Source organism: Hyperolius riggenbachi, chromosome 12 (assembly GCF_040937935.1).
Source record: "Hyperolius riggenbachi isolate aHypRig1 chromosome 12, aHypRig1.pri, whole genome shotgun sequence".
Lineage (NCBI taxonomy): Eukaryota > Metazoa > Chordata > Amphibia > Anura > Hyperoliidae > Hyperolius > Hyperolius riggenbachi.
Window position 1 is genome coordinate 101,564,879 of NC_090657.1, and position 288,358 is coordinate 101,853,236.

Consider the following 288,358-nt stretch of genomic DNA (forward strand, 5'->3'; position numbering starts at 1 on the left):
GTGAGATCAGAGTGCACAAAGCAATTGGACGTCGCTTGGATGAGTTGATCTGCCAAGCAGTGGCCCCTCGTCGGGGGCTAATGTACACACGCTGTATTGTCGGCTGTGGCAGTAGTTATTGGCCACCTCAGCTGACTTTATCTTCTGAGGCCTTGTAGAGCCCATGCCAAGATGGGTTGGAGCTGTTTTTTGAAGGAGTTCTACACAATATTAGGAAATAGGCTGGTGACTTCTGACCATGCTTTCAAAAAATTCCGATTGGCCTGGAAACTAAAAGGATCTTATTTGTATGTTCGACAAATGCAGAAATCGCACACAGTTATAAACATTTGTATTACTGGAGTCATTTTGTTTGTTAGAATATAAAATTCTGTGTTGGTTATTCTTAAAGCTTTGACATCATTATTATGATTTAAATTAATGTTTGTATTTATAATGATATATGTGACATGTTCTTCTTAGTAGGAGCACTTTTGTTTGCTGTTTTTAGTATTTTTGTCTTATTTATTACCATCGATAAGCCTTTATGGAGTGTGTTGACGCAGCTTTGCATCATGTTTCCATGACAACCTCCCCAGTGTCCACCCACGTTCTGTTTCCATGGTAGCACTCTAATTACACTCCATCTGATTTTAGCATTGAGTTTATGGATTATTCTCATGTGCAACTTCTAATTCATCCCCTCCTGTTATTCTACCTTCCCCTACTATATCATCCCTTTACTTACCTTAAAGAGGAACTTCAGCCTAAACAAACATACTGTCATTAAGTTACATTAGTTATGTTAATTAAAATAGATAGGTAATACAATCTCTTACCCACCCTGTTTTAAAAGAACAGGCAAATGTTTGATTTCATGAGGGCAGCCATCTTTTTGGTTGAAAGGAGGTGACAGGGAGCATGAAACACAGTTCCAACTGTCCTGTGTGCTAATCACCCCTCCCAGTTGCTAGGCAACGTGAATAACAACATAGGAAATCCCATCATGCTTTGCACAGCATTAGGGAAAAAAAGCCTAGGCAGTTTTCTTTGATGGGTGGAGCTCTGCTAAAAATGCAGCTAAAAATGATGCTTTGGTAAGAAAAACAAAGTTCTGATGCTGTGAAACTGTTAAAGAAACACCAAGCCTTTTCAGTTCTGCTGAGTAGATTTTTAGTCCGGAGGTTCACTTTAAAGAAAACCTGAACTGAAAATAAAAGTCAAAATAAACATACACAAGTCATACTTACCTCCTGTGTAGTCTACTACTCAATCTATTTTTTCTCTCCTGCCTCCTGTTTGTCCACTGTGATCAAGGGAATTCTCCGTCCTCCATTTTGAAAATGGCTATTACCCTATAACAGCTTCCTGGTCAGCACACTGTTAAACTGTAACATCGCCCACTTGAGCCATAGGGAAACATGCACACATCAGTTCTCCTCTCAGCTGTAACTGACAGCAACTGATACATAACTGACAGCAACTGATATATTTCAGTTCTGACAAAATTTTGTCAGAACTGGAAGGGATCACTGTAAGAAGAAAAGGGTGAGCTTCTGAGAGGAACTGATGGCAAGGTAACTATGTAATGTTCATTTGAAGTTACCTCATGTGTTTATTTTAAATAATTTTACTCAGTACAGGTTCTCTTTAAGCATATGAATCAAAAAGCGTTTGGAGCTGATATTGACGTATTTCAGATATGTTCTTGGCTGTATCTGTAAGACAACGGAAACCAGTATGCTGAAACCAATGTGCAGGTGTCAGATATGGCGAGTGGAATCATTTTATGTGGGGGTGACTGCTAGAACATGAAGGAGATGTCATATTTGAAGGAGGTGCGGGAGATCACAAGAACATAAGAGGATTGAGGAAGGGGAGTGGGGTTTGAGGGTTTTGTGTGGATGGATTGCTATAGAGTATTGGAAGAGGGGTACAGTGGTTAGTATTTGGGAGGAGGGGGTAGTTTTGTGTGTGCGGGGGAGGAGGGAGGAGTTCAGCATGCATTACCATCACATAAGCGTCAGTCCATGCGGGATATACCATAAGAATTGAAAGGACTACCGTTGATGTCCCATCAGTAATAAAGGACCTGTAAAGAGAATGTTATTCATGAATTAAAGAGTATTAAAGAAACAATTGTAGATCATAATATATTTTAATCCTTTATAGTGCATTACATCTCAGTCATGAATCTATTTCTCTGCTGCAATGGTTCTGAATAACAAAATGTTATTTCAGTATGTATATTTTATGGGATACTTGAGCCTAGCAGTGATTTCTTTGGCTTTCTGGGTAGCCCACATAAAACAATCCACATGCACAATTCAAAATACATGGTTTGAATCCTAGTTGGGCAAACACTGATAAAATGGTGAGCTGGACAGAACTGCTGGGTCCACATATAACAGTCACAGAACTGGCTGTCCAGAACTGCTGGAAGCTGGATCAAAACTAGCTGGGTCCACACAGAGTCAGTTTCTGATCCTTCCCTTCCGGGCCTTAGAGATAGCTGCTAGCCTGCCACCACCTGACCTCCGCCAATGTGAATGGTGGTCTCCCAGCGTCCTGGCAGGATCAGGAGAGCGCCTGACCACGGTACTCTGCTGTTAGCCGCCTGTGCAGCAGCCACCTTTGTTTCTGTGCATGTTTGCATTGTGGACAGCAGCTATGGACTTGGGTAGCACTGGAGACAGAAAGGAGAAGGAAACTTCTGCAGTGGAGACGTGAAATGGCTGTGGCGGTGTGAAAAGGAGGCATTAAGGAAGTCATCTGGCTACCTATACTGGAGGGAAAGGGGGGGTGGTCATCTGGCTACCTATACTGGGGTGGGGTCATCAGGCTACCTATACTAGAGAGAAGGGGGAGGGGTCATCTGGCGTATACTGGAGGGAAGGGGTCATCTCAATACCCATACTGAAGGGGGGCGGTTGGTGTGAGAACAAATCCGGCCCTGGTAATGTCAATGTTTCCCTATGACTCAAGTGGGCAATATTACAGTTTAACAGTGTGCCAACCCGGAAGCTGTTATGGGGTAATGACCATTTTCAAAATGGAGGACAGAGAATTACATTGATCACAGTGGACAAACAGGATGTAGGAGAGGAGAAAGAGCTTGATGAGTAGACTACACAGGAGGTATGAATGACGTTTTTATGTTTATTTTGAATTTTAATTTTCAGTTCAGGTTCTTTTTAAAGGTCCTACTGTAGAGAGGAAGAGATGAAACAAGCCATGCTTGATGCAGGGCATACAGAAGAGATATAGATCCTGTGGTAGGGACCATATTGGGGGCTATGTAGGTTCAGTGAGGCCTTGTTCACATCATAAATGCGTAATTTTTTTAGCGTTTACTTGCGCAGTAGCGATTTTTTTGTAAAGCGCTTTTCTAAGCGCTTTTGTGGAGCAATTCGTTTTTTCACTTCCTGACATCAGTCAGTAGGGTATTGTACCATGTTAGCCATCAGTAAAAGCAAGAAGTTTTAAATCAGGATGATACCATTTATTGGCTAACTAAAAGGAATAAGAATAAGCGAGCTGTCAGCTTTGCAGCCTTCGTCGGGCTTAAATCCTGTTTGCTTGCAGGCTGATGGTACAGACAGTTTTATACATGCAACATCAAAAGGGGGTACATAGATTTTTTTTCAAGCATAAATACATGTCATTAAGATGCCTTAAGTGAAACAGAACATCTAAATGTGGGGGAGGTTGTAAGCTGAGATAAGAATCCTTATTTACACCATGCTCACAGACCTGGGAGTTGGATTGTCACAAAGGCATTGTAAATTCTGAGTTCACAAGTTTAGCTATATAGGCTGAGAAAGAGTTTTTGGCATTAAATATCCTCAGCCTCATACCAATATAAAAAGTTTTCGTCCTTTTTCAAGCCTTTGTCCACCGCTTTGAACCAATTTATAAATGTTTTTTCTGCTATTAATCGATCATTTGACGTTTTGAAACCATCCTTCAGGACAGTGACACGAAGATCATACAGCATGTATGATCATCGTGTCACTGCCCTGAAGGGTGGTTTCAAAACGTCAAATGATCGATGTGTCTGTTGGAACGAAAGTGTGTGGCAACTGGGAGTTCAGATTTGGTATCGTTAATAGTGTGCCTGTATCCATTCATATGTTTGCGCAGAGTTTGTCCAGTATCTTCCACTTACATAGCATTGGGGCATTTAGCACACATGATCAGATATACCAGATTGGTGGATCCACAGGAAAATGTGCCTTGTATTCTGTCTGTACTCCTGTTTTGAACCTCGTATCGTTAACCTGTCAGTGGAGTAGATGTGTCTGCAGGTCCCACACCTTATTTGTCGGCAGGGTGATGTTCCGTTTTGTTGTGGCCTATTCAAAGAACTCCTGACAATCATCTGTTTTAGATTGTGTGGTTGCTGATATGACAAGAGGGGAGGTTTAGGGAATATCTTCCTCAGTCTCTGATCCTTGTGTAAAATGGGATGAAGTTCCTTAGCAATCCTCCTTAAAGGGATACTGTAGGGGGGTCGGGGGAAAATGAGCTGAACTTACCCGGGGCTTCTAATGGTCGCCCGCAGACATTCTGCGCCCGCGCAGCCACTCACCGATGCTCTGGCCCCGCCTCCGGTTCACTTCTGGAATTTCTGACTTTAAAGTCAGAAAACCACTGCGCCTGCGTTGCCGTGTCCTCGATCCCGCTGATGTCATCAAGAGCGCACAGCGCAGGCCCAGTATGGTCTGTGTCTGCGCAGTACACTCCTGGTGACTTCAGCGGGAGCGAGGACACGGCAACGCAGGCGCAGTGGTTTTCTGACTTTAAAGTCAGAAATTCCAGAAGTGAACTGGAGGCGGGACCGGAGCATCGGTGAGTGGCTGCACGGACACAGGATGTCTGCGGGGGACCATTAGAAGCCCCGGGTAAGTTCAGCTCATTTTCCCCCGACCCCCCTACAGTATCCCTTTAAGATTTCCAGGTGTGGGTTGTAGGTGACAACCAAAGGGACATGATCCTCTTTCTGGTTTTGCTTATATTTCATAGTGTTTCATACTGAAAGTATCTCAGATAGCGCTATCGAATTAGCCCTGTCGAGAAACAAACTAATTAGTTGGCCGCTAGCTGAATGAGATATATTTTTGCAATATATTTTTTATATATACAGATAGACTGTGTAGCCCAGTACCCCTACACAAAAGTTTTTATTTTATTTGGCGTGAAAATGTCTGGGAATTACAAGAACATGAACCTACCAGACCTGGAAGATCTGTGCCAGGCGAGGGGCATTGACACCCTCCACAAGTCAAAATCGGACCTGATAGTAGACTTGTACAGATGGGATAGCCAGCAACTGCGGGTGCTGGATGTGTCCACTGAGGAGGACACTGGCCCATCTAACTCAAGTCGAGGGAAACAAGAGACTGAAGATCCTGAGCGTACAGAGGTTGAGCATCCTGAGGGCCCTGCTACTACGCAGAAGACTGTCAGTATGGACCCCGGTCTCAGAGCTTCTCCAAGTACTCGCCCGGAACCAGCCAGTACTGGACTGTCCATATGTGCTGAATGACCCGGTAATGCAGCAGGCATTACAAAAGCTGATGGACACTGACCTGGAAAAGTACCTGAAGTACATGGTGGAGCAAAGGCGAGAAGAACGCTAAGCCGCTGCCGCTGCAGAACACCAATCGCATGAGGAGTGCCAAGCAGAGAGGGATGCCGCCGAGCAAGAGCGGAAGTGCCAGCGGCAGCATGAACTGAACACGGCAAAAGGTGCAACAGGCCAGCCAGAGTTCATCGCCCAGGCCCCCTACTGAAGGAGCCGCATCACCCGTGAGTGCGAAATTTAAATTTGCTACTATTGAAAAAGACACTGATATTGACTTGTTTTTGCGATCTTTTGAGAAAGCATGCCGTCAGTATCGTCTGTCCTAAGACCAGTGGGACAGATATCTGTCCCTGCGCTGCAAAGTGCTTGATGCTTTCACAGAATTACCTGTGGAAAAAGATAATGATTATGCTGCTATAAAAGATGCTATCATTACTAAATATCAGCTGACGCCAGAGGCCTATCATAGAAAGTTCAGGTCTTGGCAGAAAAAACCTACAGACTCTTATCCGGATGTGGTCAGCAGTGTACGCACCACATGCCGCCAGTGGACTCTAGGACTCACCAAAGGGTCTTATGATGTCCTCGAGGACTTGATAGTACTAGAACAGTTTCAGAACATTTGCCCTGCTGATGTACGACAGTTTGGGCTGGAACGGAAGCCCGAGTCAGCGACTGCTGCCGCAGACCTCGCTGAGACTTTTGTGACTACCTGACATGCAGAACTGCACTACTGTATCTAGCTGGAGAGGAGGTCACCTCAATACACTGGCAGACCCTCCTGCCCCTGTGAGCCGTCCGCCACAGAGGCCACGCAGTACAGCTGCTGCGCCCAGGCCTGAGGCATCTGAGGGGGTCACCTGTCACTACTGCCGCAAGCCCGGACACATGAAATTTGACTGTCCTGATCGGAGGCAGACACCACCAGCACCAGGATCACTAGTACCTCACCCACGCCAGATGCAACCAGCCAGTGAACCACAGCCTGGATCATCAGATCTTGTTTTGTTTGACCACGGAAAGGAAATCCGCGACCGAAACCGACCACCAGCAGCAGCCTGTTAGAGTGAACGACAAGATTGTCCCCGGATTCCGAGACACCAGAGCAGACATCACGTTAGTTCACTCCCATCTTGTTCCAAAGGAGAGCATCAGCTCCAACCGATCCCTTGCCCTTACTGGAGTGAATGGCACCCTTTTACACATAGCCCAAGCGAGAGTGAAGCTCGACTGGGGGGTTGGGGTTCAAGAAAGGGTTGTTGGGGTTGTGGATCATCTCCTGGTCCCTGTGTTGTTGAGGACTGATTTGGGCAAGCTTGTGTCCTACTACGAACCTGCCGCAACCGCCTCAACGCTCACGGAAGGAGACGGACTCTCCACCCACCACCAGGTACTTTACACACTGAGGGGAGCACCAGGGGGAGGTGGGTTGAATGTGCCCAGTTCAAGGGTACTAGGTTCAATAGTACCTGCGTCAAAGGTACCTGTGTTTGATGTAAAAACTGTCTGTTGTGATGAAAAGGTAGCTGTACCTGTCACTGTCATTAATGCATGTGTCAGTGCTCTGGAAACTGTCAATGATTGTAATGCTAATGCTGTGTCTGTGCTAGCGGTCACTCAAAGTACTGCAAGGGTTGTGGACTCAGTGCCACACTTCTCGTCTCGTGCTGACTCAAAAAGTGGAAGCTTTCAGCCGCTGACCTCATGCGACATGAGCCAGCTGGCTGAAACTGACAGTGCTGCATTCACAGCAGCGCTACAAAGTGACCCAAGCCTAGAGGCGCTCAGGCTGCAAGCCTCTGAGCCCCTCGCAGATGGGGCCGCTTTCAAGGTATATTGGGAAGGTGGGAGACTGTACAGTGAGGCTGTGCAGCCCACTACAGGTAAAATGCATCCGAATACCAAGTGGCTTGTGGTACCGAGTGCATTCAGGGGGCATGTGCTGCACTCCGCACATGACAGCCCTCTGGCCAGGCACTTGGGGGTCCGCAGGACACTTGCCTGTATTCGAAAACAGTTTTATTGGCCCAGGATGAACATGGATGTAGCAAACTACTGCCAGGCATGTGCCGTCTGTCAGGAGCTGGGAAGGTCCAGGGATTCTCGTGGGGTTTCCTTAGGTCCACAGCCACTTAGCAGGAAGCCCTTGCGTGGGTTGGCTGTGGACCTACCCGACCTACTGCCCATTGTCAGCAGTCCTGACAGACCCCAGATCTGAACGCGGTGGCGCAAATGCCCTGTCCCGAACGGTCCATGTTGGGTCAATCCTGCGGGTAGAGGACAGCGACCTGTCCAGGTGAACCGAGCCGCAGGCTCCAATGAGTTATCCCACCGTACCGGCAGCTCGAGACCCGTCAGCCAGATTAGCAGCAATGCCACACATCTTGTGGATGCATGGCTGAGGCCTCTCGGGGGTAGGTGTCACGGAAGAGCCGTGAGAACGCACCGCAATCGGTTTGCTGCACCGATTGTCATTGACATGCCAGATCAAAATCTAATGTTTAGGTACAGAAGACTGTGAGCCTGGGGTATCTGGCTTTCACAGCTGCTAGCAGAACTCTTTTCATGAAGTTCCCAAGGTTTGTTTAATTAGCAAAGAACAAAGGGTTTCTTTTCACAGGCAGATCACAGTTAAGTGTGAACCTACCATTTGAAAGGATACCATTTGGTGATTCCAACAGAAGTAAGCCTTTCACACAGCAGAGATTCAGCCACGTTGGAGCCATTCCATCAGCATTAAACATGAATGTAGTATATGGTTATTGCTTATTTAAGAAAGACCGTGCCCAGGACGGTTATGGGAGTTATATCATTGGATTCATGGTGTTTTGATGGACATTTTGATACCAGTTTTGGGGGGCCAGGGATAAGCCACGACAAAGTGTTAAACTTCTCAGGAACTAAACATAATATGTAATCAACGCTGCACAGAGAATTAATCAAGTTTGATGTCGTAAAAATTGCCATATTTTGAGCAATATGAATCTGTGGTTGTTATGTGTGCGGGAAGTGTAAGCGAAGATATGAAAATGTCATATTTGGTGGACACAAATGTCACACCCCAGAAGGTTAACCACACCCTGTCCAGCCCCTAGGCTGAACCTAAGATCCTACCCCAAAACTAGCTTTAATAAAACCAAGCTTCAAGCAGAGAGGAGGAGTCCTCCACTTTGAAACATCATCCCGATTATATCCTTGCCAGCTTGAAGACATGCTGGCACCAGGCTTGTTTGGACTTTGACGCTGAGTCACCTGACTCTGAAACCAAGGACTTAGCATTTCTTTTCCAAAAGGATACTTTATCCTGAGCTTAAGTATCCGTTTATTTCTTCCCTTATTTTTATTTTCATACTGCACTACTATTGTCTCTATAATTGTTGATTTTAATGATTTCCTGTATATATTAATTATTTATATTGCATTTATAATAAACAACTCAAAAGTAATTTATTTTTTGGCTACGCCTACTATTCAGCAACACAAAATGAATCCTAGCATTCTGAAGAGTCGCCACTATTGCTAATAGCTAGATAAAATAGTGTGTCTTAATCGTTTTATTTGCAGGTATTAGTATCAGTGAGGTTAGGCCTCCTGCCCTTCTGCAGGAGTGGTGGTAGTTTGATACCCTGAAATAGTGCGTAATTTGTGTTACTGTAACTCACAAGCTCCCTTCTAGCCTGTCTGCTGCCAAAATTCCAGTGGTTTCTGCGCACCAATTGCGATCACAGATTGCATGATCTGTGTGCTGGAACCGATTGGAAGACATTGTGCGGTCTGTGTTATGACTGAGGCCCAAATCAGGAAAGCCAACATCATCCCCAGGACTGAACTCCTGAAATATAAGCAAAACCAGAAAGAGGATCGTGTCCCTTTGGTTGTCACCTACAACCCACACCTGGAAATCTTAAGGAGGATTGCTAAGGAACTTCATCCCATTTTACACAAGAATCAGAGACTGAGGAAGATATTCCCTAAACCTCCCCTCTTGTCATATCGGCAACCACACAATCTAAAACAGATAACTGTCAGGAGTTCTTTGAATAGGCCACAACAAAACGGAACATCACCCTGCCAGCAAAAAAGGTGTGGGACCTGCAGACACATCTACTCCACTGACAGGTTAACGATACGAGGTTCAAAACAGGAGTACAGACAGAATACAAGGCACATTTTCCTGTGGATCCACCAATCTGGTATATCTGATCATGTGTGCTAAATGCCCCAATGTTATGTACGTGAGAGAAACTGGACAAACTCTGCGCAAACGTATGAATGGATACAGGCACACTATTAACGATACCAAATCTGAACTCCAATTTGCTACACACTTTCGTTCCAATGGACACAGCATGTATGATCTTCATGTCACTGCCCTGAAGGGTGGCTTCAAAACGTCGAATGATCAATTAATAGCAGAAACAAAATTTATAAATTGGTTCAAAGCGGTGGACAAAGGCTTGAATAAGGACAAAAACTTTTTATATTGGTATGAGGCTGAGGATATTTAATGCCAAAAACTCTTTCTCAGCCTATATAGCTAAACTTGTGAACTCAGAATTTACAATGCCTTTGTGACAATCCAACTCCCAGGTCTGTGAGCATGGTGTAAACAAGGATTCTTATCTCAGCTAACAACCTCCCCCACATTTAGATGTTCTGTTTCACTTAAGGCATCTTAATGAAATGGTTTTTAGCTTGAAAAAAATCTATGTACCCCCTTTTGATGTTGCATGTATAAAGCTGTCTGTACCATCAACCTGCAAGCAAACAGGATTTAAGCCCGACGAAGGCTGCAAAGCCGAAAGCTCGCTTATTCTAATTCTTTTTAGTTAGCCAATAAATGGTATCATCCTGATTTAAAACTTCTTGCTTTGACTTCAGTCAGGAAGTGAACTCTTTGACCCCGGAAAAGAATACATACAATGTATTTATTCTTAAAAGCGCTCAGGAAATCGCTATACAAAGCGCTTTTTCAAGCGCTTAGCGATTTCCCTATACCTTTCAATGCCCATTGAGCCAAAAACGCTCAGAAAAGGGTACAGGCAGCGATTGGTCAGCGGAAACCAATGGAAGCACGCGGATGTGAACACTCATAGGGAATCATCGCACAATCGCTTTTAGGGCGATTTTCAAAATCGATGACGCTTAAAAAAACCTGAAAGCGCCCTTAGTGTGAACAAGCCCTGAGTGAGTATCACCTGGGAATGAAGTAAGGGGTGAAAATCTGGAGTGATCTGTGATACCACTATTCTATTGACAGCATAGATGTTTCTTTCTTAGGAGTAATACAATCACTAGTCTGTTCCAAAACATAAATTATGAGAAATATGTGTTTATTTTAAAAGAAATTCAACAAAGCACTATCCCAGGCCCAGTAATAATTTGTTAAATTGTGCATAAAGCCTGTTACACACTTTCAATCTCGATTGGCCAATCACTGACCAATTTTACCACCATGTAGTATAAGAGTTTGTCTATCTATTCATAGTATTCAAAATTTGTTGACCCTTATACTAGATTGTGGTGGTAAAATATGCCAATCATTGGCCAATAAAAATTAAAGATGTGTACAAGTATTTAGACATGAAGACTGTCACAGCTGGGCAGTGGACCCTCTGTATCAGCAACAGGACAATAAGGGTGCATACACACATGCAATTTTCATTGGCCTATCACTGACCAATTTTACCACTTTCATGCAGTATGAGGGTCAACAGATTTTGAATACTATGAGCAGATTGTGTAAGTAAGCTCTCACACTACACGCAAGTGGCAGAATTGTTGGAAAAAAAGCCATCTGGCAGGTAAATCTAACAGAAAATTGTATGGTGTGTAGCCTTTTTCAGTCGAATTTCCGTTCAATTGATTTTCGATTAGTTTTTTCGCTCGATTCTCTTATCAATTTCCATTCACTTCTATGAGAAATCGTGCAGTAAAACGATCAAAAGTAATATCGGACATGAAGGAAATGATCTATCGAATACAAAAACGTATCGTGTGTACCTAGCCTAAACACAGTAACTTGTCTAATCACACGTTTCCTAAATACAGACTATAATGCACAAAGATACCACCAGAGGGAGCTAGAGTCTATGCTAGGGCGGAAGAATGGCAGAGTGAGGGCGGAAGTGAAGTGGAAGCAGGAAAACCACAGAGTGTTACAGCTGCTGGGAGACGGCCATGGCTGTGACTATAACTGTGGAGTACTGGTAAATTTCACATACGGAATATATATCCTATAATTTGTATACATGTGGCAATGTTACTCTTATTCAGCATAGTATGCCTGCTTATAGTGATAGTGTGATGTGGGATACAGCAGTCAGTCAGCTGGCAGCATCTCTGTCCTCTATACTCGGATTTTACCTCCTGCGGTGCTTTGCTGTCCATCAGGGTAGTTATTAGAGATGTAATCTAAAATGTAACTTGCCATTCTTCTCTCTAGGAGCATGAATTAGCAAGACTATGTAAAATTATAACAATTTGTTTAAGTTTACTGAATATGATTAACCCCAAGCAAAGTTCAGGTTCAGCCCTGCTAATTCAACCGACATAGAGCCAAATTTGCATAACGTTGAATTTTAAACTTGAAGTCTCATTAACTTTTATTTTAATACAGTACAATTGAGGCTTTTACTCTGTACAGTATAAAGCATCTCCAGTGGGGATGTCATCCGTTTAAAAGGTAGTAAACTACTGCAGCCCTTGCTTGGATCTCATTAAACATTGTGGTGTTGTTGAAAGGTTAGTACTTCAGCTATTGTGTGAAATTCGAATACAGTATCTGCTAAAGATCCACTTGCTATGGATGCTGCAAACACACAACCATTGATTGACTTACATCTCTGCATCTCTGGCTTTGATGTGAAATGACCGATCTAAAGATGCAATTGTAGTAGGGGTGGATGAACACCCTGTAGAAAAAGTCACAGGAGACAAAAAAAGGGAGCCCAGTAGTGCAATATGTCAATGACCACAATAAAAGAAAATAAATTAAAAGCACTACTCACAAAGGGAGGTTGCTTGGGGCAACCAACCACAGGAAGCAGGTGGAGACAATAAACCCGACTCCACTCGGGGTGGTCCTAGCCAGAACCGGAAGGGTGGTCGCTCTCTTAGTGGAAAAAAGGGGACAGAGTCCACTGTGGGGACTCCACTGGTGGTCTGCCACCTCCCCTCGGACAGGATGTGTTCGGGGGTATACTTAGCACGTAAAAGGGAAAGAGGCGCCCTGATGTAATAAAAGCATCTAAAATCAGCTTAAAATCGAAAAGTGATATGAGGTAGCTTACCTCAATGACGAAACCTCTGTAGTTAATACAAGGGAGGCTCCCTATGCTAGATGATCTTTTCTATTTGGCACTTTTACTGGCCTGATGAAGCGGGCTGAGACCCGCGAAACGCGTTGCCTGTGCTAATAAAAATCCCTTGTATTAACTACAGAGGTTTCGTCATTGAGGTAAGCTACCTCATATCACTTTTCGATTTTAAGCTGATTTTAGATGCTTTTATTACATCAGGTCGCCTCTTTCCCTTGTACGATCTAAAGATGCCTAATTCTAACCCATGAATATCCAGTGACAAGTTTAAGTAATATGCAAATTACTGACTTAGGGAAGTGTAGATAAGGGAAGTGTAGATACAAACTGTATTCTGTGTATGTGAGATATAGCTGATGGGTCTTTCACAAGGGAGGCTGAATTACACACGGCAAACGGTTCAGCCTCCTGTCTTCTGGCTGCCCAGTGCACAGCAGGATCATTCACAAGGCAAACTGGGCAGGTGCCTGGGGCCTAGTGGGTGTCAGGACACCCAACTGCCACCTTTTCTGACCCTTTTGTCATCTCAGATTACCAAAGTGACCATAAGGGTAAGGGGCCAAAATTACTACCTTGCCCATTTCATCTCAATCCATGTTTGGGCCTGAGTGATAAGTTAATAAATTAGTGGGGGTGGATCTTCAGTCACTTGCCCACACCAAGGCAGTGACAATCTGTCCAGGCAGATCAGGGTTTTCAGCCTAAAAAGTTCAGTTATTCTGACAACTGAAGAATGCTTGTTTGGGCTGGTGCACACCAAGGGGTCGATTCTTGAAAGCGTGATAACTGCTATCACAGCAGACAACCTTCGCTTATCACGTGAACTGACGCCTATCGCGTGATAACTGCTGTGATAGCAGTTATCACGCTTTCGTGAATCGACCCCCAAGAGCGGGTCTGAGCGTTTTTTAAAATGCTTGCGGGTGGAAAACCGCTTGGCTAATGTATGTCAATGGGCTGGTGCACACCAGAGCGGCTTGTTTTCCCCCCAAACGCAAACTCGGGGGCTGCAGCATTTTTTAGATTTCTGAGGCGTTTCTGCCTCAATGTTAAAGTATAGGAGAGTGGAAAACTGCTCCGAAAAACGTTAGATCAGATCAGAGCGGTTTTCCAGGCGTTTTTGTTACAGAAGTTATTCAGCAACCGCTTTACTGAACAAAATATGAAATCTGCTACACAAAAACGCTCCAAAAAAACGCTACGCATGTTTGGATAACCTCTCTAAACATGCCTAGAATCGCTCTGAAAATCTGCTTCAAAAACCTCTAGCGTTTTGCAGATCTGCTAGAGGTTTTTGGTGTGCACTGGCCCTCCCTCACATTTATTCATTTATTCATGTGACCCCCAACTTAATGCTGTCCCTTATCTCCATCCATTAATGTGTTAAATCCATGTAGGTAAGTTAAGGGATCTGCAGTCTACCTACACCTCAAGGAGACGAGGGGAACGGGAAGGGCCTTTGGCATCATTTATCGTCAATATTGCATCACGCAAACCTAGTATCAGTACATTTTAAAATGTGAAGTTTTGCAGATTAAGGCAGGTCAGAGAGCTAAAATTCCTCTGTGTACATAGGCATATTATAATTGCATAATCATTAGAACAATTGCTTGCTGTAGGCACTATAATGCTGGGAATGCACGGGTCGATTTTGCCGCTTGATTCCACTCCCGATCGTTTTACGCGCTCGATTCTGCGGGCGATTCTCTTATCTTTCATTCGTTTTTCTTATCTTTTTCCATTGTCCTCCATCGAGCGCGGAAACAATCGGGCGCGAGATCGGGCATGTTGTAAATTATGTATTGAGCCATCTAAATGGCTCAGAATCGAGCCGTGTATTCCCAGCATAATATTGCTGTTGCATTCCCTCTAGTGAGCCTTGTGGATTCAAGTCCCATTATGAGGAGCTGGCTGCTGCAGTTCAAGAGGAGTTCCCAGATATTTCTATTGACTCCCGCCCTGGTGGAACAGGTGAGAACTGCACTCTCATTGCAAATTGTGTCCATGTGTCCTGGTATCCGTTCTGGATCTCATTGATGTAATTTATTCTCAGGAGCATTTGAGATCTTTATAAATGGACAACTAGTGTTCTCCAAGCTGGAAGTTGGAGGATTTCCTTATGAAAAAGATGTAAGTTATTTTCAATTCCATTTTCTTTCTTTAGGGACAATTATTATGAAATGATTGTGATGGTCTAAAAATGGCATTTAGATCTGCAGCTTCTCTTTGTTTTGGGTGAAATGGGTAGTTTTCAATACTTTATTGGGAGTTTTGCAGCTCTACCACTCTGACCATCAGGACCAGGTCTGACCACTCACAGGCAGTGACGTATCTAGAGGGGCGCGGGCATGGCTCCTATCATGGTTGCCACTGCACCATGCTGCCTGCCACCACTGTCTGCCTCCCGTTTCGGTACCGCCCTTACCGCCATTGTCTGAGTCTCTCCATCACTGCCCTACCTCAGGTCAGCGGCGACAGGAGAGAGCGCAGTGCACACGCTACCCGCGCCCGGTGTACTCCAAATGTGGAAGTGATGTCATTGGTCCCTTTCATGTTTGGAGAACGCCGGGCGCGGTTAGCGTGTGCACCCTGTTTCACCTGTTGCTGCTGATCTGAGGTCTGGCAATGATATGCACCGGTCCCTAGCCTGCCCCCAACCAGCACCCTGCACCCAGTTGCCAGCCAGCATCCTGCCCCTAGCTAGCACTCAGCTCCAAACCAGCACTCAGCCAACAAATAAGTAGCAAATGGCTACTTAATTATTTTATCTGGGGAACAGGGCTACTTAATTTATGTATGCAGGGTGCACTTGGCTACTGAATTGTTTTATCTTGACGCACCTGCCTATTTGTTTATTGTGGGGCACCTGGCTACTTAGTAATTTTATCTAGAGGTGTGTGACTACTCAATATTTTTATTGAGGTGGGGGGGGGGAGGCATTACTGTTTGATGAATTATCTGGAGGCATGTGATTTCTTGATTCTTTAATCTGGAGGCATGAAACTATTTGATTCTTTTATCTGAAAGCATGCATGTGACATTATTTTATCTGGAAGCATGTATTTTGAGGCACATGGCTACTTAATTCTAATGTCTAGGGGACCATGGCTACTCAATGTATGTATGTAATTAGCTGTAATTCTGTGGGGCTGGTTATTTTTAGGATAGAAGAGTGTTAAGAGTCAAAAGGGGAAGGTTAGGACACCTCTGCTCCCAGGTACCACAGGCTGAGCTGTGGTGAGTGTTGTCTATTACACACACAGCTATACCTACTGTAAAACTCCCATTTTCTGCAAAAATTACCCATGTCCAAATCGGAAATCCGAGATAAGATGTCTGAAAACGCTGCAGGACTACCTTATGACACATCTGTAACTTCAGGATGATTTTCTGCAATGCCCAGTTGATACATTGTGGCAGAATATTTTGGGAAAAGTCTAATTGAGAGGCTACCCTTTTCTTCCCTCTGTGTTCAGTGTTTAGATATAATGCATAGTTGCATTAAAAAAAAAAGTCCCCCGTCCATCAAGATCAATCAGGGATGGAAAAAAAAAAAAAAAAAAAAAAAAAAAAATAGATGTTTCTGTCAGAACCCTCACATATGCTGGTTGATCCAGGGAAGGCAAAACAAAAAAAACAAACAAAAAAAAGAAAAACAACAAAAACTTACAAGGCTTGGCCAATTGGCCCCAAAAGGCAAAAACTTATTTCTGTCTTCAGATGGCACAGCTCTGGGATTCGAGGAACCGGAGCCATTTTGGGTATCTGGAGTTGGAGGTTTCATAAACGAAGGAGTCGTATGATTTTTGTACCAACTTTTTTTCTTCCATACACAGATCATGCCCCCTTCACCTTTGTACAAGTCTAGGGACATAAAGCTTACTGCTAAGCATTTTTTTTTATTGCAATCTGTAATCAGGTCATCTTTTTTCAAAGCTAAATAAGCCCAGTTTGCCCAACCTTTCTTTTGGAGAAGTTCTGAGAGTCAATGGCCACACCTGGACACCTGCTTACCACTGTCTCCTTTTTCTCTGTCAACAGTTTGTGTCTCCCACTGACTTGGTCCGTGTTAGCAACATATAGGTTGTCTGTATAATGTGAATTATGCTCTTTATGTAATGTGTGTTTATGTAGTTTGTGTAGCAGCCAATATACTTTACATACACAACGCATGTAAAGTTTATGGCTCTTTTGTGTATATACCCCCTTATTTCATAGTCTTTTGGTAGCATTCTGCAGCTTAAGTTTGTTTTTTTCCTCTCATCTTCTTTTCAAATTATGATTTCGTACCCAATTGGAATTTGGACCGTGTTTCTCATTACCATTTATAATTGCTGCCTGTGACAACTGTAACCAAGGATTGAACTTCATCCCAAACAGTAGCTGATACCCCTTTTCTCATGAAAAATCTTCTCCTTTTCTCAGGGGGGGGGGGGGGGGGGGGGGAATGTCTGTATGGCAGATATTGAGAGGAAACCCCTCCCACAGTGTGATGTCAGGACCTAGGACCTGATGTTTCCTGCCCGTGAGCCTTGTTGCATTGTGAGAAATTACCGCTTCCCTCTGCGCAAATGTATACCTATTAAAAAAAACTGCTTTTTTAGCCTGTTGCATAGTTAGGGGGTGTGGTTATAGATAATAGCATTGGTGCTGTTTTTTTTTCATGTCTGCCAGTAGTGAAGATGATTACATGCAGGCTGATGGTGGCTCAAACAATATGAACAAATTCCATGGCGAATATCAATCATTTCTTGATCTCTCATCTATTTTTTAACTTCTCACCTTGCAACGTGTTGATTTATTTTTCCCCCCTTTTCGCTAAAGTCCTCTTTAACGTGCCATTTCTTTCTTTTATAGTTAATAGAAGCCATAAGAAAAGCCTGCAGAGGAGAACCAGTGGAGAAGATCACCAATAGCAGAGCTCCCTGTGTCATCTTATAACACCAGTGTGTTCTCCTGCATGTGGCACAGTGACTCCGCCTCCCCTAATCCCTCCCCCTGGATATCTGACTAGAATGTTCATGCTCCTGAGGCATGCAGGCTTCTCCTGAGCCTTCTGCATAATCCATGCACAGAAGCTGCCACTCAGCCCTTATGCAGGAAAGAGACACTTGTCACCCACATGAGACTGTCAGCAGTGTGGTAATACCGTAGTGACGTTTGCCATTGCGGCCGATGGTCCTGTCTGTGGGCTTCTCAGACTCGCTGCACTGCCATGTAATGGAGATCTCAAGTCAATATAAACACTATCAGTAAAGTTTTAAAAATTTCAGGTTATGTAGTCTTGCTATATTTCTTTTCTTTCATCGCTGGAGGTGTATATATATTTCATAACCCTTTGGCCCCAATGACAGCAGTGTGTGCTGATTGGTGGAATGTAAAGCATTCCCCAGTAAGTTGACCGTATTGTGTGCAATAGCTACTTTAGAGATGATCAATCAAGGATGTGCTAACTTTCTGAGTTGATGCAGATTTGTTACAGATGTCATTGAGCTTGAACCAGGGCTTATCATATGCAATGCTTGCTTTAATTTGGTGTAGTGGCTGTATATTGTAATGGTTAAGCCTTAAAGGGGAACTGAAGAGAGAGGTATATGGAGGCTGTCATGTTTATTTCCTTTTAGACAATACCAGTTGCCTGGCAGCCCTGCTGATCCTCTGACTCTAATACTATTAGCCATAGCCCCTGAACAAGCATGCAGCAGATCAGGTGTTTCAGTGGTTCAGACTTATAAGTCTGATCTGACAAGACTAGCTGCATGCTTGTTTCTGGTTTTAATCAGATACTACTGCAGAGAAATAGACCAGCAGGGCTGCCAGGCAACTGGTATTGATTAAAAGGACATAAACATGACAGCCTCCATATACCTCTCTCTTCAGTTCCCCTTTAAGGGCTCTGCCTCTGACATGGGAGACTTGGGTTCAAATCTCGGCTCTGCCTGTTCAGTAAGCCAACACCTATTCAGCAGGAGACCTTAGGCAAGTCTCCCTAACACTGCTACTGCCTATAGAGCGCGTCCTAGTGGCTGCAGCTCTGCCACTTAGAGTCCGCCAGGAGAAAAGCGCTATATAAGTGTTTGTCTTTGTCTTTTAATTTGGCTGGTCCACCATCAGGCAGCATACTTTTTAGCAGATTGGCATTGGCATCTCTTTTTGAAACTTGTCATAGACCGCATTGTTTTTACTGAACTTTCTGGTACTTGTATGAAAAGTCCCTTCATCACTGTCCCCATTGCATATAGTGTAGCAGCGGCAATGACACAACAGAAAAAGGGGGTGTTCTGTACAATATAGTCATTTATTAAAAATACTTTTTTTCCAGTTCTATTAAAATGAACATGATGGGTAATAAAAGGAAACACACACCAGGAGAAAGCACATTTTCATTATACATGTATCAGATTAGCCTTAGTGTTTTACAACGTGAACAGTTCATTCTAAATAACATTAGATTGATGTGAACACCAGCTGTGAAATCATCATTGAAAATATTCCATCAGGGGAAACAAAGGATAAAACAAACTGACTTATAAAAACATAAACTTAACATAAAAAAACAAGAATTCAGAATAATACAATTTGTCTCACAAACTTCAGGGATGAAGCGGACCATAAAAACTGGTTTCATTTTGCAGTAGTTGTTGTCCATTTCCATATACAGTTTCACCCTCATCACCTAGCCTGATTCTGGGCTGGTGCACACCGGAGCGGTTCTGGAGCGTTTTTTAAAAACGCTTGTAGGGGGAAAACCGCTTGGCTAATGAAAGTGAATGGGCTGGTGCACACCAGAACGGTTCGTTTTTTCCAGAAACGCAAACTCTTGGGCTGCAGCATTTTTTGGATTTCTGAGGCGTTTCTGCCTCGATGCTAAAGTATAGGAAAGTGGAAAACCGCTCTGAAAAACGCTAGATCAGAGCGGTTTTCCAGACGTTTTTGTTACAGTATTTACTGTAATAATATTTGACATCTGCTACCCAAAAACGCCCTAAAAAACGCTAGGCATGTTTAGCACACGTCTCTAAACATGCCTAGAATTGCTCTGAAATCTGCTTCAAAAACCTCTAGCGTTTTGCAGATCTGCTAGAAGTTTTTGGTGTGCACTGGGCCTCTCTGGACATATTTTGTTGAACTGCTGGGTGCAAAGTTATAAACGGAAAATACCTTAAAGGGAACCCAAGGTGGCTGTCATATTTATTTCCTTGTAAATAATGCCAGTTGCCTGGCAGTCCTGTTGATCTTCTGGCCCATGTAGTGTCTGACTTAGCTGACATGTTCAGGGGTTTTGGCTTAGAGTACCTGATCTGCATATGCTTGTTCAGGGTCTATGGCTAAAATTATTAGATACAAAGGATCAGGATGACTGCCAGGCAAATGGTATTGTTTAAAAGGAAATATGGCAGCCTCCAAATCATTCTCACCTCGGATTCCCTTTAATTTTTACACAGCAGCAACATGGTCATGTGATCCGTACTACTTCCCAATTGGCTCCTACTCTTCCTTGCTGAAAGCCTGATGTTGGAAACAAGTCCCTCCTCTTTCTGGAGGAAGGTTGAGTGGCACCTTTTCTTTTATCCTGATTGGGTGGACAGGTAAGTTGCAGATTGACCACAGCCCTTATTTTATCCCAACTGTGAGGGTGGTGAGTGGCACCTCGGAAACTCCTGGACCTGTCACAAGTCAATGCATCTCCAAGGCAGAATGGAAGGGGGACTGAGCAGCATAGTGGTCACATAACCAAACTAAAGAATATTAAAAGCCACACATTTCCAGATGTTTTAGAATGTGGACATATGTTACTAACTATGTGGAAGTGACCATGGAAGGTTGTAGGAAGAAAAACATAAGATGGAAAGAATGCAAGGAGCTGGATGATATACAAAAGCACTGCGGGTGGCTCATACACCCAGATCTTGGGCTTACAATCAATACTTCCCAAACTGGAGGAGAGCATTGCTCTTTACCCATAGCCTTGAGGATGATACGATTTTGATCGATGTAACACGCGGTCATAATTCGGTTTTTCTATATGTTCAGGCAACTAACAACGTGCTTATGGAGATTAGCCACTGCTACTCACTGTGCTCCTGATCTAATCTGCCCTCAAACCCGATCCAATCAGTTGAGTTCAGTGAAAGCAGTCAATGTTAGGCAAATTCAATCAAAATGATCAAATGTACCTAACCATTCAGGATTATTGGCTAGAGTGTGGCCACCTTAATATGATAAAACAGTGACCACGACCCTCCTCCACTCACACTTTATTTTTGGAATACTGGAAACAAGAATTTGACGAGATACTGTTGGAAGCTAACAACCATAAGAATCATAACCCACACCCTTGCTGTTGAAAGTTTTAATATTAAAAATTAAACACCATAAACCTTGATCCAAAATGGTGGTCATGTGATCACTCTAAACACTTCCTTTTATTCCTTAAATGCGGCTACAGGTTAGTGGGTTGTGCTGTGTAGGTCCAGGACACACCCCCTCAAGTGGTTTAGAGGTAAAAAAAAAAATCCAAAAAGCATTGTTAGAAGTGTTATCCCGAATGTACTCCCATTCCAATAACGATGAATTGAGTCCTCTTGTAAAGTAGGAGAACAGAGGTGCCAAAAGGATAAAAGGAAGCTAAATGAGCTTAAAAACCAAATTCTTGGTAAATAGAGGAGGTAGTGGTGGTCTTACCTCCTCCACGTAGACACACAACGACTGTAGTAAAGACAGTCAATATATTTTATTTATGAACTCCAAATATGCAACGCGTTTCGCAGGATTGGTCCCGCTTCATCAGGCAATAACAACGGAGCAATAGCATATGTGGTCAGTAGAAGAGCCAGGCACCTCTGTGTCTCAGAGGTGCCTGGCTCTTCTACTGACCACATATGCTATTGCTCCGTTGTTATTGCCTGATGAAGCGGGATCAATCCTGCGAAACGCGTTGCATATTTGGAGTTCATAAATAAAATATATTGACTGTCTTTACTACAGTCGTTGTGTGTCTACTTGGAGGAGGTAAGTCCACCACTACCTCCTCTATTTACCAAGAATTTGGTTTTTAAGCTCATTTAGCTTCCTTTTATCCTTTTGGCGCCTCTGTTCTCCTACATAATATTGAGTCCACCCTGGGTGGAGGGTTGAACCCCCTTTTTTCTCATCTACAGAGAGCGACTTCTTATTCCTGAGTGGGGTCAGGAAAATCTCCCCACCTGCCTTTACAGTGGTTGCCTAATGGTAACCCTGGTTTGTGAGTATTAATATTTACTCTATTTAATAACCATTTACCAGTACATATTACACTATTGGGGCTCTTGGTGTTCCTTGTTTTTTCTCTTGTAAAGTAGAGATGTGTCAGTAGCTTGTGTTGCATTAGCTTTCCTGAGGAAGGGGAGGGGGGATCTGCGTTCTCAAACATCAGATGCAAAGCTTGGCCATCAGATTGGCATTGCTTCTCCCAATGGGTGCTGGGTGTGACAGTATTTGTCACACGGGTGCTGGATGTACTACTATAAATCTGCTCCATGGGGGGTATCGTACATGCAGGTGTGGAATTCATATTGCATTCCTATTCTCCTGATTAGTTAGCGACAGTTCGGTTTCTATGGAAATACTGTAACATTTGGGGAGATGAATCTGAGTTGCACAGTAGAACAGAACAAAAGAAATGGGCCCATCTGATGTGGCCCATATTAGAAGCAGATAAAGCTTCTGTAGATGTTAATGGTGAGGAATCCCTATTTCTGAAGACTGCAGTGCTGAATAACAGTTACCTGTATTTGATAAGCAACCTCAGTCTGACCATATGATTTGGGGTGGTTGGTAACTATGCGTTACTACGGCTAACACAACATTGGCGCTCAATAGCGGTGCAGTAGCTGCATCAAAGGAACGTTGCCTTGGCTGACATCACCTGGAATAAGCAAAGCTCTAATGCAGAACGGGAGGCTGCATTGCCAACCCGCCAAATGCAGATGTCAGACGTGGAGCCGTGTGGCATGGTTATGGGTGAGGTTCCTGTCCTGGAGCTAATGCTGCTTACAGAAGTCAGTAGCAGCCGCAATACTACATACAGCCCATGAATTGTGCACACAGGCGGGCCACTGAAACTGAATCCATTACTGTTGGTCTTGGACTAGCCTCATATCGTCACTGCTGTCAGCAGAGCTCTTCATTTGGACTCCTCCTTTCAAGACTTTCAATATTTGCCTGCCCACATTATCAGCTTATTGCTGGTGGTGTTACTTCTGGCCATGCAAATGCATTTCTGGAATCTGAGCCGTGCTTGCAGGACATTATAACCATTCATCTGGTACTTGTGATAAGTGTGATCTGCTGCATCAAAGGCTGCCTGCATGGCATTACCTGGCACTAGAGCGGTCCTTTCCTCTCACCTGCCGGATCTGTATGATGGAGGTCAGAGCTATAATACCAAAAGGGATGAAACGCCTACCAGAGCATTGTTATTAAGAAATGTTCAGTAATGTTTGTATTTCCCACCACCAGCGGCATTCATCAGCTGAATTCAGGCCCTGTCTCCTGATACTATCAGTTTATTCTCTATGGTATATGCAAGCTACAGGTTCTATGTTACAGCCTGCAGGTAAAAGGGGGATTTACAGCAATAAGTCCAGAGAGCTGTCCACCATTGGAGACAAAGTAAGATCTCACAACACACATTGCTGCAGCCAGGGTTGATTTTTTTTTAAAAGTTAGTGGAAAGCACTGGAGAATAAAGACGATCTAGTGAATGTGGACTGGGGTGAAGGGGTTCCCCATCTGTGGGGCTGTTTGACATGCACAATTTGTTCTTAGTGAAAAGTGATTACTTCCCTTTTGTTGATGCCTCGCGTTTTTTCACATTTCATTATAAAAAGTGTCATTATGATTAAAGAGGACCTGTCACCACTGAGATTAAGGGTAAATGTAGACTGTGCTCCCTTTATTCTATTCATATGCAGTTTTATTTAACATTGTTATTCCCTGTTAACCACTTAAGTACCAGCAGTCTCTGCCCCCTTAAGGACCAGAGACCGCTGGTACAATAACGACGGAATAATGACGAATCGCTGCACATATCCTCCGTAACCACTGTCCACGTCGCACGCCGGGATCCTCAGGACACCCACTCTGCTGTCTCTATGAAGGCAGAGTCATGTGAGCAGGTCAGGAGCCGCTTTCATTGGCTCCTGACCGTGTTTATCAATGTAAACCTACGGGAGTTGCTTACATTAATAGGCACGGCCAGGAGCCAATGAAATCGTCTCCCAGGGCTCTGCAGCCATAGAGACTGCCAGGGCGAGTGAGCTGCGACAGGAGACATCGGCGAGATCGGCAGGAGCAACGAAAATGGCGGATGCGCGCTGCAGCGGTGAATTGAAACCTACACCCTGGCAGCCAGATCAGCATAAAAACAGTGTAGATTTCAATTAGCGTGGTCCGTAAGTACTAAAGTGTGTGTGTGTGTTAGTGTTAGTGTGTGTGTGTGTGTGTCTCTCCGACCATAGCAACAGAAATATATAATAAATACAATCTATAGCTGTAATCTCACTGGTGACAGGCATTACTTAAAGGGAATATATAGTTTTGTGGGGGGTTTTGCAAGCACATTTGTTTTTATTCTGTTTAGTACCAAAAAATGTCCTTTAATAAAATAAATAATAGTATATGCTGCTGATCTAATGTCAGCCATTAAGTCCGATTGGCTAATATTTACTGCCGATCATAAACTACTATGTGGCCTCATAGACATGAACAGCATTTACCACTTCAAATGTGACAAAGCAATTCTTGTAAAGAGATGCGTTGTAGCACTCACATCATGGCATCTTTACAAATGGGATGCCAACAATTTTTGGCATTATTAATGTGATCTGACATTTTACAAAATCTTTTTTTTAGATAAAAGGTCCCTTAAAGTAGAATTACAGTCAAAAGTTCCCTTCTGCTCCAGTGAATAATCCCCACCCATAATAACTTCCCCCCAAAAATGCCTGAGAGGATTAAGGTGGTTATACACAATTTTGAAAATTCAGTCTTGCTCAATGTCACCACATATCTGTAGTATAAGGATAAACATACTGAATATTGTTTAGGTAGGACCCCATACTACATTGATGTGGTTAGATTGGTCCATCAGGATTGTATGGCATATAGCCAACTTTAATAGGTTTTCTTTCATATTTCTCTGCAGCCTTATTGATCACAGAGCTGACCAGAGCAGAAGATAAAAAAGGCTTGCTTTCTTAAAGTAAGCATAGAAAGTTCTGTGTGCAAGCTACACTGATTGAAATCAGCACACCATTTTCCTTACTGCAAAGCGTTCTAATTAGCACAATATACAATTTTTAATTGTATGAATTTTCCAGACTGTAATTCCGCTTGTAAAAAGCAATTTAAATAAAAATATTATATTTTTTTTTTTTAGTACTAAACCAAAACATTAAAACAAAAGTAAAAACAAAGTCACTATACATTCCCTTTTAAATGAACCTGTGTCCAGCTAACCAAGTAAGGGTGCAGCTTTACCATCCACTCTGGAGTACTTGTTTTGAAAAGAAAGCTGTTCCAGGTCTTTATAATGTCAACATTTCCTTGTAAAGTAGTGTGACTGTATAACTGAACACAGTCACACCTCCCCCTGACTGCCCACCTGACCAAACACCATCCTCTGCTGTGTAGTACAGGCTGGCTTACAGCCCTGTGGATGGTCAGGGGGTGTGACCATGAAACAAGGTCACCACATGCCAATTTGACTCCCATGTGGCTTGTTTCAGGTGAGAAGGCAGGGTGTGCCTTCCTAGGGCATGACCATTTCTGCACCATTCCGCGTGAGTATAGACCAACCTCTGCTCCAGTACAGAAGCTGAGGTGTTATCGGTTGGGTGGGTAAGCAACCATGGCAACAAATGTACACCACCTGTGCCTAAGAAGTACCACCATTAGAAAGAACCAGCACAGCTTCCTGCTGTATTAAGGGTGGTAGGGCTGCACAGAACATTTTATGCTTACTAGGCACTGTCAAGCTTGACACAGATTCACTTTACGTAAAAATTAAACCTCTCTTTAGTAAACTGCTACTTCAATTTATGGCAGGTATCTTCTGCCTCGTGTACCATATAAAATGTTACATTATATACACAGCTCTACCTTACACAACCAAGAGACTGAGTGTCCATACAATTCAGGTCGGAGCTTTCTTACCCTCAACCCGACACCTGCTAGTCACCATGATGTTTTCATGGGGTGGTTAACGTGCCCATTTGCAGAGATTGTGTAAAGCAGAACAGATACTTTGGGAGACAAAGGAGTTTTTCTCATTCACAAAGTCTTGGAAAAACAGCTGTCAGCTTAGTCCTTCACCTCCAGTGTCTTGTCTGTCTATGCGGTGACGTCCCGAGGCCTCAGAATGGGGTCATCCAGGCCCAGGTACTCCGGATTTTCTGCAGTTGGAGTGGTAAATCCATTAGGTCCGGGACTAGGTTCCCCACCACTTCTCAATAAGTTGAGTTCATGATTCCAGTAATAAGGATTGTCAAATGCTTGTGGGAAGCCATTAGGTAAGTGTAGTCCTAGAGGCAGATAGTCTGGGTTTTCCACAGCGGCTACAGCTACTGGTGTTCTGGGCTCCCTGATGAGGCCGTTCCTGCTTTGCTGCCCCTTCTGTCTCTCCAGGGTGGACACCGATGTCCTTGGTGTCTTCACCGATGAGTGGCTTCTGCTTGCTTCTCCTCTTTGGTTCACATATTCTGCAGAAGAAAGAAGAAGGTGAGAGAGCTGATCACTAGACCAACGCATGCTTACAGGAAACTTGTCACACCAGGATGATAGGAATGGGGCATATAATGAAAAACAGATCATAATAGACTACCTTCAGCAAAATCATAATTACCACAATGACCAGAAATCCATAGTCCAGCAGTTACATGTCAAAACTTATAGATCACCGATGCTGTATTTACATTTAAGGACCAATAGGAGGCTTGCAAAGTGAAGCAATCTTGGCTTTGTGTTCACTGGCCACTATATCTGGAACTAATGATCATTTTATTTTAATGCTCAGTTAACCCTGCATGGTATACACTGTTAAAAGAACGGCTTAGATTGCTGTTTGTTTGCTACATAGTGAAGTTGCTGGACTCATTTCTACTAGATCTGCACACATCAGAGGGCCTGAGCACACACTTCTGCAGGTCCCACATAGCATAGGAACTGCCATTAAAACCACCCTGGCGTTCTATTAAGATCGCCAGGGCAGCTGCGGGAGGGTTTTTTTTAAATAAAAAAAAAACTATTCCATGCAGCCAACTGAAAGTTGGCTGCATGAAAGCCCACTAGAGGGCGCTCCGAAAGCGTAACTCTGATCGCCTCCGGCGATCAGAATTAACAAGGAAGGCCGCAATGAGCGGCCTTCCTTGTTTTGCTTACCTCGTCGCCATAGCGACGAGCAGAGTGACGTCATGGACGTCAGCCGCCTCCAATCCAGCCCTTAGCGCTGGCCGGAACTGTTTGTTCCGGCTACGCTGGGCTCGGGCGGCTGGGGGGACCCTCTTTCGCCGCTGCACGCGGCGGATCGGCGCGCTGCGGCGGCAATCAGGTAGCACACGAGGCTGGCAAAGTGCCGGCTGCGTGTGCTCGTTTTTATTTGGTCTAAATCGGCCCAGCAGGGCCTGAGCGGCACCCTCCGGCGGTAATGGACGAGCTGAGCTCGTCCATACCGCTAAGGAGGTTAAGCTACGCACACAGCAATGCTTGGAGAATGGAGATGTCAGCAATACATAAGACGTTAATGTATACTTTAATGTGAACCTGTGCCAAACTTAAAGCGTACCTGAAGTGATACAATGAGATAAACAGAGGTACATATAGTACTAGACAAACATAGAAGAGCAGAAGCGCTCCGTAGCGTAACAACGTTTTATTAAACAAAAATGCGCAATAAAAATCCACTTACTAGATCAATAAAAAAAACAGGCATGTAGTTGGGCCAGTGGCCCTTCAATCAATCCCAGGTGGGTACAACTCAGACTGCTGTGGCCATCCGAGCTGAGCGGATCTGGTGGAAGGATGACCCTCCCACTATGGGGTAAATGTGTGCTGGCGATGTTATTACGCGTTTTGGCGTTCCACGTCTTCGTCAGATCTGACAACAGAGCGCTTTTGCTCTTCTATTTTTGTCTTTTGCTCAAGCCTCACGAAAACCAAGCTTAACAGGAGCAGCTAGAGTGTCACAGCCACCAGCCAACGATTGACACCGCCTCCGCAGCGCAAGATTTCACATCTTTGTTACATATAGTACTAGCCCTATTAAGAAATTGTCTGAATTTCCTTTCCGTTTTCCACTACAGCAAGAGTTAAAAAACATGAGTTGTTGTCTATGTAAGCTTGTAGAACATCTTGTCAAATTCAGTCCAGTTTTTTGAAAAGTAAATAGAAGCTAAAAGGCTGTTATCTGTCAGGGAGAAGGCATATAGTAAGGTTTTCGAGCAGGTGCAGGAAAGTTCAAAGGGTCATTAGTTCTGTTTCCTTCTCAGCTAAATAAGGCAGAGAAGGCTAAATCTGCAATCTTGTAAAGATTGCATTTTAGCGTGTGAAGATGCAATTCTAACTTTAGCTAGTCCTATAGGAAAAAAGGATTATTTCAACAACCTTACTGGGTATGGGATGGATCAGCATAGAAGGACCATTGACAGCCTGTTTGTCGAGACTATTAACCCCCTCTCTCCTAGGGTGGAGTTAGTGAGGAGAGATGGGCAGACTCTGACAACTGATACAGTTCCACCCCTCTCATTAGAGGGAGAAATCAGTCTGCAATACAAAGAAATATCATAAGTTCCTGACATTACATCTGCCAGTGAACATGACACCAAATTATGATCTCTCGAATTTATACATATAAAACACTGTGTAGTTATGTTTTAAAACAGAAAAAACCCACAATGCATTGCAGGAGTCTGACAGCCACAGTCATGATTCATAAAGGCAAATGCATTCTGGGACTTGTAGTTCCTTAACAGCTGGAGAGCCAAGTTTGCCTATCACTGTGCTAGACTGACAATTATTGCCTGGACACATTTAGATCAGTCAAAAACAGTTATATCAGTCTGCCGACAGCTTGTACTCACGTGCAACTGTCGGCAGAACCACCACCCCGCAGGAGGGTCTCACGGACCTGTCGTTTGCAAAAGTACGGCATGTGCACGCGCTTTTAGAAATCTCAACTCAAGGGGACCTCTGGAGCAAGCGTTAGTGCAAACACTTTTATGCAAATGGATCCGTCGTAGTGGGTCACATCTTTTACCCAACATTTGAGGGGAAAATTTAGGTTATGTGCTTATCCACAGATGAACAGAAAATAGCAACTACTGATTTTTCTCTTGTACAATGGACTGTTAGTTGCCCTTTAAATTCCTAACAAAGATATGAACAACTTATTCCAGAGAAATTCTCCTTGTAAAAAATTCATAGAGAACCATGTGATCAATCTGATCAGGTGACTGGCAACTCTCAGCCTCATTTCTTCCTGTAGGATCACAGGAGGAATTGGGAAGCAGAAGCGAAACACACTCATGTGATTAGGACCAGTGAATCACCTGATTCAATCCATTACATACATCTCCACGAATTCCTCTCAAGAAGCTATTCTTTTTGTTTGTAGAGAATCACAGGGCACTGGCACTAAATGCAGCAGGGATGGATACAACCACACTGGGCTTACCTGCAACGTGCTCCACTGGTTGTTCACAAGTCCAATCAAAAAGAAGTGAAGAAAGATGGGCACAGCTTCCCCCCACTGCTTTAACCTACATGTCTACCCAGCCACAAGAAGCAATTCTGTAGAATAACAGTGGTCATTGGTAATGTATTATTAGTACCTGGAGGATATGTCGGTGACACGGGTGATAATAATCCAATGGCTTCTGGCCCCCTTCCATCCACCATGTCTCCTCCGACCTGCGTGGGGTCCTCACAGTATCTGCGCTGAAGGCTGTTGTCTCGGGTGTGTGGCAGATCAAACACATAGTCCCCATCGCTGAGGTCTTCAGAGCCACTGGCTGATGATTCATGGGTCAACTGGTGGCTCAGGGGCTCAGCAGCATCTTCCAGTAACACCTGATCAATCTGAGTCTCTGCTGTACTCTGTAAGAGAGAGGAGGAGATTTATAGCAACTGTCTGCAGGCATCATACAAAAGGGCTGATAATTTACCCTTATGCTGCTAATATTCCACTTAAAAATTAAGCCTCAGGTAGTCAAACTAATTTAACCATTATTAGTATTTTAATATCTTAACTGCATGACTAAATTGATTTATTTTTTTTCTGCTCCAGAGCCACACGCTAGAAAAAGAAGTCTGTTGTTAGGTGTAGGGGGGAAAGTCTCCCAGTGTCAGGAGGAAGCACCTCCTCTGATATTTTAAGCCCCTCAGATGGATGGTTGGACTGACCAATGAAAAGTTTCTGTTCACTTTGCCGTTATCTATATTCAGAGGTTAACTAAAGTATTTCAACTATTTTTTCTAATATTCCCATTTGCTGAAGACAAGAAATTCCTTCAGTTCATCGCTATACAATGCAAGTTTCCATGGCAACAGTACTTAAATTCGAACCAATGTGAAAGATTTTGGGAAAGGGAGCATTTCACTGCGACTATCTACTATTTTCAGATAAGGAGTAACAATGGCTACCTCTAAGTCAGAGGGGGCCAAAGTCTGGCCTGAGGACTAAACGTGGCCCTTGTGAGATGTTAATTGCATGTGACTCATATGCCATTGCTGCGGTGCCACATGTATACATTTTTAGGGCCAACCTGTGTCACCTCTGCCACCTAACCCCCCCCCCCCCCCCCCTGCTCTCCAGTAGTTACACGGGAATTACTATAGGACTACAAAAAAAATGGCCACCAGAGTGTATACTCAGTATACAATGGAAAATATGTTGGCCATTTTTGTAGTCCTATAGTGATTATTGGCACTCTGGAAAATGCTGATCGAGACGGAAAAGGAGGAAGAACAGAGACATGGATCTGGACTTGAGTGAAGAGTAGCCACTTATGCAAGCAGTAGCCACTATGCCAGCAGCAGCCACCACTATGCCAGCAGCAGCCACTTATAAGCAGCGCCACTATGTAAGCAGCAGCAACCACTCATTAGAAGCTGCCACTGCACACTGAAGGGGACATGCTGACAACACACATGGTATATGGTTTCTTTTCTGTAGAAATGTTTTTTATTTGACAAAATATAATAGACATGCTGTACCTCGGGCAAATCAGAAAGAATGGTGATATGGCTCTTTATCCAAAATGTTTAGACACCCCTGCTCTAAGTGAAAATAACAATTTCCTGGTTAGCCTTTTTAGTCACGTAGAAATGGTGATTATTTAGCACATTATTTAGGCCTAATGACCGTGTTTACGCAGTGTATATGAAGGGAGTACTGAGCCCAAGGCAATGTATGTTTTAGGGAATTTAGCTATTACAGATATTGTGTGACCTTTTCTTTTGGAAAAAAAAACCTAAAGTGATTATTACAAATCTGATCCACGTACCCGTGTGGATGATATTCTACTGCGAGGTTCCAGTGTTGGATCATCCGAGCCAAAGAATCCATGGTGGGGGACCAGATACTCATCAGCATCCACCAACTCATCCACGCCAACCTCCCGCAACAGCTCACTGTAGAACTGAGTGGAGGGGTTGGGCTGCGGCATGACATCTTCATCCTGCAGACAGACAAAGGATTCACTGTCTAGTGACAAAGGACTATGTCAAGATGCTTAGGTAACATGTAATAGGAAAAGACAATGTACAGTAGTTAGTTAGGTATCGCTGTCCACATGCTTCCTACAGGTTCATTTAAAAACAGAACTGCAAGGTACAAGGGGACCAACTGTCAAGCACTAGCAATCAAATTTTTCTTTTGGTTGCCATGGTTGCAAGGTAGCATGCCCTTTCTGAAAAAAAAGTGTAGCTGCCTACAGACTAAAGAGGAGACTTAAATTAACATAATGAATACAATTGCTTATTGTTTTACAATAGTACTTTATAAATTATTTAGTCAGTGTTTGCCCATTGTAAGATATTTCCTCAATCCAATTTACATTCTCAAAGTTAACAACTTTACTGCTGGCAGGTTCATCGCTGCAGAATGTTAGTTTACTGTGTGTTCCAAAGCCAGCAGAAATAACACCTGGTCTCCCAGAGTGCACTGGGGGATGAATTCTGCTTCATAAACAGCTTAGGCTAAACATCACCGGGAGGGAGTTACCAACCAACATACAGTAATAAATACATATAGGAAGCCTTTCTGATGCTGAAACCAGGATAAGGAATGTAAAAGTGGGTATCCTGAATAACTCCCTACATTCTACTATACAGGGGAGGACTGGGACCTCTTGGCCTGGGGGAAAACCACAAACTAGAGGCCCATTTCCTTGGCAACGGAGGAGTGACTGAGGCCGCGTCACATGGCCAATTCCCCTGAGATTTAAGCAGTGTCACAAGGCAAATTTCCAAGAGATTTCATGCAAAAATCTCTTGGGAATCAGTCTGCTGGTGTATGAGCAGGCAACAGATCTCTCTTTGATCAGAGTGAGATCTGTTTCTTGGTCAATCTTCACCTACAACGTCTGACAATCCCCTCTCACTGCTGTGATTTCTCTTCAGCCGTATCCCCTCTTTACCTCTCTTACAGTGGCATTACGTAATGATAGATGCCGCTGGAGGAGTTATAGAGGGGGACACTGTTACTCAGCTGAAGAGAGAGCCCAGTGTTGAGAGGTGAATAGCTTCGCCAACACGCTCTTCGAGAGAGAGACTCTTTCATAACCGGGGGCACATGCCACACATCAGTTTCCGGGAGGGAATTTGTGCTGAGCTTGCCACTAACAGCTCTACGCTGCGCTGGTACCCTTTTAAGCCTCTCCCCTGAATTTGAGAAGTGGTGTGTGCTGGTTAACACAAACAGGAACCCCCAAAATCTTCTCCCCCTATAAGTAAACAAGTCCAGCTCATGTTCAGTAAGTCCCCCAGTAAATCACTTAGGCCTAGTTCACATTATAAATCGGCAGCGCTAGCGCAAGCGATGAGCAATTTATTGAGTGATTTTCAAAGCGCTTTTCTAAGCTTTTTAGAGTGATTTTCACTTAGAAAAGCGCTTTTCTAAGCGCTTTTGTGGAGGAATTTGTTTTTTCACTTCCTGACATCAGTCAGGAAGTGAACTCTTTGACCCGGAAATGAATAAATACAATGTATTTATTCATAAAAGCACTCAGGAAATCGCTTTGCAAAGCGCTTTTTCAAGAGCATTCCCTATCTTTTCTATTAAATCTCAAACGCTTTAGAAATGGTGCAGGAGCCGCATTTGCGATTGAATAGAAGCGCATGGCGTATGTGAGAACACTCACATAAGCTTACATTGCACAAGCGCTTTTAAAGAGAACCCGAGGTGGGTTTGAAGAATATTATCTGCATACAGAGGCTGGATCTGCCTATACAGCCCAGCCTCTGTTGCTATCCCAAGCCCCCCTAAGGTCCCCCTGCACTCTGCAATCCCTCATAAATCACAGCCACGCTGCTGACAAACAGCTTGTCAGAGCTGGCTGTGTTTATCTCTATAGTGTCAGTCTGCTGCTCTCCCCGCCTCCTGCAGAACTCCAGTCCCCGCCTGCATCCCTTCCCTCCCTGCTGATTGGAGGGAAGGGACGGGGGCAGGGACCGGAGCTATGCAGGAGGCGGGGGAGCAGCTGAGACTGACACTACAGATGTAAACAGCCTCACAGCACGGCTGTGATTTATGAGGGATTGCAGAGTGCAGGGGGACCTTAGGGGGGGTTGGCATAGCAACAGAGGCTGGGCTGTATAGGCAGATCCTGCCTCTGTATGCAGATAACATTCTTTAAACACACCTCGGGTTCTCTTTAAGGCGATTTTTAAAATCACCAGCACTTTAAAATACCCTGAAATCGCCCCCAATGTGAACAAGCCCTTAACCACTTGCCGACCGCGCACTCATAACGCGCGTCGGCAAAGTGGCAGCTGCAGGACCAGCGACGCAGTACTGCGTCGCCGGCTGCAGGCTGATTAATCAGGAAGCAGCCGCTCGTGCGAGCGGCTGCTTCCTGTCAATTCACGGCGGGGGGCTCCGTGAATAGCCTGCGGGCCGCCGATGGCGGCTCGCAGGCTAAATGTAAACACAAGCGAAAATAATCCGCTTTGTTTACATTTGTACGGCGCTGCTGAGCAGCAGCTCCGTAAGGCAGATCGGCGATCCCCGGGCCAATCAGCGGCCGGGGATCGCCGCCATGTGACAGGGGACGTCCCGTCACTGGCTGCACAGGACGGATAGCGTCCTGTGCAGCCCGGATCTCCAGGGGGGGCCAGGTAGGAGAGGGAGGGGGAGGATTTCACCGCGGAGGGGGGCTTTGAGGTGCCCCCCCCCCCCGCAACACCCGGCAGGCAGGAGCGATCAGACTCCCCCAGCACATCATCCCCCTAGTGGGGAAAAAGGGGGGGCGATCTGGTCGCTCTGCCTGCACGCTGATCTGTGCTGGGGGCTGCAAAGCCCACCCAGCACAGATCAGCTACAACAGCGCTGGTCCTTAAGGGGGGGTAAAGGGTGGGTCCTCAAGTGGTTAAAGCAGTGTTTCTCAAACACGTCCTCATGACTCCACAATGGTGCCTGTTTTGCAGGCAACATCACCTATTCACAGGTGGAGTAATTATTGTGTCAGCTGGGTGGCTTCCATGTAGCTGAGACACCAATTACCCCACCTGTGCATAGGGGAGGCTGCCTGCAAACCATGCACTGTTGGGGAGTCACGAGGACAGGTTTTAGAAACACTGACTTAGGCCTTGTTCACATCTAAAATCGAAATTGCAAACGTCAGCGTTTTGCAATTTTTAAATCAATTTTTTCCCCTCCCGGCACTCTTTTTTTTAAAGCGCTTTTCTAAGTGCTTTTTCAATTCACTCCCTTTGCCCCGGAAAAGAATAAATACAATGTATTTATTCTTAAAAACGCTCACGCAATTGCTGCACAATGTTTTGCTCTTTTCCTTTACCTTCCATAAGGAAAAATCGCCTAAAATGGTACAGGCAGTGCTTTTCTGAGCAGATCGGAAACGAACCGCTCAGATGTGAACTCTCTTATAAAGAATCATTGAACAAGCGGTTTTTACGTCGATTTTGAAAATCGCCGGTGCTTGAAAAAAGGGCAAAAACGAAGAATGGAGGGGGCGGGGCAGGGAGCAAGCATGTACAGGGAGCAGTCCTCATGCCCAACCTCTCCCCCCAAATCGACTCAATGTGCCTGCACAGAGTGCTCAAGGCTAGGGAACCCGATCAATGACACATGCTGGCAAGCCCAGCGCTGTGGACCTAGCATTTAAGATAGAACAGAGGGGGGACAAGGTGAAATAGGGGAGAGATATGAGGACTGCCCCTGTTCATGCCTGCTCCCCCCATTCTTATTCACCTCTGATATTCTTTAAGTAAACCAGAGACGACCATTGTAAAACATTTGATACTTACCTGGGGCTTCCTCCAGCCCCACAAGCACCGCCTAGTCCCTCGCCATCCTCCATTCAGTCAAAATCAGTTCTGGTAACTGGCTCAGCCCTGCCAGTCGGGCTCTTCTGCGCATGCACGTAAAAGCCGCACATGTGCAGAAGAGACGACTGGCGTGACTGAGCCAGATTACCGGATCCCCTAGCAGAAGAACGGAGGCACTCGGGAAGACTGTGAGGAACTCAGCGGTACTTTCGGGGTTGGAAGAAGCCCCAGTTAAGTATTCAATGTTTTACGATGGTCGTCTCTGCTACACTTTAAAGGTGACTAGGTATCCACAATTTAATAAACCCCCACACAGTATGTATATGCGTTGGGGTGAGGTTAAGGGCACTGTGCACTACTTAGAGCACATCTAGTCACCATGATGGGGTGGGCATTGAATATAAGATGGGCTTGTTTAACAATGTGGGTAGGGGGTGGAGGTGTCTGGCCCACTCACTGCTACCTGGCCACCCAGGGCTTCCCTCAGAGTCAGAAGTCACCCACCTGCCTGTATGTGGGGTGTGATTATTCATGGGCAGAATTGACAGTCACTCAGGTGATGACTAAAAAAAAAGCAATTTATTATGGTAATCCGAGAGTGCAGGTGACTGGTGAAAGCTCTCTTCACAATTAGGGAGAGAAGAGAGCTGTCACCAGTCACCTGCACTCTCAGATTATCCTCTGTGACCAGCCCCTCTCTCAGTAGGTGAAAGTTTTCTCAACTCTCCTCAGGCAACTTCCACAGCTTCTCCGCCCGCTGCCAAGCCCAGGACATGTTTATGTTGTCTCATCTCATGGAATGCAGAGGCAGCCCAGAGCCAGCAGCAGCAATGATTCCTCTGGATAGCTGCCTGTTTCCCGTGCTCTCAACACTGGCACTGCTAATTACAGGCAGCAGTATCTTCAGCTACAATGGCTCTACACGTGCATGGGGCAGAGTCATGACTGCGACTCAGCGTGACCACGCAGCAGCAGAAAAAAACAGCCAGCCCAAGCCGGGTGCACGCTGCACACAAGGTTTTCAATCTGGCTGACAGCCTGTGACGCAGCCGGATGGCGGGGTTTAGAACGGCCGAGGGCAGGCGGGCAGCCGTGTATACATTATTCACAGTGCACACTGTGCACGTGGTAGTGACTGCACCATCGCCACCAGCCCTAAATAATTGAAGGAGAGGCGGCCTGGGGGGAGATTGCCCCCCGTCCCCCCAGGCCAGTCCGCGCCTGCTACTATATGTCACTGGAGTTCCTTTTTTTAATGGAAAGTTAATTTACAATAAATTGCAAAATAGGTTGTGCAGAATGTTTTGTCAGTATTTAACAAAAATGTAGATACACTTGAAGCTGCCATTCTTTACCTTCAAGGGTGATGTCACTGTAGAGAACACAACTCTCAGTCTTCAATACAAGACATACACAGGTGCTTTTCAGTAAATTGCAGTGGGGAACTTCCTGCCCCTCCTTTTCCCTCCCCTCTCCGTAGGCTGCTTGGCAGAGACTAACATGCATTTGCTGTCACTTTCCTGTCAGCCATAGCCATCTTGAATCATGGGGTTTGGACCAGGAAGAGGCATGCTTTTGTACAACATGCATGGTGCTTTAGTATGCATTACTAGTCAACAATTGTAACAGTGGTGAGATAATTGTACCTTGATGACTACGTAACGCTGTGGATCACGAGCCATGCGGGAGAACTCCGTGACCAGCTCACGGAACTTGGGACGGCATTCTGAATCTATCATCCAGCCTGTTAGGGAGAGAATAAAGTAGAATTTTGAAAGAGATATGCAAGGTTGTAGATAGGCTGAATAAACAGGCAGAAATGACTTAGACTGGTCCTGTTGTTCCGAATAAAAGTTGGCTTTCCCAAGAGATGGATATTGAAGGTTCTTCACCCATGGTAAGGAGGCAAGCACAAAACCAATCACAACACTAAAATCTCATAGTGTCTGGAAATATATTGCTGTTGTAAGACAATGATCAGCCATGTAGGAGACACAAAGCTGACGTCGCTGGGGGTCACTGTATTACCACACACCGTATTCCCCAGACCTTCCACCAAGTGACCAATCTTTCTGCCCTGAAGAAGCACTGATTTCTAGACAATGGCCCTCCAGGCAGTGATTAAGAAGTGGGGGTGAAACTCCCCAAAGATTGGTTTAGTAGCAGTGGCTGCTTTTTTTTACAGGTTAAAGTGTACCTTTGACGGTACACACTTTCAGAGAGAAAACCAACCGATCAAATGGGGCTGGAGGAAGCCCCAGGTAAGTATAAATAATGCAGTGTGAACAGTGTCAGGGTCACTTCAAGAGCACCAGCTCTGACACAGGAGACCAGGGATTAAATCTCGTCTCTTCCTATTCAGTACAGGACATACAGCGAGTATAACGGGCCCTCATTTGATGGTGGTTAGCAGACAACTCCCAGAAGGACAACATGAAGACAAAGGAAACAATACAATCAGCACCATGGCTGCTGTTACTTACATTTCACCATGATCATATATACATCTATGGTACAAACAGGTGGCTGCGGAAGCCTCTCTCCCTTCTCCAGGAGGTCAGGAATATCTCGGGCTGGAATGCCATCATACGGTTTGGCCCCAAAGGTCATAAGTTCCCAAACAGTCACCCCTAGGAGTCAAATGTCAGCCATTATTATGGACATTCAAGAGATCATCTGATGTCTTAGCAGTGCAGGGACCCCTAACTATCTTTAACAATATTCTATAGAAGCTAAACTCAGAGCCATTTGGAGCAGTAAAATAACCAATAAGTAATTTTGGTTCTGAATATACAATCCTTCTACATCATTCCCCTAAACACATTTATTCTTTAGACTTGCTTCTATTTAAAGTGAGATCTAAACTCAGAACTTCCTCTCTTCTCTAAAAGATTAGCCACAGCATGATAACCTTTATGGGAAAAGATTTCTTCATTACAATGTATGGAAATCCTAAAACATCCTGAATCTTTAAAAGACCACTCCAGTGAAAAAAGTAAGCAGTTAAAATTGGACAGAACTGACAGGTTTTTTTTTACTAGTCCATCTCCTCATAGGGGATTATCTGGGTTTTCTTTGATTTCAAAAGCATCTCCTGAACTGCAGTTGCTAAGTCTAACTGCCAAAATCATGTGCAGGTGAGTAGGAAGGCTGGCATCTTAATGTTTTGGCAGTTAAACTACCGTTCAGGAAATGCTCTTGAAAACAAAGAAAACCCTGAGAATCCCCCATGAGGAGATGGAGTAGTCCAAAACCTGTTGGTTCTGTCAGATTTTAACTGCTTACTTCTTTCGCTGGAATGGTCCTTAAACTTGGATTCACTTTCCAGGGAGCACTGAAAGGGTTAAGCCTCAGAGTAATGAGTGAGGAGACAGCCTCAGCAGAGCTCCTGCAGTCTATTCATGGCTACTGATAAGAACTAATTAGGCACTTTGATCTGGCTAAACAAGCACAGAACACAAAGTAATGGATTTCTTTAGCAACTATATGTGGAATAAAGACTTTTTCTTTGTGTGCTGTTCAACACTTCTATGATACAAATAATAGCTTTCAGTTATTAGGCCATACTTTGGTTAGAGCAACACTGGTAGTTACTATTTCAGATAAATGAAGCACCACTACTCACCATAACTCCATACATCGCTCTGGTGTGTGAATCTCCGATGCAGAATAGACTCCAAAGCCATCCATTTGATGGGAACCTGGAAAACAGGAGTGAAGCATATTACAAGCTGAACAGAGGTGATAAAGAGCCAGTACTGGTCTTGAGCTGCATTGCCTGGGCAAATTCCCCTGATGGAATCTCTACAACTAATTTTTCATCATTACATTTTTTTATAGTAGCAAATATATCGGCGCCAAGGGACAATGGAACCGCCGCTGAGAAGAACAATGTCCAAAAGTTCAGAAGTCAGGCATACATCAAAGGTCAGCGCAGGTTTAGAAAGTCATTGTATGTAGGGAATGGTAAATTCTTCACCACAATATATCAAATGCTCAGAGGTAGGTATCCGCCAAACATCAAAACTAGAAAAGGCTTACCAGCTCCCAACAACCCACATTATAAGGTTGTGAAATGGCTCATGTCACAGATAACGTCCAGGGAACATCAGACGTTGTGAAGATCCAGTGGACATCCGTATGGAGGTAAAGTTTCAGGAATTTATATAGGAAAACAATAACGGCAATATCTAAGCGTAACCCGTTTATTTAGATAAAATTTCTTTAAAAGGCAGTAGACATAAAAACGATAACTCACATACGGGGCCCATAAACAGGGAACCCCAGAAGATTAGCGCGCATGTAATGGTCAATCGAAGATCAATAGACAATGGTGCCGCCTGTTACCATCCCTTTTGATGTTTGGCGGATACCTACCTCTGAGCATTTGATATATTGTGGTGAAGAATTTACCATTCCCTACATACAATGACTTTCTAAACCTGCGCTGACCTTTGATGTATTACATTTTTTTAGGCAAAAGAATAGGATTATTGGAACCGTAGGCTGGATAGTGTAATGGTTAAGGGCTCCGCCTCTGACACAGGAGACCAGGGTTCAAATCTCGGCTCTGCCTGTTCAGTAAGCCAGCACCTAAGGAGTTCTTTGGGGGAGACTCCCTAACACTGCTACTGCCTACTGGGTGCACTCTAGTGGCTGCCTCATAAGCACTTTGAGTCCGACAGGAGAAAAGCGCTATACAAAAAAAAGAATTCTTATAAATAAGAGATACATTTGGCCTAGAGTAAAATGTTCAATGCATTACCTTTTTCTTGTGTTGCTGTCACTTACACTAGTCCATCTCCTCCGGAGTTCTCAGTATTACCTTTATTCGTTACAAAAAGTACTAAATGGAAAGGATCTTTACCTAGATGTTGGGCAGCACTCGCATTAGTTTACAAACTATTTTTCCAGTGGCATTAAAGTGGACCCAAATTAAAAATATTTTTCAGAAATAAAATCTATTTTCTAAATTATAATAATAAATAGCAGCCTTTTTTCAGCTGCATGATGACAAATATAAAATATTTTACATTTATTGGAGGAACCCCTCCCTTCCTTTCAAATTGCCGGGATTTTTCCGGCAAACTGGTGGAGGAGATGGTGTCCAGCAAAGGAGGAATTGCTAATGGCTGCCCCCTGTATATCCCTAGTTATGAAAAGAGAAGGGTGAAAAGCATACACTGAAATGATCATAGGTTTGAAGGAGTGTTTATTTATCTTTGTATGTGTCAGAGTGGTGCAACTAAATATTTTTAATTAAAAAAATGTTTGGTTTGGGTCCGCTTTAAGCAACTGCCATTCAGTAAGAGTTTTTAAAAGAAAGAACTCCAAGAATCCCTCTTGAGGAGATAGACTATTTTCATTGCAGATTTCCTAATTTCCCCACAACGCATACATTCAGGGCCCTTTTCCACTAGCAGTCGCTAGCGTTCGCGCTGAACGCTAGCGATTGCTGAATCGCAATTCCGCCATTTTCCCGCCGTTTGCGGCCGCGATTTTGCTATGCTATGCACTGCATAGCAAAATCGCGGCAAAAGTCGCTCCGCGGCGCGATCGCGATCAAGTAAAAAACGAATCGCGGTAGTGGAAATGACCTACCGCGATTCCTATGTTAAAAAGCAAACCGTAGCGATTGTAAAATCGCTAGCGGTTTGCAGTTTTGCGATTCAGCTAGCGCAAACGCGCTAGTGGAAAGGGGCCCTTAAAAAAGAACCCAAGTAAAAATGGTACATGGCAACGCCGATGGTAGAATGTCGGTAATTTTGCCGGTATTCTACAATCCTCAATTTTCAATAGTAGATCATCGGTAATTGTATATAGCCCACAGTTTTATTCTATGTTTAAAAATGTAAAACGTAATTTAATATTGTATTGTCTCTTCTCAATGACTCAGTCTTTCCGTGTCCCAAAGCTAAAACATTTGAACTATTGACTTTTTTTTATCTATCACCTACACTGAAAAGCTCTTCTCTTTCAGGAATGAGTTTTGTGGCTGTAACTCCTTACCAGTGAGGGTTATGCTATAGTCGGACTAAGTCCCGACTACAGGGAAGTTGCCACTTGCATACCTGAATGTTACCTCTTTCAGGCAGAAAAAAGAACACTGCCTAGTCATATCTCATAATGTCACATGGGGTACACTTTTAAGCAAATCTGAATCACCTCAGGTAAAAGAAGGCAGGCATGTCATACTACATAACCAGAGGCTACCAGCAGTGAGTGTTCAAAATTTAGTAATTCCAGAGATTGGAGGAGATGTAATAAGGCAAATTGTAGCCAGAGGCAAAGTGAGATGAGCTTCCCTATTGGTTATTGCAGTTATTTGCAACATTAACCACTTGCCGACTGCACGCTTATACCGTGCGTCGGCAAAGTGGCAGCTGCAGGACCCAGCTGCAGGCTGATTAATCAGGAAGCAGCCACTCGCGCGAGCGGCTGCTTCCTGTCAATTCACGGCGGGGGCTACCCCACAAGCGGAAATAATCCGCTTTGTTTACATTGTACGGCGCTGCTGCGCAGCAGCGCCGTAAGGCAGATCGGCGATCCCCGGCCAATCAGCGGCCGGGGATCGCCGCCATGTGACAGGGGACGTCCTGTCACTGGCTGCACAGGACGGATAGCGTCCTGTGCAGCCCCGATCACCGGGGATGAGCAGGTAGGAGAGGGAGGGGGGAATTTCGCCGCGGAGGGGGGCTTTGAGGTGCCCCCCCCGCAACTAGCCTGCCCACCAGAGCGATCAGACCCCCCCTGCACACCATCCCCATAGGGGGGAAAAAAGGGGGGTGATCTGATCGCTCTGCATGAAACCTGATCTGTGCTGGGGGCTGCAGAGCCCACCCAGCACAGATCACAAAAAATAACGCTGGTCCTTAAGGGGGGGTAAAGGGTGGGTCCTCAAGTGATTAAAGGGCCAGCACTTGAAAAGACAAAAAGGAGGGACTCTTTTGACACGGATCCCCCTGCTCTGTGAAAAAGCGGAGTGACGGCCGCAATACCGGTGGACCAGTCCACCGGGGGTTCCCACCCAGCCATACCTCTGCCACCTACACCCTGCTTGCTCGGGTAAGTATCTCGGCTATCTTTATCTCTTACGTTGGCCACACATGGTCACGTTTGATCTCACTCTATAGCTGTTAGGTCTATGGGTAATACTATTAGGCACTATATCTCTTTGCTTTATGTGATGTATTATGTTTTTTGCACATACTATTGCACTTTATTAGCTGAGACACTGAACCCTGGTTCTTAGTCCAGGAAAGCTCTATTATAGAGCATCCTGAGTGCCAGCATTAATAATATTTGATTTTCCATTGGATTATATTGCTTATTATGGATCGTGTATACATGAGGTCATGGCTACTCTTTTTTAATTATTTTTAACAATGTTGTAGTGGTTCATATTCTTTAATAATTTTTTTCTATATTGCATTATAAAATTGGTATAATGCTAGTTTTCTGGACTGAACCCTTCTCTTTCTTTAACTGTTATTTACAGCCCAAGCACACACTTTTGGGGCCAGAGTGCAGTGATATCTCTTGATGTCCTGACTCTTTTAGTAGCAATGCTAATTTGCTTATTTACATCAGGATCAGTGTAATTGATATCTTACCTTTCCTCCATCTGCATGATATTCTGTTTCATCCACATCCAGCAGTCGCGCCAGGCCAAAGTCTGTGATCTTCACATGTGCTGGGTTCTTCACCAATACATTCCTGGCAGCCAGATCTCTGTGCACCAGCCGCACTTCCTCTAGGTACGTCATGCCCTAACATAAGCATACACAGTGAGTACAGTAAGTCAGTTTATTTCTTCTGAATACACTATCCTCTAGGAGAGCTCATGTGCTGTTATGCTGATCACAAGGAAGCTTTTTTTAATAATATAAATCAGTGGCGTAACTAGACTTAACAGGGCCCTCCTGCACAAATGATAGCATGGGGCCCCCTTGGCACTCAAACCCACTTCCCCCAATGAGGGTCACGCGATCAGGAGCCAGTGAATGGCAGCAGAGAGTGTTCTGCTGTGAAGCAGCGTTTGGAAGCTGGAAAAAATTGTACTCGCTACTCTGCATGGCGGGAGGAGGTGGTGGGGACTTTTTTGTGAGCGCACAGCGAGGTTTCTTTGCTAATTGGCTGCACTTGCACTTTGGGAGAGGGAAGAGGAGGGGCCCCCAAAGCCTCTTGGCCCCTCTGCAGTGGTGGGGGTCACAGGGGCGATTGTTACGCCCATGATATATATTATGTGGCTCTGTTCCCACTAGTACTATGCAATTATTTTGGAACTGCAAATGCACTGATTGCTCCTTTGTGTGACTGCACTTCTGTCCCGCTCAGTGCAACTAAATGGGAGTTTGCAATTACAGCAAAATCGCAAAGGAACAAGGAAAAAAAAAGCTGCCTTTGCATTTTGTATTGGAAACAGACACTAGTGGTGCGGAATTGTATTGGAGAAGAGGATGGGCGGATGCGGGCGTGTGAGAATCTGCAGCATGCTGCAAAATCTTGGATCGCTCCGCACTGCTCTGCAAAACCGGAACGCAATGGAAACGGTTCCATTGCAGTGCATTGGTTTTAGTACAGCCGCGGTGCGATACTTCTATGTAGCTGTATCGCACCACGTGTAATGGAAACAGGCACCATGAGCTGAGGTGGCTGGTAACAACCACCTCTGCCGATAATCCAGTGCATGTACAGCAACCCCTGATGGCAGCCCAGCCAGCAATCTACCAGGCAGATCAATTGGACCAAGCGATGGCTGATAGCTTTATTCTCCCCCCCCTCAACCGGCTTGCTGTATGACGTCACACTGGCGCCGCCCAGTTGGCCCTCTCCTCTTAGTCCCGCCGTGAACAAGCAGCGCACCATGCTGCAAAATGACAGGATGTGCCTGTATGACTTGTTTGCGGGAAAGAGGCACAAAATGTACACAGTTTGTCTGAAGAGGTTAATTACTTCATGTGGTATTGATGGTACAGCACCAATTAATCACTCCAGGAACTGTAATGTGAGGTTACTGTATAAGAAACTTCTGTGTATTACATGATCTGTTCTGTACATACCTTAGCGATCTGCACACACCAATTCAGTAGATCTTTAGAGATAATGTGATCCTTATTTTCCCGCACATATTCCAGTAAACAACCATATGGCATTAGCTGGGTGACCAGCTGCACTGTAGATGTGAGGCAGATGCCCAGCAGGCGACATACATAAGGACTTGCTACCCCAGCCATGACATAGGCCTCCTGTAACACAAGAATTGAGAGAACTCTTGTTACATAAATAGCAGCAGATTATTACAGAAAAGCCAATTATAAAACAGTTGCAGGCCAGCACTATGTAAAAATTTAGTCAAAGGGGTCTCTCAGTTAGTAGTAATATTAACAAAATGCAAATTCAGATATTTGAATCCCTCCAACTGAAAAAGTAATTTAAACCTTTAGTTTCTTTAATTAAAGGGACTCCGAGCACCTCTTTAAAGAGACTCCGACCAGTTCTGCAAAGTACTAAAGATGCATACCATCCTGTAGCTTGTGCTCTCCTCTTTCATTTGATGCCTGACGCTGTTCTACACCAAATAGTTTTTGTTTGATTTAAATTTAAAAATCGCGTCTGCCATCTTGGCTATGTTATAACTTCCGGGTCACCCCTGTCTTCTCTGTTAGAGAAGTGTATCACTGAATGAAGCAGGAAGAGGAAGTGACACGTCCATTGCAAGAGGCTCCTCCAGAGGGGTCATAGCACGACTTTGATGGAAGTCGTCTGCCTTAAAGGCATGCCCATGAGAGGTGCTCGGAGTCCCTTTAAACATTAAAAAGCTAATATACCCATTACACCGATTTTTTTTCTAGAACCCCCATTGCACACACATAAATTTGTAAACCTAAAGTTCTAGTGTAAACTTTTAAAAAACCCAAATGCCATTTTAAGCACAAATATTTCCACTAAAACTGGGTGTCCCCAGTTCAATGCAGAGACATACACTCACTAAAGCATACAGAAGATGGATTTTACGGTGAATGCTCCAGCTTATCTTCAATTCTCAAACCACAGACAGGAATGAAGTCCACTAAACATATGGCCGATAACACCCCCCTGGGCCATATGCAATTCCTTTTTTCTTTGAGATCTCACCCATTCCGTCGCCCATATGATGCAGTATTGCTCCATATCATCTGTTGCCAGACTGTGGATTGGGCACCAGAGAGAGCTACTGTCTGCAAATGGCCAGACTAGACCGACTAGTTTCACCGGTATCGACCAGCATCATCAGGGTCTATTATTCCAATAATCACCGTAAAGGAAAGATGCAGAGTGGCCTCAAAATCAATACCTGATCTGACCCAAAGCCAGCCAGTGATCACAATGTTTGTACAGTTTATTCAGTTATTATTTCTGCATTAAACAATTATTCAGTTTGGAACTATAAATTACCACTTACATCCAGAATCTCTTTGTTGGCTTTCGGTGAAGTGTTTTCTCGCAACACTTTGATAGCAACCTGGATTTTAATGCTCTCTCCATCAGGAATCCAGATGCCCTGAAATGGAGAAAAGAGTATGAAAATGTTAACAGCAGATAGACGGTTTAATGCAGGTCTCTGATCTCGACGATGTCCCTGATCCGGGCAGTGATGTCCCTGACAGCTGCCAACAGCTCAGTTTTTTAGGAGAATTTGAAATTTGTGAATTAGATCAAGTTGGGGTGCAGGATGGGCACTGGATGGGCCAGGAAGATCATGCTGGGAACGAGCGGTAGACCTTTCCGGTGAAGAGGAAGCGGAGAGTTCTACAGGGCCTCGTCGGCCATTTTGGTATCCAGACTCTACTTCTGCCACTGCAAAAGAGATGTAGTCGAAATTGCGGGGGCTGTTAGAGAAGTGTTTACTGGTTTTCTCCAGTCTCCCATGTCCCTTAGCCTCCAGGCATTAAACTGAGAAGTATATGGATTTTTCCTTTAAAAATAATACCAGTTACCTGACTCTCCTGCTGATCCTGTGTCTCTAATACTTTTAGCCACAGACCCTGAACAAGCATGCAGATCAGGTGCTCTGACTGAAGTCAGACTGGTTTAGCTGCATGCTTGTTTCAGGTGTATGATTAAGCCACTACTACATACAAAGAGATCATCAGGAGTGCCAAGCAACTGGTATTGTTTAAAAGGAAACATCCATATCCCTTTCAGTTAAGGTCCCTTTAAAGAAATATGTTTAGGGCTCTCTTGTGCTTGAGGTGAAGCGATCAGGCATGGAGCCAGCAGGAGTCCCATCCACCCTCGCTGGCAGTGTTTATTTTAAAACTGTAAGGGATAGAATTGGAGAAATAGTGTATTTTTTCCCCTTATTTTCCCTTTAAAATGAATAGAAAGTAAAGTAATTACCGAAAACAAATATCACCTCCAAATAGCCTTATTTGTGGCAAAATAAACAAGTGATAGATCATTTTGGTGTGATAAGTAGTGATAAAGTTATTGGCAAATGAAAGGCGGAGCACTGACAGGTGAAAATTGCTCTGGTCCGTAAGGGAAAAAAACTCTTAGTGGTGAAGTGGTTAAAGTGTTTTTATCCATGGTGCAATACTGTAGCATTTAACAAAAAATATATATACCGGTATATATAATAGAAAACCAGTAATGTGTATTTTGTATATAAAGACAACATTGTTTGTATCTCAGAAACTTTGTAACGTGAGTCATTTGTAGGTTGAGGACTGTCTGTAAGTCAGCCTCCATATTCCTCTCACTGTCACTTCATAAACCTTTGTGCAAATAATGACAGCATCAGATACAGCAGGTTCCAGGACTGCCAAACTGAGGGCACATTCATCCACAGCCTGGGCAAAAATCAATGGTAAGATGGGGCATCATGTGGGGGAGGGGTTTGAGCTGTAATATACAATTCACTGAATATATCTTTCATGGGGCTGTGCGGCTGTGCTATGAGTTAGCACGGTTTAGTGAATGAAAGAGACTCTGTAACATCAAAAAGATCCCCTGGGGGGTACTCACCTCGGGTGGGGGAAGCCTAGGGATCCTAATGAGGCTTCCCACGCCGTCCTCTGTCCTACGGGGGTCATGCTGCAGCCCTCCGAACAGCCGGCGACAGACCCGACTGTCAGTTCAATATTTACCTTTGCAGGCTCCAGCGGGGGCGCTGTGGCTGCTTTCGGCTCGGAACTAGACAGAAATACCCGATCTCCGTCGGGTCCGCTTTACTGCGCAGGCGCCGGAGACTTGCGCCTGCGCAGTAGAGCAGACCCGACGACGATCGGGTATTTCCGCCTACTTTGGAGCCGGCAGCCACCAGAGCGCCTGCGCAGGAGCCGGGAAGGTAAATATTTACGTCGCCGCTGTACGGAGGGCTGCAGCGAGACCCCTGAGGGACGGAGGACGGCGTGGGAAGCCTCATTGCGATCCTGAGGCTTCCCCCACCCGAGGTGAGTACCCCCCAGGGGACATTTTGATGTTACAGTTCCTCTTTAAGCCCTAGGTGTGAGAACTTGATACATTAGTTATAGGGCTCGTTTCCACTAGTGCGAATCCGCATGCGGGCACTGCACGCGGATTCGCATAGGTAATGTCAGTGGATGGGGCTGTTTCCACTTCTGCGGGTGCGGTAGCGTTTTTTGAAGCGGCAGAAATCTGCACGGCAGAGCCGTCAGATTTCGCGTGCAGAAGGAATGTGCACGAATCGCCGCTAATGTATCTTAATAGGGAAATCGCATGCGGGGTGACCATGCGTTTTTTGACGCGAAATCGCATGCGATTTCGCATAGGTAATAATGTTAATTTACACCAGCAGTGACATGGTTAAATTCGCATATACCTTACCTATGCGGAATCGCATGCGAAATCGCGGCAAAAACGCATGCGGAATCGCACCCGCATGCGATTTCGTCCGCGGTGGAATGCAGGCGATTCCGCACCGCACTAGTGGAAACGAGCCCATATTTAAATTATTACCTTATACACGGTGCCAAAGGCCCCAGATCCCAAGACCTTCATCTTCGTCAGCTCAGTCTCCTTGAGAATCCTCATCTGAGCCTGGTTGGGCAAAGCTCCACTTGGTGTTAAAGGTTCCACCAGCTGTACACAGAACACAACCATTATTTTACAAAGGATAGGTTTCCTCTCTCCATTGCACAGGAGGTTCTTACTATATATCAGGACTACATTCTAGAAACATATACGTAACTCAGGGTTTCCACAATTTAAAGGAGCATTATGGCTCTCATTCATAAAGCATTACCGTATTTGGGAATGCAGAAAACAGCCGACTTTACCAAGCACTTAGCAAACTGTCAATTCATAGAAGCAGTTACCACATGAAATGCTGAAATTCCCGAGCAGTGAGGTAAATTACCGACTTGTGCGGTAATTACCTCAACACATGTCAGTAAATGTCAATTCATAAAGATTAGAGCAGGCGGTAATGGCACGGAAGAATACTGCCTGCTTTGAAGAGGTGATAAGAGAGCAATAAGAGCGAAGTCTATGTGGGACTGTGTGTTGTTAATGGAGACTCACAAGCAGCAGCAGTGAGAGCGGAACAAACAAGGCTTCCCCTGAATACCTTAGGCTGAGTTTACCCTCTTGGGTTCCTGCTTTTAAGATGTATTTCACATCACAAAGCCTGCCATGTGTAAAGTTTCTTCAAGTTCTTCTAAGCTGTGTCAATTAAATAGATTGTTGAGAAAGACTAATAGACAGATTCAGAGCAAACAGAGGCAGTATAACAAAACATGCACATCTAAAGGGAAGTTGGGATGCCTCTTGCATTGTAATGCTGTCTCTGCACAGAGAACAGCAATGTAACAACTCAGGCAGCTACTCTTCTGATGTTACTGACAGCAGTAAATCCTGGAACTTCTACAGCAGCTGTGAATTTTTTTATGAATTAGCACACAAAAGTCTAAAATACAGAATGCAGTATTTTCCCGACCAGATTTTTTTTACTGCACAGCCTTTTATGAATGATAGCCTATCTCTGTAAATTTTAAAACAAGTAAACACATACTTATAAGAAGTACATTTCTCCCAGAGTAAAATGCACTATAAAGTATTATTCTCCCATGTTCCTGTCACTTACAGTAGGCAGTAAAAATCTGACAGATCTGTCAGGTTTTGGACTAGTACATCTCCTCACAGGGGATTCTCTGTGTTTTCTTTATTTTCAAAAGTACTTACTGAATGGCAGTTGCTTAGTTCAACTGCCAAAATAGTGTGCATGTGAGTAGGAAGGCTGTCCGGCATCTTTGTGTAGATCCTTTTCGTGGGATTGCTTTTGTAAAAAATAAAGGACAAAGGATAAATACCCATGAGTAGACTGACTAATCCAAAACCTGTCAGATCTATCAGCTTTATTATTGCCTACTGTAAGCGACAGCAACACAGGAGAAAAGTAATTTATAGTGTGCTGTGTCCCTGGTTCAAATCCCAGCCATGGCACTATATACACTCTGTATAGTGCTGAGGAAGATGTTGGTGCTATATAATAATAATAATAAATAGAGCATTTAATCTGGGAAATTTACATCTATACTATAAGTATGCATATACATATATTTTAAATTTTACAATTTTTTGTATTAGTGGTCCTTTAAAGTTTAAACAATAAATTCCCCTCAAAAACAATGGGAACTGCCAAAGTTTAAATGCATTTAGCTTACTTAGGCCTCTTTTTCACAGGCAGTTGAGAGGCAGTGAAATGCCTCTCAAACTCTCACAACTGCTTGCTGCTGCCTGGTAATTGCTTGTTGCTGCCTGATAACTGCTTGCTGCTGCCTAGTCACTACTCACTGCTGCCTGGTAACGTCTGCTTGCTGAACACACAGTTCAACTGTCCGTGGAAAAGAAGCCTTACATGGTACCAGATCTTAGTGAATCACTGCAGAGTATCAGATCTCAGAGAAGGTATGCGAGTAGCAAACCTTAGCTTCCTTCAGTGAAGCCTCTAGCAATAATCACCAAACAGTGCTTACCTCAGTTTCAATGAAGCGTTTTAGAGTATGCTTCTTTTTCAGATGAGTTCTTCGCTTAATGCCCAGGACAATGATAACTGCAGCCGTCACCACAAGGCACACGCTGCCCACCACTGCAACAATCATGTAGGTGTGACTGTGGAGGGTTTAAGAGAGAAAGGGTAAGAGAAGATATGACATGCAGTACATTTTATCTATACGCCACAATGACGCTCACCTGTTGCTCACAATAATGGGGCATCCTCTCTCGTCTTGCTTTTCGCACCTGTGTCACAAAAACAGTTTTAGATTCACACTTTTGTTCAGAAACAGGAGAAGTTAGTGAAAATAGTATCTTTACTGGCCAACTATAGTGAACAGCTGTGTAAAGCTACGTACACACGCTATACAAAAGTCTTGGAAATGTCCAAGGAAATGTCCAAGGAACAACAGGTTTCGCCGTATCGACCTACAATCAAGGCAAAAACTGTAGCCAAATGACAATGATGAGCTATCGACATCGGGCATTTTGCCCAATCCACCTGGCGGATTAACTCACACAGCTGTTGGGCAGATATTGTGCAGTTGGCCAGGTGTGTACAATGTAGTTCAAAAGTTCCACAGCATCCACGCATGTCATGCAAAATGTCACTTCCGTCCGCAGTATTTAAATGACATAGTCGTTTGAAATATCGGCATGTGCACAATGTTGTTTGAAAGACTCGTTGTGCGGTGTTGCTCATTTGTTTGCGGCGACTTTAATCTAGCATGTGTACAGATGCTAAACGCTCAAGGCATAGTGGCTCTTCATTCAAAAATAAGCAAGCTATAGGCATCCTTTAACCCCCCTGGCAGGATGATTCTTTCTGGATTTTAGGGTCTAAAAGCGGTTCAATTTTTTGCAGGCTTTTAGACCCAAAAACCTGGAAAAAAAATCACACCACAGAGAGACCTGCATCACTTACTCACCTCCCTGGGATCTATCGCTGCAGTTCTCCCTCCATCCTCTGGGCGGCGTTGTAACCCTGAAGTGAGATCGCAGTCTGTCATCATGACGACAAACGCCGATCTCACCTGAGGGATGTAGAGACTTAGATGACGAAAGGGGAATGGCTGCCGTTATCTCGCTCCCCCAGGAAGTGAGTGAAAACACCCACTGCACGCAATGCTCTGCACAGTCCTGCCGGCGGCTACCACAAGTCACACTTGGGGTTACTGTTCCTGGCTTGTTTTTTCCACCCTGAGCCTGACTCGTGATAACCGCCAAGAAGGTTAACAACCCTGTATCTGAATGTGATTAGTTTCCATCAAGCTGGCATACTTGTTTTGAACACAGCAGTATAAGTATGAAAAACTAGGGAACCGTTACCTTCAGGTATAAGTTTGCTTTCTAAATATTCTCCACACAATGCTTTGAAGGCACAGCCTGGTCAATAGGGTACATTATTGATGTTGAACCCTTTGATCAACACTATCAGGGATACCAGTTATAAATAAGTGGGTGTCAAAAGACCATTAAAAAGGGCTGTTTATCTACTTACAGAAACTCATTCAGACTTTACTTCTTTCTGCTAGTTCTCTGAAATACCAAAAGTCAGAGCAGGATCATCCACCAGGCAACCTAGGCAGGTGCATGGGGCCCACCTGCCACCATCTTCAACATCTCTCCACTTCAGCTTCCCAAAAGGACCACAAGGGGGCCCCACATCTACTACCTTGCCTGGGGCCCCATTATATGTCTGCCAAGAGTAGATAGATATCTGGTTCTGGAAAGCAGATCTGCTTGGGTCTAGGACTGTCTGTGGTTATATTACTATAAATGCCCCCTGGAACTCTATGCATACTTCAGAGAAGGAAAAACATGAGCAGGAGTTTCTATGTGTAAATACATCTAATAAACATTATTGCCATTTAAAATGACTTTTTACAGTTATTATACCTTCATAAAAACAATAAATGCCTTTCTAAGAAAAAAATTTGCTTTCACCAGAGTCCGTACAGCTGTAAATGCTGGAATTGATGTAGTCAGATATGTCGGTAGCCTCATTTCTCTCTGCATGACACAGCTGGCTATGTGTTTGCCATGAACACAAATTAAAGGATACCCAAGGTGACATGTGACATGATGAGATAGACATGGGTATGTACAGTGCCTAGCACACAAATAACTGCTGTGCTCTTTTTTTTCTCTGCCTGAAAGAGTTAAACATCAGGTATGTAAGTGGCAGTTCCTGTCTAAGTCAGGACTGGGTCAGACTACAGTGTGCCCCTCACTGATAGGAAATTACAACTATAAAAGACTTTCCTAGCAGAAAATGGCTTCTGAGAGCAGGGAAGAGATACAAAGGGTCAATAGTTCATACATTTTAGCTTTGGCATACTTCAATGAATGTGTCATTGAGCAAAAACAATAAAACCGTAAAAACTTAAAAAGTACATTTAAATATTAAAATAAATCTGTGGAATATCTTAAAAAGTCATTTTTAGGAGGAGGAGGAGGATAGATACAATTGTTTACTTTATTTGTTTATTTTCACTTCGGATGTCCTTTAACTACTTAACGGCCAGGCCAGGCGGTACACACCAGGTTTGTCTGCCACTTGTCATCATCCCATCTTGCCTCCACCAAGTTCAGCTCCCCTTGTTCTCGCTGTGCTGCCTTGCGGCATACTTCAGACCTCAGATCAGTGGTGAAGAGACAGCCAGGCAATCGGTGCACAGTGACAGTGGGGTTACTGCTGATCTGAGGTCTGAACTATTCTGCAGGGCAGCACAGCGAGGACCTCGGGGGCTAAAGAGGCTTCCACTTTCCTCCACAGTAGAGGGGATCCAGCAAAAGGACGCCCAAAGATCTCCTTGTCAGCATACCCGCATACGCCGTAGCAGCTCTCTGCTTTGATTCTGGTGGAAACAGCCGAGCCTGATCGGGGCCGCTCTACTGTGCAGGCCCACGGGTGGTACTTCTAAATGTTCAGGTAATAAAAGTGGTACAATTAGTGAAAAGATTTAAAAGCCCTGCCCTAAGGGACAAAAAAAGGAGGCGAGTCAGATCGCTGGGCTCCATAGCTGGGCTGTGCAGAAGGCTGAAAAGCCTGCACAGCCCAGCGCAACAAAAAACAGCCTGGTCGGTAGGGGCATTTAACACTGCAGTCCTCAGGTGGTTAAACTCCTTGGCAACAGTGGGCAGTTGAGTTTGAGGGTTTTGGTGATTGGTTTGGCCAATCAGCAAGAATGGTAGATAATGTATTCTGTGACTACTAATTAGACACTTTTCCATTGCAATGGAACTAACAAACCTTCCAACATCATTGTACAATGCTTGTGTGATCTTACCAAAGACCGCTGTGCAGCAAGGTTAGCATAACCTGGACAGATAGCGCAGGTGATCCACATACTATACAGAAATGGTACAAGGTGGTACAATGAGACCGTAGCATGTGTGGCTAGCATAAATCTATGAACACATGCTGGATAACTACCACTTGAAAAAATACTGTATAATACCTGTTCTACTTACATAATATATGCATTGTACTGTCCACATTTTGATTTCAGTGAATTGTATATAGTAAGAAAAAACAGTTCCTGGCATTTCCCATTTTTATTCCCTCTGACTGAAGCCAATCATGATGCCATTCCCTCCCCTACTTTTTTTTGTTTTCTCTTAAAAAATGCACAGTCATATCTAGCTTGCTTTGTAAACACATGTGAGTAAAGCATAGATCATATTTCAGCAGCTTCTCCCTTCTCAGCCTCGTGTCACACTGAACTGCGCTCAGCTAATCAGTGAGGAGCAGGAATGTGGGAGGGGAGATGACACGTTTCCTTATCTTCAGCAATGTACCAAATAGAGCCAGGCTGACTGAGATAAGATTGATTACAGCAGCAGCATTTCTGATTAGAGTGGAGTGCAATGCAGGGTAAGGTTGCAGGCTGCATAATAAACACAGCGCAGTGGTTAAATGGAATTTGATTGTATGGCAGACAACATGTCTGGTGTGTGGACTGAAAAAAACGAACTTTGCTTTGAGATTTGGAAAAGATCCTGCATCCATCAGTTCCAGCACCCAGCATGGAAAGGTGGGCAGCTGTATATCTATTCTGCCTTTCTGGCAGGTCAGGCTGTTTTCCTAGTCTTTGGCAGCAGAATCTGGGGATGAGCCTATCTGTGAGAATACAAATGGTAAACAATCTTTCCAGTTGTGTCCTTGATGCCAAACAAGGCCTGGACACTGTGTACTTTTTGCATTTTGTTAAAAGATAACGATTTATTTGTTTCAAAGGACGATTGTCTCTATAAAACAGTACAGTCTGTTCACCGCCGTCATCCAATAAGTCATGTTTCTTATATAGCTAATCAATGTGAGAAGCCACTAATTTCTACTTTCACAGTTTCCCAAGCTCCTGACTTTACATAATCTGTTCCTTAGCCAAGCTTTCATGAGCAGTTTACACAATCAGAGCTTGTCTTCAGTTAGTGAAGATATTATTCTTCTTATTACAGCAAAGTCCTCGTTATCCGGAATTCAGGCAAACAGAAGTCTCAACTAACCGGCATGCCTAAGGGATAACGGGGACTCTGTTTTTGGGGGTGTTTGCAGCCTTTTAAATACTTACTGAGCCTCCAGTGATGCCTTGCAGCCTTCCCGCAGCTTCTAGCAGCTTCCGGCATCCATGCTCAGCTCCCGGCGGGTCAGGTCCGTGCACAGAGGCCACCGGAAAGCTGCTAGGAGCAAGGGGAAGACTGCAAGACGTCGCTGGAGGCTCGTGAGTTTTTTTGGGGGGAGGTTTGGGCTTTTTAGACCGGTTGCTCAAGCAACAGACAAGCACATGTATCCGGCATCAGGCGATCCCCGCTGGTGCCGGATATCGGGGACTCTGCTGTATAATAATACAGATATTATATTTCTAATGAATGGGGCTGTACTGAGGGTTCACCATGTCAAAAATGGAGTGAGAGCCTTGATGCTCTCAAGTGGGGTAGATTCACAAAAGGACGGTAAACTTAATGTGTGCAGTTAGGGCAACTTAAAGGTAACATGAAGCGTGAAGCATATGGAGGCTACCATGTTTATTTTCTTTTAACCACTTGAGGACCACAGTGGTAAACCCCCCTAAAGACCAGGCACATTTGGCTAAAATGGCCACTGCAGCTTTAAGGCACAGCTGCAGGGCTGCACAACACAGAACACGAGTGATCCCCCCCCCCCCCCTTTTCCCCCCCACCAACAGAGCTCCCTGTTGGTGGGGTCTGATCGCCCCCCAGTTGTTTATTTAATTTTTTTAATAAATATTTATGTTTGCTTGAAAAAAAAAAAAAAAAAAACCTTTCCTCTGCCTCCCCCAGCCAGCTTCCCTCCCTCCCCCAGCCAGCCTATCACAGAGATCGGCTGTGATAGGCATCAGCCTATCACTGCCGATCGCTCTCTTGTCCCCCAGGGGGACAGCCGTGTCACACGACTGTCCCCAGTGCAGCGCTGCGCTGTGTAAATAGACAGCGATCTCGGCGTCTAACAGTCTCCTGAGCGGCAATAGCCGCTCAGAGACTGAAGAGGGGGCGGAGCTCCGCCCCCCCCAAGCATGAGATGCGCGCGCAGCGTGCGCGCGATCGCATGCAAATTAGTGCCCCAGGACTTGACGCCAATTGGCGTTAGGCGGTCCTGGGGCTCCCGCCGCGGCCACGCCCATTGGCGTGGGGCGGTCGTCAAGTAGTTAAACAATACCGGTTGCCCATGCATACAACATGCTAAGCAATTTGTGTAACTCCCCCGTGTCTGCGCTTGCATAACAGGCTGCTGCATGAGCTAAGCAATCTGCATAATTCACAATGTAAATTGGTGTAAAATAAATGTGAGGTGTCTGCACACGTTAACTCTCCAACAAAACAGCACAAAATGAGGGTTTACAGTGTGTATAGTGATGTATTAAAGGTTATGTTTTATGGTTTAAAACTATACCCATTTTAAACCCTATTTTTGTGCTGCTTTGTTAGAAGCTATTGTTTATTTAGAGGGGGCGTGACACTGTTGTAACTTAAAGAGAACCCGAGGTGGGTTTGAAGAATGTTATCTGCATACAGAGGCTGGATCTGCCTATACAGCCCAGCCTCTGTTGCTATCCCAAACTCCCCTGAGGTCCCCCTGCACTCTGCAATTTCTCATAAATCACAGCCGTGCTGCTGACAAACAGCTTGTCAGAGCTGGCTGTGTTTATCTCTATAGTGTCAGTCTGCTGCTCTCCCCGCTTCCTGCAGAACTCCGGGCCCAGCCTGCATCCCTTCCCTCCCTGTTGATTGGAGGGAAGGGACGGGGGCAGGGACCGGAGCTATGCAGGAGGCGGGGGAGCAGCTGAGACTGACACTACAGATGTAAACACAGCCTCACAGCATGGCTGTGATTTATGAGGGATTGCAGAGTGCAGGAGGACCTTAGGGGGGTTTGGGATAGCAACAAAGGCTGGGCTGTATAGGCAGATCCAGCCTCTGTATGCAGATAACATTCTTTTAACACACCTCGGGTTCTCTTTAAAGTGAACCCGAGGTGAGAGTGATATGAAGGCTGCCATATTTATTTACTTTTAAATAATGCACATTGCCTGGCAGCCCTGCTGGTCTATTTTGCTGCAGTAGTGTCTGAATAACACCAGAAACAAGCATGCAGCTAATATTGTTACAAACACCTGATCTGCTGTATGCTTGTTCAGGGTCTATGGCTAAAAGTGTTAGAGGCAGAAGATTGGCAGGATGCCAGGCAACTGGTATTTCGCAAAAGGAAATAATTATGGCAGCTTCCATATCGCTCTCACTTTGGGTTCACTTTCAGGTGCCCATAAATTGCAGATTGACTATGAGAGAGATCTGTTGCCTGCCATACACCACAGATCGATGCCCGATAGATTTCAGCAAGAAATCTATCCAGAATTGGCCTAGCAATGCTGCCTACGCCACCTGCCTGAACCCCTTCAAAATGTAACCCCCTAATCCCTCACCCCCGATGCCCTGCAGTGTAAATTCTAACCTGTCCTGCTGGCGCAACTCCCTGTTGTCTTCTGCTGTCACCCCCATATCTGCCAATACCCCGGGTACCACATGCGGTGACGGCGTAGGAGGCCGGGAGTCACGCCAGTGGGACAGGTGAGAACTCACACTGCACACAGGCACTGAGGTGGACATTTTACACTTGGAGGGACAGCACCTGGGGGTCTGCTGTCATCATATCAAACACTGTTACTGGCCCGCACCCGATGCCACTTACTGATGGGTGCAGTTTACAGGGCACATCTGACAGATCCCATCCTTGTCTGCGTATTTCCATATGGGCAGGAACGAGTCCACCTTCTTTCCGCTTGGACACTGATTCACACATGTGGAGCCATCTTTGTAATGGGCACACTCGACACATTGGTCTGCACTCTGAAAGGGAAAAGGGATTGTATGAGGCTATAAGCAGCAAGTTAACATTTTTTGGAAACTTATGACATAAAGGACACATGACACACTTACGGGGCCTGAACATGTGGTTGATGCATTCTGAGGCAAGCACTCTTGGTAGCAGGCCACACAGCGGGATTCAATAATAACTTCTCTTGGCTCCCTGCCGGAAACACAAACAGACTTGTTATGGAGGACCGGTCACTTTGTAATAGACATACTTTAGCACACAAATAGGTTGTGGTTCAATTGACACCCTTTTGATTTCAATTATCCAAGTTTTAAGCTTGTTTCATTTAAAGAAAACCTGTGAAAAATGGAAACGTCAAATACTTACTTCAGTAGAGAGAGACCTTCTGGTTTCTTCACAGGCTTCCAACATCCTCCTTCCCACCATTGCTTCTCACCGGGACCCTATAAAGTTTGCAGCCATGCTCCTGTCCATGAACGAGTGCTCCACATAGTGCAGGTGCATGAAGGCTTGTGGCAGTGCAGTAGTATGTAGCTGCTCAGTCTTGGTGGAAAGAAGCCAAGCCCGAGCAGCATTGTGCCGTTCAGTGTCTGTGCAGTGCGTTCAAGCTCCAGGACCTCGAGGAGGTTTGGGGGGGAGGAGGGGGGGGGGGAGGTGATACTCTGGATACTCCAGAGGCTTCCTGACTGAAATATCTATTTGGAGCACTTTTCCCCCCATACAGGTACACTTTAAGTTTCACTCTTTATTGTTTAAAGGTCAAATTATTGGATTTTGTCTCTAAATAATCCCTCCTTCCCCTAAACCCCCATTCATACTCGCCTCAACTTCAAAAGTCATGTGAACCCACCTACAAAAAGCACTGCCTGGATTTTTCAAGTACCAATGCTGGTTCCTGCTGCCCTCATAAGGGAAACTGGCAGGGGGTTTCAGTGGAAGGCCCACCTTGCTCCTCCCACACCCCCTGCACCAGTCTGCTCCCCTGCCTAGTTCATCATCCCTGTTTAGCTGTTTACCTTGCTCATTTGAAACATTATTTTTTTCTTGTGGATACATATCCTCTTGACTTGTGTCTCTGAAAAGATTCAACTTAATTTTTCAGCCAGCAGAAGGCACAGTAATTATAACGACACAACAGGGCTTATTTATCGCAACAGGTGCTGAGAAAAGTGGTGCAAACATGGACAATCTCTGTAATTCAATTATATTGGCTTGAAAGAGACAACATACTGTTATTCGACCGAAAAAATGTTCAGCTTAGGGCCTGTTTCCACTACACACAGATTTGATGCAGATTGGATGCAGAAAAACTGACTCTAATAAATTCCTATGGGTCTGTTTCCACTAAACGTGATTATTCTGATGCAGATTTTCCCATAAGCATTCATTGGAGTCAGTTTTTCTGCATCCATTCTGCATCCAATCTGCGTGTAGTGGAAACAGGCCCTTATTATTCTACCGCTTCTTTGAAAGGAACCTGAGGTGTGAGACCTATGGAAACTGCCATATTTATTTCCATTTAATATATATAATACCAGTTGCCTGGCAGTTGTGTTGATCTTTCTGGTCAGAAGATTCACACACCTGAAACAAGCATGCAGCTAATCTTTATCAGATTTGTCATAGACATCTGCTTCGCATGCTTGTTCAGGGTCTATGGCTTTAAGTATTAGATGCAGGGGATCAGCAGGACAGCCAGGCAATGTGCATTTTTTAAAAGGAAATAAACATTTCAGCCTCCATATCCCTGTCACCTCAGGTTTCCTTTCAGGAGCCACCATACTGTTCTTTTAGTTCAGCTTATTTTGATTATGTTGGCTTGAAAGAGCCAACATGCTGCTATTCCAATGAAAGATGTTCAACTTATTATTACAGAAACAAACAGCCACTTTCTTTGATTGCTTAAAATGTAAAAATTTGAACTGCTGCAATTTAAAATCAGGTTTCAGGTTCCCCAGACTCTGTACACTTTCTATACACCAGGGGAGACTGACGATTATATCTCTAGTATTTTCAAACCAACATCATGTGGTATGATCACAAATAATACCATCTAGTTTTAACTTACATTTTTTAACTTAACAGGATTTATCATACCACACAAGTACGCATGGATTTGGTCATATAGTTTCAGCAGTGATTATCTAGTTATAGTATATTCACTGTTCACATCTAAAATCGCTAGCGATTATTAGCAAGTGATTTTTCCACGATTAACACGGAAAAATCACTGGGCACTGTAGCGTTTTGGCAGCGATCGCGATTAGCGGTTCTATACATGCTATTCTATGGGGATATCTCACAATGGATTAGTAATTTAGTATTGATGAGATTCTTAACCTCTTTTCAAAATAATTTGGTCATTTCAAATGTACAAAACTGCGGATCACAGAACCAATGTTATGAAACAATTTGTATCCACATTTTATGCATACTCTCAGAAATATAGTTCCAGCTCAACAAAACCATATAATTTGTTTTATTAAAGCGCTCCCAAGCTTCAGCTCAGGATCACTTTAATACGCAGATTAATCACGGCAAAATCAGATACTTACCTGAAGAAAGGGAAGCCTCAGGATCCTACTGAGGCTTTCCTCTGTGCTTTCATGTCCCCTGTCACTGAGCGCGGCTTCCTTCCAGATCAGGACCGCGCTATTCCTCTGTCATGAGCCCTGCCATGCAGTAGTCGTGTGAACACGGCTGCGCATGAGCAGTAGCATGAAGCTGCTCGTACATAAGCGGCTCCGGCTTACTGTGCATGGGCGGGCTTGCACGGAATCTGCGCAGCCACGCTACAGGAAGAGGAGCTGAGCCAATACGATGAAGTAGAAATGTATCCCATCTCCTGTTCAATTGTCTGGTACTGTTGGGAAGCCTTGTGACTACCAGCAGTGGGGGGCCTCTATATGTGTATCAAAATCAAAAATATATATCGTATGTATCCTGGAAGAAAATATGGGTTTGAATGACCTTTTAATGTGAGGATGAATACTTACCCTTCCTCCACGTTGCATGATGCCACACAGTCATGGCCACGAAGCAGACCATTGCAAAGGAAACACTGACTTGGACCAAAGCCCCAGCATTCGGCATTAGCACACAGCTCGAAACACACATGTCCCTCTTTTTCTGAAAGAGAATGAAGTTATGTTTTTACAAACGCTAATGAAAATACTAAAAAGTCTAATAACAAGGACTAAACTACCCAGAGTGCAGACTACAATGTGCCAACATCAACAAAATACCCAAGTCGCTCATGGTGACCCAAAACCACTAGGAAATGTGCCAACGTAACATACTATTGGTTATGACAGTCCATGTGCTATGATTCATTGGTTATATACCATCTACCCATAGAACCAAGATGTCCAGGATGAAAAGCTAGTGTGTGTATGTAGTTTACTCATTCTCTTGGTTTACAAGATCTGTGCATGAATTCATCCTACTGTCACTTGTAACAGTCCTTATTAATAAGCCATGGTTCTTGGTGGATTTCCTTAAAGTGAACCTCCAGACTAAAAATCTACTCAGCAGCACTGAAAAGGCTTGGTGTTTCTTTAACAGTTTCACAGCATCAGAACTCAATCATTAAACCTCAATTTTAGCTGCACAGAAGAAAACTGCCCCTGCATTTTTCCCCTGATGCTGTGCAATGCATGATGGGATTTCTGATGTAGTTGTTTTGCTTCTGCTGTTTTGGCACAAATTTGTTTTTTTTATTTTGAATTTGAGATTTGAAGCCTAGCGTGTGCAGCTGGGAGGGGTGATCAGGACACAGGACAGTTAGAACTGTGTCTCTTGCTCCCTGTCACCTCCTTTCAACCAAAAAGATGGCTGCCCCCATGAAACCACAAACATTTGCCTGTTCTTTTAAAACAGGGTGGGTAAGAGATTACATTACCTATCTATTTTAATTAACATAACTAATGTAACTTAATGACAGTATGTTTGTTTACGCTAAAGTTCCCCTTCAAGTATTAGGCAACCCATACTGTTGAAGTATCACAACTCTCATTTTTCTTTTTAATTCATTGTTTTATTTCCAGGCTTTATTTTGATGGTCAGCTAGGTAGCAATAATTATCAGTGGCCTACCTGAACAGTAAGCTTTTATTTAATCTATGCATTCTCCAACCAAAGGGCCAATGACCAAAAAGCTTGCAAAACAGAAATTTGGAGTTCTGGTCCACCAGGAGCTTGCTGGGAAATCTGTAATCATGAGGCCCCTTTCACACTGGAGTGTTTTCATTGCATTGCGTTACCATGTTTTACTGCAAGGTAACGCGAAAGCAATGAAAACCTATGAGGCATTTCATACCTGCCAGATAAACCGGCCTCAAATAAGAAGAGAGATAATAGAAATCTGGGTAACAAACAATGCTACGGCTTGCTATTATTTTATATTTAGATCAGTTTCTGGGTACAGGTCTGCTTGAAGTAGTCGTCACCCAAACCTAGTGATGCATAGTGCAACCACAACACATGTTGCCTAAAGGAAAACCCATCAGCAAAGAAGGACTATGTTAGGAGATTGTAGATAGATTACTATCCTTTATAAAGGCAGCATTGGTGGTGGCTACAGTGCTCCTGGACACAAGTACAGAATATAGGTCTAGGCATAACTAAAGAAAATCAGGTCAATAGTCAGAAATTCTACCAAACACTAGGAAGTCGAATAATGGAGTCAGTGTGCAGCTTAGATTTATGATGATCAGTTTCCTGTAAGACTAGACAGAAGTTTTCTATGGCAACGTACCACACTCATTCTGCGGCATATTACTGGTCTTCAGCATTGCTTGTCTGGTGTTCTTGAAGATTTTTGTCCAAGGAACATCGTCCAGATAGCAGAGGTTGGGATTTGCTTCGACAAGCACCATTCCGCCACTGATCTCCTTCAGAGATTGCAGGCTGAGAGATGAGATGAAAAGATTGCGGAGAACCAGCGAATACACCCCACTGCAGAGAATTACAACAGATTATACTTAATAAAGCAATAAGAGACCATATAGGTAAAATACTTCTTAAGCATTACTACAACATACTGACAGAGCTCAAAATATAGGTGTACTTATTTCCTAGTTGACCTAGAGCACATAAAGAGAACCAGAGACAAAGCACCCTCATGTATTTTATCTTATAAATAGGTGGGAACATGACAGTAAACACCTAATCTGCTCTTTGTTTCATTACTCTCTGCTAAATCTGCCTGTTAGCAGTTCTGATAAGAATCCCCGTCTGAGCATTCAGTCTGGCTTTGCTCAGGAATCATTATAGCCGAGTCTGTCTTCTCTGGTTAAGGGTCCTTTTACACTAAGGCAGGGGACACACTTGTCTTTCAGTTTTCTGTGCGCATTTTTCTGCACCCCATGTGGGTTTATATGCAGAAAATCGCACGCGTTTTTTCACAGCAGCTAATGTAATAGATAGGGAAAACGCAGACAATGTGCAGAATTATGCTGCAGGATGTCATTTTTTTGCTCGTTCGAAAACCTCATTAAGTGTTACCTAGCCCATTGATTAACCCTCCTGGTGGTATAAAAAAATCTGCCAGGAGGGAGCGCAGCAGTTTTTTTTTAATTTTTTTTTTTCTATATCATGTAGCTCAGCTCAGCGGCATCCCCCCGCCCTCTTCGATCGCCTTCGGCGATCTCCGATCAGGAAATCCCGTTCAAAGAACGGGATTTCCTGGAGGGCTTCCCCCGTCGCCATGGCGACGGGCGGGATGACGTCACCGACGTCAGGACGTCATTGGGAGTCCCGGGCCACCCTTCGGCGCTGCCTGGCACTGATTGGCCAGGCAGCGCACGGGGTCTGGGGGCGCGCCGCACCGGCGATCGGGCGTGCGGCGGCGGCGATCGGGGTGCTGGCGCAGCTAGCAAAGTGCTAGCTGCGTCCAGCAAAAAAAAAATTAAACAAATCGGCCCAGCAGGGCCTGAGCGGCACCCTCCGGCGGCTTACCCCGAACTACGTTCGGGGTTACCGCCAAGGAGGTTAAAAACGAGTTCTCAGTTTAAAGTAAATCAGTTTGTCTGTGCAGAAAACGCGCACGAGAACAAGTCGATTGTATCCCCTGCCTTCATCAGTTGCTCTTATTATATCTGAAAGCACAATTGATTTTGTTTTCCTATGGCTCAGTTCCCACTATACATGTTTTAACTGAAAGTTTCTTTCACAATGCACTGCTCTGGAAAGTTTAAACACATCCATTTTTCAGTGTATAGGGTAAAATAGGCCTTACTGTCTTTAGTTTTCCAGTATCCCAAGCCCTGACATTCATTATATAAAAACTACAGGCCTGATACACAATTAAAAAAGGCTCACAAGTCATTTTGAGAGTACTTGTTCTAACGACTTATAACGAAAGGTAATGGCTTCCTCGTTTTACTCTATTCAGAATCAACCCTCATTGTTTTGCAATGGCAAATCGAATTGAATCGAATCCCGATTGGACATGTCGGATTTAATCGGATCATAAATAGAATCGTAATCGAATCGTATAAAGAATCGTAACGTGTAGATGGGGCTTAATGACTAGTACACACCATACACTTTTCTGTAAAAGATTTTCTGTAAGATTTACCTGCCAGATAGATAATTTCCAACATGTTGGAAATTATCTATCTAACCATCTATCTGCCTAGCAATTTAAGGCTCCTACACACGCCTGACTGCAGCCAACTACGGGTCCGTCGGCACCTCCCGCCGGGCGGATCGTTCAGAAACAGTCTTATCAGTCCGCCGACAGACTGTACACATGCTGTACTGTCTGCTGAAAACCCGCCCAGCGGGAGGTGCCAACGGACCCGTCATTGGCTTTACAGAAAATAATCTAATTACAGAAAATCTTGCAGAAAATTGTATGGTGTGCACTAGGCATAAAACTCCCTTCATGGTGAAATGGGAGCTGGACCTGGGATTTGAGATGAATTAGTTAGATTAGGGGGATGTTCTGAGATTCTTGCTATGTACTCAGTATCCGTGCAACTAGAAGGCCACATGCTAACCAGCAACAGCAGTTTAGTCTGAGAGAGGCACTCATGAAAGGTAATAAGTCAAACGACAGGAAAACAATATTAACACAGGGCTCTTCACACGCCTTATGAGGACCCATTACTATAAAAAGGACTTCTGTACAACTGCTCTGATAGGGCATTTTCAATAGCAGCACAGTGCATGATAATCAAGAGATTCCTCAGCTGGACCTATGGTTTTTCCTTATAGGAACAGAATATCATCAGTATGTAGCACTTGCAGAAAGAGGACCTGTACTCACTTGTAGAGGAACCGTCCTCGGATTATACGCAGATTCTCAAATATGCTGAGATTGGACAGCTCCTGTGGCCACGAGTCAATGTATATATAACCTACAAGAGAGACAAAGAGGATAAGACATTAAACAGTGTGCAATGCTAGTCTGAAGCTGCTAGAGCTAGGAAGATTCTTATCTCTAATGCCCCTTTCAGGCTAGAGGCTGAATTCCACTGCCGGTCAGCTGCCTATATGAAAAATCCCTAAAACAGGCATAGATACAAAGGAGAGATACAATTGCCCATACAAACGATCTAGTTAAAAGTTGTTCATTCTAAAAGAAGCAGCAAAGGAGCTGCAAATACATTTTACCAGTACATCCCCGCACACACTTCACATGAAACTTGGCCAAGGCGGCTGATAAGGACCGCCTCTGCAAGATTCCAGTGCGAGTACCGCAGCTCTTGGCTGCGCGGCCAGCGATCCGTCCTGGTGAATTGGTACGACTGAGTTCTCCCTACTTGCCCTGCCTGCTGCCTGACGTCACTCCCGCGACGCACCGCTAGCAAAGCATCTGCACAGCTGCAGCCTGGGGATCAGTTTCCGTTTAAGTGTTTGTACGGGAGTTAAGGCATGCCTGTTACAGACTTTTTGTGTTCCCACTTATGCACATTTTTTTTGTGCCCTGCTCTGTGAATCAAGCAACCCCCTCTGCAAACATGAGCGAGAAAATACACAAGCTGTCTACTGGGCGTTGCGCAAGTAGCGCAACATGAGTTACGTATGTAACAAACACATTGCTTATATAATAAGCGTATAAGTGGCGCCCTGGTGTAGTATAAAAGCATCTAAAAACAGTTTAAAATGAAAAATAAATTTAAGGTAGCTTACCTCAACGACGAAAAAAATCTTTGTAATAACAAAGGTTTTTATTAGCAGCACAGGCAACGCGTTTCGCAGGTCAGAGCCCGCTTCCTCAGGCCAATAACAGTGCCAGACTAACTGGAAGATTCGGCAAAGGGAGCTGAATTTGGCCCAATTCGCAGCTAAATACCATTTAAACTGAATTTGTTTCCAAGCTGAATTTATTTGTATCTCATGTCACGGTTACGGTTGAAAGTAAGCATGTTCTGCATCACCTGTGGGAAAGCATAGCTGGATACAGATCCTCTCCTCTCCTCTCTGCGACTTTGAAAAAAAAACAACTGGAGCTTCTTAAAGTGAACCAGAGACGATTTACCCTCATGTATTTTACCATGTATATTAGTGGGAACATTAGAGAAAACACCTACCCTGCTCTCTGTTTCATTTTTAACTGTTTAGCTTGCTTCTTAACAGCCCTGATAAAATCCCCCGACTGAGCATTCAGTCTGGCTTTGCTCAGGAATTATTATAGCGGAGTCTGTATTCTCTGATGTCTTTTCAAGCCCAAGCCTGCCCCCTTGTGGCTCTGCTGTATTGACTCAGCTATAATGATTCCTGAGCAAAGCCAGACTGAATGCTCAGTTAGGGATTTTATCAGGGCTGATGAGAAGCAAGCTGAACAGTGAAGAATGAAACAGAGAGCAGGGTAGGTGTTTTCTCTAATGTTCCCACTGATATATATGGTAAAATACACGAGGGTGCTTCGTCTCTGGTTCCCTTTAACTCTTCCTGTACTGGAAATAATATTAGACTCATATCTCTGCTGCTAATGTTTTATTTATTAGCTGTACTACACATACAAATCTTTATATCATAAGTTTATTTTCACTTCAGATTCCCTCTAAACTGCTTGCAAAAAAACAATATGCTTAAATTAGCATTTTACATTGTGCTAAAATCTTCTTTTGGATTTGCGTATGACCTCTGTATTACTTGATACAGAAACATAGTAATATTTGTCTATATCTGTACGTCATCTACCTGTAATTACTTCAAGGGTCTTGAAGACTTCCAAATCCTCAACAGAAAGTGACGTAATGTTCTGGTCCGGATTTCTGTGAAAACAGTAAAAGCTGTGAATGATGTTCAATTTCTTAGGTTTCCTTCATAGGCAAGTTTTATTAAGAGAAGGGACAGCACTGGGCTTATGCAAGAATAAAAATATAAAATATCATACTGCACCCTCAGACACACCGCAATGTGACAAGCACTCTAAACAGCAGAGAATCAAGTAACAAGAGCTGAAAGTACCTAACCTAGGAGTCTTGTAAAAAGCCTGTTAAATCTAGATGCATTGCCACAGAATTTAGTTTTTTTTTTTTTTTTTTTAGCATTTTTGTAATGCTTCCTTTATAGCATTCACAGTTTGCTGCCCGATTCTACTTGTTTCCTGAAGTTGCTCTAAATAATACTTAACAAACATAAAATTGGTCCTGATTGGATCTTATAAATTCAGAAATGCTAGCATCTGGTTAGTAAAAACAGTAGTTGGGCTCTTTTCCACTGAGCGTGATTTGATCCACATTGCAAAACATTAGTGATTTTTTAAATTGCTAGGGTTGCTACCTTTCTATCTTTTTTTTGTGAAGTGCAATTCACTTTTTGGAGCGATGTTAAGTGTGATTGCGCTTCAGTGTTTATAGACAAACGCATAATTGCAATTGATGAAAAATCACAGTCCCTTGCGTTTGCATTAGGCGATTGCTAGTGGTAAAAAGCCTGTTACCATTTTTTCTTGTCAATAGCAAAATCAACAGGCAAAGTGGTCAGCATGGAATAACTGTTCAGCTATAAGAAACTAAATGCTCTTTTCAAATTGGCAGTATGTTATTAGGTAATTTTACATACATTAAAGTGACACTGAAACAAATAAAATTAAGATAAAACCATTATGTGGAGTACATAATAATAATAATAATAATTCATAGAGCATCAGTAGCAAAGAAAGGAGTGTCATTTTTATTTTCAGTTATATAGCTTTTTTTTTTAAATAAAATTTCATCATTCTCTAATATTTGCAGTTTACACTCAATACTCTGTATTTTAACCATTTCACCTCCCCTGGGACGAGTAACTACATCCCTGCAAAGTGGCATAACTGCTTGCAGGCGCATAGCTACTACGTCCCTCCCCGCCGCACATTCCCTCTCACCCCCCGCACTAGTTAGCGCCGGCGATCCCATTCATTGATCAAAGTCCCCCTGTGAATGACCACAGCCGTCTATGAGACGGCGCCATCATTCACAAAACCCATCCACGCATTGCTTCCTGTTTGCGTAGGAAAACTAAGCATAAAGGAAGTGAGCAGTGAGGACATCTTGTGGCCTATTTTAACTTATTTTTACACATTAAATTAACCCCTGACCTCCCACACTCCACAATAGTTACCAATTTTTTTTTTTAAATAAAAAAAATTGTACAAAAAAGCATAAATAGCTACCGCCTTTCCCCTAAAATAAAACCTACCCCGAATATAAGGCCTCCCTTATATTTCAAGCATGCTCCAAAAATAAGACCTACTCCAAAAATAAGGCCTAGCTGTGGGGGGGCGCTGTGTGTATGGGGAGGTGTGTGGGCTCTTACCGCACCTCCCTTGTGGCTGCGCCCTCCTCCGTTTCAAGTAATTTCTCCGGTGGTGGTGGCAGCGATATGGTATTCAAGCTATGAGGGCGCCCTTTGACCCTCACGCTGCACGCAGTATGCTTTGCCGGCTCTGCGCTAACGCTCCCCTCATGTAATAATCAATGTGCGCCTGGGACGCATCAGCCAGGTGCACGATTATGATAGGAAGAGAGCGCCAGCGCAAAGCCGGCAAAGCGTACTGCGTGCAGCGTGAGGGTCAAAGGGCGCCCTCATAGCTTGAATACAATGTCGCCACCGCCACCAGCACCGGAGAAATTACTTAGAACGGAGGGGGGCGCAGCCACAAGGGAGGTGCGGTAAGAGCCTCCCCATACACAAAGCGTCTAGCCCCTACCCCCCCCCCCCCCTCCCCGAAAATAAGCCCTAGCACATATTTCCTCCCCAAAAAGAATATAAGACAGTGTCTTATATTCGGGGAAAGACGGTACCTTAGGGACTGAACTTTTATAAATATGTAAGATGGTATATTACTATTACTTTATAAATGATGGGCTTGTAATAAGGGATCGATGAAAAACTGAAAAAATGCACCTGTATTTCCAAATAAAATATTGGCGCCATATATTGTACTATGGAAAAATTTGCAATGACATTGCAATAACCGGGACAAATGAGCAAATAAAATGTGTGGGTTTTAATTACGTTAGCACGTATTATTTTAAAACTATAATGGCCAAAAACTGAGAAATAATGATTTTTTTCTTTTTTTTCCTACTTTTATAAAAAAAAAATTTCTTAGCAAATAGAACCCCCCCCCCCCACCAAAAAAATTAAATAAATGCCGAATAGGTTTTGAAAAAAACAAGATATAGGTTGTTTCGTTATGATAAGTAGTAATAAAGTTATAGGCAAATAAATGGAAAGATCACTGACAGGTGAATATTGCTCTGTTTTTTTAAGAGGAAAAACCCTTTGAGGTGAATTGGTTAAACTATGAAACAGAGCAGAGCTAATGACCCTTTGAACTTCCTGGCAATAAAACCTAAAACAAACAGAAACAGAGAGAGACAGGATTAGAAAAGTGTTTCAGAAAACAGTACTGTAGCCAACCAAGCTTGGTTGGAGAGCTCAGAGAAGATCTTTTGCATAGATAACAACTGACGTTTCTTAACTCTTCCTGTACTGGAAGCAATATGAGACTCACATCTGTGATACTAATGTTCTATGTTTTAGCTGTACTACACATACAAATGATTATATCAGTAAGTATACGTTTATTTTCACTTCAGAGTCCCTTCTTCCTAAGGGATGGTACCAAATACAATCTCTAAGTATCCTGTTCTGTCTACAAGTGTGCAGGCCTTGTGCCCCATGTGTTTATATACACTGTTGGGATCTTCTTGCTTGGCAATGACATTAGCACCTTTAAATACAGTATTGTAAAACAAAGACTCACGCCTGGAAAGATTCAGCTCGGAAAACTAGGTTCCCAAAGATCATCCGGCATCCTCGGAAATAATGGATATTGGTGGAATCCACAACCTGGGCGCTCTTCAGAATGTCCACACTGAGCCCTGAACATACTGATGAGAGAAGGCAGAGTTTATTATCACTATGTATAATTTATCGTACAGTCAGCCCAGCACAAACATTTCAGTTTTTGTAAGATGCCATTTGTTCAGCAGCTAACGTCTTAAAGAAAACGTGAAGAAAGAGGAATTCAGAGGCCACCATCTTCATTTCTTTATAAACAATGCTAGTTGCCTGGCTATTATTTTCGAGTCACACACCTGCAGCAAGCATGTAGCGAGTGGAGTTAAGCCAGAGACAAAGCATCTGCTCTGCATGGTCTTTCTGGGCCATTGACAATCTAATTTTACCTTCCGATTGACATTCCCATCTAGTAATTGCGATCGAAAGGAAACATCAATCAGGCCCATAAATACAATAAAATCTAAAACCAATTTCCTCTTTGATGGATGTGGGGTTCTGGATCCAAGAGGCATCAAGTACACAAATCATCTATATATCGATGGTACTTTTAAAGCATGATCCCAGATGGTCTCTGAATCTCCCCTTCGGGCCCATTCACACTAGAAGTGCTTTTCTGAGAGTTTTGCGATTGATTAGCGTTTTTTAAATTCGCTTACATTCACTTTCATTAACCTCCCTAGCGTTCTGGACGAGCTGAGCTTGTCCAGTGACGCCGGAGGGCACCGCTCAGGCCCTGGTGGGCCGATTTGAATAATTTATTTTTAAACACGCAGCTAGCACTTTGCTAGCTGCGTGTTTCTCAGATCGCCGCCGATCCGCCGCGTAATAGGGCTCCCCCCCGAGACCCCATGTGCAGCCTGGCCAATCAGTGCCAGGCAACACTGAGGGGTGGATCGGGACTCCCTATGACGTCACAACGTTGATGACGTCGATGATGTCATTCCGTTCGTCACCATGGTGACGGGGGAAGCCCTGAAGGAAATCCCGTTCAGAACGGGATTTCCTGATGGGCTTGATCGCCGGCAACGATCAGAAGGGTGGGTGGGAATCGGCAGGGAGGGGGGTATCATGTAGCTAGCGCTAGGCTAGCTATATGATTAAAAAAAAATTAGGTTTACAAAACCACGTGCGGTCGTGCAGCTACGCAGAATCAGAACGCCAGGAAGGTTAAAATCATGGAAAATCGATTTTATTGCAAGTGAATGGGAGCGATTGTAAAAAATGTGAATCAATTGCAAAACGCTCAGAAAATCTCTTCTATTGTGAATAAGCCCTTCCTGCACATATATGCTTTCCCTACCTCCAACTCCAGCACGCTGCAACCTCTCAGTTTAATGTGTTTGTGTGTGGAGGGGGGGGGGTGGTTAGGCAGGGTATGGGGTAGACATCAGGTGGTCTCCTTAGTCCCAAGCACTGAAGAAACCTGGCTTCTGGGAGGCGACCCAACTAAACTTATTTCCAGGTACCATTCTGACTGATTAAAAATAAATATGCACACCACAGAGACGCCAGGTGCAAATCACTATGGGCCTGCTGGGAGAGGTCATCTCAACAGAAGATTGGCTAGATTTTTGAAGAAAACTAAATGAAAATGTGAACAGGATAAGCTGATTCAGATGCCCTGGCTTCACCAGGTATATCAATCCCTTTTAAGACCATGCACATTTGCTTCTAATGTAACTGATGATTGTTGGAGCTGTGGCTTTAGCCTTAGCACCTTTGAACATTTGAGTCTCTTTGATAAATAATTATTACTAGCAACAATTCTGGCATCACGTTTGAACCAAGACAGAGCAGAGGTTTGTGGCAGTGACCCTCGGTTGCCCCTTGAGAGTGCTCACAGCAGAGCGCACTCACCTGTTCAGATGGAATGCTCCCTCCTGTGTGCTTCCGTCTCCAGGAGACAGGTGAGTTTGCTGACGCACTCTGTAGGGGCCCCCTAGGGAACACTATTAAAACTTGGGGAGAGACCAAGGGAGGCATCAGCCAGCTGTCAATGTACCGGGGGTGCACCCTCTTTTGAATTGGTATTACAATCAGGCAGCCATGTTGGGGCATCGTTCTCTGGCAGATTCAATCACAGTGATTAAATCTGCCAGGAACAACGATTTGTGTTTGGGTACCTTAAAGTGAACCAGAGACGAAGCACCCTCATGTATTTTACCATATATATCAGTGGGAACATTAGAGAAAACACCTACCCTGCTCTCTGTTTCATTCTTCACTGCTCAGCCTGCTTCTTATCAGCCCTGATAAAATTCCAGACTGAGCATTCAGTCTGGCTTTGCTTAGGAATTATTATAGCTGAGTCTGTTTTCTCTGATGTCTTTTCAAGCCCAAGCCTGCCCCATTCTGGCTCTATTATAATGACTCAGCTATAAGGATTCCTGAGCTAAGCCAGAATGAATGCTCAGTCAGGGATTTTATCAGGGCTGATAACCGGCAGGCTGAGTACTAAGGGATGAAACAGAGAGCAGGGTAGGTGTTTTCTCTAATGTTCCCCCTGATATATATGGTAAAATACATGAAAGTACTTCATCTCTGGTTCACTTCAAAGAAAACCTGTAACTATAAAAATTTCCCCTTGGGGGTACTCACTTCGGGTGGGGGAAGCCTCCGGATCCTATCGAGGCTTCCCCCGTCCTCCTGTGACCCACGGTGGTCTCGCTGTGCCCCTCCGAACAGCGGGGATGTAAATATGTACCTTCGCCACTCCAGCGCAGTAGAGTGGACCAGACAGAAATCGGCCATTTCTGCCTATCTCCGTGCTGCGAGCCGCAACAGCGCCCCCGCTGGAGCCAGAGAAGGTAAATATATCAGTGCTTTTCAGGCTTGTCGAGTGAGGCTTGCAGGACGCTTAGGGAAAGCCAGCGCTAGATTGCCTGCAGCTACAAGGATGGGGGAAGCCTCATTGGGACCGAGGCTTCCCCTTCCCGAGGCAAGTATCCCCCAGGGGACGTTTTTTTATTTTTTATTACAGAGTCTCTTTAAGGCTGCATTCTGTATAAACAACTCATTCTGTGTCTGTAAACTTATCATATCTGAGTAGCACATATAGAATTAGTACTTATACACCAAAATCTTGAGGTGTTCTAAAAAAGATAGGTGATCTGCATACAGTTATTACCTTTATTGCACTGACTGCACTTTTCACATTTCTGTATATTATCCACAGTCACTTCCTGCATATCCTGCGGGCACAGGAGGGTGCAGGAGCCAGCGTCTGTGCCTAGTAAGTTATCTGAAACAAAGACAAATAATGTTATAGATGATTTTAAGAACTCCACAGACAATAAGTGGTGCTGCTAAGATTTTTGGGGCCCAATTGGCACACAATTTGCGCCCCCTCTCTCCCCCCCAGTCAGAGGGCCCTTCTCCTGTAATGATAGGTAGCCAAAGGTGCCCCTCCTCCAAATAAACATATGTAGCACTCAATTATAGGTAGGTAGCAAGGTAGCCAAAGGTGCTCCCCATCCCCAGGTATAGGTAGCTGCCCCCAATATAAGTAGCCAAGATGTCAAGATGTACCCCCAGTATAGGTAGCCACCCCCAGAATGGGTAGCCAAGGTGTCCCCCACTATAGTTAGCCACCACCAGTATAGGTAGCCAAAGGTGCCCCTCCACCACCATTACAAACATTGGTGTCAGTTGAGGTTTGGCGTTTCCTGCTGCCTTCCCTTCCCCAACATTCACAGACCTGCAGATAAGTGGTGATCTGAAGAGAGGACAGCAGCGCACACTGACCATGCGGCACATTTCAAATGCAGGAAGTGAGCAATAACCTCATTTCTGCATCTGATGTGTACTACATGGTCAGTGCACCGCTCTCCTCTTTGTTCATGTTGCCACTGATCTGAGGTCTGTGTGTGAGTGACGGGGAGGGAGTGGCAGCCATACAAGTCACAGACAAGGCAGCCCTGGCAGCATGGAAGACCCTTGCTGTAGGTGAGGCCTCAAGGGGCTGGTAGGTTTGCTTGGGCCAAGCAGCACCTTGCACACAATAAGACAATGGCTAGAAGTGTATCTTACAGGGACACTGTGTGACGCATCTGGCTCCAAAGGTGTATCTTCCAAGTGGGTTAGGGTTAGATTCATAGGTCTCAGAATTGTATATTGTAGGAGAAGGACAGTGGGTCTCACAAGTGCCATTGTTGTTAAAATGTTGACAAGCCTGTAATGAAACAAGGAAAATATATTCATAAATCACATATTTCCAAGTGCACAAGATCATAGGGTGTATCCACAGACAAGAAAAGTAACAAGGAGGGAGAAAAGCACTACAGGGAGCAACAAGATGGTAGCTGGTTTTCAAACAGATCTCCGGGTGATAAAGCTCACTACCTCCTTGTCAGTCTCCATGCTACCATATATTCTGTCCCATGTTGCTGGCAGACACAATCTCCTGCGCACAGATCATAGCGCGACACACTGCTAAATGCTGCATTACAGTGAACTAAAGGATGGCTGAACTGATAGTCCGAAGATATAACAACAAAAGTTGTTTAGGTACCTTTAAAGACTAACTGTACAAGATTTCTCTGCAAGCTTTTGAAATTTGAAGTTTCATCTTCAGGCATGTTTCACAACTGGTTCAGAACCATATGGAGTCATCTGGAAAACACCTTCAGCATTCCTGACCCATAATATCATGACACTGAGAGAGGATATCCAGGCACATTTTAAACCCTGTCAAGTGTGGGAGAGTATACTCACCTCCTCTCTGGCCATCTTCATGCTGGCATTGTGCTGAACCAGTTCTCAAACATGCCTGAAGAAGAAACTTAAAAGTTTCGAAAGCTTGCAAAGAAATCTTGTACAGTTAGTCATTTAAGGTATCATTTAAACAACTTTTGTTGTTATGTCTTTGGATTGTCTCCATGACTACTACCGGACCACACACAACTGAAATAATAGTGTGTAGTCTGTACTTTCAGTGGTGTGGGCACCTGTCAGCATGAAGATGGCCAGAGAGGAGGTGAGTATACTCTCCCACACTTGACAGGGTTTAAAATGTGCCTGGAGATCCTCTCTCAGTGTCATGATATTATGGGTCAGGAATGCTGAAGGTCTTTTCCAGGTGCCTCCATAGCATCATACTAAACCCATAAGACAAATTAACTGTATAGCTGTTCACTATGTGTGTCCCTGTAATCTTTTTTAATGTCCTCCCTCAGGACAAGTTTCTATATTAGCAGTTGATGGGCTCTTTTTCATTTTTGTTTACCTGCCAGGTTTATCCCTTTTCTGGTGGCAGACGTGTTTGGTGGCTAAATGTCTCTGATCAGCGTGCCTGGCTTGCTTGTTCCTGGATTAGGTGTATCAAGATGCCTTTAAATAAGGTGTGTGCACCATGATCGGTACAGGAGTTCTTACTATTTTGTCTTGCCATGCCCGAAAGTTAGGAGCTGACTGCGGAGAGGAGTGTGCCAGCTATGAGGCTGGATGAGGTTCCTTGTGGCTTGTATACGCGCACATGCGTACTCCCAGTGTTTTTTTTGCAGTATTTCCGGTTTCTATCAGAAGTAGGAGCAGTCCATTGTGCCATTTTTGGCATGCAAGTGCCATCTTGGTTAAAAGCGCGCTACCGCCGGTGTGGTCATGTTGCAGGGGAGGGTCTAACTCCCCTATATAAAGGTAGCAGACTTCAGTTCAGATAGGTCGTCAATCCATCTGGACAGAGGTGCTAGGAGAATTAGTTAGGTGCAGAATGGCAGAAAATTTTAAGCAATATCCACATGCAGTTTGAAACACGGATTATTTAGACAGAATAATCATACTGATCACATTATTTTGTTTTTAATTATCCTGTAGATTCGTGCAATGGATAACAACAATGTGGAACAGGCAAGGGCCCACAGGTAAAAAAAGAAAAAGAAAAAAAAGGAGGGTCTTATGGCCTATTGCTACAGGATTTTTTTCTGTCTTAAGCCCTGAAAGAGTCAGATCAAGTAAAAGGTCATGGAAACAAAAAGACACAAAGTCAGATTATTGCCATGACAGAAACAGGAAATGTTCGTCGACTCATAGAAGTTACCACACAAGGGAATCATCTCCTTCAAGTTTGGAGCATAAAATATATTCATGTTGTATTCGACATGCTGATCATGGCACAAGGTCAAGAAGCAGATCTTGAAGAAGATTGAGATCGCTCATAGAGCTGCAGAATCAATGTATTGGGCATGCAATTTACCAGAGATTCCTGGAAGAACGTTATGTAAAGCATGTCTTCTAAATAATGCAGGCCATAAAGAAAAATAATCTTTAGAAGCATTAGAACTAATTTGTAAAGTACAAGAATCTTGGAGGGCATCTGTGGTAGAAGGAGAAGATGAAACCTGTGTCAACGGAAATTTAGATTTTGCTTTAGTTACACTGTATCTTGCAGCAGATAGAGGCAATTTCCTGGGAAGAAAAGGAAGATTCATTTGTACAAATAGGGAAATATTATCCGCAGTTTCCTCTCATGCCAGAAATAAAGAGTTTAATTCTTGAAGCGTGAGAGAAAAAGCAGGCTTTTAACAATAGATTAGCAAAGATGTATCCGCTGCCTGAAGAGGAAATGACTGTAAATCTCTAAACAATCCTCTAGTAGTGGATTCGTCATTATCAGAATTAAATAAATATGCGACACTGCCCATGGAGGACTCTGCATCTTTCAAAGATATTCTTAATCAAAGAATCGATGCAAAAATAAAGAAAATAAAATCTATGCATCGGAAGGAGGAGCATTGAGGCCACCTATAGCCCTAACATCTGCAGCAATGGCAATGTGCAACTGGACTTCAAATATTGGAGATGCAATCAGGGCTGTGGAGTCGAAGCAATTTTGGATGCCTGGAGTCGGAATCGGGAAAACATGCCCCGACTCCGACTTCTAATGAATTTAAACTGTAATTAAAATAGAAAATATGATAAAATGTTCTATTTCTTAGATAATAGTCATCATAAACAATTCATATATACAGTAATAGCTGTGCTTAGTCCACAAAAATGAAATAAACTAATGAAAATGAGTTACTTGTGCTGCTTCAATAAAGCAGTCCCCGTATTTTAAAAGTCAGATATACATATCTGATTGTGACTGTACGGTATATAAGATGTGTACACAGGAATCTTTTATATATATACTAAATAACATCTAAATAACATCTATGCTGTAAGAATAAAGCCTGATGTGTAGCTGTAAAACAAAGTAAGGGGCGCTCAGAGATTCCAAACTAGTGAGTCTCCCCAACAATCAGATCTCACCTGGATCAAAAGCGGCTAGCACAGCGTACTTAGCCAGGATACGCCTCTGTCCCACTTACAGCCAGGGACCGGGCTCTCCACGACCGCCGGCCGGATGTGACGTCAGCGCACCCAGGATCCTCGCCGTGACGGGATGCACAGCCACGAGGATCCTGGGTGCGCTGACGTCACATTCGGCCGGCAGTCGTGCTAGCCGCTTTTGATCCAGGTGAGATCTGACTGTTGGGAAGACCCACTAGTTTGAATGGAATCTCTGAGCGCCACTTCCTCTTTGTTTTATCGTTTCAGTGGCTTACGTTAGGGAGCAGCCGAGTAAACTAAGGTGGCCTGATCGCACCCTGGGGTTTATCCACTACCCCACTATGCATTGATGTGTAGCTGTGTCACTAATAGAGACGGTCAATGAGATACAAATAATTCTGTGTTGATGCTTGTTTATGCAAATATATGCACTCCCTTTGCTCATGAAATCAAATAATTTGATATGTTGTTAAAATTTGGTTTGGTGACTACGAATTAAAGGGTACCCGAGACGGATGAAAAGAAACGATTTATACATACCTGGGGCTTCCTCCAGCCCCCTTCAGGCCAATCAGTCCCTCGCTGTCCTTCTCCACCACCTTGGAAGAAAGAGGCGCCCTGGTTGGATAAAAATTTCTAAAAATAGTTTAAAAACGAAAAGAAGATGAGGTGTCTTACCTCAATGACGAAATCTTAGTAAATAAATGTGAGAAAACGCGGAAAAGCCGCCGCGCGTTCTGACAGCAAGGCGGCTGATTCCGCGCCCAACGCGGCGGTTTGCACGCGGAGGCGTGCGTCTGGTAACATGGCAGAACGCGGAAAAACCGCCGCATGTACTGACAGCGAGGCGGCTGGTTCCGCGTCCAGCGCAGCGGTTTGCACGCAGCAGCGTGCCTCTGGTGTGCCTGAGTCTGTTAGTTCACACAGGTTTAGGAATACGCGCGCGCGCTGAGAGGCAGAACTTTTATGACGGCCAAGAGGGGACCAGCTGACCAGGCTGGTCAGCTGACGCCAGAGCAAGTTTCTATTGGTCCATCACTTAGAGGTGGCGCCAGAGAGCGCTACACTATATATAGTTGCTGCTGGCCAGTCACAAGTTGTCTGCCATTGCGAACACTACGTGGAAGCACTCAGACCTTAGTCAGATCCTTTCAGAATCAGAATCAGAATTCTTTATTTCGCCAAGCACGGGTGGGCCGTGCCCGGAATTGGATTTGGCACATTGATAGGCAAAGAAAGAGTCAAAACAACAGACAGGAGTAGTACAACAGAGCAAGAGTAGTACAACAGAACATGGTTAATACAACAGGACATAGAATACACATTTGTGGTAGGGACCAGCAGGGACAGCAGTGTGTGACAGCAGATAACAATGGCAGATAACAAGCAGCCACAGCCGAAGTCGGATGTTAGACTACAGACGGCTACAGGGGGGGACAGTAGAACGGGCAGAGTTCAAGAGTCTAATGGCAGTGGGGAAAAAGGTGTTCATGCGCCTACTGGTTTTTGCAGGGATGGACTGGAACCTCCGACCTAGTTTGAGTCGCCTGAAAAAACTGTGACCAGGGTGTGAGTGGTCACCCACAATTTGCATTGCTCTGTTACGCAGCCTGGTGTTGTAGATGAGATCTAGAGGGGGAAGAGGTTTCCCGATTATCCTCTCCGCCGAGCTGATGACCCTCTGAAGTTTGTATCTGTCACTGGTGGTGCAGCCAGCAAACCAGACCAGGATGGATGAGCAGAGAACTGACTCTATCGTCGCAGAGTAGAAGGACCTCAGAAGTTCTTGGGCCATACCAAACTTCTTTAGTTGGCGAAGGAAGAAGAGTCTTTGCTGAGCCTTCTTCTGAGTTGCGGTGGTATTAGCCATCCAGGTCAGGTCGTCAGAGATGGTCGTACCCAGAAGGCGGACGCTGGGGACCCTAGCGACTTCAGTGCCCTCGATGTACATCGGGGGGGGGGGGGATTACTGGTATACTTCCTGAAATCAATTACCATCTCCACAGTTTTGGCTGTGTTGAGAACCAACCTATTCTCTCTACACCAATTGCAGACTCTGTCGACCTCCTGGCGGTAGGCCTGCTCGTCATTCTCACTAACAAGGCCAACAATTGTGGTATCGTCTGCAAATTTGATGATTTTGACAGAGTCCGCAGTGGATGTGCAGTTATTCGTATATAGAGAGAACAGGAATGGTGACAAGACGCAGCCCTGGGGAGCTCCAGTGTTTGTCACTCTGGGTCTGGTGAAAATGTCGCCCAGCTTCACAACCTGGGACCTGTTCGAGAGAAAGTCTGTGATCCAGAGACGAAGAGTAGGATGAACTTCCAACTCCGTGAGATTGTCATGCAGAATACGGGGGCAGATAGTGTTAAAGGCCGAGCTGAAGTCCAGGAGAAGGATTCTAGCATAAGAGTTCGGCCTGTCTAGGTGGTCAGTGATAAATTCCAGGCAGATGTTGATAGCATCGTCCGTTGACCTGTTTGCTCTGTATGCGAACTGGAGAGGGTCCAGTCGGTCTAGAGTAGTGTTCTTGAGCAGAGACAGGACCACTTTTTCAAAGGTCTTCATGACCACTGATGTAAGGGCCACGGGCCTGAAGTTGTTTAGGTCTGAAACCCCTTGCTTTTTCGGGACGGGAATGATGGTGGATTCCTTGAAACATGTAGGGACCTTCCCTTCCCCGAGGGACCTGGCATAGATAGAGGTGAGGACGGGGGCCAGCTGCCGTGAGCAAGACTTCAGACATACCGGTGACACGCCATCAGGGCCAGATGCTTTCCTGGCATTCAAGGAAGACAGAAGGCGAAGAACATCGGTCTCGGATACTGTCAGGGAAGGGCATGTGCTCGAGCTAGGTTCAGTGCGCCCAGCAGCAGGGGGGGGGGGTGCATAAGGAGTTGACTCCCCCCAGGGGTAGCCGGGACCTCAAACCTGCAGTAAAAGTTGCTGAGTTCCTCGACCAGCTCGGAGCAAGGAGTAGCATGTTGGGGTGGGGACTTGTAGCTAGTGGCAGCCTTCAGGCCCTTCCAGACCGCCCAAAGGTTCGTTTGAGCGGAGATTGTTCTGAATCTTTTCAGCATATGACCGTTTTGCAGCACGCAGTTCCCTGTTGAGGGAGTTCCTTGCCGACCTGAAGTCCTCCAGGGAGCCAGACTTATGAGCGGCTTCCTTGCGCTTTCGCAGTTGACGCAGCTTGTTTGAGAACCACGGTTTATTGTTAGGGTAAATCTTGAAGGACCTGGTGGGTACACAGGATTCCTCACAGAAGCTGATATAGGATGAAACAGCATCAGCCCACTCATCAAGGTCTGGTGATTCCAGTGCCTTCCAGTCCGTGCAGTCAAAACACTCCTGGAGTTGGAGCTTGGCTTCATCAGACCACACTTTAGTAGACCTCAGGACTGGTTTCGCTGACTCCAAGCGCCTCCTGTAGGTGGGAACCAGGTGGATGAGGCAATGGTCAGAGGAACCAAGGGCTGCCCACGAGGCGGCCTTGTAGGCGTCCTTCAGAGGCGTATAACAGTGGTCAAGAGTGCTGCCGTTCCTGGTGGGGCAGACCACGTGCTGGTGGTAGCGTGGGAGCTCATGCCGGAGGTTCGCTTTGTTGAAGTCGCCCATGATGATAAACAGAGAGTCTGGAAGGGATGTTTCCCACTGCGTGATGGTGTCGCTGAGGTCCCGCTGAGCAGATTTAACGTCAGCGTCAGGAGGAATGTACACACCTGCGAGGACGTAGGAGGAGAACTCTCTGGGCGAGTATGTAGGCTTGCAGTTAATGAGTAATAGTTCGAGGTTGGGGGTGCACTTTTTGACTAGAACTGATGTGCTTGGGCTCCATGCGGAGCTGACATAGAAACAGATTCCCCCACCTTTCTTTTTCCCCGAGAGGGTGGGGTCACGGTCTGCACGTATAATGTTGAAGCCCGGGAGGAGAAGGGCATTGTCTGGGATGGCCTCCTGTAGCCACGTTTCCGTGAAGCAGATGACTGGGGTATTATTGCCTAGCTCCCTTTTGTTACTGATAAGGCAAAGTTCATCCAGCTTGTTAGGAAGGGAGCGGACATTAGCCAGGAGGGCCGAAGGAATGGCTGAGCGCAGACCCCTTTTCCGCAATCTCACAAGGGCCCCCGCCCGGCAGCGCCTGCGCCGCTGACCTGAACGGACCAGTGGGTCAGGGCTGGTGATTTTTTGGATGTGGCTCCAGACGGAATTGTAAAGGAGACCGCCGTCCGGGAGGGAAGAGCTGCAGGATTCCCAGAGGGAGAGCTGCATCCTGGTGTAGGCAGTGCGGGGCATGAGGGGAGGTGAAGGGGGGTACTGAGCAACCATTCTGCTGGGGGGGGGGGCAGCCTCCTGTGGTGCACGTAACCATTGGAGTGGGCCCCGACAGACAGGGAGAGCAGCCGTGCAGGAGCACATCAACACAGTCCATATGCCCCCGAACAGGTGCAGGTCAGCACAGACTGTATGCCCTGTGGGAGGTGGATTGACACCAGACCACATACCCTGTACAGACCAGATCACCGCGTCCCAACAGCAGCACCACGCCAGAAAGACAGAAATCCCAGTCCCAATGACCCCGTTATGGAACAGCAGCAATTAGTTCTAGCCCTGACACAGGAAAAGCATAACAGTAGCTCATATGTCCCAGTGCGAAGCATAACAGTAGTTCATATGTCCCAGTGCGAAGCACCCTGGAACTAGTCTGATGTATAACAGAATGGTAACACAAGTTCCCTAGTCTGGGTGTGAGGTCCGTGGTCTCTACACCCTGGAACTAGTGCATCCTGCAGTGTGTTTGAACCAGGTGGACCTGGGAATTCACACTGAGCCAGATTACTTGTATTGTATTCTGTTTATGCTTAGACCAGTTCCAGGGTGTAGAGACCACGGACCTCACACCCAGACTAGGGAACCTGTGTTATCAATCTATTTATGCTTAGACCAGTTCCAGGGTGTAGAGACCACAGACCTCACACCTAGACTAGGGAACCTGTGTTATCAATCTAAAAATAAAAACAGGGAACACCAAGAGCCCCAATAGTGTAATTCGTACTGGACAAGGTGGCAATAAGTTTGTATTGCTAAATACTCACAAGTCAGGGTCACCAGCAGGCAACCACTGTAAAGGCAGGTGGGGAGATTGTCCTGACCCCACTCAGGATTAAGAAGTCGCTCTCTGTAGACAGGAAGAAAGGGTAGCAACCCTCCACCAAGGGTGGACTCAAAATTGTATACAATGAACAGAGGCGCCAAAAGTATAAGATTAGATTAAATGAGCTTAAAAACCAACTTAAATGGCAAAATTGAAGGAGGAAGTGGTGGTCTTACCTCCCTCAAGCAGACACGACAACGACTGCGATTCAGACAGTCAAACACATTTATTAGGAACTCCAAAAAGAAATGCAACGCGTTTCGCAGGTTCAACCCCGCTTCATCAGGCAATATAGGGAGGAGTATCAAACTGAAAATGCCAGAGACCAAAGTATGAATACACTCGTACAATCACAAATGTGTTATTATATAATATTCAAAAATAGTGATTTCAATATAATAAACTGAGTTCAAATGCAAAACTATGGATTAAATATATAAGGTAAGCCCATGATTTAATTAATTTCAGAATAAATGTATCTTGGAAAAACACATATACATAGCCCAACATGGTAATGCATATGGTTCCCTCAATTAACTCAATAAATTGAGTTCAAATGCAAAACTATGGATTTTGTATATTCAGTATGTCACTAATAACACAATTCTCAGAATAAATGTATCTCGGAACAACCCATAGCCAAACATGGCAATGCAGAGAAATTGCAGCAAATGAGTGATTGCTTTAACTGACCTAATACAACATCCATGTGCTGCATATGGATTGAAGTAGTGGGTGTTTAATAGTAAATAATAGTGTATTCAGTATCAGGTATTTGTCCTGGATAAGGAGTGACTAAACTAAAGGTAATAAAGGTTTTGCTGGTATCACTCTAAGGATGTGTAAAGCATAATTATACAAACTAGGAGTCAAGATTCCAAAAGATGTAGCAAAGTGACTTACCAATCTGCACAAGGATTCAAATTAAGCGCCTCTGTAATGAAAGAGCAAGCCATAGCAGCTTAAATAGGTGTTGGGTGAGTATGGGCCAATCAGGGACTGCCATGTGGACAGTGTGGACAGGCCAGTGATGTAACTAGTGATGTAATGCTGGGCGGGGAAGGGGAAGGGAGAGAAAGAAAAAAAAAAAAAAAAAAAAAGGGAATTGTGTTTGAAAAATTCTTAACTGAGGAATGGTAACCTCAGTGGTAAGCATGACTAGATCTGGTAATATAATACTAAGGTCGGGGCTTCATTGCCTAATGTAGAAATGGACACAACAACAACAACATTTGCATAGATCATCCAATAAATATCCAATAAAAATTATATATAAGATAAAAAATATAAAAAGATATAAAATTAATTGATACATATATAAAAATGAATAGTTACTTAAATTAGGAAAGAATACCTAAAAAGAAGATAAAAATGGGAGGGGGGTGGGAAAAAGGAAGGGGATATTAGGGGGGAAGGGGGGGGGGAACAAGAAGGGGGAGGAGAGGGGGGGTTTGGGAAATAAGGGAGTTGTTGACTGTCAACAGCTGTTTGGACTGACGATTTAGTATAAAGCCAATTATATGAACAAATTATATACAGTGCATATCATAAAACATATAAAAATTATAAAAATGTAATATAAAATATAGAAAGAATTAAGAGAGAGGACTAGTTAAAAAGTCTTAACGGAATGTGGATAGTAATAATTAATAGATTTTTTCTAAAACTTCGTTGAGACCCTCAGGAACTAGCGTCCTGAGGGTTTGGATCCAGTACATCTCCAATTTTTTCAGTTTGTCATAGGCCGCTGGTTCTGTTGCATTAATTTCATCTATTAGGGTGATGGTGAAGGTGCTGGGGTCCCCGTGGTGAATCTGGTGGAAGTGACGTGAAACACTGTGCAGGGGGAATTTGTTAAGAATATTTCTTTTGTGTTGGCCTATTCTGCTACGTGCCTCCTGTGTGGTTCTGCCTACGTACTGGAGACGGCAGGCACAAGAGATCAGATAAATGATGAATTTGGATTGGCAAGATATGCGTCTTTTTATACTATATTGGATACCAGTGGTGTTGGACATGAAAGTGGAGGTGTTCAGTACAAATGTACATGCTGCGCAACGGGTTTGGCTGCAGGACCATGATCCTGGCATCGGTGGATTGGAAACAGGTGTATGGTTAGTTTTATTGCAACGTAGTTTGCTGGGAGCTAAAAGGTTACGAAGGTTTGGGGCTCGTCTATATGTGATGAGGGGACGTGTGGGTAATATTGGTTTAAGGTATGGATCCTGGAGGAGAATTTCCCAGCGTTTTTGTAATATAGATTTTATGCCTTGATGTTCTTTGCAATATCTGGTTATAAATCTAGGTGGGGGGTTATTGGGGACATCGGTGCTGGGTATGTTCTGGGTGGTGGGGGGCGGTATTTTGGCTTTGTGTCTGGCATCGCGAATAAGTTTTTTAGGATATTTTCTATCTGAAAATTTCTTAGTTAGGATGTCGGATTGTATATTGTAATCGTGTGGGTCGGTGCAATTCCTGAAGATACGTTGAAACTGATTGTAGGGAGTATTCTGGGTCCAGGGGCGATGGTGAAAGCTGTTAAAATGTATGAAATTATTGGCATCTACGGTTTTAAAAAAGGTTTTTGTTTTGATTTTGTCATGTTCTATAAAGATGGTTAAGTCAAGAAAATCGATGGAGGTGGGGTGATGTTGGGAAGTGAAATGGAGGCCGGCTTTATTGCTGTTGAGGAATGTGATGAAGGAGGGGATAAGTGTGGTGTCGCCCTTCCAAATGAAAAACAGGTCATCAATATATCGTTTATAGAGTATAATGTTATCTTTAAAGAGAAACTCCGACCAAGAATTGAACTTTATCCCAATCAGTAGCTGATACCCACTTTTACATGAGAAAAATAATGATTTTCACAAACAGACCATCAGGGGGCGCTGTATGACTGATTTTGTGCTGAAACCCCTCCCACAAGAGGCTCTGGTACCGTACGGTACTCTGGGCAAACTGCCACAATGTAACAATGTTCAGACAGGAAATAGCTGCTTACAGCTGTCTGTTAAAGCCAGACCAGCTACATAACTTGCCCACAGTAACAATGTCACCATGTAAAACATGTCAGAATGTGAATCTGGGAGAGGAAAGATTTTACAATGAGCAAACACTGACTAAATCATGTATACATAATTATTGTAAAAATGAAGCACTTTTTTTATTACATTATTTTCACTGGAGTTCCTCTTTAAACGGATGGTCATTCTGGAATAGTTGTAATTCTATGTAACCCATTGTAAGATTTGCATACGAGGGGGCAAATGAACTGCCCATTGCCGTGCCGCTGATCTGGTGGTAATATTTATCATTAAATGAGAAAATATTATTGTTCAAGATAAATTCTGTACATTGTAAGAGGAACTGTTGTTGGTCGTATGGCATAGAGGGAACTGTAGAAAGGTAGAATTGTATGGCTGTTAGGCCAAACTGGTGGGGAATGTTAGTATATAGTGATGTAATATCGCAGGTGAGCCAGTGATAATCCAGGGACCAAGAGGTGTGGGTTAGCAGCTGTATGAGGTGATATGAATCTTTGAGATATGAGGGTAGATTGGTGACTATAGGCTGTAGGTGTCGGTCAATGAAGCGGGAAAGGTTGCTGGTCATGGAGTCGATGCCGGAGATAATGGGTCTACCGGGTGGTTTCTGGAGATTTTTATGAATCTTGGGGAGATAATAGAAGAACGGGGTTTTGGGGTGGTGATTAAGAATAAAATTGCGTTCATTTTTTGTAATGATGTCTTGTAGTAAGGCCTGGTTGATGAAATCTTTCAAAACTTTGTTTATTGTCTCGGTGGGGTCAGAAGAAAGGGAATTATAGTGTTTAGGATCATTAAGAAGTCTATCTGATTCTTCCAAGTAATCTGAACGGTTGAGGAGGACAATGCCTCCCCCTTTGTCTGCTGGTTTGATAACCAATTGACGGTCTTTGAGGAGTGATTTGAGGGCGGAGTTCTCTTTGGGAGTAAGGTTGGGTTTAATGGTGGGGGGGTATTGTTGTAGGGATTGCAGATCATCTAGGACTAGGGAATAGAAAGTGGAAATAAAGTTGCCCTTGGAAGCTGTGGGGTAAAACCGGGATTTACCCCTCAACTGAGTGTTGATGTATTTCTCTACTTGGATTTCGTTCTCATCTGTTGTGATGATGGGTAAAAGGTCGTTGTTGGTGATAATCATGGAGGCGGATGGAGGGAGGGTGGAATTCTTTTTGATGGCGAAATGCCTTTTCAGGGTCAACTTTCTAATGTATGTATTAAGGTCTGTAAATAGTTCAAACATATTTGTAGAGTTCAGGGGGCAAAACGAAAGGCCTTTATTTAGTAGGGTTATTTCATGTTGAGTTAGTGTATGATCCGACAGATTAAAGATGCATTTGGTGGGTTGATCAGGAGGTATTAGTGGTGGGTTCTTATTCTTTTTGTTTGTTCCTCTCCCCCTGGTGCCCCTCTTTCTATGACCAGGACGAGTGGAGCTGGTTGGGTTTAACCGGGGTGGTGGGTCCTGTTTTGGGAGATGTCTGTATGGGGTTGGTTGGGGTTGTAATTGGTATCCTGGAGGTTTGTTAGATGAGTGGGTGAGGTGATGGTCCCCTTCTGGGAAAGGGATGTGGGAAGGTCTAAAAAAGAAGAATTATTAGAAAGGCTGGGTTCTTGCTGTAGGGATGGGGCTTGGTGTGAGTGAATTTGGATGGGTTTGAGAAATGATCTCATAGAAGTTTGAATGGTTTTGGAAGTAAGAGGAGGGTATCGCTGTGTGGGGAGGGCTTTACGGGGTCTCTGAGGGAGTGAACTGGGGGAGGGTGGGGATTTTGGCGGTGGGGATACACTGTCATATAGACTAATTTGGGAGATTCTGAAATCTGCTGGGAATGTGAGTTCAGGTGCTGTACTGATGGTGTGTTGGTGTATGATATTGTGGGCAAGAGCTGTGGGATTGGTGATGGACGGGTCCATGTGTGGTAATTTGGCTGCTTTAGTGTTGTGGGTGGGTGAGGTATTGTTAGGAGCTTGGCCTGTCGTCTCCAGTAGATCGGCAGATTTGTCGGGGCTACTGATTTCAATGAAAGGTCTCTTCTTGGGATTGGGCTGATTGGAGTTGAGTGCTGGGAGTGGCCTGGGAGTGGAGTGGGTGATGTTGGGTGGTGCTGTGGGTTGTATACCGTTGGGGGTAGGGGTGATGTTGGTGTTAGGTGCATTTGGTAGTGCAGGTAGTGTGGAAGGTGTGAGAGTGGTGGGTACTAAATTGATGGGAGGTGGGTGGAATAAGGGGGGTGGAGGGAAAGGTGGATATTTGAAATTGTGTGGTGGAGGGATGGATAAACTCATGAGTGGGCGTGGTGTGGATGTCGGGAGTGATTTAGGTGGTTGGTGGTGAGGGGGGTGCGGAGGACCATTTGGGGGTGGGCGTGGTTTGCGTTCCCTTTCACGGTGCTCAGCGTATGCTAGGCGATCTCTATTAAGTTTTTTTATCTTGTTATCTATAGTGTCGCGTTCAAACTTTTTAACTTTCATAGTAAGATTGGACATGAGGGGTAAATATTGGGGGTTGTCAGTATGGAGGGACAGAAAGTCTTTGCAATTGTTAATCACAGGCTGTAGATCATTGACCAGGGAGGTACGTTTTTTGATGATCCTGGTCATCATGCCTTCTCCGCAACTTTCTAGATACTCGTACCAATCTGTACAGTATATGGGATCATTAGGAAAGGCTGAGAGAGTTTTCACTCTAATACCATCCGGGGAGATTTTCTCATTAATATAAGTTTGCTGCATCGCAATGTCAGCTAAATGAAAAAACTCATCTTTGAGGGCATTTTCCAGTTGTATGAATGTTGGTTTGAGGTCGACGGGGGCAGATGTTGTCTTATCGTCACTGACGTGATTGGTAGGGACAGCCGGGGCCTCCGGGTCACGCTTGAACTCTGCGAACAGGTCGATCCTGTGTGTGGAGCGGTCTGTGATGAACTCCATATTGAGGGTCTACGATTTTTCTTCTATTCCCTAGTCCTAGATGATCTGCAATCCCTACAACAATACCCCCCCACCATTAAACCCAACCTTACTCCCAAAGAGAACTCCGCCCTCAAATCACTCCTCAAAGACCGTCAATTGGTTATCAAACCAGCAGACAAAGGGGGAGGCATTGTCCTCCTCAACCGTTCAGATTACTTGGAAGAATCAGATAGACTTCTTAATGATCCTAAACACTATAATTCCCTTTCTTCTGACCCCACCGAGACAATAAACAAAGTTTTGAAAGATTTCATCAACCAGGCCTTACTACAAGACATCATTACAAAAAATGAACGCAATTTTATTCTTAATCACCACCCCAAAACCCCGTTCTTCTATTATCTCCCCAAGATTCATAAAAATCTCCAGAAACCACCCGGTAGACCCATTATCTCCGGCATCGACTCCATGACCAGCAACCTTTCCCGCTTCATTGACCGACACCTACAGCCTATAGTCACCAATCTACCCTCATATCTCAAAGATTCATATCACCTCATACAGCTGCTAACCCACACCTCTTGGTCCCTGGATTATCACTGGCTCACCTGCGATATTACATCACTATATACTAACATTCCCCACCAGTTTGGCCTAACAGCCATACAATTCTACCTTTCTACAGTTCCCTCTATGCCATACGACCAACAACAGTTCCTCTTACAATGTACAGAATTTATCTTGAACAATAATATTTTCTCATTTAATGATAAATATTACCACCAGATCAGCGGCACGGCAATGGGCAGTTCATTTGCCCCCTCGTATGCAAATCTTACAATGGGTTACATAGAATTACAACTATTCCAGAATGACCATCCGTTTAAAGATAACATTATACTCTATAAACGATATATTGATGACCTGTTTTTCATTTGGAAGGGCGACACCACACTTATCCCCTCCTTCATCACATTCCTCAACAGCAATAAAGCCGGCCTCCATTTCACTTCCCAACATCACCCCACCTCCATCGATTTTCTTGACTTAACCATCTTTATAGAACATGACAAAATCAAAACAAAAACCTTTTTTAAAACCGTAGATGCCAATAATTTCATACATTTTAACAGCTTTCACCATCGCCCCTGGACCCAGAATACTCCCTACAATCAGTTTCAACGTATCTTCAGGAATTGCACCGACCCACACGATTACAATATACAATCCGACATCCTAACTAAGAAATTTTCAGATAGAAAATATCCTAAAAAACGTATTCGCGATGCCAGACACAAAGCCAAAATACCGCCCCCCACCACCCAGAACATACCCAGCACCGATGTCCCCAATAACCCCCCACCTAGATTTATAACCAGATATTGCAAAGAACATCAAGGCATAAAATCTATATTACAAAAACGCTGGGAAATTCTCCTCCAGGATCCATACCTTAAACCAATATTACCCACACGTCCCCTCATCACATATAGACGAGCCCCAAACCTTCGTAACCTTTTAGCTCCCAGCAAACTACGTTGCAATAAAACTAACCATACACCTGTTTCCAATCCACCGATGCCAGGATCATGGTCCTGCAGCCAAACCTGTTGCGCAGCATGTACATTTGTACTGAACACCTCCACTTTCATGTCCAACACCACTGGTATCCAATATAGTATAAAAAGACGCATATCTTGCCAATCCAAATTCATCATTTATCTGATCTCTTGTGCCTGCCGTCTCCAGTACGTAGGCAGAACCACACAGGAGGCACGTAGCAGAATAGGCCAACACAAAAGAAATATTCTTAACAAATTCCCCCTGCACAGTGTTTCACGTCACTTCCACCAGATTCACCACGGGGACCCCAGCACCTTCACCATCACCCTAATAGATGAAATTAATGCAACAGAACCAGCGGCCTATGACAAACTGAAAAAATTGGAGATGTACTGGATCCAAACCCTCAGGACGCTAGTTCCTGAGGGTCTCAACGAAGTTTTAGAAAAAATCTATTAATTATTACTATCCACATTCCGTTAAGACTTTTTAACTAGTCCTCTCTCTTAATTCTTTCTATATTTTATATTACATTTTTATAATTTTTATATGTTTTATGATATGCACTGTATATAATTTGTTCATATAATTGGCTTTATACTAAATCGTCAGTCCAAACAGCTGTTGACAGTCAACAACTCCCTTATTTCCCAAACCCCCCCTCTCCTCCCCCTTCTTGTTCCCCCCCCCCCTTCCCCCCTAATATCCCCTTCCTTTTTCCCACCCCCCTCCCATTTTTATCTTCTTTTTAGGTATTCTTTCCTAATTTAAGTAACTATTCATTTTTATATATGTATCAATTAATTTTATATCTTTTTATATTTTTTATCTTATATATAATTTTTATTGGATATTTATTGGATGATCTATGCAAATGTTGTTGTTGTTGTGTCCATTTCTACATTAGGCAATGAAGCCCCGACCTTAGTATTATATTACCAGATCTAGTCATGCTTACCACTGAGGTTACCATTCCTCAGTTAAGAATTTTTCAAACACAATTCCCCTTTTTTTTTTTTTTTTTTTTTTCTTTCTCTCCCTTCCCCTTCCCCGCCCAGCATTACATCACTAGTTACATCACTGGCCTGTCCACACTGTCCACATGGCAGTCCCTGATTGGCCCATACTCACCCAACACCTATTTAAGCTGCTATGGCTTGCTCTTTCATTACAGAGGCGCTTAATTTGAATCCTTGTGCAGATTGGTAAGTCACTTTGCTACATCTTTTGGAATCTTGACTCCTAGTTTGTATAATTATGCTTTACACATCCTTAGAGTGATACCAGCAAAACCTTTATTACCTTTAGTTTAGTCACTCCTTATCCAGGACAAATACCTGATACTGAATACACTATTATTTACTATTAAACACCCACTACTTCAATCCATATGCAGCACATGGATGTTGTATTAGGTCAGTTAAAGCAATCACTCATTTGCTGCAATTTCTCTGCATTGCCATGTTTGGCTATGGGTTGTTCCGAGATACATTTATTCTGAGAATTGTGTTATTAGTGACATACTGAATATACAAAATCCATAGTTTTGCATTTGAACTCAATTTATTGAGTTAATTGAGGGAACCATATGCATTACCATGTTGGGCTATGTATATGTGTTTTTCCAAGATACATTTATTCTGAAATTAATTAAATCATGGGCTTACCTTATATATTTAATCCATAGTTTTGCATTTGAACTCAGTTTATTATATTGAAATCACTATTTTTGAATATTATATAATAACACATTTGTGATTGTACGAGTGTATTCATACTTTGGTCTCTGGCATTTTCAGTTTGATACTCCTCCCTATATTGCCTGATGAAGCGGGGTTGAACCTGCGAAACGCGTTGCATTTCTTTTTGGAGTTCCTAATAAATGTGTTTGACTGTCTGAATCGCAGTCGTTGTCGTGTCTGCTTGAGGGAGGTAAGACCACCACTTCCTCCTTCAATTTTGCCATTTAAGTTGGTTTTTAAGCTCATTTAATCTAATCTTATACTTTTGGCGCCTCTGTTCATTGTGTTATCAATCTGTTATACATCAGACTAGTTCCAGGGTGTAGAGACCACGGACCTCACACCCAGACTAGGGAACTTGTGTTACCATTCTGTTATACATCAGACTAGTTCCAGGGTGTAGAGACCACGGACCTCACACCCAGACTAGGGAACCTGTGTTATCAATCTATTTATGCTTAGACCAGTTCCAGGGTGTAGAGACCACGGACCTCACACCCAGACTAGGGAACCTGTGTTATCAATCTGTTATACATGAGACTAGTTCCAGGGTGTAGAGACCACGGACCTCACACCCAGACTAGGGAACTTGTGTTACCATTCTGTTATACATCAGACTAGTTCCAGGGTGTAGAGACCACGGACCTCACACCCAGACTAGGGAACTTGTGTTACCATTTTGTTATACTTCAGACTAGTTCCAGGGTGTAGAGACCAAGGACCTCACACCCAGACTAGGCATTGTTTGATATCTGTTATGACTTATTGTTTTCCTGACTACTCCTCTGATCTCTGATTCGGTACCTCGCACATCTGATACTCTGTTATCAAACCCTGCTTGCCTTGGATACCGAATCAGCCTTCTGTCTATGTACCTTTTCTGACCGTGTGTTGCCGACCTGGCTTGCCCGACCTCGAGAGCTATCTCTACTATTAAGAGATAGTTTCCAGATCACTCAGTGACATTTGTCTTTATTGTCACTCACTCTATGAACCTTCCTTCTTCCAGCCTAACTCCGCCCCTTGGGGAGTCTCAGGCTACTGGAAGGTTTCCTTATCTTTAGAGCAGTATTGCCCATACTGTCTCTAATTTCCTGTGCTATACTCAAAGTACTACCGTTACACCAAACACTCACATTATCCAGGTGTCCAGAGGTTAGCAATATATCTGTATTGTCGGTGATTCTGCAGATCATCAATAATCAGGTATATATCTGTATTCTTGGTGATACTGCAGATCACCAATAATCAGATTCTATCTGCGTGCTGACACCGATCGTTACAATAAACAAAAGATTTTTAATTTAGCACAGGCAACGCATTTTGCGGGTCTGAGCCCACTTCCTCAGGCCAATCAAAGTGCCTATAACAGTACAGAGAACTCCTCAGTATAACAAACAAATATATGCTGATATAATACAACAATAAATAGATAAATAGTTTAAATAAGTACTTAATTGATTAATTAGCCAATCAATTAGAAGAAATGTTACATGACGTTATTTTAACATGGTTCCTATTAGCATATAGTCTCTCTAATAGGGTAAGATATAGTATCAGAATTATTATTAGCAACGAGACTTAATAAGCATAATTGATTAATAGATTAAAAAAAAAATATATATATATATAGGATCAAATTTCAAAACACAGGTCATTAAGAATGTTAGGCAATAGTGTTAATTAAAAAAAGAAGGGGGGGGAGGGGCCCTGTGAAATATTGTGTAATAAGATACAAAGTCCTGAGGGATCAATAATGGTAATAAAAATAAGAATAAAAATCTAGAAAATGCAATTTTTATTTATTTATTGCTTAAAATTTTCTGCCATTCTGCACCTAAACGATCTAAGTGAATAGGAACCATGTTAAAATAACGTCATGTAACATTTCTCCTAATTGATTGGGTAATTAATCAATTAAGTACTTATTTAAACTATTTATCTATTTATTGTTGTATTATATCAGTATATATTTGTTTGTTATACTGAGGGGTTCTCTGTACTGTTATAGGCACTTTGATTGGCCTGAGGAAGCGGGCTCAGACCGCGAAACGCGTTGCCTGCGCTAACTTAAAAATCTTTTGTTTATTTACAAAGATTTCGTCATTGAGGTAAGACACCTCATCTTCTTTTCGTTTTTAAACTGTTTTTAGAAGTTTTTATCCAACCAGGGCGCCTCTTTCTTCCAATGTGCATAGTATACCCCCGTACACAGCCTGTACGAGGGGTGGTAACAGAACATCCGTGGTTACTACCACGGTAGCCATCTGTTTCCTTTTTCGTCAAGAGAGCGACCATATCGAGGTCCATTGGGGACCACCCCGAGTGGAGTCGGGTTAATGATCTCCACCTGCTTCTTGCGGTCGGATGCCCTATGCAACCCACCTTTGTGAGTAGTATTTCACTTTATTTTTTTCCTCAACACTAACAACTTACATATTGCACTACTGGGCTCTCGTTTTTGTCTCCTGTACCTTTTTCCATAGGGTGCCAAGACACCCCCACAACATTTTCCTCCACCACCTGGATCTTCTGCTATGAGTCCAGGCAATTCAGCCAGTCAGCGCCTGAGTGCTGCTTCCACAGCTGCTTCCACAGCCAGGAGCATTCTGCACCTGCGCAATAGTGCTGCGCAGGTGTAGTACGCTCCCGGCGGCGCATGCGCACTACACTCCGCCCGCCTGGCTCAAGTACCTGGACTCATAGCAGAGGAATCCAGGTGGCGGAGGAGGACAGCGAGGGACTGATTAGCCTGAAGGGGGCTGGAGGAAGCCCCAGGTATGTATAAAACTTTAATTTCATCTGTTTCAGGTTTACTTTGTTACTCAGTAGTACTCTACATATGCACTCCCCACAGAGCTGCAGGAAATCCACTGAGAATGTTGTGCACATTGAACACAGAGGTGTTGTCTATCACCCATAAACCTGGTTCAGATTGTACCTGAAGAATGTGTAATAGAGGAAGAATCGCCTCATTCTCCTGCAGAGTACCTGCACATCACTCTTACATGTACCCACAGTCACATTGCCAAGGGCCTGATCCATGTTCAGATTGTGTATGAAGAATGTGTAATAGAGGAAGAATCTCCTCATTCCCCTGCAGAGTACCTGCACATCATTCTTACATGTACCCATAGTTACATTGCCTAGGGCCTTATCCATGTTCAGATTGTGCATGAAGAATGTGTAATAGAGGAAGAATCGCCTCATTCTCCTGCAGAGTACCTGCACATCACTCTTACATGTACCCACAGTCACATTGCCTAGGGCCTGATAGATGTCCTCTGTTCTGGTCTGTACCTTTTACAAGTACTCTTACCAAGGACTAGTTTTAGTCTAAAGAGAATAAATATAGTAGTCTACATATCCTTCTCACTTCAGCTGTCTTTTAAAATTCCTAAGCGTTGGCATTTAAGAGACGAATTTTATGTTACATACTTTCAATGAACAAGATTGTAATATGCAAATTAAAGGAGTCGGAGTCAAGGAGTCGGAGGAATCCTTAACTGAAGTTTGTACCGACTCCACAGCCCTGGATGCAATAAAGGTAAATGTAGATCCAGATCAAATCGTGTCTGCTCTGGATGATCTCAGAATATCAGCGGATTTTTGATACACTACAAAATCTAGAAAAGCCTCCACAAATTTAGCCTATTCAAGAGTCTGGAAAAAATGTCAAGAGTTTGCTAAAATTTTACAATTTGATTCAACAGAGCCTTCAATTATCAATATTCCAGATTTGCTACAAGCGGGTCTAGAGCTGGTTTTAAGCTATAATCACCAGAAAGTCTCTTCAGCTTTGTCAGCAGCAACCAGGAAAAGCTGAGCCCAGCACTCCTTACTACAGAAATTCCTTAAGTCAATGCTAAAATTGTGCACTCCACAAAAAGCTTTGTTTCCAAATTGGGACTTATCTAAAGTACTGGAGTTCGTCTTCAGGTTCTTTAGCAATTTCATCTGCCTGCTCACTTTGTGGCATTACTTATAAAACAGTTTTCCCCATTATAGTTGCATCAGCAGCCAGAGTGTCTGAAATACACGCTCTAGGAGCAATATTACCTTTTCTAAAATTATTTGAGGATAGAGTGGTTCTTCATCCAATGGCACATTATCTTTCATATCAATCCTGAATGGACTTTACCATATTTTCCATCTGAGGCAGAGTCTTAGTGCCCTCATCCGCTAGACTTGGTCTCTGTTTTGGAAAAAAACTTACCTGGAAATGAACAGTACCTTCAAGAAAACTGAACATCTGTTTTACTGTCTGGTTTCAAAAAGGACAGGTGGAATTAGCCAGGACAATAGCTTCATGGATTAAGAAAACCATTCAAAGTGCTTATAGGGCAAGTGGGCATAATATGCCTGACTCCACTGTAGCGCAGAAGAGGAATTGCCTCTTCTATAGCAAGGGTCCCAGAAGCAACAATTTGTACTGCAAATTGGTCATCATGGAGTGGACCCGACTGTGCTACCTCCAGTGACATTTGTAAAGTCTGCTTCTTCTAGTGTGTGAATAAAGTCTGTACCCTTCCTTGTAAATTGTGGCGACTTATTACCCAATTAGTATGCTGCCATGTTGGCGCCTAGAAATTATATATATATATATATAATTCGAATTTGTAATAAAAATTAAGTACAGGATTTCACCGTGATCACACAGACAAAATCTATACTGTCCCATTATTGCACAGTTGCACATGATGCAATCGGCATTACCCAAACCTAACCCCAACCATAATCTTAGGCACCATTATGATGAAAGCTTATATAATTCTATTAATGTTAACACTGATGGCCCTAGGACTGACAAAACTATCTCAATAATCAATGTACATGTAAGCAGATAATGGAAATACCGTTAAACGTCCCTGAGCCAGGAGGCATAATAAATGAAAACATTCAAATAGTATTCAGATTCTTTCACTTTTTGGTATATTGCAGTTTATGCTAAATTAGTTTAAATTCATATTTTACGTCACTCAGCACAAAACAAAGACAGAATTTTTGCAACTTTCATTCTTAAAAAAAAAAAAGTCTACCACTGGCACCAGGGCCAGGACACGGTTATCTGGCACCAGAGGCAGAGATTCCAAAGTGCGCCTCGTCCCCCTCAAATTGTGCCTGCCCCAGTATAGATAGCAGATGTGTCCCCAGTACTAAAAAGGTGCCCCTCCCCCCAGTATATGCAGATAGATGTGCACCCAATATTAGGTAGCCCCCACTCAGTATAAGTAGCCAGATGTGCCCTCAGTATTAGGTAGCCCTGTCAGTAGAAATAGCAGGTGTGTCCCCAGTATTAGGTAATCCCCCTCCTCAATATAGATAGCAAATGTGCCCCCAGACAGTATTAGGTAGGTCCCTCTACCCAGCAAAGGTAACAAGATGTGCCACCAGTATTAGTTGAGTCCCCCCCAGTACAGGTAACGAGATGTGCCCCCAGTATTAGGTAGCCCCCCTCCTTAGTATAGATAGCAGGTGTTTCCCCAAAATTAGGTAGCCCCCCTCTTCAGTATAGATAGCAGGTGTGCCCCCAGTATTAGGTAGCCCCCCACCCAGTATAGGTAGCCAGATGTGCCTCCAGTATTAGGTAGCCCCCCTCCTCAGTAGAGATAGCAGGTGTGTCCCCACTATTAGGTAGCCCACTCCTCAGTATAGATAGTAGGTGTGCCCCCAGTATTAGGTAGCCCCCCCACCCAGTATGGGTAGCCAGATGTGCCTCCAGTATTAGGTAGCCCCCCTCCTCAGTAGCGATAGCAGATGTGCCCCCAGTATTAGGTAGCCCCCCTCCGTAGTATAGATAGCAGGTGTGCCCCCAGTATTAGGTAGCCCCCCACCCAGTATAGGTAGCCGGATGTGCCTCCAGTATTAGGTAGCCCCCCTCCTCAGTATAGATAGCAGGTGTGTCCCCACTATTAGGTAGCCCACTCCTCAGTATAGATAGTAGGTGTGCCCCCAGTATTAGGTAGCCCCCCCACCCAGTATGGGTAGCCAGATGTACCTCCAGTATTAGGTAGCCCCCCTCCTCAGTAGCGATAGCAGATGTGCCCCCAGTATTAGGTAGCCCCCCTCCGTAGTATAGATAGCAGGTGTGCCCCCAGTATTAGGTAGCCCCCCACCCAGTATAGGTAGCCGGATGTGCCTCCAGTATTAGGTAGCCCCCCATCTCAGTAGGGATAGCAGGTGTGTCCCCAGTATTAGGTAGCCCCCCTTCTCAATATAGATAGCAAATGTGCCCCCAGACAGTATTAGGTAGGTCCTTCAACCCAGTATAGGTAGCCAGATGTGCCCCCAGTATTAGGTAGCCCCCCACCCAGTGGAAGTAGTAAGATGTGCCCCCAGTATTATGTAGACCCCTTAGTAGAGATAGCAGGTGTGCTCCCAGAATTATTTAGCCCCCTCCTCAATATAGATAGAAGATGTGCTCTCAGTATTAGGTAGCTCCTTCCTCAGTATAAATAGCAAATATTCTCAAAGTATTAGGTAGGTCCCTCTCCCCAGTGAAGATGGCCAGATTATCTCCCAGTATTAGGTAGGTCTCTCTCCTCAGTGAAGATGGCAAGATTATCTCCCAGTATTAGGTAGGTCTCTCTCCTCAGTGAAGATGGCCAGATGATCCCCCAGTATTAGGTAGGTCCCTCTCAGTGAAGATGGCCAGATGATCCCCCAGTATTAGTTAGGTCCCTCTCCACAGTATAGATAGCAGATATGCCCCCAGTATTAGGAAGTCCACTCTAATATGCAGAGTTGCGAGCAGAGTGTGATTGAGAGTTTACTAACCTTAGTACCGGGAAATCTCTTCAGCTGTGTTGCGTCCCCTCTCTAGGACTCCTCCAGTGGCATCATGTAATTAAAGATGCCACTTTGGAGTCACAGAGATTGATTCATGTGCTGTGCATCCACAGTATTATTACTGCTTATTGATGAATCAACCCCATAGAGAGGATGCGAGTGAAGAGTGATCCTGGCATTAACAGGTGAGTAAACTCTCTATCACGCTCTGTTCGCGAGTTACGCGTCTCCCATTAGCACAGCTGGGGGATACTGCATGCTAGAAAAAAAAAATTGGTTCCAAGGTGTTTACACAGTACAAAGTTTTAGAAAGGATTATGTACATGGAAATAAATGTAGACATAATATAATGCTGGACAGGGGTGGAAGAGCTCATGCTCTATGTTCTCACCAGACAGTCGGAGTTCTTGGGTCCGGTACATCCGGCAGCACACTGCTCATGGCAGCAGTCACTGGAGGATCTCCCTTTACACCTCTGACAGCCGCTCTGACATATAATGCTTGTCACTGGCAGAGAGAAGGGCAGAGGATTACTGTCACATCACATAAGGCAAATAACACAGTATAGCTATTGTATACGGTTACGTCTTGGCTCTGATATTAAACCCTGCATTACCATACAGCACTTGGCAATTAGCTAAAGGTCCAGAGGTGCATATAAAATGTGTTAAATTAAATAACTGCATGTGGTACTCCTACATATTACAGCCAGTCTGATACCAGCTCCCAATCCAGTTAGCATTGAGAGCATGCCTTGGAAAAGGTAAGGCATCTGAAGAATCTGTCACAGGTGGCTGATGGGAGATTAGGAAGAAAGAAAGACATAAAGATGAAGAAAATATAACTTGTTTCTAAATTAGGGGTAAAGGTGGCCATATGCTAATAGATGGACACCAGATTTAACTATCAGATCGATCCCTCTCAGATCAACTCTGAATGGAGCCTAGTGCCTCAGTGGGGTCAGGTTTAAATGTTCCCACCTGTCCACTGTTGTGCCACTACCATGGCACACAAATGTGAGTGTAAATATTCAAACACACAAATATACATTTAAGGGGACGCCAGTCGAGGTTCCATTGGTCGCTGCAATATCGAAAGCCATTACGGTAACGGTTTCCTGCACGCAGTTGAGCAAGCAAACATTCCAGCATTCCTGATCGATTCTTTCAACTGAGTTTGAAAAATCAATCAGGTGGCTATGTTGCAGCACCAATTCTCCTCCAATCAGAAGGTCGATCAGCCAGCAAAACTGAGCAATGTATGGGCACCCTTGGACTACCTATGCTGATCTGGCGTTCTGACCGAGTAACCTGTGTGCTTATTGCAGGAATGTGACTCAGAAAAGACTAAAGCCAAAAGACCAGCATGGTCAGGTCAATTACATTTTAAAAGCTTATAATAATATGGAAGCTTCTATTTTTTTCTCACTTAAAGGGGTTCTTTCGCGAAAAAAGTAGGCAGTTAAAAAATGTGACAGATGACAGGTTTTGGGCCAGTCCATCTTTTTAAGGGGGATTCTCAGGGCTTTCTTTGTTTTCAACAGCATTTCCTGAACAACAGTTGCAAAATCTAACTGACATAATAGTGTGCAAGTGATTAGGGAGGCCGGCTAGTATCTTGTTATTTTGGCAGTTAAACTGTTGTTCAGGAAATGCTGTTGAAAAACAAAGAAAGCCCTGAGAATCAACCCCTTAAAAAGATGGACTGGCTCAAAACCTGTCATCTGTCACATTTTTTTAACTGCCTACTTTTTTCGCGAAAGAACCCCTTTAAAGGGATCCAGAGGCCCCAGGAAAAAATATTCTATACATACCTGGGGCTTCCTCCAGCCCCATATGCCTGGATCACTCCCACGCCGCCGTCCTTTGCTGCCTGGATCCGCCGGTACCGAGTCCCGTCATGGCCGCCAGTCGGCCAGCAGACGCGGCCAATTGTCCGCATCACACGGGGCTCCCTCCATAGACGTACGCGTGAGGTTGCTTACTGCGCAGCCGCATGCATACGGGTATGGAGGGAGCCCCTGTGATGCGGACAATTGGCCGCGTCTGTCGGAAGTGACGGGTCCCGGTACCGCCGATCCAGGAAGCGGAGGATGTCGGCGTGAGAGCGATCCAGGCTTATGGGGCTGGAAGAAGCCCCAGGTATGTATAAAAGCTTTTTCTTTTTTTTACTTATGTTCCTCTCTGGTTCCCTTTAAAGATAATCTGTACTCTAAAATTCTTACAATAAAAAGCATACCATTCTGTTCATTATGTTCTCCTGGGGCCCTCTGCTGTTTCTGCCACTCCCTGCTGCAATCCTAGCTTGTAATTGCCAGTTTTAGGCAGTGTTTACAAACAAAAAACATGGCTGCTAACCAGCATGTGAAAGGCTCAGAAAAGCTCAGTCTGTGACTCATACAGAGCCTGCAGGGGGCGTGGAGAGGGTGTGCATAACTTCTATCCTATCACAGCAGAGCAGCACATTCCTGACGGAGCCAACAAAGCCGTCAGAGGAAAGAAGTTGAGATGAGATAACAGAGATAATACAGCCACTGTGCAACTAGGAAAGGCTGCAGTAAGACAGACCACATTAGAACAGGTATAGGAACTTATAGGATAGAAGAAATAAGGCTGAACATTTTGTTACAGAGTCTCTTTCAGGGTGCCTTTAAGGTGCAAGTTACACTTATCTCAACTGCAACAGTTCGGAGAGCTGATTACTCAAAGCTGTGTGGCTCATTCACAGGCATGGCACACTTCCTGATTTCTGAGCTTTCTGTAGTTAGACAGGGAATCTCTATATCTGATTATAGGCTATTTCAAAGGAAATTTACTGTGACCCTGAAAACCGTATCTTTGACCCAGTGATACTCTTAATTGCTGTACCACAATTACCTGTGATCCACAGATATAGATTTAGTAGGTTTTTCATTTAGGTTTTTAAGTTTAGGTTTTTCATGTAATACACATACTAAAATGTGTCTGCAAGTGCTTTCATCATACTCCAAATCCATTCAAGAGTAGAACCAAGCCAAACTTTAATCTCCACCCCAACCCTTCCTGTTATCTATAGACCAGTTGATGACTTGTTCTGTGCATAAATTATGACAGTTACTCACAGATCTGACAGTTCTCGTCTCCTTCTCCCCAACATGACCCTTTTGCTCCTGTCTGTAACAATCCACACCTTCCAGAACATGGTGGACCTGCCAAAGTAAAGGATACAAAATCTGTCACAAGCTTGATTCACATACATGCACACACACGCCCTCTCACGCATACACACACACAAGCAGTGGATGCAGAAGAGGAAAGACAACAGCACTGATCTAAGAGAAGCATTTGTTGCTGGTCGTCAATCTGAGAAAGATTATTAGGCCGTCTTCAAACAATCTTAAGTCCATCATTCTACAGTGAAAGATTATTCCCAAGGGTAATACTGACAGTTGCCAGTATTCCCAATATGTACTTGTTTGAACCTTCTTTTACACATAATAAAACTTGAACTGTTAAAAAAAAAGAAAATATGCTGTCAGGTTTCAGGACAGCTTGGAGTCTGTGAAGGACAATTCTCATAGCTACTAACTGTCTTTTTTTTAGAGGGACAGTCCCTTTTTGGGAACCAAATCCCTCTGTCCCTCTTTTTCCCTCATTTGTCCCTCTTTCAGGACTGATGTACTCAATTGACTCTTAACTTTATTCTTATCCATTAAAGTAATATTTCTTACTTTGAGTTTTATTAACCACTTTACCACCAGGGGCGTAGAAAGACGTACCGCCCCTGTCCGTGCTCCCGCTCCCGCGCTCGTGCACGCCGCCGCCCGCTCGCCCGGAGATCAATGAATGGGAAAAACCATTTCCGTTCATTGATCTTAGCCCCCCAGCAATGATCGGCTGCTTCTATGAGAAGCAGCGCGATCATTGTGATTTTCCCAGCCTCATTGTGCTTCCTGTAAGCGTACTTCCGGACGCTTACAGGTCGCATGAACAAAAAGTTACTGTGGCCATCTTGTGGCCAAATAGTATAACTACATCCAAAAACATTTTTCATAAATAAATACCTAGTTTTACATTATAAATTAACTCATTACCTCCCACACGCCCCAATTTTATTTTGTTTTGTAATAAAAAGAAAAAAAATTACAATAAAAAAAAACAACATGAATACCGGTAGTTACCTTAGGGACTGAACACTTTAAATATTTATGTCAAGAGGGTATAACACTGTTACTTTATAAACTATGGGCTTGTGATTAGGTATGGACACAAACTGAAAAGAATGCACCTTTATTTCCAAATAAAAATAATGGCGCCAAACATTGTGATAGGGACATAATTTAAACGGTGTAATAACCGGGACAAATGGGCAAATACAATACGTGGGTTTTAATTATGGAGGCATGTATTATTTTAAAACTATAATGGCCGAAAACTGAGAAATAATGAATTTTTCCCGTTTTATTTCTTATTCTTCCTGTTAAAATGCATTTACAGTAAAGTAGCTCTTAGCAAAATGTACCACCCAAAGAAAGCCTAATTGGTGGCGGAAAAAACAAGATATAGATCAGTTCATAGCGGAATATAACCCAGCATTTTTAACTTTGCTTTAAAACATTATTTACAGCATATTATATGCAACCAGCATTTTTTTTTTTACTAGACCAGCATTGGAAGGGTAACACACAGAGCTTCGCAGCCGAAGTTTAGATAGATACATTTAAGTAAACACAATGTAACAAGTGTGGAATGTGACACACACTCTCTGACTGTGCAGGAGCTGGAGGACAGCCAGAGAGTGTGTAACATTCACCACTTGTTACATTGTGTTTACTTAAATGTATCTATCTAAACTTCGGATGCGTCTGCATTTCTCTCCACGGAACTTTAAAGCTCTGTGTGTAACCTTTCCAACGCTGGACTAGTAAAAAAAAATGCTGGTTGCATATAATATGCTGTAAATAATGTTTTAGAGCAAAGTTGAAATGCTGGGTTATATTCCGCTTTAAAGTTATAGACAAATGAATGGAAGGAGCGCTGAAAGGTGAAAATTGCTCTGGTTAAAGGACTCACAAGGCGGAAAAAAAATGTAGTTTTACTTACCTGGGGCTTCCTCCAGTCCCTAGAAGTCATTTGGGACCCTCGGAGCAGCTCTGGTCCTCACCAGGGTCCCACTGGTCACATGTAAGGATCATACGATCCCTGATGATTCTGCACATACGGGGACGCATGCGAACGCACCGATGTCATCGGGATTGTACTGCGTTGGCGCTCCCAGTGATGTGGGCACGTACTCGCGCAGTGCGGACACAAGACTGCACATGCACAGAAGGCGACTACCCATCGGGATAGGTGATCATAACAAGCTGCCACCGAGACCCCGGGGAGGACAGGAGCTGTGCCGAGGGACCCAAATGACTTCTAGGGGCTGGAGGAAGCCCCAGGTAAGTAAAACTACATTTCTTTTTTCGCCTCATAAGTCCTTTTAGAAATAAAACTAATGATGATAAAAAGGAACAGGTGGTTTGAATGATAAAATGATATCTTTGCTTATGAATTCTTTATGATACGATATGCCTGACTCACATTGCCGGCTGCTATTGCCTAGGAACACATTCTTTTTAAAGGCATTGTTCCGACTCAGGATATCTTCCCATTTGATGGTTTGATGAAAGCACAACTGTGTATTATTGTTCATGATCACTCCACCACTCAGGATCTCTGTGGAAATAAAACACCAAAATGGTTTACAATGATTTTAATGCTTTTGCACACTGCACCTTTTTACACTATGCACTGTGATAATAGTAGTGCATTGTCATTTATGAAATGTTGAAAAACATAAGCAAGCTGGTGATCCTTTAGTTGGCGGTGACCCTTTGTGTGCCAACTTGGATTTAGTTTCAGAAGTTTTTATTATAGTAAGCCATACACAATACAAAATGCATATTCAAGGGAACAGCTGTTGACAAACAGTACCGGTGGCTATGCCGAGGATTCAACCAGAAGGCAACAAGGCACTCACTCCTTGTGCAAACATGGCCTATTTATCTTGTGTAGGTAGTAGAGAGCAGATGTGCACAACACTTTTGGTTGTTTATAAAGTTTAGTGGTGGACAAATTTAACAAACCGCTACAAGGAAAAGTGGAGCAACAGTGGATTCATTGTTCAGGATAACCAATCGCCAATCGTAAGGCTTACAGGATATCCAAGGTGACATGTGACACGATGAGATAGACATGGGTATGTAAAGTGCCTAGCACACAAATAACTATGCTGTGTTCCTTTTTTTCTTTCTCTGCCTTAAAGAGTTAAATATCAGGTATGGAAGTGGCTGACTCAGACAGGAAGTGTGACTCTCACTGATAAGAAAGTCCAACTATAAAACACTTTCCTAGCAGAAAATGGCTTCTGAGGGCAGGAAAGAGATAAAACGAGTCAATAGTTCATAGATTTTTAGCTCTGGCATACTTCAATGAATGTGTCATTGAGCAAAAATAATAAAACAGTTAAAACTTAAAAAGTAAATTTAAACATAAAATAAAACTGTGGAATATCTTAAAAAAATCATTTTTTAGGAGAAGGGAGATAGATACAATAGTTTATTTCATTAGGTTATTTTCACCTCGGATGTCCTTTAAAGAGGCACTGTAACAACATAATAGTAGAATGCAGTAAATTATTCAGGATAGCCACATTTATGGCATTTTCCTGGTTTCAGCATCAGAAACACTTCCTATAGCTATATATTGCTGTATACTGTAAGTAACCATGTTCTCCAAGTGATGCTTAGCCTAGGCTGATTAGCTATGCAGAAGTCCCCTCTCCCCCTGGGCATTCTGGGAGACCAGGTATATTTTGCACTGACTTTCTAACTCTCAGTAACCAAACATTCTGCAGAGCTGCACCTGACAGGACTAAAGATGTCGCCAACTGTGATAAATTTCAGAATGTAAATCAGGGTGAGGAAAGATTTCACGATGGGCAAACAAAATTTATAAATGTATATCGTAAAAAAACATTTTATTCATTATGTTATTTTCACTACAGTTTCTCTGTAATCTTTGCATCTGCTCAAGTTTTGTCCTGATCTTCCATAAACTGGTTTTGATAATCCTACCCTTCTATTAACCACTTAAGCCTAACTGGACGAATATATTTTATATTTATCCAGTGTATTTGTGGAGACTGCACCACTAGTTTGTTTCTAAAATAGAGTTTAGAGAGTTTCAGGGTTGGGGCCCATGTCTTGTGTATTCTTTTTAATCACAAACTGAATCAAAAGCAATTAAATCTTCGCATATTCTGTACCAAAATAAAAGACTTGTAAAATGAAAACAAAGTGACAGAATATAAGAGAAAAAAACATGTATTGTTACCATAAGAATTTTGCTTTTTAAGTATGTGTGCCATGAGGGTATATTACTATAATTTTTGCAAATAAGGTCTCATAATCATCAATAGTGTACAATGAGAAAGAAAAAAACAGAAAACAGAAAAAAAAGACATCTTTATTTCCAAATACAATATTGTTACCATACATTGTGCTAGGAACGTAATCTAAATGTTGTAATAACCAGGATGGATAAGCAAATACAATTTGTGGGTTTAACTTATACTTAGCACAGCTTATTGTAAAGCTATATTGGATGTAAATGGAGAAATAGTGTGTGCTTTTCTATTTTTTACCTTAATTTCCCTTTAAAATGCATTAAAAATAATGTAATTACTAAACAAAATTTTCACACACTAAAAGCCTAATTTGTCCTGAAAAAACAACACATAGATCATTTATTAGTAGTAATAAATTGATTAGTAGTAATAAAGTTATTGACAAATGAATGGGAGCAGTGCTGGTATGTGAAAATTGCTCTCGTCCTGAAGTGGTTAAATATCACAGGTAGCAGGAACCACCACACATTAATGACGAGACAAATGCACTCTACAACCAGTGATCAGTGACCCTTCAGATTTAGTTCACCAGGATTCCAGGACTAAGAACAGTATAAATAAATCAGCTCTATGAATCTGAACAGATTATGGCCTGTTATCACTATTACTTCTTCTATCACACAGACCTAGTGCTCTTACCTGTGAGACTTCTCACGCGCAGTTCTCGGAGTCCAGCTGTACCATCAGCCTGGAAGTTGGACAGTACCGCTAGAGCATAAGCCTCCTGAAACAGCTGCGCACCACGTATAATACGTAGCTTCTCTAAGGGTAGATAACTCAGCAGGTTGTGGGCTATTAAAACATAGCCCTGCACTTCCCTGATGTCCTGAAACAGAAAAAAAGAGAGGTCCTAAATACCAATGTGGCTATGATAAACTTAGTTCTACTCCCTATACCAAGTACTACGTACAGGTTATAATCTTCAACCACAATTTTAAGACTTATGCGCTTATGAATGCGGCAGCTAGACTCTTTGCACCCCTCTGCTTCAACGTCTCCTCTCTGCAAAGCCCTAAATTGGCTCCCCATCGGCTTCAGGATCCGTTTCAAGATTCTGTGCCTGTCCTACAAATCTGTGCACAAGACCTACATCTCCAAGCCCGTCCACAAATATATACCTACGCGCCCCCTCCAGTCCGCCAATCACCTCTGCCTGACTGGCCGTGTGTTTCTCCCTCCCTTGTGCGAATGCAGGGTTTCTCCAGAGCTGTCCCCACCCTATGGAATACTCTACCATCCCCACCCCCCAACTCACCCCTTCCTTCAATGCTTTCGAACAAGCCCTCAAAATACACCTCTTGAAGATGCCCCCCTTTCCTGCACCTCAACTCTCTCAGCCGAGCACCTATTCTGCAGCCCCACTTAGTGTGTCCCTACCCTTTAGATTGTAAGCCTTTTGGCAGGGGACACCCCCCCCCCCTTTCTTTCCCCATGTATCCTTCTTGATCTTGCAACCTTACCTTACCAATGACACCCTTCCCATGGACTAACTGGACTTGAATTGCTGGGTCTCTGTAACTAGCTCCCAAATCGCATGCTCATGTATCTTATACCCCGTTTGCATGTATAACCTTATGCTACCTCTCTGTCTGACACCCAATTGTATGTACTGTGTGTCGCATACAGTGAGGCATATAATCCATGAAAAGTATGCTTTATTGTCACTGTTAAGGCACTGCACTGCGCTAGGATACCAGAGGACGACATACCGCAATGCATCCGCTGTACTGGTTAAATGCATAAAAGTATGTCTGAACTGCAGCTCTAAAGCTATTCTGTAGAACAAGAAGAGTTGTCGCAACATCAAATACCTCCAACTTTTTCTAAACTGAACCTCGTGTGGCTAGCTGCTGTTGCCCAATAGCAACCAAAACCTGAGCGTGCAGGATTGAGTGCTCACCTTTAAGAAAGACATGTCATCGTTCTCTCGCATGTAGGTGATTTCTAAATTCCCCTGGATCACCTGACAATCCTTGTAGAGATTGCGTAGAGTCTCATAATGAATATCAATGCTGAAAGGGCGGAGCAGTTTCATATCGGTTCCGGTACAAACTGAAAAAGGAGATCATGATAATGAGGGCTCGTGTAGCAACATCGGCAAATCTTTTACAAGTTATTATTATTATTTATATAGCACAAACATCTTCCGTAGCGCTGTACAGAGTAAAAGTCTTGTCACTTGACTATCCCTCAGAGGAGCTCACAATCTAATCCAAGTTATTTAAGAATTGATTGATCCAGGAAACATGAAGACTTGCAGTTACTGAATATTGCTCAAATCGTGTGGTCGAATCGAAAAGATATACTGTATATGTTTTGCATTATTTTGATAATAAATAGAAATAACTACAAGTTTTCAGGTATCCTGGATCACTCACAGTTCTTATGTATTAACAGAATAATTCAATGAAACTTCACAAAGCACAACATAAAAAATAAAATATAAGCGCAGCTAAGATAAACCAATGTTTATTTCACCCCCTATCATTTTCTGGCTGTTAATTATAATTTTTTGGGGATCACGAATATACATATACATATTACACAGTGCTGTACAATAAATAAGGTTACAGACAATGATACTGTTTATCCTCGAATATAAGTTGACCTCATGTATAAGTCGACCTCAATATTCGACAGTCTTAAGCTGGAATTTTATATTGACTGAAGCATAAGTCTACCCAGAAAAGTTAATGGCTGCACTTGAGGACTAGCAGGGAATAATGACTCCAGTGCATACAGTATTGCAGCCATTAACCCCTCCTGTCACTTAAGTGCAGCCAATAACTCCTCCAGGCCCCCAAGTGCAGTAATTATTCACCCTCCTTCCTGCAACCCAGCATCCCCCCCGCCCCTTTCCTTGTTAATTGTTGTGGCCAGGACTTTCAGACCTCTGCTTTCTTGCCATTTCCTTTATCAAGAAAGTGTCACTTATCACAGGGTAAATTGTTGCAAATCGCAATGTCATGAATAGTACACACATTACTCAGAGTGCTCAGTGTTGCTCGTGACTCGTGTATAAGTCGACCTCATACTTTTATTTAGTGAGTCAGACCTACATTTCTAGACTTATAGTCGAATATATACAACAATAAGGGTGACAGTCAACACAATACAGGAAATAAGCAATAAGGTACACAATACCAGATCATACACTGGTGTAATAGTTCCAGCAAATCAAGTTCACGTTACTCTGTGAGCAGGATCAACGACCAAATATACACAAGGAGGCCTGTCAAAAGGAGGGGTGGTGACACGATAGGAGGGAGCTGAGGAAGTTACTTGGGTGTGAAGTAGAATTGTGGAGAACTGCTAGTGAATTGTGGTAATTTTGTTTGCTTGACCCTTAAAACGCTACCCTTTTAAGGGCCCTTTTCCACTAGCAGTGGCTAGCGTTCACGCTGAACGCTAGCGATTGCTGAATCGCAAAAGTACAAAAATTTGCGGGGATTTCCCGACGTTTGCGGTCACGATTTTGCTATGCTATGCACTGCATAGCAAAATCGCGGCAATAATCGTTCCGCCGCGCGTTCGCGTTCCTGTAAAAAACGAATCGCGGTAGTGAAAATGACCTACCGCAATTCCTATTAAAAAGCAAACCTTAGCGATTGTAAAATCGCTAGCGGTTTGCGACTTTCCGATTCAGCCAGCGCTAACGTGCTAGTGGAAAAGGGCCCATGTGAGCCGACAGTCAGCTGAACTGACTGCAGGCCTTACTTATATACGGAGCCAGTGAAATGTCTAATCAGCATAGCCTAACCAGCTGAGTGAATTAGGATATAAGCAGTGGGGAGTAGTCTCTTCAAGTCTCATGCCTATCAATCAGGGTGTAAAGGTCCATACACACGGGCTGACTGATATCGGCGTCAGGGATCGGGGGGTGATTCCTCGAGATCAACATCACTGTTCCGGGCAGTAAAGATGTGGAGTCAGCTGTACAGCTGATGACGCCTTCTGTTGCTATGCGGGAAAGAGGAGGGACAACGGAGCACCCACACGTGACGTCACGCAATGGCAGCATGGACAAAGCAATCGTCCATCACTCGGCTGAGTTGATCTGCCGCCAGATCGCTATCCATGTGGCAGTCGTTTATTGGGGGGATGCTGTACACACCCCGGATTATCGGATGAGGTGGTCATAATTATCGGCAGACTCTGAAGTTACAGATAAGCCGCTAAGTAATAAGTGTGAAGCAACTAAAAGCCAGAATTACAAATAGCAGTTAGTAGTAAATATCACTGTATGCAACTCAGTAATTGATAAATCTGGTTCAGGCTGATCATTACAATGGGACATACATACACAGGAAATACTCGTTACAAATAAAAAAATAATAATAATAGTAGCCTATATCTATTTTTTCAGCCTGTGGTAAAATTATAAGTGCAGCAATGGGGCTGATTTACTATTGCTGAAAAATAGTGAAGAACACGGGACAGCGTAAGAGTTCAACATATCCAGGCCTGGATTGTTTAAAAATTGACTGCTAATACGTTATTATGCTTTGCTACCACACAAATGAGGCTTATGATTTCTGGCTTTCTAATAATAAACACTTTTCCAGATTTGATAGATCACTTACTTTTTAAATTATTCTCCAGTGTTTTGTAGCCTTAGAAAAACAACCTCAGGGGCTCTGAATGTATGGTCAATTTTATGTCCTCTGCCTCGGTTAGCGTGGGCAAGGACATATACCCTCATACAGCCTAGTAGTGGCTGAATAGTGTACTGGTTAAGGGCACCGCCTTTGACACAGGAGGTCTTGAATCCTGGCTGTAGAAAATACCTATTCAGTAAGGAGTCCTTAGGCAAGACTCCCTATCACTGCAGGGTGGCCTACTAAGCGCAGCTTGCAAGCACTTATTTATATAATGGTGAAGTTTAAAGGACACCTAAAGTGAGAGGGATATGTTCACTGCCATATTTATTTCCTCTTAAACAATGCAAATTGACTGGCTGTCCTACTGAACCTCTGCCTCTAATGCTTTTATACTGAGACCCTGAACAAGCATGCAGAGAAAAAGTTTGACTCAAGTTTGCCTGGATATGCCACATGCTTGTTTCAGGTGTGTGATTAAGACGCCGATGATGACAGAAAGCACAGCAGAATGCCAGGCAACAGGTATTGTTTAAAAGGAAATAAATATGGCTGTGGAGTCAGTGCAATAATCTTCTTACTCCAACTCCTCAGTTTATGAAACCACCGACTCCAAGTACCTAAAATGGCTCCAACTCCTCAATTCTGACTCCTTAGTCTAATACTTACCAGGGCTGTGGATTTTGTACAAAAATCATACGACTCCCGACTCCTCATCTTATCAAATCACCGACTCCAACTCTGGGTAAATAAAATTGCTCCGACTCCGAGTCCTTGACTCCGACTCCAACATCACAGCCCTGCCAGCCGCCATATCCCTCTCACTTCAGGTGTCCTTTAAGACAATCCATGCTACACACTGTCCCTCAGAGAGGCTTACAGAAAGGAGTTACAGGGCACATTCACTGTTTACCAGGAGAGGTACTTCACAAATGCAGAAGGCAGGGGTACGGACACATAGTAGTAGGGGGGAGGGCTGAGAACGTGTCACAAGGGAAGAACAGCAATTTTGGATCTGAAATCTTTACATATGAAATCAGGGGAGAAGAGCCAAATGGAAAAAAAATATGTATTTTCTTTTATGCAAACACTGCCACCCTCCAACATCAGCACCATGTTCCAGAACTGGACATGCAGTGTGAACAATTCATGTTAAAGTCCACTTTAGCATATGTGCAACATACTGTATTTAGTATGAATGTGGATTGTTTTTATTAGTGAGTTTAAACACTTTTTTATATATAAACTAGATACTGTAGTAGTGATACAATGAGATCTCTGGCTTTCCAGAAAAGGGTTAAATACATCTCAGCTCTTCCAAAACATAGTCGCTCGTGTCCAGCACGCTGTCAGGAAATGGTGGCTTTCCCCGGAAATATCATTAGTGCTCTTTGTGGCATCTGTTTAACTCTGTGTCCCCAACAACTTCCCCCTTGCTTCCTGTATTACTGCATGGTCATCTGTATAATGTTTCTCCAGGGAGATGAGTCCCTCATCTGCTTAAACCCTAACAGCTTCTGTGCCAGAGTAAATTCTACAGAAATGAGCTCACATGAGTTTTATTGAGCTGCTCAACAACAAACATGAGTCAGATGAAGCTGCAAAACAAGAAAGCTTAATTACAACAACAATCTAATAAAGTTATTTCCAAGCAGCAGCAAGCAAAGAACGCAATCGCTCTGGCAGCAGACAAAAAGTCTCCTTATCAGGCCAGGGGGTTGAAGGAGGAAAGCTCAGCTGCAGTGATTTGCACAGAAATACTCATTATACCTTACTGGATGCTTGGTTCACTATGTAAACATGACATTTGTTTCATATGGAAGCTGCTATGATGACACTCAGCACTGTTTGTTATCTACCACAGAACAGAAGCTTTCCAAGGTGCTGAACATGTTCAACTTGGTCGATAAAGCACAGATAGCGACCTAAATAAGTTGCGGCTCCCCCTCAGCTCCAGTAACCAGCAGCTAATGGCTGTCAACAGGTGCAACTGGGAAGATGGGAGAATTCAGTGGGCGTAGAGAAAACAAATCCCCCTGCATCAAACAGAAAGCACCATGCTCAGTCCTGGTGGGCATTGAAGCCTGACGAATAACTCCTTGACCCAGGAAGTATAGGGTTATGATGCCACCTGAGCTCTCTGAAAAGAGGGCAGTTGGACAAGCACACTTCCCTCACTTATGAATACAGTGGGTCTTCTGGCAGACCCCTTTACCTATCTATTATAGAAATAAAAGTTATTAAAAACACTGCACTGACTTTTGTTATACAGGTAGTCCCCGATTTACGAATGCCCGACTTACGAGCGGCCTGCCGATGCGAACGGCATGGATTCTGTGTTTTCATGGGAACAAGTAAAAAAAAAATTTCAAATTGGACTTGTAGTTTTTGAGAAAATCGATTTTAAGAAATTCAAAGAAAATATGGCTTTTAAACTTGTATAAGCAGGTACAGAGGGCAGAGGTGACACAGATGTGGACACTGGAGGCCCAGGGGGGCACAGAGGACAGAAATGGCCCAATGTTCCGACTTAAGAACAGATTAAGGTTAAGAACGCACCCACAGTCCCTATCTCGTTTGTTAACTGGGGACTACCTGTATTTAATTTCTTCTGTACAGTAAGTGGGTGTTAAACAACTGCAGGACACAATGGGCTTGATTCACAAAGCGGTGCTAACAGTTAGCACCCTGGTGAAAAGCCCTTTATCACGCCTAAACTCTGTTTAGGCATGATAAGTTTAGGTGTGATAAGTTTAGGTGTGATAAGTTTTTAGGCGTGATAAGTTTAAGCACCAACTGGGTTAGCACCGCAGTGCACAGCTGATCAAAAGTTTTGCGCTAGCAAAGTCTGGTGCACTTTGCATAGAGTTTAATGGCGCTGCTTTGCGTGCGGGACTTTGCATGCGATCTAAACTTATCTAAACTTAGCATGCCTAAACTTATCATGCCTAAACTTATCATGCCTAAACTGAGTTTAGGCATGATAAAAATGGTTATCACGCCTAAAGTCTCTAACTGGGTTAGCACCGCTTTGTGAATCAAGCCCAATCTGTTCGAGGCAAGCATTCTTAGAAGGAAAGAGTTACATTTTTACTGCTTTCCTTCTAAGAATGCTTGCCTCGTGAATAAAACAACAACTTTAATCGGAATGTTAGATGCTAGCAGGACACAGCTACAACTCCTGGCTGCTCCGTGCTGCTGCCACAATGCTGAGCAGAGCTGAAAGCTGGTAGCCACAGCAACGGACAGCAATAGGTGTCCGTGTCCTTGCCAGCAGTGTTGAAGGGGCCTCGGCAGGCAGCATTAGGATCTGTGAAGTGCGGTGATGTCACGCGGCTCACATGAGCTGAGGAACTGCACGAGAGTGCAGTTACAAGGTGGAGGATCCTATTTCTAACGTCTCAAGGGGGAAATATAATGCCACCCCAAACAGCTGATTTAGCTGCCTCCTACAGCATAATGGCATACCTCCCAACATTTCAATGACCCAAAACGGGACAATTAGGCCACACCCCTGGCCACATCCCAACCCTCTAGTCACGCCCACCCCAGAAAAAAAAAGTGTTTTTTTAAATAATTATTCTTTAATTACTCCCAAATGGGAGGCGCTGGGAGGGTGCAGGTGGGTGGGGAGGAGGGTAAGGGTGGCCGTGGGTGGGCAGGCAGAGAGAGGGGGAAAAAAGCCGATCGAGGCACCAGCCCGATATGCGGCATGTATGGCCGCCGCCGCCATTAACTTTCTCCCTCCTAATATGTCCCCCAGTGTCCCCTTCCCCCCGCACAGTAAAATGGGCAGCGGAACGGCCTGTAACTCTTACCATTGTCGTACCGGGATCTCATCTGGTCTTCTCGCTTCCTGTGACATCACAGGAAGCGAAAAAAACTGATGGGATCCCGGTACGGCAGTGCTAAGAGTTACAGGCTGCTCCGCTGCCCATTTTACTGTGTGGGTGGAAGGGGACACTGGGGGACATATTAGGAGGGAGAAGGCCCCCCAAAATCGGGACCATCCCGCTGAAAACGGGGCGGTTGAGGGCCCTGTAATGGTATTGTCTAAATCGGCGTCAGTAAATGTTTCTTCTGACGTGGCTCCCTTGCTTCAAATAGGTAATGCCAGTGTACTAATTACATTTGTTCAGCCACTAAACGTGTTTAAAGTATTACTCCACTTGTACATAACTTATATGTAATGAAGTAAAAAGGACTATTTTCACAATACTGCCCCTTTAAAGAGAACCCGAGGTGGGTTTGAAGAATATTCTCTGCATACAGAGGCTGGATCTGCCTATACAGTCCAGCCTCTGTTGCTATCCCAAACCCCCCTAAGGTCCCCCTGCACTCTGCAATCCCTCATAAATCACAGCCACGCTGCTGACAAACAGCTTGTCAGAGCTGGCCTTGTTTATCTCTATAGTGTCAGTCTGCTGCTCTCCCCGCCTCCTGCAGAACTCCAGTCCCCGCCTGCATCCCTTCCCTCCCTGCTGATTGGAGGGAAGGGACGGGGGCAGGGACCGGAGCTATGCAGGAGGCGGGGGAGGAGCTGAGACTGACACTACAGATGTAAACACAGCCTCACAGCATGGCTGTGATTTATGAGGGATTGCAGAGTGCAGGGGGACCTTAGGGGGGTTTGGGATAGCAACAGAGGCTGGGCTGTATAGGCAGATCCAGCCTCTGTATGCAGATAACATTCTTTAAACACACCTCGGGTTCTCTTTAAAGACAGGAGTTAAGCTTAGTGAATTGAGGCCATATATGTCAGTTATAAGCTGGGGTAGCAGAGGTGTGCAGCACAGCTATTGTTAATGGTGTGCTAGAAAACTCTTCATTCTGATTTCTGTACCTCACCAATTCTGTGTGTATGCAGAGCAAGCACGTTTATCTGTGGGCACTGGAGAAATTTGGGCACCGGGTGAAGCCGCAAGTAGAATATAGCCAATGCTGCTGATATTCTAGAATTGGGAGCTGTCTAATTATTATAATTTACCAATATTCTATTATCGCTTTACCTAACCTTCCTCTCACACTAACCCTCCCTCTATCTACTCCTAACACTAACCTACCACTATCTAAGCCTAAGGCTGCATTCACACTGTATCAGTTGCGTTGTAGAATAGTTCTGCATGTTGACTTACTGCCCATACAATATTATGGGCCTGTTCACAGTACTGCCTTGTAACTGATCACGTTATTCTAAGTCGCTGCATGCAGTCTTTGTTTAAAATCTATGTCCAGTCTCCACTCATTATAATGCATGCGTATTGCAACTTGCACAGTGTGAATCCAGCCTAACATTAACCCCCCCTTACCTACTCCTAATGTTAACCTACCACTAAGCCTAAATATGCAGATCACCTACAGCTATGGGAGTCAAGCACCAGAGACGTCACTGGAGTTGGTGTCACCCGATGCGGGAATTCATGGTGTCACCCCTCTCTTAATCCATGGACCTCCAACTTCGCCATGCTAAACACAACCAATAACACCTTTTTTTTTGTATATTTACATAGCCTTACTCCACTCTCCCTTAGCTTGGAGCTTGATGTCATCCCCTCTGCTGGTGACACCTGGTGCGGTCCACCCCTACTGCACCCCCCTAGTGACGTTACTGCCAAGCACTACCAGATCTTATTTACTCCTAACACTAACCAACCGCTAGCTAAGCCTAAATATGGTAACCTACCGCTATGTAAGCCTAATCCTAACCTACCCCTACCTACTCCTAACACTAATCTACACATATTATTATTATTTATTGGATTTATATAGCGCTAACATATTAAGCAGTGCTGTACAATACATAAGATTACAGACAATGATAACAGGGGTTACAGACAACACAATACAGGTAATAAGCAAAAAGATACACAACCCAATACAGGTAATAATACAATGCCAGGTCATACACTGGAGTGGTAGTGCTAATAATACACGTTCACATTATTCTGGGTAGAGTGTACAGTCAAGTATGATACACAAGGGGAGAGGGCCCTGCCAAAGGCTTACACGCTAGAGATTAAAATGTACCAGAGCTGAATTGAATTAAAAGTTTTATACATAACTGGGGCTTCCTCCAGCCCTATCCACACGGACGCCCCCACGCCACCATCCTTAGCGTTCTCCCTCTTCGGTACCGGGTCCTGTAGCTTCAGCCAGTCGCGGATAGTCTGCACAAAAGAAGTACGACCTCTACATATCTCTCCGGAGGCTGCTGGAGAGATACGTAGAGGGCGCACTCCTTTTGCGCAGACTGGCCGCGACTGGATGAAGTTATTGGACATGGTACCGAAGAGGGAGAAGACGTGGGGGCGTTCGTGCGGATGGGTTAGTGGAAGCCCCAGGTATGTATAAAACTTTTAATTTAATTCAGCTCTGGTATCCTTTAACAGCCAATAACTTACCCCATCGCCACTATTTCCATCTACCCCCGCGCTTTAGCTATATCCAGCATCCAAATTGTCCACTGGGCACCATTATAGCCACAATTACTATTTCGGCCTACGCAGAGCCCATGTATCTAAGTGGTCAAGGGCAACAACATTTCCTGCAATGCTATTATTCATATGCCCCCTCCCCTAGTGTCTCCACCAGACTGCCTTCTAGATTGTGAGCTTGCAAGGGCAGGGACCTCCCACTAATGTTTGCTGTTTCTGTGAATTTTATCAAATGAACATGTACTAGTATTGATGTTTCAAACCACACATCAACTATGTACGTATTTGTAGTTGAGTTTCTGGCTATCCTGATTGTACAGGGTGTTGAACTGCTCATGTATCTATGATTTCCACTACTGTCTGTAACGATCGGTGTCAGCACGCAGAGAGAATCGGATTATTGGTGATCTGCAGTATCCCCAAGAATACAGATCTATACCTGATTATGGATGATCTGCAGAATCACCAATAATACAGATATAGTGCTAACCTCTGGACACCTCTAGATATATATGGTGAGTGTTTGGTGTAACAGTATGACTTTGAGCAACCTACCTGATGAACAGGTGACCCTAAGCAGTACAGAAGACACTGCTATGGAGAGTACAGAAACCTTCCAGCAGCCTGAGACTCTCCAAGGAGTGGAGTCAGGCTGAAGGTAGGAAGGACCAGAGAGTGAGTGACACCTGAAGGTGGATGTCACTGACTGATCTTAAGTGGAGAGAGATAGCTCTCGAGGTTGGGCAAGCCAGGTCGGCAACACACAGACAGATAAAGTACAAAGACAGAAGGCTGATTCGGTATCCAAGACAGGCAGGGTTTGGCAACGTGATATCAGATGTGCGTGGTACCAAATCAGAAAGCAGAGGGATAGTCATGAAAGCAACAGGTCATAACAAATATCAAACAATGCCTAGTCTTGGGTGTGAGGTCCGTGGTCTCTACACCCTGGAACTAGTCTGATGTATAACAGAGTGATAACACAAGTTCCCTAGTCTTGGGTGTGAGGTCCGTGGTCTCTACACCCTGGAACTAGTCTGAAGTATAACAGAATAATGACACAAGTTCCCTAGTCTTGGGTGTGAGGTCCGTGGTCTCTACACCCTGGAACTAGTCTGAAGTATAACAGAATAATAACACAAGTTCCCTAGTCTTGGGTGTGAGGTCCGTGGTCTCTACACCCCGCAACTAGTCTGAAGTATAACAGAATAATAACACACGTTCCCTAGTCTTGGGTGTGAGGTCCGTGGTCTCTACACCCTGGAACTAGTCTGAAGTATAACAGAATAATAACACAAGTTCCCTAGTCTTGGGTGTGAGGTCCGTGGTCTCTACACCCTGGAACTAGTCTGAAGTATAACAGAATAATAACACAAGTTCCCTAGTCTTGGGTGTGAGGTCCGTGGTCTCTACACCCTGGAACTAGTCTGAAGTATAACAGAATAATAACACAAGTAATCTGGCTCAGTGTGAATTCCCAGGTCCTCCTGGTTCAAACACACTGTTGGATCTGACTAAGGTCTGAGTGCTTCCACGTAGTGATCGCAACGGCAGACAACCAGCAACTGACAAGCAAGCTGCATATATAGTTGCAGGACTCTGCCGTCCCGCCTGAGCCACTCAGCCAATCAGGATTCCAGCAGGAATCAGCTGATCGTCCTGATCAGCTGACACATCTCCTGCTGGCATAAAGGTCCTGACTTCTGGCGCGCGTGTGCGTAGCTCTCCATCCAGGTGCACTAGAGATCCTTGCCGACCCAGACATGCGTTGCTGCGCGGAAACCGCCGCGCTGGACGCGGAATCAGCCATCTTTCCGCCAGTACACGCGGCGGCTTCTCCGCGTTTTCTCACACTGTCCATTTTGTATTATGTACAGCGCAATTGAAGATGTTGGCGCGATATAAATAAAATATAATTAATGCACCTGTTTAGGACTGCCAAATCAGCATATGTGCAGTTCACACATCTGCGGTAAGTATCATTTTGTGCTCCAGTATTAAAACTCACCACTCAGTATCACAGTTTCACTTCTAAGAATAAACATTGAGGAAACAGTGAGGCAACTGCAGAATCCAAATTTCAATACAGATGCAGGAGGCAGAAATAGCGAAAAAGTTGGCTGAGAACATCTCAAGATGCCCCTAGAGGGCGCTGTCTGGATAAGATTCTCAGCTGGAACTATCTGCAACCTATATTTCTGCTGTTTGACCAATCATTCAGCACAGATTTTCCTAACCAGTGGTAATGTCTCATCTGTGATAAGGGAGAAATGGCATGCTGGCTGATGCAAATGAACATGTTTATATTGTGATGGCGCTTTAAAGCCTCTTCCACTGTCAGTGTTTCGATTCTGTGCGATTGTACTTGGGTATAGTCTCTTTATCTGTACAAGCTTATTGCAGGTTGTGCATGATTTGTGAGGTTGTGCACTGAAAAGTCTTATATCCATTGATCACACCGCATTATTGGTTAACCGGATCCGGACCGACGCAGTTGAAATCTACCTCTTGCATGTGGCTGCACGGATCTGACAGGACATATATTTCAAAACTCATCGCTATGTGGTCCCGCCGCTCCCGACAATCGCGCCGCTGTTTCCCCCACGCAGATCACTCATCCTGCCGTCTCTATGATGGCAGAGCTGTGTTAGCCGGTTAGGAGCTGATTTCATTGGCTCCTGACCCAGTCGTCACTGTAAACCAATCCCATTGGCTTACATTGATTGACAGCATCAGGAGCCAATGAAAGAGTCTCCTGACCTGCTCGCACAGCTCTGCTGTGATAGAGACGGCAGAGAGAGGGACCTGCGGCGTGGACAGAGCGGTGTGATTGGCGGATGATTGCAGCGATTCGTCGGGAGGCGGTGTTTTACTGTGCCAGCAGTCTCTGGTCCTTCAGGGGGCAGTTAATAACTTACCTGCCCCCCTGTAATTAGAAAGGTGAAGTTACACCCTTCCCCGCAATCAAGTTGCATACATTTTTCCCACAAGGTAGTTGTGTACATTTTCCCCAAAGTTTTTCAAGGCTTTTAGGCCACCCCCACCTGCGTTGATGCGGCCACCACAGCCACACTATGTCTAATAAATTACAGCGGAGCAGGTAAGTTACAAACCTTGACACCCCTTGATCCTAGCATCATTAAGACAGAGACTTAAATGTCAGACTCTCCCAGCTACACTGGAAGGACTCTTTAAGCCTTGCCATTCCATCCAAAATTAAAATAAATATTTTAACATTTTGTTGTAATTTTGCCTAGAATACATATCCATACCTTGGGCATCACAGAGATCAAAAACTAGTCCTGAAAAATGAGGTAGTTGCTGTGATGGTTGCCATGGACGACGACAACACCGGGTGTAGAAAGGTTAGCCCCATACAGAGCAGTGACAATATTGTAGTAGTGTTCCAGGTCACACCTCCTATTCACTTGGCCTGGGGCTCTTTCAATCTTTAACCAAACTGCTTTTTCCACTCCAGAGTCAACAAACCCATATAAGCTGTATTGCAAAACAAGATTCCTTTACCCTGCGTTACCTCACTATCACCATCACACCTGCTCAGTGTGGGTCAGTTATGAGCAGCAAACATACTGTATGTGGCCACTCACACAGTTAGAGAAATGCTCCAAGCATCCTCATGTTCTACATTGCCACATCCTTGTATTAATGAAGCTAAAGTTATGCCTTGTAAGAACTATTTTAGGTGACAATATTGTATCTGTAAAATAACCTGTACACCACAACATAACATTCTGCAACATATACATTACATGACAAAGCTAACCTACAGGATATACTGGAATTGAGTTATCTGACTGAGATATAACTTTGCTGTTGTTACTGTTCTGCTGAAGGCAAAGGAAGATTACCAGAAAGCAAATTTGGTTTTTTTTTACGTCTTTAAAATGTCTTATTTATTTATGAATATTCTTAATACTACAGATCCTATTTTAGGTAACATGGCATGATCAGGGCCGGTTCTAGCTACAATGGGGTCCTGGGGCAAACGTAACCTGGGGGCCCCCTGAACTCGGACAAGGTGAGCGTGTGCTTGTCCCCACTGCCTCCATAATGCTGCAGGGGGGAGAGGAGGGGGGGGGTTGCGCACAGAGCGGGGGGCGGGGGCTCAGACAAATTTAGCGGGGTGATGGGGACACTTGGGGGCCCCTATGGATGCTGGGGCCTTGGGGCAATTGCCCCCTTTGCCTCTATAGTAGCGCTGGCCCTGGGTATGATTTGACAAAACATGCCAAAGGATTTGTATTCTTTTCAGGTAGTGTTATGGTTCATACACCCGTTATCACAGTCATTCAGGCGGCACTGCCACAACCCTGGTTCTTAAACAAGTGGAGAGGCTGTATAAAATGTAAATACAAACAAATGCCCTTGATTGACTGGAATAGATTCTCTACATTTTTTAATGATATTATGTACTGCAGATGATGAAATTCTCCAAATCTGCAAATTTTACATCGAGGAACATTACTCTTGCACCATGTTTAACATTACACAAATTTTAAAGTTTTTTATGTCATTGTCCCAACTATTTTAAACATGTTGCTGGCATCACATTCAAAAGGAACCTATATTTTTTCATAAAACATCATTTTTGTTAAAATGGACTTGAACTCAGAACTTCCTCTCTGCTCTAAAAGATACACAACAGCATAATAACCTTTAAATAAAACATTTAGGGCCTGATTCAATTGTCAGACTCGCCAGTGTTAAACGCTGGTGAGTCCGATAATCAGGCGACTATAAAGTCGGCCGATCCAATTGCATTTAGCCCTAGGCAGGGTGCTAAAAGAACTCGCTTGGGCGATATTATCGCCCAGCAAGTTCCTTACACCCTATCCTATTACACTTTGCATGCCTCCGGGAAGCGATGCTTCCCAGCAGACATGAGCATTAGCTTAGACCTGCAAAAAGCAGGTCTAAACATGCTAACGCACGACATCGCCGCTGCATCTGGGGGTCTCCTTTAATAAGGAGACCCCCAGAGCTCCCCGCCGGCCGCCGCTCGTCTCCGCAACCCCCCACAAAGCTAAATGCTTAAATTCCTTACCGCCGCTTTACACCCGTCGGCCGCCGCATCTCGCCGCAAGTCCCCGCTGTGTAATTACAGTGTACGAGTTACTGTAATTACAGTCACTAATAACAGAGTCCCGGCAAAGCATCTTTGAATCAGCCGCCGGGGCTCCCCATTGGTTCACAGGCTGAGCCATTTTCATTGGTCCAGCCTGTGAACCAATGGGGAGCCCCGGCGGCTGATTCAAAGATGCTTTGCCGGGACTCTGTTATTAGTGACTGTAATTACAGTAACTCGTACACTGTAATTACACAGCGGGGACTTGCGGCGAGATGCGGCGGCCGACGGGTGTAAAGCGGCGGTAAGGAATTTAAGCATTTAGCTTTGTGGGGGGTTGCGGAGACGAGCGGCGGCCGGCGGGGAGCTCTGGGGGTCTCTTTATTAAAGGAGACCCCCAGATGCAGCAGCGGAAGATGGCGACGGATGTTCGGCGGTTGTGCGCATGTGTGGGGAGCAAGGCCGTGGTGCTGATGGACAGCACCACAGGGTAAACCTCGCTCCCCATCGCCCGGGAATAGGGAGCATCGCTCAGGCTTTCGCCTGAGTAATGCTCCCTAACGATCGGCCATCGCACGAGTGAAACTGGCAATAGGATTTGCCGGTAATCCTCGTGCGATGGCAAGGTGATAAGTAGCTCGCATCTGCAAGCTACTTATCACCTGGAATAGCATCAGGCTCTTACAGCTGATACTAATCCTAAAATAAATCTGCATGGTTTCTACTTCCTGATTCATGGAAGCAGATGTATTGTTATCATGTGCTTTCAAATGAGCTTATCTGCCATCTCTGCCATGGCAGTCATGTGACACAGGGGAGTGATCAAATTACAACTTGTGATTAGACACAAATGAGGGGGAATTAAACAGACTAAACTCTCTAAATACATACAGGGTGCATTTCTCTCTGTTTTCCTTCAGTCCTGCACAAGAGTTCAGGTCCACTTTAATATTTTATATGTTGTCTTTGCACTATTTTTAATAAAATATACAGTTTAAACGACTTAATATGCATTTTAACTCTACATTTATTTAAAAATATTGTCAAGACATATATAACATATTAAAACTAAACTAAAAAAAAATATGTTTTATGAAAACATTCCTTTTGAATTTGATGCTAGCAATGTGTTCAAAAAGTTGGGACAATGGCCTCAATTCACTAAGCTTATCTCCTGTCTTTAATAAAGTTTCTTGAGTTATCACCATGGTGATAAGGCATGTAGTACTCAGGCAAACCTTAAGTTACAGGTGCGTACACACGCACTACGGCCGCCAACGACGGATCCGCCAGACCCTCCCGCTGGGCGGACTTTCAGGCGACAGTAGCGCGTTTGTATGCGCTGTCGGCAGACTGATAAGGCTGTTTCTGAACGATCCGCAGCGGATTGCTCAGAAACAGCCTTATCAGTCCGCCGACAGCGCGTACACACGCGCTACTTTCGCCTGAAAGTAGCGAAGTTAACTCTTCTGTCTTTAATTTAAGGTGAAATCTCTAAAGTTAACTCTGCAATCCTTAAAACAACTCCAGAATTCTAAAGTTAAAGAGGAGGTAACTTAAGGACTGAAGTGATAAGCTAACTCTCTCACTGTGAAAACTTATCTCTACACCTTAATAAGGCAAGATCGATATGTGGTGGTAAGTTTTCTCTTGCATTATTATCTCCAGCATGATCTTAATGAATTGAGGCCAATGACATAAAAAAAAAACCTGGAAAAATTGTGGAACGTTAATGTTCTGTGGTGTAAAATTTGGGAAGATTTGAGGAATTTGGTCATCTCAGTACATAATCTCATTGAAAAAGATATATAGAATCCAGAGAAATCTCAGAAGGCAAGGGACAAGGCAGAAAGCCAATATTGGATAGCCATCATCTTCAGGCCATCTGATTCTGTAGTGGAAATCATTTCTGAATACAAACATTTGTTAACACAGTTTGTCACTGAATACACAAATGAGATTTAGAACTCTACCGCCCAACGAAGAACCGCTGTTTTCTCTGGGTCCAAGCTTATTTAAAGCAAGCCTAAGGGCTGGAACCCACAAGAGCGGTTTTGTGAGCATTTCTGGAGCGATTCAAAACGCTAGCGTTTTGCCAAAATGCTCAGCTAATGTTAATGGATGGGGCAACTTCCACTGGAGCGATTGCGCTTCCTGAAATCGCAAGCGCAGGACATGCTGCATTTTGGGAGCGTTAGCGCTTCAATGTTAAGTATATCATCGCTGGCGTAATCGCTCATCAAAACCTGCAGGGAGCGATTTTGCAAGCGTTTTAAAGTTACTGCACACTGTAACAAAATTAAAATTAATTGAACGGACCAATCAGACTTTAAAACGCTAATCGCTACACAACCGCTGGCAAATTGATACACTTTTTAAAAACAGTCCCTGAAATGCTCATGAAATCACTTACTATTGCTCATACAAAACGCTAGCGATTGCGATTAGCAATTGCTTTTTGCAGTGGGTTCCAGGCCTTAAGTGAAATAAATTGATAAGATAATCAACTGTATTTATTATTATTATTATTATTTATTTATTTATAAAGCGCCAACATATTCCGTGGCGCTGTACAATGTAAGAAAACAAACAAGGGATACATAATGATACAGACAATGATATACATGAAATATGAACACTGCTACAAGATACAGCACTGCTGATTACAACTTGATTTAACATGATGACTAAAATGTATAAATTTCTAACAGTGTGCAAGCAATTGAATTAATAACATTCCATGACACAAAAGGGTGAGAGTCCTGCCCTTGCAAGCTTACAATCTAAAGGAATGGGGTGGAAACAAGAGGTGGGGGAAGTATACAGTATATGTACAGGCAGTGCGTAATTAGGTTATTTAGTGGGTGCATGGCCTAAGCTAGAGAATATGCTTGTCGGAAAAGGTGGGTTTTGAGGGTATTTGTAGTCTATTTAATCTTAAATAACAGTCCTGGAATCTCATAGTGATCGTTTCGATTTCAAAGGTTAAAAATCTATCTTAGGTGAATGACAACAGTTTTTAATGTTTTTCAGCTAGCAAACAAACTGTACCATGCGCTCAGAAGTGTTTCACAGTCAGCCACACTGGAGTTTTATGACCTGTAATATTTATCAGTGAGAGTTATACAGGCTTCCATCAATGGAGTTGTTAAAAAAGGAAGTTAACTACCTAACGACCGCAGCCCCAGGACCGCCTAACGCCAATTGGCATCAAGTTCTGTAGCTGCAGTATACCAGGGAATGCGCGCACGCATGCGCGATCGTTCTATGCCGGTGATCAGCTAGCAGACTGTTTTCCTCCGAAAGGGGAAAGAAGAAATCCCCTTTGTTTATCTTTGTACAGTGCTGCGATCTCCTGCATCACTGTACGGGGGACACTCGGCTGTCCCTCAGTGCGGTTCCTAATGCATGTCCCTATGAGAGGCGGGGATGAGTGCCGATCGCTGTCCTATGGCGATTAAGGACAGTTAAGGGGGGAGAGAGGGAGGGAAAAGCCTCCCTTTTTTTAATAAAAAAACAAAAACCAAAGATCGCAGCAGCAATCAGAGACCTCCAAAAGGAGGTTAAATTCATTTGTGTACTTTGTTGTACGGCTGTGCAGCACTCTGATAAACCTGCACAGCCCTGTACTGTGAAAAATGGCATGGTCACTAGGTGGGGTGTAAGCCTGTGCTCCTGAAGCAGTTAAAAGCACAAGAAGCACAAAACAACTGTCAGTCAGTCAGTCCCACCCCACCCCCCCCCCCCCCCCCCCCACCCACGATGTTACCTGCTGCTCTACTCTGCATTACTGTAAGTGCCTCTTTTGCCACTCTAAATAAATACTGCTACAAGCCGTGCTGGCTTCTCTTCTGTTATGTTCTTATACTGGCTTCCACCGAAAAGGTGGGTAACAATAACTACTTGGTAAAAGACGCCAAACTTCAAAAAATATTTTTTTCAAATGTAGAAAGTAGGAAAAGTAGTGGAATTGCCACCAAAGAAGAACAGACCATAAATACCGCAAAAGGGATTTATTAGCCCATTGATTAACTGTCCACTCTGCCTACTTGATGCATTGAATACTTTGTATTACCTGAGGAAGTGGGTGTAAGACCACAAAATGCGTATGTCCCTTTGCGCTTATTTGTGGTTTGTTCTTCTTTAGAGGCAAGTCCACGGCTTATCCTTTCTTATAATGGTTTTTAACTTCTTTTCATACAGAATTTTGGCACCTCCTTACCATCCACCTATAAAGTGAATCTCTACGTATCTAACCTTTAACTTCCTTACTTCAGGAAGCAGTTACAACAGAGATTTGCCAGTAGCACATGTAACCAGAAACATCTATGCTATCAAACCCATGCTCTGAATTGCCATAATTCTTCAAGCAGGTACTAAAGACAGTGGGAGGCGGAGAGGAGGTGTTAGGGAGGAGAACACAAACAGAGCCATAGAGCCAGGTAACTTGCCACTCTCAGTAACAGATTCAGATTTTCAGGTTTAATAATCACATGAGATGATGGGGGACAAACAAAGGTGTATCGTATTTGAAGGGGCCTCATCATTCACTTATTTTCTACAGCAAGACAAAATGTAAAACATCAGGATCTGTTCACACTGGGGCTCTTTGCAGGCATTTTCCATCGCTCTGCGGATTGTCTGCTATATGCAAAGCATTGAGTACAATGTATCCCTATGGGTTCATTCACACTGCAGTGCTTGGCATTTGTGGAAATCGTAAAAACTCCCTGCATGCAGCATATTTGAAGCGATTGCGAACGCTAACAACTGCAAAGCATAATCGCTGCAAAATCGCAAATTTAAATTGTGCATTTTGCAATCACGAGTAAATGGGCTAAATCTACGAGGTTGGTGCAAAAATGGTACTGCTTTCTTTGGCAACCAATCAGGATCATTTCTTCAGATGAAGCAAGGATTTTGACTGGCTGAAGGCCACAACTCCCCATCTGCTCCTATTCGTATAAAAGATCTCAATATAGCATAACAAAGTGGCAAGGTATGCTGGAACTTGTAGTTAAATCAGAGCTAGTTACAAAAAACTGTCCTGCACTCTGCCTGCCTGAAGCTACAGTCATCGGGGTCATCTATATTTATAATCTACCGAATGCCTCTCTTATCAGCCTCACTTTCCATATTTAAAGTGATGTTCAATGTGAAAGCATTCCCCTCACTGGAAATAAAGGTGGTCCAGAATACATGCAGCAGATCTAAGAAGATGTTACAGTAAAATATCCATAAATTGATCAATTGTGTCTTGCCAGCACAAGTATTACGAGCACAATTCCAACTTAACACATACCCAAAGTATAATAAACAAAAATGAATTGCAAAGTTCGAAAACAATATTAAGCCTATACTTGCACCTATACGCTTATACTACCCCAAACCACTTGCTATACCTATACACTGTACGCTAAGGAAAATTGCGAATCACAATTGGTATAAAAATCGATAGCACTAAATTAAAATTGCTTCAACATAGACAGAAATCGCTTTGGAAATCTATGCAAAAATTGCTACAAAAGCGCTTAAACGATTTCTAGTGGGCCCCAGCCCTTAGCGAGGTTTTTAGGTACATGTCAACAGAGTAATAGGGTAAGGCTCTTGTCCTGTAGAAACATCAGCAAACCTTAAACGAAAATAAACTTTTGATATACAGTAATCTATTGTATGTGTAGTACAACTAAGAAATAGAATATTGGTAGCAAAGAAAAAAAACCTCATTGTTTTCCAGAACAGGAAGAGTTAAGAAGTTTCAGTTGTTATCTATGCAAAAGAGCTTCTCTGAGCTCTTCGACTCAACTGAGGTCGAAAACAGTCATGTTATAAAGCACTTAGGGCTCATTCACACTACAGAGCGCATACATGAACGCGATTTTGTGCATGCGTTGCTATCGCACAGAATACACATTGTGGTGCGCTAGGAGCACAGACGTCGGCAGCCAACCCATCAGGAAATGTGTGCGTTGTGCGATTAGATGTTCCCAGAAGCGTTACATCGTAACGCACACCAGTAATGTGAATGGTAACATGAAAGTCTATGGAGGTTCATGTTGCCATGTAGATCGTACACTATGTGCATTGCGTCAAAACTGACAGCGCAGCACATAGTGTGAATGAGCCCTTAAACAAGAATTCCAGGGAAGATTATGTAATACATTTTTTTACAATAATTATGTATAAATAATTTAGTTAGTGTTTACCCATTGTAAAAGCTTTCCTTTCCCTGATTTGCAGTCTGACATTTATCATATGGTGACATTTTTAGTGCTGGAGGTGATGTCACTAGAAGTACCTTCTGCTTGCTTTTTTAGCAGTTGGAAACAGCCGTAAACAGCTATTTCCCACAATGCAACGAGGTTCACAGACAGGAAACTGCCAGGAAAATGGTCCTCACAGTCTCCCGTGGGAGGGGCTTCACCACAATATCAGCCATACAGAGCCCCCTGATGATCCGTTTGTGAAAATGAAAAGATTTCTTATGGGAAAGGGGGTATCAGCTACTGATTGGGATGAAGTTCAATTCTTGGTCACGGTTTCTCTTTAAACAACCACGAAACAGTGAGAGACAAGCTTAGATAAGTTTTTACAGCAGGAAAGTTGAAGAGGTCATTAGCGCTGCTCTTTATTTTATAGTTTAAAATACAGAGTGTGGTTTGTAAACTGCAGATATGACAAAATGATGCAATGTCATATCACTGAAAATAAAAAAAATATTTTTTATCTCTATATGCTGAACATTTATTTTTAAATTAATAATGCATTTATTGTTGCCATGTACAACTGGTAATATTTTATCTTGATGGTACCTTCTGTCTCTTCATTGTTTTTTTTAATTATTATTTTGTACAATAAAAATCTGCCTGTTGCGAAACTATATACAAATATGAAAAAATAAATATTGGGCTGAATTCCATTTTGAAACAGTCGCATCTCAGTATTCGCTGAACAATAGAAATTCTCGCAGCAACAACAAGGCACTTTCACTTGAAAACAAAAGCAAGTTTGTGAATATTGATGTAGTAAAAAGAAGAAAACAAGTTTTGGCAGAGAGCACGCGGCACCAGGAAGTCACAGGTGAGCTCATGCTTGTTAATTGTGAGTTTGAATATTAATCTGTCACTTCACAAAGAGGTCAAACTGGTTCTGAGGGTGCTGCCACTCCCTGACTCTATGGGAGGTGACATTTGCTCCCCTTTGTACAGAGGCAAGTTGCATGTGTGAGGAGGCTGTGCCAAGAGTAATGCCACACGCATACTCCACTGCCCGGCAATAGTAAACAAGGCCCACACCCACCATCCACAGGGACAAAAAGTCACGCAGACATCATCGTGTTGCTACATTTTACTAAGGCATTGCAAAACCGACAGTAGCACCACACACAATACAGTCACACACACTTCCATTAGGCAAAGACCATTGTCATATTATTCAATGTGACAAGTTCACTTTAAATCCCTAGTTCATGATCATTTATTGTATTGCATATGGCCATTAAAGTGCAACTTGCCATGCACAAATATTTCTGCACTGAACAGACATAGTCTTCGGAATATCATTTAATATTGCACCTGACTAGCTAGGTCTGCAAAGCAAAGTTCCTGTAAAAAAGACAGATGCTGTTCAGCTGACAGACTGTCTGTTAAAGAGGCACTGTAGGGACATATATTAGAATGTACTATAATACATTATTCATGTTACCTAGTTCTACGTTAACTATCCTGCTGTATATTGCTGTAAATTGGTATGTGATCCCGTCCTCCCAGTGATGATTCACTTAAGCTATGATGTCGCAAAACCTTCTCCTCCCAGTGCACTCTGGGAGAACAGGTGTTTTTTCTGATCACTTCGGAACACACAGCGAACGAACATTCCGCACCTTGCCCAGTACTAAAGATGTTGCCAGATGTGATAAATCTGAGAATGGAAATCAAGTTGAGGCTAGTAGAAAATGCATGCAAAATCGCATTAAATTAAAGAGACTCTGTAACAAAAATTTCATCGTTTTTTCTACCATCCTACAAGTTCCTAAACCTATTCTAATGTGCTCTGGCTTACTGCAGCACTTTCTACTATCAACGTCTCTGTAATAAATCAATCTATCTTTCCCCTGTCGGACTTGTTGCCCTGTGTCTGGAAGGCTGCCAACTCTTCAGTGCAGATCTGTTATGCACGCCCCCTTCCAGGCCCTCTATGCACACTCCCGTGTGTGTGTTATTTACATAAGCCAGCAGCGTCTCTGCTCTCTGATATCAGTGAGAGAAGAGAGCTGGATAAAAATCCTCCTCTGTTAGGCTGTAAAAGGAGCTGGCTGACACATACTGAGGAATTACAGACACGGGCAGAGCTGTCTGTAGGAAGAAACGATCAGCCTGCCACTATTCAGTGGAAGAGAGCTGCAGGGGGACAGAAGGTAAACACACAAATGATCTCTTGAGATTCAAAAGGAAGGCTGTATACAGCCTGCTTGTGTATGGATGTATGTTCTATGTGTGGACATACTGTACATCAACCTACTTCCTGTTTTGGTGGCCATTTTGTTTGTTTATAAACAAACTTTTAAAAACTGTTTTTGACTACTTTTAATGCGGCCCGGAGCGGTGAAATTGTGACAGAGGGTAATGGGAGATGTCCCGTAACGCACTGGTATGTTTACTTTTGTGCGATTTTAACAATACAGATTCTCTTTAAAGTCTTTGGGCCATATTGTAGTTTTAAAATCCCACAACTTGCTGGATCTTCACACATACTGTACGTGAATCACATGCAATTTGCATACTGTGCTTTCCTATGAGAGGGAAAACATATAAAAAAGATGATAATGTATTTTTTTCCCTATCAAAAAAGGCAGTTTAGTTAAAGCTAATAGGAACCTATATAAAAAGATACTTACCTAAGAAAAAGTATCCTATAGAACCCAAGGGTCCTATAGAGTCTCACAGATCCCTCGTTCCAGCACTGTCACCCCTCCCCCCATAGCAGTATTAGACTGATCTAACTGATCTCTGCCGCCACAGGAGGAAGCTCGAATGCTCCCAAAGACGGGCGGCTCTATACTGCGCCTGTGCGAGCACGATTTCTCGCGGGCTTACACACGCACAGTACAGAGCCGCCTGTCTTCAGGAGCACTCGGCTCCTCCGGAGGGGGATTTAAACAGGAGAGCCAGCGCTGAAACCAGGGGACCGTAAGAGGAGCAGGAAAACTCTATAGAACCCAGAGCCTTCTCTCTCCTTAGGTAAGTATCTGTTTGATTTTTTTTTTTTAAAGGCTCCCATTGATTTTAAAGGTACAGACTAACCCTACTGACCCAGAACTCATTGGAGTGTGCAAGGGACTACAATCAGTGGCGGCGCCACACTGGGGCTTACCCAGGCTTCAGCCCCAGCTGGCAACTCATTAGCCCCTATTAAAGCCCCCCCGCCGCAGCCGAGAGAACTTCCGACCCGACCAGCACAAAATGAGCGGAGCCTGAGTGGGAGGAGGGCTTGGGCTGGCGCTGACTGGACAGTCACCACCCACCAGGGTACTACGTTGTGTGCTGGCGACTGGCGGGCGTGTCAACACGTGACAACGTCTGGCGTCACGTCTCCTCGCCCGCCCGCGCAGCAGCTAGTTGCCACCGACAGGAGTGACACGGACAGCGCACACCGCACAGGACTGAAGGCTGGAGCCGAGTCAGCCAGCCAGAGCTCAGCAGCGCACAACAGCCGGACTCGGAACTCCGACGGCACGGCAGCTCAAGGTGGGTGGTCGTGGGTGTCCTGTTCCGGCTGTCATCGTCCTCCTGTCCACTTCAGCCAGCCCAATTACCAGGCCAGCACGGCACTACTACTAATTAGGCCTGACTCTGAGAGGGGGGTACAGCCTACCCACCCACCCCGCCCACCACCAGCCCTGAGGCCTCCCCACCACCGGCAAGGCCTGAGCTGTGCTGCGGCCCCCAGCCCACCACCACCAGCCAGGCCTTAGATGCCCTGGGGGGCCCCCAGCCTACCACCACCAGCCAGGCCTGAGCCCTTCCACCCAGCCCACCACCACCAGCTAGGCCTGAGGTGCCCTGGGGCCCCCAGCCCACCACCACCAGCCAGGCCTGAGCTGCCCTGGGGCCCCCAGCCCACCACCACCAGCCAGGCCTGAGCTGCCCTGGGGCCCCCAGCCCACCACCACCAGCCAGGCCTGAGCTGCCCTGGGGCCCCCAGCCCACCACCAGCCAGGCCTGAGCTGCCCTGGGGCCCCTAGACCACCAGCACCAGCCATGCAGGCCTTAGGCCTTCAGCCCACCACCGGTCAGGATTGAGGTGTCCTGGGGCCCCCAGCCCACCACCACCAGCCTGACTACATAAACTGGGGAAAGCTATACGCCTGGCTACATATACTGGGGACAGCTATACACCTGGTTACCTATGCTGGGGACACTGGCTGTCTGTCATTATGTGCATTTACTGGTGAAAAGTTGTCTCTTATGTGCATTTACTGGGGAAATGCTGTCTGTCATTACGTGCATTAACTGGTGAAAAGTTGTCTCTTATGTGCATTTACTGGGGAAATGCTGTCTGTCATTATGTGCATGAACTGGCGAAAAGTTGTCTTTTATGTGCATTTACTGGGGAAATCTTATGTGCATTTACTGGGGAAATGTTGTCTGTCATTATGTGCATGAACTGGTGAAAAGTTGTCTTTTATGTGCATTTACTGGGGAAATGCTGTCTGTCTCTTATGTGCATTTACTGGGGAAATGCAGTCCTGTCATTACGTGCATTAACTGGTGAAAAGTTGTCTCTTATGTGCATTTACTGGGGAAACGCTGTCTGTCATTATGTGCATTTACTGGTGAAAAGCTGACTCTTATGTGCATTTACTGGTGAAAGGCTCTCTGTCATTATGTGCGTTTACTTCATTTTTTTATGTAACTACATTAGCTGGTACAACTACATTAGTTAGCCCCGCCCACATGACGTCATGACCACGCCCAATTTTTTGCCGCGCGGGTTCCCCCCCCCCCCCCCCAAGCCCGGCCTGCCAGCCCTTGTGCCCCCTTTGAGCCCCCCCAAAAATCTGAAGCTGGAGCCGCCACTGACTACAATGGTCCTAAAAGCCCCCTTACTAAGATGTTAAGAAAAACAAAAGTTTGCTTTCCTAAAACAGGAAGAATTTGCGATAATTCAGGTTGGAGTGAGCTTGAGATGTCTCCCATAGCAACACTGCTGAATATATGCAAATTAACCATTGTACCCTTAGAAGCTGAACACACCTCCAGAACCGCTGGAATGCAATGATGTGTCAGCTTGTTAATTTGTATAGAGCCATAATAATCCAACATGCATACAGACTGTTTCGGATTGTTTGATCCTCATCAGTGCATGGCATGGATTAATTTGGCTCTATGGAGTAGGGCTTGTAAATCCGAGAGGTACAGACTAACCAGCAAGCTCATGGTGACCCAGAACTCATTGGAGTGTGTAAGGGACTACAATGGTCCTAAAAGCCCCCTTACTAAGATGTTAAGAAAAACAAAAGTTTGCTTTCCTAAAACAGAAAGAATTTGCGATAATTCAGGTTGGAGTGAGCTTTTAAAAACGCACAAAATTCAAACCAAAAACAGAAAATGAAGAGAAAAATGCAGAAACACACCTGGCAGAAAACTGAGTTTCCCGACAGACAAGTGTTCTCTAAGCCTCAATGATGGGACAAACGGCTACATTGAAGAAACCCACTGTTGAAGCCACTGAAAGGATCCATTGGAACGGTTACAGAAAGTGAGTTAAATGAGGATTGCAATGTCAGCAAACAAAATTTGTGCTACTAAATTAAGGGGATATTTTGTAACAATTATCACAGCAATGTTTTGGTATATTTTACAATGAAAACAATACTGGTGTTAGTTCAAAAAAGAACTAGTGTCCTCTCTCTCTGCCTCCCACTGGGATCCACAACCTTCCCACACCCTCTTAGGGAGTTAAAGCCCCTCAAGGCATTGAGGACAAGCAGAGAGGGGGCTTAATGCAGCTGCTTCTAGCAGACATTTCCTGCATGTCTGTGGATGGGTATCCTAGCAACAGCCTTCTGGGCTCAGGCCTACGCACTCCGGATGAAAAGCCAGCCAGGCCTGTCTGTAATGAGCAGTTCTTGCTGAGGCCCTTCACCTGGTATTATTTCCTCCCAGGCATCATTTCGGCAGTGACCTGAGGGGTGTTCAGGATGGATGGCTGCCTCCTCTCACCCGTGTGAAAACAGACCATTTCATTAAAACGTTGCTGAGTAATTCGGCTAATCTGAAAGCAGTTTGATGCATTAGTGTGACTCTGATTGATCTACCATGCAGGGAGCCTGTCCTACAGAGCAAGTCCCATCCTTTACTCTTTCTTTTTTCATCGACCAAAAGGTTTATTGAATATAAAAGGATCATTACAGAGTATGCAAGTACGTGAGAGAACAGAGTTCTTAAACACTTTACAAAGCTTGTACATAGGGGAGATGAACACAGTCAGTGTAATACAGTTTACTGTATATTCCTGCGTATAAAACTACATTTTAACCCTTGAAAATCTTCTGAAAAGTTGGGGGTCGTCTTATACGCCGGGTGTCATTGATGCCAGGTGATACGCCCTATCCTGTTACCGCCTCTCAGATCTCCCTGCTGAGGGAGAGCAATCTATTCTTCCATACCGCTCTGATAAACAGGTAGACAAGGAGAGCTGACCAGTCTACTTAAGGAGAGTTGACCAATGCAACAAGTCAATTGACTATACACTGTTATATACTGGGTAACACATACAGTACAGCACCAGTATCTGTTCATACACAGCACCAGTACATGATTTTTAAAATTTTATTTTAATTTGGTGTGCGTTGGAAGAGGGGTAGTCTTATATGGCGAGTATATCCCAAACTCGATATTTTAACTGGAAAAGTTGGGGGGTCGTCCTATACGCCCAGTCATCTTATACGCCGGAATATACGGTACATGAAAGTAGCAAATGGGAGGGGTTACCCGTGAAAAGTAGACATGATGGTAGAGGCATATGGGGAAAGGGAGGAGGAGAGTATAGCAGGTGTAGAGGACATCTGGTTGTATAGGAGCCGGAACTCCAGATGGTTAGAAAAGAGGAAGCCAGAGCTCAAGAGTAGTAGTGAGTGGACAGTTGACTGGGAAAGTGAGTGTTAGTGAGTATAGGTCGGTTAACAACATTAATTACCCATGAAGTGTATCAGTTAGCTTTATCTAGTCATCTGTCCCAAATTTTGTTAAATTTAGAAGGGCATCCTCTATGCTGAAATACCAACTTCTTAAGAGGAAGAGGGTTCCTAACTTTGATTTTCCAGTCGTGGAATGTGGGGCATGAAGGGGATAGCCATCTAAATGCTATACACATTTTGAGCATGAACATAGTTTCTATGAGAAAATACTTGTCAAATTTATTTACATCTTCATTATATATATTTAGAATACAACATTTGACGTCAAGCGTAGCTGGTGACCCCATGGTATCGTGTAGAAAGCTGACTACTTGTCTCCACAAATCGGTAATTGGGGGGCAAAGCCAGAGCAAATGTAAAAAGGAGGGATTGACTAGTGAACATTTAGGACAGATATTAGCAATGTGTGAGGAGTATTTAGAGATATGCTTGGGGATGAGGTAGCTTTGGTGGATTATGTATAGCTGGGTTAAACGGTCCCTGATACAGGGAGATACTAGACGGGTAGCGAGCAGGCAGTCCTCCCACTCCTCTTCGTCAATTTGAAAGTTTAATTGCAACCATTTGTCTTTGGATTTTTCCACGATTGGGCCAGCTATATGATCATTTAGTACATTGTACAGAGTACCTATATGGTGTGGGTGTGGGCCACTCCATAAGGGTTGAAGTTTCAATAGAGGGGAGGCCATTAGGGAATTGGTAGCGCAGAGCATGTTGAAGTTGCAAGTACATGAATTGAAATTGTGGGGGTAGTGAGTATCGGTTTTAAAGGTCTGCGTAGGAGTATAGAGATGACTTTGTAATGATTTGGCCCAAGTAGTGGATTCCAGAATCAACCCAACAAGAAGTGTTGCAAAGTTTAAGTAGCTCAGGGAGTTTGGGGTTGTGCCATAGGGGTGTGAAGTATTCCCATGTGGAATGGGACATTAGCCTGATCGCCGTCCGCCAAACTTTGGAGGCTTGCGTTAGGATAGTGTTGGGGTGCGTTTGAGAGGTGAGGGTGCCTTTTAGTAATGCAAACAGGAGGCTGTTTGCAGGTTCAGTAGAGGAGAATCCCAGCAGGTCCGGGGGTTGCAGGGACTCAGTTACAAACCAGTGAGCTAGCTGTTCTAGTTGGGAAGCTATACAGTATAAGAAAGGGGATGGCAACGATACTCCCCCTAACGAGGTAGGACATTGTAACATGGCATGTTTAAGTTTGGCACGTGATTTGTTCCATATAATGGATAATATTAAGGATCTAAGTTTGTTGAAAAATCCCATAGGAATATGCACAGGCGAATTGTGTAGAATGTAGAGAATTTTGGGCATTAGGACCATTTTGACCAGGTTTACTCGACCCATAACTGAGAGTGGTAGTTTTGACCAGGCAGATAGTTTCTGCTGTGTGAGTGGGAGTAGTTGGGCTACATTATCGTCATAGTACTTAGATGGTGAAGTTTGGACCACACCATCCTTTACTCTGCCACCTCCCGACTTCCATTGCTGACCAAAAAAACAGGATTCCCCTTTTATTTACTTCTATGCTAAAACCCAATGCAGCCTGAAACACAAAAGAGAGATACTTACCTTGGAAAAGGCATGCCACAGGATCCTCCAAAGGTTTCCTCCTCGCCCCCCCCCCCCCCACACTTGCCAGTACCCTCTGGAAATTCGTGGCTGCGCTCGTCTTTGTGTACGTTCAGTGTTTGCGTGAGTACAGGTGCGCCTGTGCAGCAACATGCTGCACAAGTGTGGCCATACTTGCACAGGTACATTACGGCTGAGCTCGTACACACGGGAAGCATGGCCAGGATAACATATCTGACAAGCTTTTATTGGATACTAGTGACCTTAGCCCAAACGGGCTAGGTCTGTCTACGCACACCTGCGTGCACCCACCCGCCACGCACGTCTGCCACATGTGCGCGCCCGCACTCGCACACACGGCCGCTCCTTCCTCCCTTTCAGTGTCTCTGCGTCCCTCCCTGCACATGCGCAGTGCTACAAAACACACACACAAGGTCATGGGACGCAGAGACACTTGGGTTTTATTCTAGAGGATGTTCCAGGGTTCCATGCACGGCAACAGTGGAGGCCAGGAGGACACGGGAAGCCTCTGCAGGATCCAGAGCTTTCCCTCTTCTTAAGTATCTATCCCTTTTTTTCCCAATCCGCCTCGGGTACACTTTAAATATAATTAAGAAAATAACCCCATTACACTAAGATCTCTTACACATGGGAGGCTAAACTGCGCCGAATGACAGCGTTCGTAAACCCCCTTGTGTCAATGTTTCACACGCGGTAGTGTTACCTAGCAGCAAATAAACCATGACAAGTCACATATGAGCATGGCCACATTCAGATGTGACTCCATACTGGGGGCTGCATCTTCAACACCTGTGCCAAGCACTAGCAAGCACCTGACTGGTGCACAGGAGCAGCTGTCAAGTTGTGAATCCACTGCCTTCACTCTTCTGTGTGAAAGGGGCTTTACTGTAGTGTAATTTAACACTGGGCCTGGCGTGCTGTGGTCCACCAACCCGCAAAGAGTTGGACACGACTGAACAACAAAAATTACTGAACAACAAAAATGTAACACTAACATTAAAGAGGAACTTAACCAAAAGCTCGAAAAAATAAATCAATACATTGCAAAGTGAGAAGTAAAAAAATAAAAGCTAGATCAATGAATGATTTATATTGACAGTGTACAGTAATTCGTTCATGTTGTTTGATTTACAATAAGAATCAGAATTCGCACACCGCAAAGCAGTGTGGGAATCACATACAATGTAATTAATAGGAAAAACGCATTCGTTTTTATATGCGTTTTTTTGTGTAAAAACAATGTAAAAAGCACACCAGCATTGACATGGTTAAAAATGCTTGGCCACAAAACGCATAGAAAAACACATGGAAAAACGCATTCGCATGTAAAATCGCACATGCGTTTTCTGCACTGGAATCGCACCGCACCAATGGAAATGTACCCTAAAAGGTTGTGTATATACATTTATATAAGCGCAGAGGGAGATACTGCTTGCTTGGCAGTTGAAAACAGCCTTTATTTCCCACAATGCAGCTAGGTTTACTGACAGGAGACTGGTCCTGACATCACACTCTAGGAGGAGTTTCACCACAATATTAGCCCTACAGACGTCGCTGATGATCTATTCAAGAAAAGGTAAAAAATTCTCATGGCAAAGGGGGTATCAGCTACTGATTTATTTATTGTATTTATAAAGCGCCAACATATTACACAGCACTGTACATTAGTTAAGGTTACAGACAATATTTAGGGGTGACATACAGCGATAAGACAATACAGGAATACAAGAAAAACCAGATCATGCAGCACATGAGTACAAGGTAATGCTTAGTCACTGGATGGGAGCATGGAGATTAGGCAAGTCGAGTTCACTCAGATCAATAGGATGGGTGTATGGTAAAGGAGGTGCATAAAGAGGTAGGAGACATAAGGAGGACCCTGCCCGAAGGCTTACAATCTAGAAGGAGAGGTAGGGACACAAAAGGTAGGGGAACAGAGTTCAGCTGCTGGTTTAGAGCACTAGTGAAGGGGGTAGGCCAGAGTGAAAAGGTGTGTCTGGAGGGTCTTCTTGAAGATGTTGAGAGAGGGGGAACCCCTAATGGGGGAGGTAGAGAGTTCCATACTGTTGGAGCAGCTCTTGAGAAGTCCTGGAGGTGTGCATGGGATTGGGTGATGCAGGGTGCAGTCAGGCAAAGTTCATTGGAGGAGCGGCAAAGTGTGTACACCTCTGGGTAAGATTGGAAATGTAGGTTGGACAGGTTTTGTGGACAGATTTGTAGGCCAGGCACAGTATCTTGAATCTGGACTGGATAGGAAGCCAGTGGAGGGATTCACAAAGGGGAGTCGCCATGGTGGAGAGATGGGAGGAGTGGATAATTCTGGCTGCCGCATTCATGATGGACTGCAGTGGGGCAATTCGGGTCATAGGGAGACCAGACAGAAGGGCGTTGCAGTAGTGAAGGCTGGAAATTATGAGAGCATGGGTGAGGAGTTTGGTGGTGGCAGAGGTCAGGTAAGGGCGGATCTTGCAGATGTTACGGAGGTAGGGTGCAGGACTTTGTGAGGTTTTGGATGTGGGGAGTGAAGGAGAGTGCGGAGTCCAGGGTGACACCCAGACACCTTGAGAGGTAGGACGAATGGTAGTTTGGATAACAGTGACCTGCACATCTGGGAGCGTCAGGTATGGCCAGGGTGGGAAGATCATAAATTCCATTTTGCCCCGGTTTAGTTTCAGGAACTTAGCAGACATCCATTCAAACCTGGACTAAAGTTTCTCTTTATATGTCTCCCCATTACAGCAATTTTTATCCAAACTGCAAAGATATCAGGAAATTGATAAGTTTAGAACACAAATAAGCATTAAAAGCCCATTTCTAAGCACCGATCTTAATATTAATTAGCAAAATGTGTACTGTACATACTTAAAGAGGAACTGTACTGAAAATAGTCATTAATAAAATTGTTGTTTTTTTTTTTGCAATATTAATTTATACATTATTTAGTTAGTGTTTCCCTGATTTCTATTCTGAAATTTATCACAGGTGGCAAAATTTTTATTCCTGCCAGTCTTGAGGAAGGTTTGCTTTCTGAGAGTTCTGAAGCCAGTAAAAAATATACAGTACTTGGTCTCCCAGGATGTCACTACAGTAGCCGGTTTAAATAAGTATGGATTCATTTCAAGCTTTGGTAACATGACCTGAAAAGCTGAATTGAGAAACCCAGTTTCAGGCTTTATGAGTGTGGCTGTTGCTGCTTGAAGCTAATTATCCTTGTATTCAGACTGGATGGCAGCAGGCATAGACTGAATCTGTCTCTTAGAAGGTTGCAGAGTATAGCACTGCTCTGAGATGCAGGAAGAGGCTATTGTCTGAGCTTCAAAGTGATTTATTTGACATCAGCTAATTAAGGAGCTGCTACTGTGACAAAAACAAGCTCTGCAACTGACTGCCTACATATCCAGGAAAACATTTATGCCTGGAGTAAAGTATTAAACACTGTACATATTTACCACTAAACCCACTAGTATGAAGATTGGCTGGCTCAATGGTAATTATATCTCTCATAACCTGCAACTCAAGCTAGTCACTAGTTACTATTTCTAACAATAACAACAAAAATAGAAAGCAAATTGTGACTTGGACAATGTGATTTAAAGTGACAATTCTAATTTAAAGTTTGGAAAATATACATAGAGAGATTTGTCCTCCATGGTCTATGTTTGTATTTTTAATAGTGTATAGTTTGTCCGAGGTCCGAGTAAAAATCCTTTTAAACGTAAACTATTATTCCACTTTCTCCATAGGAATGAACAGAAGCCTGTATACAAAACAGGTTCTTCTAATATAATTGCTTTTTCATGCACAATCTGTTTTTGTTGATGTTGTTTTTAAGTCCAATAACTGGAAATGTGTTATGTTAGTTTTGGATAATATTGTAAGGGGTAAGAATATGCTTCTTTTTTTCTGTTTTGTCTTCTCTACAATAATTTCCTGTCAAGAAAAGAAGTAGGAAAATCTTGTCCAGGGGTGCCAGAAACAGCTTGTAGACACACATCACTATGTGGTTTGTGCTCTTTCTTCATCATATTTACAGTTGTTCCTTGATGAAGAGGTCCCTAGGTACCCACGATACTTTGGTTAAACTTATGCGTGGTTTAAGAGCCATTAAGCTTTAAGGGCCCGTTTCCACTAGTGCGGTATGAATTCATCGCAGAAAACGCAAAAACGAATTTGCATCCGGATGCGAATTTTACCACAAATTCGCGTACGTTTTCTCAAGTTTTTTAAGTATGCGAATTTAACCATATCAGTGCCGGTGTGCTTTTACATTGATTTTAGGCATAAACGTCCGGCAATTTGCGGTTAAATTCGCATCCAACAACACATGCGAATTTCTTATTACTTAAATTGTATGCGGTGTGCGAATTCTGATGGCTCTGCTGTGCAGATTTTTCCTGCACAGAAAAACGCTCTGTTTTCCTGACAAGTGGAAACAGGCTAATTAAGTTGTATTGGTTGACGGAATCTGCGTGCAAAAAACGCATGCAGATTCGCGATTGTGAAAACGGGCCCTAACGGAAACCTGAGGAGAAAATAAACGGACTAGATAAACTATTGTATCTATCCTTCTCCTAAAAATTATTTTTCAAATTTTATTATTTTTAGAATAGCGCAGTTTTATATTCTGTATAAAATAAATGTTTATGGTTGTGTTGTCTCATATGCTGACACAGTCTTTAAGTGTTCCAGAGACTAACATTTATAAACTGTTGACTTTTTTTCATCTATCCCCTGTTCTCAGAAGCCATTTTCTGCCAGGAAAGTGTTTTATGGCTTTATTAATTCCTTATCAGTGAGGTTACGCTATAGTCTGACATAGTCCAACTTGAGAGAAACTGTCAATAGCATATCTGAATGTTAAAGAGACTCCGTAACAAAAATTGCATCCTGTTTTTTATCATCCTACAAGTTCCAAAAGCTATTCTAATGTGTTCTGGCTTACTGCAGCACTTTGTACTATCACAGTCTCTGTAATAAATCAATGTATCTTTCCCCTGTCAGACTTGACGGCCAGTGTCTGGAAGGCTGCCAAGTTCTTCAGTGTTGTGGTTCTGCTATGAACTACCCCTTTCAGGCCCCTCTCTGCACACTGCCTGTGTGATATTTAGATTAGTGCAGCTTCTCTCTGCTCTCGTATCTTTTACAAGCTGGAAAAGTGTCCTCTGAGCTGGCTGGGCTTTCACATACTGAGGAAATTCAGACAAGGGCAAAGCTGTTTGCAGGAAGAAAAGAGCAGCCTGAAACTTCAGTGCATGAGAGCAGAAGGGGGAAAGAAACACACAAATGATCTCTTGAGATTCAAAAGGAAGGGTGTATACAGCCTGCTTGTGTATGGATGTATTTTGTATGTGTGGACATGCAGTACATCAACCTACTTCCTGTTTTGGTGGCCATTTTGTTTGTTTATAAACAAACTTTTTAAAACTGTTTTTAACCACTTTTAATGCGGCGAGGAGCGGCGAAATTGTGACAGAGGGTAATAGGAGATGTCCCCTAACGCACTGGTATGTTTACTTTTGTGCGATTTTAACAATACAGATTCTCTTTAAGTCTTCCAGGCAAAGAAAGAAAAAAAAAAGGAACACAGCCTAGTTATTTGTATGCTTAGCACTGTACATACACGTCTATCTCTTCATGTCACCTTGGGTATCCTTGAAATACTTGCTGAATTGTTATTCTACATTTCAGTGGTGTCATCCATCTATCTAGTTGAAAGCACCCACATGGCCATTAACCATAAGCACTATACCCACCTTCTGATTTGTGCCTTGCTTCAAGTTAACTAGCCATGCGTCTTTCAAGCTCCCAAAAAATGCTAGGACCTCTAGCACAGAAAGTAGAAGCTCCTGTTGAGAAAAGGAAATGGCTCATCGGAAAATATAGTGTTCTTTCCTGGAATTTGTTTAAACTAGGTGGGATGAAGCCACAGTTGGCTGGTCAAAAAGTAAGGGTGGCCAATAGTGGGCAGTGCCACATACTATATATTTACCAAACTTCCAGTGCCCTGTGTGTGTGGTGTATCTTTCCTGAGCTCACCATACTTTTTACAGTTTTCTAGTGCTCTTCAGAGTATATCTCAACTTTCTGGTACCCTCGTATTGAGACTTAGTTCCTGCACCCCCGAATCTCTACCAACCTTCCAGTCATTGCTCCCCTACCCTGAAAAAAAAAGTGTTAGGCCTTGTTTCCATCTGTCCGCTTCTATCCGCTTTTTATCAGCACGTCAGTGTTACAGATTGATACATGTTGCTGAAAAGCGGACAGAAGCGGACAGAAGCGCATAGATGGAAACAAGGCCTTACTTTTGCTGCACAGTCATAGAATTTTTTGAACTTTGTCATGCTAAATAACCGCAGACTGGGACTATCAGGAAAATAAATTATATTTCTGATAAGCTAAAATGTCTATTTTGAAACCCCTAATCATCACAGGATAGTTTTGTGTGGGCATGTAGCATGTCTTCCCTCCCAACCGATTTTACTGCAACATTCATAGCTGATACAAGCATGAATGACCTGATCATTCCAAAAAGAGCAAAAACTGAATATAGTTATTAAAGAGAGAGGACAGACGTATGAGGACAGACGTAGTGTATTTTTTGGACTATTAGACTCCCTTTTTCTCCCCCCAAAGTGGAGGAAAAAAGTCACTACATCTTATAGTCCAAATGCAGGGAGTTCCTGACTTGTGAACGCCTGCCAATACGAACCTCCAACCTGCCTCAATGTTGGGGACTCCCTGTACTGTGCCCATGCAGAGGAGGACACGGGGACAAATGGAGGACACAGGGGGACACAAAGGGGCATAGAGGCGGACACAAGGGGGACAGAGGAGGACATAGAGACACAAGAGATACAAGGGGGCATGAAGTACAAAGGGGGCATAATCCACAAGATGCCCCTTCACCATGGATGCACCAGATTTAGTCCGCCAGGAGAAAAGCGCTATATAAGTGTTTGTCTTTGTCTTTTAGTAAATATTTTTTTCCCCTGGTATTTGTCCTCTAAACCTAGGTGCATCTTATGATAAGGGGCCTCTTATAGTCCAAAAAATATGGTACATCAATTTGAAAGTAAACATTTCAGGATATAATGCAAATAATTTCTAATCATACAGGATTGACCGATAACAAGAAAAGTCCTATTTTTCTGTGACACTATTTATCCTTGCTTTATCCAAGCCCTCACAAATACACTGGACAGAGTAGAGAATGTTTCAGGCTTTGGGTAAAGTGAGGTGACCCAGGAAAAGAATAGTTTCACAGTATGACAGATACATTGGATTGTTTATTAGGAGATGATACCTTCCATTGAGTGAGACTGTCACTAGTTGTCACATTTACCTAGCAGGGGACTGTCACTCAGCACGGTGTAAGGTTGGGTAACTGGTCGGAATGCCGCCTGAGGTTGTGTACATGGTAAGTCTCTGGAGCGTAACTGGAATGTAGTCAGACCTACTACAAACTAGTTTCACTCTATGACAAGCAGAGATACCGACCAGAGCAACAAAAACAGAGCTACCCATTGGCTCATTTCCATGTAGGAAAATGAAATATTTTTGTGTACAATAGCTTCAAGAAATGTCTTGGTTTAAAGGACAATATTGCAAAAAAATGTAAAATACATACACGGAAATGTACATTTCTCCCTGAGTATAATGCTCTGTAAATTACTTTTTCCCATGTCAGTCACTTACTGCTGTAAGTGACAGTGACACGGGAAAAAGTAATTTACACAGCATTTTACTCAGGGAGAAATGTACATTTCTGTGTATGTATTTTGAAATGAAAATCTGACGGAGGATTCCCAGTTATTTCTTTACTTACAAAAAAACTTACTGCAGTCACCAAAATAGTGTACAAATGAGTAGAAAAGCTGGCTTAAATCTTTGTATAGATCCATTCCAGTGAATCCCTCATGAGGAGACAGACTAGTCAAAAATCTGTCAGATCTATCAGATTTTTGCTACCTATTGCAAGTGACAGCAACATGGGGAAAAATAAGTAATTCATAGTGCATTTTACTCTGGGAAAAAATGTACATTTTATATTTATGCATTTGAAATGTTACATTTTTTTCAATAGTTGTCCTTTAATACAAACAATAAGCTGGGTGGCACAGTGATGTAGTGGGTTGCGCTCTCCCCTTTCATCCCATCCCATCCATTCATCATCAGGTCCTCATTCCCACCAGCCAACATTAATTTACTGTGTGCATGGGCCTTACAGAGACCCTGAGCTCTCTGTAAAATTGCAATATGGACTTACCTGGGGCTTCCTCCATCCCACCGTAGCCCAGAAAATACCCCTGGCTCCTCTCCCTGTCCTCCTGGTGGCTCCGTTATTCGCCAACTTAAGCCCGAAATCGCCCGTGAGTGTTCCTGCCGTACATGCTACGCGTCATCACGCCGGTCGCTCTCTAAGACTGAGCTGCGCATGTGCAGGACTCTCACGCCATCTGGCATGACGCATAGCGTGTGCAGTGGGGACTCGCATGGGCGACCTCAGACCGAAGTCGCCGATTAACGGAGCCGCCAATGGGACCGGGAGAGGAGCCAGGAGGACGCCGGGGGACCTTGCCGGCTACAATGGGCTGGAGGAAGCCCCAGGTAAGTCCATATTGCGATTTTATGGAGAGTTCAGGGTCCCTTTAAGTTTTACTATGTCAATGATATGAGTAAGTCCAATACATTCTCAATAATGGTAGCTTCATCCATTATAAAACCACCTCAGCTATATTATCACAGTCTTTCCTAGAAGAACACAACTGAATCCCAGCAGCAACACACTGCCTTTGAAGTCTAAAAAAAGGAATTCAGTTAACGAAATGATAATGAGGCTCTTTAGATGACCTATAAGAGCTGAAGGTCAGGCTCTGTGGCTCTTGGGATCTACTTCTACACAGAAGCAAGAAGCACCCTTTACATTGATGCCACAGTTATTGCTCACAACAGCTTGGTTACCATGCAGAGCTACTGAAAGCAGAATAACAAGTTTAATATTCGTTATGTGCCGCTGTGTAATTATGTTATAATGGGCAGGAGGCAACAAAGCTACACATGTATGCAGAAACCAAAAGTGGCAATTGAGACTGACGGACATTACAGGATACCTGCACTAAAAAGGAATATGGAGGGTGCCATCTTTGCTTTTAAATGAATGCCATTTTACTGGCTGTAATACTGATGTGGTATTACTAAGTTGAGAGCCATACACTTATAGCACAGTCTGTGGAGCTCAGCCTGGAGACAGTACGTTACATTTGTATACATGGTCTAAAAGTCGGATTTATAAAATACTAAGGGCAGAAGAAAATACTAAGGGCAGAATATTAGCGCAATAACCATATAAATCACATTTTCAAAAGGGAGTCTGTAAAGCTCCTTCTATATTTGTCAGTACACACATCCACTTCTGATTGGCCAATTTTACCACTACCATGCAGCATGAGAGTTTACCTGCACAATCTGTTTATAATATTCAAAATCTGTTGGCCCTCATACAACATGGAAGTGGTAAAATTGGCCAATCAAAATTGGATGTGTGTATGCACCTTTCAGTGCTAATTTGAGCAATGCGAACAAGTATGTGACATTGATGTGTTACTTAAAGTGTACCTGAGACCAAAGAGGACTCAGGTTTTATACTTACCTGGGGCTTCCTCCAGCTCTCTTGAGGCCAATCTGTCCCTCGCCGTCTCCCAGGGCCACGCCCATCTCCCGCTGGATGGGCCGGTATTCTGTCCGAGTCGCGCATAGAGACTACTGCATAGACACGGAACGCTCCAGGCCATGGGACTGCGACGTGGTAGTGTGCGGCGCTGGGCCGAATATCCACAACAAAGCATGTCCAGTGGGAGACAGGAGCGGCCTGGGGAGATGGTAGGGGGCCGAGCGGGCTCAAGGGAGCTGGAGGAAGCCCCAGGTAAGTATAAAACCTGAGACTTCTTTGGTCTTAGGTTTCCTTTAAATCAGAACAGAAGCACACAACTGTGCTAAGGCCCTAAGGAAGCCTTGAATTAAAAAAAAAGTATTCTCACTTTGAAAAAGTTTTTAAAGAGACTCTGTAACAAAAATGTCATGCTTTGTTCTACCATTCTACAAGTTTCTAAACCTATTCTAATGTGCTCTGGCTTACTGCCGCACTTTCTACTATCACTGTCTCTGTAATAAATCAATGTATCTTTCCCCTGTCGGACTTGTCGTCCTGTGTCTGGAAGGCTGCCAACTCTTCCGTGCTGATCTGCTATGCACACCCCTCTTCAGGCCCCTCTATGCACACTCCAGTGTGTGTGTTATTTACATAAGCTAGCAGCGTCTCTGCTTTTCAGTGAAAGAGAGCTGGATAAAAATCCTCCTCTGTTAGGCTGTGAAATGAGCTGGCTGACACATACTGAGGAATTACGGACAGGAAGAAATGATCAGCATCACAGCCTGTCACTAGTATTCAGTGCATGAGAGCTGCAGGGGACAGAAGGTAAACACAAGTGATCTCTTGAGATTCAAAAGGAAAGCTGTATACAGCCTGCTTGTGTATGGATGTATTTTCTATGTGTGGACATACTGTACATCAACCTACTTCCTGTTTTGGTGGCCATTTTGTTTGTTTATAAACAAACTTTTAAAAACTGTTTTTGACTACTTTTAATGTGGCGGGGAGCGGCAAAATTGTGACAGAGGGGAATAGGAGATGTCCCCTAACGCAGAGTTCCCCAACCCTGTCCTCAAGGCCCACCAACAGTACATGTTTTGCAGAAAACCACAAACATGCATAGGTGGGGTAATTAGTGTCTCAGCAGAGCTGATTAACTGCCTCTGTGCATTTCTACAAAACATGCACTGTTGGTGGGCCTTGAGGACAGGGTTGGGGAACACTGCCCTAACGCGCTGGTATGTTTACTTTTGTGCGATTTTAACAATACAGATTCTCTTTAAAAAGTTCTTACTTGAATTCATATGCAAAATAGCAAATTAGACTATGATGCCCTTGAGGCCTACGCATGTTTTATATGGAATATGAACTTTTGTTTGCAACTAACTTTGAATATAAATATGTTAATTACTATTGAATACATAATTAATATTAACATTTTCAATGTTCAACAACCCATACTGTACTCTGACACAAGCGCTGTTAAAAAACAGCACAGGAGATATGAGCATAGCTGGCGCCACCATAGGAGGTAATAGGAATAACGGCTATAGCAAAACTCAATAAGTAATTTGGGCACTGTCAAAAGACAGAGCTCAAATTACTACAAAAACACAAATTCTGCCACCAGCAATAGCTGGAAGCTGAATTACATCTTCCCCCCACTATCCATGGCGGCCTAGAGGGGGCATAGTAATTAGCACCGCCAGAACTTGTGCAAGAGCAGGGTAAGCCGCAAATCAGCTTTACCCTGCGCCCAAATCTCCCGGCGGCTAAATCATATATGTATGCGTCTTAACAAGCCTCAGGTGTGAGAAAAAAATAGCAGACAATTTCAAGCAAATCTAGACCGGATCTGCAGGCTCCCTGTTGTTCTCCAATACTTCTATAATTAGATCTATGGTAATTCCTTTCTGTACTTCCATCCATGGCATTTCCACTGAATATGTAATACGGACTTGTGGAGATCACATAAAGTCCGGTTATGGTAAGCAGTGCTTGCAAAAATCAGGGAGTTATGTGGCCAGTTTCATTGCACAATTTACAAATTCTTTGAACCTCCTATTAACTCAGAACACATTTCAGTTTCTGTGCTGCATATTATTTGAGTTTGCCTATATTACTAGACATACAGCTTCCTGTTAGCTGTTCCCACGGACTGATCCACTGCCCCCTAATAAAGGGGTCACATTAGGTGAATCCATTGCCCATTCAGCTGTTGCAGAATTCTACCAGGAACATGCAATAGATACAACTCGGAAGGGCATAGGTCATATGTCATTATACATTAAATATATGACTCTAGGCCATGTAAGACTGAAGAAACAGTCTCAGTTATCCGGCACTGATTTGGATTGGCTGATGCCGGGTAAGTATGCTTTCTGGCTACTTGAGACTCGATGTTAAAACTAGAGCCAGCTAATACAGTACTGTAATATGCCCACTCTATACACACACACACCATTAACTCTGTATTAAATGTTAAAATACAGTAACTGAAAGTACCATATATTAACCTTGGGGAGTCATGGATCCCAGTATTTAAGCACAGCAGAGCCCACAAAAAGCCTAAGAAGTTGGCCTTCACCACTGAGTACTGCCGGGCATTTGTGTTGGTTGGTTGAGACTTCTGGTTAGCTGAGTTCTGGATAACCGGGACTGTATTTTTATGACAAAACAAATACTTTGGAAGTTATTAGCGTCCAAGCATACTGTATCCATTTATATTCAATGTATACAGTACATGGGATTTTGTGCTGAAATGGGATGGCAGTGTGCAATGCATAATTGGCATGTTGGTAGCATTACAGCTGTTGAACGTCTGGTACCACTGGCTTGTGGCGCTTCAGTTCTGAGTTCAAATCTTAACCAGAGAGCTTTTGGCATGAGTTTGTATGTTCTTTCTGCGCTGTGTTTGCAATTTTTTTTTTTTTGGGGGGGGGGTCCTGGTCATCTCCCACATCTCAAAAACATACTGGTAGTTTAAGTGGCTTACCTCCATACTGGCCCTGGTCCTATAGAGATATTAGGATATGGCAGGGGCTCTTGATTGTAAGCCTCTCCAGGGGACATTTAGAATGACAGTTGACAAATGTATTTTTGAATAATGCCAGTGTCAAATCACACACCTGAAACAGGCATGAAGTTGGAGAACCTGAGTGGCATCCTCATTCTAGGTCCATGGCTTATAGGAAACCTGAAGTGATAAAAGTATGGAGGATGCCATATTTATTTCCTTTTAAACGATGCAAGTTGCCTGGCTGTCCTTCTGATTCTCTCTAATTAGCCATAGACCCTGAACAAGCATGCAGATCAGATATTTGACTCAAGTTTGACTGGATTTGCCACATGCTTGTTTCAGGTGTGTGATTCAGACAATACTGCAGTCAAATGGATCTACAGGGCTGCCAGGCAACTGGTATTGCTTAAAGCGGAACTGTAAACTTACTGTAAAGCAAACAGTTTCACTCACCTGGGGCTTCCCCAAGCCCCCAGCAGCAGTCCTGACCGCGCCGGTCCTGCACGAGCCTCCGATCTCCCACGACAGCCAGTTCCGTTACCATCGTTGATGGCAACTGCGCCAGCGCCCTGGCCTACGCGAAGCTTTCTTTGCGTTCCAGCCCGCAATAGCATCCTATCCTGCGTTAATAGAAAGCTTTGCGTAGCCTGGTATGCGCAGGCGCCGTCGACCTCCAAGTCGACGGTAATGGAACTGGCTGGCGGTGGGAGAACGGAGGCTCGTGCAGAACTGGTGCGGGACAGGACAGCTGCTGGGGGCTTGGGGAAGCCCCAGGTAAGTGAAACTGTTTGCTTTACAGTAAGTTTACAGTTCCGCTTTAAAGGGACCCTGAGCAGAGGTGAGCAGAGGTGAAAAAAGGAAATCTGGACTTACTTGGGGCTTCCTCCAGCCCCCTCTAGCCCGCAAGGTCCTTCGGTGTCCCCTGGATCCCCTCCATGGTCCCGTTGGCGGCTCCGTAAACCTGGCAACTTTGGCCAAAGTTGCGCAGACCCCATCCAGGCACTCGGCTGTCCAGGCATCACACGTGTCGCCGTAAGGGTCCAGCGCATGCACGGTACTCGAAAGACTGAACCGTGCATGCATAGGACTCGTACGGTGACTGGCGCGTTGTTGTGCCATGATTGGCCGTGCATGTGTGACTTCAGCCGAAGTCGCCAGGTTTACGGAGCCGCCAGCGGGACCACGGAGGGGATTCAGAGGACACTGAGGGACCTCACAAGCTATGGGGACCTGGAGCAAGCCCCAGGTAAGTCCAGATTTCCTTTTTTCACCTCTGCTCAGGGTCCCTTTTTTTTTTTTTTTATACTTTTGTTTATTGAAATATTTTTTTTTTTTTAAACATACAGAAGTTGAGCATTACTTAACACAGAGTATAGAATAAAAATTTCTCAAGTAGACAGGATTATGAGCATAAGTTGTTACTTGTTTGATTATAGACAGGTAGTAAACAATCAATGTAGGAAACAAGACTTCATGTATTTTAGGGGTCTATTTGAGCAGGGTTGAAGAGTGTAGATATCGAAACCGAGGACGAAAAATCAGGGTGATCCTATCTAATTTGTATGGTGCCAAGTATAGGATATTGTGAACTAGGTGGATATAGCCTGTGTTCGAGAACGTATAGATTCTGTTAACCAAAGAATCGTTACAGATAAACTAAAACGGGTCACACCAATGAATGATAGCTGTACTAGTGTAGGCCTATAAGTGGTGAATGGGGGAGGGATCCTAATGGCCTACATGCGCAGTAGGGATTGAAGAGGGTGAGTGCAAGGGCTTAAGGAGTGGGGAGTGTTGGGGTGAGAAGCCTAGGATAGAGTGTGCCGACTTCCTCCATACGGTTGGGAGAGGTCGGGTTGGCTGGTGTACTAGGAATCCCATTGGGTATTAAGGAGGCATGAGGTCAGGGGTAAGTGAGGACCAAGGGTTCCAGACCTTATGAAAGTGCGATTCAGTGCCTCTTAAAAGATGCAGTCATTTGTTCCATTTCCCTAGTCCAATCTATCTTAAGTTTGACGTCTGATAGTGTTGGGGGGGGCAATGTTTTTCCAGTGAGTAGCTATTGCCAGGCGTGTAGCTGTTAGAATGTGGGTGATCAACCGTATGGTGTGTCTTGGAATGTCTGGGGGGGGGGGGGGTTACCCAGAATCATGTAGAGAGGGTCTAGAGGCACTAGTACCCCTGTTTTTGTCAGGATGATGCGCTGAACCTTAGTCCATAGTGGGGAGATCAAGGGACAGGACCAGAAGATATGTTCCAGAGTACCCTTTTGATTGCAGCCCCTCCAGCAGTGGTGGGAGGAGTCTGGGTAGATTTTTGATAGCCTGTCAGGAGTGAGATACCATCTGAATAAGATTTTGTAGATATTTTCCCTTATTTTTATACACATAGATGAGTGTTTGGCATTCTCCCAGATCTCCTCCCAGTCCTCTGGTTGGATTGGCTGAGAAAGAGCTGAGGCCCATTTGGACATATATGGATGGTTTGGGGTGGAAAGACCAGATTTAGTATGTAGCAGGTGATAAATCTGAGAAATCAGACCTTTTTGATATCCCTGTGATTCACATATATGTTCAAAGGGAGTTAAAGATGGTATGGAGGGTAAATCCCGTAGTGTAGATTGGAGGAAGTGTCGTATTTGAATATGCTCCATAGTGTGTACAGGAGTAGGAGGAATTCTTTCTTCTAGGGCAGATCTAGGTAGGATCGACCCTGTAAGTGGGTTCTTCCAGTCAAGTAAATTAAACAATTTTAGACTAAGCCATCTATTCATAAAACCTTTGGATAGTCCAGGGCGAAAAGCAGGGTTGCCCAGGATTGGCATTAGTGGGGAGCTGCTCAGGGTCCCTTTAAAAGGAAATAAATATGGCAGCCTGCATATCCCTCTCACTTCAGGTGTCCTTTAAAGAATTTGAAGTACAGGATCAGCCAGGCAATATGGATTATTAAAAAGGTAATACATACGGAATCCAACCCCTCGCCCTTTCTTCACTGCAGGGTCACTTTAATTACATGAATTATTCAATTGATTCTGTAATTTGCTGCAAATAATGTCAGAACTATCTGCTATATCAATGCATAACAAGGATGATGGTGATCCAATGTTTAAAAGGATACATCAAAAATCAAACAGCACTAACGGGTACATTTTAAAGTCTATTTCCTTATTTGTCCATAAAAACCAGCAGTATTTCATGAGAAGCAGCAGCCTTTTATCTTCCCTCTATCTGTATTACTCAGATTACTGTACAAACTCTCAGAATATTCTTCAGTAGTCCCATATTGAGGAGCACAGCCTAAGCTGGCACTGACAGACACCAAATAATAATAATAATAATAATAATAAACGGGGTCCCACTAGCAGCTCACATGATTGAAGAGTATTTGTACATCTTACATGCGCAAGCACTTCACTACACACATTCCACAAATAGCATTTCAGGCCTGCTATGCTGTACTAGATTCCTGCCCTTCTCTGTTAGTGTGGATTGTGCTGTGACTTTAAGCAGCCCCCATTGCAGCGAGAAGGGAAAAGAGGGGGAGATGGATGACACAATGGCTGCTTTGTACTGGCTCACGACAGGAGGAGAGAGCTACAATCTCTTCTCACTCCATCCATGCCAAATCAAGTGTAATGCTCTGCAAAGCTGTGTACTGAAGGCTTTACATTGTGAATCATGGAAATACAATATTTCCAAGCGCTACAGCAGGTATCTTGTCCATACACTAGGTAATATTTCCACTGAATCAGCTAAACAGGAAGCTACCGCAATGTAGTGATGCTAACCTGTCAAAAGGGGCAGACCTGTAATGTGGCCTATATGTTAATCACAAGCTACTAGACACTAGACGTCAAAGGGAACCTGAAGCAAGAGGTATATGGAGGCTGCCATATTTATTTAGTATGACCTGAACTCTTACACAGGACAGAAAGCAAACATACAAAAATGCACCCTGCCTGTATTTAGAGAGTTTAGCCTGTCTAATTCCCCCTCATCTGTGTCTAATCACCAGTGTAATTTGATCTCTCAGCTGTGTCAGCCCAGGAAACTCCTCTGACACGGCAGAGTTGCTAATTGGTAAACAGAGGATGTTAACAATATGTCAGCTTCCATGAAAGCAGGGAGTAGACACACTGCAGATTTATATCAGCTGTAACAAAGAAATGTTCTTCTTTGAAGGTTATTGTGCTGTTGCGTATCTTTTAGAGCAGAGAGGAAGTTTTGAGTTTAGGTTCGCTTTAAACAACACCAGTTGTGTGGCAGTCTTATCGATTATTCTGGCATTAAAAGTATCTGAATCACATATCTAAAACAAATAGCTAATTCAGATTTTTGTCAGAAACATCTGATCTGCTTGCTTGTTTAGGTTCGATGGCTAAACCTATTAGAGGCAGAGGATCATAAATATAGCCAGGCGATTTGTATTAAACTTAAATAAATATGTCAGCCTACATATGCTTCTCACCTCAAGTACCCTTTGACTGCCTGAAACGACTATACAGGTAGCTACCTAGCATGAGTACCCAGCTATGCAGGTGGCCGTGCATTTTATCACAACACATGACACCTGCATCGCTGTAAGTTGCAATGCTAATCCCTTCATTGATGCTGCATGGGACAGCGCTGCCTTTTGACAAAAATGTATGTAGCAGTGTGCTGCAATAACGCCACAATAACAAGGAATGCAGTGCAGCACGTAAGTGGGAAATTCAGGCAGTGTAGTCTATGCACTTCTGATATCTTTGCGTATCGCACACAATGGGTTTGATTCACTAACGATAAATTGCTCAAGTAGCACAAGTTAATACAAGCGATCCTTTGAAGTGAACACGGGATGTGATGGTAGTTTGATACTTCACTAGCGCGGCTACTACTGCCTTAATTAATGTAGTAGTGGCAGCGCTAGTGAAGTATCGCAGTCACGTTACCATCACATCCCACGGCACTTCAAAGGATAGAGCGTAAGTTAAGAGCGCCTGCTACGCCGACAGGACTGCATGTAGTGTGTGCTTGCTTGTATTAACTCGCACTGCTTCAGCATGTTAACGTCAGTGAATTACCCCCAATCTGCGTTGCTGAAAAGAGAAAGGACATGGTGATAAGCGGTACACAAAGTATTATAAATACACTAGAGAGGGTATGATAAGAGTTAAATAGAACCTGAGATCAAGTGATTTATACTTACCTTGGGCTTCCTCCAGCCCCCTGTAGGCTGTGGGTTCCCTTGCCGCCCCCCTTGTCTGCTTTATTCCCCCTCAAACAGCCAGTTGGGGACTACTGCACATGAGTGGCCCTGGCCATGTACCCTTTTTTGTGCTCCCATGGCCAGGAGTGTTCTGCGCCTGCACAGTTAGTCAATGCTTGGAGAAGCACAGGCGCAGAATGCTCCCTGCCAAGGAACCGCGACCAAGGACACAATCGGCCAGAGCCAAGCATGTGCAGTAGTCCCCAACTAGCTCAGTCGGGTGGTAAGCGGAGGAATATACAGGACCAGATGGCCACCAGACCAGAGGCAGCACATGGCCTTCAGGGGGCTGGAGGAAGCAACAAGTAAGTACAATTCCTTATGTTTGCTTGATCTCAGGTTCTCTTTCAATGCTTAAATGCTTCATTACAAACTGAACGGGGAGAAAAGGCTTAGCTCTGGTGCTGCAGTCGAAGGAGAGGAGCTAAGTCAGGTGATCTGCTGTGAACTGCAAACTTCCACACTACTGGCAATAAGGAGCTAGTGGATGCTGCCAGGCAGGACCTTTCCATACATTTATGACCAAACGTACAGACTTGCAATGCTAATTGATACAAATATACTATCATATGCATTAAAAATGGGAAGCCGATGCAGGGCTTTAAAAGAAGTCGACATTGTACTTAAAAAGTTCATACCACTATATCCTAAGAACTAATGCTGAAAAGTACCTGGAAGTCCCTTTCTCATTCAGCAGTTGCTCTTATTACACCTGGAGAGCTACCAAGATCTGTCCCACGCTTTACAGAGAGCTCAGATTCCTCTTTACCCTTTATTTTACTTCAAGCAAATGGAAGCACATCAGTGGCAGTCAACTGCTCCACACACTGCAGTATTTCCTCACGGTAGCTGTGTGATTAGCAATCTTGCCTTGCAGTGCTGGTGTCCTAGATTCAATCTCCAATAGGAACGCCACCTGCCTGTGGCTGTCATTTCCTCCTGGCCTCTTAAAATCTAAATAAAAACATCAACATGAATAGGACATAGCTTTTTTTCCTTATAGTTGTACTAGTTCCTTAACCTAGAACAAGCTGAAATGTAATTTTTAGATCACAACAGTGAGGTATTCTAAAGCCTACTGAATTCACACTTGAGAAATGAAACAGCCGTTGAAAAGCCACAATATGCCCCCTCGCTTCAGCTATTACAATCTAGCTGGCACACTTGAATAGATGGCATCATGCCAGGACACAATTCTGAGCAACTGACTGTCCTGAGGACATGGCAAGGAGCACAGCCCATTACAAGTTGCTACTATTCTATTCTTTCCATTACAAGAAGGTTTGTAACAGAGGTTCTGGTGAAGATGAGCACCAGGGGAGCGAGCTGGATGCCCACTTACAACTGCAAAATCACTCTATGCTGACAACAAATTTACAACTTAAAACAGCAATTCTGGAACAATTTAGCAGAAGGCCATTTTGGACCATCACTTCCCCCTATGAATAACTCTGCACATGCTGCAGCTTCCATGTTTTTGTTAAATTGCAATCGCTTTGTGGGCTATGCACCATTGACTTTATCTAGTCTAGCACTTGCCAGCGATTCCAAAGCGTGGCCAAAAGCGCACTAGTGGGCTATAGCCCTAACTATGATTATAGTGGAACTAAAATAAATAAAAAATGCCCATCACATTCTATTGCTAAAAGTGCTAAAAATGGTGAACCGGTGTCCGATGAGACCAAAAGTAAGTTAAACAGGTACACACACAAAAAAGTGTGTATCACAAACAGCAATTACCCAAAATTATTTCACATGCACCATGTCAACAATAGATACATGAAAAAGATACATAGAAGGATTGAATCTTGGGTGCATGCGAATAATAGAAAACCTTTAATATATCAAAACATCAATACACATTAATACAAAACATTAAAACTGATGAAGAAATTGCATAATGATCTCAAACATTAGCGTCTAAAAATCTCAACTCACTGACTCCAAAATGGGACCAAAAATAGGGGCTGCAGTCCCCTAGGCCCATAAGAGAAATCCACCTGGACCTGCAACTTGTACAAAATGCCCCTAGAGGCAAACAACAAAGTCAGCCAGATTGTGAATATTTAATTGTATGGCCATGGACGCTAGACCTAAAATTGAACCTAAACGTTCAAAACTCGCATGAAAATTCACCGAAAGTTCCAGTTGCAGATAACGGTGAGTTGCTTATTACCCTCCAAGGTGACAGCAGTATAAATTTCTGTCTGTTATTAAGCATGAAATTGCAAAAGTCCACAGATTGAGACACAAGCCATGCAGATATTGTGGGTGATTATAACAAGGCTCTAAGGTCATGCAAAGCAGGCTTGATGATAGACATTGCTGCACAGAGTAGAAAGCCGTTGAAAGGTAAGTATTGGCAAGTTCACAAACCCTCTGTCATAATTGGTTTGCAGTGTGCCTATAAATGCAAGAAGTCGCTCTGGTCCCAGTCGCAGAACAGAAGCAGTAGCAACTGCAAGCTTGAGTGATTGCAGAAATGTGTGACAAATGGCAGTTCATGCACATGCAAGAAGAGTAGATATAATGGATCCAGATATTACCCCTTGGTCTGGCGTCCTCATGGTAGGCGGCAAGCGATGGACCAGGTGGAATAGATGGTTGGTGGTCAGTGGGTGGTTGGAATGCCTATATGCTCAACATGTTTCGCCGAACTATTTCGGCCTCTTCAGGAACAGGCATTCTGAGACCTGTAGTGCTCCTCAAGCATGGCGTCCTAATGACGCCATTTAAATATACAGTGCAGGACGCCAGCCGCCTCCCCCGCCCCGCCCGCACCCAGGCCTCTGCCCCCAGCGCCAAGTTTGCACGCAGTCATTGGCCGATATGCAGAGGCACGCTGTGCGCTCCACCAGCGCCATCGGCCCACAGGAAGTCCACGTTCCACAATCGGAAACGCGTCATCACCCGGAAGCCGAGGGCAAAGAGCCAGGGGGCAGAGGACGGGGCACACACACGCGGGGACAAGGAGGCGGAGAGGCTACCCGCCCGTGCATATGTATGCAAGAATTCCATTAAACCCAAATTCCATTAACCAAACTATAAAAAAAACCATGGATGGATATTGAACTGGGGTAGACACCCATTTCAATATCCATCCATGGTTATTTGATAGTTTGGTAATGTTTAGTGTTTTTGCTATATTGTTTGGGTTATTTGGGTTAATGGAATTCTTGCATACATATGCACGGGTGATGTTTTGATATATTAAAGGTTTTCTATTATTCACATGCACCTAAGAGTCAATCCTTCTATGTATCTTTTTCATACATACTATTGCTACCCTGTTTCTCTGAAAATAAGCCCTTGCACGATTTTTTTTAGGATGCTCTAAATATAAGCCCTACTCCAAAAATAAGTCTCAGTATACAGTTTATTAAAAAAAATGGTAAATAGTATCCAGACAACTATAGTATACATGTAAAAAAAAAAAAAGTAAAATCGATCGGCAATAGAATGCAGGACAGATTGATCCTTCAACAAGGAAAGCAGACAGCCCCAAACAATTTGCACTCAAAACACCTAACAAAACCTGAATAAGAAGAGCCCATTTCCACCGTGCACTCATCTTGAGAGACACGATGGACAAGAGAGCTCAGCTGTAATGGAAGCCACATCTGATTCCCTCTAGTCGTGCCATGCCAGGTTTAAGCAATGCTGTAAACAAACGTTTTGTTAATTTGCTTCCTCACAGAATAATATTCTGTAAACCGCTACATAGAAGACCTCATCTGGTCAAAGAGAAACAGCTCTCTAGCCCTCTTGAAAAAGTTGTCACACAAATGAAAAATAATGATTCCTGTTTGCTGTTACACTGGTCCCTTCCATTGTGCTGATGACACCACTGCTTCAGCAGGGACTTTACCTGGCATCTCCGCAAATGTACAATAATAGAGTTTAGTACAGCTAGACAGTAGTGTGGTTGTGTATAGAGGATGCATTAATTGTCTTATAACTTTAAAGTAAACCTTCGGGGCAAAAAGTTCGATACCTAGGTAAAGGGAAGCCTCTGGATTGTCCATAGGCTTCCCATGTGCTATACAACAAAATGCATGCACATGCAAAACATACAACAATGGGTAACATAAAGTCGGAGTTGTGGAGTCGGAGCAATTTTGGGTGCCTGGAGTCGGAGTCGGAAAAAAATGCACCGACTCCGACTCCTAATGAATTTAAACTTTTATTAAAATAGAAAATATGCTAAAATGTTCTATTTCTCAGATAATAGTCATCATAAATGATTTATATAAAACAGCTGTGCTTAGTCCACAAAAATGAAAATAAACCAATCAAAATTAGTTACTTGTGCTGCTTCAATAAAGCAGTCCCCGTATTTTTAAAGTAAGATATACACATCGGATTGTGACTGTATATATGATGTGTACACAGGAATCTCTTATATATACGAAATAACATCTATGCTGTAAGAATAAATCCTGATGTGTAGCCATGTCACTAATAGAGATGGTCAATGAGATGGAAATAATTCTGCGTTGATGCCGATTTATGCGAATGTATGCATTCTCTTTGCTCATGAAATCAAATCATTTAATGTTGTTAAAATTTGGTTTGGTGACTACGAATTAAAGGGTACCGGAGACTGATGAAAAGAAATATTTTAGGGCCCATTTCCACTATCGCGAATTCGCATGTGTTTTTCGCATGCAAATTCGCATAGCAATACAAGTGAATGGGACTGTTTCCACTTGTCAGGATTCCTTTGCGTTTTTCTGTGCATAAAAAATTCGCATGGCAGAGCCATCAGAATTCGCATACCGCTTACCGCTATGCGAAATGCATACAATGTATTTAATAGGAAATTCGCATGAGGTTTGGGTATGCAAATTTTCATGCGAATTCGCATGGAAACAATGGAAAAGCACACCAGCATTGCCATGGTTAAATTCGCATACATCGTCATCCATGAAAATTTGCATGGAAATTCGCATGGATACGCATGCGAAATTTACATCTGCATGCGAATTTTTACCGCGGCGATTCGCACCGCACACGTGGAAATGCAGCCTAATACATACCTGGGGCTTCCTCCAGCCCCCTTCAGGCCAATCAGTCCCTCGCTGCCCTCCTCCACCACCTGGATCTTCTGCTATGAGTCCCGGTAATTCAGCCAGTCAGCTCAGTCCGGCCGCATGCCACTTCAACAGCCAGGAGCGTTCTGCACCTGCGCAATAGTGCTGCGCAGGTGTAGTGCGCTCCCGGCGGCAGAGTGTGTGCATGCACACTACGCCAGACTGGCTCAAGTACCTGGACTCATAGCAGAAGATCCAGGTGGCGGAGGAGGACAGCGTGGGACTGATTAGCCTGAAGGGGGCTGGAGGAAGCCACAGGTATGTATAAAACTTTAATTTCATCTGTCTCAGGTTTACTTTGTTACACAGTAGTACTATACTCTACCTATGCACTCCCCACAGAGCTGCAGGGAATCCACTGAGAATGTTGTGCACATTGAACACAGAGGTGGTGTCTATCACCCATAAACCTGGTTCAGAGTGTGCATGAAGAATGTATAATAGAGGAAGAATCTCCTTATTCCCCTGCAGAGTACCTGCACATCACTCTTACATGTACCCACAGTCACATTGCCTAGGGCCTGATAGATGTTTTTTTTTTCCTGTCTGTACCTTTTTCAAGTACTCTTACCAAGGACTAGTTTTACTCTATGACTAAAGGGAATAAATATGGCAGTCTACATATCCTTCTCACTTCAGTTGTCTTTTAAAATTCCTAAACGTTGGCAGTTAAGAGACAAATTTCATGTTACATAATTTGAATCAACAAGATTGTAATATGCAAATTCGAGAAGTCGGAGTCGAGGAGTCGGTGGAATCCTAAACTGAGGAGTCGGAGTCGGTGGATTTTTGTACCGACTCCACAGCCCTGGGTACCTGCCTTTAATGAGGCAGTGAGATTTAAATTCTAGCTATAGCAAATTATAAGCTTGTCTGAAAAGGTCTCAAGGTTAGGTTTGAAAATTTCCAGGCATGGAGCATGTGGTAGAGAGTTCCAAAGGAAAGGTGACACTTGTGAAAAGTCCTGGATGCAAGAGTGAGAGAAGGTGACCAAGCTGGGCAACAATAGGGTCTCTAGCGAGGAGTGAAGGCTTCGGGACGGATGCCATCTGTAGATTAATAAGGAAATGTATGGAGGGGATAGCCTATGCAGAGCTTTGTATCAGCAGGAACTAGCAAAGTGCCAGTCTGTTTTTTGGTAGGCTACACAGTATGGTATTACAGTAGTCAAGATAAGTCATGATTAGAGCACGTACAAGCATCTTAGTAGCCTCTTGTGTAAGGAAGGAACGAATTCTGGAGATATTTTTGAGATTGAAGTAGCAGGAGGTTATTAATGTGTTAATATGTGGTTGAAATGAACCCTGAGACAGAAAGCTTTAGGAATTGAGGTTATTGGGGTATTTTCTGCATTAATTGTAACCATAGGTGTGGAGCAGAGTGAGATGGAGGAAACGGAATGAATTGAATGCAGAAACAGCAGACAGAGTCAGTGACTCAAGATAATAGCGTAGAAAGGTCAGGAGCTGAGAGATAGATTTGAGTGCCATCAGCGTACAGGTGATATTGGAAACCAAAAGAGCATATTAATTGTCCCAGGCCATGAGTATAGATGGAGAAAAGGCCCTAGAATGGAGCCTGGTGGTACACCAACAGATAGGGGGTGTGGAGAGGCGTTAGTGTTGGAATAGGAAACAGTGAGAGAGCGTCCTCCTCCATTCCACCGTTGCCGTGCTTGGATCCCCGCTGAACAAATATGACAAGAGCTTGTCGGACATTTCTCACAGCAACGTTCCCCTTCGTGAACAAGTGCGGCCATACTGGTGCCTGTGCAAATATGGCCACACCTGCGCCGTAAGCGAGGTCCACAGGTAGCTCGTTACTACTGCGCTAGTTCATAAAAGGGATTGCGTCCACGAGGGGGTCACGGCCAGCGGAGTTGTAGAGGAGGACACGGGAAGCTTCTGGACTATCCAGAGGCTTCCCTCTACCTAGGTAAGTATCTGATTTTTAATGTGCTGACCACAGATGAGACGAGATGAGACCACGTGTTTACTCTAAAGACATTTTTTGCAAGCATGTTCAGATTCCCCTCCTCATGAATTCATGCTGCACTATTAACTTTGCTTCCGAAACAGGATATTGCATCACAGCACCTTCCAGTGTTCACACACAGCAGGCTGCACAGAAGTCCTATCTTCCTCATCAGGTATTTAAAAAGTAATTTATTTGACATCAGCTAAGGAAGAACTTTTGTAACCATAGCTGGGCTAAAGTACAAGAAGGCATTGCAGAATGTACATTCAGCCAGCGACTTGCAGATGGAATCCAGGAAATACTGCGACTGTATGTCAGCAAAAGTCATTCAAGACTCCAGATAACGTCTATTTCCTTATTGCAGACAAATTACAACATAGTAAAAAGAAAGTTTCATAGCCACCAAGGAAAGAAAGTTATCATGGTGTCCAATTTCAAGCTGAACACAACTTATGTAAAATGTCAATGCAAGTAGAAATTATTTGCATCTCACTGATCATCCCTGCTCATTATATCTCAGTGCTTCGTGTACCTCGTATCTCATTAGTTGGTATTTATATAACACTCCCATCTTCTCACTAACTGTCCCTCAGAGGGACATTGCAGTCTAGGGACGATTTTAGGGGGGAACTAATTGACTTATCTGTATGTTTTTGGGATGTGAGAGGAAACCGGAGTGCCTAAAAAAAACCCACGCAGACAGGTGGATAACATAAAACCACCATGCAGATAGTGCCCTGGCTAGGATGTAAACTGGGTACAGAGCGCTGCAAGGTGAGAGCGCTATGACCACTGTTCTGCCTATTATACCTCATTATTTCCTGTATCTCATATCTCAGTCCTTCCTCTACCTCATTACACCTTATTCCTTACTGTACAACTGTAGAAATCCACAGGACCACTGTGTGGAAGACATATCGTCAGGGGTCTCAAACTCGCGGCCCGCAGGCCATTTGTGGCCCTCGATACAATATTTTGTGGCCCTCGCCGGCAAAAGCTTCCTTATAGTTCGCTTCAGTGCTCCAAAGTAATCCGCTGCATCCCCGCCACTAAACAAGGGCTGCAGAGCCCCCAAATCGCTCGTGGGGCAATCCGCCAGCATTTCCTGGAAGGGGCAGAGCTTTCAGCTTCAGCTCTGCCCCTCCTGACGTCAATCGCCGCACGGATCGTCGCCTCTCCCCGCCCCTCTCTGTGAAGGAAGAGTGAGAGGGGCGGGCAGAGGCGGCAATGCGCCGCGATTGTGAAATTCCTTATGCGGCCCAGCCTCATCCTGACTTTGCCTCCTGCGGCCCCCAGGTAAATTTTTGAGTAAAGTTTGAGACCCCTGACATATCTTTATGACTTAAACAATTCTACTATATTCCAGACTTAGGATATACAGACAACTTATGTTGTAAAAGATGGTTGTTGTCTCGTAATGAGTCAGTTTTTTTACCTTGCTCCAGAAAAGATCTGAAATAATCCCCCATAAGGAGATGGACTAGTCCAAAACCTGTCGGTTCTGTCAAATTTTAAAAGCTTACTTTTCCCGTTAGAGTGATCCTTTAAGTGAGCAACTGTGGTTACTCACAATGCATAACTACTGAATATGCAAATTATCTCTTTATGGACTTGATTCATTAATATTAACGCACTGCCGCATTACAAATACATTAGCGCAACGTAAATTTAGCATATGCATGCTACGTGCATTACTAGCAGCGTAGTTGCTCCAGAAAAGATCTGAAGTAATCCCCCATAAGGAGATGGACTAGTCCAAAACCTGTCGGTTCTGTCAAATTTTAAAAGCTTACTTTTCCCGTTAGAGTGATCCTTTAAGTGAGCAACTGTGGTTACCCACAATGCATAACTACTGAATATGCAAATTATCTCTTTATGGACTTGATTCATTAATATTAACGCACTGCCGCATTACAAATACATTAGCGCAACGTAAATTTAGCATATGCATGCTACGTGCATTACTAGCAGCGTAGCGTGTGCTTCTTAATAGCGGCCCTTACTTGTGAATGCCACGCACTAGTGATGTAGCGTGACCGCAATGCTTCACTGGTGCAGCCGCTACTACGTAGTAGACTAGTGAAGTATCGTGGTCACGCTATGGGCTTGATTCATCAAGCCGTGCTAATGCGTTTAGCGCACAATGTTACTTGCATGAAGTTTCTACCAGCCCAATGCAGCCATCCTGTGCCTGTAGTCCTACTCTGGTCCCCCTCCGCCAGCTAATTTTGTTTTGCCGACCTCAAGGTTGGCGGGGCCGCATTGCGTACATTTTTATGCATTCCCGCTGGTGCAGGATCAACACATACGTTTTTACGTGTTACTGGTTCAACGCGTAAATCTTTAAGCGTTTAACCAGTAACGTGTAAAAACGTATGTGTTAATGTTCCTGCACCAGCGGGAATGCGTAAAAATGTAAGCAATGCGGCCCCGAGGTTGGCAAAAACGAAACTAGCTGGCAGCGGGACTGGAGCAGCAGTGAGTGACTACGAGGGCACAGGACGGCTGCATAGGCTGGTAGAAGCCCCAGGTAAGAGAAATTCTTTTTTTTTTTGCCTGATAACTCCTTTAACACGCGTGCGTGTAAACCTGCGCACGTGTAAAACTTCACACGAGTAACATTGCACGCTACACGCATAGCACGACCGTGCTATGCATTAGCACGACTTGATGAGTCAAGCCCTATGTAACTAGTGCGCGGCATTCACAAGCAACAGCCGTTACTAAGAAGCACACGCTACACTGCCAGTAACGCGCGTAACATGCATACGCTAAATTTTAAGTTGCGCTAATGTATTTAACTTGCGTTGTGGCAGCACATTAAGATGAATGAATCAAGCCCTATGCCCCTGCATTGTCTCTCATCTCCCGTAAGATAACAGGAAAGTGGTGAAGACAGAAAAGTGACAATCCTGTACAAAAGTGGTGATTATGAAATCTTATCTGAATACAGCTTTTATAAATATGGCGATCTGAAAAAGTACTGTTATATCTGCAGGAATAGCATCCTTTTATTTTTAATCAGGCTGGCCTCCAGCTTTATAATTAGAATTTCTATAATTTGGAAGACTTTCTTAGTACGACTTTAGTTCTGCTGTTACAAAGCACAAAACGGATTTCTTTCACAGCCAGGAGAGTGGAGATAAGGTGTTCAGAAGTAAACTAAACACTCCCATGCCTCTATAATCTATATAATGCCTGGTGTATCGCACTTTTTGGACACAAGTTGCTCTCTCCCCGCCTTCCTAGAGCTGCGGCCTCTCACCCATCCATGTGTGTTATTGTTGTTGATGGTTCTTCTTAATAGGTAACTCATTGTGAACTCCCGCCAACCGATTGGGAAAACAGAAAGAATGCTATGGTGAATGTCCTGTGACCTGCACCCATCACCTTGCTGACATAGAAAAGCTGTGGCCCACTGCATTGCTCCTGATTTTATAAACAATTCTGCGAAATGAGAACAGAGCTTTTCCTGCCATTGAGGTGGTGCATTGTCCTTAGCATTATATACTTGTGCAGGCTTTCCAAAATTACAGACCACAGACTGGATCCGCACTTTACATTCGTACAGCCCAGCTCTGCCAATCTGGCCTCCATCCTTGACTGGCATGCTGGTACTGGTAAGTACTAAGTTTTCCTGCTCAGAGCCATAACACTTTTCCATGCCCCCCTGCAGGTGCCTCCCCCCCCCTCCAAAGTGGGCAATGACACCGACTCCCCCCTCCTTCCCGGCAGGGTATTAGTGCTGTGCTATGCGCATATACTTACCATATCTGGGGGCTATTGTTAAGCCCCTGCTAGCTACTTAGACTGTTCTTCAGGGCCGCACTTCAGAACTGTCATATCTTCTTCATCGGGTGGCGCAGTGGTTAGCGCTCTCGCCCTCTGGGTACTCCAGTTTCTTTCCACATCTCAAAAACATGCAGATAAGTTAACTGGCTTCCTCCTAAATTGGCCATAAACTACGATACATACACTACACAATACATACACATGACTATGGTAGGAATAGATTGTGAGCTCCTCTGAGGGACAGTAAGTGACAAGACAATATATACTGTGTACAGCGCTGCGGAAGATGTTAGCACTATATAAATACTAAATAACATTAATGTGATTGTTACACAATCATCATGTCTGGGATGGAGAAGTTGGAGGTCAGTACTGCAGTGCTACAGAGGCCTCTGAGTAACAATTTATTTACCAGTACATTTTTGGCATGCTTAGGGTAGGCTCACACTAGGTCTAAAAATGGACAGTTTTCTGGAGGGGAGATAAGCAGACAAAAGAACATGTTAATGTATTTTATAATATCTATAGGATCTGTTGAAACATGTCCGTTTCAACATATCTGTTGTCTCTGTTGTGGCAGCGGAACGCAAAGTCCTATCTTGTATGACACAGGATGCACTACATATGCCCACAGACACAATGAAAGTCTATAGAACTGGACTACCTATACTACTCATCCTACTAGCGTTTTCAATGGAAATGGGACATGAGCAATTTCCTGTCTACACCCTGCTGCCCGGTATAATAAATTACAATTAGCAGAGACATCAAACTAGGGTTGATGCTGGCAATAGAACAAAATAACAATATAAAAAATCCACCCCAGACCACTCCCCAAATCAGGTCTCCCTTGCTATCCATTGTCAAAAAGGCAAAACGCATGCTGAATGGACTATGGACTCCGAACAGATTACAAAAATCATATACCCATGGACACAGCAGATAAACACACAAGGGATCCACTGTGGCCATACATGTTCTGGACATGTGTACTAGTATGGACCTATTTCTGTAGAAAAGGGGGAAGAGCAATGCAGCAAAGCTGACACACTATAATGGTAGCTACAACCAAATGGGGTGGCATTCACACTCTAATGGCCCATACTCACTGGCTACATTTGTGGCCTGTCGCTAGCACACGGGAGCGTGTGCGCGACAGGCCGGCGACAGCTCGTCGCCAGGTCCCTCCGCATACACACTGCGGAGGGACCTGGCAACTGATGCGGTGGAAGCTGTCGCTGTTGTTCCTCGTGTTGCGGCGACAATTGTAGCACGTGAGTATGGGCCATTAAAGTCTAAAGGGCAATGAACTAACCCCTTGTTTAGAAAGATGGTAGAGTATTGTACCATGTTAGCCATCAGTAAAAGCAAGATGTTTTGAATCAGGATGATACCATTTATTGGCTAACTTACAAGAAAACAAAAAGTAAGCTTTCGGCTAATAAGCCTTCTTCAGACTTTGTTGCTGTTAATTAACAAAATGGTAAAACACACAGCTATATATACACTGAATATAAGCTGTTTGTTTTAAAATCTTGTCAATATACAGAAACAAAGGCTGAAAAAGGCTTATAGCGAAAGCTCACTTTTTGTTTTCCTCTAAAGGGGCCCATACACTGCTCGATTTCAGCCATCGATCGGCCGCAAATCAATGCAAGGTCTATCGGCCGATCGATCGATTTGCAGCCAATTTTGATAGATTTGATCTGACAGGATGGAAAATCTAGGTCGATCTGCTGCCAGGTGGCCCATATGGCCCATAGAGTTGCATTGGATTTAATGGTGCAATAATGCATTTAGATCGATTTCATTCATAGTGTGTGGCACACATCACATCGATTCCTGTCAGATTTGACTTGACAGGCATCTGACAGAAATCTATCTGATGGTCGAATTTGCTGCAAATCTATCAGTGTATGGCCACCTTAAGTTAGCCAATAAATGGTATCACCCTGATTTAAAACTTCTTGCTTCTAGAAAAAGTGAGGAGCCAAAGTCTAATGCATATTGACTAGAGATCCTTAGACAGAGCAAATGATCAAACCCACACGAGTCTTTACTGAGTTACTCTGAATGTCACCATACAGTATAAGCTTTCATATACATCCTCTTTTAGTTGTGTTAATCCAAGGGGTATAGCAACTGCAGATCTGTATGTAATCTCACTCCCATCACAGCAACTGTGTAACTTACTACCTCTGCTTATAAAGAAAAAATCCTCCTCGATCCATGAAATGTCAGTTGCAGAGCCTGTTTATATAAACCTAAGGTAAGGAGTGCTGAGGCTGTGCACTTATGTTGTAGCATTTCCTGGATTGCATCAGGAAAGCACAGATTCAATTTACATGCTATAATCCTTTTTTATATGCATGCCCAAGTCCACACGTTCATGTTTTCCTCGGCCTGCGCTGTTCTCAGCTGTAGAGCTTGTTTTGATTTGTGTAGAACCTCATTGGCTGATATCAAATAAGTCCCTTTTACAGCCCTCGTTCATCTTAATTTTCAATGTATTTATTAGTACATGCAATAAATAAAAATGTGCATTCAAAATTATAGTGCATTGCAAAAATGTGAAGTTTTTTTGCAATACAAAGATTAAAAGTACCTGCAACGTTGGATTACAGGTCTCTAGCTCCTCACTTCAAACAAGCAATACCTTCCTGCACATGTCCATAGGCCGTCAGTCATTAGGAAGGTGTGGCTAAAGTGGCCATCCACCTGCAGTTACCACATGACTAGCAGGGAGGACAAGGAGGCATTAGGCAGCATTTGGTGACACCACACGTTATGTTTGAAACGCAGTGGCATTACCCTGCGGTAAAAAAAAGTCTCATGTCACATCTGAGGAAAGAAACCGAGGTGCTCAGATGCAACTTCATAAGGAGGCCTGTCCACCATCTGTGGCGGGGGCTAGCAAGCGCCCAGCTAGTGGACAGGAACATAGCCTCGGGCGAGAATGTAGCATGTGTACAGGTTACCAGAATGTCATCTAAAACGACCCCTGAGCACATTGTTCTTTCACTCACTCCGCCCACCAGAATCCGCTCTGTCGTGCACCACTGCCAAACTATTCACACTGTGGCTGAAGGATAAAAACGAATATTCCTGGGTGGTCTAGACAGAGTCCAGACTTAAACATTATTGAAAGTCTGTGGAATGACTTGAAAAGTGCAGTCCTATAATGGTCACCATTCAATCTAAGATCTCTTTACCCAGTGCAGCTGAAGGTGATAAATTCACTGCCTGTCAGCTGCTCCCATTCATCGTTCGGTCGTCATCTTCAGACGAGACATGAGACAGGTTTTGGAAGCCGTGTAGCGATGTTATCAAACACTGCTGTTCGGCTGCATGTAACTACAGCCAAACTGTGCTTGTGGCTGGGAAGCTGAACTGCCCTACAAGCACACAGTTCAACTTCCTGTGGAAAATAGGCCTAAATGAGTTTGAGCAGTTCTACAAAGAGGATGTGCAAAGCAGTATCCCAACAGATTCAAGGCAATAAGCCAAAAGGTGATTCCACTAAGTACCTACATGGGGAGGAGGGGTTTAGGATGACTCTTTACTCATCCCAATGATTCTGGTTTTTTTATGTACAGTTATGATTATATATTCCAACTGGCTATTATAGACTGCATTAAATAAATACAAATCCCCAAAAAAAGCACTGGGTAGCCGAAGTGCTGCAAAGGTGTCAAAATCACCCATGCTAAACGTAAATGTACTGAGGTAGCACCTGTTAGTAGTGCCTGTCAATACCAGACAAACCCTAGGATATGCCAGTCAGCACCTGCTAAAAGATGCAGGCAGCATGGGTTAGGGTTTACAAAAGGTGCCAGTAAATGCTAGGCAATGGCTATAACACACCAGTCAGCTCCTCCTAAATGTGCCACTTACAAGCAAGTAACACCTGTTAATGTTATGGCCAAAAACTCCAGTAAATTACCCGTCAATGCCTTCTGCCTGGCAGGTCTGGCTACAAGCGCCAGAAAGCACCTGCTAAACGTGACGGTCAACACCAAGCAACCCCACCTGAAGCACCCGCCAACGCTCACAGGTTTTTTAACACTTGCAAGTGTGAATGTGCCATAAAGATGAATTCAAATCAATTCTAGTTAAGAAATGCAGTAAGCTCTGCACCTGTCAGCCAACAAGTCACTGGTTGCATTTGGACACAATAACATTTTTGTTTCCTTCCAGTATCACACATTGGCCAATGTATGGAAACGCAACTGACACTGGCAGGTGTGAATTCTATGAAAGTATTACACACTGATCTATTTAAACTCACCTGTCATACGGCTTGCTCATGAAAAGGTCACTACGTTCTGCTTGTTTGTTTGCTTTGTGATGGAACCTCTGATGAATAAAGATTTAACGGTTCAACTGGCAGGGTCTATGAACCATTATTTGTCAGCTAAAGACAAAGAAATTGTAGATTTTCTTTTCATTTCTAAACACAAAAACACTGCAGAAATAAATAAATACATTCCTAATTGTTTTTCTATGGTTAGCCACAGCTGGAGACGGAGAACACTAGACACCTTACAAGTGCACGCCTAGGAATTGTTTCTGGACTCCCTTACCCCACATGAGAGATGTACCTTAACCCACTCTGAGGTACATGAGAGATGTACCTTAACTGATCCTACGGTCAGGAGGCCGACCCCCAACCTCCAGCCACACCAACCTCCCAAGACTAAAGTCTTGTACACACGCTAGATGGATCTTGGCCAAGGTGGTCTGTAAAGGCCACATCTGCCAACAAGCTAGCATGTGTATGGCAGCCTTCTGATACAGCAATATAGCAATTCACCTGACCGGCAGGGGCACTACTCTGTCAGTCCGTGCACCTTCAGGTTAGCCGCGTATTCTGTTGCAATGCAGAGGGATGGGTACTGACATAGCAGCAAGATGCACGATTGTGATGTCATGCAGTGGGCGGGTTGAGTCGGGAGAACAAAGCCCGTTGGCTGGCCAAGTGATCGAGAGGCAGCGGGGGCTACTGTGCATACACTGGACTGTCATTATTTGCCGCCTCGGCTGAGTTTTAGCTAGCGTGAGTACAGGGCTTAATACATAATTGCACTGAGAGAGATAAGCTATGAAACACAGCCAGTATGCAGTTCTGCTAATCAGGAAGCATAGGTTGCATCACTAATTAGCAAACCTAATCAATGAAGAAAATGTATTTATTTTAGGCACTGTATCTTCTAATTATTCCTCCCCATTATTATATCCTTTATCATAACTTTATACAGGGGTTTCAATTCCTGTTTAAGTAGCATCACACTTCTCACCTATGGGTTGGACGGATTAATGATGTTCATGTTATTGAACAAACAGTTACTGACATTCTGCAGTCACAAAACGAGTGGCGCAGGGACAGAAGACATTAACCTGACAGATGCAAATTACATTACACCAAAAGAATCCCTTGTGTGGCAGATAAAATTGAACTGCTGTTACTTTCTTGGCGACAAATAAAACATATTTTTCAGAAATGCAGGGGAAAGTCCTGGATGGAAGGTTGTCACAGGAGCCCCTTGTGGCTGACCGCACTTAGCCTTCTAAACGGTGCCAGCGCACAGATCGTGCGAACTCTGGTCGCAGTCAATGCGCAGGAACCGTTAAGAATTAGCCGCAGACAACTCAGAAGGGAGCCTGTGAGACACGGGTAATTACAACGTCACCTACTGGTTCAGAGTAAACTGCCACCACCGCGGTTACTATGGGACCGTGGGGCCCACTAACTGACTGACTAATCCTGCGAATAAAACGGTTAAACACACGATATTCTGTCTAGCCAACAACAAACAAACAGTAGCGTATCTTCAGAGACCCGGGATCAGTTCTGTGTGTGCTGATAAGCAGGGTAGCGGAAAGTGAATGACTTGGAGAAAGTCGTTTATTCACGCAATATAAATAATTAATATATACAGACAATTTATTAAAAATCACAATTATTAAGACAGTAATAGCCAGTATGAAAAATAAAAGAAGGGAGAAAAAATACTTAGTTCCTGGAAAGATGTCCTTATTGTGGGAAGAATCATAAAGTCCTTGGTTTCAAAGTCCAGAGTTCAGACCAGGTGGATACCAGCATATCCTCAAGCTGGCATCTGATGAGTGCAAGATGGTTCAGTGTGGAGGACTCTGCCCGCCTGCTGGCTCTGTGCTTTTGATGAAGCTGGTTTGGGGGTGTGGCAATGCCAGCCCCCTCTGAGCTACCAGCAAATGACAGTTCATTCCCTCTGAGAGATTTTAGAGCTAAACTTATGAATTGCTGTAACTCCTGAACCATACACGTTACATTTAGGGGGGTAACAGCTTCATACTTGAAGGAAAATACAGATTAATATGATACCTGACATGGCTAGTGCATCAGATCAGGGTCCTGAGTAGATTCATACCTGGGTGGTAGGGGCCCCGGGCCCCTCTCGACTGGTATCAAGAGATCCAGCATGACCCTACAGATCCAATGATACCGCTCTCATAACCACCCTATTTATTGTATTCTGTAAATGGGCAAAAGATTATATTGTACATTCATTTCTTCCTGCTAAGGCCGGAGTCAGCCTGACTGGAGTCCAGCTGTGTCTGCTTCTTGGCTATGAAAGGCCCTGTTGGCTCCTTCAATTAACATCTGAATGTGAAATCTGCTTAGACAACTTTGAGTTTACACCTCTGGCTTGATCAGCAGTCACAGGGCCAGTCTTCCTGCCAGCTGCTTGTCACCTTATACCTGATGGATGGGCCATCAGCACAGCTTGAAGCCAGGGACTCTCTGGGCCCAGGCTCATTAGCATATCAAAAGGGCCAACCAGCATTTGGAATGGTGCTCTCTTTGCTAAGAAAAGGACTGCAGACCTCCTACACAATAAATCCAGATTGTACCGTTTTGAAGCGCAATCGATGCAGGAATCGAGTGCGATCATTCTTTTCTTCACGGGCGGTTCCAGGACGCGCCTGCGTCCCCGCAATCGTCCGTGACAGCCCCCCCCCTTGTCCGTGGCTTAGCCACTCATCCGCAAGATGTGTGGCGGCGCCGCTAACCTGGCTGACGGGCCTCGAGTTGCCGGTACGGCGGGAAAACCTATTGGAGCCTGTGGCTCGGTTCCCCTGGACCGGTCGCGGTCGGCTACCCTCAGGGTTGACCCAACATGGACCGTTCTGGACCGGGCGTTTGCGCCACTGCAGTCGGACGTGGTGTCTGCCGGGACTGCGGACAACGGGCAGTGGGTTGGTTAGGTCAACAGCCAGCCCACGCAGGGTTCCCCTGCTAAGTGGCTGTGGACCTAAGGGAACCCCGCGGGAATCCCTGGACCTGCCCAGCTCCTGACAGACGGCACATGCCCTGCAGTAGTTTGCTACATACCTGTTCATCCGGGGCCAATAAAACTGGTTCCGAATACCGGCGAGTGTCTTGCGGACCCCTGAGTGCCCTGTCAGAGGATTACCATGTGCGGATTTCAGCACATGTCCCCTGAACGCACTCGGGACCACAAGCCATTTGGTATTCGCGTGGGATCTACCGGTAGGGGGCTGTGCAGACTCACTGTACAGTCTCCCACCCTCCCAGTACACCTTGAAAGCGGCCCCGTCTGCGAGGGGCTCAGCGGCTTGCTGCATGAGCACCTCCAGGCTTGGGTCACTTTGTAGTGCGGCTGAGAATACGGCGCTGTCAGTTTCAGCCAACTGGCTCATGTCACACGAGGCCAGCGGCTGAAAGGTCTCATCCCTGCGGTCAGAGGAGGGGGAGGAGGCCGGAACCCCCTCCACCTGTTCTGAGCTCGGGTTCTGAGCAGTGCAGCTGCGCGGTATTGCTAGCACAGGTACACTGTCAGAATGGCACAGACGGACATTACTCGGATCATCATTGCATGCAGTAATGACATTGACAGGTATAGACATTTTTTCATTACAGACAGGTTGTACAGGAGACTCAGGTACAGTTACAGCATCATCACAACAGACAGTCTGTACCTCAAACTCAGGTGCCTTTGAAGCAGGCACTATTGAACCTGGTACCCTTGAACTGGGCACATTCAACCCACCTCCCCCTGGTGCTCCCCCAAGTGTATAAAGTACCTGGTGGTGGGTGGAGAGTCCGTCTCCTTCCGTGAGCGACAAGGCGGTCGTGGCAGGTTCATAGTAGGACACAAGCTTGCCCAAATCAGTCCCTAGCAACACAGGGACTGGGAGATCCTTCATAACCCCAACAACCCTTTCGTGGACCCCTCCCACTCCCCAATCCAGCTTCACTCTGGCGTGGGCTATGTGGAAAAGGGTGCCCTCTACTCCAGTAAGGGCAAGGGATCGGCTGGAGCTGATGCTCTCCTTTGGCACAAGATGTGAGTGAACTAACGTGATGTCAGCTCCGGTGTCTCGAAATCCGGTGACAACTTTGCCGTTCACTCTAACAAGTTGCTGCTGGTCGGTTCGGTCGCGGATTTCCTGTCCGCGTGCAAACAGGACAAAATCCGATGATCCAGGCTGTGGTTCGCTGGCGGGTTGCCTCTGCTGTGGGTGAGGTGCAGGTGATGCAGATGATCCAGGTGCTGGTGGTGTCTGTCTCCGCTCCGGACAGTCGAATTTCATGTGTCCGGGCTGGCGGCAGTAGTGACAGGTGACCTCTCCAGGCGCTGCGGGCCTGGGTGCAGCAGCTGCGCTGGGTGGCCTCTGTGGCGGACGGCTCACAGGGGCAGGAGGGTCTGCCGAGGTATTGGGCTGACCTCCTCTCCAGCTGGATGGGACAGTTCTGCGTGTATCAGCCACCCGGGTAGTTGCAAAAGTCTCAGCAAGGTCTGCAGCGACAGTTGCTGAAGCCGGCTTGCGTTCTAGCACAAATTGTCGTACATCAGCAGGGCAAATGTTCAGAAATTGTTCCAGGACTATCAAGTCCTCCAGGACGCCATAAGACCCTTTGGTGAGGCCTAGTGTCCACTGGCGGAGTGTGGTGAGCAAGCTGCTGACCACATCTCGGTACGAATCAGAAGACTTTTTCTGCCAGGCCCTGAACTTTTTCCGATAGGCTTCTGGCGTCAGCTGGTACTTAGTAACGATAGCGTCTTTTATAGCAGCATAATCATTATCCTTCTCCGCAGGCAATTCTGCGAAGGCATCAAGCGCTTTGTAGCGCAGCAACGGTGTCAGATGTCTGGCCCACTGGTCTTGGGACAGACGATACTGACGGCATGCTTTTTCAAAAGATCGCAAAAACAAGTCAATGTCTGTGTCTTTTTCAATATTAGCAAATTTAAATTTTGCACTTACGGGTGCTGCAGCTCCTTCAGCAGGGAGGCTGGGCGGTGAACTCCGGCTGGCCTGTTGCACTTTTGCCATGTTTAGCTCATGCTGTCGTTGGCGCTCCCGTTCTCGCTCAGCGGCATCCCTCTCCGCGTGGCGTTCAGCAGCAGCAGCAGCAGCAGCAGCAGCTTTGCGTTCTGCAGATTGGCGCTCCCGTTCCTCTCGTGCTTCCATGTACTGCATGTACTTGTCCAGGTCAGTCTCCATCAGCTTTTGTAATGCCTGCTGCATTACCGGGTCAGCACCCATGGACAGTCCAGTACTGGCCAGTTCCGGGCGAGTAATGTCAGAAACTCTGGGATTGGGGTCCATACTGACAGTCTCTGGCGTAACTGTTGCAACAGGGCCCGCAGGATGCTCAACCTCTGTACGCCTAAGATCTTCAGCCTCTGGTTCCCCTTGATTGTCAGATGGGCTGGTATCCACCTCAGCGGACACTCCCGGCTCCCGCAGTTGCTGGGCATCCCATCTGGACAAGTCTGCTATCAGGTCCCGTTTTGTCTTGCGGAGGATGCCAATGCCCCTCTCTTCGCAAAGATTTTCCAGGTCTGCTAGGCACATGTTCTGGTAGTTCCCGGACATTTCCATGCCAAATAAAATAAAACTTTGGGGAAGGGGTACTGGCTACACAGTCTCTCTGTATATATAAAAAATATATTGCCTTCCAGCTACACCAACGAATTAGTTCGTTTCTCGATAGCGCTAGCGCTATCGCAGATACTTTCAGCACAACACAGATCCCACCGCTGCCACCACTGTCACAGGAGCCCCTTGTGGCTGACCGCACTTAGCCTTCTAAACGGTGCCAGCGCACAGATCGTGCGAACTCTGGTCGCAGTCAATGCGCAGGAACCGTTAAGAATTAGCCGCAGACAACTCAGAAGGGAGCCTGTGAGACACGGGTAATTACAACGTCACCTACTGGTTCAGAGTAAACTGCCACCACCGGGTTACTATGGGACCGTGGGGCCCACTAACTGACTGACTAATCCTGCGAATAAAACGGTTAAACACACGATATTCTGTCTAGCCAACAACAAACAAACAGTAGCGTATCTTCAGAGACCCGGGATCAGTTCTGTGTGTGCTGATAAGCAGGGTAGCGGAAAGTGAATGACTTGGAGAAAGTCGTTTATTCACGCAATATAAATAATTAATATATACAGACAATTTATTAAAAATCACAATTATTAAGACAGTAATAGCCAGTATGAAAAATAAAAGAAGGGAGAAAAAATACTTAGTTCCTGGAAAGATGTCCTTATTGTGGGAAGAATCATAAAGTCCTTGGTTTCAAAGTCCAGAGTTCAGAGTTCAGACCAGGTGGATACCAGCATATCCTCAAGCTGGCATCTGATGAGTGCAAGATGGTTCAGTGTGGAGGACTCTGCCCGCCTGCTGGCTCTGTGCTTTTGATGAAGCTGGTTTGGGGGTGTGGCAATGCCAGCCCCCTCTGAGCTACCAGCAAATGACAGTTCATTCCCTCTGAGAGATTTTAGAGCTAAACTTATGAATTGCTGTAACTCCTGAACCATACACGTTACATTTAGGGGGGTAACAGCTTCATACTTGGAGGAAAATACAGATTAATATGATACCTGACATGGCTAGTGCATCAGATCAGGGTCCTGAGTAGATTCATACCTGGGTGGTAGGGGCCCCGGGCCCCTCTCGACTGGTATCAAGAGATCCAGCATGACCCTACAGATCCAATGATACCGCTCTCATAACCACCCTATTTATTGTATTCTGTAAATGGGCAAAAGATTATATTGTACATTCATTTCTTCCTGCTAAGGCCGGAGTCAGCCTGACTGGAGTCCAGCTGTGTCTGCTTGTTGGCTATGAAAGGCCCTGTTGGCTCCTTCAATTAACATCTGAATGTGAAATCTGCTTAGACAACTTTGAGTTTACACCTCTGGCTTGATCAGCAGTCACAGGGCCAGTCTTCCTGCCAGCTGCTTGTCACCTTATACCTGATGGATGGGCCATCAGCACAGCTTGAAGCCAGGGACTCTCTGGGCCCAGGCTCATTAGCATATCAAAAGGGCCAACCAGCATTTGGAATGGTGCTCTCTTTGCTAAGAAAAGGACTGCAGACCTCCTACACAATAAATCCAGATTGTACCGTTTTGAAGCGCAATCGATGCAGGAATCGAGTGCGATCGTTCTTTTCTTCACGGGCGGTTCCAGGACGCGCCTGCGTCCCCGCAATCGTCCGTGACAAAGGTATATTCCTTCCGTTTGTATTGTCTGGTCCCTTAAACTTCTGTCTTTATCCAAAAATTAGTCCACGAATGTTGGTTAGCAACCAGAGGTTGCTATTTTTATTACTAATGCTTGCAGGACCTGGACTGGTCTAAGTTGAGATGGATGCAGACATAGACCAGTGAACCAACTTTGCTTTAGTTTTACTTTTAAATAGGAAATTGTATACAAAGATCAGGTCTGATCTCCCCACAGATCAGATCATCAGCAGTCTGAAGGAGGGGTGAGCTAGCAAAATGCAAAGATATTAGAGCAGGTGTATAATAGGCTGCTGTGGAAAAAACGTATAAAAACACCCGAGGTGGTTCTCAGATCTCCTTGCAAGAGCAAACTCTGTAATATATTAAATCGTGGTACACACATCCAATTTTGATTGGACAATTTTACCACCTCCATGTAGTATGAGAGCTTACCTGCCAAAGTACTCAACTTATCTGTTCAAAGTACTCAAAATATGTTGGTCCTCATACTACATGAAGGTGGTAAAATTGGCCAACCAAATGTGTGTGTGCACCCTTACATTGCATTATCTTTTAGGGATCATCCCAGTATTATTTCAATTTATAAGTATACTTAAAATGAGCACACACTGATGCACAAGAAGTCCAGGAGGAGTGGGCAAACTGATTCTGAATACAGTACAGCATCAGTCAGGGCAAATAAACTGCTGGCTACTGTAATCTACATAGCAGTCAATGAAAACTACTTCACAAGTGCTTATAATGCACCGATGTAGATACAAAATACCTGTACATCCTTAAATATATGACGGCCTTGTAAATAAGTCAACCCCAAAAAGTTGACCCTCCCAAGGTGGAATGTTTTATTGACTTAAGTATAAGTCTACCCAACAAAGTTATTGGCAGCACCAAAAGGGGTTAATGTACACATTGCATAAAGTATTGCAGCCACTAACCCCTACTGGTCTTTAAAGAGACTGTGAAGTCTAATTTTTTACCTTGTTTTTTCATATAATCCTGTTGTACATGAATGTCCCACTAGATTCGCCGCATCCCCGGGGCTGATGAATGATTTATTCCTGTGTAATACTGGTCGCAGATTGTGCTGCCCTGGCTCGCTTCCTGGAGAGGCTGAGCTTTGAGCTGTAGCTCAGCCTCTCCGCAATCAATCTCTGCAGATCTCTGCCTCCTCCCCACCCCTCTCAGTGAAGGAAGACTGAGAGGGGCGGGGAGAGGCAGCGATCAGCAGGGATTGACTGCGGAGGAGGCAGAGCTACAGTTAAGAGCTCGGCCCCTCCAGGAAATAAAGCCCTGTGAAGCCCGGGATGTTTGCAGGGCTGTTACACAGGAATAAATCATTCATCTTCCGCGGGGATGCGGCGAATTTAGTGGGACATTCATGTACAACAGGATTATACGAAAAAACACGGTAAAAAAACGAGACTTCGAAATCTCTTTAAAGTGACCCTGAGATGTGGCCACAGCAATAAAATATACATACCTGGGGCTTGCTCCAGCTACCTCTGGCTTGATCCCTCACACTCCATCCTCTTCCTACTCCACGATCTATTACAATTGGCCCTGGAAGGTCCTCCGGCTCGGGGCCAACTGTGCATGTGCGCCCTGGCCGTGCACGCTCCCGCTGCATTCATATCGCCTGGACCATTCTTCCGGCGACGGGAGCAAGACGGTGGAGCGCGTCTGGCCAGACTGCCCATCTGCCGACTGGAGCATTTTTTGGGGCCAGTTGTGGGCAAAGGAGAAGATGAATGAGGACCACGAGGGAGCAATCAGGGGGGCTGGAGGAAGCCCCAGGAATGTATACATTTTTTAAGGGGCCCCATCTTAGTACATTTTAACTGCAGCCAATGGGCTTGATTCATGCTAAAGCAGCACAGTTTAACCAGTTAACCCCCAAGTGGTTTTTACCCTAACAGATCAGAGCAATTTTCACCTGTCAGTGCTCCTCCCTTTTATTCCATAATAACTTTATTACTACTAAATCACAACAAAATGATCTATACCTCTTTCTTTTTTTTCCCAACAATTAGGCTTTCTGTGGATAGTACATTGTGCTAAGATTTTTTTTATTCTAAATGCATTTTAATGGGAAAAATAAGAAAATAATGGAAAAATTAATTATTTCTCAGTTTTCAGCCAATTAAAATTAAAGGCAACTATTTATGTACTTTTTTACAAGTATTTTTTTTTGGGGGGGGGGGGGGGGGGGGCTTTGGAAGTTATTTATGTTATTAATATTGGCTAATATTTTATTAATATTGGGCAGCACGGTGGCATAGTGGTTAACGCTCTCGCCTTGCAGCGCTGGGTCCCCGGTTCGAATCCCAGCCAGGGCACCATCTGCAAGGAGTTTGTATGTTCTCCCAGTGTCTGCGTGGGTTTCCTCCGGGTACTCCGATTTCTTCCCACATCCCAAAAACATACAGATAAGTTAATTGGCTCACTCCTAAATTGGCCCTAGACTACATTACTTACACTACATAATACACACATAGACATATGATAATAGTAGGGATTAGATTGTTAGCTCCTTTGAGGGACAGTTAGTGACAATACTATATATATATATATATATATATATATATATATATATATATATATATATATATATATATATATATACTGTACAGCGCTGCGTAAGATGTCGGCGCTATATAAATACTAAATAATAATAATAATGTACAGTATATATGTGCCTGTATGTGTAATTTTACTTTTTGGTCACAAGATTGCGCTAGTGAACACTCTCCCGTTATAGGGAGCGTTCACTTTTCTTTTTTTTTTTTACTACATTTAACTACACTGTAACTGTTTCCTGTTTTTATTGACTGGACGTGGCCGCTGATTGCAGTCATGTCCATTCATTCAAGGCATTGCGATTGGGTAGAGGACCTCTTCCCCAATCACGGAACACGGAGTCCTGACGGGTAACGGCGGCGGGAGCGGCGCGCACACGTGCGTAGCGGCGGCGGGAGCGAGCGACTTGTTAAAACGTCCTGTTGTCGTTAAAGAACAAGCGACACCCATGCTAACCTAGAAATAAAAAACACATATATAAGTAGATAAATACTACTTCTACTTACATAACAGATGTATTGTGCTATCCAAGTAATGATTCCTGTGAATTTTATAAAGGAAAAGCAGAAAATCCTATTCTAGGCAGTGGCCATCTTGCCAAGCTAATGCTGACATCATATCCTTTACGACTCTTGTTTTCCCCCCTCCTTTCTCTTGCTCATTGTGTATTCATTAGCTGCCCTCCTCCCAGAGTCTTCAGACACTCCCACTGAGGTGTATACTAACAACTGCACTTTATTTATTTTTATTTACACATCTAATCACTGAGTCACCTCAGCCTTGCTTGTAAACACAAGTAATCAGAGGGTGTTTCTGATAAGCAGCAAGGCAGGGAAATAAATGGAAGAGGAGGAATATATTATAGATAAAAAGAACTCCCAGCATTCAACTCTTTGGCACTGTTTGGCACTGGGGCCTGTGCTCTTTAAGTATGTGATAACTACAAACCATAACAGCAGAAAAAGTTTTGCAAGTTTTGAATACAGGATTAGCATCTTTATCACTTAATACACTCAGACCAGTTGCTGTTGAAATTTGATTTTTATGGTGACAATACCACTTTAACAGGCTCAAACAGGACGTTTTAATAAGTCAGTTTGCCATTAACTGGTTAATGAGAGGAGCACAAGCTCAGCGCACGCTCTGCTGCGTTAGTGCAGAGTAGCATGCACTGGTCACTTGCGTGCACTCCTTGTAACTAACGGCCTCTCCACTCATCTCGCCCTGAGCCCCGGCGGGTCCAGTGGCTTTCTAGGATGTGATCCCCGCACATTTATTGGCGCAATTGGAGGCCTTTCAAGTGACAGGGAGCCTATTGGGCCAATCAAACTGCTGGGATCACGTCCTAGAAAGCCACTGGACCCGCTGGGGCTCAGGGCGGGACGAGTGGAGCGGCTGATAGTTACAAGCAGCGAACATAAGTTACCAGCACAAGCTACACTGCAGTATTGCAGCATAGCTTGCGCTCCTCTCATTAAGCTGCGCTGCTTTAGCATGACTCAAGCCCAATAACTCCTCCAGGTCCCCAAGAGCATACATTTTTCACTCCCCTTCCTAAAGGTCCGTACACACGCCGGACTGGAGGCAACGACGGGTCCGTCGTCACCTCCCACTGGGTGGGCGTTCCAACGACAGTCTGGCGTGTGTACGCACTGTCGGCGGACTGATACGCCTGTTTCTGAGCGATCCGCCGGGTGGATCGCTCAGAAACAGCTGTATCAGTCCGCCGACAGTGCGTACACACGCCGGACTGTCGTTGGAACGCCCACCCAGCGGGAGGTGACGACGGACCCGTCGTTGCCTCCAGTCCAGCGTGTGTACGGACCTTTAGTAAGCACTGAAGTCCAGTATCTATCCCCCTACCCTTTCATGTTAATTGTTGTGGCTAGCACATTCAGATCTGTGCTTTCTTGGCAATTCCATTATCAAGTGTCACTTACCACTCGGTAAATTAGTGCAAATGGGAATGTCACTAACATTACACACACTAGTGCTTTTCCAAGCAAAAGGTGATGGTGGAAGGGGAGTTATAAAGCATGCTAGCTGCTGTGGCTTGCTCTACAAAGTTTGAGAGAGAGAGAGGTGCTCCCCCACCCCCTCAGCCTGAAATTTAGGTCCAAACCGTGTATATGCTGACCCCCATACTTTTATTTGGCGAGACATAAATATCTAGACTTATAGTCAAGTATATAAAGCAATTGCATTTTCCTGGCTGCATTAACCCCCCAAAAATAGTTGCAGCGTCTATATTCAATACTCTCCATGCATGGGAGATCTAAATCACCTCATGATTCTGCAGGGATCAGTTATGTTTCCTTTGACTTCCTAGAACTGTGGCCCCATTAATAATCTTTGAAACTTTGCTCAAAGTCTACTTGTTATCTACGGCTGACTGGCACTCAGTTCCTATTGACCAACAGACTGCAAGTAAAGATATCTTTTCCCAATTCCCATGTTCCCTTCCACATAGCTAAAATGATAAAAAGCCAAATAATCGTCTTTGCTTCATCTCATGCTCTGCACAGCTATCCACATATGCAAAGATGGAGATGTAAGGGGAACAATTTAGCCTGGGCCCCAACTGCACATACAGTATATCCCCAGCACAAGGCAGACACATGAAGTACTGTAAGACTAGCCAAATAAAGAATGATAGCAGCCTGATTCAGAAAGTGCTCAATTACTCGCCAATAAGAAATCAACTGGAGAGTAGTGATCAATTTACTAAAGGTACCCATACATTACTCCATTTGCAGCATCGATATCCTGCAGATTCAATCATAATCAATTCTGGCAGAGATTGATGATGCAGCGTTGTTGCCCGATCATCGTTTCAATCGATTACTGCCCGAAACTGGAAACAGAAACTGATGGAAACAACAGGGCTGTGGAGTCAGAGTTGGAGTCGGAGTACAGGAGTCGGGGCAATTTTGGGCACCCGGAGTCAGAGTCTGAGTCGTGGTTTCATAAGCTGAGGAGTCGGATGATTTTTGTACAAAATCCACAGCCCTTTAAGTATTAGACTAAGGAGTCGGAGTCGAGGAGTCGGAGCCATTTTGGGTACCCGGTGTCGGAGTCGTGGTTTCATAAACTGAGGAGTCGGAAGATTTTTGTACCGACTCCATAGCCCTGGGAAACAATCCAGCAAGTTGGAAAGATATCGCTCGAAAGGGCATGTTCGGGTGCACAGCGGCAACGGAGATCGAGTTTCCTGACCACTAATGCACCCCTGGTAGGTCTCCCACCTGTGTACCCCCCGTGGGCTGTGCAGTGTGTTGCAGGCTTACTTGTCCACCAGGCGTTTCCTCCTGTGTACCGCATCTTTCTCCATTGCTGCTGTAACCCATGACAACCCCTCCCCCTGTGGCAATGAAGAAAGATGAGGGACACAGGAGGAGATGAGTCTTCAACACTCTGCACACCCCGGTGAGTCAGTTGTAGCGAAATCGCAAGCGGTTACCGACGTGCACCTGACCGAGCCCTTTCCAACATGCCAGATCGATTATTTCCACCAATTTTGGCCAGAAGTCAATTGAAATTACGATTGGGTGGCCACATTCTATCTCTGGCAGATTTGACCATTATCATTGAATCTGTTGGATATCAATGCCCCAAATGGAGTAAGGGCTCGTTTCCACTATAGCGTTGAGGAATCGCCGGGAAATCCCCGCAGATGAAATCGCATGCGGGTGCGGTTTTGCATGCGTTTTTTCCCCGCGATTTCGCATGCGATTTCGCATAGGGTAGTAGGTATGCAATTTTAACCATGTCACTGCCTGTGTAAATTAACATTACTTCCTATGCGACATCGCATGCGACATCGCAGGAAAAACGCAAGCCAAAACCGCATGCGATTTCCCTATTAAATACATTGAATGCGATTCGCATAGTGGTGTGTGGGGAGCGAATTCTGACGGCTCTGCTATGCAGATTTTCCCCGCACACAAAAACGCTCCGCACAACGCACAAGTGGAAACAGGCCCATCCACTTGTATTGGCTGTGCGAAGCCGCATGCGGACAACGCATGCGAATTCGCTATAGTGGTAACTAGCCCTAATAGTATCCAACACAGGAGACATAATGGTTCCAGATAAGCCAGAGCTAATCAAATCCCAGCTAGCCACTGCCCTTTGAAAATTACAGCTAGCTACTAAAGGTAGCCATACACTGGTCAATTTGCCATCAGATTCGACCAACAGATAGATCCCTCTCTGATCGAATCTGATCAGAGAGGGATCGTATGGCTACCTTTACTGCCAACAGATTGTGAACCGCTTTCAGCCTGAAACCGTTCACAATCTGTGGTGGTGGTGGTGGTGCTGCCGCCGTTCCCCCCCCCTCCCCCCGCATACATTACCTGCTCCACCGGCGCGACTGCCCCCGCTCACCGCTGTTCCGTCTCCGCTCTGGTCTCCGGGTCCGGCATGCTTCACTTCTTCCTGCCCAGGAAGTTTAAACAGTACAGCGCCCTCTACTGTTTAAAGTTCCTGCCGGGCAGAAAGAAAAGAAGACCCGGAGACCAGCGCGAGACGGAGCAGCGGTGACCGGGGGTAGTCGCGCCGGCGGAGCAGGTAATGTATGCGGGCTCTATTGCGTCGGTCGTCCTGCACTCGAACGCCGCTAGCAACGCGCTCCCTACCCGCGGGCGATCGACTGTAATTTTCCGCATGGAGTGATCGACGGGATCGGACGGGATAGATCGAAATTCGGCGTGTAGCGGGAACGATGTGACAGCAGATTCGATCCCGGTGATCGAATCTGCTGTCGATCTGGCGTGAATCGGCCTAGTGTATGGCCAGCTTAAAGAATTTTTCTCTGTTGCCAATGAAAATGGCTCATACAAACTTCATACTGGGTCAGACTGAAAGACTTCTGTATTCCATAAAAATAGGTCTACCTCAGAGATTAGTCACCTGTTCTGAGATCAATGCTGTCTGCTATCATCTCTAGAGTGTCTCCTTCATATCCATCTCTACAGCCATCAGCGCTGAATAATAAATTAATAATCTAAGGAGCAAGTCTGATGTCTGTGTTGCTGTTAATATTTATGCTGATCCCACATTATTATGTTACAGTATCGTGCATTTGTAAGTGATGAGAAATTGACCACAGTGCTTTACAGAGAACATCAAACAATTCCTATCACTAAATGTCCCAACCACAGTCTTGCCTCAATTACAGTCTAATGTCCCTACCACAGTCTTGCCTCAATTACAGTCTAATGTCCCTACCACAGCCTTGCCTCAATTACAGTCTAATGTCTGGTACACACCATGCAATTTCCAGTCAGACAGACGGGTCGAAGCTTAAGGTACCCTTTTACAGATGATTGGTCTCCAGTACTCCAGGGGTTTTCACACCTCTAATCTTGGTCAGAAGCTTCAAAGGGCCACATTTGTTTCCCTCCACACACAGCATCTCTATAGTGTATAATTCATAGTTTTCATATTTCATGGGATTTAAAATGCTAGAGGAACAATCTTTTCAGAAGTTGTTGTGGCTCTTCTAACCCACGTTCCAGGAGATTCTCGCACAAATAGGAACTCCCCATCCTGAGATATAATGGCTCTCAAGCATACTTTGTGGTTTTGTGGTCATGTTTCATATGTGCGGACTTGTGGCACATCGCTGAGTGCCAATGCACAGGACGTTTGTTGATCACACTCACGTGCTCAGGACAATCGCATTCTGCCATATTTTTTCTCTCTGGGTCAAGCCCTGCCCTCCTGTTCCAATTATACAAGGCTGGACTTTAGTGTTTCATAGCCACTCCCAGCTGGAGAAGGGAGTAATGCTAGGTACCCATGATACAATTTTCTGACAGATTTACTGTCACATTGATTATTTCCAACAGTTCAGATCTGATTTCCAATCGATTTACCCTAGAAATGAACAAAAAATTGATTGGAAATCAGATTGGACCTGACGGAAATACCGTAATCGATCTGACAGTAAATCTGACAGAGAATTGTATTGTGTATACCTAGCATAAAACCCAGGACTGTGGAGTCGGATCAAAAATCCACCGACTCCGACTTCAACTCCGACTCCTCAGTTTAGGATTCCACCGACTCCGACTCCTCGACTCCGACTCCTCTAATTTGCATATTACAATTTTGTTGATTAACAGTATGTAACGTGAAATTCATCTCTTAACTGCCAACGCTTAGGAATTTTACAAGACAACTGAAGTGAGAAGGATATGTAGACTACTATATTTATTCCCTTTAGACTAAAACTAGTCCTTGGTAAGAGTACTTGTAAAAGGTACAGACTGGAACAAAAAACATCTATCAGGCCCTGGGCAATGTAACTGTGGATACATGTAAGAATGATGTGCAGGTACTCTGCAGGGGAATGAGGAGATTCTTCCTCTATTACACATCTGAACATGGATCAGGCCCTAGGCAATGTGACTGTGGGTACATGTAAGAATGATGTGCAGGTACTCTGCATGGGAATGAGGAGATTCTTCCTCTATTACACATTCTTCATGCACAATCTGAACAAGGTTTATGGGTGATAGACAACACCTCTGTGTTCAATGTGCACAACATTCTCAGTGGATTCCCTGCAGCTCTGTGGGGAGTGCATATGTAGAGTATAGTACTACTGTGTTACAAAGTAAACCTGAGACAGATGAAATTAAAGTTTTATACATACCTGGGGCTTCCTCCAGCCCCCTTCAGGCTAATCAGTCCCTCGCTGTCCTCCTCCGCCACTTGAATCTTCTGCTATGAGTCCAGATGCTTGAGCCAGTCTGGTGTAGTGCGCATCCACACACTCCGCCGCTGGGAGCGTACTACACCTGCGCAGCACTATTGCGCAGGTGCAAAATGCTCCTGGCTGTGGAAGCGGCACATAGCCAGACTGCTCTGACTGGCTGAATTACCTGGACTCATAGCAGAAGATCCAGGTGGCAGAGGAGGACAGCGAGGGACTGATTAGCCTGAAGGGGGTTGGAAGAAGCCCCAGGTATGTATAACACTTTTCTTTTCATCAGTCTCAGGTACCCTTTAATTTGTAGTCACCAAACCAAATTTTAACATATCAAATTATTTGATTTCATGAGCAAAGAGAGTGCATACATTTGCATAAACCAGCATCAATGCAGAATTATTTTTATCTCATTGACCATCTCTATTAGTGACACGGCTACACATCAGGCTTTATACTTACAACATAGATGTTATTTCGTATATATATGAGATCCCTGTGTACACATCATATATACTGTACAGTCACAATCAGATATTTATATCTGACTTTAAAAATATGGGTACTGCTTTATTGAAGCAGCACAAGTAACTAATTTTGATTGTTTTATTTTATTTTTGTCGACTGAACACAGCTATTACTGTGTATATATACTGTATATATACATTATTTTTAATGACTATTATCTGAGAAATAGAACATTTTATCATATTTTAAATTTTAATTACAGTATGAATTCATTAGGAGTCGGAGTCGGTGCATTTTTTCCCGACTCCGACTCCAGGCACCCAAAATTGCTCCGACTCCACGACTCCGACTCCACAGCCCTGATAAAACCCAGGGACACACATAGTCCATGGCCCATTGTATATCATCTGTTGTCGAAATTGCATCATCGACAGGCCAGCAGGACACTGGCCAACCGCATACTTATTTCAGTGCAAAGACTTTATCGCTTAGTGGACTCAGCCAGACACAACGTATCTTGAACTTTCAGACCTTCTACCTCATTCTCCAATCCCTTCTATTCAACCAATCGGTTCTACTGTCAGACATATTTGTCTGCCAGTGTTAATGTAAATTTGTGTGTATAGTTTTTATAATAAAACTAACTGCATTGTTCCAGTTTTGCTTGTATATCTGATTATTCTGATTTATGCTAAGATCTCCATGTCCTCACACTGACACACTACCGCGTTGTCTTATTTTTTATAAATTGTTGATTTGGCTAGTTAGGTTGCAATCAACAGTTTTCCTTTCAGGAAGCTAGTTCCGAGGTCTCTTTGGCTCGTTTTAAATATGAAGAGTGCTGGTAGCATATTATATTTCCAATAATTTTATTTTACCGATTGTGCACACAATCAAGATTGTATCATGTATGGGCACACCAATCAATCTTGTGCTCACAGTGGATTTGCCTCCAGAAGTCTCTAACGGATGAGACCTGTATGGCAACTGTGGCATAATACAACGGGATTAGCAGGTGATTGTCACAGCAATTACTTCACATTGCTGAATCCAGCCAGTTAGCTTCTCTCCTGGAGATGGGCTGTTATGTTATCACAGCAGCCCTGCCCCTGCAGTCGCTTCTGGGAGGAAGCAGGATGAAGCCACGCCCCCCTCTTTGCTGCCGATTGGAGGGATGTATAGCTGGCGTCATGAGAATGGATCTCTGACAGGAACTAAAGCGCACAAAACAAGAATGAAATTCAGTTCAACTTCTGCTGATCTTTTTTTTTGACACTTTACAGATACAAAACAGTACTAATATCTGAACTTAAAAGAAAAACTCCAGCAACAGATGAAATTACTCTCCCCTGTCATGTATGGCTTAGTCCCAGTACTTGTGCCCTTACTACACAAAGCAGAAACATAACAGACTGACAAGGTTATTATTGCTAGAAGTGATTGTAGCACTATAAAGCAGTAAAATGAATAGGATGTTTTCCACAATAACTGCGCCCCTAGATCACCTCTACAATATATTTTAGAAAATTAAAACTGCAGACCATGATGTGCCTATATCTCCCTAGTCCATGACAGACTATGGATGAGGGGGAGCACAGTGGCATCAGGCTATTGGCAGGTAGATAGCAGTTTTTATGATTTACTACTTGTATAGTGCTGACATGTTTTGCAACATTTTATACAGTATATATAGTCAAGTCACTAACTGTCCCTCACAATTTGTCTCCTTCTACAGTTGTCCCCGGTTAACAAATGAAATAGGGAATGTAGGTTCGTTCTTAAAGGGAAGGTTCAGGGAGGGGATTAAAAAAATAAAAATAAATTTCCACTTACCTGGTGCTTCCTCCAGCCCGTGGCAGGCAGGAGGTGCCCTCGCCGCCGCTCCGCAGGCTCCCGGTGGTCTCCGGTGCCCGACCCGACCTGGCCAGGCTGGCTGCCAGGTCGGGCTCTTCTGCGCTCCATTTCCTGGCACTTCTGCGTCCCACGCCGGCGCGCTGACGTCATTGGACGTCCGCCGGGCTGTACTGCGCAGGCGCAGTAGTTCTGCGCATGCGCAGTACAGCCCGGCGGACGTCCGATGACATGAGCGCGCCGGCGTGGGACGCAGAAGCGCCAGGAAATGGAGCGCAGAAGAGCCCGATCTGGCAGCCGGCCTGGCCAGGTCGGGTCGGGCACCGGAGACCACCGGGAGCCTGCGGAGCGGCGGCGAGGGCACCTCCTGCCTGCCACGGGCTGGAAGAAGCCCCAGGTAAGTAGAAATTTATTTTTATTTTTTTAATCCCCTCCCTGAACCTTCCCTTTAAGCTAAATCTGTCCATAAGTCAAAACATTGTGCCATCTCTGACCCCTGTACCTCCTCTCTTCCCCACAGTGGCCTCAATTCACAGAGCATTACCAAACGTTTATCAAACACTTTATCAAACGTTTGATAATTTACCTCAGGGGTAAAATCTCATTTTGAATTCACTAAGGTGTTATATATTTATCTAATGTTTTATCGGTAAAACATTCGATAAATATATAACACCTTAGGCCTCAATTCACGGAGCTTTATCAAACACTTTATCAAACGTTTGATAATTTACCTCATGGGTAAAATCTAATTTTGAATTCACTAAGGTGTTATATATTTATTGAACGTTTTATCGGTAAAACATTCGATAAATATATAACACCTTAGTGAATTCAAAATTAGATTTTACCCATGAGGTAAATTATCAAACGTTTGATAAAGTGTTTGATAAAGCTCCGTGAATTGAGGCCAGTGTCTCCCTCTGCCCGTGTCACCTCTGCCTACCTCTTTTATGTAAATGATGGCTATTGTGTTTAGCGCTGCTGTATCTTGTTCCTGACAGTGAATGAAATAAATGCATATGTCAAAAACAAGAAAAAAATGCAATGAAAATGCAAGTGAAACACAGATATAATACTGCAAATGCATAAAAAACCCTCCACACAAATGCATTTGCAGAAAAACGCATTCTCTTTCTCCCTCTCTGAATATACTGCTGTAGAAAAACGCATGAAGAAAAAAAAAATGAATCGTTATTGCTCGACCAATAACCTATCAAGAAGTAATCGACTGCTTGCCTGATTGGACAGTTATTGGCCCAGGTATGGCTAGATTTACACTGACACACTACCGCATTGTCTTATTTTTTATAAATTGTTGATTTGGCTAGTTAGGTTGCAATCAACAGTTTTCCTTTCAGGAAGCTAGTTCCGAGGTCTCTTTGGCTCGTTTTAAATATGAAGAGTGCTGGTAGCATATTATATTTCCAATAATTTTATTTTACCGATTGTGCACACAATCAAGATTGTATCATGTATGGGCACACCAATCAATCTTGTGCTCACAGTGGATTTGCCTCCAGAAGTCTCTAGCGGATGAGACCTGTATGGCAACTGTGGCATAAATACGACGGGATTAGCAGGTGATTGTCACAGCAATTACTTCACATTGCTGAATCCAGCCAGTTAGCTTCTCTCCTGGAGATGGGCTGTTATGTTATCACAGCAGCCCTGCCCCTGCAGTCGCTTCTGGGAGGAAGCAGGATGAAGCCACGCCCCCCTCTTTACTGCCGATTGGAGGGATGTATAGCTGGCGTCATGAGAATGGATCTCTGACAGGAACTAAAGCGCACAAAACAAGAATGAAATTCAGTTCAACTTCTGCTGACCTTTTTTTTTTGACACTTTAAGCTGGCCACTAACGGTCCAATTTCTAGCGAAAAATCGTTCGAGCGATCAGAAATTCTGATCGGATTGGTTGTAAATAATCTCCATTGGTGGACACAATCGATTATGAACGAGTGAAAAAAATGTCGCCCGAATGAATTTTCGTCGAACGAAAATTTGGATTTTTTGGGTGGTCGTGATAGATCGGAAGCAATGATTGGTTAGTTGATGGTGTAGTGAACGATTTTTCGTCCGATCAGAATTTCTGATCGCTCGAACGATTTTTCGCTAGAAATTGGACCGTTAGTGGCCAGCTTAACAGATACAAAACAGTTCTAATATCTGAACTTAAAAGAAAAACTCCAGCAACAGATGAAATGACTCTCCCCTGTCATGTATGGCTTAGTCCCAGTACTTGTGCCCTTACTACACAAAGCAGAAACATAACAGACTGACAAGCTTATTATTGCTAGAAGTGATTGTAGCACTATAAAGCAGTAAAATGAATAGGATGTTTTCCACAATAACTGCGCCCCTAGATCACCTCTACAATACATTTTAGAAAATTAAAACTGCAGGCCATGCTGTGCCTATATCTCCCTAGTGCATGACAGACTATGGATGAGGGGGAGCACAGTGGCATCAGGCTATTGGCAGGTAGATAGCAGTTTTTATGATTTACTACTTGTATAGTGCTGACATGTTTTTATACAGTATATATAATCAAGTCACTAACTGTCCCTCACAATTTGTCTCCTTCTACAGTTGTCCCCGGTTAACAAATGCAATAGGGAATGCAGGTTCGTTCTTAAGCTGAATCTGTCCATAAGTCAAAACATTGTGCCATCTCTGACCCCTGTACCTCCTCTCTTCCCCACAGTGTCTCCCTCTGCCCGTGTCACCTCTGCCTACCTCTTTTATGTAAATGATGGCTATTGTGTTTAGCGCTGCTGTATCTTGTTCCTGACAGTGAATGAAATAAATGCATATGTCAAAAACAAGAAAAAAATGCAATGAAAATGCAAGTGAAACACAGATATAATACTGCAAATGCATAAAAAAAACCTCCACACAAATGCATTTGCAGAAAAACGCATTCCCTTTCTCCCTCTCTGAATATACTGCTGTAGAAAAACGCATGAAGAAAAAAAAATGAATCGCTATTGCTCGACCAATAACCTATCAAGAAGTAATCGACTGCTTGCCAGATTGGACAGTTATTGGCCCAGGTATGGCTAGATTTAGGGCCAAATGAAACCAGAATTGTTGCAGCTGTAACTAGTCTCTCTGACACATTGCTGCGAATGTCATCCAATCCAGCTGCTGAGAGCTACGCCACACTATTATAGCTAAGGACTGATTCACAAGCCAGGAAGATGTCACCTATAGAAATCTATGATAACACTGGAGCCAGTTTATATGGGGGTTTGTTTGGTAGTGGAGATGGTCAATGAGATTGGAACTGGGCCAATCAACCACGTTTACTGCCAAATTTGCAAGCAATAATCACACAACAGCTTGCACAGGAAGCATAGGTCTCGCCAGTAAATGCAGGTACAGAACTGATAGTGTGCTCCTCTGTCTCTTTCTGTGCAGCCTGGATGATACTGTAGCATTGCAGCCATGCACAAGCAAGTCACAGATGAAAGGCAATTCCCCCAGCAAATCAGGCAGCAGCTTACACAGGAAGCATAGGTCTCACTGGATGGACAGGCAACGCATTTCGTGGGACCCCCCCCCCCACACACACACACTTCCTCAGGCCAAATAAAGTGCCACTAAATGCCGGCAGCCGGATTCAAGGCGCCTTGAATCCTGCTACCGGCATTTAGTGGCACTTTATTTGGCCTGAGGAAGTGGGTGAGTTTCCATGAAACGCGTTGCCTGTGCTTTTTTTTACTAATAAATATCCATTCCTATATGGGTGTGCCATCATTGAGGTAAGCCACCTAATTTATTTATATTTTAGTTGCTTTTAATGTATTTTATTCACCTTGGGTGCCTCTTTCCCCCTTTTTACTGTGTCTCACCCCATCCGTGAGGTGCTCCTACACCTGACCACTGGTGGTCTCTGACACTACCTAGTTTGCCAGTGTGTAAGAGTTTTTTCAAGAGAGCGACCTTCTCCAGGTCTCCTGGTACCCCGAGTGGAGTCGGATTTGTGCATCTCCACCTGCCTGCAGAGGTCGGTTGCCCTTCTGCAACCCACCTTTGTGAGTATTATTTCAACACCATTTAATTTATTTATCAATCTCTGTGACGTACTGCACCATCTGGGCTCCCGTTGTCTCTGTGTTTCTTTCCATAGGGTGCATATACTCACCCTCAACCTTCTTGTGGTTATTAATATGTTTTGCACTGTAAATACATGTTTCTCTTATGCCACATGTTGCCTCGGGTACACTTTAACCACTTGAGGACCGCCCCCAGCCGATGGGCGGCGGCAAAGTCCGGGCCCAAACGACCGCAATACGCCCATCGGCGGGGGCGGCTGCGGGAGTGGCTATGCGGCGATCGCGTCATTCGTGACGCGATCAGCCGCCGGGGACTGGCTCCGCCCACCGCTCGTAGTAACCCGCCGGCCGTTCGGAAGCGCCGGCGGGTTACTACCACCCGGATCGCCGCTGCACATATGTATAATAGGCTTTGTAATGTATACAAAGCCTATTATACTGGCTGCCTCCTGCCCTGGTGGTCCCAGTGTCCGAGGGACCACCAGGGCAGGCTGCAGCCACCCTAGTCTGCACCCAAGCACACTGATTTCCCCCCCCCCTGCTCCCTGATCGCCCACAGCACCCCTCAGACCCCCCCTGCCCACCCCCCAGACCACTGTTTGCACCCAGTCACCCCCCTAATCACCCATCAATCACTCCCTGTCACTATCTGTCAACGCTATTTTTTTTTATCCCCCCCCCCTGCCCACTGCCCCCTCCTGATCACCCCCACCCCTCAGATTCTCCCCAGACCCCCCCCCAGACCCCCCCCCCCCCCCGTGTACTATATGCATCTATCCCCCCTGATCACCTGTCAATCACCTGTCAATCACCTGTCAATCACCCGTCAATCACCCGTCAATCACCCCCTGTCACTGCCACCCATCAATCAGCCCCTAACCTGCCCCTTGCGGGCAATCTGATCACCCCCCCACACCAATAGATCGCCCGCAGATCCGACATCAGATCACCTCCCAAATCCATTGTTTACATCTATTCTCTCCTCTAAACACCCACTAATTACCCATCAATCACCCATCAATCACCCCCTATCACCACCTGTCACTGTTACCCATCAGATTAGACCCTAATCTACCCCTTGCGGGCACCCAATCACCCGCCCACACGCTCAGATTGCCCTCAGACCCCCCCTTATCAATTCGCCAGTGCAATATTTACATCTGTTATTCCCTGTAATAACCCACTGATCACCTGTCAATCACCTATCAATCACCCCCTGTCACTGCCACCCATCAATCACCCCCTGTCACTGCCACCCATCAATCAGCCCCTAACCTGCCCCTTGCGGGCAATCTGATCACCCACCCACACCAATAGATCGCCCGCAGATCCGACATCAGATCACCTCCCAAGTGCAGTGTATACATCTCTTCTCTCCTCTAAACACCCACTAATTACCCATCAATCACCCCCTATCACCACCTGTCACTGTTACCCATCAGATTAGACCCTAATCTGCCCCTTGCGGGCACCCAATCACCCGCCCACACGCTCAGATTGCCCTCAGACCCCCCCTTATCAATTCGCCAGTGCAATATTTACATCTGTTATTCCCTGTAATAACCCACTGATCACCTGTCAATCACCTATCAATCACCCCCTGTCACTGCCACCCATCAATCACCCCCTGTCACTGCCACCCATCAATCACCCCCTGTCACTGCCACCCATCAATCAGCCCCTAACCTGCCCCTTGCGGGCAATCTGATCACCCACCCACACCAATAGATCGCCCGCACATCCGACATCAGATCACCTCCCAAGTGCAGTGTTTACATCTCTTCTCTCCTCTAAACACCCACTAATTACCCATCAATCACCCCCTATCACCACCTGTCACGGTTACCCATCAGATTAGACCCTAATCTGCCCCTTGCGGGCACCCAATCACCCGCCCACACCTCAGAACGTCCTCAGACCCCAGCCCTGATCACCTCGCTAGTGCATTGCTTGCATCTATTTCCCCCCTCTAATCACACCTTGAGAAACCCATCAATCACCTCCTGTCACCCCCTAGCACACCTACCCATCAGATCAGGCCCTAATTTGCCCTGTGTGGGCTCCTGATCACTCGGCCAAACCCTCAGATCCCCCTCAGACCCCCTTCCGATCACCTCCCCAGTGCATTGATTGCATCTATTTTCCCCTCTAACCGCCCCCTGAGACACCCATCAATCACCTCCTGTCACCCCCCTAGCACTCCTATCCATCAGATCAGGCCCAAAACATCCTGTCATCTAAGAGGCCACCCTGCTTATGAAAGGTTCCACAAAATTTGCCCCCTCATAGACCACCTGTCATCAAAATTTGCAGATGCTTATACCCCTGAACAGTCATTTTGAGAAATTTGGTTTCCAGACTACTCACAGTTTTGGGCCCGTAAAATGCCAGGGCAGTATAGGAACCCCACAAGTGACCCCATTTTAGAAAGAAGACACCCCAAGGTATTCTGTTAGGTGTATGATGAGTTTATAGATTTTATTTTTTGTCAAAAGTTAGCGGAAAATGGATTTTTATTGTTTTTTTCACAAAGTGTCATTTTTCACTAACTTGTGACAAAAAATAAAATCTTCTATGAACTCACCATACCCCTAACGGAATACCTTGGGGTGTCTTCTTTCTAAAATGGGGTCACTTGTGGGGTTCCTATACTGCCCTGGCATTTTAGGGGCCCTAAACCGTGAGGAGTAGTCTAGAAAACAAATGCCTCAAAATGACCTGTGAATAGGACGTTGGGCCCCTTAGCGCACCTAGGCTGCAAAAAAGTGTCACACATGTGGTATCGCCATACTCAGGAGAAGTAGTATAATGTGTTTTGTGGTGTATTTTTACACATATCCATGCTGGGTGGGAGAAATCTCTCTGTAAATGGACAATTGTGTGTAAAAAAAATCAAAAATGTGTCATTTACAGAGATATTTCTCCCACCCAGCATGGTTATATGTAAAAATACACCACAAAACACATTATACTACTTCTTCTGAGTACGGCGATACCACATGTGTGACACTTTTTTGCAGCCTAACTGTGCTAAGGGGCCCAAAGTCCAATGAGTACCTTTAGGATTTCACAGGTCATTTTGAGACATTTGGGTTCAAGACTACTCCTCACGGTTTAGGGCCCCTAAAATGCCAGGGCAGTATAGGAACCCCACAAGTGACCCCATTTTAGAAAGAAGACACCCAAGGTATTCTGTTAGGTGTATGATAAGTTCATAGAAGATTTTATTTTTTGTCACAAGTTAGCGGAAATTGATATGTATTGGTTTTTTTTTCACAAAGTGTCATTTTCCGCTAACTTGTGACAAAAAAAAAAATCTTCTATGAACTCACCATACTCCTAACAGAATACCTTGGGGTGTCTTCTTTCTAAAATGGGGTCACTTGTGGGGTTCCTATACTGCCCTGGCATTTTAGGGGCCCTAAACCGTGAGCAGTAGTCTAGAATCCAAATGCCTCAAAATGACCTGTGAATAGGACGTTAGGCCCCTTAGCGCACCTAGGTTGCAAAAAAGTGTCACACATGTGGTATCGCCGTACTCAGAAGAAGTAGTATATTGTGTTTTGGGGTGTATTTTTACACATACCCATGCTGGGTGGGAGAAATCTCTCTGTAAATGGACAATTGTGTGTAAAAAAAAATCAAACAATTGTCATTTACAGAGATATTTCTCCCACCCAGCATGGGTATGTGTAAAAATACACCCCAAAACACATTATACTACTTCTCCTGAGTACGGCGGTACCACATGTGTGGCACTTTTTTGCACCCTAAGTGCGCTAAGAGGCCCAAAGTCCAATGAGTACCTTTAGGATTTCACAGGTCATTTTGCGACATTTGGTTTCAAGACTACTCCTCACGGTTTAGGGCCCCTAAAATGCCAGGGCAGTATAGGAACCCCACAAATGACCCCATTTTAGAAAGAAGACACCCCAAGGTATTCCGTTAGGAGTATGGTGAGTTCATAGAAGATTTTATTTTTTGTCAAAAGTTAGCGGAAAATGACACTTTGTGAAAAAAAACAATTAAAATCAATTTCCGCTAACTTGTGACAAAAAAAAAAAATCTTCTATGAACTCACCATCCTCCTAACGGAATACCTTGGGGTGTCTTCTTTCTAAAATGGGGTAATTTGTGGGGTTCCTATACTGTCCTGGCATTTTAGGGGCCCTAAACCGTGAGGAGTAGTCTTGAAACGAAATTTCTCAAAATGACCTGTGAAATCCTAAAGGTACTCATTGAACTTTGGGCCCCTTAGCGCAGTTAGGGTGCAAAAAAGTGCCACACATGTGGTATCGCCGTACTCAGGAGAAGTAGTATAATGTGTTTTGGGGTGTATTTTTACACATACCCATGCTGAGTGGGAGAAATATCTCTATAAATAGACAATTGTGTGTAAAAAAAATTAAACAATTGTCATTTACGGAGATATTTCTCCCACCCAGCATGGGTATGTGTAAAAATACACCCCAAAACACATTATACTACTTCTCCTGAGTATGGCAATACCACATGTGTGGTACTTTTTTACAGCCTAACTGCGCTAAGGGGCCAAAAGTCCAATGAGCATCTTTAGGCTTTACAGGGGTGCTTACAATTAGGCACCCCCCAAAATGCCAGGACAGTGAACACACCCCACAAATGACCCCATTTTGGAAAGTAGACACTTCAAGGTATTCAGAGAGGAGCATAGTGAGTCTGTGGCAGATTTCATTTTTTTTTGTCGCAAGTTAGAAGAAATGGAAACTTTTTTTTTTTCTTTTTTTTGTCAGAAAGTGTCATTTTCCGCTAACTTGTGACAAAAAATAAAATCTTCTATGAACTCACCATGCCTCTCACTGAATACTTTGGGATGTCTTCTTTCCAAAATGGGGTCATTTGGGGGGTATTTGTACTATCCTGGAATTTTAGCCCCTCATGAAACCTGACAGGTGCGCAGAAAAGTCAGAGATGCTTGAAAATGGGAAAATTCACTTTTGGCACCATAGTTTGTAAACGCTATAACTTTTACCCAATCCAATAAATATACACTGAATGGTTTTTTTTTTATCAAAGACATGTAGCAGAATAACTTTCGCGCCCAAATGTATAGGAAATTTTACTTTATTTGAAAAATGTCAGCACAGCAAGTTAAAAAAGTCATTTTTTTGCCAAAATTCATGTCTTTTTTGATGAATATAATAAAAACTAAAACTCGCAGCAGCAAACAAATAGCAGCAAAAGAAAGCTGTATTAGTGACAAGAAAAGGAGGTAAAATTCATTTAGGTGGTAGGTTGTATGACCGAGCAATAAACCGTGAAAGCTGCAGTGGTCTGAATGGAGAAAAAGGCTCTGGTCCTTAAGGGGCGAAAAGACTGTGGTCCTGAAGTGGTTAAATAGATTGCGTTTTTTCCTAAGCATTTTTGGAAGGTTAAAAGGGGTATTGTAGTAAACAGTGGCAGATGCTTCTAAAACAATAGGCAGATGCCATGAAAATAGTCTTATTTTAACTTTTTTGTATAGATTATCTCTGGCAGAAAATACCAGGGAAACAATCATTGTGAACGAGACCTAACTTATCCCTGCGGCTCTACAGTAAGCAGCCGCACTGGATAACCGCGAAGCAGCTGTTTAGGATCTGGATGCAGATATTAGTTGCAGCTCCTGCATCTCTCATGTGACTTGGCCTAACAGTCCCCCTTGTCTTACCGACTTTAACAGCAAACAAATGCACATCAAATCCTCCTCCACACAATCCAATGCTTACAAATGTGGCACAGCGCCCTATACCACCCGCACAGTCCCTGACCTCATGCTGACAATCTGCCCATATTCAGAGTGTCAGGCCACAGTACTATTCCATATGGCTACCAGCATTGTGTGGGCTCGTGCACAGCGAGAAGCCTGTGAAAAATAATCTTTTAAACAAAGAGTGAAGTGGGATTAAAGAGTACAAACACCAACAGCTAACTATACTCTGCAATACATGATTCCAAATGTGCTAGAGATGATCATCAAAGTATCAGGGTCATTACAAACCATATTTGGTGTGATTCACCTTATTAAAATAGAAGGTACTTGCAATAATTTAGCTTTAAGTGAACATCTGTGATTACCCACAATGCACCGCTACTGAATATGCAAATTATTTTTTTATGCCCCGAAGCCAGGCTAGCATCCAGATCTGCTGGTGTATAGCAAACCTATAGCATTTAATTTTACAGAGCCACATCCACCCATCAGAAAGCCTGTTTCAGACGTTTGGTCCTCCTCAGTGCATGGCAGGGATTGATATGGCTCTATGGATAGGGCTTAGACCAGTACAACACAGTAACCAAGCAGCTCGGGGTTACCCAACACCACTAGGAAAGTATAGGGGACTAAAAGAGATAGAAAAGCCCTCCTACTAAAAAGCAATGCTTGGTCTGATTTGCCTTCTTAAAAGGCACATTGCAAAAGGTACTTGCAATAATTCAGCTTTAGGTGAACATCTGTGGTTACCCACAATGCACCGCTACAAACCATATTCTAACTCTGTGTAGATGCCAGAGGGCCGAAACACTCTGAAAATGGACCTATTACATTACTGTAGTCCATTTCACACCAATCAAAGGGCCTTTAGTCAAAGCACCTGTAGCTATAACTAATTTCATCTTGAGCGTCCCCTTTCACTTTGTGCCTAGGCAAAACACAAGGTTATAGAAGGTAGCACAGAAAGTGCATGATGAATCATGAGTATTTCAGGTCATTAGAGACAGCAGGCAGAATAATATTTGCACTCAGGGACTCCATAGCTAGTAAGAAGTGCTGTAAGTGAGAGAAGAGCATAAAAGCTAAATACATTCAGTGAAGACTTGTGGCTTGAACTGAGCTTTCGCAATCGCTTCAGTTGACCGTTTACCAAATATAAGGTTGGAGCCACACTTCTTAAAAAGCGTGCACAAAATCGTGCAAGGCTTTCCAATGACGATTTGTGCAATCGTTCATAAGTCTGTGATTTTTCATCCGCATGACGTGCGCATTTAAAAAGATGATTCCCTGCCGCATAAGATCACATGATTCCGATAGACTGTTAGCAGGTGCTGGCAGTCTATGGTGGCCAGCGGGTGGGAACACGCGCATAACATACGAAAAACAAATGGACTCAAGTGGGCCTCTCTCTGACTATACAGGTGAGCTATTCCGCTTTCTACCAAGTAGCCCATTCTTCCTTCCTATGGAGTGTAAAGGCCAAGCAAGAGTTATCCAGCCCCAAACAGCAGCCAAGGACAAAAAGAAATAAAACCGTAACCACACATTCACAATGCCCACAATGGTATACAGGAATGAAAAGCGGGATCCCAGCCATCAGCAATGGCAGCTGCACTTGTCTACTACATAACAGGTGAAATAACCGCAGCAATGTCTTTACAGTATACAGGAATACAGACAGTTCCCTACTTACAAACAACTTGAGTTACAGCATTTCAGAGGTACAAATAAAGTTGTCTTCATGTACAAAATATACAATACTGTTTTCTATTATATATTTTTGTTAAATATTACAGTATTGTATAAACAGTTATAAGTAGTGTACAACACTTTAGAAGCACATTAAAAACAATGAAAAAAACATTATACTGTATATCTAAATCCAGAGTTGTCCAAAAGTAACTAATTTATTCACCATGTTTAACACTCAACTTACAAACACATTCAACTTACAAACAATCTCCCGACACAGAACCTGTTTGTTAGTAGGGGATCGCCTGTATACTTATTTTAATGTTAAAAAAGGAAAGCATTTGTTTTCCATTTTTTTTTCACATAAAAATATATATTTTTTCATATAAAAATAAGCAATGGTTTCCTCTCCCACAGTCTACTAACTGTGCTAGTAGACAGGAGAACTCTATGCTGTGGATGTCCTAGACAGGTTTTGTTGCGCCATATGAATTGTTATGTATAGAGTGCTTGGTGGGGCCCCAAATGTAAAACTTGCACTGGGGCCCAAAGCTCCTTAGCTACGCCACTGCCCACTATTATGGGGTTACACTGTCTGGGCAACAATGTACACATGGCTGGCAATACATAAAACAATAAAAAAAAAAGATTTTAACTTACCTGGGGCTTCTACCGGCCCTCTTGCAGACATCCTGTGCCCACGCCGGGACAAACCAATCCTCCTGTCCCCCCAAGCGAGCCAGTTTCATTTCTGCCAACTGGCAGGACGGCAATGGCGGCGTGAGCGAGGACGCGCATGGCCAGAGCCGCACGGGCGCAGCGACTGCCGACTGGAAATTAAACTGGCTCGCTGCAGGGGACCAGATGATCGGTTTGTCCCGGTGCGGGCACAGGATGTCTGCAGGGGGGCAGTAAAAGCCCCAGATACTGTAAGTTAAACTTTAAAATAACCAACAATAAAATATATTAAGATATTATTTATAAAATGGATTCAATATTTCACAGACATTTTTATAGAATTTCTTCTTTACGAAGCATGTAGTAACAAAAAGACAAAACAAAAATAGCAGTGCTAACTGCCATTTGCTGTAGCCATTGTCTAAGGCCCACAGCAGTGCTTGGTGACTAGCTAATAAACACACAATATGGTATAACATACCCACAAGCCTCTGCTCCATTTTACACTTGTAGACACTTTTTTACAATTAAAGAGTGCAACTAAAATGTTTACAGCTTAGTGGTGAGCAGAAATCAGGTCCAGCGGGTTCCCTTTTCACGGGTCAGCAGCAGGGGGAGGATGGAAAATTTGCCCGACTACTTCTGGCTGGACATCTGCTCAGGGAGATTTGGAGTGAAACGTACCGTTCGGTGTCAGCAAGCTCTGTCATAGTTGCAGGTTTGGGGTAAAAATCCTGTCTGCCAACAAAATATCTTAGTACACAAGGAAGATGGTTCTCGTCAGAGACCTCCTCTGCCGAGAATCTAGTGCAGGCATGGGCAAACGTGGCCCTCCAGCTGTTAAGGAACTACAAGTCCCAAGATGCATTGCAGGAGTCTTACAGCCAGTCATGACTCATAAAGGTAAATGCATTATGGGACTTCTAGTTCCTTAACAGCTGGAGGGCCAAGTTTGCCCATGCCTGATCTAGTGTGTATGGCAGCCTTGACAGGTCAGCGACAAAAAACGCTGGATTATCTAATCCGACCGAAGGCTGAGGCAATTGTTCTCCCCCTTATCCCTCCCACTCAGTCATGCACTATGCTGTGGTCTCTCTCTCTCCAGGAGGCTAGTGATGTCTGTATAAACGCTCTGAACCAATCTGTCACCTGGGAGAGTAAAACCTATTCCTGCAAGTGCCAGTCCTCGTACCTGTGTTCAAAAATGACTAAGAAGAAAACAGACCATTCTAAATTTGCTCAATAAAGACTAGATTGAAGTATATACATCCTCTCTGGCACCAGCTCTGAATAAAGCTATTATGAGACACTGTGGAAGGATAACTAAATTCACACACTAAAAATAAAAATGTGAATCGAAATGTACATGTGGGGTTTGTAGTTTGGGGTTTGCAGGCAACCTGAATGGCTATGCAGAAATTCAAGAGAGATTACAAATGGAAAAAAGGAGCAACAAAAATAGTGTCCTCATTCTGTCTGATTTCAAATATTTAGATACCACTATCTAATAGGATGCCAACTTACAAGATTGTTTACTTATACACATTTTCTGAGCCCACTGGATATATTTCTCCTTATGCCCAGATCAGACCATATGTGAACAAGAACCACAAAATGGTATCACGAGCCAGGCTTTTGTTTATCTTGTATAAAACACTTCGGCTCCCAGACATTAACAGTAAAAGGGAAAAAAATAGTCTTCTAGTGACCAGGAGCAATCAGTCCTCAAACAACAACCATTTGGGCCCTTTTCCACTGAGAAATTCTTTCACACCCAAAATAGCAAGACGCAATTGTGTTTCGCATTTCGCATTTTGCAAATTGCACTATGTAAAACAAAGGTAAAATGCAGCAGAACTATGATTGCCTTTTTAGACTATTGGAAATGCATCCAGTGTGAATGCATTCCCATGATTCCAATTGGGGCGTTACTGTACTTGCGTTTAGAAAATCGCAATCCTTTTCAAAAACCAAACAGAACCCAGCCGGCGTGAAAGGGCTCTCAATTTCAGTGTGATTGCAGTTCTTTCTATTTTCCACTACCGTGATCCCGCTGTGATAAAGTTGGGTGTATGGTGCAAGTGTGGTGCAATTGTAATTTCCAACAGGAGGAAAAAAACACAGCATGAAAATAATTTCAATTCCCAAATTGTGATAAAATGACATAGTAGCATGTCTGTTATGCAATTTTCCCCAAGCACAGCAAAAATGCAGCAGGACAGCAATTGTGAAAACAATGACATTGTAAACGCATGGCACTAATTGAAATGTCTGCCGTGGATTCCAGTAGTTTGAATGTACCTAGGGTTTTGTGATCCGCAATCGATAGGAATCACAATGCTAAATGCTGATAGTGGTTTTAAAAGCTCCCTTAGGGCTGGAACCCACAGGAGCGCTTTTGGCAGCGTTTTGGCAGCACTGCGATATGCTAGCAGTTTGCCAAAACGCTGGGCTAATGTTAATGGATGGGGCAACTTCCACAGGAGCGTTTGCGTTTCTCAGAAACGCAAACGCAGGACATGCAGCATTTTGGGAGCGTTAGCGCTTCAATGTAAAGTATTGAACCGCTAGCGGAAACGCTCAGCAAAACCTAAACTGAGCGGTTTTGCTAGCGTTTTGCGGTTCAGCACACTGTAACAAAATGAAAAATAATTCACAGGACCAATCAGGATAAAAACGCAAAACGCAAAACGCTAGGCACCCGCTGGGGAAAAAAATACAATGTTGCAAAACACGACCAAAAACGCGCATGAATCCGCTTGCAAACCGCTCAGACAAAACGCTAGCGGTTGCGTTTTGCGTTTGCGGTTTTCAGTGGGTTCCAGGCCTTAGGGTGGGTTTTTGGTAGATCCAATAATAGGCAGCATGGTGGAGTGGTGGTTAATGCTCTCGCCTTGCAGTGCTAGGTCCCCAGTTCGAAGCTTAGCCAGGGCACTATCTGCATGGAGTTTGTATATTCTACCTGTATCGGCTTGGGTTTTCTCCGGGCACTCTGGTTTCCTCCCACGTCGTAAAAACATATAGATATGCTTATTAGCTTCCCCTAAATTGGCCCTGGACTATGATACATACACTACAGGATATAGACATATGACTATGGTAGGGAATCGAAATTTGAGCCCCTCTGAGGAACAGTTAGTGACAAGACAATATACTCTGTACAGCGCTGGGGAAGATGTTGGTGCTATAAAAATACTAAATAAGAATCTTATTATCAAGCCCATTGGTACCTTATGGTTTTTAAATTCTGAATGCAATAATAACATCCAACACAAAAACAGAGGTGCACAAACTAACTTGATAAGGATTACACGGTAATCGCTTAAGAATAGTCTGACCTAAGGAACGTAGACCTCTAGCTGTGTACGGTCAATAAGGGTTTTAGCAAACCCAGTGGTGTAGCATTGGCATACATGGTAGCAGGGCTGTGGGGTCGGCACAAAAATCATCTCACACCGACTTCTCAGTTTATGAAACCTCCGACTCCAGGAACCTTAAACTGCTTCAACTCCTCCACTCCACAGCCCTGCATGGCAGATGGTCTAATGATGGTAACCGGTGATGACCGAGTAGTGTAAAGATTTGTTATCGATGGAGCATGGAGAAATTGAGGTAACCACAGACAACATCCTTTCCTTTTAAAACTGCAACGAAAGATAGATACTATGGTTTTAAAAAAGGCATCTGCTCACAGAGAAGGACACACATACCCGGAGCGCAGAGCGCTGAGTGAATTCTACTGTCTGCACAGAATTACAGCCTTTTTAAATGTCATATGTGTTTCAGTGTATGTGCTTAGCCCACAGCTCTGCCTGAAGAAGTACCACATTATTTTAATGAAGTGGGGGACCTATGAGCACCCCTAAAGGTTACACCCACCTGTCCCTCCCTATCACAGAGCTATACAATCTCAGCAACTGCATGCGGGTGTCCTTTGCAATGTAATCCCTGATCTGCTATCCACATCTAGCCTGGCTGCACATGACGTCCTATGCGTGTAGAACATACTGAGGGTTTATAAATAAGGCATAATAGTGTGTCAGTGCAGCTGGGAGAGCATGACATGTTTACTTCTACTAAGGATGTCCAGAGAAGAGCCTGTAAACTGAGCAGGGAAGGAGGAGAAGACTCTCCAGCAATTCACTTTCTATGTCTGTGAATACAGCAAGCCTGTGATTCTGCATAACGTTCATCACATTCAAAACAAGACTAGTTTGTGTCTATAGAAATAACAATCAATCTGACATGAAGTGGAAAGCACATTAATATTTTCAAGTTTTTTTTCCTTTCATCTCTGGGTTATGTACAACATTTTCCACAGTGGTAAACCATCTGGTTTGGAATGCCAACCTGCTTGTCAAACATTTTCTCTCAAAGCATATCAGCCTCCAAAGAAGCAGTGTTTATCTAAGAATCAAGAAGAATCGACTCCCTAATTGAGTATTGGAAACGGATTGTTATAGTTTACAAATTGAGACTTGTGATGACTTTTTTCACTCTTCCTTTAAGGATTTGAATGGGTATCAATGACTGATTTAATTTAAAAGACCGCTATCGCAAAAAATGTAAAATTTTAAATTCATGTATAAATATACTTTCTAAGAAAAGCATTTCTCCTGAATTAAAATGCCCTATAAATCATATATCTCCTGTGTTGCAATCACTTAGGCCTAGTTCACATTATAAATCGCTAGCGCAATTGCAAGCTCTAAGATTTTCCCTTCTCTTTCAGAGCGATTGGCGCTTGTTAAGCGCTTTTGTCCAGCAATTTTTTTTCTTCCTGACAACACTCAGGAAGAGAACTCTTTGACCTGGAACTGAATAAATACAATGTATTTATTCTTGAAAGCACTGGGCAAATCGCTTTTCAAATCGCTTTTTCAAGCGCTTTGCGATCGCTCAGGAAATGGTGCAGGAGCCACATTTGCGATTGGAAAGAAAGCTCATCGCTCATGTGAGAACACTCACATAGAGCAACATTGCAGAAGCGTTTTTATTTAATGTGAACAAGCCCTTACAGTAGCCAGTAAAGATCTGACAAGCTTTGGACTAGTCCATCTCCTCACAGGGGATTTTCTCAGTATTTTTTTTTCTTCATTCTTTACAAAAGCATTCCATGGAAAGGATCTGCACAGAGATGCTGGCAAGCTTCCCTACTCACTGTATACTGTTCTGGCAGTTGAACAACGCACCTGCCATTCAGTAACTGCTTTTGAAAATAAAGAAAACCCAGAGAATCCCCATTAGAAGATGGACTAGCCCAAAACCTGTCATATTTTTTCAACCTATTTTGACAGGGACATAGAAAAAAAAATACAATTATAAAGCATTTTACTCTGGAACAAATGTGCAGTTTTATACATAGGCATATACTTGGACTTTACATTTTAAACATGTTTTGCAATAGTGGTCCTTTCACGGTTATTTACCTATGCACTGTACTCTCACAAATTGAATGCAATGATTGAGCTGCACTATCATTGCACGCATCCGCATCTCCATGTGACCCTACTCAGCACCTAGGGACTTGCCTCATATGATGGTAAGGGCTGAGATTCAGAGTGCAAGCAGCAAGAAAGCCGTTCATTCTGTCACCTTTCGTACCTAAAATGGGCAAGTTCTCGTCACAGCTACTTTGCATGCTAAGCAACCGTCTCACTTTTTTACTAGGGCTCATGCGCAAGGGTGTCTACAGTCTGCTACCACTATGTTCCACAATACAGCAGCCACCTGAGTTAGGGCTTGTTTGCTTTTTTTAAGCGCTGGAGGTTTTTAAAATTGCCTTAAAAGAGCTTCTGCAATATTGCTCTATGTGAGTGTTCTCACATGAGCGATGAGCTTTCTATCTAATCGCAAACGCAGCTCCTGCACCATTTTAAGAGCTTTTGTGATTCAATAGAAAGGATAAGAAAATCGCTAAGGGCCCTTTCACACCAGAGGGCTTTTTCGGCGTTTTAACGCCACGGCCGAAGTTGGCGTTTTCCTAGGTATAATGAAAGTCCATAGACTTTCATGTTACCTTTCACACTTAACGCTGCGTTTTGGAGCGTTGCGTTTTGAAGCTCCCAGGAGCTTTTTTAGGGCTGACCGTGGCGTTTCTCATTACAATTGATACTAATGTATTGGCGTTAAAACGCTTTAAAAGTGCCAGCAGCCAAAACGCAGCGTTTTAGCCTTTTACCGCTGCCTGTAGTGTGAAAGAGCCCCAAGCGCTTGAAAAAGTGCTTTGAAAAGCGATTTTCTGAGCGTTTTCAATGAATAAATACATTGTTTTTATTCATTTCTGGGGGGGGGGGGGGGGTACAGAGTGCACTTTCTGAGTGATGCCAGGAAGTGAAAAAAACATCGCTACACACAAGCGCAAGATGCTGCGTCGTCGCTAGCTGTCAATATTATACCACTTTAAGCCTTGTTCACATCATACGCGTTTCCGTGCGCATTTGGAAGCACGTATGAGATGGTGACACGCAGGAACGGCAGAAGGGTGTAGACAGCCCTTCTGCCGTTCACATCTACTGCACTGGGCAGCAGTACGATGCGCTATGATGCGCTTGCGTACTGCTTCCTGCATTTTGCGCAGAGCTGATCCCATCACTGTCTATGGATGGGATCAGCAGCGCGGTGGGTAGCGGCGCAGATGGCGTGCAATCGTATGCGTTGCATTCTGATTTCACTGCCATCTGCGCTGAGATTATGGTGGAGTCAAATTGCTCCCATCACCAACAATGGTCTCTACTGTAATATCAAATGCACTTTAGTGATTACCAGTGTGACACATCCCTTTATGGAGAATGGGTACATTTACTAAAGTCAAAGAATATAATGCATGTAAAGGTCTTCGCCACTAAAGGTACAGACACGATCTAATTAAACGGTCGATAATGAACGAATTGTCCAACGATTGTTCACTGATCAAGTGTGTGTACATTGACCACCTAATGTCACTTAAAGGACAACAGTAATGAGAGGGATATGGAGGCTGCCATATTTATTTCCTTTTAAACAATACCAGTTGCCTGGCAGCCCTGTTGATCTATTTGGCTGCAGTAGTGTCTGAATCACATCAGGAAAAAAGCATGCAGCTAATCTTGTCAGATCTGACATTAATGTCAGAAACAACTGATATGCCGCATGCTTGCTCAGGGTCTATGGCTAAAAGTAGTAGAGGCAGAGGATCAGCAGGACTGCCAGGCAACTGGTATTGTTTACAAGGAAATAAATATGGCAGCCTCCATATACCTCGCATTACAGTTGTCCTGTAATGATCTGGCATGACGGATCCTTAATGACACCCAAGCAGTCCCAATCACATTGTTTTTGCTGTCCCCCTCGACAGCGGGAAGCCATTCCATCATGCCCTCCTCGTCATCTCTCTGCCTCCCCTCATAGCAACAGAACCAATTGCTAGTCTCCAGGCTAGCGATGTGTCTGTTCAACATCAGTCATCAAATTATTGCACAAGGGATTGTTTACTGACCCCTTCTGGGTGACAGTTATCTACTTAGCTTAAAGTGAGCCTGAGATGAGCAAAAAGAAAAGTGTTATACATACCTGGAACTTCCTCCAGCCCCCATCAGGCTGATCTCAGGTACCCTTTAAGGCAGTGGACTTCAAACTACGGCCCGCGGGTCGAATGCGGCCCCCTAAGGCTTTTTTACCGGCCACACACAAAATGTGTTACTTATAGATGCGGTCAGCTACATCTTTAAATATTGGTGGTCCACATATAGAATAGCAGTGCTGGTACCATCCATCCACATGAAAGCCAGAAAGCAGTCATTTTGCTGGTTTCCAATCAAATTCCACATCAGATGACACTGCTGTCCAATTGGACTTCAAGTTGTCACCTGGGTATGCTTCACTGTCTGGCCCGCAAAGACATCATTTTATGTATACTCCGGCCCCCCAGCAGTCTGAAGTATGTTGCCCCGGCCCTCGACCCAAAACTTTTGGGGACCCCTGCTTTAAGGCAACATTTTAATGTATCAAAAAAGAACATGCTAGTGGTATGATTTTCAGATTTCTGGCAAAATCTAATTGAGATTGAGGCCCAGCAGGAAATTCCTCCAGCATAGTTGCTTGCTGTTTCTACAGTTCTCCAGTGACAGCACCCTCTAGAATTTTTAGGTTTTTGATTAGGTAATAATCACGCACACACTGTTCGTCCGAATAGAATGCTTCAAGTTGTAGTGGATTGCTGTGATTGTAGAGCTGTTCCCTTGTATAACCTTGTTATGTCTGTCATCCTTGTATATATGTATTGTCCAGCTCTGTGTAATATGTTGGTGCTTTATAAATACAATAAATAATAATAATAATGAGGTTTCCCACTGGGTCACCTCAACAACAGGAGCGCCAGATTGTGTGCACAACATCAATACTACTACTACTACTACTCGATCTTGCCATAAAGATCATTATAAACCTGTATAAGGCTAGCAACTCACAAAATAATTGCTTCTCACCCCTACCTAACACACATGTAAATATGAGCTTCCAGATTCTACCTAGTATTTATGTGGATGAGGCAATCCACACTGCAAATTCCTAGCAAGAGACAACAGAACAACTTTTCGCAATGCCAAAGAACATCTAATCCTATTTTTTTGTGTGGAAAGTCAGCAACACTATAACCATGGAACTTTCTTCTGGAACTTTTCACTAATAGCGAGCTAACAGATGGGTGCAGTAGGTGACCTCTTCTCTGCAGTCACATGGATCCCACACTTCCTCTCTCGGATCTTCTTCACACGCAGCTACCTGTCAATCACCTGGCAAATCTCAGCGTTCACAAGAACGGCCGACTGGGACATTGCTATTATATATACTGGTTATATACTATACTGGTTATTCTGCATAAAATCACATGTATCAATATGTATCCTGCACACTGTCACACTCCAGCTCACGGCCTAACCCATCTCTACGTTTCTCCATGGAAGGGATCCATGGCACCCTGGCAGCCTCACCTTCTCTGCAGAGCCCCCCGGGCACCAGCAGGGCACAGAGCGCCCAGATCCATGGCTGCAGGTCCATGCCTTCACTGCACCCTCAGGACCATACTGGTCAGTCTCCGGTCTCTCCAGGCTGCCGACTGCTCGCCCTTATTTCCCTCGCTGTTGTGTACAGAAGTTCCAGTAACTTCACGGGCTACTCAGCTTCATTCCTCCACTCACTTCCTGCAGGGAGGGGAGAGGGAGAGGCGGGGGCCATGTCCTACATAGGAGTGGCGCTCAGTATCTTCTCCTCACTAGTCACTGTGCTCAGTGCTGCTCAGCCTTCATGGCCATGCTGCCTATCACCAGCTTCCAATTCAAAACGAGAGGAAAACAGTGCTACAAATCTCCCCTAATTATAGTTCCCATGTCACAGATTTGGGATAGGAGTTGTTTATATTCTGGATTATAATACTACAGGCATGTTAAAGTGTCATTAAAAACTCTATCTCCACTAATATACACAATTTTTCTGTTAGAGATTTTACCCCAATTAAATTAAAGCGATGTGACTGGGTGAAAAAAATTGAGAGAAAATATATTTTTTTCATGTAATAAATTCAAACGAAATTCTCATTTTTCTTGATAAAAATAGATCATAAAGGTTGGAAAAATTACATCAATTCTGTCAGAAATTAAATGGTTTGTGGTTGGTTGTATGAAAGTAATTCGACCTAATAAATGTTAAAAAATAGTTTTACTCACCTGGGCCTTCTACCAGCCCCTTGCAGTCACCCCGTGCCCTCGCAGTCACTCACGAATCCTCCGGTCCCCCGCCACCAGCTACTTTCGTTTTGCCAACAGGCCTGGCCACGCGTCTTCTTTGCGTTCCCATCCCCAATAGCGTCCTGCGCAGGGCGCTATTGCAGACTGGAACGTGAATAAGAAGGTGCGTGGCCAGGCCTGTGCAGACGCAGTAAACCTGTCTGAGAAAATGAAACTAGCTAGCGGCAAGGGTTAGGAGGATCTGCGAGTGACTGCGAGGGCACGGGGCGGCTGCAGGGGGGCTGGTAGAAGCCCCAGGAGAGTAAAACTGATTTTTGTTCTCCGCAACTTAAGTATCCCTTAAAAAAGTTTTCAGTCTGGAATAAAGAAACTATTTGTCAAAGTAATCTTACCAAAAAGAAAAGTACCCCTCACAAATAGAGCCCAATATTATAAAAACGATCCAAATGCATATATCAAAGTATGAAAAAATCTTTATTACTCCACAATCACAAAACATTTAAAATCCATAAAATACCCCCATATGTCCTACAAAATGAGGACCGCCAGTCAAATTAATATATCAAATTCATAAATCACTATATGACCATAGCTAAACAGGTACTGACTATCCAGTGTTACAAAAAAAGTGCTCAGTGCCATAATATACGAAGAGAGTCTATCATCACAATATACTAATTAGAATTGTGGACTGTAGCACACACCCAGAAAACCGGGATATGTATCACAGACCACAACTTAACCAAAGTGTCACACCAACAAATCAATAAAGTGCATACAGCTTACCTTATTACATACAAAATGTGCAAAGCATTACAATAAAGTGCATCTTAATGTCAGTATCCTGAATAGGTGCTTACATATAAATAGATGATACTGGCATGGGGATTGCTGCTTGATAATATACCCTAATATACCCTAAAAATGGAGAACCATGAGTAGTATTATTGTAGTGCTCGTTGCATGGGTTACGTTTTTTGTAAATAAAATCTCTTTGATTTTTTATAGAGCATTGTTGATTATGGATCCTAATTTATTGAAATATACCCTAAAAATGGAGAACCATGAGTAGTATTATTGTAGTGCTCGTTGCATGGGTTAAACTATTTGTCAAAGTGACACATTAGATAGAATGTATTTCTTCATTGTAATAAATGTAGTGTTGTTGAATAAAATAAATTCGGAATAGCTATGTCAATGTAAGGTAAATTTTCTAAGGTTGTTTGCAGGGCTGTCTTTAGAAATTTCTGGGGCCCATACTGGGCAAAGGAACTGGGCCCCCCAACCGCACTTCCCGCCACCCCCCCGCCCAAACATTCCAGAAACAAAGAAACGCTTTGAGGGCCTGACTACACGAACACCTTCTGTCTGCTTTTCATGGTGGGTAATTACCGCGCTTGATCTGACCTGCGGTGTGCCTCCTTGATCACACTCCTGTGGACAGGAGCTCTTTGCACATACGCACTACATTAAGATTTAATGCTTCCAGAAACAAGAGCATGATCAAGGAGGTGCCTTACCAGTCCAGCGCATGTGCAGTAGTGCGCAGCTTAGCTAAGTTACACACTGTACTGGGCCAAAAAGCGAATCGAGGAAGGGGACCAGGAGGACAACAAAAGACCAAGAAGCCTACGGAGGCTGGAAGAAGCCCCAGGCAAGTAAAACAAAAAGAACACTATGTTTGACTGTCACTTGGGTATTCTTTAAAAGAAATTCCTAGGTGACACACGAAGGATACCCGAGATGAAATAATAAAAAAAAAGAAGTTAAGCTTTACTTGCATGGGGCTTCTTCCAGGCCCTAGAAGTCTATTAGTTCCAGCACTGCAGTTTGGCTGCCCTCCATGGTACCACTCTCCTGTCCATAACACCGCTGACCTAAGCTGGGTTGCTGGCTTCTGTGCCCTATTGCATTCACGCTGCTGTGGCTGGGAGCATTTTGTGCAGCAGCACCTTGGAGGGTGGCTGAACTGCAGCGCTGGAACTGATAGACTTCTAGGGGGTGGAAGAATCCCCAAGCAAGTAAAGCTGGACTTTTTATTTCACCTCGGATATACTTTAAATAAGCAGTGTCCATACTTGTGTCCATAACACTGGACATGGACTGCATCCTCCGCTCCCTTACCCACATGGCTCCATTCAGCTACAATTTGTACTGGACTAAGCCCAAACCCAAGTAAGAAGTCTTTGCCTCGCATTGCACAGTTCAGCCTCTCAATCACTACTGACAGCTGATGTGAGTGTGCGCATAATGCTCAGGAGGCTGCAGGGAGCGCAGCCACAGCGTTCTGTATAAACTGCTTATGTTCTTTACGCAAACGGCCCAAACTGCGGAAGCGCGACAGACTTCTTCCATTTCTAATGCCCCAACCCTCTAGCCCAGACCAAATTGCAGCTAAAAGGAGCCCTGGGTGGGGGGATGACAGAGGATGCTGTCTGCATCCAGAAAGCATTTTGGACAAAAGTATGGCTTAATTACAGTTACCAAGGATTTAAGCTAGAAGGAGTGAATATTATAACAACATAAGATTCTTGAAGAGAGGCTCTGCTAGTACTGTTCTAGCAATGAAAGAACAGGCTCTTAAAGAGGGGCTCTGGCAGCAGAAGGGTTCTGTGCAGCAGGGGCGTAACTAGACATCACTGGGCCCCCTGCGAAACTTTGGATGGGGGCCCCCCCTCGCTTTCTGCACAGGAAAACTGAGGACCAATGTGTTTTCCCCATGCAGATAAAAACACTTAGTCTTAAAGGAAATGTCAGGCAATCTATGCTACCCCCAGATCTACTTACCCGGGGCTTCCTCCAGCCCCTTGCAGCCGACAAGTACCTCGTCGCAGCTCTGCTCACAGTACATACATACACACACAGCCCTATTATTTTACTACATGAGAGCACATGCTATATGGAGGAACAATAATGTCATGCTGAACATAAGATATAGGGCTTCATTCACAAAGCCGTGATAACTCTTATCACGGTAGCGCTAGCGTTTTGCGCACTCTATAACACACATACGGCCGCGATTTTGCGCGAAATAGTTGCACACGCTATAACGCTAGCACGACCGTGATAAGAGTTATTACGGCTTTGTGAATCAAGCCCATAGTATTCACTGTAACATTGGCAAAACATTCAGAATGTCACTGATAGATACTGTTATAGGATCTTGGACTCAGTATGAGACAACAAGCTCTCAATGAGACAGTGACAGTCAGACATCAATCTTACCCACTCCACTGTATCTGTGATCAGACACCATAAGGTCACTAGCCTATGTGTGATTAGAATCTAGGAATCTCTTCTGAGGGAAGGTCTACAACTTTTTTTCAACCTATAACTCCTTTGTTTGTAATGTTGTACATGAAGTCATCATAACTTTGCTGCAGTGTGAGACAGATGTTTTTTTACAAACCCTAGGGAGCAGGGACAGTGTACAAATTCCAAAGTGTGTATGATTCCTTATCTTTGTGGTGGACACATGCAGTCAATATAACAATGGTATGAGAGCAGAATACGTTTTCTCTCTATGCCCTTAGTTGCCAGTCTCTCAAACTTTTCCCGCCACGGGGCCCCCTGTGGCTTCCAGCCCCTCCCTGCGGAGGCATCCCTTGCGGGGTGTATTGTTACCCCCCTACTGTGCAGGATCCTGAAGGGGGTCTTTACTAGAGGTTGCTATCACAGTACAGGCTCTTGAAGTATATGGTGACTGGGGTTAAGAGACATCATTCTATAATAAAGCACAGGATCTTGAACTGTAACAGTGAAGTGATAAAATAAGTACGGACCAGCAGAATCTCTGCTGTGTTTGGAAAGTATTCCAGAAGTGACAGACAGAATCCCACATGTAGACAAACGCAGGGGGAAAGCAGAGCCAGCCAGTCACTCTGCTGTCTGTTCTCTGGGTGTTGTGCTGTATAGAACCACAGCCTCCGATTGGAGCTGGGGGTAGGGCTTTGTAGTGTATACAACAGAAGACCCTGACACACACTTAGGATTTGTTCACATTTTTATCCCGCATTTTGCGATTTTGTGATTATTTTCCCCCTCCCATCGCTTACCTGCGCGCTACGATTTTGTGTATAGTGCTTTTCAAAGTGCTTTTGCAGAGTGATTCTATTTTTTCATTTCCTGACGCAAGTCAGAAAGTGAACTCTTTGACCTGGAAAAGAATAAATACAATGTATTTATTCTTAAAAGCACGAACACAATAGCCGCACAAAGGGATTTTGTGAGCGTTTTGCGTTTTTCCTATATATTCCATTGTAGCAAAAACGCCCTAAAAATTATACATGCAACACTTTGCTGAGCAGAAAGAAAATGAAACGCGCTGATATGAACTATCCCATAAGGATTCATTGTACTGGCGATTTTAGAGCGTTTTTTGTAACTTGCCGGCGCTCAAAAAACCCTGCAAAATGCCCTAGGTGTGAACGAGCCCTTTAGGACAGTCTACAAACCTTTGTATAATTTCTTATCAGTGGCTAAGCAGACTTAAAGCTCATACACACATCAGACCATAGTCTTTGGAAAATAAAAGATCACAGACCAATTTTACCCCCTTCCATGTAGTATGAGAGCCATACCTACACAGTCTATTCTATGGAGCTGAACTCCCCATCAGACAGAAATCTTTGCAAGATGCTGCACACAAAGGCCACATACACACATCAGACCATAATTTTTGGAAAATGAAAGATCACAGACCAATTTTACCCCCTTCCATGTAGTATGAGAGCCATACCTTCACAGTCTTTTCATGGAGCTGAACTCCCCATCAGACAGAAATCTTTGCAAGATGCTGCACACAAAGATGCTGTAGACATTCAAATGATCAATATCTGCAAAAGATCTGTTCCTGCAAAAGATCCGTTCCGGCAAAATGCATTCATAGTCTATGAGATCTGCAGATCATCATACACACCTTGTTTAACAGGCATTCATCTGCAGATCAGATCCACCAGGATGGATTTTCAGATCTGCAGATGATTGTCTGATCTGCAGATGAATGTCAGTTAAACAAGGTGTGTATGATGATCTGCAGATCTCATAGACTATGAATGCAATTTGCAGGAATGGATCTTTGGCAGGAACAGATCTTTTGCAGATACTGATCTTTTGTGTCTGTACAGCATCTGTGTGTGCAGCATCTTGCAAAGATTTTTTTCTGATGGGGAGTTCAGCTCCATAGAAAAGACTGTGAAGGTATTGCTCTCATACTACATGGAAGGTGGTAAGATTGGTCTGTGATCTTTCATTTTCCAAAGAGTATAGTCTGATGTGTGTATGAGCCCTTAGGCTGCATTTCCACTTGTGTGGTGCAAATCGCCGCGGTAAAAATTCGCATGCGGATGCGAATTTCGCATGCGGGTCCATGCGAATTTTCATGTGAATTCGCATGGATGACGATGCATGCGAATTTAACCATTGCAGTGCTGGTGTGCTTTTCCATTGTTTCTATGCAAATTCGTATGAAAATTCGCATGAAAATTTGCATACTCAAACCGCATGCGAATTTCCTATTAAATACATTGTATGCGATTCGCATAGCGGTATGCGGTATGCGAATTCTGATACTGTACAGAAAAACCTGATAAGTGGAAACAGTCCCATTCACTTGTATTGCTATGCGAATTTGCATGCGGAAAACGCATGCGAATTCGCGATAGTGGAAATGGGCCCTTAGTCATTAGAACAATTGTGCAGAGAGCTTTTCTCTCTGCACCCTTAGACCTCATTCACACCTAAAATCAAAAACGCAAGCATTTTGCGTTTTTGTGTGCGCCCCCCAGCGCTCCACTGCATGCTGCGTTTCTGGTAAAAGCGCTTTTCTAAGCACTTTTCCAGAGCGGTTTTGTAATTAACTCCCTGATGCAGGTCAGGAAGTGAATGCTTTGACCCGGAGAAGAATAAATACAATGTATTTAGTCTTAAAAATGCGAACAGAATCGCTGCACAAAGCGATTTTGTGAGCGTTTGCGTTTATCATATACATACCATTGAGGCAAAATTGCCCTAAAAATGTACAGGCACCGCTTTGCTGCACGCACAGCGCACGAACCGCGCTGATATGAACCTTCTCATAGAGATTCATTGCACAAGCGTTTTGTGAGCGATTTAAAAAAATCTCCTGCACTTGAAAAAATGCCAAAAACGCCCCAAGTGTGAAGGAGCCCTGAGTTGTCAGGTTCTCTGGACAGTGAAAATAAACTTTTTTTTCCTGGACCGCCAGAAGATTTATAGCCTTTCTAGATAGCTCTGCACTCCAGGGGGTGTCAGGAAGGTCTGCCTGACAGACAAAAACTAGTGGCGCTATTGAATGACATTCAGAATCTACATAATACCAGTAAGCATCACCCTCAGAATTTTCAGCTCTGGTCAAGTGTCTGATAAGTGCCTTCATGTGCTTCATGGTAGGACCCCCCTGGCAGGGCCCCTGCCCCCTAGGATCCCCTTTGCCCCACACACCAGTCCTCCCATTCATGATCTATCTGCGGCCCTGGCACCAGGTTTAGTATATATTTTTTCCCCTGGTTTTTGTCCTCTAAACCTAGGTTCGTCTTATGGTTAAGGCACCGTCTTATGGCACCGTCTTATAGTCCGAAAAATATAGTAGCTAACGTGTTTTTTTTTGTAGCTAACATAGTAGCTAACTTTTTTTTTTTACCGCCTTGAGAACACTTTATGGTAGCCATACAGGAGTCCACCAAAACACCTGATTTTCCCATTTCTTTTTTAGAACTATAATCAATCTAATAATAAAAAATTATCTAATGTATTTTCTATAATCTATAAAGTCTTACATTTTTGGAAAATTCTGATCGATTTTTAGAACAAATTGAATAGCATATGGTTTGATTTTTCATATGATACAATCAATAAAGAAAATTTTATTTAAAAAATCTGTACTGTGTATGGCCACCTTCAGAGAATGTTCCCAGTACAAAATGCAAAGGAAAAAGTGCAATGTTTTTTGCAATGTGTTTGATTATCAATTAAATTGAATGGAGTTGCACAAATGCACTAAAATTCAGTATGCAGTGTGTTTGCATGCGAAAAGAAAACACAATGCGAATAAATGTAATTAGATGCAATCATTAATTTATTTCAGCAAATGTCCCCTTTAGTTTATTACAGAGATAATGGCTTGATCATGAAGCTCATTTTAGCAAGTGTAAGAAAAAGTAACTAATAAAGCATTTGGTCTCAGTGTTCATGTGGTCTCTGCCAACATACAACATTCCTGGGATGACATCACTGCCCTTCCTTTCTGTCACTTGTGAATCACCTGAGACTTCCTTGGTTGAGTCATCAAGGATCTGGCATCTTCTACCAGAGTGAAAAGATGCCTTCACTATTTTTTCATATCAAATGCATCATAGCTCATACACAGTCTAACAACAGAATCACAGTAGCAAAGGGTTAAACTGCTCAGGCTGAACAGAGTTAGGGCTGGTGCACACCAAGAGCGCTTTAAAAACGACAGCGCTTTGAAAAGCACTTTACTAATGCAATTGAATGGGATGGATTTGTTTCCTAAACACAAACGCGGGTCCTGCAGCATTTCTGAGGCGATTCAGCCTCAATGTTAAGTATAGCAAAGTGGAAAATCGCTCTAAAAACCACTAGAATAGAGTGATTTTCCAATCATTTTTTTCTACAAAAGCTGTATACTTCCAGCTCTACTGTACAAACAATAAAAAATTGCTAGAGCAAAACGCTCCAAAAATCGCTAGGCATGACTAGTACAAAAAAAAACGCTAGGAATTACGATCCTGTTACAACCGCACCTATGGATAATGACGTGCTGTGATCACCCCTGGAGTCACAGGGAACCAATGTATCAGATGAGAAGATCCACACCGTCTAAAATCAAGATTTATTAAGCTCTTTAAAATACTGACAAATGCATAGAAGTCAGTGTGTGCTGGGTCACCATGATGCACGGCGTTTCGCATATAGTATCCTTCTTCCAGACAGTTCCAGTACACCCTAAATCCCCGCTATAAAACATGTCCTTAAATCCCCCATTGGAGGACCTGATGGAAGACTTCAGCATCTCTATCAGATTCGCATACATACATATTTATGACACTACTAAACCAATGGCATCACAGTACAGTATATGTTCACATCACGTATATGAAAACACATATGATCTTACATAATGGCCAGGAGAATATAGTCTAACCAGCTCTTCCATACAAAGCGCTACTGCGCACTCAATCTGGGTATTATAAATGCGTAAAAAAGACATAAAAAAACCAAAGGAATCACTGTGCACAAGCGCCTGTTAGAACACCGCGGGGTCAGCCAATCATACTTATGCCGACAACATCCGCTCAGCCAGTTGTATGAACTAATTCTCACCAGCCTATCCGCTTCAGGCCTACAACGTCCGCTCTATGACTGCGGCGCTTCACTTGCGCCGCCACCAATTAGACGCAAGCCTACAGCGTCGCCTTTAGGACTTCACTTACAGAGTTACGTGGCCCGCACCCCATGACCGCCATCTAATAAAAGAGAAAATCGCTAGAGACATGCCTAGAATCGCTTAGAAAAATAACTTCTAAAAATGCTGAGCGTTTGCGATTACGCTAGCGCCTTTAGGTGTGCACCAACCCTTAATTAGTTTTTAGCTCACAGCTCTTTCAAGCACCCCTGCTGACTGGCCATCTATCATTTTTTTCACAAATCCTAATAAGGCCTGGAACGCACCAGCAGTACGTTACTAAGCAGTTGTGATTTGAAAAGCTCTTGCTGATGTAATGCTATGGGAGTGATGTGATTTTATAAAATCCCCCATAGCATTGCATTAGCAAGAGCTTTTTCAAATCACTAGCGCTTAGAAAAAGCTGCTAGTGGTTTTGAGCCCTAATGCTGGGAATACACGTTAAGTTTTTACTTTAGATAGATGGGTTCGATAGATAAATTCCAACCCGTCGGATCTGGTCCATTCTACTTTCGTTTCGATTCCCCTCATTCAAGTGAATGTAAATTGATAAGAAAAGATAAGGAACTGAGAGGAGAATTGAGCAGTGAATCGAGAGTAGAATCTATCGAAAGCGACGGCAAAAACGAATGCAAAAACGCATCGTGTATTCCCGGCATAAAAGAGCTTTGTCCCAAGAACAGAGTCTGTAAAAAAACAATCTTCACACTTCTCCAGACTGGGTGGCTGCAAGGTTCACACCTCTAAGCTTCTGCTAGTTCAAAGAGATCCTTATCTGTGTTCTCCACACAGTTGCTTTTACAAGGGTCAGCAAATCCACAGTAACACTGAAAATTCATATTTTTTTCATTTTTCTTGCATTTCTAGCCACTAGGAATATGCTAACTGAACAATTTCTTAGAGAACCAGCTCCTGACTGCCTCACGCCAATCGACGGTGGGAGCATGGCTCGCTGGGGACTGGCGTCAAAGTGCAGTGGGCGGGATTAGCAGGGAACACTCACTCAAGTGTTCCCTGCCGATAAACAAAGCGGGGATCCGCCTGCCAGCCGCGATCGGAGCTGGCAGGCTGAAATGAAAAAAAAAAAAGATAAAATATATATGTGTACAGCGCTGCAATCTAGAAATGCGCTGTACAGAGGTCATCCCTGTCACTTAACTGTCCCTAGCAATAACTCACAATCTAATACCATACATAAGCTGATGCCTATGCATGTATAATGTAATGTATTTATCGCAGTCTAGGGACAAAAAACAAAAACTCTTTTTTTTTTTTAAATGATAATCTTTCATTTATAAAAAAAAAAAACACCTAAAGATTGCAGCAGCAATCAGAGCCCACCAAAAGATGGCTCCATTAGGGGGAAAAAGGAGGTAAAATTAATTTGTGTACCAATTTGTATGACTGCTCAATAAACAGTTAAAGCTGCATAGTGCTGAATTGAAAAAAAAAAACGGCCTGGTCACTAGGGGGGGTGTAAACCTCTGGTCCTCAAGAGGGTAAGGCCAATTTGACACACATTCTGGGGAGTTCTCGGGTGGATTGGACATCCAGACCCTGAGAAATGAAAGTTCTCAGTATTACATTTTTAATACTCATATTTCATATATGTGAATTCATAACGCCTTACTGAATCCTCTATAATAAAACTCTGATGTCTCTGTGTCCTATGTCCCTGTGTGTGTCCCACATGCGCGCGGCGGAAATGTGAGTGCGCGGCGGGCGCATGCGCAGTGACAGACCTAGCACGTTTTTAAACGGGCTTAGGTCCACTAGTGCAAATATATAATCCAATTATTGATATGACTTATGGGAATTGAGAAATCTGCATACCAGTTTCTGCCAGATTTTTTCCCCTGAATGGGAGGCTGCCCTCAGCTCCATTTGCAGGAAGGCTGGACTTCGCTTGTCACAACCACTCCCAGCTGCAGAGACAGGTATAACCCAGCCACCCACTCAGTCCTGGGTCCTTTATCATTTTTGTCGAATTTCATGTACCAACAGACCAGCAGGACACTGGCCAAAACACAATACTTTTGATTATTCAGCACAAAGACTTTATTGCTCATTGGAAACAGCCAAACCCTGTATTTTGAACTTTTCAGATGTTCTTCATCATTCTCTCTTTACTGTTTTTCTATCCATCCAATCCTGTTCAACTGCTAGATATTTTTAGGCAGTTCTAATGTATTTTGTTTTGTGTATAGTTTATATAATAAAACTAACAATTTAATCATTCCAGTTTTTGACCTTGTTACCTATTATTCTGACTCATGCTAGAACTCTCTGTCCTCAGAGTTGAGACAAGGTCCTCCAGCACCCAAGGCTGAGACACCAAAGTGTGCCCCTCCATTCCTCACACCCCAGCCGTCACACACACTGATTGCTATTAGAGCATACACAGGGTCGGACTGGGCCACAGTAGTACAGTTTTTTCCCTCGGTGGGCCCCACCTCCTGGTCTCTGGTGGGCCCCCCTCCTTGTCTGGCAGAGCTCCAATTGCTGCGTGCAGCACAAAAATTCTCTTCTCAGTGCTGTACTCACTGAGAGCAGTGGCGTAGCTAAGGAGCTGTAGGCCTCGATGCAAATTTTACAATGGGGCCCCCCCAAGCACTCTATACATAACAATTGATACAACACACCAAAACCTGCCAATGGCAACTACAGTGTCAGAGGTGCAAGAAAGGGATGGCAAATAGCTTGTTAATGATTATTACTGTTCAAAGTATCCATAGAAGTGATTATTATGAGCACAGGACCAATAGAGAGGTAATACTGTAGTTATGCGAGGGCCCTTCGGGGCCCCTTTGGCCCAAGGGCCCCGATGCGGTCACAACCTCTGCAAAGTAGGACATTACTTTATATTGAAGGAGGGGACTCTATGCAAAGTTTTGCTGGGCAGCAGTGTCTCTGAATTACAATGCTGCTAAGATCATGTACATTTGGCCCTGTCCATAATACATCATGACCATGCCCACCTTCCGGTGCATGGTCACGCCCTTTTTTCACTGCAATCATGGGATGTGTGGGCCCCAGGTTGAAATTTTTTTGGTGGGCCTCCAGTGTCCCAGTCCGACCCTGAGCATACATGTCAAACTCCGTCCCGCGGGCCAAATCTGGCCCTCAAAGCCACTAAATTTGGCCCAAGGTGGTTTCCATACTTTGCATTATGTTTGGCCCACTCAAGACTACAAGGGATGCTATATTGGATGTGAAGCCCTAGATCACCAGGGAAGCCATATGAGGGAGGTAGGGGGAAAGCACTAAACACTAGGGAATTGTATAGGGGAGGGTGGGAACCTCTAGACACCAAGGAACTGTTTAGGGGAGGAAGGGCCACAAGATACCAAGCAACTGTATAGGGGTTGGAGGAGGGCCATTTAAGGTAGTGTGGCCGAGTGGTCTAAGGCGGTGGATTTAGGCTCCAGTCTCTTTGGAGGCATGGGTTCAAATCCCACCACTGCCAGTCTACAACTTCGCTCTTGCGGCACAAGTCTCTTGTGGATCTACTGCGTCTCTTCATCAACAACAAGAAATCTCTAATTCTTCTCTTTGACTTCACTAGAGCTGCCCCTATCCTGTGGAACTGTCTCCCACTGCCCATCAGGCTTGCCTCTACCTTCAAAAAAGCACTAAAAACTAATAAGGAGGCCTACCTCAACTCAACACTGTCCTAACCCTCTCTGCCAAGAACTTCTTGATGCACTCCCTCCTTTCGTGTCACCAACCCCTCCCTCTAGATTGTAAGCCTTTGGCAGGGCCCTCTCCCCTTGTGTATCATACATGACTATGTGCACTTTACCCATAATTTGGGAACTTGTATTTCACCACTACCACTCCAGTGTATGATCTGGCATTGTATTACTATCTGCACTGTGTTGTGTATCTTATTGGTTATTACCTGTATTGTTGTATCTATTGTCTATTACCTGTATTGTGCTGTCAAACCTGTTATCATTGTCTGTAAACCTATTTATTGTACAGCGCTGCGTAATATGTTGGCGCTATATAAATCCAATAAATAATAATAATAATAATAATAGACACCAGAGAACTTTATAAGGGAGTAAGGTAGCCAGTAGACATTGAGGTTGGCCCGTGACAAGGATCCAGTGTTCAATGTCGGCCCACTTTGTATTTAAGTTTGACACCCCTGTATTAGAGTAAGAGGTGCCCCAGGGCCCCTAACACCTTCATCTCTAGTTATCTGGCTTGCAGTCACTGCCATGTATCCCCTTTTCTTATTTCTCTCTGCTTTAAACACAAATAGGGAAATGATAGCTGAAGGAGTTGTGTGCCACCTCCTACATTGCGCCCTGAGGCTGAAGCCTCTCTCGCCTTGGCTCGGCCCTGTCTTCAGAAGAGAAACACTACCACATTGTTCAAATTGGCTAGTTAGGTTGTAAATAACCATTTTCTTCCTTTCAAAAATAGCAAGTTCCGAGGTCTCTCCACTTCCACAATCTGGAAAGTGGTGGCAGCAAAACACCAGATTTCCAGCGCAAAAGCTATAACTTTATTTACAGATTGTACATACAATCGAGATTGTATCATGTATGGGCACAAAATCCAATCTTAAAGGGGAACTGAAGAGAGAGGTATATGGAGGCTGTCATGTTTATTTCCTTTTAGACAATACCAGTTGCCTGGCAGCCCTGCTGATCCTCTGCCTCTAATACTATTAGCCATAGCCCCTGAACAAGCATGCAGCAGATCAGGTGTTTCAGTGGTTCAGACTTATAAGTCTGATCTGACAAGACTAGCTGCATGCTTGTTTCTGGTTTTAATCAGATACTACTGCAGAGAAATAGACCAGCAGGGCTGCCAGGCAACTGGTATTGATTAAAAGGAAATAAACATGACAGCCTCCATATACCTCTCTCTTCAGTTCCCCTTTAAATGTTTACTTTGCTCAATGTATATTTGCCTTCAGAAGCCTCTAGTGGATGAGACCTGAATAGCAACTGTGGCATAGTAAGATGGGATTGGTGGGTGTTGTCACAGCCAGGAAACAAGATAGTGAAACCAGATCTGGAGAGTAGAATGCGACAAAGGAGCAGAGGAGGACAAGTGGAGCTAACTTCATATTGTTTTTGTTTTGCAAGATTTAGTTTATTGATATCAGTATTTTGATTTTAATTGTGGTAAGTAGCTGGTTCTCCAACTGGATAAGTCACATTTTGTGCCACTTAAACAGATGGTAAGATAAGAGGTAAAGTAAAGCTGTAGCCTAAATCATTTAAAGAGAAACCGTAACCAAGAATTGAACTTCAGTAGCAAATACCCCCTTTCCCATGAGAAATCTATTCCTTTTCTCAATCGGATCGTCAGGGGGCTCTGTAAGGCTGATTTTGTGGTGAAACCCCTCCCACAGTGTGATGTCAGTGCCTCACGGCTTTGAGGTCCTGACATCGCACCGTGGGAGCCTTGTTGCATTGTGGGAAATAACAGCTGTTTCCAAATGCCAAAAAAAGCAAGCAGCATCTCCTTCCAGTGACATCACCGGCCAGCAGTAAAAATGTCACCATGTGATAAATGTCTGAATGTAAAGCAGGGAGATGAAATATTTTCCAATGAGCAAACACTGACTAAATTATTTATAATTATTGTAAAAATTAAGCACTTTATTACATTATTTTCACTGGAGTTCTTCTTTAAGGCTTTGAACTTTAGTAGGCCAGTTTTCAAAGATCCATTTACAGAAACTGCAAACAATGGACATCATGAAGAGGAACTGGAGTTATTAGAAGCTTGATTGGGCTTGTTATATAGGTCTGTGATTAGTAAAAAATTCATTCTACAGGTACAAAGCACGGTTAATTTTATTAGCTGTATAAAACACAAAGGTCTCTACAAGTCTGACAGTTAGATGGTAAAATCTCATATGCCTGTTGTGTGTTATAACAAACACAAGGCCATGATTGCCAAGAGAGGCAACTTGATCAGGAAGGTGAAATGATGGCTCATTTTTTTTATGAGAAAAAATGATGGCGGTTATGTTAGGGGGGTGACATGATGGTTTTACTAGCTATGTGGGGGACCAATGTGTACACAAGTTGGGTTCCACATGCCTGCACCTATTCTATATATCAGCAGCTTTTCTGGATGGACAAAGTTCAGTGAGCTGCTGAAATAAAATCTATGCTGTGCTCACATGTGTTTACAAAGCAAGCTAGATATGACAGTGTACCTTCTTGAAGGAAAAAAGTAAGGGAGGAAATGACATCAGGATTGGCTTCAGTCAGAGGGAATAAAATGGAAAATTCCAGGAACAGTTTTCACTTTATATGCTATAACAAATTAAATGAAATAAAAACATGGACAGTACAATACATATTATACGTAAGTAGAGTTACAGACTACCCAGCAAGCACATGGTGAACCAGAGTGTGTGAGGCGCTACAATGGACAAAAAAGCCGTCTTACTAAAATGTTATGCAAAACAGGTATTTGCTATAATTCAAGTTGGAGTGAGCATTTGATGCCCTGTAAGCTAATCACACCTCCAGATCGTGTTGGATTATTGTGGCTCTCTAAAATTAACAAGCATACACATTATTGCATTCCAGCAGTTCTGGAGGTGTGGTTAGCTTACTGGAACAACAAAGGATAATTTGCATATTCAGCAGTGATACATTGTGGGAGACATCAAATGCTCACTCCAACCTGAATTATCACAAAAACCCTTCTGTTTTAAGAAGGTAAACAGGTGGTATATATGTGTGTGTGTGTGTGTGTGTGTGTGTGTGTGTGTGTGTGTGTCTGTGTGTGTGTGTGTGTGTGTATAGTGTGTGTGTGTGTGTGTGTGTGTGTATAGTGTGTGTGTATAGTGTGTGTGTGTGTGTGTGTGTGTGTGTGTGTGTGTGTGTGTGTATAGTGTGTGTGTGTGTGTGTGTGTGTGTATAGTGTGTGTGTATAGTGTGTGTGCGCGCGTGTGTGTGTGTGTTTTTTCCTGGGATAGTATGGCTGACCCTGCTGCTTTAAAGCCTTATTTTTTGAAACTGTAGTGTAATGGCAACACCTTCTGTTTAAAGAAAGCACTGCTGTATTTATAGAAAGTTCAGCCCAAACAGACTGAAGACTGGAGACATCCTCTAGTGAAGTGAAGGCCTAAGGCCCGGTTCACATTAGCGTTCCAGGTCCGGCTTCCCCGATACATTGTACACAGCGGATGGTGAATGGATACATTGTTAATCAATGTATCCATTCACACTCGTGCGCCGTCCGGATCCGATCCGGGAACGCAGCTCCGGGACGGTCCGGCTTTTTTCCAACATGCGCTATTTTTCAGTCCGTCCCGGTGCGGCTGCGGACCCGGGCCGGATCCTGACCCTTCGCATGCAGCCATGCTGTGCAATGGGAAACGGATGTTTCCCATCACACTGGCAATAGGACCGGATGCTTCCAGCACTAGTCCTATGCCACTTGGGGGGCCCGGACTACACGCCGGTATCCCCCATGCTGGCAGTGCCGTTCCGGCACTGCAATGTATCTAGTTCCGGCTACTTTATTGTAGCCGGAACAGATACATTCCGGATCCGCAACTTATGCCGCCTTGTGGCCACCGCAGAGACCCGTACGGTCTCTTTGCGGCCACCGGACCCGGACCCCCGGACACTTGCGGACTCGAACCGCAAGTGTGAACGGGGCCTAATAAAGCTGCCCTGTGGTTGCTGGAATAAATTCTATACCTTTGTCCCTATTATTTTTTTGTAATTGACAAATGACTGGAAACACTGTATCAGTTACTTTCATATTTATATTGTATATCACTTCAGTATTATGCAGCTATGTTTGTATTTTACTTCATGCAGTGCCAGGGAAGATGATGTGGCTTTTAAATGCATACTTACAGGACCAGCGCTTCCATAGAGGCAAAGGGGGCAATTGCCCCATGGCCACAGAGCATGTAGGGGCTCCCAAGGTGTGTCCTCCCTCCCCTAAACCTATGGTGACCCCATACATGCCTGCAGGAAACGAGGAAGAGAGGCAATGTGGGGAGGAGTCTGTAGCATAGCATGGTGCTGCCTCTTGTGTCCTGTTTGGATTTGTAAGGGAAAGGAGGAGGGGGAATAACGGGGTCCCCAACAATGCATTTGGAACATATGACGAACACCCAATGATTTTGTGTGGTGGGACGGGTCCTGGGAGTTGGCTGTGTGGGAGAAGGGGGCGACATTGCTAGGTGGGCCCCCCAAGTTACTTTTTCTCCAGGGCCTAATTGTAGCTAGTACCAGCCCTATATACTCACCTGCTATAAATCTTCAAATCTTCCCATGTTGTTTTTTTATCTGATACAACTTCTTGCCAATGTGATACTCCTGCTAATGCTAACCTGTCACTCAACCTCACTCCATTGTTGGGCTTTTGGAAACCATTTGGGAACCATTGCCAAAGGTATGGTTTGCTAGCCAGACACTGGGATTCAAGCAAGAGTAGCCCAGTTTATACACTGGAGCAGCCTTTCTCAACCTTTCTACCCTGGAGGAACCCTGCAAATAACTTTTGGATCTCAAGGAACCCCTGCAAACATTTTTCTGATCTCGAGGAACCCCTGCATTTATTTTGCAGGAGGCATGGTCTTTAAAAGTAGGTGTGGCTGTTTATTTCACTACCCCTATTACACTGTCACTCATTCTATTGTCTCCTGAGCCCCCAATTTAGTGCTTCTTGTTACAGTACCACCTATTATAGAGTGCTCTATTATACTTCCCCCACGATGGGGGAAAATGCCAAGGAACCCCTGCAGAGTACTCAAGGAACCCTGGGGTTCCAGGGAACCCTGGTTGAGAAAGCCTGCACTGGAGGGTGGTGGACAGGATGTCACGTGACCACCAATGCTGAAGACCCCAAGGTTGGCATGAGGGGATTTTGAAGGGGTTCTCTTTCCACTGGTGTTGTGAAATAAAACACAAATTCCTGAACATGGGTTTTAAAGTTGTCATAGACATAGTTATGTGAATGAACATTTAAATGATACTCAGATAGTATATTCATATTCTTAGGGCCTGGTTCCACTACAAAACACTAGGGCAGACTTGCCCTAGATGTAGAGCAGACTTGGTCGATCGTGTGCACAGCGGTAACAGCGAGTGATATCGGTACGAGCCATGAACCATGACTAAACCCCCAATACTGTCCGCCCGTAATGTGTAATGTACCACACACCGGTGCCCAGGGCACTAGGGTATTACCAGTACGTGGCCACTGCTTTTCCTCCACTGGCCCCAGGCTCGCTCCATACACACGCCCACATGGTTGCCGGAGTAACAGAGTGCGTGTGTGACATCACACATGCGGCCGCAAGAACGCCGGCAGCCAGGTGGGGCACATGTATGGAGCAAGGAGTGCGCTGGGGCCAGCGACAGACAAGCAGTGGCCAGGAAGCATATTGAGCACTGGGGGGGAATGTGTCTCATCATGCGGCGCACAAAGCCGATTCCGGATCAATTTCAGCATGAAATTTAATTGGCCTGGGGTGTATGGTCACCCGACAGATCTCTCTCTAAACAGATTCGTTTAGAGAAAGATTTGTCTCTTGTGCTGGGAATATACACGATGAGGTTTTTTGGCAGATAGCGGGCTCGATATTAACGTCCGAGAGGTGCAATCTGATTTTGAACATTTTTTGATCGATTTTCTCATCACGGTGAATGAAAATCGATCAGAAAAACGTTCAGCAAGTTAAACTGACGAAAAAAAAAAAAACATTGTGTATTCCCACACGATTCAAGTTCCTGTCCAATCAACGGGTAATCAGATGGGAAGTTGTATCGTGTGTACATTTCTAAACTGCTCCTGATCGATAACGGGATCAATTTTCCCATAACTTCGCAAAACTGATCCCATTATTGATCCGGAGCAGATCGGACATGTTAAAATTAATCATCCAATCCAGTCAAACATTAAATTGTATCGTGTGTAATTAGCATAGCAAGTACAAAGATTGTCAACCAGCAGGAATTGGGACATGATCAGGTCCAAGCCTGAACAGAAACGTTGCTAGACTTGAGGATAGTGGGTGGTTCTGTTACTATAGAGGGGTAATGAGGGCCAATGGTGCTGAATGGGTGGTGTAAGACAGTGTTCCCCAATAGGGTTGCTGGTTGCGTGTCGGAGTCCACGGAATGGAGATTTCCGCGATTACGGTCGGAAATTGGCAAACTATAGCGCTAATCGGAAATAGCGGAATTTATATGCGGAATTCCGTCGGAATTTAATCAGAAGCATGTAAAAGCTGCATTAGCCAATCAGCAGGATCGGAAAGGATAGACCCATCACAGAAGCTTAAAATATGCTGATTTCTGCGTTAAAAACAGAATTTCTGCAGCAATTAGAGTCTTAACAAAAGTCAACCAATCCTACGTTAGCAACCAGCTCCTAGCTACCTATCATCGGCTATCCCACCCATTTTGTATATAAGAGAGGTGTGACAGTCACAAAGCATGTGGGTTTCAGTCTGGTGTTGGAGAGAGGAGAGACAGACCCATATTAGTTGTTTCAACATAAAACAATAGTCTTTTTAAAGAGGAACTCCAGTGAAAATAATGTAATAAAAAAGTGCTTCATTTTTACAATAATTATGTATAAATGATTTAGTCAGTGTTTGCCCATTGTAAAATCTTTTAAATCCCTGATTTACATTCTGACATTTATTACATGGTGACATTTTTACTGTTGGCAGGTGATGTAGCTGATGTATGCTTTTTTGGCAGTTGGAAACAGCTGTAAACAGCTATTTCCCACCATGCAGCAAGGTTCAGACAGGAAACTGCCAGGAGTACGTACTCAGAGTTTCTTGTGGGAGGGGTTTCACCACAATATCAGTCATACAGCGCCCCCTGATGGTCTGTTTGTGAAAAGGAAAAGATTTCTCATGTAAAAGGGGGTATCAGCTAATGATTGTGATAAAGTTCAATTCTTGGTCGGAGTTTCTCTTTTAAGACTGTGAGAGAGAACTAGATTGAGTGTGAGCTATTAGTACTAGTAGCTAGGTGTATTTGTGAGAGAGTGACAGTATATTGTTAGTTTGAGTGATAGATTGTAGTGTAGTGTACTAGTAGTTGCTGTGTGGAGAGGGTTAGACAGAGCCTGCCAGGCCGCAGGCTTAGTGTGTGACAGAGTGAGAGAGGTGATTGATTAGTTGAGTGTAGTGCAAGTTGTTTTTTTTTTTGTTTACTAAGTTCATTTTTTTTCCTTTATTTTGTTTTTGATTTATTTTCTTTATTTTACCCCCTTATTTTCTTATCTGTTTTTTTATTTCAAGTTAGGTGGATTTATTTTACTTTGGTTCTGTCGCTCATACCCCTTCCCCAATAAAGTTTTTGGCCCCAAAACAATGGAGCGAGAGCAGCAGCAATTTCCTGCCACTCCTAAAAGAAAATGGAGTGATGGTGGTGTTGGTGGATCACGTCAAGTACGTGATCAGGTTGAGGGTGGCAGCAGCAGAAGGAAGCGTTCCGCCCTGATCAGAGGGAAGTCTTCCCTGTGTTCACACGCAGGAACATTTTGACAGAGCAGCAGGCGAACAGAGTAGTTGATTATTTCTATCAGGAACCCTCTACCCAGTGTGAGGAACTTGAAGCTAGTAGCAGCAGCACCAGTAGTGGCCAGGTTCCTCATGACCAGAACCTGACCGCAGCTGCTTCTCTTGATGAGGTTGCATCCTCCCAGTACTCTCCTCCAGAATTAAAGCACACCTATGTCGAGGAGAGAGATGTGCAGAAGGATTGGGATGAGGCATTGAAGGAGACCATGGGACCAAGGTCCCAAGAAGTGGTGGGTTCTGTGGTGACAGAAATGGCCCCTGTGTTTTTTTCATCCAGTAATCCATCACAACTGGGAGCTTGTGTCACCACCAATCTACATCACCACCAGTCAACTACAGAGGTGTTTCGTGACCAGGTGGAGGGTCCAGAAGAGTCACTTATGGGTTCCAGTGCTTTGGTTGAACTGGATGATGTTTTGGATGATGAGGTGGCTGATCCAACGTGGTCGCCATCTGGTGGTTAGGCACTAGCAGGCGTGAGCAGCATGGAGAAACAGAGCAGATGGTTGGCGAGCAGCCTGCAAGTACTTTCCCGTCTGTCAGTACCCACCAGTCCAATGCTGAGCATCGATGTGCTAGAACAGGTCGCACCAATGCTCCACGCACAGGGGACCTGCATGGAATTATTTTACTGTTCTGGAAGAGGATGAATCCAGGGCAGTCTGTTCTGTGTGTCATAAATCGGTGAGCAGAGGCAAATCGGGCAGCGGGTTAGGCACTTCAGGGCTGATAAGCCATCTGCGCAACCACCACAGATGGGAGTTCAAATATATAAAGAATTACAATAAGATGGGTGGAGGAAAAGCAGCAGCAACAGGCCCCTCCTCTTCTTTTTCTAGTTGTCCTGTCCCTATCGAACCTGCGTCCCATTGTACTTCAAATCCCTCTGCATGCCAGGCTGGAAGAGGGCTCCAGACCTTGGCAAGCACCTCATCATCACCCTTGTTGGTTTCCTCTGAATCACCAGTGTTCCAGTGTCAGGCCTCTGTGCCAGAATGTTGCAGAGGAAGCGGATGCTCCCTGCAAGTGATCCTTTTGTTGTAAAAAATAATGCGCTCCTGGCAAGGCTGTTGGGCCAACATCTGCTGCCCTAGCAGTTTGTGGACTGTGCCCCCTTCCGCAGACTGAGTAACAGTGTTGCTCCACAATGGCGGATCCCCAGCCGCCATTATTTTGCCAGGAATGCTATCCCTGCCCTTCACCAGCACATTGTGGAGTGTGTCGGCCGGTCTATGGATCATGCTGTCAGTGGCATGGTGCACTTCACTATGGATGGCTGGAGCAGCAGGCATGGGCAGGGAAAGAATCTAACTTTTACCGCCCATTGAGTCACCCTCCATGGTGCTGCTGAGGAGGGTGCAAGATCTGGGGCATCTCAGCTGGTGGTGCCGCCACGTGGGTTGAAGGGAAGGCCTGTTCTACTTCCCTCTGCTACCTGTTCTGTCCAAGGCCAGTCCGCCGTTGCTGAGCCTCCCAGCAAGTGGTCCCGCTCCTACACTGGTCTGCAGCACCATCGATGCAAAGCAGTGCTGAAACTCGAATCCATGGATGAGAACAGGCAAACCAGATCTGTAATCCTTGCAGCCTTACAGGATCAGATTCGGCAGCGACTTTTCCCCTGAAAACTGGAGACAGGTGTAGTGGTGTCTGATAATGATGCCAAGTGTCAACATGCTGGCCGCCATTTCTGAAGGTGGCTACACTCACTTACCTTGCTTGGCCCACATCTTCAACCTTGTAGTCCAGAAATGTTTACGAACTTTTGATGGGTTGAAGGACGCTGTGGCCTCAGCACGAAAAGTGTCAGCCCACATCCGTCACTCCGCAACCGCCACCGCAGCCTTGAAACTGCTGCAGCGCCGCCATAGCCTGCCGCAGCACAGGCTTATTTCTGATTGTCAGACACGGTGGAACTCCACCCTCCACATACTGGAGAGGTTGTGGGAGCAGCGAATGGCAGTCAGGCTATACCTGTCTCAGACATCTTCCTCCAGAGCAGGGCCACTGGACCTGGGGACCAGTGGCAGCTGATTGGACAGGTTTGCAAAGTCTTGGAGCCATTTGAGCAGGCAACAAAATTGGTCAGTGAGGAGCACTGCAGCATATCAGAAGTGCTCCCTATTGTCTTCATGCTGGACAAGGCTCTTGACAAAGTACTCGGACAGGGGGAGAAAGCCCTACTGAACAGTGGTCAGTCAAGTGGGGAGTGAGTGAGCACGCTCAAGTCCTGGATGAGGAGGCAGAGCTTGTGGAAGCAGAAGAGCCCATTGTCTGGGCGTGGAAAGAAGATTCTGATGTGGAGCTGGAGCATGATGACAGTTCTGACAGCCAGGAAGAGGCGATTAATGGCAGACATCTCTTCCCAATAGCTGCGCAAATGCTCCAGTGCCTCCGTAAGGACCCCCGGATTAAAACTCTAAAATCAAGGCTCGACATGTGGGTGGCCACCATCTTAGATCCCCGGTGCAAGGGGAAGATGCGGCGGTTCATACCCCCCTCCCAAGCAGACTCCAGGATCAGCCACATCCGGGATGCCCTTCTTCATTGGGTAGAAGATGAGTTTCCTGCACCTGTATCCCAGGCCCAAGCTACCAAGCCTTATCATACTCAGCAAAGGTCTGCTGGTCCCACTCCCCGCAGCAGCACCAATAGCCAATCTGTGAACCTGCTGAGTATGTTGAAGGAATTTTATCAGCCAATGCCAGATACTCCTTCTAGCAGCAGCACCACCAGCGGGCAAAGTAGTCACCGCCAGCGGCTAGCCCGTATGGTGAATGATTACTTGGGGTCGGCCAGTGCTCCAGACAATATGGAGAGTAATGATGACCCCATGGAGTATTGGACAATACAACTGGATACCTGACCTGAACTCGCTCAGTATGCAATGGAGGTTCTTGCATGCCCAACGGACCAGTCTGTCCACAGACATGTGGACATACTAACGTTCATTAAAATGAACGAGTCATGGATCAGTGATAATTACAAGGCCCCTCTCACTGATTCATGATGAAGATTAGACAGACTAAATTAAAATGTTTCTGTTTTTCAAGCTTCAAATGGTCTCCCTCTCAAACTCTGCTGCACATTTTTGCATTTTAAGATCATAAAAATGCAGCTTTTGCAGCTGTCCGACGTTATATTCTATCCTAACCCTATGGTTTTGGCCTACAACTTCTCCTGCCGCTCCAAAAAAAAAAAAAAAATTATGACTGCTGTGAAACCACCTCTAGGTCCCATGGCCTACGACAACTCCTGCTGCCCCAAAAAATTGTAATCAGGATTGTGATTCAGCCACCACTAAAGCCAAAGTTATCAGCAGGACTGCCAGTGAACTGGTATTTGTTTAAAAGGAAATATCCATTAGGTTCCCTTTAACATTGTGGAAATGGTTCCGCCGGAATGCAGAAATGTAGCGGTGACGAATTACCGCGATATCGGAAATTGCCTGCTCCGATCATTCCTATTCCCCAGCCCTGTCCTCAAGGCCCACCAACAGTGCATGTTTTGTGGAAATCCACAGAGGCAGTTAATGAGCTCTGCTGAGACACTAATTACCTCACCTGTGAATGTTTGTGGTTTCCTGCAAAACATCTACTGTTGGCGGGCCTTGAGGATAGGGTTGGGCAACTGTGGTGTAAGAGACTGATGGTCTTGGCCAGCACTGAGCTCAAATAAATCGACAGGCAGATTGCTGGCTGAGGCACTGAGGGGTCAGGGACCACTGTACATAAGCTAGATTCTTGGCAGAGGTGGCCCACACAGCCCTCCTGGGCTGACACAACAAGCAAAAGTGCAAATGTCGGCAGCTTCCATGCCATTGAAAAAATGCATGAAAATGCATGTGTCATGCGCTAGGATGTTCCCAGGCGCATTATAACACAGCACACAGGGACACACACTGTAGTGTGAATGGTAACATAAATGTCTATAGACCAGTGACGGCTAACCTTGGCACTCCAGCTGTGACAAAACTACAAATCCCATCATGCCTCTGCCTCCCCGAGTGATGCTTAGAGCTGTCAGAGTATTGCAATGCCTCATGGGACTTGTAGTTCCACCACAGCTGGAGTGCCAAGGTTAGCCATCACTGCTATAGACATTTATACTGTATATGTGATGCTTCATGACAGACAGCACTGCACATATTAGAGGCAGGGGATCAGCAGGACTGCCAGGCAACTGGTATTGTTTAAAAGGAAATGAATATGGCAGCCTCCATATACTTCTCAATTCAGGTTCCCTTTAAATATTCCAGGGAATGTCAGGAGGAGGCTGCGGTTATCTGCGGTAGTCAGATAAGAAGGCTGCAGCTATTTATAACTCTACACTGGAAAAATGTTTATGGCAACAGTTTGGTCTCCAGGACCATGAAGCTCAGTATAGCAAGACGCTGATTGTAGATAACTTTCACTTAGCTGGATTACCTCTGACCCCTGCTTCAAATCATATTTAATCATTTTTTTTGTTTCAAGATCTTATAAAAAACACAAGTGTTTGGTACTGCTAAGCTACAGTGGGGCCGATTTATCAATAAAGGTGCCATGAAAGTCTGAGAAAAGAGAGAGATTGCTACATTATCTGTCATTTACTGCATTTAAACGTATAATTTTTTTCCTATTGTAAATTTTAAATTTTCTCCAGAACTAGAAGATCCTTTTGAAAACATTTTTTCCTCTAGTAGCCACTTTTCTCCTTAAAGGGAAGGTTCAGGGACACTAAAAAAAAAAACAAACTCGAAGTCCACTTACCTGGGGCTTCCTCCAGCCCGTGGCAGGCAGGAGGTGCCCTCGGCGCCGCTCTGCAGGCTCCCGGTGGTCTCCGGTGGCCGACCCGACCTGGCCAGGCCGGCGGCCTGGTCGGGCTTCTTCTGTGCTCCATTATGCGTGTCATGCCGGCGCGCTGACGTCATCGGACGTCCTCCAGGCTGTACTGCGCAGGCTCAGAACCACTGAGCCTGCGTGCGCAGTACAGCCTGGAGGACGTCCGATGACGTCAGCCCGCCGGCGTGACATGCATAATGGAGCGCAGAAGAAGCCCGACCTTGCCGCCAGCCTGGCCAGGTCGTGTCGGCCACCGGAGACCACCGGGAGCCTGCGGAGCGGCGCCGATGGCACCTCCTGCCTGCCACGGGCTGGAGGAAGCCCCAGGTAAGTGGACTTCGATTTTTTTATTTTTTTTTAGTGTCCCTGAACCTTCCCTTTAACATACCCAGCAAATCTGGTGATTCTAGCTCGTAAGGGGGCTTTGCTATTAACCACAAAAGTTGGCAAGTATTAGGCAAACAAAAATTATAATATATACATATATATATATATATATATATATATATATATATATATATATATGCGAATTTTCGCTTGAAGCAAAAATTGTACTTATTTTCGCAAAAATAATGCAAAAAGAATATTGGCATTTTCGCTCATCACTGAAAATAATAATATAACCTAGCTTCTTAGCTTGCAGCAATGTAGAATGCAGGAGAAACAGATGACATTTATCAGAAGACCTTATGGCTAATGGCTCTTGGGTAGTACACCAAGAAGAACAAACAAGTGTATTCTCAACTTCCTTATACAGACACAGGTTGTAATATGTGACCTTTGCTACTTTAACATTGCTACCCTGTGGTTATAGCTGGTAATGCATCGTATACACATAATAGACTGTTGTTGCTAAATACACATTCCAACAATGTTTCTCTGCAAATTAGAGAGCGTCATTATAGACAAGGGGCTCTTCCCTACCCTCAGTGCCCAGATGGTGAGGGTAGAAGTGTGTGATTTATGCTGGAATCTGAAAGAGGAGACTCACAAATATGAGCTTACACCATAGTCAAAGGAACCATTTTTGACCCCTGGTTTTATCATAAAGGATTGATATATAAAATGTACAAATATTTCGCTGAAACAAAAACACAATAAAATACAATATTAAAATACATTTAAAACCCTTTTCTTCTTTTTCGCCCATATCCTTTTTTTTTTTTTCTGCTTACGTTTATCTTCTTCCATCATGCTTCTTTAAACTATTTTAAGGTTCACCTGAAGTGAGAAACATGATGGCTGCCATATTGATTTATTTTTAAACAATACCAGTTGCCTGGCAGTCGTTCCCGATCATTCTGGCATCTGCAGTGTCTAAATCACAAACCTGAAACAAGCATGCTTGTTCAGGCTCTGTGGCTAAAAGTATTATAGGCAAATAATCAACAAGACAGCCAGGCAATTTGCATTGTTTAAAAGGAAATACATTTGTACGGAAATAAATCCTTTCACTTCAGGTGTCCTTTAATCTTGCAAGGAGCCTTTCTGCTTGTTCCTCCTCACTGCATTACTATTTGGAAGTCTTGTCAGTGCAACATTTGACTGAAGCAATAAGGATGCTTGGTTGAAATGTCAAATATTGAATTTCCTGCTAGGGAAGTATTTATATTTCTCACCGGTGCTTCCCATTTCTGAATTTTAATTATCCAATAAAAAGCGCTATCGTGAAATTCATATAGTATATGGGAAACTGAACATGCTTATGCACTAGCTGAAAGAAGCAGTGATTGACAGAAACATCTGGCCCACATTTGGTCATGAAGAGTTTGAGTCAAGCAAATAAATGAGGAGCAGGCGGAAGTTCAACTATTAAATCTTTCCTCTGTTCCTCCATTATCGTTTGGAATGCAGACTCTTGTGACAGGTACAAACTTTAAAAGACTAATTAACATTGCGGAGAGTATTATTGAGTCACCCTGGCTATCACTGGACCTACTCAATTAATCTAGGCTGAGAACCAGGGCCAACAGGATCAGGCCTGGAACACACTACAAAACGCTATCGCTAATCGCAATCTCGAGCGTTTTGTATGAGCGGTTTGCAAGCGATTAATTGAGCGGTTTCCAGCGTTTTTGCCAAAATGATTAGCGTTTTGTAAGCGTTAGCGATTTTAGTATAGTATTTTGCAATTTCATTGGTTAATTCAAATTGTTTTTGTTTTCCCCAAGATTTAGCCAGTGTGTTGTGATTTCTCTTGATTTAAACTGCCATACACACCTGATTTTGTTAATGGCATCATGTGGTCTTTAAAAGCAGATTCTCTCTGCATATTGTGTGGGTTTTGTAGAGGAGAGAGAAAAGAGAAGAGAGCTATTTAGTGTTTTTTTTGTGTGCTTCATCATGGAGATATGTGCTTTGAGCATCTTGATGACTGGAGCTGTTGTTGTGGTAAGACGCAGGCGCACATCGGTACTGGGTGCGCCCCATGGTACAGGAAAGGGACAGAAAGGGCCAGTTTAGGACACTCTATAACAGGGGTCCCCAAGCATTTTGGGTCGAGGGCCGGATCAACGTACTTCAGACTGCTGGGGGACCGAAGTATACATAAAATGATGTAGAAGTCTTTGTGGGCCAGACAGTGAAGCATACCCAGGTGACAACCTGCAGTGGATAGCAGTATCACCTAATGTGGAATTTGATTGGAAACCAGCGAATGACTGCTTTCTGGCTTCCATGTGGATGGGTGGTGCCAGCACTGCTATTCTATATGCGGACCACCAATATGTAAAGATGTAGCTGACCGCATCTATAAGTAATACAATTTGTGTGTGTGGGGGCTGGTAAAAAAAAGCCTCAGGGGGCAACATTCGGCCCACCGGCCTTAGTTTGAGGACCACTGCTCTATAATGACCTTCGTGCAGATGCAGAGAAGTTTTTTTGATATAGCAGGATGTCCATTTCAAGGTAAGAAGGCTGCTTATATTTGAAAAATGTTACATTGCATCATTAACTGCCATGTGGTTACTTGTTGTTTGTACATATGTTATAGTGAGGACCATCAGTTACATTATCTAAGGCAATGTTGTATCAATATCATGACACTCTAGTATGTAATGAAGCAATAGACAATGTGTTCAACCTCAGTTTAATATCACATACCTCATTCAATATATGTTATCGATAGACCTCAATTGTGTGTTGTGAATGCACACACTAAAGAAATCAGACCACAATGTTGTTTAAAGTAATCCAACATCAGAAACATGAATGGAGTCTCCTATACCAAGTTGAGGTCAAAGTTGTTGAACAAAGCAGCTATTTGTTGCCATATAGCAAGTGTAACATTAATCTTTGCTTTCATGTATGTAAAGCAGTCATTGTTGGTAATATAAATTATAAATGTGAAAATAAAATAAAGAAAATGTTTTCACATTTCTCATTAACAGTTAAAACTTTTATAATTTTGAACCTTTATTTGTGAAAACAACTGTATTATTGTAAGGATCCCTCCTGTAGCATATTGGTTGTGCATTCGCAATAAGTCTTATTGTCATTTGCAATCACTCTGCAGTTCAGGATGCTGTCAGGATTCCTCCTATGGTTTGCTGCAGTTGAACTCCAACCAGATAGCCCTGGATTTCCTGCATGCATGTTGTTGCATAATACTGCATGCATTTGTTATATTAGTCTTTCAGCTAGCATACTCCGCCCGACATAGCGTTCATCTCTCTGAGTTGTCGTTGGGTCTATGCTGTGAAAGTTGTTATTGTAAATGTATAATGCCTTGCTCTGTATTGTCATGTCTGCTGGACATTTGCTGACCTGTGGGGGTCAGTGAAGTCCTTCTGATCCTAATAGTTAGATTCTGCCAGCACCACGTTGGTGACTGGTAGTATTCCTTCTAGCCTTGGTCTTGAGGACGAACTATAGCAGCGGTTGCCATTAGTTCGTGCCTACCTGTTAGTCTTGTCTATCTCAGTGTGAATGTTGCCGTCGCTGAAACAGCGACTAGATTGGCTGGGCATTCCATTTGTCTGTCTTGTTAATTATCATTACTTGCGCTTTAGCTAGTGAGTTATTTGAGAGCTACATTTCATATATTGCGCATCAGCACGATATATATGTACTCTAGTTAGTCAGTATTGTATTATTGTAATATTGTATTGTGTACTGACCTTTGCCTGCCTCTCGACTACGAATCTGCCTAAGCCTTCCAATATGACTGACATCTGAATTAACGTGTATGACCCAAGCCTGTTACCGACTACCTCTGTTGTGTATTGTATCACATAGCATCTAGCCTGATAGGCGGCCCAAAGCTGCATTTGCTCTGGGCAATCTTGCTCCCTTGTTCATTACTCCTGTGTCCATCTGTGGAGCCTCTTCCATTATCCAGCTCTTAGCCTTGTTGCGCTGGGTGGTCAGCAAGTATGACCCCCCCAGCATTACAATTATATTGTTAGTTTAACATAATGTACATTTTTTTCTCTTATAGCTTTGATTTCCTTCTGGCAAAACTTAAAGATGGATTGCAGCACCAAGATACCAAAATGCGCAAAGCCATTTCACCAACAGAAAGATTACTGCTAACCTTGAGGTAAATAGTGTGTGCGCATATGAATAGACCTTTTTGGAAAGTAAAATATAACTTTTTCAATTACAAACTTAACATTAATCACCTCTGTAATTATTGCTTAACGTGTGTCCAATAACATTGTTTATGAAAGCATACATCTTAACTTTTACATGAGACACTACTGCAGCCAAATAGACCAGTATGGCTGCCAGGCAATTAGTACAGTGATAAATTAAAGAAATATGGCTGCATACATATCCCTTTCAACTACAGTTGAGCTTTATTGTTGTTTCTCCAAATATTTAACATAAGATATAAATAGAATTTTTGAATATGGTTTGTGCACAGATTATTTTGTGGCCAGATGTCTGAGATTGTCTAATGATTCCTACTATATTTTTTTTGTGTTAAGTAATTAAAGAGTAAAGTTATTTAACAAATATGTAATGGGTTCACTATTTGCACCCATCAAGGCCACCACAACAAAACTTAGAAAACATTAGGATTGTGTTGAAGTCTCAACACATAACTAATCTTCCTCTCGTCTTATGTCCAGAAAAGAGGTTTGGTTGGAGGCAGGATTCTCACTTGGTTGTTGAGGTCCTTCAGGAAATTATATTCATCTTATTATTTATTCATAAGTACGACAGGCTCAGCCATGCGTACATCTATGTCACAAAAAACAATCGATTGATGATGTTACATTCTATATTCAGCAGAGAGAATCATCCGGAAAGCACTCCCCTCTCTTGACCAAATTTTCAACTCTAGACTGCGCTCCAGAGCTAAAAAAAAAAAAAAAAAAAAAAAAATCACTAATGACCCGTCCCACTCAGGTTTCCGCTTCTTTTGTAGGCTCCCCTTAGGCCGGAGATTCCGATCCATCTGCACCAGAACCACAAGGCACAGGAACAGTTTCTTCCCCTCAGCCGTAAACTATGTGAACTCTTAGAACCCTCCTCATCCAACCACGACAAGTGGTGTCTGGTAGCTTCTAGCCTGACTGCACGGCTGCACACTTCATATATACATGTTCAAATGTGTCCAATTGCTGTAACTGTATCCTTTATATTCTCTGTCTGCTTACATGTATGTATCGTATGTCCTGCTCATTCTCACACTAGCCCTGTACTTGCCAAACCCAATTCTGGGCACGGCCCAGTCGTGCTTGGCGAAATAAAAGATTCTGATTCTGATATAACACAGGATGTAATATATATATATATATATATATATAAATAAATAATATACATACGTACATACATACATACTTTTAACAATATTTCATCATACAAAAGTATCCTGAAGCTTGGGTGACAGCATATTCCATGTCAAACCAGCCTCCTCATACAGTTCTTTTGTAATTTTAGTCCAGATTTCGTTGGCTAGCTGGTTAATTTTGTGGTCTTTGTTGCTTTTGTTATAAAGAACATCATGTGGCTGCACTTTGGATATCACATCCTCCATTGTAAACCACTTTTTCTTTGCCATTTTCGTCAGGAATGCTCTGTCCACACAGCCTGGAGCCAGAGGCGGCCTTAGAGTAGGCGGGGCCTTGGGCAAGAGTCATATGTGGGCCTAGAGCCATAAGTGTAGGCCATATACCGTACCACCAGGCTTGTCCACTTCTAATGCAGTACACCTTATTGTTTGAAAACAATTAAGTTTGTTAAAGGCCACTAAGCCAATTAATAAACTGGAGGTGGGTACTAAACTGGCTCGGGAACTACGGATGGGTACCAGGCTGGCTGGATTGGTAGAGACTGGCTGGGGAGCTTGGGATAGATAAAAGTTGGCTGGGAACTTAGGGGTGTGTACCAGACTCGCTGGGGATAGGTGCTAGGCTGAATGGGAAGCTGGGGAGCTCCACATGCCTTTTTTGCACCACCACTAGGGGGCAGGTTGATATGTGTTGTGTTTGTTGGCCGACCAGGAAGAACAAGGCTCTCAGTGCGAGTGCAGTGGGCATGACTGCGGGGCCCCCTTCAGGTGCGGGGCCTAGGGCGATCGCCCCACTTGCCACCCCCTAAGGCCGCCTCTGCCTGGAGCTCTGTCACACTTCCATTCATCCAGCAGAAGTCAACAGGAAATACAAAACTTATAGCATTCTGGGAAGCACTAAGCCTTCTGAGTACTTTCTGCGCTTTTAAATCGCTACCAAAGTGCTCTGCATAGCGATTTCACAGCGATTATACACTTTACATCGAAGCGCAAACTCATGCCCTGCGCTTGTGATTTTGGGAATCGCAATCGCTCCAGTGGAAGTTGGCCCATCCATTAACATTAGCTGAGCGTTTAGGGAAATCATTAGTTTTCAAGCGCTCCCTAAATGCTCAGAAAATCGCTCTAGTGGGTTCCAGCTCTAACGCACGACCCCATCACCATCCCAGCAGTCGTTAACTTCAACCTTCTACCATCAGGTCGCCGCTGTAGAACCATCCTCACCAAAACCTTCAGGCACACCTTCTTCCCCAGGCAGTCTTTCTCCCTGAAATCAAGAAAAACAAAAGTTTGCTTTCTTAAAACAGAAAGAATTTGCAATAATTCAGGTTGGAGTGAGCTTGAGACGTCTCCCAGTGCATCACTGCTGAATATATGCAAATTATATATGCAAATGAAATCAAGTTGCCATCCCAGCAAAACCCTCCAGCCTCCCACACCCTATTTTCCTGGTAACCTTTGCATCACCAAACCTAGAACTAAATGACTATGTCTATACATGTTCATTACTATCTGCTAACTGTACAATTGCCAATGCCATGTGTACTATTAATAATTCTGGGTGTGACTACCATCATACTTGCGAATAAAGCGGATTCTATGCTGCACACGGATTCGGATGGGTGCTGAGGCTGGATGTGACGAAACTGGACAATATATAGGAAAAAAATGATGGGAGAAGATAAAAAAACATAGAAGAACAGCAAGCAGATAAAGGGGTACAGATGTGAAGAAAGAAGCATACCGAAGACCATAGATTTCACAGTTTTGTAATGCTGTGTATCCTTGCATGGTACCGTCAAAGCGGATGTCACCCGCCGTTGCACAGCCTGAATATTTATAATTACATAATACATGATAAATGCTGCCATCTCTGACCGGCTATATATATGAAAAAGTGTATGCATGCGTTGCCTCCCCATACATGTGACTAAAGCTTCAACTGTGCAATACCTCACACTTTTGTTTTTTTGCTGCTCAAATTGAGGGGGAGGAGACTTCCCAAAATATAAAACTATTAAAATCAGTCTAAAAAGTATTACTTACCTCACTGATGACACATATAGCAGAAAAGGCATTTTAGTGCTAATAAAACACAACAGACAATGCGGTTCGCGGGTCGTAGCCCGCTTCTTCAGTGTAACAGTGTCTACAAGCAGTTTGGCTCTGAGCACCTATTAGTGGTCACTTATTAACATGATTGCTTTGACAAAGTGCCTTCTTCAGTTTTGGATTTAGTTGAGTTTTATAGGAATGTGTTAAATAAGAATTTATTGTTGAACAATACATCTGCTTTAAAGGACTGTATAGGCTGCTATACAGGGAGTGCAGAATTATTAGGCAAGTTGTATTTTTGAGGAATAATTGTATTATTGAACAACAACCATGTTCTCAATGAACCCAAAAAACTCATTAATATCAAAGCTGAATATTTTTGAAAGTAGTTTTTAGTTTGTTTTTTGTTTTAGCTATTTTAGGGGGATATCTGTGTGTGCAGGTGACTATTACTGTGCATAATTATTAGGCAACTTAACAAAAAACAAATATATACCCATTTCAATTATTTATTTTTACCAGTGAAACCAATATAACATCTCAACATTCACAAATATACATTTCTGACATTCAAAAACAAAATCAGTGACCAATATAGCCACCTTTCTTTGCAAGGACACTCAAAAGCCTGCCATCCATGGATTCTGTCAGTGTTTTGATCTGTTCACCATCAACATTGCGTGCAGCAGCAACCACAGCCTCCCAGACACTGTTCAGAGAGGTGTACTGTTTTCCCTCCTTGTAAATCACACATTTTATGATGGACCACAGGTTTTCAATGGGGTTCAGATCAGGTGAACAAGGAGGCCATGTCATTCGTTTTTCTTCTTTTATACCCTTTCTTGCCAGCCACACTGTGGAGTACTTGGACGCGTGTGATGGAGCATTGTCCTGCGTGAAAATCATGTTTTTCTCGAAGGATGCAGACTTCTTCCTGTACCACTGCTTGAAGAAAGTGTCTTCCAGAAACTGGCAGTAGGACTGGGAGTTGAGCTTGACTCCATCCTCAACCCGAAAAGGCCCCACAAGCTCATCTTTGACGATACCAGCCCAAACCAGTACTCCACCTCCACCTTGCTGGCGTCTGAGTCGGACTGGAGCTCTCTGCCCTTTACCAATCCAGCCACGGGCCCATCCATCTGGCCCATCAAGACTCACTCTCATGTCATCAGTCCATAAAACCTTAGAAAAATCAGTCTTGAGATATTTCTTGGCCCAGTCTTGACGTTTCAGCTGGTGTGTCTTGTTCAGTGGTGGTCGTCTTTCAGCCTTTCTTACCTTGGCCATGTCTCTGAGTATTGCACACCTTGTGCTTTTGGGCACTCCAGTGATGTTGCAGCTCTGAAATATGGCCAAACTGGTGGCAAGTGGCATCTTGGCAGCTGAATGTTTGACTTTTCTCAGTTCATGGGCAGTTATTTTGCGCCTTGGTTTTTCCACACGCTTCTTGCGACCCTGTTGACTATTTTGAATGAAACGCTTGATTGTTTGATGATCACGCTTCAGAAGCTTTGCAATTTTAAGAGTGCTGCATCCCTCTGCAAGCTATCTCACTATTTTTGACTTTTCTGAGCATGTCAAGTCCTTCTTTTGACGCATTTTGCCAAAGGAAAGGAAGTTGCCTAATAATTATGCACACCTGATATAGGGTGTTGATGTCATTAGACCACACCCCTTCTCATTACAGAGATCCACATCACCTAATATGCTTAATTAGTAGTAGGCTTTTGAGCCTTCACAGCCTGGAGTAAGACAACATGCATAAAGAGGATGATGTGGTCAAAATACTCATTTGCCTAATAATTCTGCACTCCCTGTATTTCCCTTTTAACCAATACCAGTTGCCTGGCTATCCTGCTGATCATCTGCCTTTAATACTTTTAGCCACAGACCCTGAACAAGCATGCAGTAGATCAGAGGTTTCTGACATTATTGTCAGATCTGACAAGGTTAGCGCATGCTTGTTTCTGGTGTGATTCAGACACTACTGCAGCCAAATAGATCAGCAGGGCTGCCAGGCAACTGGTATTGTTTAAAATGAAATAAATATGGCAGCCTTCATATTCTTCTCACTTCAGTTATCCTTTAAAGTACACTTGTAATATTAAAAAAAAGAAAGTAAGACTCAGTACTTACCTCAGTGGGGGAGAGCCTCTAGAATGGTCCAGACAGGGCCGGCCCGCTCATGAGGTGGGGTGAAACATTTGCCTCAGGTGGCATTTCTGGGGGGAGTGGCATCTGCCTGTCTATGGGTGCGGGGGGCCGCCCGCCGAGCTGGAGGGGTAGCGGGCAGAAAGGGGGTAGTGGGCCTAGCGGTGGGGAGGGGGGTCAGACCCCCCTCCCTCGCCTGGGTCCCCCGATCTGTGTTCCCCTCCAGCTTTAAAAAGTGAAGTACCAGCTCTATGATTAAGAGGCAACGGGTGTGAATCACTCACCTTTTCCGCATTCCAGCGTTCGCTCCACTGACGTCATTTCCTGCAACGCCGCCCACTGTATTGTAAGTGTATGGCGTTGCAGGAAGTGACGTCAGTGAAGCGCACGATGGAACGCGGAAGAGGTGAGTGATCCCCGCCCGTTGCCTCTTAATCTTAGAGCTGGTACTTCACTTTTTAAAGCTGGAGGGGAGCGCAGATCGGGGGACCCAGGCAAAGGAGGGGGGGGGGCCGACCCCCCTCCCCACCACTAGGCCCAATACCCCTTTCCTGCCCTCTACCCCTCCAGCTCGGCGGCCCCCCCACCCACGGACCGGGGGGGGGGGGGGGGGGGGGTCGGAGAATTTTTTCTAATTTTGCCTCAGGCGGCAAAAAGTCTAGGGCCGGCCCTGGGTCCAGAGGCTCACTCTTACCTCAGTTGGGGGGAGCCTCTGGAATGGCCCAGAGGCATATACTAACCTTAGTAGGGGGGACCTCTGTAATGGCCAAGAGGCTTGTACTTACCTCAGTAGGGGGGAGCCTCTGGAATGGTCCAGTGGCTTCTTGGGTTTCCCTACGCCCCTCCTGGGCAGAGCTGGGATTTTCTAAATAGGGATGGACAATGAGATGCAAATAATTCCAAGATGATCCAGGATTATGTAAATTTTTGTAAACAAAAATAGCCCCACGAAGGTTTACTTTGACTGGTCCATCTTGAAGTTGCGTATAGTGGCACACAGAATTTGTATATTCCTGTATCAAGTTGGAATTAATTGCAGCTCACTGATTATCTCTACCTTTAAACAATCTTTGCCATTAAAGTCGGCCCGCACTCCTCTCCATGTACAAACGCGTAGCAGCAAGGAGCCAACCGTGCATGGCTTTCTCTAAGTGCACGAGCAGCTTTGTGCTATTGCGCAGGCGCGGACCCACCGGTGCCTGCACATTGCAGTTACGCTTGCACATGGAGTGGAGTGTAGCTGCTAAGATGAAGAGGGTCTGGCTGGCAGTGGAGAGGTCGGTAGGATCATGGAAGCCTCTGGAGTATCCAGAGGCTTCCCCCTACTGACATATGTCCAGTACCTTTCTTAGAGGTTACAGGCATACTTTAATAAACCATATATTTTAAGCTCTATATGATTTTCTTCAGTCACAATGGCAGCCTGTAGCCTAATCTAAGCTACATACACCCTTCTTCCTGTGGCATAACATAAAACTGAATGGCAATCCATGCTAGCAGTCGCTAAACTGTAGAGCTACAGATTGCTGAATCTTATAAAGTGAACCTCCAGACTAAAAAAAATCTACTCAGCAGCACTGTAAAAGGCTTGGTGTGTTTTTTTTTTTTGTTTCAATAGTTTTTATTAGATTTTATAAGACAAGATGTATACAAAAACTAAACAATCAATCAGTACAAAGGTAGTAACCAAGAACAAATTATTGTCAAATATGGAATTAGACAATAGTTAACCACTTTGTCCTCCTTGACGTATAAAAACGTCAAGGAGGACAGGCGCGCTCCCGCGGCCGATCGCGCGCGTGCACGCGCACTCCCGGCCGCGGAGTCGGTAGCCACGGAATCAATGTATCGGGCTGGGGAGCCCGATCATTGATTCCTCTCCCCCGCTGAAAAAGCGACAGCTTCTCTCGGAAGCTTCGCTCTTTCTGAAGCTGTGTCCCTCTAAGCGTACATTGTACGCTTAGAGTGACGTCATGTAAAAAAAATTGAGATTGCCATCTTGTGGCCAAAAAGTAAAACTACAAGCAAATACCCAAAAACATTACACAACACCAATATTTCCCCAAATAAAACACTTTTATATCCCACCCTCCCAAAAATGCCCACATAAAATGTTTAATAAAAAAAAACAAAAAAAAACATTACTATAAAAAAAAACATAAATATTTACCTAAGGGTCTAAACTTTTTAAATATCTATGTAAAGATGAAATATTTCTCTCTATTTTTTTTTTATAAGCTTGTAAATAGTGATGTATGCAAAACGGAAAAAATGCTCTTTTATTTCCAAATAAAATATTGTCGCGATACATTGTGATAGGGACATAATTTAAATGGTGAAATAACCGTGACAAATGGGCAATAACAATACGTGGGTTTTAATTATGGAGGCATGTATTATTTTAAAACTATAATGGCCGAAAACTGACAAATAATGAATTTTTTCATTTTTTTTTTCTTATTCTTCCTGTTAAAATGCATTTACAGTAAATTGGCTCTTAGCAAAATGTACCCCCCAAAGAAAGCCTAATTGGTGGCGGAAAAAACAAGATATAGATCAGTTCATTGTGATTAGTAGTGATAAAGTTATAGGCTAATGAATGGGAGGTGAACATTGCTCGGATGCATAAGCTGAAAACGACTGAGATGTTAAGTGGTTAAACATTGAGCGAACAAAATGCCTAGAGGACGTTTATGTTATGGAAACATTATAAAACTGTAACACGGCTTGGTGTTTTTTTAACAGTTTCACAGCATCAGAACTTTGCTTTACTTACCAAAGCATCATTTTTTAGCTGCATTTTAGCTAAGCTCCGCCCCATCAAAGAAAACTGCCTGGGCATTTTCCCCTGACACTGTGCAAAGCATGATGGGATTTCTGATGTTGTTGTTCTCGTTGCCTAGCAACTGGGAGGAGTGATCAGGACACAGGACAGTTGGAACCGTGTCTCATGCTCCCTGTCACCTCCCTTCAACCAAAAAGATGGCTGCCCTCATGAAATCACAAACATTTTTCTGTTCTTTTAAAACAGGGTGGGTAAGAGATTATATTACCTATCTATTTTAATTAACATAACTAATATAACTTAACCACTTTACCCCCGCCCGTACGAATTTCTCCATCCCTTTTTCCATCCTTTAACCCCCAGGGACGGAGAAATCCGTACTTTCCGTGCTCCCGCTGCTGCCCGCGCTTCCGCTCGTAAACACGCCACCGGCCGCTTGTAAACACGCCGCCCGCCCGGAGATCAATGAACGGGAAAATCCATTCCCGTTCGTTGATCTAAGCCCCGCAATGATCCGCTGCTCTCCGATGAGCAGCGCGATCATTGTGAAAAAAAAAAAACAACACTTACCCAGCCTCCTAGTACTTCCTCCAAGAGTCCGGAAGGACGCTTGGAGGTCGCATTAAACAAAAAGTTACTGTGGCCATCTTGTGGCCAAATAGTAAAAACTACACCCTAAACATTTTTCACATACAAATAAATTACTTTTACACAAAGAATTAACTTGTTACCTCCCACACTCCCAATTTTTTTTTTTTTTTGTAATTAAAAAAAAATTAAATACAATTTACAATAAAAAAAAATACATAAATAGTTACCTTAGGGACTGAACTTTTTAAATATTTATGTCAGGAGGGTACAACACTGTTACTTTATAAACTATGGGCCTGTAATTAGGGATGGACGCAAAACTGAAAAAAATGCACCTTTATTTCCAAATAAAATATTGGTGCCAAACATTGTGATAGGGACATAATTTAAACGGTTTTATAACCGGGACAAAAGGGCAAATACATTTCATGGGTTTTAATTACAGTAGCATGCATTATTTAAAAACTATAATGGCCGAAAACTGAAAAATAATTAATTTTCCCACATTTTTTTCCTATTTTCCCATTAAAACACATTTAGAATAAAAATTCTTGGCATAATGTCCCACCTAAAGAAAGCCTAATTGGTGGTGGAAAAAACAAGATATAGTTCGTTTAATTGTGATAAGTAATGATAAAGTTATAGACGAATGAATGGAAGGAGCGCTGAAAGGTGAAAATTGCTCTGGTGGTCAGGGGGTAAAACCCCTCAGTGGTGAATGACAGTATTTTTGTTTAGGCTGAAGGTCCTCTTTAAGCTTTATTACAGCGCATGCAGGAGTATGACCTGTGCTAAGGCATTCTGCTAGCAAGAGTCCCCTGACTGGTTGGGTTAGTCTAAACAGACTATCGTGTTGAGGCTCCTCCCAGAGACAACACAGACATGTCAGTGAGCATACTGTGTGCACGTTATTTAATCTTTTATCGATAAAACTCCAGCACAGTTTCTGCTGGGAGGATTCACAGATGTAGTCAAGAAACATGCTGAAATACTGTATTATTTTATTTCTGTGCTTGCAAACTAAATGGTAATCTGTCACTCTCCTTTTTTACACACAGGACATTCAGACAGTATTGCCAAGATATGTGATGATTCATATGTCCTTACACAGTTGATCCACTGATCTAGAGTCATGTGACAATGTTGTCTGTTAACTAGGCAGTTTTACATAAAGTTTACTCAGACAGCAGAAAGAAAAAAAAAAAAAAAAAAAAGATAAAAGTTTGTGTTCCTGGGAGAAACCAAAGCATGGTGTCCGTGTGCAGTTTATCCTCCATCAGAGATCTGCTGTAACTTACAAGATAAGATTAGAAAGCAGCATCAGGCCAGCTATTCCATCTCTTAAAGTATACCCGAAGTGACATGTGACATGATGATATAGACATGTGTATGTACAGTGCCTAGCACACTAACAACTATGCTGTGTTCCTTTTTTTCTTTCTCTGTCTGAAAGTGTTAAATATCAGGTATGCAAGTGGCTGACTCAGGACAGGAAGTGACTACAGTGTGACCCTCACTGATAGGAAATTCCAACTATAAAAACTCTTTCTTAGCAGAAAATGGCTTTTGAGAGCAAGAAAGAGATAAAAAGGGTAATTTCTTATCAGTGAAGGTCACACTGTAGTCACTTCCTGTCTGAGTCAGGACTGAGTCATCCACTTACACACCTGATATTTAACTCTTTTAGACAGAGAAAGAAAAAAAAGAACACAGCATAGCTATTTGTGTGCTAGGCACTGTACATACCCATGTCTATCTCATGTCACATCGGGTATCCTTTAAATCAAAATGGCAGCAAGTATCCTTATTCCTTCACATAATTTTAGTATTCTGCAGGCTCATGCTAAACTTGTTTGATACGCTTTGATTGACTTCTTCCCACATTGAGCTGCTTTTGATCCATGTATTGCTACCATTAGGAAACATTTTTGTACTTCCCTGGGTAACATCGGTGCCTGCGTAGTCCTCACTGAGCAGGCATCTGTGTTACGCATTAGCCCAGTTGAAGTTGCGTGCACCAAGTGCCAGGAAGCACTCGCATACTAGCAGGTTTCCTATTGGGGTGCAAGATTTGAAGGGGATTGTGACATTTGAATCCTTCATGAACTGTGACTGGTACATGACGTTTTCTGTCACAAGGAGAGTGGACAAGGCTGAAGGAAAAACACTCACTGGTGGTATAGTGGGTGCCTGAGTATAAACACAGGACATGTCCTGAAACCACATTGCCAGACATCATAAATGACTAATGTGTAACTAGAGTGCTATGTACCGTAGTTACTCTATAACTAACCAAGCTTGCTCATTGTCTGTGTAACAATTTGGCTGAACCCCCATGAAGTTCAAACTTTTTTTTTTTAATTGTTTCCATAATTTATTTTATTGACAAGAACCAGTACAGAATAGATAAGGCCTTGTTTATATTACAATATGTCATGTTAAATCAATAAGGCTTATTCAGAAGTATATGCAGTACAAATACAGAAATGAAAAATTCCCACCCGACGCGCAGCTCTAACTTAACATAACATATGAAAACTTAGTAAATAGGCCGCCTAGATGTTATCTTTTTGTATCAGACAAGTCATCTGCAGAAAAATATTCTGTTATCAAAATGTGGATGATGCCACTACCCCCTTTCCCCCGTTGAAGTTAAAAGACAACTGAAGTGAGGGGTCTGGAGGCAGCCATATTTATTTCCTTTTAAGCAATGCCAGTTTCCTGGCAGCCCTAGTGATCCATCTGGCTGCAGCAGTGTCTGAATAACACCAGAAACAAGCATGCAGCTAATCTTGTCAGATCTGACAATGTAAGAAATACCTGATCTGCTGCATGCTTGTTCAGGGGCTAAGGCTAAAGGTATTAGAGGCAGAGGATTAGCAGGCTAGCCAGGCAACTGGTATTGCTTAAAAGGAAATAAATATGGCAGCTTCCATATTTCTCTCATTTCAGTTATCCTTTAACACTATAAAGAGAGGGGCATGGTCAAAACTCTCTTAGGGTCGGTATACACTTGGCGCTTGGAGCGTTGCTTGCCTGCAATCGTGATTTGTGTGCAAAATCTTGAGATTCAGCGCTTGTGATTCCCGTTCAATATCCTCTGTAGAAGTGCGGTTAGCATGAAATGGCGGTCAGGCTACCAGTGCCCTGCACCCACCCACTGCCTGCTCACCAGGACCGATATGTGTATTTCAACTTGTTTGAACCACCTATGCTCACAACAATTGTTGATTGCTTGCTGCTTTTCATATCTACTAATAAATACTGCAGTGCAGATTGCAGTGCCGACCGTCACATATCTATCTATATCTCTCTCTCTCATGTTACAGTATACAAGTTTTTATTACAAGTGAATTATATGCACTCCTGTCAGGGATTCTCACAGTTTCTCAGCATGACAAGCTGAAACAGAGAGCAGAGACTTCTCTGAGAAAGATAAACAAAGTACACACACAGAGCCTGCAGAGGGAATGCATAACTTCTCCCTATCATAGCAGAGGCAGCACTCCTCTCTGTGTCGACAAAGCCTGACAAAGGAAAGAAGATTAGATATATTACAGAGACAGTGCAACTAGAAGTCTGCAGTAATCCAGAGCACATCAGAACAGGTATAGGAACTTATAGGATAGAAGAAATAAGGCTGAAAATTTTGTTGCAGAGTGTCTTTAATAGAACATTAGTAGCAAAGAAAAAAAAAAGTGTATCATATTTTTATTTTCAGTTATACAGCTTTTTTTTTCATAACATTGCACCATTCTGTCATATTTGCAATTACTGTATTTTTAACTATGAAACCTATGACCCTTTGAACTCCCCTGCAGTAAAACTTTATCTGAAGCTGCCTCTCACTGTTTCTTTGATGTAGAAGTGCTTCAGAAAATAGGACTGTCTCCGTCCCAAGTTGGGTTGGAGAGCTCAGAGCAGCCCTTTTGCATAGATAACAGAAATGTCTTACGGTAACTATTCTGTACTGAAAACAATATAAGACTATGAGGTTGATTCACAAAGCTTAATGACAGCAGCGAGTGTTGTAATCCCCTGCGCACGCTATGCAGCCATAGCATGCGCTGTTAAATTAAGCTCGAGTTTAAAAAGTCGAGCGCATTGTTATACTTAACAAGAGCTCCACTAAACCCGCCCGGAACCTGGCGGGTCCAGTAGCTTCAAAGTACGATATTCCTGCACTTTAATTGGCCCTGTAGGCTGCCTGTCACTTGACATTCAGGCTACTATTATACTAAGTGAATCAACCTCTATCTTCTTTGCTACTAATGTTCTATTTTTTAGGTGTACTACACATATTCATAATTTATTGTCTCATACATTTATTTTCACTTCAGATTCCTTTTAATTTGGTAAAGGCCAGCAAAGGGCTCCTAACCAGGTACTGTAAAATCTAAGCTGTACAATACAAGGATATGTCCAGTACTGCAGGGAGTGTTTATTCATTACATCAATAGTTGTGACACATTAAACAAATGGCTTCGATGTACCATATTAACATCACCTGAAATGCCGAACGGATCCTCTTTTATTATACAAGTTACGCTAGTTTCACCTTGTCCAGAGCATGCAGCTGGTTTTGCGTCTTGGAATTTGTTGTTTTATTCATGTTACTTTCGTCACTAATTACCAATTCTGTATTTTGTATATTGATGGCAGCAAAGGCCGGGCTGAGGCAGAGGTTCAAGAGGTACTCTGGGTGCAGAGCCTGTGGCCCCCCTCTCCCGGCCAAATACAGAGTATGCAAGCTGGAACAGTTACCGTTCTCAACGCTGCCAGGATCCCTCTTCACCCTGTCGCACAGTCTCCTCTCTCAGACATCCTTTAGTGGCCCCTCTCATTATGAGCATGGGGGGGGGGGGGGGGGGGAATCAGAGAGGGGACATAGCTTCTGTGGGGCAGAATTAAGTGGGAACCCCAATTAAGATAGGCAAATATTCCAGCTCACTCTGCATATTGCATATGGGGGTTGGAGGCTGCCTAATACTGGGGGCACATCTGACTATACTGGGAAGGGGAGGGAGAGGGCTACCTAATACTGTGGCACATCCTGCTATATATACTGGCAAAGGAGGCAACTTAATACTGAGAGCACATCTATCCATGCAGAGGAGGGTGGCTACCTCATACTGAGGGCATATCTGACTGACTATCTATACGGGGAAGGGGGGGCTACCTAATACTGGGGGCACATCTGACCATCTAAATTGGGCAGGGGGTCTTCCTAATACAGGGGGGGGGGGACATTGTTATCTATACTGAGGTGGGAACAATTGGGGTGGGGGGGGACACAATTTGGAATCTCCGCCACTAGAGCTTGAGTATCTTGTTTTGGCCCCGCATGCGATGCTCCAGTGTGAACCTAGCCCTGGACTCTTACAGAATATGTATCCTGATGAAAGTTCAGGTGAGTTGCTGGGGGGGGGAGGGGGGATTTAAGTCTAGAGCTAATGCTTTAGATCTATTGAAAAGTGCCCCGGATCAAGTGTAAATCGGCTGTACCCTGAATCTTCAAAGGAAGGCAAAGCAGCGTCCTCGCTGTTGGCATGGCACAGACAACTTCACCCTCACATAATGTTTGCAGGCAAGTTTGAATAATCTGACTAATTGATCACCTGGGTGGGAGAGTGACACAGGGTGCTATTGGTTGGGGTGGAAGGGTGACACTGGGTGGGGTAGAAGGGGCTGGCTGGAAATTAGTATACTTTAGGGGACCTTGCAGGAAACCTCATAGTGAACATTTCTTTAATCACAGCACCCTCAATAGCAAGAAACATTGAGATTGGCTAAATAGTGTGGCCGTAGTTTACTACAACTTACTGGAAACCTAGCAATTGTATTAGCTGAATTTCCCTATAAGGTTTCCGGCTAGGTCCCCTAAAGGAGGTTTCGTTTGGACGTCACATGGGGTATGTGTACAAACGGTCCGCCTTATCAGCCGGACGATCGTTAGTACACATGCCCAATTTGACGTCCAAATGACCGGTCGTTTGGAAAAATCAGACGTGTGTATGTACCTTGAAGGAGACTAGCACTGGACACTGATCATGCAGGCAGGAGGTAGGCCACTCAGAGTCCCGCAGTGAACCTGGGACAGAGGACCCTAAATCTAGTACCTCTTTCAGGTAAAGCAGGACATCTGGTCACCGTACATGAAGGCCAGCCAGCACAGCATTTCAGTGGACTACCAGTGCAGCATGACGACCTGCACAGCATAACCACCTGACAACATTTTTCATCAACACTGACCTGGTGCCCTATATCTCCTGGGACCCTAGCAATGCCCCTGTGAAGGTTCGAATCTTACCTCACTCTATTAAAAATGTCTAGATTTCTAATTTAAACTTTTTTTTTGTACCTAATGCAAAGCTGCATTATTTTTTCAGAGTTGATAGAATTCCAGAGAAGAGTAATACGCAAATAAATGTACTCTTAACTGCAGAATAAAATATAAGCACACCATAAATCCAGGGCGTGCACACATCAGCCACCCTGATAGTATCTGGAAATCAGAGCCAGAAGGGCTGTGTGTGTGTGAAGTGTCTGTAATAGCAAGTGTGGCAGGTAGAAGGTTGCAGCTCAGTCACATCATCTCACTCCAGCTGCTGCTCATACTTCCTGTGGTTATGCGGCACCTTTGCTCCACTCTTTGTTTCTAAGGGGAAGATGTTGACAGCTGGACACAGTGAGGATACGGAAAGCGGAAGTACCGGCTCCCCGGGCATGGCAGCGTTCCTTGTGCTGCTCCTAGCCGGGGTGGCCGCCGCCTCTCGCGGAGACCGGGAGCCAGTATACAGGGAGTGTGTGAATACCTGCGAGCAGATGAACTGTACCGGGAGCCGCCTGCAGGACTTCCGGGCTGAGCAGCCCCTCTACATGAGACTGACTGGTGAGAGCTCCCTCTAGTGGAAGCTGTACTGCAAAGGCGCTTTCTACATATATGTACATATATGTAGGGCTGTATATCAGCACAATCAGCTGCCCCTTATTAAAATTCAGCTTTTTCTAGCACTGCTGCTTTTTCCCACACCACTGAATATAAAACAAAGCACAGTATTGGCTGTTGGCGGTGATCAATCAGATGCAAATAATTTCTCCTTGCATTCAAATTTCATGTAAATTATATGCAGCACGGAATTGGATCAATCATAATAATTTCCAGTCAATTTTTATTGGTCTAATATTTGAATGCTAGGAGAAATATTTGCATGTCGTTGATCATCCTTATCAGCGATTTATAGCCAAACTGCAAGATTTGTTTTTTATTTTAGTACAGAAGGGAGTAACAAATTTAAGGGTCTTTTATTGTGACCTGTGTCCCCATTGAAAAAATGTTCACCTTACTTGTGTACCTCCTTGGAGCTTTGTTGTTTTAATATGAAAGATTCTGGGAATGAAAAATCTTGGGACAGAAAATCAGCAGCAGCAATAAAAACTGGTGTGAATTGTAACAGTTTACCTCTCAAGAATTACATTATTTGCCTTTTCCATGTCTAAGCATACAGCATCTTTCAAACCCTTACTGTAAGGGGCACTGGCAGGACTGTGTCAGCCTCCCTCCCGCACAGTGCATGTTACAAAATAAATTTTCATATATGATGAAAGGAAAAAAAATGTATGTGCAGACTCATGGCTGGGGAAGTGGTCCTGTCATGTGCGTTACACGTGGAGGGGACGTAAGCCTCACAGAAATGAGATTTATTTGGGCACAAGCAGCATTATTTTTTTTCTGTTTTTCTTTTGATTAGGCTGGGTGTGCTTGGATGACTGTCGGTACCAGTGTATGTGGGACACAGTGTCTTTGTATCTTAAGGAAGGATATGCCGTCCCCCAGTTTCATGGCAAGGTATTGTGTGATTTCACTTTTATTATTCATTTTCACTACTCATGTTATTATTAAAACATATTGTTATAAAATGTTATCCCTTAGGCCTGGTTCACATTAGCATTCGCTGTCCGGATTCGCCTGATCGAATCCGGACCGTATACTGTACAAACGGAACATACGTTCCGCATAGCAATGCAAAGTCTATGCGGACGTTCACATGCCTCCGTTCCGTACAGAATGGAGCCGGATCGGATCCGGACTCCGGACACTTTTCCAACAAGCGCTATTTTTCGGGTCCGGATCATCCGGACCACGCACCTGGACCGGAGCCTGACTGCACCATCCGGAAATAGAAACCTATGGGGAATGGAAAGCACAGAACACACAGGATACAAACACCTGACGTTCTACCCCACTTCCTATGCGTTTTCTAGCGGACATTTTGGATGGGGACACATGGGCCAAGCATTTCTGGAGTGGAGCAGCAGTGACTAACGTGCTGGAGCTGTTTGGCAGTATGTCGGAGGTGGAGGTGAGGCCTAAAGAGCGGAGGACCTTATTCTACAGGTGCACCTTCTGCTGACCTCCCAGACCCCAACAATTATATAGTTTTATTTATACCTTTTACCAAACGGATCCGGATCGCAGCCGTATACATACCTGATGCAACCGGACCGGATCCGATCCGTTTGGCACAGAAACGCAAGTGTGAACGGGGCCTAAATCAAACAGGTTTAGTTTAATTGTTTATTTCAAGCAGCAGAATCCTCCTCACTGATACTTTTATGAACGGGGGATGTCGCATCCCAAATTAGTAATGTAATATTACTTACCTTTTCTAAACTGTCATATGGGCGGGTGGGAGGCATATCTGGGACCTTCATAATGTTTCAACCTCACATGCAGGTCGAGCCCTGGCAAGAGTTCTTCTGCAGCTATCATGTGATTGCTCTGTGGATCCTAACTAACTGGAGTTTATTGGCTACGTCCACATGTATTTATTCCCAGCTGTGGGCAAAAATAGTAACACAGATCTGGCCCTTATGCCCAGATATTCCTCTTAATAGGATATTAGGTACACATAACGTGGCTGCTTCCAGCACTGTGACATGATAATATAGTGATTATTACACCAATGACCTTGTAAAACAAGCGAAAGGCATGTTAACTGTATAGGCAGTACGGATTTGGGATACTGTGTTATTCCGGGTGTATTTATGCCTTAAACTCCATTAGACACTGCCCATGGTTTGCTATGGTGGAAGAGCCTGAATGAATCAGCAAACTTAGTGTGTTTTTTTTTTTTTAAGTGGCAAATATCTAGAATAAATTTTGAACTTAAAGGACACCTGAAGTCATATGGAGGCTGCCATATGTATTTCCTTTTAAACAATGCCAGTTACCTGGCTGCCCTGCTTATCTTTCTGGCAACAGTGGTATCTGACTCATACATCTGAAACAAGCATGTGACACATTCAGTCATACCCTGATTGACATGCTTGTTCAGGGTCTATGGTGAAAGTATTAGGGCTCAGGCACACTATAAGCGCTTTTCAGGTTGCTTTTTGGCCATCAGAGCTTTCTGAGAGCTTTTTAAAAAATGCTCCAATTGACTTACATTTAAATCGCAGTAAAATCATGATAGTGGTAAAATGTAAGTAAATGGGAGCGTTTTTTTTTTACCCCCCTCCCCCCCCCCCTCCTCCCAGTGACCAGGCTATTTTTCACAAATTAGGCCACTGCAGCGTTAAGACCTCGCTGCAGGGCAATACCACTCAGCACACAAGTGACCCCCCCCCCCCTTTTCTGCCCACCAACAGAGATTTCTGTTGGTGGGCTCTTATCCCTACTGGCATGTTTGTTTATTTTTATAAAAATATTTATTTTATTGCTATTTTTTTTTCCTACCTGCCCCTCCCTCCCCCTGCCAGCCAATCACAGCGATCTGCTGTCATAGGCGGATCGCTCCTGACACTCTCAGGTGGACAGCCGTGTCACATGGCTTTCCCCAGTACAGTGCTGCCATGGATCGCAGCACTGTACACAGTCTAACAGTTTCCTAGCAGCGATCGTAGCTGGGAGACTGATGACGAAGCATAGCTCCTTCATTCAAGTCGAGATGCACGAGCATTGGCACGTGCGATCTCCTGCAAAGTCCCAGGATTTGACGCCAATTGGTGTTAAAGGGTCCTGGGGCTGCCACCGCGGTGTTCATGCTCATCGGCATGATGTGGTCGTTGAGAAGTTAAAGAGCTCTGAGAGCCAAAACGTGCTCAGAAAAGAGCTTATATTGTGTCTGAACCCTTAGAGGCAGAGGATCAGCAGGATAGCCAGTCAATTTGCATTGTTTAAGGCTCCTTGCACACCAAGACGTTGCGTTAGGTGCTACGTTAAGGTCGCATAACGTGCACCTAACGCAAGGCCTGGTGCTCTTCGATGTGGACGTCAGAGTGAGCCGCGTTGTGCAGCTCACTCTGGCGTCCGTGATGCCGTGATGCGTACTCTTGGACGCATGCGGCATCACGTGGTCCCGCCAGCCAATCGCTGCACAGAGCGGCCGCACCAGGAAGTAAACACTGCACGTCACAACGTGCAGTGAATATTAATTAGCCATGTGCCTGGCCGCTCTCCGCTCCTCCCCAACATTACTGAGCATGTGCAAACAGTCTAAGGCGGCTTATGCCGCTGTAACGCTACAGTATGCTGCACTTTCGGAAGAACGTGCAGCATTACATGTAACCCAACGTGGGCAGTGTGAACAGCCCACTTGTGTTACATTGCTGTATGTTGGGGGAGCGTTACAGGCTGCACTAACGTGCGCCTGTAACGTCCCTGTGTGTAAGCAGCCTTAAAGGAAATAAATATGTCAGCCTCCATATGCCTCACACCATTCAGCAATTGATAACAGATAAACAAAATTACAAACAAATTGGATTTAAGAACAACCCCCAGGAACAGAGCATGTTTGTAAGTAGGGGAATGCCCGTAAGGGCCTGAGCTCACTGCCGTTTTGCTGATTGGATTTCAGCAATGGGTCTTGGTGTGCAATATAGAGGGACATCAGACAATGCATAGACCGTGCTGTCAGATGGGCACACTACTGCACTGCATTTTGAGTGCAACACAAAGCTGTCTCATTTAGCATGGTTGAATACGGCAGCGCTACACCAAGAAAATAATGCAAATGCTGTGTGTGCATTACGCATGGCCACCTCTGTTGCATAGCCAAATGGAGTGTGTTTAGGCCCTAACTGATATAACCAGGCAAATAGCACATTCTTGGATTCTCCTTTAAGTGATGTATTGGTTCTCAGCAGAAGTTGTTTCTATTGACAGCAAACAGTCATCGCTATAAAAGGAAACCTTTGAGCAAGAAAAGGTGAAAAGTTTGATACTTAAGTAGTGGAAAACCTCTGGAGATAGTCTGGAGGCTTACCATTTCTGCCTCAACCCCACCACTGCTGGCTGGGGCCCTCTTTAAAACCGCTCATACACAGAGGAAAGAGATGTGCACAAGTGACTTCCTGCTACTGCGCGGGCACCAGACTTTGTATTCTCAGCATGGGCGCAATCCTAAATGGACGGGAGTGCGGCCACGAGGGCATATCTGACAAGCACTTGTTGTAAATGCTTAGAGGGTTCAAGTACTGGATCAGTGGAGTCAAAGACAAAAGGGGAAACCTTTGGACTATCCAGAGGCTTTCCCTCTACTAAGATAAGTATCTAATTTGCATTCCTAGTCATGCTTCAGGTTTACTTTTACAAAATGTAACTGTACAGAGCAATAACAAGAAACTAATCACTTCCCTTTTCTCTCATTCATTGTGTGTTGCAGTGGCCATTTTCTCGGTTCCTGTTCTTCCAGGAGCCAGCATCTGTCTTGGCCTCCTTCCTCAATGGTTTTGCCAACCTGGTGATGCTACGGCGTTACCGTGCCTCAGTTCCTGCCTCCTGCCCCATGTATTCTACCTGTCTTACTTTTGCCATGGTAAGTATCATGTTACCATTAATAGGATGTTTCCTGTACTCGTGGGCTTTGATTATCTTAACTGTCCTTTTACAGGTCTCCATAAATGCCTGGTTCTGGTCCACAATTTTCCACACGAGAGACACAGCAATCACTGAGGTAATGAGCTGAAGAACATGTGTGCTGATTGCATGTGCGCGGTGATCTGTCAGTCTACACCTTGCCACATTTACTGTCTGTCCCCACAGAAAATGGACTACTTCTGTGCCTCAACAGTCATTCTGCACTCCATCTACCTGTGCTGTGTGAGGTGAGTCACCAGAGGAGGTGAGAGCCCTCTGTTTTCAGCTTGTAAACTGGTGCTACTTGTATATGCATATAGGAAATGGCTAGATCTTTATCTATGTAAGAACTCTCCCTAATATCATACAGGTGCTTAAAAACGGGGTGGAGGCACCTAATGCATAAAAGATAGGCTAATAAGCTATTAATCTTATAAACAGAGAGGTAATGATTAACATAAAGGCGCTCATGCTTGCTACACAGCCATAGCAGTTAGGGCACCTTTTTTTTCACTGACCTGAGAAAGCGGGCAAGCACTTGCAAAACGCGTCGTCAATTTTATGTGCTTCAATAAAAGACCTTTTTTCCAATAAACTGGTCCAAATTCTTTGAGCGTTAAGATTACATCTCTGATTATATGATTAACAGTTTATTACCCTATCTTTTATGCATTGTGCGCCTCCACCCCTGCTTAAAGTGTCTTGTCATACCTCTTTAGAGGTGATAGTTAGAGGTGTACTTGTGAGTGTGTACATCTTCATTGTCTTCTCATAGAGACCCTTATCATGGCTGGGGCCTGACAGTTATCCCTGGTGTTCCTTAGTATGAGTAACCAGAAGGTTGGGATGTCCACTGGATACTTCATCTACCACTAATGAAACAAGTCTAAAAATAAATACATTTAAAAAGGCAGCTTCCTCTTAAAGCAAATTTGTTTAACAGTTACATACTTAATTAGTGGGAAGCCTGTGGATGCCCTAGAAGCCACCTAGATCTTCAGCAAGCCCATCACTGGCTGGTTGGGACCCTTTTCACCTCCGTGGTCGTTCTGCCATTAGTGTATGAGCGTGACAGTGCTACGCATGCGCAAGTATAGTCTCTGCTTCCCAAGTTGCATGAAGCTGCTCGTGCATAAAGGGAAAAGCCATGCACAAGCAGCTTTGTGTTTCTGGGCATGCACGGACCATACTTTAGCATGCACAGTACATGAATGGGAGTGCGGCCATGAAAGGGTATTTGACAAACTAATCGAATATGCTTAGATGGATCCTGTGCTGGTGGGCCACAACATTTTTATTGCACTTTTCTCCTGGTGCACTCAGAGCCCCAGAGCTGCAGCCACTAGGGCACGCTCTGTAGGCAGAAGCAGTATTAGGGAGTCTTGCCCAAGGTCTCCTCACTGAATAATGCTGGCTTACTGAACAGGAAGAGCGGAGATTCAAATCCTGGTCTCCTGTGTCAGCTGGATATACAGGCTGCCATATTTATTTCCTTTTTAAACAAATGTTTGACTAGATTTGCTGCATGCTTGTTTTAGGTAGGTTATTCAGACAGTAATGAATGAAAGATCAGCAGAACTCCCAGTCAACTGGTGTTGTATAAAAGGAAATTAATATGGCAGCCTCCATATCCCTCTTACTTCAGGTGTACTTTAACTGCTTATGCACCGTGGTAATTGAAATCTGTGCCTTGTTTATGGCTGCTTATTCTTTCCAGGGCGTATATTGTAAGTACCGCGCTCCACGGATCCACCGTTACCATCGATCACGTCGCTCTCCCGTCGCTGCAGGCCACTCACTCTGCCATTGCTATGACGGCAGAGCTCTGTGAGCCCTCATGGCGAGACATCAGTAGGCCCTGTTTTTTGGTACCAGCAGTCCCTCGTCCTTAAGGGACCTTCCTCCTCCTGGATGGCCCCTTCTGAGACTGTGTCTGTCCCTCCCCAAATCGGAAACGCCTACTGTAGTAAATTGAAAACCAATCGGCATAAAAGCATTACTCCTCATTAGTTTCCGCATCACCCACATAACACTGTACCTATTTGTTTTGTTATAGGGTACGGAAGCCTGAAGGCACCTACCCTGCATTAGGTAGGGGTTTTTTTTGTATGTGATGGTGATGAGGTCTGCACTGCTGGGCATGACCTGGTAAGCAGCATGTACAGGGATTACCTGGACAGCAGCATGTACAGGGATTACCTGGACTATGAATCACGCTAAGGCTGGACTCTGGAGTCTAGTAAAGTGCTGCTGCCATTGCTGAACTGTCATGTGCAGAGGCTCTGTCCACACCATGAGTACCTCCACCGGGGTGTAGGTCGGGACAGTCCAGGGGGGGATGGTCGGATATAGGAAGCACGGCTTGTAAGCTGCGAGGTGGCCACAATACATGGTGTGATATGGCCAGGAGGGGACGATGGAGCAGTCAGCAGAGTCCAAGGCAGTGCTACAAGAGACACCCGTAGCGGCTATCACGGAGCAGGGCAGTGTGCAGCCAGTAGTAACAGGGACAACTTTACCTCATTCTCCTGTTAGTCACTGATAGTCAGGGGACTCTGGCACCTACGGGGCAGACCAGACCTATTGATCCAAGATTTCCATTTTCATCCAGATCTGAAATTATTGAATCTCACAGCTTAGATCACGAGGAGCAGATCCTCAGGTGGCAGGGATTCTTGAGTGAGGTAACAAAAACATCATTAGGTTGTCGCGAGCCCAGCACAAGGAAAAAGTATAACAAGGTCTGGCTTATGTTTTATAACTGGAAAAGGGAGAGCAATACAAATGCAAATGATTCATGTTCCATGCAGTGCAGTTAGGTTTAGCTGTAAGCACTTTGAGGGCTCAGGTGTCAGCCCTCGGTTTTCTTGGATACCCCGCTCTCTTCTCAGCCACACATTAAGAATCTCCTAAAATCTGTAGCAAGATCACAGCCGGTTCCACAAAAGTTAGTTCCCCCTTGGGATCTAAGTTTAGTCTAATGCTGGGCATACACGGCTCGATTTTGCCGCTCGATTCCGTGCCCGATTGTTTTCCGTGCTCAATTCTGCAGTCGATTCTCTTATCTTCCACTCGTTTTTCGTATCTTTTCCCATTGTCCTCCATGCAGAATCGAGCGCGGAATCGATCAGGCGGGAGACTGGCCATGTCGGAAATCATTTATCGAGCCATCTAAATGGCTCAGACTCGAGCCGTGTATTGCCAGCATTAGATTTCCTCACCTCAGATATTTTTGAGCCATTACAGGAGGTCCCTATAAAGAATCTGACACTTAAGATTGCCTTCCTGGTTGCTGTAACTTCGGCTAGGAGAGTGGGTGATATCCAGGCACTCTCCATAAAAGATCCATACATGGTCATGCATGCCGATTGAGTGGTCTTTAGACTAGATCCCTCTTACCTGCTCAATGTGGCCTCTTCATTTCACAGAACTGAGGAAATTGTTACCATCATTTTCTGTAAATCCCCAGAATGAGAAGGAAAGGAGCACTCTTGATTTTAGAAGGGCAGTACTCATTTATGTAGAGCGTTCTAAGCATTGGAAAAACTCCAATCATTTATTTGTGACTTTTGGTGGCACCAAAAAGGGAGCTCAGGGCTCAAAATCAACCATATCCAGATGGATAAAAGAATGAATTGCCTGGGCATACACTAACACACAGACAGAAGCTTCATCTCACATAACTGCACACTACACTAGATCTCTTTCAACATCGTAGGCTGAGAGATCCAGGGCCGCCTTCAGGGAATGACAGATGGGACTACAGTATGGGGCCCGAGTGAGTCTAGTGCCCAGAAAACAATGCCACAAACAAACATGGGACCCAGCTGCAAGTCTGTCACAGAATGTACAAGACTGTCTGTGAGTGTGGCTGTGTTTGCCTTGGCTGACCAATTTCGCATTGAGATTTTTTGCAATTTTGCCATGCTTGTGCTTCGCAATTCTCATTTCAACTAATGAGAATAACAATCACTGAGAAAATGCTGCATGCAGCACGTTTGCGATTTTCACAAATTCCAAGTGCCGGTTAAGCACTGCAGTGAGAGTAATCCCATAGGATTACATGTGTCACAATGCTTTGCTGATCGCAGGCGATCGATCACCTTATATATAGGAGGTTCACCTTAAATATGGGGTGGAATCGGATCGGGGCAGTAGGTTTTCCCAGTATGGGGCCCAGAAATTTCTGATGGCAGCCCTGGAGAGATTGTGAGCCTTCTTGGAGAAAATCTGCAGAGCAGCAACATGGTCCAAGCACTATAGAGTGGAACTGCTGTCCAATCAAGTTCAGTCAGTGGAACGCAAAGTGCTTCAAGCAGTCATTTCACCCTAAGGTTTTTTTTTTTTTTCGTTAGTCTCAGGGGGTGGCGTCCTGGAGGACAAAGGGAGGAAGCCGGAGCAGCTGTTTTCAGGCGAGTCCTCTAGGATGACCGCCTTAGTTCCCTACCCTACAAAAATGTATTGAGCACAAGGGTGATTGGGGATGTTTATTACTCTGCTCTGAACTAAAGAGGAAGGATGGGGACATGCTTTTATGCTGATGGGTTTTACTTTAATTTACTCTGGTAGGTGTTTCCGATTTGGGGAAGGACAGACACAGTCTCAGGAGGGGCCGTCCTGACTGTACCCATAATTGTCTCCCTTATTTCCTGCACCCATCATTGCCTCTCCTGATTCCTGCACCCATAATTGTTTCCCCTATTGACTGCACCTGTCATTGCATCCACTATTTCCTGCACCCATCATTGCCTCCCCTATTTCCTGCACCCATCATTGGCTCCCCTATTTCCTGCACCCATCATTGGCTCCCCTATTTCCTGCACCCATCATTGGCTCCCATATTTCCTGCACCCACTATTGCCTCACCCATTTCCTGCACCCATTATTGCCTCTCCCATTTCCTGCACCCATTATTGCCTCTCCCATTTCCTGCACCCATCATTGCCTCCCATAATTCCTGCACCCATTATTGCCTCTCCCGTTTCCTGTACCCATTATTGCCTCTCCCATTTCCTGCACCCATTATTGCCTCTCCCATTTCCTGCACCCATTATTGCCTCTCCCATTTCCTGCACCCATTATTGCCTCTCCCATTTCCTGCACCCATTATTGCCTCTCCCATTTCCTGCACAAATTATTGCCTCCCCTATTTCCTGCACCCATTATTGCCTCCCATAATTCCTGCACCCATTATTGTCTCTCCTATTTCCTGCACTCGTTATTGCCTCTCCCATTTCCTGCACCCATTATTGCCTCTCCCATTTCCTGCACCCATTATTGCCTCTTCCATTTCCTGCACCCATTATTGCCTCTCCCATTTCCTGCACCCATTATTGCCTCTCCCATTTCCTGCACCCATTATTGCCTCTCCCATTTCCTGCACCCATTATTGCCTCTCCCATTTCCTGCACCCATTATTGCCTCCCCTATTTCCTGCGCCTATCATTGCCTCCCCTACTTCCCTATTTTCCTCTTTCTGTTATCTACGCACCAATTTCTGCCCTACCTGGCACTCTTGTATATTGGTTACTGTGTTGCTCTTCTTCACTGCTGCTATATCCATCACCTTCTCTCCATCACCTTCTAGTTTTGTATTACCTCCTCCTTTCTATTTTTTCAACTATTGCTATGTTGTCCTTTTATGATTACTACAATAATTACTGTGTTGAATTTGTTTTCATGCAGGACTATGGGCCTTCGATATCCGTCTTTTGCCTCTGTGTTCCGTACTGTCCTGGTTGTTCTTTTTGCTTGTCATGTGTCTTACCTTAGCCTGGGTCACTTTGACTACAGCTACAACATGCTAGCTAATGCCAGCTTAGGTTAGTCCATTTTAAAGTGTTTTCTATGTTGTGTCTTGTTTTCTTTTCGCTTGCCTGTTCCTGACCTTGTTTTCATGTCCATTCTTCACCAGGCATGGTTAATTTGGTATGGTGGCTGGCGTGGTGTTTGAAAAGACGCTCTCACCAGCCATATTTGTGGAAATGTGTTTTGGTGGTGGTCCTCTTACAGAGCCTGGCATTACTGGAGCTTCTTGATTTCCCACCCTTCATGTGGGTGCTGGATGCCCATGCCCTTTGGCACTTTAGCACCATCCCCTTGAATGTTCTCTTCTACAGGTGAGTCACTTATGAATGAACGTGTTAGTTTGGCATTTCTGTGTAATATAAAATGCCTTTCCTAATCATGTTGTACATATTTCTGCATCTCTGCTTTACACTTGGACTTCTGCCCACATGGTCCGTTGATCCCTCTGTAGATTTTACTCATGTAGACATGACAACTCCCTGTAAACGCTGAGCAGAAGATCACCAGCTGTGTTGTCTTTAGTTCTGTGTTTACTGTGACAACCTATTGAGGACCTTCAGCAAAATATGGAGCCGAACACAATAAAGCATTGTTTCTATGTTCAGTGACCACATGAGGGCAGATTTCCAGTTAGAAATGATAAGTCAGAAGATGATATTCTGTTTGTTGGGAAACCTGAAACTCGAAACAAGATTCTGCTCATCATAGTCAATAAAAAAATGCAGTGAGGGGTTTGTTTCATTTAAGCAGCAGAAAATAGAAGAAATGTCACTATTTATTCAAATATAAGTTGTATTTGACCCTCTTTTGCTGGAAATTGGGAAGAATCAAATATAATTTATCAGGGGACACAAGTACCCCCCCCCCCCCCACCCCCTTCCTCATCGCAATTGTAGCTACTGTATGTCCTCCCCTCTCCAAAATAATTAGAGGCACATTTCCTTCTTCTTAAATACAAAAATGAAGCCATGTTTTCCCCTCCGTAACCCTCTCTCCATAAAGGGAGTGTTAAGTGTATGTATGTATGAATTCATGTAGTGTGGCCAGTTACTTACCTGGGGCTTCTTCTAGCTCTCTGAAGTCCTTTTGGTCCCTCACTCCGCATTGATCCGCTCCTCATCTGCCCCACCCCCCTCGATAGCTGTCTGACTAGGCAGGCCACTGGCTGCTGCACATGCCCGACCCTGGCCATGGGCCTCCTCAGTCGCGCTCCTGTCGCCAAGAGTATTCTGTGAATGCACAGTAGTAATTTTTACTTACTGCTCAAGTGCAGAACGCTCCCATCTCCAGGAGCGCGATGGAGGAGGCACAGGCCCATGCATGCAGCGTTCAGGGTGGGACAGCGGAGTAATGGAAAAGCGTGGAACGACCACATTGGACCAGGAGGACTTCAAGGTCCTGGAAAAAGCCTCAGGTAAATAACTGGCTACATTTCATTTAATTTACTATTTCCTGTAAAAGGCTATACCTTCGCCCTACTGTAACAAGTATAGTCATGTTCACCCCATCTTAGTATAACTGTTATCCCCAACTCCAAGTGTTGCAATATTCTTTCCTCCCATAACTGTGCCATTCTACATTCAATGTAGCAAAAAACATGCCTGAAACAAGTATAGTCATGTCTTTACAAATATAACAAGCATAACTGTGCTCCCAGTAATGAGACATACTGTCCACCCTATAACGGCAGCCCCTCATGCAGAAATCAGTATGGAAAATTACAGTGAAACCAGGCATAGTTGGGGCATAGCCATATTTCTGGGTTTCCTTTGTCACCTCATCCTCCAACCATACCAATGGAATGCGTCTTTAGCGTGCAGGCTAGCCACACATCAGTACAGTTCTCAGCCCTAGACTGTCACCCGAAGGAACCAGTCTTGATCCCTGTGGGCAACAGTAATTGTGTGTGTGTGTGTGTGTGTGCACCTTAAAAGATGAACCGAGAACCATTTTTAGCACCCAGGGGATCTCAATAGCACATTAAAAATGCATTCCAACAATGTGTCTTGTTATTGAAAAAAAACTTCCATTTTACCTTTTCGTTTTATATTTAAAAGTTTAGCAGAAGTTTTATTAGCCTACTTCAGCCGGCCTGCCTGACCCGAGGTTTCAGGCAGCTAAGGACTAAAGTAATTGTTTTTTTGCACACATTAGCAAGAACTAAACAATACCTTTCATCAACAGAGGAGGGTGGGTAATTAGGCAAGCTGCTTCAAAAAGTTTATCCAGAGGGAAGGTGTGAAGATCTGTGACTTCTGTAAATAAGGGCAACTAGAAGGTGAAGGGGGAACATAGCAGCTCCTATAGCTATTAGAAATTAGGAGACATTTCAGGGAAAGAAAGGGTGCTTAGTTCCCTTCAAGAGACATAAATATTATCCAGTATCTGCAAGAAATGAAGCATCGGATTTGGCTGGCCTAACCAGTTAAATATCTATGATGGTTGATGTGTATCAAGGATTTAGTCCCTGATTTGTTGCTCAGGAATAGATGTGTTCTCACCCAAATCAATGGCGGGCTTCCCATGACGCCAGGTGAATGGCCTGCATCAGGCAGCAGTGACGCACGAGTGGCATCCCTTCCTGCGGCCGCCACTGGTTTTTACCTTGTGAGAAGGCGGCCACTTCCTCTATGACAGTCCTCTCATGCCGCTGCATAAGACCTCGGATCGTCCGCACTCATGGGCGTCGCTAGCCCTATTTTAGGTGGGCCCGTGCCCCCAACATGTCCTAGGGTGCCCCCAATCTGTTTACAAGGGTGCCCGCTGCCCCCTCCCCGACCGCCGCTGCCCCCCCCACTGGCCGCCACTGCCAGCATCAGACCTCGATCAGCCGGCGACCACTAGCACGGACGCTAGGACCTAGTGGACACTGCACTGATATGCGGAAGTGACATCACTTCCGCATATACAGCGTGGTGTGTCCGTGCGCACCCGCTCTAACTGGTCACTCACTACCTAACCTGGGGGTCCCTGTCGCTCACTACCTAACCTGGGGGTCCCTGTCACTCACTACCTAACTTGGGGGGCACCTGTCACTACCTAAACTTGGGGCTTCTGTCACTACCTAAACTGGGGGACTCCTGGCGCTCCCTTAACTAGGGGTCACCTGTCACTACCTAAACTATCCAGGCCAGCCAGCCCAGCATCACCACCAGCCAACCAGCCCAGAATCGCTGTCAAAAAGGCCACAGCATCACCACCAGTCAGGCCAGCATTTACTTTAACCAGCCAAGCACAGCCCAACATTACTGCCAGCCAGGTCACAGCATCACCGCAGCCAACTTAGCCAGAGCATCGGCCTCATGATTTGTTAGGGGCCTCATGATTGCTGAATTTGTCTTGTTGGGGGCCTCACGATTGCTGAATTTGTCATGTTGGGGGCCTCATGATTGCTGAATTTGTTATGTTGGGGGCCTCATGATTGCTGAATTTGTCTTGTTGGGGGCCTCATGATTGCTGAATTTGTCATGTTGGGGGCCTCATGATTGCTGAATTTGTCTTGATGGGGGCCTCATGATTGCTGAATTTGTCTTGATGGGGGCCTCATGATTGCTGAATTTGTCTTGATGGGGCCTCATGATTGCTGAATTTGTCTTGTTGGGTTCACTTGATTGCTAACTGCGAGACTACGGGAAAAGCTGAATCATCATCATATGAGACAATAGCATTAAACCTACTTTTTTAGCTTTTTAAAACAGAAAATAAAACTGGGAGGTTCTAAAAAAAATGAATACATTTTTCAGGAGTAGGATGGATGAAATTGTTTATCTTCACAGTTTATTTTCAACTTGGATTTTCCATAATGTTCATGTATGAGTTAAAACGTTTTGTACAGTATTTAGTTTAAATTGCTGTTGCCACTTTGCGATAGATATGAATTTTGGGTTGCAGTTTGGGCACTCAGCCTCCAAAAGGTTGTCCCACCATTGCTAAGTTCATGTAAATTTGTCTACACCCGTGACCACACCCACATTTTGGTCCATGGCCCACCCATTTTTCGGCTACGCGCGCCGCACAACGTAACCCTCATATTTTTCGTCACGCTAACTGCAGTGTGCTGAATTCTGCTGCCTACAGTATGTACAGTATAAGCTGTTCTCTAGTGCCTGCACTGTGTGCTGATCTACATCCAGTGTGTACAGTATAAGGTGTTATTCTGTGCCTTTACTGATTGTAAACCAGCTGTATTGTATGTATTGTATGCTGATCCCTGCTACTTTCAGTATGTACAGTATTAGCTGTAAAGCCTGGTACACACATACAATTTTAATTAGCCAATTTTAGCTCTGTTCATCAAATTCATTGTCTGTTGGCCCACTTACTGCATGGGGGTGATAAAATTGGTCAGTGATTGACCAATCAAAATTGTATGTGATCTATGCCTATACTGATTGTAAATTATCTACATAAAGGACAGGGGGCTACATCCAATATTTTGATGGGCAGGCCCGTTATATGTAGCTTACACCGCTGGTAAGTTCATGTACATTTGGCCCCGCCCATGGCCACATCCACTCACTGCATGGCCGTGCCCATTTTTGCTGCGGCGCGCGCATATACTCCCCACCTAGTATAGGTTAGCCAGGTAGGTGCCCCCAGTATAGTTGCCCCCAGGCCCAGTATAGGTAGCCAGTATAGTTGCCCCCAGGCCCAGTATAGGTAGCCAGTATAGTTGCCCCCAGTATAGGTAGCCAGGATAGTTGCCCCCAGTATAGGTTAGCCAGGTAGGTCAGTGCCCCCATTAGGTAGCCAGCCTGCTCCCCCTCCCTACGACCCTAACCCAAGTGCTTTTAAGCTCTCTGTAATACTGGGAAAGGACAGGTGCTTGCATTGAGCAGCTGAAGACCCTGCTGACATCCTGTCCTTTCCTGTGTACACATAAACATAAGCTAATTCCTCCAGGTAATCTACCCAATGTCCCTTATCTTCATTACTTAATTAATCTGGCTAAAGTTTCACTTTCCTGTTGTAAAAGTTTAGTACAGCACTGTAATACGGCACCAAGGTTCAGCAAACCGTTGTCAGATGACATATCTACTGATGTGTAGCTAATGCCTGATTTATGTCTAATAAACAGAAGTAGTAGTTTTCAACAGCCAGCAGGGGGCATGTTTTGAATGGAAAAAAATGTAAAGCTAGGCTTTAAAATGGATCTTTGCTCAGTCCATAAAACTGGCAATTCACCCTCAGTATACAGAGTAGAAGTTATTTCTCTGTGCTAATGCTGATACAGTAGTAACATGGCTACAGCATGTGCAATTCCTGTTTGAAAAACGTTAAGGGGAAGAAGCACATCTTCCCCTTTTCCTCCTTTCAAAGCATTTCCACCACATGTAAGTCCACTTACACAGTTTAGCACCTTCAAGTTTCCATATAGTAAAGGTGACTGAATCGTCCATATTTGTATGGAGTAGAAATTTTTACATCATGATGGTATATGCTCATTGTAGACCTTGTAGGGGTGAATTGATTTGCTTTGTAGGCTGCTCATAAATCTCTGCATTAGCAACTACAAACTTTACCAGAAGGTGGCGAAGTCTGACAGTCTGAACTATAAGGAGTGGACTCTTATTACACTCTCATTGCCAGAAGTTGTAGAGAAGCAGCATCAAAGTTATTTGTCATAAAATACAAATTAAGACCAAGTTCACTTTTTAAATGCATTTAATACTTTTTTTTTTTTTTGAATCTAAGCTTTGTATCTTTGTATGCATGATTCATTTTAAATCGTTCCAGTCCATTTTGGAGATCACCCATGTCCCTCCCCCCCAGCACTCTGCTGTGCTGTGCGCGGGGGCACTCTCACACACACACACACAGCTGGTTGGGTCTTTATCTGCTCACACAAGATCAGCTGGGGGGTGGGACTGGCACCAGCTCGCATACCCTAGCTCTGCCCCACAATGCATTACTGCAGTGTAATATGTAACTATGTGGTGAGAATGGTACTGGTGAGGATCAAATTGCCGTACTTAGTCCGACACTTTCATTGCCAAAGGAGATATTGCTGTGGGCTGCACGGTGGTGTAGGCGACTTGCATTGCTGGGTCCTGATTCGAATCCCAGCCAGGGGCACTATCTGCATGGAGCTTGTATGTTCTTCCTGTGGCTGTGTGGGTTTCCCCCAGGCATTCTGGTTTCCTCATACACCACCAAAAACATACAGATAATCTAATTGGCTTCGCCCTAAATTGGCCCTAGGCTACAATGGACATATGACTATGGTAGGGATTGGAGTGATTTAGTGACAAAACAATATTCATACTCTATAAATGCCCTGTATAAAAATGAAATAATAATATCAGAACATGGTAAATATCAAGAAATAACTGATGTAGGCGCTACCACCCTATGCAGATTTGGGTCTGTTTACTTTCTGATCAGCAAATGAGAGGATCCTCTTAACATTTTTTGCTGTTCATGAAGGAGTGCTGTGATTACTGACCAATTAAGTATAATGCTAGGAATACACGGGTCGATCCGGCGGCCGATTAGCCGCCGGATCGACCCGAGCCGCGTCCCCGCCGCATACGCTCGTCCCTGCCTGCGCTTCCTTATCAGCGCTCGATTCCCTGCCATTGTCCGCCGGCGGGGATCGAGCGGGCGGGGGTCGAGCGGCTTAATCGGGCCAGCTGAATATTATCAGCTGGCCGGATCAGCTGGTCGATACATGGTACAGAAACGTACCGTGTATCCCCAGCATTAGGCTCCTTTAACATTGGGCAGGTTGTGTTGCGATACAATCGCAACGCTGCCAAAAAGTCACACTGCGTGTTAACTGTGCAGCGCAACTATATAGTGAAGCATAGAGTACTAGGAAAGAAGGCTCCACTGCCACTCTAAATGCACACGTTACTCAGTTAATATACAGCATACTGTGCGTTTCTGCATCAATGTGAAAGCCCCATAGGAATATCATTGCATCGCATTGCCATACATTGAATTAGTTTGAAAGGACCCTAAGTGAAGCGGTCATCACTGGATAGACAGCCAATCACAAACCTGGCTGCTATGAGTCAGGTGTGGCTGTTTTGGACTTTCTGCTTTCTGTAGATGTTTGCAGTCTGATGGCTGCCACAAACTCTTGTCAAAACTAGTTCTCTTGAAAATGGCTAAAAACGAGTAAGTGAAGGATTCCAAACTGTGAATAGATATATATTACAGATTTGCCCTAAATTTGTATAAATGTGACTTTCGTGTTCTAAGTACACCCATTATTTAAAGGGGCACTATGGTGAAAAAATTTAAAATATGTGCAAACATAAACAATAAGTAAGGTTTTTTTTCCAGAGTAAAATGAGCCATAAATTACTTTTCTCTTATGTTGCTGTCACTTACAGTAGGTAGTAGAAATCTGACAGAAGCGACAGGTTTTGGACTAGTCCATCTCTTCATGGGGGATTCTCAGGGATTTATTTATTTTCAAAAGCACTTAGTGAATGGCAGTTGCTCTGTCCAACTGCCAAAAAACTGTGTAGTGAGCAGGGAAGCTGGTCAGCATCATTGTTTACATCCTTTTTAGGGAATATCTTTATAAAGAAGAAAGGCCATGCTGAGAATCCCCTATGAAGAGATGGACTAGTCCAAAACCTGTCGCTTCTGTCAGCTTTCTACTACCTACTGTAAGTGACAGCAACATAGGAGAAAAGTAATTTATGGCTCATTTTACTCTGGAAAAGTGTACTTTTTATTTGTCTATGTTTGCACATATTTTAAATTTAAATTTTTTTCGCCATAGTGCCCCTTTAAAGGATACTCGAGGTGACATGATGAGATAGACATGTGTATGTACAGTGCCAAGTGCACTAATAACTATGCGGTGTTCCTTTTTTTTCTTTCTCTGCCTTAAAGAGTTAAACATCAGGTATGTAAGTGACAGTTTTTGTCTGGGTCAGGACTGGGTCGGACCACAGCGTTACCCTCACTGATAAGAAATTACAGCCACAAAATACTTTCCTAGCAGAAAATGGCTTCTGAGAGCAGGAAAGATAGAACAGGTCAATAGTTCATAGATTTGAACTCTGGCATACTTCATTGAATGTATCATTGAGCAGAAACAATGAAACAGTAAAAGCTTAAAAAGTGGATTTAAATATAAATTAAACCTGTGGGATATCTAAAAAAAGGGTCATTTTTAGGAGGAGGAGGATAGATGCAATTGTTAATCTCATCAGTCTATTTTCACCTCAGGTGTCCTTTAAGGTTATTTTTTCTGTTTAATAATAATAATAATGCTAATTGTTAATAGTACCTAGCAAAAATATATTTTTTTCATGTAAGTCTTCTTTTAATTTTGTGTTGTTTTGTCTATTCAGTTTCCTAATGGATGACAGCTTATACTTGCTGAAGGTGAACTCTGTGTTAAAGCTGGAGTAGATGGACTGGAGGTTAATTCCGTGGACTGGTCTCTACCGTCTGAAGTGGACCTACAAGAGACTACTCTAATAACGCCCTCTTGCAGAACGAGGGTCTTTAAGTGCCTTACTATGTCTGTGACAGAGACTGTACACAGGGTAACTTTCTGTGTGTGATTGCCAATGCACAACAGATTCCTAGTCTTAAGGTGGCCACACACCATGCAATTTTTAAAATATCTTTTCAATTCAAGAATTGCAATCAATTTTTCTGACAGATTATAAAAATCTGACCAATGTACCACACGCCGGTTCACAGTTTTTACCCAATTATGAAAAAAATGATTAAAAACTCTGAGAAAATTGTTTGGAAGTATATCTTAGGAAACTGACAATCTACCTTACGCCATTCAATTTTTTCATAAAAATTGATCAGAAAAATCCAGCACTCCTGATAGGACTTTAATCAAATGCAAATGGTAAATCCGATAGGATTTCTTGCTTGAATTAAAAAAAAAAAAAAAAAAAAGCTTTAGATTTTTCGCAAAATCCGAACTTTTTTCTAATTGCCATAAAATCGATCATTTTATTGTATCGTGTGTGGCCACCTTTAGCTGTGTCTATTATAATGATGCCCTGTGTCAGTGGAACACATTCCACGCCTCTGTGACCATTAGGGCTCAAACCAGTCTTCTAGGAATTCCTAAATGGCCATGTACTGAATGTGTATATATGCCAAAAACCGGTTGTGTACTGTATATTCCATGGCTTTACTATGTAGTAAGTCTGTGACCAAGACCATGCATGCAGCCAGCCTAAAAGCCCTTCCCAGCATGCTTGTTGTGGGAGAGAGGCAGACATGAAGAAGCCATAGGATGACACCTAGGGAACAAGCAGCTCCTATAAGCAACACCCAGATTTCTGTTGAGGTGCTTCTTAAAGGGACACTCCATGTTTATATAACTTTGCCATAAACCGAGATCAGCGCTTACATGTCTTTTTGTAATTCCGTGCTATACACAAGTATCCATCCATAACAATTTGTAGCTAGATAAGAAACGTTGCTTTGTTTACAGTACAGACCACCCATAAAGTCCTACCTTGATGCTTGATGATTAGCTGAATGGAACAAGAACCATTATAGCTTGTTTTGAAGATTTGCATCGGTCCATTGGTTGGCAGTGTACTCGGATAGTCCTGACAATTAGCTTCTGAAAGAGAGAACCGTATTTTTTGGACTATAAGATCACCTTTTCTCCCCCAACAGTGTGTGGCAAAAGTCAGTGGTCCAAATGTGTCCTGTGGATGCTGTTGTCTCATGTCTCCTGTCCCCCTGCCCCTTCTCTCCCTCAGTGTGGCCTCTGTCCCCCTGCTCCTTCTGCCCCTGGCATGGCTCTGTCCCCCTGCCCGTCCCTTCTGTGCCCGGCATGGCTGTATCCCGTCCCTCCTAGTGGATGAGATACTTACCAATCGGGTGCAGGATGGATTTGAGTCCCGCGACGAGCAGGGAATTCTGTCCATGTTCACGCCTGCTCCAGCTTCACAGGAATCCGTTCAGGCTCCAGACGCCGTTTGCCAATCAAGCGGGAGCGCTGTGAGGACACCATCCAATCATCGCCACCTGCTGTTCTGTTTTGATCCGACGGTCTCAGAGGTGGAACCACAGCTCTGTCACTAGGCCAATCACTGCACTCAGCTCTCATATCTCCCATTGAAGTCACAGTTCTGGCTAATTTTAATGAATTATTGATAAAAAATTTCAGTAAAAACATTCTTGTTTTGAAAAAGAAAATACCTGCCACATTAATCTGTGGAATCTCAGGGTCGATTCATGAATCATTATCGCACTGTTCAGCACGAGGTAAATTGCTTAGCTCAAGGTAAATGTAACGATTGCACGCTAAGCGCACTGCTGGAAGCGTGGTGTGCACTTTTAAGATGGGCACACTCGTAACTTATGTGTGCTAGTACAGCAACGCAATACTTGCGTAGCGCAACCGCAAAAAAGATTTATGAATCAAACTCCGCATGTCCTCTTTAGTGACCTGCTAAGCTGCTGGCTCACTCTGCCAGTCTGAAACACACTTTGTCACATGGGCATGCAGTAAGGAAGTGATTGCTGTGTCAGCTGATGCCACGCCTCTCTGCTCCCTGATGGTTTATAAGGACTGTTATTTTCTACCAAGTAGGCGTGACTTCAGACTTACATTGGAGGACAGAATTAAGAAGGCTTTTGTTGGTTCCTGAGGAGGAGCAGAGAGGATCTATATACTGTTACAGCAAACTAAAATTTACCTTGGTCATTAATAGTGGCCAGGGCTGGATTTGGACATTTTATGGTCCAAGGCCCAGTGTCACAAAGCCTGAAACCCCCTCAACCATCTCGTCCTGTGCGCTGTCCCTGTCCCGTTTGTTCTCCTAGTCCTGTGCTTTTGTCTGGTGCCCCCCCCCCCCCATCCTGTGTACTTCCCTGGCCCTGTGCTCCCCCATTCTGTGCTGTCCTTGGGGAGAGCACAGGACCAGTGCTCCATTGCGCACCCTTGTGGAAGCAGGGCAATCACTGACTGGGTTTGTGACTAATGCGGTTTACATGTTTGCAGTTTATCTGTCTTAGGTGGCAGCCCGCTGCCCACCCATTGCTTCCTGGTGCCCTAGGCCATAGCCTTTGTGGCCTTGCTTAAAATCTGGCCTTGATAGTAGCAGACTAGTGACTCGTATGTTGAGGCCAGGATGACCTGCTGGACCATATAATGACTGTTTTTCGTAGGTGAAGCTGGAAACTCTGGTATTTGTACCTTTGCACCAGCTTCCAAACAGATAGCAGTATTATTAGAGGACAAATAGGATTGTGTCATTTAAAAACTACCTTTTATTGCATAGAATCATCATATGTTCTGTATATGTACTGGCCTTTTAGGTGAACTTATTTGCACTGGTTTGAGCACCTCTTGTATGTACCGTATTTTTCAGACTATAAGACGCACTTTTTCTTTCCCACAAGTGGGGAGAAAAATTCACTGCGTCTTATAGTCTGAATGCTAAAATTTGGACTTGTGGCTCCCATCCCTAATACTAAAATTGTGGCTCGCATCTCTTTGGTCCTGCACCAGCCCGCAGCACCCCAGGAAAGGCATCCACATCACATGTTGTTTGCTCTCTGTTAATTGGACCCGATGGTCTTGAGGGTGGGACCATGGCTCCCAATAGGGCCAATCACTGCACTTGCCGAATAGCAGCAAGTGCAGTGATCAGCCCCATTGGGAGACCTGGTTCCACCCTCGAGACCATCTAATTAACACACAGCACAGACAGCCTGTGATGTGGATGCCTTTCCTGGGGTGCTGCTGGCTCTTGTGGGACCATCTCCTCTGCCTCTGCCCCCATGCCTCTTGACACCTTTCCCACCTTTGCACCCCCCCCCGCTCATCCCTGCAGCGGGCACTCACCTAACTCATGGAGCCTGCGGCAATCATAGACTGCTTCTCCCAGCTGTGCATCTTGCAGCCAGCGCTCATGTTACTCATCGAGCCGTGGCATCAGAGACTTCTCTACTTCCTCATTGTTCCTCTAGTACCCGATCGTGTCATTACACGTGACCGTCAGTAGAGGAACAAAGAAGAATTAGAGAGGTCTCTGATGCCACGGCCCGATGGGTTACATGAGTGCCGGCTGCTCGGAGGGAGTAGCATGGTTGGGAGAAGCAGCAGGGAGAATCAGTCTTTGATCGCCGCAGGCTCCATAGTTAAGGTGAGTGCCCCCTGCAGGGGGGGGGGGGGGGGAGAGGTAGCAAGGTGCACATGGGAACACAATAGGGGGACACAAAGATGGACAAGGAGGACGGGGGGGGCGAAGGAGTAAAGGGGAAACGGGATGAAGGAGGACACCGGGCACAAAGGGGGAGGAAGAGGGCCGGGAATACACGGTTATATGAAGGGAGGGCTTGGGGACACAAGGGAAGACACAGTGGTACATGCAGGGTATGTTTCCAAAAGATAACACAGGGAGAGTAAGGGAGACAATAGAGGACACAGCGGGGCATAAAGGGGAAGGAAGGATGACTCGGGGACAATAGAGGACACAGGATTACACAAAGGGGCATGGAGGAGGACACAAGAGGGAAAGAGGCGGACACATGGGGGACAAAGGCGGACACATGGGGGATAGAGGAGGACATATAAGGGACATATGGGGACAGGGGAGGTACAAGGGAGACACAATGATGGGGGTGGAGAGAAGATCCACAAGACGCCCCTGCACTATAGATGCACCAGCTTTAATATATTTTTTTCCCTGGTTTCTGTGTTCTAAACCTTGGTGCGTCTTATAGTCTGGAGCGTATTATAGTCTGAAAAATACGGTATATACTGATGTTTTCTACACACATATCATTCCATTGTCTGTGGATGTATATACTCTGCTTTTTGCACATCTCTTTGGTTAGATTGTAATCCATATGTATAGATGGACAGAGATCTAACTGAAAATGGACTGGCATTAACCTGCTAGAGCTAATTTATGGTGATTGGAGAACATAAATGTTCCAGAAAAACCTGGACCATTGCCTGGATCATATCATGGTATAGTGAGGATTACAGAATGGTTGTGACTATTGTAGTTGCTTGCACACAAAGCTTATCTTTAACTGATAGAATTTTTTTTTCAAACCAATATTTTTTTTTAAATATCCCCATCAGCAACCAGCTGACTATTAATTCCTCCCTTCCCAGTCAGTCTGAAGCTTTGCCTCCCTCCTGAAAGGGCCTCCTTACTGACCCCCAGCTGCCTTCCTTGCCACGCCCACATCCCAGTTAAGGCTGGTTCTTACTGCAAGAGCTTTTTTCTAAGCACTTGTAATTTTAAAAGCTCTTGTCAGTGTAACGCTATGAGTTTGTTCTCACTTAAAGGGAACCTTAACTGAACGGGGGGTAAAGAGTTTTACTTACCTGGGGCTATTACCAGCCCCCTGCAGCAGTCCTGTGCCCTCGGCGCCGCTCTGGAATCCTCTGGTCCCCCGCTGTCACTTAGTTTCGTTTTTGACGACTCACCAGTCGCCGGGCGCCATGCGTATTATTGGACGCATTCACCAATGCAATTAGCGCTATTGCGGACCGCAACACGTACAAAAATACGCGTTGCCGCATATCTACACGTGCGGAATGCGGCAACGCGTATTTTTGTACGCGTTGCGGTCCGCAATAGCGCTAATTGCATTGGTGAATGCGTCCAATAATACGCATGGCGCCCGGCGACTGGTGAGTCGTCAAAAACGAAACTAAGTGACAGCGGGGGACCAGAGGATTCCAGAGCGGCGCCGAGGGCACAGGACTGCTGCAGGGGGCTGGTAATAGCCCCAGGTAAGTAAAACTCTATACCCTCCGTTCAGTTAAGGTTCCCTTTAAGCAGTGTGATTTTATAAAAATCAGCCATTGCAGTGCATTAGCAAGAGCTTTTCAAATCACTATAGCTAAAAAAGCTCTTAGTGTGAACCAGTCCTTAGTCTAAAGCCTTGCCTCCCTCCTGGAGAGTCCTCCTTACTAACCTCCAGCTGCCTTCTCTGCCCCACCCATGTGCTAGTTATTCTGAAGCCTTGCCTCCCTCCTGTAGAGTCCTCCTTACTGACCTCCAGCTGCCTTCTCTGCCCCACCCATGTGCTAGTTATTCTGAAGCCTTGCCTCCCTCCTGGAGAGTCCTCCTTACTAACCTCCAGCTGCCTTCTCTGCCCCACCCATGTGGTAGTTATTCTGAAGCCTTGCCTCCCTCCTGTAGAGTCCTCCTTACTGACCTCCAGCTGCCTTCTCTGCCCCGCCCACATGCCAGTTAGTCTGAAGCCTTGCCTCCCTCCTGGAGAGTCCTCCTTACTGACCTCCAGCTGCCTTCTCTGCCCAGCCCACGTGCCAGTTAGTCTGAAGCCTTGCTTCTCTCCTGGAGCATCCCTCTTACTGACCTCCAGCTGCCTTCTCTGCCCATCCCACGTGCCAGTTAGTCTGAAGCCTTGCTTCTCTCCTGGAGTATCCCTCTTACTTACTTCTAGCTACCTTCTTTGCCCCGCTGTCATACCAGTTAGTCTGAATCCTTGCCTCCCTCCTGGAGACTACCCCTTACTGACCTCCAGCTGCCTTCTCTGCCCCACCCATGTGACAGTTAGTCTGAAGCAATGCTTCCCTCCTGGAGAGTCCTCCTTACTGACCTCCAGCTGCCTTCTCTGCCCCACCCATGTGCCAATTAGTCTGAAGCAATGCTTCCCTCCTGGAGACTCCTCCTTACTGACCTTCAGCTACCTTCTCTTTCCCGCTGTCATCCCAGTTAGTCTGAAGCCATGCCTTCCTCTTGGAGAGTTCTCCTTACTGACCTACAGCTACCATCTCTGCCCCACCTCATCCCAGTTAGTCTGAAACCATGTCCAGAGGCGTAGCTATGGGTGGGCAGGGGAGACGCATGCCCCCGTGTGCAGCACTGTAAGGGGGCGCAGAGCATGGCCACTGCACCCCCAAGTGAGTGAGAGGCGGCTCGCTGGCTGCCTGAAGTGCCCCTGCTTCTCTCCCTCCCTCTGCAGAGCAGTGCAGAAGTGTTAACAGCAGCAGGATAAGGGGGGCACATCTGGCTAACTATAGGGGGTACATCTCGATATCTAAACATGGGGAAGGGAGACATATCTAGCTATCTAAAAGTGGGGAAGGGAGGCACATCTGGCTATCTAGAGGGAGCACATTAGGCTATCTAAACGGGGGGAAGAGGGCACATCTGGCTATCTAAATAGCCTGGCATTTGTACATTTGGCTCCACCCATGACCACACCCACATTCTGATGCATGGCCATACCCAATTTGTCCAGAGGGGTGCGCAAAAACTGTCTTTGTCCCCGGCTACTGAAAAGCCTAGCTACACCTCTGACCATGTCCCCCTCCTGCAGACTCCTCCTTTCTGACCGCCAGCTGCCTTCTCTGCCCCGCTCACATTCCAGTTAATCTGAAGCCTTGCCTCTTTCCTGGAGACTCCTCCTTACTGACATCCCACTGCCTTCTCTGCCCCACCCACATCCCAGTTAGTCTAAAGCATTGCCTCCTTTATGGAGCATCCTTCTTACTGACCTCCTTCTGACTTCTATGCCTGGACCACATCCCAGTTAGTCTGAAGCCTTGCCTCCCTCCTGAAGACTCCTCCTTGCTGGCTTCTCTGCCCCACCCACATCTCAGTTAGTCTGAAGCCTTGCCACCTCCTGAAGACTCTCCCAGATGAAGCCACGCACCCATGTTTTTTTTTGTACATCCTTCTGTTCTCTTTTGCCTGATTCTGTCTCCTTGTGCCACCTCTGCCCCCCTGCTTGTCCCCCTGTGCCTCTTTCTGCCTCCCTTTGTGCTGCTTTGTGGATGATCCGACTCTGTGAGCTTCCCTCAGTGCCTCCTTCTGTTCCCCTTTGTGCCTCTCTCTGTTCCCATCCCCTTCCTGCAGTCCAGTGTGTAAATGCATAGTATAGTGCAGCAGAAGCTGTGCTTTTACCTCCCCTCTGGAGTCCAGTGCTGTGCCTGTGCGACCATCCTGTCTGTTTTCTGCTCCCTCTAGTGCTGGCTCTCCTCATGTAGCATGTAATATGCCACATGTGGTAGGAGATCCTGGACACTAGGGTGAGTGGTGACCCGACAGGCGGAAGCACAGCAATGGACTACAATGGAGAGGTGAGAGCACAGCTTCTGCTGTGCTATACTCTGCATTTACACACTTAACTGGGGTAGTGCAGTAGGGGTGTGCAACAAAATGTGACAGGATAGGCAAGTTGTTTGTGTCTCAGGGACTCCCTGTATTAAGCATTCACCTTATACGGCACATGGTTTATATTCTCTAGTGTGTGGTGTTTTTATTTCGGGGGGGGGGGGGGGGGTGACACAGGACTTGCCTGGAGTGACAAGAAGACTAGAATCCGAAGAAATAACAAAAGTTGTTTAGGTGATGCCTTCAATGACTAACTGTACAAGATTCCTTTGCAAGCTTTCGAAACTTTAAAGGGAACCTGAAGCAAGTAAAATTATTTAAAATAAACACGAGGTAGCTGCAAATGAATATTACATACTAACCTCACCGTCAGTTCCTCTCAGAAGCTCACCATTTTCTTCTTACAGTGATCCCTTCCAGTTCTGACAATATTTTGTCAAAACTGAAATATACCAGTTGCTGTCAGTTATATATCAGCAGCTGTCAGTTACAACTGAATGTGCAAGGTAATGTCCATGTTTCCCTATGGCTCAAGTGGGTGATATTAAAGTTTAACAGCGTGCTGACTAGGAAGCTGTTATGGGGTAATGCCTATTTTTAAAATGGAGTATGGAGAATTCCATTGATCACAGTGGACAAACAGGACATTGGAGAGGAGAAAGAGATTGAGAAGTAGACTACACAGGAGGTAAGTATGAACTGTGTATGGTTATTTTGACTTTTTATTTCCAGTCCAGGTTCTCTTTGAGTTTCATCTTCAGGCATGTTTCAGAGCTGGATCAGAACCATGGTTCTGACCCAGCTCTTGGTTCTGATCCAGCTCTGAAACATGCCTGAAGAAGAAACGTAAAGTTTCGAAAGCTTGCAAAGGAATCTTGTACAGTTAGGTATCACCTAAACAACTTTTGTTGTTATGTCTTCTGATTCTCTCCATGACTAATCCTGGACCACACGCAAAAGGACTAGAAGCGCCCCTGCCCTTCTCAGTTAGTCTGAAGTCTTGCCACTCTCCTGGAGGCTCAACCTTGCTGGCCTCAAGCTCCCAACTCCCTCCCACCCCAGTCCCTGTGAATCCAACCTCCATACTAAAGACGTAGGAAATCATAGGCCATTAGTCAGCAGAAAGAGCAGCTCTGTGGGTGTGTGCACTCAATGCAGTCACACAACCTCTAATTCACTGGTATTTCAGCATTCCCACTGTGATATGTTATAACCTAGGCAATGGTTTAAATCTTTTGCTTCATGACTGCAGGTAATTGTTAAAAACCCACTGGAGGTTTGCTGGGTCACATGGGTTCTTCTGAGTTTGTAAATAAGTCCTACTGTATTCAATATTATCCGCTGCTATCTCTGCCACTGCGGGCTGCATGGAAAAGGATATGTGAGCTGTCTTTCTTGAAGACATATTCAGTATGGTGGACATTACATACAATCAACTGCTCATGATCATCATGGTCAGATGTTCCGAGCGATGCCCAGATCCGAAACGTTAATGCTTTTGTTGGCCCGTGTATAGCCAGTCCTAGAAATCTGAATGAATTGCACTATATGTCTTATATAATGATGTCATATTGAGCATTCCACAAGTACTACATGGGAGCCAGCCTTACAGCTGTTGTATTCTAGAGAAGGGTGCATGAAAAAAAGGCGCCAGCAAAAAAGGGCCCAGCTGGATAATGAATTGCTACCGATGGATAACAAATTCTCAATAACGATAAACATTGTTAACAAAATTGATTAACGATAAATACAGTTTTAAAACAGACAGGATTAGATAATGAAAATATATTAACGTTAAAAATAGTTACGTAATTCAACAATACAGCTTAACCCAACTCTACTCTCACACAGAACCCTCCCCTGGTGGTGCTTAAAACTAACCACTCACCTGGTGGTGCCTAACCCCCCCCCCCCGGTGGTGCCTAACCCCCCCCCCAGTGGTGTCTAGACCTAACCCCCCCCCCCCCCGTGTTGCCTAACCGCCTCCCGGGTGGTCACCCCCCCAGTGGTGCCTAACTCTGACCTCCAACCCCCTGCAGAAACACCCTTTTATAAATAGACATTATAATATCTTTGATAATGTAAAATCTGTACATACAAACAAAATAACACAACAAAAACATGTTGCAAGCTTCTAAAACAATAACATACTTTAATGTTCTAATGTTGTTAATGATATTTATTGGACGCCCTTTTTTCAGCTTTTTTCGCTGTATTAATGATAAATGCATTAGAGTCTACAGCGGCGCTCTTTCCGTCCACTAGCCTCCGGCGCCCTTTTTTCCTGCTACCCTAGAGAATGTTACTGAGGTGGTGCCATATATTGTTCCTTATATATTCTGATTCATTTCAGGCAATCAATTAGTGCTTTGGGGGGCGGGGAGTGCATGTGGTGCCTTATCGTATGTCAATCATTTTTCATGCTGCTGTGTAATATAAAAAGATCACTTACTGTTTAAAATGCATGTCTTAAGACTACTCCTTTTTTTGTTCTTACTTCCGGGTACAATGCCAAAAAGCAAAAAAAAATTCCAAAATGTATCATATTTGATATTCCTTCCTTATGAACTGTGATTGGTCCCTCTCCGAATTAAAATCTAATCAGAGAGGGATCGATTCCTACTACACAGTTCATTGATCTTCAATAGATTTCAGCAAGAAATCGAATGAAAAATGGGTACTTATCCGTTAGCCGGGCGCATCCGGCAGGTGGCGCTGTTGATCTTAACCCTCCTGGCGGTATAAAAAAATACGCCAGGAGGCAGCGCGGCAGTTTTTAAAAAAAAAAAAAAAATTTCTATATCATGTAGCGAGCCCAGGGCTCGCTACATGATAGCCGCTGCTCAGCGGCATCCCCCCGCCATGGCGACGGGCGGGATGACGTCACCGACGTCACTGACGTCGGGTCGTCATTGGGAGTCCCGGGCCACCCCTCGGCGCTGCCTGGCACTGATTGGCCAGGCAGCGCACGGGGTCTGGGGGGGGGGGGCCGCGCGCCGCACCGTATAGCGGCGATCGGGCGCGCGGCGGCGGCGATCGGGTTGCTGGCGCAGCTAGCAAAGTGCTAGCTGCGTCCAGCAAAAAAAAATTAAACAAATCGGCCCAGCAGGGCCTGAGCGGCACCCTCCGGCGGCTTACCCCTCGGGGTTACCGCCAAGAAGGTTAATTCCAATCATAATTACTTCACGTCAACCTGTGAATGTAAACCGCCGGATGCGCCCGGCTTAAACAGATCAAGCCGCTGGCTTGCTTCGTGTCTCGCTCTTCTCCCCCTCTTGCCCTCTCTCCTATAGAACACTGGGGAGGGGACATGCGTGTCCCCCCAGAGTCGTTTGTCGCAATGCCGCGACGAACGACTCTGGGGCGACACGCATGTCCCCTCCCCAAGGCTCATACGAGAGAGGGCAAGAGGGGGAGGAGAGCGAGACACTCACGAAGCAAGCGGGCGGCTTGATCTTTTTAAGCCGGGCGCATCCGGCGGTTTACATTCACAGGTTGACGTGAAGTAATTATGATTGGAATTACCATCAACAGCGCCACCTGCCGGATGCGCCCGGCTAACGGATAAGTACCGAAAAATGTATTGAAATGCAGCATTTCACCGCTCAATGTAGTTCAATCAATTGTGTTGGGGCTTGCGAGAATTAAACTGGGGAAAAAATACAGTGTAAAGGGGAGATAAATCATCAGGCTTACAATCTAAGGTAGCACAGGATACAGTAGGGAGGGATCATCATCAGGCTTAAAGTACTCCTGACCTGAGACAAAGGCCATCTGAGGTAAGCATAGAGTTCATGCTAGATCCACATAGCTCTGGGCATTGGCTGGTCCCCCTATTTGCTATTTGAAAATGTTGACTTTTGCCTAAAGTCAGTTTTAGACCGGAAGAGGCAGGCTTGCTGTGATATTCCCTCCTATCACCATTTTCTCTTCTTCCCCACTCTTAAAGGGAACCTTAACTGAGAAGGATATGGATTTTTTCTTTTAAAATCATACCGGTTGCCTGACTGTCCTGCTGATCTTGTGCCTCTAATATTTTTAGCCACAGCTCCTCAACAAGCATGCAGATCAGGTGCTCTGACTGAAGTCAGACTGGATTAGCTGCATGCTTGTTTCAGGTGTGCGATTCAACCACTACTGCAGCCAAAGAGATCAACAGGACTGCCAAGTAACTGGTATTATTTAAAAGGGAACATCCATATCCCTCTCAGTTAAGGTTCCCTTAACTGAGAAAAAAGTTTCACTTACCTGGGGCATCCCCCTGCAGAAGTCCTGTGCCTATGCTTTCTCAAACCATTCCTCTGGTTCCCCAAAGGCAGCTAGTTTTTGGCGACTGACTATATGCTTGACAGTGCGGCTGCGCAGCTCTGGCCGTGCGTAGTTGTTTGCGCTTCTGCCGCTATGGCCGTCCTGCACAGTACGCAAACTATGTACACGTAGCACACGTTCTGCGCCTACGCAGGTGTGACGCTCACACGGTTCCCAAGAAAAAAGTGTGTGCGCCATTTAAGTCAAAAATGCAAATTTCATTGCAAAAATGACATTTTCTTAAATCAACAACTGACTGTCCTTTATCTATTGCTGTACCTGTTATTGCTAATGTAAATGCAGGTGTCAGTGGTAACCGTGATATCAATTATGCTGTATGCTGTACATTGTCTGGCCATTACATGTCCTATGGCCAGCCGCATGAACTCAGAGCCGACAGATAGGATCCCCTCTGGAGATTCTGACCTTCAAGCGGATGACCTTCATGCTGAAAATGACATGTCATGTTATGCAAATGTTTGTTGTGCATGTTTGTGAGAGTACGCTGGCTGATGCTTTCAGTGTCACCGGTAGTCTGGTCTCAGGACTATCTGGAGAAGTCTCGACTTCCCCTGATATCTCTGACCCCCAGACCAATGTAAAAATTTACATGATTTACCCAAAATGTGATGTTTATTGTGGTGTACCTGTGCAGACAGACACGCACAGTACTGGTGGTAGCCTGAGCTCAGAACTTACTAGCATTCCTGTCAGCTCTGACCCCAGAGAGTTTGATCTTCAGCAGCTGACCCCAGATCTCACTTGGCAGCTGGCTGAGACTTGTAGTCCCAGATCCTTGAGGATACTACAGAGCGACTCCAACTTGCGTGTGTTTAGTGGCCAGACCACTAAGCCGCCAGCAGCGGAAGCTTAATCCGGGGTGTACAGGGAGAATGATAATCACTCCAGTGAACCCATTCCCCATGTAACAGACACCCCAGGTGAAAGCATGGTCCATGTGGATCTGTTAGGAGCCCATACAGACAGAACACAGGAAGTACTAGGAGTGTACAGCCAGTTAGAACAGGAAGATACAGATCCCCTGTCAGGCTTCATAGCTCCCATGTGAGAATTGGCTGTTGATGTGAAAGTCACCCCCCACCTCTCGTACTCCTAGAAAGCCTCGCTGAAGCGGAACGACCTGTTGAAGGGCAAGCACGGTTGTACAGTCACGTACCCGGATGACATCCCTGTGTTCCGCCCGACATGGGAGCAACACTGCGATCACTAGTCCTTGGTACTTCGACAGCTGTCAGCTGCCAATCTGACCGTTGAATCAGACACAGATCAGATTGTCATGACAGAGGTACAGGCCACTCTGGGAACAGTGGGATACTACAGGAAGTTTGTCAAGCCCTGTAGCATCCTGGCTAAACCACTGGCCAACGCAAAAAGGGCAACCCGCCAAGGTCATGTGGGACCCAGGCTTTCCCGTTGTAATGAACCAAAGTAGCATGTTGGTATTGCTTCAGTCAAGGTTCTGTTAACCAGTCCTTCCA

The 288,358-nt window shown here is 44.3% G+C and overlaps 3 protein-coding genes and 1 non-coding gene across 4 annotated transcripts; 3 read left to right on the plus strand and 1 right to left on the minus strand.

Annotated features, from left to right (window-relative positions):
• Positions 1-11,668: 11,668 nt before the first annotated feature.
• On the plus strand, positions 11,669-18,157 carry MIEN1 (migration and invasion enhancer 1). The gene is made up of 4 exons (XM_068261963.1): positions 11,669-11,775; positions 14,759-14,856; positions 14,939-15,015; positions 17,743-18,157. The coding sequence occupies exons 1-4, from the start codon at positions 11,747-11,749 to the stop codon at positions 17,824-17,826; spliced, it is 288 nt and encodes a 95-aa protein (XP_068118064.1). The 5' UTR covers positions 11,669-11,746; the 3' UTR covers positions 17,827-18,157.
• A 3,801-nt stretch (positions 18,158-21,958) lies between these two features.
• Positions 21,959-210,160, minus strand: ERBB2 (erb-b2 receptor tyrosine kinase 2). The gene is made up of 27 exons (XM_068262978.1): positions 209,934-210,160; positions 107,848-107,999; positions 106,587-106,773; positions 104,081-104,215; positions 101,617-101,703; positions 98,908-99,023; positions 74,068-74,209; positions 73,166-73,279; positions 70,001-70,127; positions 66,943-67,016; positions 65,063-65,153; positions 62,546-62,745; positions 60,787-60,919; positions 57,892-57,982; positions 57,644-57,801; positions 50,629-50,676; positions 50,412-50,547; positions 48,394-48,516; positions 45,875-45,973; positions 44,493-44,678; positions 43,044-43,199; positions 39,056-39,131; positions 37,914-38,060; positions 37,077-37,174; positions 31,428-31,601; positions 29,754-30,018; positions 21,959-26,627 (listed from the first exon to the last, which is right to left on the minus strand). The coding sequence occupies exons 1-27, from the start codon at positions 209,998-210,000 to the stop codon at positions 26,260-26,262; spliced, it is 3,750 nt and encodes a 1,249-aa protein (XP_068119079.1). The 5' UTR covers positions 210,001-210,160; the 3' UTR covers positions 21,959-26,259.
• Positions 210,161-222,516: 12,356 nt separating this feature from the next.
• Positions 222,517-222,598, plus strand: TRNAL-UAG (transfer RNA leucine (anticodon UAG)). Its single transcript has one exon. It is a non-coding gene; the product is annotated as a tRNA-Leu (tRNA).
• Positions 222,599-255,369: 32,771 nt separating this feature from the next.
• On the plus strand, positions 255,370-278,066 carry PGAP3 (post-GPI attachment to proteins phospholipase 3). The gene is made up of 8 exons (XM_068262412.1): positions 255,370-255,714; positions 256,574-256,671; positions 260,489-260,641; positions 260,717-260,779; positions 260,869-260,930; positions 266,368-266,504; positions 266,597-266,801; positions 274,806-278,066. The coding sequence occupies exons 1-8, from the start codon at positions 255,492-255,494 to the stop codon at positions 274,864-274,866; spliced, it is 1,002 nt and encodes a 333-aa protein (XP_068118513.1). The 5' UTR covers positions 255,370-255,491; the 3' UTR covers positions 274,867-278,066.
• Positions 278,067-288,358: the final 10,292 nt, after the last annotated feature.

Bases quoted from the DNA above. Each gene is read 5' to 3' on its own strand.
- MIEN1 (XM_068261963.1), top strand. From the start codon at position 11,747: ATGGCTGTGACTATAACTGTGGAGTACTG. The intron at 11,776-14,758 runs GTAAATTTCACA...CATTCCCTCTAG, and splicing joins ACTATAACTGTGGAGTACTG to TGAGCCTTGTGGATTCAAGT. The intron at 14,857-14,938 runs GTGAGAACTGCA...ATTTATTCTCAG, and splicing joins CTCCCGCCCTGGTGGAACAG to GAGCATTTGAGATCTTTATA.
- ERBB2 (XM_068262978.1), bottom strand. From the start codon at position 210,000: ATGGACCTGCAGCCATGGATCTGGGCGCTCTGTGCCCTGCTGGTGCCC. The intron at 62,746-65,062 runs GTGAGTACAGGT...AATTCTCTGCAG, and splicing joins CGAGGACGGTTCCTCTACAA to TGGGGTGTATTCGCTGGTTC. The intron at 60,920-62,545 runs GTACGTTGCCAT...ATTCTCTTTCAG, and splicing joins TATGCCGCAGAATGAGTGTG to AAAAAGAGGGACATGTGTGT.
- PGAP3 (XM_068262412.1), top strand. From the start codon at position 255,492: ATGTTGACAGCTGGACACAGTGAGGATACGGAAAGCGGAAGTACCGGC. The intron at 260,931-266,367 runs GTGAGTCACCAG...GTTTTCATGCAG, and splicing joins ATCTACCTGTGCTGTGTGAG to GACTATGGGCCTTCGATATC. The intron at 266,505-266,596 runs GTTAGTCCATTT...ATTCTTCACCAG, and splicing joins GCTAGCTAATGCCAGCTTAG to GCATGGTTAATTTGGTATGG.